Here is a 288,358-nt window from a genome sequence, read left to right on the forward strand (position 1 = left end):
GTTGAGTAGGTTGGGCCAGTACTCACTGAAGTTTAAAAGAATGAGAAGTGAACTTACTGAAACATTCAAGACTTATAGGGACTTGATACTAAAGGTTGTGCTCTTTGTGGGAGAGTTCAAGACGGACGGTCATCGCTTCAAAATAAGGGGTGCTGTTTTAAAATTGGGGTGAGGAGGGATTCTTCCCTCAAAGAGTAGTGAATCTATAGAATTCTTTACCACAGAGGGCTGTAGGGGTTGGATTATTGAGTACATTGAAGGCTGAGAGATTTTTAATCAGTCATCGAATGCTAAAGAAAAAAGGCAGTGAAATGGAGTTGAGGATTAGCACATCAGCCATGATCTCATTGAATGGCAGAGCGGACTCACTGGGCTGAAAGACCAATTACTGCTTCTATGGTCTTATAATTTATCTCCACTACTCAAGCAGGACAATGAACCTCATTAAAAGTAAAAAGAGTTTAGGCTAAAAAAATCTTAACTGCTTCTCCCTAGACCCGTTGAGCATTTCCAGATCTTTCCTGTTTTTAGATTACTCGTGTTCTTGTGAAAATAAACAATTGTTTATTAATACTCTGTATCATTTACCTGTTTATTACCGATGCTGTACGCTTTCATCATATGATGAAATTCCTGTTCACGAATGATTTATGTACTTAACAACCTAACAACGATTTACGTCAGCACGATAAATATAAACGAGAAACTTGTTCAAAATAAAATTAGAGATATGGAACCTTAAGTCACGTTGAATAAAGCAATTCGAATAATCCGTTCAATTTTCATACTTCCAGTCAACCTGTTATCTTAGTCCCCGAATACAGAGAGCACTTCAATACAAAGTGATGCAGGGCCCATTTCATTCACATAAAGCATCTTCACATCTACAACAATCGCAGCACCACCGATTCTGAGAAACAAAAACCCTCAACGATCAAATAGCGTTTCACAAATGTCATCCCTGGTTAACTAATTCAGAAGGGGATGCATTCCGTCTTATTTTAGTAATAATCGAAGAAAATATTGCAGTTACAGGGTGATCTACCGTGGAAAATTGATACTTCGCAAACTTTACAGCTGGCGGTGTTTGAGGACCGGTGTAGTCTCGCGGTACAATTGGTCTGCAGATGGTCACGTTGTGCATTTCCAACACTAAAACCAGGAGCCATTTTAACAGCGGGAGCAAGTGATTGTGGAAGAGAAGCGCGGGCACAGAACAAGAGGAAGGAAAATCAGGTGCTCGCGCTTCTCTCATTGCTTTGGTTGTTTGGTTTCAGAGGGGAAAAATTACCCCTTCACCTCATTGTGCATTTGTTTTACAAAATAAAATTTAAAAAGAAACTCCACTGACTGGAAGTTATAGCGATGGCTACTCCAAAGAGCCAGCCCCGTCCGAGCGGCCGGAGTGCAGCGAGCTCCCCGCTCAGTCCGACCCGCATCTCTCGGCTGCAGGAGAAAGAGGAGTTGAAGAACCTCAACGACAGGCTCGCCGTATATATCGAAAAGGTACGCTCGCTGGAGTCCGAGAACAGTATCCTGCAGTTGCAAATCACCGAGAGGGAAGAAGTGACGACCCGGGAGCTGACCGGCATCAAGAACCTGTTCGAGAATGAGCTGGCGGACGCTCGCCAATCTCTGGACGAGACCGCGAAAGAGAGAGCGCGGCTGCAGATAGAGCTGGGGAAGCTCCGCGGGGACTATGACACTGTGCTGCAAAAGTAAGGCTGGCTGAAATTTGGGGTACGCGTCTCTTCGATGATAAAATGCAATTATGTTTTAGGCGGATAAATATTTATTTACGGAGTTCATGTTAGCAAAGTGCACCCCTCCCATTGCGTACAAAATGTGTATATAAGCTCTATTTAAATTTTAGTATCGAACTAGTGTCGATGGGAAAAATGTTTTACGAGATAATTATTTTGGAAGAATCGCCCTGAATTGTGATTTGTTTGTTACGGTTAGTTTTTTTTAATGGTTTGTTAGTTTGAGATATTTTCCTATTTTAAGTAGACTAGCCTCTCCTTGTGAGGCAGTAAGCTCATTGTGTTTGTATAATTTTACCGTATGTTCATAAAGGAGTGATTGGGTACTCGGGACGAATGTCCGCAGCATATTCCTAGCGAATTCCTGGATGTAGAGTTTGTACCGAACAGCTGTTTTAAATAATGCACAGACTCTCGCCTTTTTTCTACTAAACTAGTGGGCAGATTTTTTTTAGCCTTCTACATTTCAAAAAGTAATTTGTGTTGATCTGAAGTGTTATCTTTTTAGCCGGTGAAATCCGAATCGTTAAAGCCAACGTCCATGGCTTCATGTTGGAATTGTTTTTTTTGTTATCTCTAAATACATACCAGTTGTAATTGGCGCTGGTTGAATGGACAAATCTGTCAAGTTATTACACAGACTGCCCTTTTTATGGACTGAAGGCTGTGGCGCTTTCCTGCATCTTTTTTTTAGGGGGTGGAGGGCCTCCTAAAATCTCAGTTCTTTGAATATCACACCATGGATTCGATTAGTTTTTTGCAAAACTGTTAAAACGGCGAAGTGGTGCGAGTTCCGTAGTAAATGTTTATTTTTGTTCGCTGGGGGTGTGTTTTGAGGGGGGAGTGGTGACTGAGTGTTGGACAACAGCCGTCTGTCGTGTGGAAGCGTTGCTGTGCAGACAAAGAAGCTGTTCCATTCAGCCGGAGGCTGGGTCCCTACGAGACACATTGAATGAGAACTTTCCATAAATATTCCCAAAAAGAACAGTGTCGCACGTAAGGTTACACTGTAACATTTCTCATTTACTGTGCTGCGTAGGTTCGAAAGGTAGCTGCCGAGGCGGGCTGAACGATTTCGTTTGTTTAGTAACAAAGAAGCAGCTTCTGGTGAGGATAAAATGGTGAAGACCGAGGGGGCTACAGGGGTAACCCCATCTACCAGTTTTTTTTTGAGAAAAAAAATCACCTTTTTAATGTTAAATGCATTATTCACAATTTCCGCTATACCACCCATCGCCACATCCACTTTTTTTTAAGTAGCAAGGAATAGATTTTCGAAAAATCTCCAGGGGCTGTTGTTTGTTTTTCCCCTGTTGACTTGCGTCAATCATAGATCAAGTGCATCCCCCACCCCAACGTAAGTTTGTGTGGTGTTTAATTGTTTGTAAACAATTTCTGATCGGTAGTTGCAAATAAGGGCGACTATTGGATACATGGTAGCTTCGATATTGCATCTATCAATTGTTTCATAAACGGTTCAATGTTTGTACACGCGCTAGTGCACTTGTCTGTTTACATTTTGTGATCGCGATATGAGAGTAAGCATCACTCTTCAATTAAGTGTTCTGTATGGAATCGCTTTTTTGATATTAAATTTTGAGGTTTGTGATTAATTAGAATTAAAAAGGAAGTCGCATGAAGTCTGCCTGGAAACCTTGCTAGGTGCTCTAATTGCTGGAGATTAAAGCAACCCAGATGGTGTTGCCTTTAAACTGTGAGAAAATGTGCAATGTGATGATGATAGCAACCTGTTTACCAACAATGGATAGTCTGAGCATTTCCGAAGTCCCTGTAATTTTTAAACTGTATCTTTCCAAGCTGGAAGAATTGGGTCTCAGTAAGATCATGTATAACAGAATGGCCTACTTCAGCTCCTGTGAAATCCGGACTGTACTGATTATCACACTTAACACGATTTTCCTGCCCACCTCCTCTTTCCCCCCCCCCCCCCCATTCCCTGACTGATTCTGAAGTCTGTTTATCTCGGCCTTGATCACGTGCAGTGATCCTGGGCAATATCCATTCTTGGGCTGAAAAATGGCAACTAGCATTTGTGATGCACAAATGTCAGGCAATAACCGTCTCTAGTAAGAAAGAAAATTCCAACCACCAGCCCTGAATGTCTCTGTCAACATCTTGGGTCAGTGGTGGGGGGGGAGGGGATGGTGTGGGATGGGTTAACACTGACCAGAAAATGAACTGGACGAGCCATGTAAATCATAACTACAAGAACAGGCCAGATGCAATGAAAATTGCAGCGACTAACTCACTTCCTCTAAGCCCAAAGCCCGTCCACTCAGCGTAAGTCAGAGTTGTGATGGAATACTCCCCTATTTAGCAGCTCTGACAACAGTCTAGAAGTTTGACATCATTCAGGACAAAACAGCCTCTTCAATTGGCACCGCATCCACAAATGAAGTAAAATACTGTTGATGTTGTAAACCTGAAATGGAAAGGGGCAATGCTGGAAACCTTTCAGTCTGGTATCATGTCTAAAGATGAGCAGCTAATGTTACAGATTGGCCCATATCTGCTGAAAGGGCATAACCTGAAACATTCTCTTTCGACAGAGAGAAACACATTTGATGGTGATATTTGCACAAGTTTGTTTTGAAGTTTTTTCATTTTGAAAAAAAAAGTTGCTTGTTTTTCCTCTCCTAATCTTAGTAAGATTTGTTTTTAGTACGTGATGTGCATAGTTAACTTTTCATGTTATTCCAAACTTGATGCATGATAAGAAATCAATCCTGCTGCACCTGGCCTTAATTTTAGGACAGTGCAAGGTATTTTGTATCCCTGCGCACAGACTTTGAAATAAGGTAAAAACAATGACTGCAGATGCTGGAAATCAGATTCTGGATTAGTGGTGTGGAAAGAGCACAGCAATTCAGGCAGCATCCAAGTAGCTTCGAAATCGGCGTTTTGGGCAAAAGCCCTTCATCAGGAAGGCTTTTGCCCGAAATGTCGATTTCGAAGCTACTTGGATGCTGCCTGAACTGCTGTGCTCTTCCAGCACCACTAATCCAGAAACAGACTTTGAAATGCTTGGCTAGATTTTGGATCAAAGCTTGAAATCTCTGCAGTTACAAATACCCTAACAGTTATTTATTTGTGGCAGTACTTCTCCAAGATATTTGTTTGCTGACCTCCGAACATCCAAAAATGCAAGTCATTCAGAATTTCTAAACTATATTTTAACTGCATTCACTTTCTTGCTAATCCTTTGTGGGCTTCCCATCTTTACAAAAATACTAATTCAGGTTCTCTCCATGCTGCTTACTTTTTTTTTAAAGAGAAAAGCAGTTTTATGTCCCTCAATGGCCTCTAGTTCTTGTGCATCTCTTCATTCTGTGTTTGTTACTTCCTAAGAAATAGGAGCAGGCATAAGACATTCATCCCCTGAAGCTTGCCCTGCCATTCCATAAGATCATGAGTGATCTGTTACAGGCCTGATTCTGCCAGCTCATAGCTCTGTTTTTGAATTCATGTAATAACCTACCTATCTACTCTTTAAATACTTTGATTTCGCCTCCTGAGCACTCTGGGGCAAGGAATTCCAAACATTCACTACCCTTTGGGAAAAGAAGTTGCATCATATTTCAGTTTTAAATGAATGACCCTTATTTTGTAAAATCTTCTCAACATCTACCCTGTGAAACCACCTCAGAATTTTGTACGTTCCAATGGGATCACCTCTTCTTACCCCTTAATTCCAGGAATCTGTGGAATGAATCTGTTTTGAACCAGCTCCAAAGCTAGTATTTTAATTTAATTTTTATTTTTTATATTAAAATTTTGTACACAGTACTCCAGATGTGTCCACACTAACACACTGAGTCTTCCATTTGTAAATTTCAACTTCCTAGTAATAGGGCACCTGCATGCTCACCAATTTTTGTTTCATACACTAGAACACAGATGCTGTTCAGTACTTTTTGGACCCTCTCTCCATTTAAATCATTGTTTGTGTTTTGATTCTTCCTATTGAGGTGCATGTCCTCTCGCTTGCCTACATTATACTTTACCTACCAAGTTTCTGCCCACTCACTCATCCTAGCGATATTACTTCGCAGATTTCTTGTACCTTCTTTGCAATGTGCCTTCTCACCTATTTTATTTCAGCAAATTTTGATACATTCTATTCTACCCCTTTCTCCAAGTTATTAATGTAGATGGTAAATTGAGGCACGAGGACGAATGCTTTTGGCACTCAACTAGTTTTGTCTTTCCAAACTGAATAAGATCCATTAATCCTGACCTTTGTCCTTTTGTGTCCACCAATCCTCAATCCATCCTCATGCTTACCCTCCAGTCTGAGTTTCTCTTCTACAATAACCTTTCGTATGGCACCTTTTACAGAATGTCTTGTGGAAATCTCAGCAACCATTTATTTTCACTGTTATTTCTTTGGCATTGTGCCACCTTTTTTCCTGCACTTTTTCTCCCTCTCTTGTCCCAGTACAAAACAAATATAATCCAGATGCTGGAAATCTGAAATAAAAGCAAAAACTGGAAATGACCCGCATCTGTGGAGAGGGAAAAGAGAGTTGACCCTTAAATGTCATGGTATTAGAGGGACGGAATGTAGTCTGGTGTTGATTACGACTGCTCTAGTGCTGTGGTTTCCTCTTGAATGGTAACCCTCTGCCAACTTTGACTGCAATGTAGGATATTGCAGCTGATGTGGATTGCTCGAGGATGGCCATAGAGAAAGTTGTTTGCCCAGTGTCATTAGTTGAGAAGTGAAAAATAATTTGTGGTTTTGAAAAGAGACCAGAAAATACATGGCTGACAAAGTGAGGCTGAAGCACTGAAATTCTTTTGAAGTGTAATCACTGTTGTAATGCAGAAAGTGTGGCAGTAACATGACAAAGTAATTTATGAAATGTTTATATGCAGAAACCTTTCAAATTGCCCTCATTGGGTGAAAGCAAGAACACCAAATTTCAAGTAGTTGCAATTCATACTACAGTAAAAAAGTGCTGATTGGTTGCAAGATTACCCTGATCAAGTCACTGCTATGGCAAAAGTAACAGGCGATTATAGATTCCCCAACTTCCAGATAGTTTAGAAAAGAATATGACTTGAACATATTTCTTTTTGCTTGTGGGGAGCAGATCCCTGTATGTGACATGCTTCACTTCCAACAAGCTCAAATGTGGCTTATGAGCTCAACTGATCATCTTCATTTGGTAGTTGCTATTATGTATTACACTCAGGACTGTTCATTAACTGCTGCCTGCTCATAGAATCAAATCTGACAGTAGGGATTTTGTGCTGAGTTTTACAAGAACGAGCTGATTGAATATAGCCTTTACCCTTTTGATTACGAATGAATGAGGGAGCATGTTGTTTTGAATCTGCTGTGTCATTATAACTATATATCTGGCATCTCACAGCATGACTTCATACTGCTTCTCACCCAACCATGTGGTGGGTAGAACACTGTTTTTGGACTGACTGAGGAATTCTGTTAGTAGAATTGATGTGGGAATAGAGTGCATCAAAGATATCCTGCAGAACAATATCTCCCTTAATTGGATTATTGTTCACTGTGTATCACGCAAACTCAAACACATTCAAGACTGCTGCTTTTGGACTGGAGTGTGTCCAATATATTACACATTTTAAACAAGCTTTCTCATGGCTATGCAAGTAGTATTTTCAACTAGTAAAATGCTGCTTCTAGCTTAAAATGCAACTTTCCAACCAAATCGGCATTCTTTTCTCCTGTAACGTATAAATTGTGATCCTCCGAAATGAAATGTATTGCATTTGTCCTCAGGAGTGAAAAATACAACGCTTCAGCATCAGTTGTATCATACAGCAATGCATATCGAGTCATGTGCTGAAGTACTGGGATCAAAATTTGTCTGTTTCTGAAGCTCTAGGATTGAAGTTGAGTTTCAAGAGACAAGGGGGCCAGGGATTGCAGGGTCTTCACTTAAAGTAATATGCTAGCCATTTGAGCCCTGAATGGTTTTAACTTTTATCTAATCATTTGCTCCTGATGTCAGGAAGGTTGAGTGGCTAAACTGGTTGTGACCCCACTCCAGTTTGGACCTCAGCCGACACCATCACCAAGAACTCCTTGGGCAGCAGGTTAAAATTGTAGGGGTTGACAGAGCAACTTGCTACCTGTGCCATGATATTTACTGTTTTAAAATGGCATTTAAATAGGATAACCAAGCCATGACTTCGGTTAGTGTAGTGAGAATATAAAATATGCATGGTAATGATAGTCAAGTACATTTAACACATTGCAGAATAACCGCATTAAAATGACAACTGAGAAACATAGAGCTTAGCATTAGTTGGGAAGGTTTTTACTTCAAAAACAGCTGTAAAATGAAAATAATTAGAATGAGCTCTAAACTTGAATACCTATATATTCAAAATGTCTACCAGAGCTTTTTTGTAACTTATACCCCTTTTTAATATTCCAGATCATTGGTGTCTTAACCATTTATTGTGCTATGAAGTAGTAAGTGGTGTTATTCCAATGGAGATAATTTGCTGCTTCTCCTTCACAAACAGGTCTTTGAAATTCTCAAAACAGTTAATCTGTTTTGGCTCACCCATTGAACGTGTTGAATACTTCCCTCTTTGCTCACCAATGTAAAAAGTGAGGCATGTCTTTAGAAGTCTGGGATTAGTCAATTAATTAGATTAGATTCGATTAGATTACATTACATTGTGGAAACAGGCCCTTCGGCCCAACAAGTCCACACCGACCCGCTGAAGCGCAACCCACCCATTCCCCTACATTTACCCCTTTACCTAACACTACGGGCAATTTATCATGGCCAATTCACCTAACCTGCACATCTTTGGACTGTGGGAGGAAACCGGAGTACCCGGAGGAAACCCACACAGACACGGGGAGAACATGCAAACTCCACACAGTCAGTCGCCTGAGTCGGGAATTGAACCCGGGTCTTTGGCGCTGTGAGGCAGCAGTGCTAACCACTGTGCCACCGTGCCGCCCATCTACTCCAGTCAAAGTGCATTTCTTTTTTTTTAAAAAAACTAGAACTGCTCTGCTAATGTGAACCTGACAATTTCTGTTGTCATTTTGGGGCAATTCAGTGGTTCCTGATTGGATGCTCATCTATAGCTCACCACCTTCCTAGATATGACAGTTCAATTCCTCTTTGGTGGTCCCTCGCAGATGAGGCTGACTCTCATCCACTTTGTGTGTCTGTAAGTGGCTGTACAGACCCTGGAACAGAGCCTGTAGTACCTACATTTTGAGCAAGTGCTGATCACTGAGAGGAGTGGGTGGGGCATTGGTGTGACAGTGCAGTTTTTTTGTTGTTTGTGCCTGGCTTCCCATTTCTTTCTGATGGCAAGTCTTGAGGTGTTCAGTGCCTTCCAGAAAGCTTCTCCTCCACTTTGTAGAGTGTTAGGCCAATGATTCCCAGGCGTCAATGGGAATGCTGCACTTTGCCAGTGAGGTCTTGAGGGTGTCACTGAAGTGCATCCTTTGCTCACCTGATGTTTTCAGTAGAGCACCTCATTGGAGATTCTTGTGTCAGTCATGCAGACGACGTGCCCAGCCCATTGTAGCTGATCAAGGGCCATCAGTACCTTGATGCTTGGGGGTGTTAGCTGGGTCAAGAATGCTGGTGTTGGTGTGTCTTTTTTACAAGTGAATTTGCAGGATCTTGTGCAGAGAGCATTGGTACTGCTCCAGTGCCTTGAGGTGTCTGCTGTAGATTGTCCATGTCTCCAAGCCATATAGGAGGGTTGGAACTACTACAGCTCTGTAAACCATGATCTTAGTGTCAAATCTGATTATTGTTGTTCTCAAACACCCTTCTCCTTAGACGGTGCGCTCCCACACTGGGGCATTGCTGGATCTCATCAGTAGCTGCTTTGGCCAACTGGATACTTCTGATTGGAAGTGGTCAGCGTTCTCTAAGGCCTCTGTGTGGACCTTGATCGGACATTTCTTCCACAAAGCTAGACTAGGTTGATGGAGGACCTTTTTTTGTCTTGGAGATGTTCTCATATGCCTCTAAAGGTGCTGATGATGGTCTGGACTACATCCTCTGAGTTTGCACATACCCAAGCATCGTTTGCGTGCTGCAGCTTGACAACACTGGTTGGAGTGATTTTTGTTCTTTGATTGAGGGCAGTGGTAGTTGAAAAATTTCCCATCAGTTTTTTTGTAAGTTTTGTTCCGCTCCAGTGGGAGTTTGGTGAGGTGAAGTATTGCAACAAGATAGATTGACAACAGTAGCAGGAAATCCATGCAGATGCTGTAAACTCTGAAGAGTTATCTAGACTCCAGATTAACTTGCTCTGCCTCTATCAATGCTGACTGAACAGCTGTGATCTCCAGCATTTGTTGTTCTCTGGTTGATAAGTGTGTTGGGGCAATGACTGAGCCCTGCTTGACAATGGTTTGAATGGGGAAATGGGTTGGTGGTAGAGCCATTTGTCATTTCCATGTTGTCATGGAGAAGGATGATGACAAACTAATGGTGGAGCAGGACGTTCTATTATTCTTTCCGATTGAATGGTGTCAAAGGCCTCGCCTCACCTCTCCCTTAGCTTCTCGTGCCTCAGTTGACCTCTCCTGGTCTCACACCTGCGAGGACTGAGATCTGAGCATCACCACTCTTGTTTCTTGACTGCCTTCAAACTGAATCTTCTGGTGCTTGGAATGGGGCGTATCAGTGGCTGCATGGCCTACAAACTGTTCAGCCAGTGATCCTGTCACTGCCACAACTGCAGCGAGATTTTAGAAACACTCCACCCAGTGTTTATATCACTGCAATAATTTTTGTAACTACCTCCTAAGTGTTTTAATCTTAACCCCAATGATAGTTTAAATATAACTGACAACCTCCGTGAACTCCAGTTCCTCAAGCTGTACCTTTTTTGGGTTCTATCTCTCATTAGACCCACTTGCCGATTATCCAAGTCCTTAACTGAAATAAGTTGGCATTTAACCCAAATTTCTCACTTATTGATCTGGCATTGACTGTAATACTGGCATTAGTAATAAATATGATAACTACAGATATTCCTGCTCAAAAGATGGATGCCCAGCGCTATGCAGTTTAGGGGATATACTTTCCTAGCCACACCTAATTAAATGTTGCAATCCATACTGGTGCACAAGCTAAGTGAATGTTGTTCGCCTGAAGTTAACAGTCATCATGGCCGTTCACAGCTTTTGCCCGTGGTCATTGCACAAAATATGACTAAATTGTGGAATGCTCATGTGCAGATTAATGTCCAAATCAAGTAGCTACCGCCAATGATACCTTAACATGCTACCCTGATCTCTCAAATGAACAGTTATGAATACTGCTTTCTTTTTTTTAAAAAAAAGACTATCGTGTTAAGTAAAGTGTAACTTTTCCTGACATGGCATTCAATAGTAATGAATACTTTCAGTTGCCCTGAGAAACACTTTGTATTTGTGGAACAGTTTGAGGAAGATATCCACATTTTAATGTAGAAATGTGAAAACAAAACTTCAGATTTGGAAATCAATTAAATTCAGAAGTGAGAAATATTAAGTGCCTTTAACTTTGTGTGAATGTTTCGATCTGATTTGGCTGCTTATTGACCATAACTGCTGCTTCCTGCCATATGTTGCCTTGACTCGACACTCAGTTTAAAACTATCATCAGGAAAGGGGTAAAAATCACAGCACAAACCTCAATGTTTTTGTGGGCTGTTTTCTTTGGAAATCTGTATTGCTCTTTGCTCTTTGTTTGACTACAGGAACTAGGCCAGTAATTTTGGGATATGGAGAAAATTGAATTCAAACTGGCTGTGAGCATGCAAAATTGAAGTTTTGATTTCTATAAAATTCTTAGTATGATCAATAAAACAAAACCTCTAACATATATTCTAGTGATTTCACCTCACCTCTCCAACTATCTGAAAATGTTTTAAGTGGTTATGGCAATGGTAGTAGAGTTGATTTCAGCAATCTCCATTCTTTGCTCTTTAAAAAGTTTCCAGATGAATCAAATGTTTTGAGATGGAGAATTCAAGCATAGAAGTAATGCCCAGCAGAATTTTCAGTTTTCTGGACAATTCTTCCAGAATTGAGGATTCCACACTATCCCCATGTGCAACTCTTGTCGATGCTGCAGTAGTGACTGTCTAGCTATGGAAGCATCTGAGTCAACTAGATTCCTTTTGGGATCTGACTCTTTTGTATTGCTGATGTACAGTGATGGACATTGGTGTTGATGGTCCCTAGTAATTTTAAATGAAGAAGTAGATCAAACCAAAGAGATTCTTATTTCTTCTTTTACAGTGAAGTTCATGTAAAAGTAGTGTCAGCCTGAATGCATCTTCTGTGTAAACCTTTGGAAAATTCTACGTAATGTGAAGTTTGTTTTGGCTGTCCTGCAGAACAAGTTGACGGGGGCTGATAGATATTTAAAACCCTGCATGAAGCAAAGAAACTTGACTTGTGTAGGACAGGTGGATGCTTGTGAGTCAAATTTATAATCTCAGCTGTTTTCAGTGATTTTGCAAATCCGATCCTTTTTAGTATAGCAAAAAAACTAGGCACTGTTTTAATTCCAACTAGTCTAACATCTGCAACTTTAAAAACAAACTTAAAATAAAAGCATTTCTTTGTCGCCTATGTTGATGGGAAAAGCAGCTGCAAGTAGCAGAACCAACTGCCTTATTTGACAAGTGTTTTAATAATGCCTCCCCTTATCCACTGAAGTCCACTGATTAAAGCAGTTGTGTTCAAAAACTGTGCTGCTAACCTTCTGTGAAACAGGCTTTTTAATAACATCTTAACAAAAGTATTTCCAATGTTGATTAAAGTATATGTAAACTCTGAATTAACATAAACAACTATTGCATTTTAAATTGATTAAGCTAAAGTATTTGTTCCTCCTTTTCTCATCAGCCCAGACAGTTATTACTTATACAGGGTATAACCTGCATGGCATGGTAATCAATTGATCAACAGCAGGCGTGCTCTGTTTTGTCTCGTGTTGTATTGTGAACAATTAATTTCACCTATTGAGATGTATTTATCAACCAGTTTAATGCTTTAGTTTTTGTTGCAGGTCATCACAAGCAGCTTAGTTAGACAGAGAATTTTATTTTTAATGTCTGCAGAATTCAGGCTGAGAAATAAGTTTTCAGCTGTTGAGAAGGAGGGGCAGAGTGAGAGGAACAGATAAGTGCCCAGAGCAAAAGACCAAGGGAGTGCTAATGGTGCTAAAAGAAGTATAGAGATGTAAAGTAGGTGTAAATAATAGATGTGAGAAGGAGAAATGGGGCTCAAGTTTGTGGAAAGATACAATGTGCTTTAATAAGCCTGAGGCTTTGGGGGTATACCTTGGCATGGTTAGAGGATTGGCTAACTAAACCAAGGGTTTGGGTAAGAGGGTGTTTTCACCTTTCACCCTGGAGGCTGCCTGCCTCATTCTTGATGATGGGCTTTTGCCAGAAACGTCTCTTTTTCTTCCTGCTGCTCAAATGCTACCTGACCTTCTGTGCTTTGTCTATTTACCCTATCCATGCCCGTCATGATTTTATAAACCTCTATAAGGTTACCCCTTTGCCTCCGCTCCAGGGAAAACAGCCCCAAACTATTCAACCTCTCCCTATAGCTCAAATCCTCCAACCCGAGACCAGCATTGCACGTAATATTCCAACAATGGCCTAACCAATGCCCTGTACAGCCGCAACATCACCTCCCAACTCCTGTACTCTATACTCTGACCAATAAAGGAAAGCCTACCAAACGCTGCCTTCACTATCCTATCTACCTGTGACTCTACTTTCAAGGAGCTATGAACCTGCACTCCAAGGTCTCTTTGTTCAGCAACACTCCCTAGGACCTTACCATTAAGTGTATAAGTCCTGCTAAGATTTGCTTTCCCAAAATGCAGCACCTCGCATTTATCTGAATTTAAACTCCATCTGCCACTTCTCAGCCCATTGGCCCATCTGATCAAGATCCTGTTGTAATCTGAGGTAACCTTCTTTGCTGTCCACTACACCTCCAATTTGTTCACAGTACTGTATTGGTCTCCTTATTTCAGGAAGAATGTAAATGTATTAGAAGCAGATCAGAGAAAGTTTACTTTTATTTCGTCATGAGATGTGGGCACAGCAGTGTTGGCATTTAAGGCCCTTTCCTAGTTGTCCTTGAAGGTGGCGAGGTTCTGCCTTGTACTACAGTTGGTTAACCCACTGTGTTGTTAGGAAGGGAATTCTAGGATTTTGATCCAGAGCCAGTGAAGGAATGACAATAATATTTTCTAGTCAGAATGGTGAGCATCTTACGCAAGAACTTAAGAACTAGGAGCAGGACTAAGCCATCTGGCCCCCTCGAGCCTGCTCTGCCATTCAATAAGATCATGGCTGATCTTTTCATGGGTTCCACTCCCCTAACCTCCCACTCACCATAACTCTTAATTCCTTTACTGATTTAAAAAAAAAAAAACTACCTATGTTAGTTTTAAAAACCTTTTTTTTACTGAGGAAGCCTCAACCACTTCACTGGGCAGGGAATTCCATAGATTCACCTCCCTCTGGGTGAAGAAGGTCCTTCTCCGTTCATCTTAAATCTGCTCTCCCTAATTTTGAGGCTATGCCCTCTTGCCCTAGTTTCATTTCAGTGGAAACATCCTGGGGAAAAAGTAAGGACTGGAGATCCGAGTCGAGAGTGTGGTGCTGGAAAAGCACAGCAGGTCATGCAGCATCCGAGGAGCAGGGGCATCGACATTTTGAGCATAAGCTCTTCATCAGGAAGCATTCTCTCTACTTCTATCTTATAGAAACATATAAAATTACGAAGGGAATAGATGAGATTCTTACCCCCACCTTCCCATTCTTCTAAATTATAAAGAATACAATCCCCAGTCTAGTCAGTCTCTCCTTGTAAGTCAACCCCCTCAACTCTGGAATCAACCTAATGAACCTCTTCTGCACCCCTTCACCTGCCGGAAAGATCAAAATTGAACACAGTACTCAAGGTCTGGCCTCACCAGCATCCTGTACAGTTGCAACATAACCTCCCTGCTTTTAAACTCAATCCCTTTAGCAATGAAGGACAAAATTATGGTTGCTGCCTTAATTACTTGTACCTGCAGACCTGTGATTCATGTACAAGCACACCTAGGTCCCTCTGTGCAGCAGTGTGCTGCAATTTCTTACCATTCAAGTAAGAACTTTATTCCTTTATTCCTACTGAAATGGATGACTTCACATTTATTAACATATTCCATCTGCCAGACCATTACCCACTCAAAGTATGTTCCTCTGGAAAGTTTCAGTCGTCTGCACATTTTGCTGGACCACTCATCTTTTGTATCATCTGCAAACTTTGATACACTATATGTGGTCCCCAACTCCAAATCATCTGTGTAACTTGTGAATAATTGTGGTCCCAACACTGATCCCTCAGGCATACTACTAGTCAATGCCAACCGAGATAGCACTCATTTATACCTTTTTATTTTTGCTTCTTGTTGGTTAACCATTCCTCTATCCATGCTAATATGTTGCCTATAAACCCCTTTTCTTTGCCTTATGCAGCAGCCTTTTGTGTGGCACCTTGTCGAATGCCACTTGGAAATCTCGATACACCATATTTACTGGTCCCCATGATCCACCATATTCATTATTCTTTTGGAATTCTGTGAAGACATTGTTAAGCATTACCTCCCTTTTTTAAACAGTGACATCACATTTGCTGTTTTCTAATCTGCTGGAAGTGCCCCCAGAGTCCAGTGAATTTGGGAAAATTACCACACGTGCACTTGCTATTTCTCCCGACAATTCTTTTAGCACCCTGGGATGCAGTCCCTCAGGGCCAGGAGACTTGTCTACTCTTAGCTTTGTTAACTTGCCCAACTCTACTGCTTTCATGATAATAATTGTTTCCAGGTCCTCACCTACCTTTTTGTTTCTTTGTCAAATATTGGCATGTTATTAGTATCCTCCACTGAAGACTGACACAAAATACCTATTCAATACCTCAGCTGTTTCCTCAAATCCCCCTCTGAAGGACTAATGTTTACTTTAATCACTCTCTTTTTGCTTTATATATTTAAATAAACTTTTTGCTATCTGTCTTTATATTCTGAGCTAGTTTTTTCCCATAATCTATGTTTCACTTCTTTTAGAGCTTTTTTTTGTTATGGTTTTCTGTTGACCTTTTTAAAGCTTTCCCAATCTTTAGTTTCTAGCTGACCTTAGCCACTTTATTAAATTGAAAGAGCAGGCACATAGCCTCCCTTATTTCCTTAGACACCCGTGGCAGATTATCCCTTTTCCGATGGTCCTTCCTTTTCACTGGTATATACTTCTGCTGAGCACTTAGAAAATTACTTTGAAAGTCCTCCACTGTTCTTCACCTGTCTCACCATAGACTGTTTACTTCCAGTCTATGTTAGCCAACTCCTTCCTCTTCCTATTATTAGACTCCCTGGTTTAAGCCCAGGACCTTGGTATTGGATTTTAACTTCGCACTTTCCATTTGTATTCTAAATTCAACCATACAGTGATTGTTCCACCCAAGAGGATCCCTAACTATGTCATTGTTAATTATTCCTGTTGCATTACATGCAACCAGATCTAGGATGGCTTGCTCCCATGTCAGTTCCATTAAATACTGTTCAAGAAAACTATTGCAGATACATTCAATGAACTCCTCAAGGCTCCCCTGACCAACCCAGTTCAACAAATTGACATGTAGATTCAAATCCCCCATGATAATTGCTGTACCGTTTTACAAGCATTAGTTATTTCTTTGTTTTATTGTCTATCCCAATGTGATATTATTTGGTGGCCTATAGAACTACTCCGATCGGTGACGTTTTCTTCTTAGAATTTCTCATTTTCCACCCAAACGAATTCAACCTTTATTCTCCGTAGAACCTAGTTCATCTCTTACCACTGCCCTGATGTTGTCCTTAAATATCAGAGCTACACCACTTTTCTTACCTACCTGTCTGTCCTTCTGAATAGTCTGATACTCCTGATATTTAACACCCAGTCATGGCCATCCTGCAACCATGTCTTCACAATGGCTACTAAATCATTTTCATTTGAGATCATTTGGGGCTATTAACTCTACCTTGTTATGAATACTATGAGCCGGTCAGAGTTGTCCTGCGCCCTGACACCGGGCAGGGCTTGGAAGGGAATTTGCAGGTGGTGGTGTTCCCATATATCTGCTGCAATTGCCTTTCTAGCTGGAAGTGATTGTGGGTTTGGAGATACTGTCTAAGGATCTTTGGCAAATTTCTGTGGAGCATCTTGTACATAGCATGCAGACTCCACCTACTGGACATTAGTGGTGGAGGGAGTGGTTGTTTGTGGATGGGGTACAAATCAAGCTTCTTGAGTGTTGGTGCTGCACTATGTTGAAACAAGTATTAAAATACTCTTGGTTTGTGCCTTGTAGATGTTGGACAAGCTTTTGGGAGTTGCGTTACATCAGTATTCCTAGCCTGTGACCTACTCTTGTAGCCACTGCATTTAAATTGCAAGTCCAATTGGGTTTCTTGTCAATGGTAACCACCGGGATGTTGATAATGGAGAATTCAGCAATGATAACACCACTGAATGTCAAAGGTTGGCGTTTAGATAATCTCTTAGTGGAGTTGGTCATTGCCTGGCATTTGCGTGGCATGAATGTTACTTGCCACTTCTCAGCCCAAGCCTGGATGTTATTCAGATGTTGTTGTTACATTTGAACATTTGACCTGTTCAGTACCTGAGGAGCTGTGAATGGTGCTTAACATAGACAATTTCACTATGAATGACCCCATGTCTGACCTTCTGATGGAGGGAAGGTCATTGAAGCAGTTAATGAGGGTTGGACCGAGCACACAACTCTGAACTGCTGTAGGAATGCCCTTGAGCCAAGTGACTGATTTTTAACAAATGTAATCATTTTCCTATGTGCCAGCTTTGACTTGAACCACCGGAAAGTTATTCCCTGATTCCCATTGGTTACTGATTTGCTAGGCTCCTTGATGCCACTCTTGGTCACATGTGACCTTGGTGTCAAAAGCTGTCATTCTCACTTCACTTTGCCTTGCCTCACCTCACCTTCCTTCTTCTTTAATTCAGCTGTTCTTCTGTATTTGAGCGCCTGAAATGTCGATTTTTCCCTGTGTTCTTCCTGCCTGTCTACATTGACAGAATCCAAACTGGGTGTCAGTAAGGTCTGCTGATTGTTGCTTAGCAGGTGCTGCTTGATAACACTGTTGACCCCTTCCATTGTATACACTACACTTCTTCTACCACCTCCTTCAGAACAGTGGGATGTGCTAGGTTTGCAACTGTGGGATTTAGAACAGTTAGAAGTGACTTCATTGGAACACAAGTCTTAACATGAGCAGTCTTAATGGGATTAATGTGAAAAGGATGTTTCTTCTTGAGAATCTCCTGTCCCTGTTTTTAAGAATAAGGCATTACCCATTTGAAACAGACAAGAATTTTATTTTCCTCCCATAAGGTCAAGAATCCTTGGAGCTGTCTTCCTTGAAAGGCAGTGAAAGCAGAGCCTTTGAATGTCTTGGGGCAGAATTATCTACATTGACTAGTGGTGTGAAAAGTTATCTGGAGCGACCAAAATGTGGAGTAATCAGATCGGTCATGATCTGATCGAATGATGGACCAAGCTCTCAAGTCAAATGACTACTCTAGCTAATTTGTACATTCATGAGCAAGACCTAATGTCTCCAAGATTGGCGGCTGAGTTACTTGCGCACACACACCTCCAAAGATGTGCAGGTAAGGCGAATTGGCCATGCTAAATTGCCCATAGTGTTCAGGGATGTGTGGACTTGGTGCATCATTCAGGGGCAATGTAGAGTAATAGGGTAAGAGAATGGGTCTGGGTGGGGATACTGTTCAGAGGTTCAATGTGGACTTGTTGGGCCAAATGGCCTGTTACCACACTAGGGATTCTGATTCTGTGAAGCTTGGCAGATGTTTTGAGGGACTGGCAACTGATTACCATCGGAGTGTTTTCCCTTCAGTTCCCTGAATCACCGTTTACCAATTACCAGTTATTGCATGTTGCTGCTGCAAAATGGCTGCTGTCATCACCTGCACAATTTCATTGTTTAACTTGCTGAGCATAGCAAATTCTTTCTTTTTATATGGTTAATGATGTTAGTGCTGGCAGCAATGTGTGAAAATACAATCTTCTAAGCCCAGCTCAACTGTTTTGATTACCTTGGGTTTCTTGCTCTATGAATCTTTTCATGGTGTGGAATTTTGCAACTGCCAATAAAGATTGCTGGTGCTTCATAAATGCACCATTTTCCACCTATATGAACATGGATTGTTTAATTTCAGAATTACAATGCCCTGTTGGTTTTGACTTAGTCTAGGAGCGTACACATTTTAAGAAATAAGATGACAGCATGTTTGAATACGCACTGGCATGCATGGAATGTTGATGGTGGTGAGCAATCCGATTACACTTGAAGGCCTATTTAAAACAAGTTAACATAAAGGTTGGTGAATATTCTTGCAGGGTACAGTTCTCCTTATTTTGTATACAGGCTTTCCAAACAAGATCTCAAGGTCCCATTTAAAAACATTACCAGTTATCTGAACAAAACACTCCCTGTCCATCTTGTTTGGATAATTAGAGGTTGTCCTATATACTGAGATCTGAATATATTGGATGCACACAGTGGATAGTGATTAACTTCATTTTTGCTCTCCATGAGTTCAGATGTTTGAATAAAATATGCTGATAGTACAGTAAACTATTTTAACTGGCACCTTAAGAACCTGCAGTCTTTGATTAAACTGGCAAGATTTATTTACTTCCTACTGCATAGTTTACTGTATTATTCTGTTCAATTATTATAGTTTTTAAAATGTTTTTACCTCTGTGTACATATACTTGTTCAGCTGAATGGCCATATAAAATTTAATCAATTGTTGCTACTTCAAGTCAATTTCTTATCAATACTGCGATGACCAGCAAGTCTGAGAAAGATGTGTGAAAGCTGTCTGTCAGTAAGTTTTTTTTTTGAAATTTAAGGCAAAGTTGGATTGTTATTGAAGTGATTTATGCTGTAAAGTATAACAGTACATTAGGTTTCTGTTACTTGGTATATGTTTTTACATTGATTATGTAGACCTCTTTATTGATCAAATTTTCCAGGTAACCATCAGCACACCTGGTTTCATGGGTGTCAGTTTTACTGTAATTGATCTTTGAGTATGTGAACAAAATCTATACTTTTGATTTTTCAATGCTCATCTTGTTTGAAAACCAGATATTTGTATGTTGTTTTAATTAAGCTTGCACTTGCCTGCAGTAACAATCAGGGCTGATTTTGCACTCCATCTTGGTGCACAGCAATGTACACCAACAGTACTGCCTTGGAACTAGAGGCCTGGTACTAATCCATTTTCTTTGTTGCAACCTAAATGGCTAGAACATTAGGCATTCTATCTGGATGCCCTACTTCTCACTCAATTCATCTCCTCATTCCAAGCAGCATTTGTGATTTTAATTTGTAGCCCCTGTTCTGGAGCTGAATTGAAAATTCTGGATTGCCATTCCATTTAGGTAAAATGGACGTATGTGAAATAGTGTAGGTTAGATGGGCTTCAGATTGGTACGACAGGTTGGTGCAACATCAAGGGCTAAAGGGCCTGTACTGCGCTACTATGTATTAGGCAAGAAATTTCAAAAATTGATTGGGGGCAGATATTCTCAGGTAAAGGGAAAAATGGACGGCCTTCAAAAATGAGATATTATCTCTGGACGTTTGCTATGTTCATGTTAGGGTGAAGGGCAAGGCTGGTAGGTGCAGGGAATTCTGGATGACTAGAGAAATTGAGGTTTTGGTCATGGTGAGAGAAGAAAAAGAAGCATATGTCTGGTATAGACAGCAGAAATAGAGAGAGTGAATCCTTAGAATACAAAGACAGTAGGAGTATATGTAAGAGGGAAATCAAGGGAACAAAGAGGATATAGGAGATGGCTGAGGGAAGTAAGGTTAAGGAGAATCCAGAGGAATTTTATAAATACGTTTTAAGGACAGAAAAATAACTAGGGAGAGAAAAGGCTCACATAAAGATCAGCAAGGTGGCCTATGCATGGAACTGCGAGATGGGGGTGATACTACATGATGATTTTGCAACAGTGTATACTGCAGAGAAAGATATGGAAGACTTGGAATGTGGGGAAATAAATCTTGGCATCTTCAAAAATGTCCATTATTGTAGAGAGTTTGTGCTGGATGGCTGAAAACTCAAAGGTGGATAACTCCCCAGGACCTGATTAGAGACACACTAGAACTCTGTGGGAAGCTAGGCACGTGGTTGCTGGGCCCCTTGCTGAGATATTTGTATCATCGATAGTCATAGGTGAGGTGCCAGAAGACTTTGGTTGGCTAACGTGATGTCACCCTTTTTTTTAAAAAAGGGTGGTAAGGACAAGCCAGGGAACTATAGACCAGTGAGCGTGATGTCAGTGGTGGGCAAGTTGTTGGAGGGAATCCTGACGGACAGGGTTTACATGTATTTAGAAAAGTAAGGACTGATTAGGGATAGTTAACATAGTTTTCCACACACAAAGCCATGTCTCTCAAACTTGATTTTTTTGAAGTAGGATTTGATAAGGGCAGAACAGTAGACGTGGTCTATATGGATGTCAGTATGGCGTTTGACAAGATTGCTCATAGTAGACTGGTTAGCAAAGTTAGATCTCGTAGCATAGCACGCTGTGTGCTTTTGCCTAGTCTCCTGAATGGGGAGCGAACTTCACAGAAAACTCCGAGCCCATGAGGAATTCGATTTTAACCGAATAATCAATTAACGGAACGAAATAGTGCCCACCCATCTCGTTCGGATAATCGAGGTTCCTGTGTATTTGGATACAGAACTACTTCAAAAGTAGAAGACTGGGGTTGTGGTGGAGGGTTGCTTTTCAGACTGGAGCCACTGACCAGTGGTGTACTCCAAGAGTTGGTGCTGCATACACTGCGTTTTCTTTTGTCTTTTAAGATAAATTACTTTGTGAACATAGGTGTACCAAGTAAGTCTGCAAATTGGAGGTGTATTGGACAGTGAAAGAGGTTACCTCACGGTACAATGGGATCTTGAATGGATGGTTCAGTGGACTGAGGAGTGGCAGATGGAGTTTAATTTGGATAAATGTGAAGTGCTGCATTTGGAAAGGCAAATCAGGGCAGGACGTATATACTTCATGATAAGGTCCTGGGAGTGTTGCTGAACAAAGTGATCTTGGAATGCAGGTTCATAGTTCCTTGAACGTGGAATCACAGGTTGATAAGATAGTGAAGAAGGCTTTATTAGTCAGTGCATGGAGTATAGGTATTGGGAGGTCATGTTGCAGCGGTACAGGATGTTGGTTACGCCACTTTTTTGGAGTACTGAATTCTGGACTCCCTGCTGTAGGAAGAATGTTGTGAAATTTGCAAGGGTTCAGAAAGAATTAAAGGATGTTGCCAGTTGTTTTTTGGGGCGGGTGGGTTGAGCTGTAGGGAGAGGCTGAATGGATTGGGGCTAGTTGCCCTGGAGTATCGGAGGCCGTGGGAATACCTTGGAGGCTTATAAAATCATGAGGGGCGTGGATAAGATAAATAGACAAGTCTTTTCAAAGTTTTTGAGAAGATTTGTAGCTCGTGTGCTCGTTGTTTGTAGAGGTATATGAGCTAAATGCTGGCAAATGCAACTAGATTTATCTATGATATCTGGTCGGCATGGATGAGTTGGACCAGAGGATCTGTTTGTATGTTGTACATCTCTATGACTCAATCTGGCACTCTTCAGGAGTTTTGTTAATTTTATTCATGGGATGAGGCAGCATTTGTGCCCCTGGAGAAGGTGGTAAACTGTAAGTAGACCCACAATGCTATTAGGGAGGAAGTTCCTGGATTTTGAGCTTGAATGGGAAATTGCATGTGTGGTGTTCCCACAAACCTGCTGAAATTGTCCTTTTAGATCGTAATGGTCATGGCTTTGATAAATGCTTTCCAAGGAAGCTTGGTGAATTTTTCCGATAAATCATGTAGATGGTACACTCTGCCACTGTACAGTGTTGAGGAGGGAGTGAATGTTTGATATGGCCCTATCAAGTGGCCTGCTTTGTTTTGGATTGTATTGGGCTTCTTGAAAGTTGCTGAAGCTGTTACTCTTCCAGGCAAGTGGGGCATATTCCATCACACTCCACTTGAGCCTTTGGAAATGGTGGACAGGCTTTGGGCATTCAGGAAAAGCGCAGCAGGTCAGGCAGCATCCAAGGAGCAGGAGAATCGATGTTTCGGGCATGAGCCCTTCTTCAGGAATCCTTCCTGAAGAAGGGCTCCTGCCCAAAACATCGATTCTCCTGCTCCTTGGATGCTGCCTGACCTGCTGTGCTTTTCCACCAACACATTTTCAGCTCCGATCTCCAGCATCTGCAGTCCTCACATACTACTTTTTGGGCATTCAGGAGGTGAGTTACTTGATACAAGATTCCTAGCCTCTGACCTATTCTTGCAGCCACACTGTTTATGTGACTAGTCAAGTACAGTTTCTGGTCAGCGGTAACCTCTAACATATTGATGCTGAGGGATTCACTGATGGTAATGTCATTGAATGTTCAGGGGTGATAGAGTTCTCTAAGTGGGCGTTTGTAAAGCAGACCTTTCTTTATCAAGTGAACGTTGATCACTAATTCTGACAATACTGTCTATCTCACCCTGGATGAAAACCTAATCACTGAACATTAATTTATTTGTAATATTGAACACATTGTATTTTGGTTTCATGCCTATCTTCAAAATAAATTAGTTCCTGAGGCACTGATATGACAGTGAACTACTTTGTCCTTTTTTTGTTGTACTAGACTCTTCCCATACCCTAATAAGTTCCTTCTCAGTACAGCTACTAGTGTGTAGTTGAAAGTGGGAGTTCCCTGACATTTTGTCTCCGAATTCCATCGAGGCCCACCCTTTTCTTATCAGAGCCAACTTGTGTAAATGACTACTTTCTGTACTCCTTTCAATAAATGAGTTATGCTCTTTGAACACTATTTTGCATTGAGGGTAATGAGGACAGAACAATGCACTTAGATGACCAACTTCTAGTGTCCATCACAAAAGTTACACTCGCCACAATGTCAGCTGTCCCAACCGTGATAATGACTGCTTGGTGGCAGGGGCTCAAGCAAGTTAGAGATCGGTCCCACCTACTCCCATAATGGTGAGAGTGACCATTGCACAAACCCTGCCTACTTCAGATTTAAAAGTAATTAACTTGCAATATTGACTGTTCAACGTTCCATTGCTCTGGATTTGTGTTTCTAGCTTTAGTATGTTTGTTTAATGTTAAGCTGGTTTTACTGGTTGCATTTATTTGGTGCAGAACTTGCTCTACAATGACTAACAGCACAACTGCATTTTTGAGATAGTGCGTCCACTATCTGACAGACCTTCTAAACTAGCTCCAAGGCAAGCATGAAGGAAACTGATTTCCAATTTTTTTTTTAAGTACCAAGTCAAACAGTTTGAAAAGGTGGATGTAGGTTTGCTCGCTGCTTTTCATGCTTTCTATATATTTCTATTTCAAATTTCTAAATTTGAAGTAGCACTGCATAGTAGTGTTCCAAAGTAAGACCTGGATAAGAGTACAAAATTGTTTTCTTTAGCTCATACTTCACATGAAAAGGAAATTGGTGACATCAGCTGAAGATTCAGACTTGGCAATTCCAATTAATTGTGGATCAATGAGCAGACCAAATGTGGATGACTACTGAATTCTTGTTTTTGTGTTCAACTTTCTCTGTGACCTCCCTCTTCTCTATCTCCTAACTTGCCTTTGCTGTTCTTGTTCATGCCTGATGATTGGAAAAAAAACATTAGTTCAACATTAACTGTGCTTTCAGCTGCATGATCCCAAGTTATGGACTTCTGTCCCACTCTCCTCCTCCTCCTAAAACATTCCTTTCTATATTGGTCTACTAGCATAACATTTATGCATAACTATCAAATTAAATAAGCTACCTTGGACCCTATTTTTAAAACTCATGTTCTATAGATGCATATGTTTAACTTCAAATCCTGGGAGTGGGCAGTAAAAATTGCTTAGCGATAGGGCTGTTGCAAGGCTGTTATGGGGAAACGTGATGCAAAGACTATTGAGCAACATTCAGTGACTGGATTCAATGGTACAGTTTGTTCAAATTGCTCAAGTATATAATAAAACAAAAGTCAGCTGTGTGCGTGTATACATTTTTTTTGTTTCTAAAAACAGGCCTTTTGAGAAATCAACTGTTGAAATATTCTTGAATCTGGATCTTACAGAACAATGCATTTCATAATCCAAATTTCACTTTAATTGTGCATCTATCTTAAAAGGGAATGTACTGTTATTATTTTTAGATTTTTGATATGGAAAATTGTGGGCCATTTTGTGCTGCAGCTCATCAGTCGGTTGGAACTGGGCTAAGAATACTCAAATGATATATTTTATACCAATTCTTATGAGTGGAGACTTCAGCCCACTCATTCCTGTATTAGAATGCCAAAAGTTAAAGGTGGATGTACTAATCTACTCCCATTCTGCCATCTACTTTCTCCCTTTCTGTCCAATTCCTTAAATTCCTAAAATGACTTGAGGAAATCATTCCTCTGTTATTTTTGTGTGTCTTCAGCAGCATGTATTCACATAAATGTTGACCAAGATTGGGTATGAATATTCCTGAGAAGGTGATCAGAAAATCTAGTAAAGGAAGGCAAGGAAGAAGGATGGAAGTTTTGGTGTAGGGTGAGTGTTGCTGCAGAAAGCGATGCTCTGGGTTCCAAGGATAGAATCTATTTAGCTATAGCTAAGGATCAAAAGGGGTACATTTACATTGTTAGATGTTGTCTGTAGACTTTTAAAATGTAGAGGAACAAATATACCAGGAAATTAAGAAATCCCAACATTATGGGGCCCTTTATAATGGTAAGTGTCCAAATACAGTCCAGGACTCTGGTAATATAAGAATCATCAAAGGACAAACATTCCTGATTTGATGTTCTGGAGCATTTCCTGTAGCAATGTGTCCGACCCATCAAGAAACCATGCACTTGTGGAGCTACTTTGTAGCAATGAGGTGGGCCAAGTAAATCAAATGTCAGTGAGGGAATATTTAGGCGATAAGACCATACTATTGTAATGGCATCAGTCAATCCAGAACGAGAAAAGTTGATTGGCAGTAAGTTGGCTTTAATAGGGTAAGAGCAGAACTGGGCAAGATAGACTGCAATAAGAGACTGGCATTATGACTATTGTTCAAGAAAATTTGTAAGAATAAGCTCAGCAATTATACAGCAGTCAGTTTAATGTCAATGTTAGGGAAGTTGCTAGTAATTTGGTGTGGAATTGGTGGGTTGGGGGATGGTGAAGGCAGGCTGTTTAGCAAGAGTCGGCATGGATTTCTGCTGGGAAATTCATGCTTGACTAATGTGTTGGGGCTTTTGGAAGACCTAATGGTTCTGAAGGAACAGGTTTTGAGGGTAATGCTGTTATTTGATCTGTATTAATTAGTAGAAGACGCTTGGTATGGACTTGAAGTTTACAGTTCATGCAATAAAAGCAACAGTCCATTGTGCGGACACACAATTTCCTATGTGATAGGAAATGGAGTCGTGGTCAATGGATATTTTTCAGGCTGGTGGAATCTTTGTAGTGGCATTCCATGGAACCAGCATTGGGATCTGTTGCTTTTCCTGTTTTATTTTTTAAAAATATATGCGAATGACCTAGATCTTCGTGAGCAGGGGGCACTTTCAAAGTTTACCGGTGTTTTGAAAAATTGGAAGGATTGCAAACTGAAGAGGATAGTGTAAAACTCCAAAAGAACACCAGTTGATGGATAGATGGTAGATGTGGTTCAATGTAAGGAGGTCTGAGGTGATGTATTTTGGTAGAATGTTGAAAGACAATATGAACCAAGAAGTAGAATATTTTTAGAAGTAACAGGAGCAAAAGTATTTGGGTGTATGATAACACAGATCATTGAAGGTGGCAGGACGGGTGGAGATTGTAATTAATCATGCAGCATCTTCAGCTTTATTAATAGGGACATTGAATACAAGAGCAAGAAGGTGATGTTAAAGTTATGAGACTCTTGTTAGACCTTTTAGCTGGTGTGTTTTTTTTACACAGTTCTGAGCACCACTTTTACAGGAGATAGGTTTCACTTTGGAGAGAACACAAGAAATGTGCCAGAATAGTTCCTAGAATATGAGACTTCATCTTCTCCAACCTGTCCTCAGAAGGCTAGGTGTTGGCCTGATAGGGGTTTTCAAAATCCTAAGCAGCTGAATAGAGTGAGCAGGTAGAATCTGATCATGCTTGTACAAGGGAGAAGAATGTGAGCTTATAGATTTAAAGTGATTTGCAAATGTGCTAAGTGGGCAAAATGAAAAGTTTTCTCACCATAAGTAATTAAAAATTGACAGCCTCGAAGTGTGGGGGAAGCAGGCTCAATTAAGGCTTTCAAGAGGAGGGCATTGGACCATTATTTGGATAGAAATTGTGTTCAAGAATATGGGGAGAAAGGCAGGAGTGTGGCAGTGGGTAATACTCATTTGAAGAGCTCATGTGGACACAACAGACAGAATGGCCTCCTCCTGTGCTATAACATTTTTTGTTACTCTGTATAATTCAACTAAAAGAATTCTTCTGAACAATTGTGGTTAATTCTGAAGTTTCCATTAAGATGGTTTTAAAATGCTTTATTTTCCTGTTCGCTAAATATATCTCAATGCTATTTTTAAAAAAAACACATCTATTATGATCAGATTCCTTGTCAATTCATTTGTTTTCAGTCTGTTGCAGGGGTGGCGGAAAACTCCCTTCCGCTTGCAGATCACAGAACCTGTTTGGTCAGTCTGTACACTCCTTATGGATATATATTATTCATTTGCATTGGCACTGCAGTTGTTGCATTGTAAAATCTTTCCTAATGGACTACAGTTGTTATTTTTAACTTCAAGGTACGTTGACTGAAACTCAACTGGACTCACCATAAATACAATGGCTACAAGACTCAGAGGGTAGGAATCCCGCAGTTAGTAACACTCCTCCTGACTTCCCGAAGCCTGTCCACAATTTATAAGGCACAAGTCAGAAATGTGATGGAATATGCCCACTTGCATGGATGGGTGCAACTCCAACAGCACTGTAGAAGCTTGTCACCATCCAGAACAAAGCAGCCCACTTGATTGGCACCATATCCACTCCCCCTCTTCCTCTGATGCTCAGTAGGAGTAGTGTGTTCTATCTACAAGATGCACTGCAGAATTTCACCCAAGATCCTTAGACAGCACATTCCAAAACCATGACCGCTTCCATTGCAAAAGACAAGGGCAGCCGATTACATGGGAACACTTCCAAATCAGGATGGTGAGTGGCTTGGAGGGGCACCTGAAGGTGGTAATGTATTGCTGCCCATTCACTGTGGCTAGTCAAAATACTGGAACTTCCTCCCTAATGGCATTATGAGTACAGTAGTCCCCACAGGGGTGATATGTTCCAAGACGTATCGGGGAAGCCTGAAACCACAGATATTAGCAAACCCATTTATTTAACTGGGAAAATTGCCTCCCCAGGCAGACCCTTGGTCCCTGGTTCTGGAGTGTTTAATGTAATGTGTTCAGGCCGCAGCAAACTGCGGGTAATTGAAACTGCGAAAACCGGACCTGTGGATACAACGGTCACCCTGTCTGCTCCAAGGGCATGGACTGCAGCAGTTCAAGAAGGCAACTTGCTACCATCTTAAGGGCAGCTATAACAAGCAATAAGTGTTGATCAGCCACTGATCTCTATATCCCCTGAGGGAATAAGGGGAAAAAATTCAAATTGTATGCAGTTTTCGCCTGCTTAATTTAAGGAAACTAAGTGCATTCGAGATGAGTCAGAGAAGTTCAGTCCATTGATACCTGGACTGAACAGATGCTCATGAGAAGTTAGACAGTTTGGACTGTTTCCTTTTGCATTTCAGAGAATGCAGGGTGATATGACTGCAATAACAAGATTCTGAATGGCCTTGACAAAGTGGACTCCATTTTTTAAGCTCCTGGAGGGGGCAAGGGTGGGCCAGTTGGGAAAATATGGTGAGCTTGGGAAAGAAATTTTCTTGATGCCAAAGAAAAATTTTCAAAACTTTTTAATGCAGAACTGGACAATGAGGCAAGAATCTCATGAGTGCACAGTGTGCAATTACTCCTAACTTTATTGAACAGCCTCCTAGTCTCCCATAAACTGGTAATAATTCTCAACATGAAAATCTGAGCTGTTACCAGACAATTCCATCTCACTATTTCGCTTCTCTGGGTGCCCATTTTGTTGCATTCCATGCTTGCGCACCCTGTCCACTGAGGTTGGCATCAGACACTGACCATCCTTGCCATATTGTGACACCTTTCAACCTCTCAAACTCACTTAGAATACTTAAGAGTGTACTGGCACTTTTTTTTTGTGTGGGGGCAAAAGGTGATGGTGTTCTGAGCCAGTGAGTAGGTAATGCAGAGTTGCTAGTCTGGTGAGTTTAAGGTGCATTAGATGAATGGTGAAAAATGTTGCACGGTATAGTAAGAATGTTAGACCATGAGCCCGGTGGAATGTGTGTGCAGTTGCAAAATTCAAGTGATGTATGAGGTAACTGAGGTGAAGAATGCTGAAACTTGCTTTCAGAGCACAGAACATCATTAAGCTTTCTGCCTGCATTGCTAGGCACTCCTCCAGACTGCTGTGGGCACCACAAGTAGCCAGGGAACAACTATGGACCAGGTTGGCAGTCTGGTGCTATGGTCTCTTCTGGTAGTCCTGAGGAAAAAGAGTGACACTCCTATGCATCATCCCATCCACCAGGTCCCTGCCCGCAAAGCAAAATTTCCTTTCTTCGCCATCCGTGGGGCAGTTTGTCACACTCTGGAACTGTGAAGGGCAGCTGCATTTTTAAGGTGGTGCTGGCTTCAGAAATCAATGGAGAGCTTGACAGTGGTGAATACTTCCACTGTCTGGGAGAAAGTGAGGTTTGCAGATGCTGGAGATAGAGTCGAGAGTGTGTTGCTGGAAAAGCAAAGCAAGTCAGGCAGCATCAGAGGAGCAGGAGAATTGACATTTCGGGCTGGAAGCCTTCATCATACTTCCACTTGCACAGTCCCACTGGAAATGGGTGCTGTAGAAATACAGTGCAAATCACAAATGTGGCAAGCTGCAGAGAATTGAGAGGGAACTTGTTGCAGCTGACCAAGGAAATCCTTCATGAAACTCCTTGGATAGGCACTTTGAAAATTTACCATAAAAATTGGCAGTCTACTGGGCAAATCCAGCATTAGGGCCTACTGTTTAAAAGTTAGTGTTTGCCCTTCCTTTAAGGACAGGATGAAGCAAAATGTTTGAACATTGTTTTAACTTTAACTCTAAATGCAATGGAGGCTGGGTGATTGGATATTTTTAAGGCAGAGGTGGGTAAATTTGTGTTAGGCCAGGAAATTAAAGGTCGGAATGTGAAATTAGAAACAGATCAATCATGCTGAAGGGCAGAGCAGGCTCAAGGGGCTTCCTAATCTACTTCATTTGTATGTTCATATGTCTACTGTACTCTAGGGCCCAGCACATTAGTGCAAAACACAAGACTGAAGCTATGACAGCAACGTGTACTGTACACTATAGCAAGTCCCCGAGTCCCACTCAACAGAACCATCCATATTCCTGATTTGGGGGAGTCGGTGTTGGGCTAGGATGGACAAAGTTTAAAAATCATGCAAACCAGGTTATAGTCCAACAGGTTTATTTAGAGGCACTAGCTTTCAAAGCATTGCTGAAGTGCATACAAGTGGATGACCAAGAAATCCAATAGAGAATGGAAAAACAGAATTTTTTTTAGTCAAGAAGTGTAAGAAATGGGCAATTGTTGAAGCAGCGCTTTGAAAGCTAGTGCCTCTAAATTAACCTGTTGGACTATAAAGTTTGCACGTTGTCCCCGTGTCTGCGTGGGTTTTCTCTGGGTGCTCCAGTTTCCTCACCATCCAAAGATGTGCGGGTTAGGTAAATTGGCCATACTAAGTTGCCTATAGTGTTAGGTGGATTAGTCAAGGGTAAATGTAGGGGAATGGGTCTGGGTGGGTTGCCCTTCTGAGGGTCGTAGAGATTAGATTCCCTACAGTGTGGAAACAATCTATTAATTTGGCGTTGTGTGCTTTTTAACATTTTTTCCATATTCTCTTGACCTTGCCACCTAGAAGGTGGTAATACACAGATCATTGCCTGCAAGTGCACAATACTCCACAGTTGGTGTGGTCTAATCAAGCTCCTGTACAATTAGAGGACTTCACTCCACTCCTCCCATAGTCAATGACTCTTGCAATAAAACTCAATGTTCTATTAGCCTTCCTACATACCTTGAATATTTGCTTCAGTGACTTATTGACAAGCATCTAATTCCCTTTTTTGTACATCTATTCTTCCCAAACTTCTGTCATTTAAGTAGCACTCTGGGCTTCCTCTATTTCCATAATTTCCTTTTAAAATGTAATTTGAAGACTTTTTTGGAATGAATATGGGGGAATGTCCCTAAAGTCCATTAATACAAGTGGATCACCGAGAAATCCGATAGAGAATGCAAAGAATAGAGAAGATTTTTTTTTAAGCCAAGGAGTGTAAGAAATGGGAAGTTGCTACTACAGGGAGTGGCTGAAGTGAACAGGATGGATATATTTAAGGAGAAGCTGTACAAGCGGAAGACTGGAGGTTGGCTAACGTGGTGCCACTGTTTAAGAAGGGTGGAAGAGACAAGCCAGGGAACTATAGACTGGTGAGCCTGACCTCGGTGGCGGGCAAGTTTGTTGGAGGGAATCCTGAGGGACAGGATGTACATGTATTTGGAAGGGCGAGGGCTGATTCGGGATAGTCAACATGGCTTTGTGCGTGGGAAATCATGTCTCTCAAACTTGATTGAGTCTTTTGAAGAAGTAACAAAGAGGATTGAGGGCAGAGCAGTAGATGTGATCTATATGGACTTCAGTAAGGCAGTCAACAAGGTTCGCCATGGGAGACTGACTGATTAGCAAGGTTAGATCTCATGGAATACAGGGAGAACTAGCCATTTGGATAAAGAACTGGCTCAAGGGTAGAAGACAGAGGGGGGTGGTGGAGGGTTGTTTTTCAGGCTGGAGGCCTGTGGCCAGTGGAGTGCTACAAGGATCAGTGCTGGGCCCTCTATGTTTTGTCATTTACATAAATGATTTGGATGCGAGCATAAGAGGTACAGTTAGTAAGTTTGCAGATAACCCCAAAATTGGAGGTGTAGTGGACAGCGAAGAGGGTTACCTCAGATTATAACAGGATCTGGACCAGATGGGCCAATGGGCTGAGAAGTGGCAGATGGAGTTTAATTCAGATAAATGCGAGGTGCTGCATTTTGGGAAAGCAAATCTTAGCAGGACTTGTACACCTTAATGGTAAGGTCCTAGGGAGGGTTGCTGAACAAAAAGACCTTGGAGTGCAGGTTCATAGCTCCTTGAAAGTGGAGTTGCAGGTAGATAGGATAGTGAAAAAAGCATTTGGCATGCTTTCCTTTATTGGTCAGAGTATTGAGTACAGGAGTTGGGAGGTCATGTTGCGGCTATACAGGACATTGGTTAGGCCACTGTTGGAATATTTGCGTGCAGTTCTGGTCTCCTTCCTATCGGAAGGATGTTGTGAAACTTGGAAGGGTTCAGGAAAGATTTACAAGGATGTTGCCAGGGTTGGAGGATCTGAGCTACAGGGAGAGGCTGAACAGGCTGGGGCTGTTTTCCCTGCAGCGTCGGAGGCTAAAGGGTGACCTTAGAGGTTCACAAAATTTGAGGGGCATGGATAGGGTAAATAGGCAAAGTCTTTTCCCTGAGGTTGGGGAGTCCAGAACTAGAAGGCATAGGTTTAGGGTGTGAGGGGGAAGATATAAAAGAGACCTACGGGTCAACTTTTTCACGCAGCGGGTGATAGGTGTATGGAATGAGCTGCTAGAGGATATGGTGGAGGCTGGTGCAATTGCAACATTTAAAAGGCATTTGAATGGGTTTATGAATAGGAGGGGTTTGGAGGGACATGGGTCAAGTGCTGGTAGGTGGGACTAGATTGGGTTGGGATGTCTAGTTGGCGTGGCCGGGTTGGACCGAAGGGTCTATTTCCATGCTGTACATCTCTATGACTCTATGATTCTAAGTAATTTACGGAGTCATGAGTGGATTTATTTAAGGGTAAAAATGGGAGAAAGCTCAAATGGAGTGTAAGTGTACTTGTGGATTGAATGATGTATTTCTGTGCGGTGTATTATAGTTTTAATACAGAAGAATTTTGTATTAAAGCATCTATTAGCTAACAAAGACAAAGATGCCAGGGCTGTCCAAAATACTCTAAAGTAAATTTCGAGAGGTGTCATGATGTGGCAAGGATGACCAGTGTCTGATGCCAACCTGCTCGGGCAGAGTGTGTAAGCAGTCACTGTCCATAGTGTGTACCAAAATAGCCATCTAAAGAGGAAAGCAGTGAGATGGGACTGTCAGCCACCAGCTCTGATTTCATAGCAAGAATTATTGTTATCCAGTTTCTGACCAGTGCATGGGAGACTAGGTGGCTGCTCAGTGAAGTGAGATTAAGTGCTAATTGCACATTGCTCACTCATGAGATTCTTACCTCATTATTCAAAACTTTTTAATGCAGAATCAGATATATTTTCTCAACTGACTCTTAGCCACATCCTCCAGAGCATAGGAAAATGGAATCCTCCTTGTCAAGACTGTTCAGGATTTTAATTATTGCAATCGTGTCACCCATTATTCTCTGAAATTCCAGAGGGAACCCGTCCAATCTGTCCAACCTTTCCTCCATGAGCATACTTGTATTAAAGAATTAATACACAAAATGTATAATGGATATTATTGGCTAAGTTAGTGCAGGTTGCAATCCTTATTCGAAACTCTTGGGGCCAGCAGATTTTCGGAATTTGGAATTTTTCAGGTTTCAGAATAAGAGGCAGCTTAATGGTGAAATTTTTAAAAAATCTTACCAAACAGCAGATGTATCTGAGTACTATGGGCCCTGAGACAGAATTGATGCTTGCCAGTGCTAGACCATGCCTCCAGCATGATGTGGGTTGAGTAGGTGTGGAGTTGGGTTAACTGCACGCCAAACAACCTTGTTAATGAGTAAAAAACTTCACGAAAAAGACTCCGGAATTTGGAGCTTTATGGATTTCGGCATTTCAGATCAAGGCCTGTACTAGGTAGTGAACTAAAAAGGATGTGAAATTAATGTTAAAGTTACTTTTAATTTTTATTTTGTAATAATGAACTTCCTTTCTTGATTTTGTTTTTCTTCCATTCTCCTGTTTGGAAATGTCCAATTGAGTCAAACCATTTTGATATGATATTCCTTTTTAGTGAAACTTTGAGGAATTTTTCTAATGTGAAATTTTAAAATTTTTATGAAGAAGGTAATTTCAGGCATGTGGCATACTAGATATATTTGTGCCTGGACTACTTCATTCTATGCACTAATGTTCTTGAATTGTTTAAATATCTTGATTTTAACTATCCCTTTTTACTATGGTGAAAATAAGAAATGTTGGAGATCACACTGGGTCAGACAGCATCCATGGAGAGAGAGCAAGCTGAAGTTTTGAGCTTGGATGACGTCACTTCAGTTCTGAAGAGTCATCTAGACTCGACGTTATCTTGTCTGTCCACAGATGCTGTCTGACCCGCTGTGTTCTCCATTTGTTTACAGTATAGATTCCAGTATCTGGAGTAGTTTGTTCCTGCATCTTAATACGGTGTCATTTTTGTTTCTTCGTAATTTAACTTGATAATTTCAGTGAACTATGTTGCAATCAATGCCCAAAGTTTCTCTAAATAATTGAGCATAATCCAATTTTAGTTATTGAGGAGACAGAAAATTAAATTTGTTTTTTCCCTCTGGTCTTCCAACAGTTACACCAAAAAAGAATCTGATCTTCGTGGTGCCCAACTTCACATCAAAGATCTAGAAACTGCGCTTCATTCCAAGGAGGCTAGCCTTGCCACTGCACTGGGAGGAAAGAATGCCCTTGAAGAAGAAGTTGAGGATTTACAAGCTCGTCTTTCAAAGGTAGCATTGTGACCGGTAACTGGAAAATTCTTTTGGAATTCTGAAGGACTGTAATTTTAATTTTCATCAATTCATGTTTGGGGAATTGCCATTACCTTTCCTTCTCGAACATTGCTTTTATTTCATAAGTTACATGTATATATTTATTCCTGTCCAGTGTGCAGTTCAGCAAGTCCTTACTTAAAATTCATCCTGATGGTAATAATGATAAAACACAGCATTCAAAGTAATGACTGCATGTCCACTTCATGTGGCTTTCACTGTACTATCATTTGCCATCGTTTTCCTTACTTGTAGAGTGCATCCCTCCACCCCTCAAAATTACCACCTCCTCTAAGATAGTATGTTCTTTCTTCTCACAATCTGCCATGTTATGATTGATGTTTCAATGCCTTCTTTCATTTTGTTATTTTATTTTCTGGAATCTGCAGATTATCTTTTCATTTGAAGTCTCAGATCTAACCTTCTCTCCTAGGTGCTTTTATGAATTTGTGCTTAAGTTTTATGGTTTTCATTGCTTTGGCCAAAATTTTTAAGTGCACCATCCTTGCTGTCCACCTTTTTCTTCCAACTGATCCATTCCATCCTACCTCCGACTTATCAGTATCATCCCCCCAACCTGCATTTACCTAATGCCTTCCCAGCTGCCTTGCCCACACCCACCCTCGTATAATTATCTCTGTCCCCTTTCGGCTGCCAGTACAATACTTTTTGACATTATGTCACTGCACTTGTACTTTGCTTATCATGTTTTTTCTGTGCACCTGCATGGTCCATCACATCAGATGCAGTACTTACGTTAACAGTATAAGGTAGTTTCAGATTTTCTGTAAGCAGATTGGTTAAAGCTCCGGTATAAAGTAGTTGCTTCCTCCTCTTGCCCTCACCCCTGGAATGATTCGATACTATTGTGGAATATATGTTCAGTAAAAGCCCAGTGCCATTGTTGATTATTCCACAGGCTTAATTAGAAAATTACTTCTGAATTTTAAGAATAATCTTCACAATTGATATGTCTGATCAATCATCTCTTAGTGTATAGTTACAGTATAAATGCTTAGGATTTCATCAGATGATTATGGACTTGGTTTGTGCAAACTGATCAATAGGTAGAAACTTTTAGTATCCTTGTGAGCTGATGGATGCTTTAACATGAAATTCTTCTATCTTAAAAATATCTACATAATACACTACACAAAAATCATTCAGGCCGCTACTGTGTTTGTTTCATTTGAGTCTTCTCCCATTTGTTTTCCTTCAATCCTACCATTGTAACTCCTTTTAAATGCTTGTGCATATTCTCATTAAATGTATCCATCCTATTCACTTTAACCACTTCTTTGATCGCAAGTTTCCATTTTGTTTATATTCCTTGGCTAAACTTTTCTTCATTCTTTGCATTCCTTAATGGATTTCTTGATGACTGACTTGCATTAATGGGACATTCTTCCGGTATCCATTCTAGCAAAGTCATAAAATTAAATTTTAAAAAGAAATTATGGAAGCCAAGAAAGCCCGTTATAGAAACTTATTCCAAAGAAACAAGTCAATGTTACAACCTACCTTTCCATGATTTTAACTAGTGCAGTCCAAAAGTAATCTAGTTTACCGTGCTGTCTCCCATAGCCTTGTCATTTTCCAATTTTCCTATTTTTTAAAAAAATGTGGTAGCCTCAGACTCTTAAAAGATTCTTATATAGAAATCGGTGAATGGTATGGAATGAAGTTTCTGCTGGCTCCTGTCAGTTTAAAGATGTTGTAAGTATGATCTTGCCCCAAAAAGCTGCCTGTAGTCAAGGCATCTACAAATGTTTAAAATAATTAATGGTCGTGCTTTTTTTTGGATAAATTAGCTGTGCAGTATATTTTTATATCTTTGGTTTCTTGAATTCTTTAAAATGATGAAGTGATCTCCTTTCCTGAAGCTGGAAGTTTCCTTGGCTGCGGTGAAGAAGCAACTTGAGGAAGAGACCCTCTTGAGAGTAGATCTTGAGAATCGATGTCAGAGCCTAACGGAGGAATTGGAGTTCAGAAAGAATGTATATGAGGAGGTAAGAATTCATGCTGTTAAATGTAATGCAATACTTATGGGCCTATATTTACAGTCTGCAGTAAAGCTGCAATTGTCACTGATCTCCAATGGACCAAATGGTCTGTGCTGATTTATTATTTGAGGGATTCCCAGCACTCAACTGTAAGTTGATGGCATCAACCTATCTAGGCACCAAATCACTACATTTCTTTTCATGAACATTGGTGAAAGCTGTGTAGAATCGTAGAATCCTTACAGTGTGGAAACAGGCCATTCAGTCCAACACATCCTCACTTGCTCTCCAAAGAGCATCTATTCCCCTATCCCTGTAAGCCTGCATTTCCCATGGCTAATCCACCTCACCGACACATGCCAGGACAATATGAGCAATTTAGCATGGTCAATCCAGCAAACGGGTAAACCTTTGGATTGTGGGAGGAAACAGGAACACCTGAAGGAAATCCATGCAGATACTGGGAGAATGTCTGTCTGTGTGGAATTTGCAGTCACCAAGGCTGGAATTGAACCTGAGTACCTGCTGTGAGGCAGCAGTGCTAACCACTGCACCATTGTGCTGCCCAAAATAGAATATTTTTTACAAGTTGTCTTGTTTTACAAAGTGAGGCAGATCAATGAAGTTACAGCTGTGGTTGTTCTCTTTATTTTCGAAAGATTAGCAAGCTGTTGTGGAGCCGTGACCTAAATCCAGCATTGCTCAGAAAGCATGTGCCCCCAGATCTCTGGTGTTAATAGAAAGACACTTCTACTGCTGGGTTTGACAGAATGAAGACCTCTGAGGCCAAAACTTTGTTTCAGTTCAGCAAGATTTTTTTTTCTGTTCAGTTCAGAGAGCATGAGAAATTCCGAAGCAAGTTTTACAGTTTGTAGTTCAAGGAAGCCGTTAACTCAACAGAATTGAAGGCTCTGAAGGGAGGGTCACTGGACTCAAAACTTTAACTCTCTTCCTCAGTCCTGCTGAGTTTCTGTTTTTTGTTTCAGATTCCCAGCATCCTCTATTCTTGTTTTATTTTGGTGTTTAACTCAATAGAAGTGTCTTGTTTGTGAAGCTTCTAGTTGGGGAGTTTGGATAGAATTCTGCCAGTTATCGTACCTGAGAAAGTTTAGGCTGTCTTTGGTTTGCGTTCATGAGAGTGGACTCTGAGAGGAATAATCAAATTGTCTCCACAATCTGGGAGAAAAACCAGAAGGAAGGAGTCCATTAAGTAGAAACACAGAATTGAGATAGGTGTGTAATTTCTCTTGACTTTTATTTCTAAGTGCTGAGGAGCAGGTAGAAATCTAGTAATGTCTGTGTTAAGATTTCCAAATAATATGTCTATTGTTTTCTTTGGAATGGCAGTTTATTAATACATTGTTGATGAATATATGTGCAATGTCATGTGGATATATTTTGGTGACTAACAACCATATTAATTATCAAAAGAAATTAATAAATCTGTCAATCTAGCCTTCATTCTAGTGGTTGATTATCTGGTAGTGTCACCAGTACTGGACAGGCAGGAGGTTGGAAGAAAACAGCAAGCCAGGCAACATCAAGAGGTGGAAAATTCAACATTTTGGGTCTGACCCTTCTTCAGGACTGGGGGTTGGTGTTGAGGGGAGCTGCAGATAAAGGAGGTGGCAGGAGCAGGGTGGTGAAATGGGGGCAGGTGAAGACAGGTAGAGGGTACAACCTGGTTGGTCAGTGGGAGGAATGAATCCAGTATGTGGCTGGGGAGGAGTGGAAGGGACTGGAGGGATGGGAAAGGCAGGTTATTTGACACTAAAGAACTGAATATTGAGTCTCCCAGGCAGAAGATGAGGTGGTCCTCTGATTTACGGTTTGGTTCGTTGTGACTATGGAGGAGGCCAAGGATGGTCCTGTCAGAAAGGGAGTGGAAAAGGGAATTAAATAGGTGGTGACTGCGAGGTCTGTGCGGGCCCAGCTGAGGTGCTTAGCGAGCTGTTCCCTAAATTTGTTTGGTCTCCCCGATTTATAGAGGCTGTTGTGTGCTCTGCTTCACGGAGACTTACCTCACCTCTGCCATTCCCAACTCTGCCCTACAAGCTAACAGCTTCTCCATACACTGCATGGAATGCATGGCAACCTCTGGCAAGGCGAAGAGTGATAGGGTATGCTTCCCAGTCAACACCACCTGGTGCTCTGATGTAGCCACCCTGACAAGCCATTGCACCCTTGGACCTAGAATACCTTACAGTAAAATACTGTCTCTGCTGCTACATTTGAGTTCACCTCTGCCATCCTGACACAAGTCTACAGGGGATCCTCTATCTGAACGAGATGAACAGGCACTATTTCGTTTGGTTAATTGTTTATTTGGATTATTCAGGTTGGGGGTGTGGTTGTGGGTGGATGGGGGACCAGGTTGGATTGGGTTTGGGGGAGTTGGACTTGGGGGGCCGGGGGCAGACGGGAGCGGGGCTCGCACACAGTGTGCTGCTGTGCAGTCTCCTGAATGGGGAGTGGACTTAGTGCTCGCTGCATCAATCGTATTGAACTGGTGGTGGGGGTGGGTAGGAGAGAGGGAAAGAGGAGGGGTTGGAGGAGGCGGGACGTGTCAGCAATGCTGCAGGGCCCTTGCACATGTGTTGTCTGTTCAGAAACCAACCCTGAGGCAGAGTGAGTAAAAAGGAAACTTCAGGAAATGCAGAGTCCCAGAGAAGAGGTGTTGAATCAATTAACCGAATGAAATAGGGTCCATCCTTGTTCAGATAATCGATATTCCTCTGTAATTGAATTTAGGTTAAACAGGAAAGCCATAACGATCTAATACTGTGCTCTACAAGAGAATTTCATTATAATTTTAACGAGTCTGCCATTTAAGCAAATCTTTTGCAGTCTGCAATTTACAGGTTAAAATGAGAAGATCATGCAAATGTGTAAAGGCATTCTGGAGAGGAAGAGTCATTCCGAGGAGGATAGATGATGTGGTTAGGTACATGGGTGAAAGAAGTGGGAAGGCTGGGAATCAGTGCAGGCGTACAATAGTTTGATGGTTTTTCCCCTCTATCCCGTGACTATACCTGGTAAAATCTAGGAATACAGCATTTGTCCACAAGTGCTGACTTACGGCGCAGGTTAATTTTCTGTGATTTGTCCTCTTTCCATTTTACTTTGCAAGCTGTCTCTGCTGAGTCACTGCTTAAGTCTCTTAAGATTGTCTTGATTTGGTATCCCTCTGTTGTCCAGAGAGCCATCTACTGCACCACCTACGTTCCCCATTCCACTGCTCTAAAGCCCCCCCACAACACAATGATAGAGTCCCCCTTGTTCTCACATACCACCACACTAATCTCTGCATCCAATGTACCATTCTCCAATTCGACCCCCACCACCAAGAACATCTTCCCCATCCCACCCCTCTCTGCCTTCTGCAACAACTGGTTTGCGACACTGAGCTTTTTCAGCAATTTCTGTAATTCCTATATGATGGTCCTTGTGTATTCTTAGCATAAGAATTGTATGAGCAATTGAAAATTAATTAGTTGGGCTTGTAGGGTGGCTCACTTGTGTTTGAATCTACCCACTTTCACATGCAGGGGCTTGTCCTTTGCAAATAGTATGTCCAACAATAGTACCCTTTTTCAAGTAAACAATTTAGAGAGAGGGACAGCATTCACTATTGGAATCCCTTGAAATGCATGTTTTTATTTCAGGATGAGCCTAATAAGATCTTAATAATCAGAATGGTGGTGCAGCTTGAAGTGCTAGATAACCCCCCTCTCCTGTTCCTAATTTGTTTGCTGTCAGAATTCAGCCTCTGTAATCATCAGGCAAAACCTACAGGCAAAACCATCAGATCCAAAAATGGTGAGCTTATGAAACTGAAGCAATTTTAATCGATCGTTCTTAGAGTCATAGAGATGTGCAGCATGGAAACAGACCCTTCGGTACAACCCATCCATGCCGACCAGATATCCCTTGTAGATACTTCAGATTTGTTTGTAATTTCAATGTATGCTCAGTTTATTCAGCTAGTCTTGATGCTGTAGCTTTCCATGCAAGTACTTTTCCCAAAGCAAGTTTGGTCTAGTGAATTCATATTCTGGGCAACATCCTTTCAGATTCCATCTGCTGTTTTCTTACTGAGATGTGAGCATTGGTATTTGTTTGGTGTCACTATGCTGTATGAATTCATCTCTTTTCTTTGACTCCAGGAAATCAAAGAAACCAGAAAGAGACATGAGACTCGCCTGGTGGAAGTGGATACAGGTCGTTTGGTTGAATATGAGCACAAGCTGGCCAAAGCTCTCCAGGAATTGAGAGAACAACATGATCAGCAAGTGAAAATCTATAAAGAAGAACTAGAGAAAAATTTCCACGATAAGGTACCAACCTTATTTATCCAATTTCTGTGATGGAGTGTACAGGGAAGAGTGATCCACTATATCAAAATAAAGGAAAATTTACTGTGTAGGTTGGCATAATTTTGTGGTGCCTTTTTTAAGTCCTCAGATATTTCAATTCAGCCAACTTTTTTAAGTGATGAAATAAATATATCCTTCCCTTCAGCCCTGGTCCATATTTATTGTGCTGTATGCTGTTACAATCTTTATACGATGGCCTGCCTACATCTATCTGCAGAATACTCAGATGTGTGTGTAAACTCCATCTTTATGTATCAAACAGCAAAATGATTTGCTCTTTTCTCAGTCTTTTTAACCTGCATTTTCAAACTGTCATTATCTGTAATACCTACATTCATTGGTTGCTCTTGAGATTTTATTATTTGCAGTAAATATCCTTCAGTTTATTTTTTCTGTTATAATCCATCTATTTTAACTACATTTTCTACACTTCCAAAATTAGAGAATGGTCCTGATTTTGCCCTCAAAAATACATACATCTGAGCAAAAACCAATTTTGACATTTTGCTCCATAGCAACCAATAACTTTGAGAACAGTTTACTGAACGTTGAGTGTTCACCTGTATGTGGTAACCGACAAGTAGATGGTGCTGGTTCTTAACAATTACATTCCAGCAAATGGTTACATCTATAATTTCAAATTCACTGTGAACAAAATCTCTTCTGACACTGGAAATATTTGACTCTTTCTTTCAGTTGTTTTGTTTTTGGTCTTGCTCTAGTTTTTAGAAGATTTAGTTTTATTCTTCATGGAAAGTAGGCATTGTTGGCAAGACCAGCATTTGTTGCCACTCCCTATTTGTCATTTCACTACGCTTGCTAGACTATTGCATAGGAAGTTAAATATCAACCATATCAGTCTGGAGCAATGCATCAGGCTGAAATGACCTATTTCCTTCCCTAAAAAGGCATTTGGATGAGTTTTTAACAACAATTAACAATGGTTATCATGATCGTTGTTATGAGACTAACATGATGCTCCATATTTATCCATCGAGTTTACTAGTGCCATCATGGAATTCTAACCTATAATCCCCTCAGAGCTTTATCTTCTGGATTATTAGTTCAATGACATTATCACTAAGCTGCCATTTTCCCTGAGAGTGACTTTTAAAAAAATAAGAAATTACTTTGTGTTTAGTTTTGTAGCTAAGTGGTGTACAGAATCAGTTGTTTGATTATTGTAGTTACTGTAATCTCACTTTAACAATGCATTATAACTGCAGTAATTAAAGACTAGGCTCTTGTGGTGCAGTGGTAGTGTTCCTACCTCTGAGCCAAAAGACCTGGTTTCAAGTTCCACCTGCTTCAAAGATGTGTAAATAACCACTGAACAGATTGAATTGGAAATGTTAAATACTGACTACTTCTATCTTTGTAGTGTCGTTCATCACAACCCCTGTTGCATTTAACTGCTCTAAAGTATATAGTCATCATGCCTTTCTTTACTCGCTAGACTCTTTCATTGCTGTGCTGTCCTGGTTGGCCTCCAATTTGTATTCTCGGTAAAAGGGAGGTTATCCAGAACATTTTTCAACATACTCAAATCTGCACCAAATCCCATTCAGCTATTACCAATGCTACTGTGCCTAGTCTAGTGATGCCTGCTAACATTCTCACTGTTGGTTTTTACATCCTTCCATGGAGTTGTATCTGGAAATCTGTCTTCTGCAATCTATTCAAATCCCTACATGGCTTCCAATTTTGACTGCTTTGTACCCACCATTAACAGTGTTAGCTTCAACTGTAGAGAGACTCTTCTCCTAACTCACTGTCCTTCATTTGGATGTTCCTCAGTCTCTGTAACCAAGTTTCTGACACTTATCCTAATTTTGCTAGATTTCTAATTTTGCTTGATAACTTGCCTGTCATTATCTTGATGTTTTAGTCCATCTTAAAATTGGGAGGACTTTTTTTAAATGAAATACACTACATTTATTAGTTTCCCCCTTTTACCTGTCCTATTATTCACAAACCCTGATTGTCAATGACTAGATTAGATTTAGATTTCTTAGTGTGGAAACAGGCCCTTCGGCCCAACAAGTCCACACTGACCCGCCGAAGTGCAACCCACCCATACCCCTACGTTTACCCCTTGCCTAACACTACAGGCAATTTAGCATGGCCAATTCACCTAACCTGAACATCTTTGGATTGTGGGAGGAAACCGGAGCACCTGGAGGAAACCCATGTAGACACAGGGAGAATGTACAAACTCCACACAGTTGTGTGGAGTTGAACCCGGGTCTCTGGTGCTGAGAGGCAGCAGTGCTAACCACTGTGCCACCATGCTACCCCACTACGTGTTTTTGATTTTAGTCAGTGATTCTGCTAATGTGTTGTTGCCACTTTCCTAACAATAGATTCTCGTATCTTCTATACAATTATGTCAGGAAACAAATGATAGATGTAACTGAACAATACTGTTTTCTTCATGTGCCATTAACTACTTAATTGGCAGTGAGGAGCAATATGTGATTGGATTCACAGCACTTGTCATTGACAGTAATGAGAGTATGATCTAGCAGAATAATTGAGCAGTGCTCTGATGAAGAGTCGCTGGACTCGAAACATTGACTCTGCTTTCTCTGCACAGATGCTGCCAAACCGGAGTTTCTCTAGCAATTTCTGTTTTCGATTCAATCAGAACGATGCTTTACATTTGAAGGAATTCTGAAGAACACCAAAGTAAAATAAAGCAGATGAATGTGTGGCTCAAGTGCTGGTGCAGGAAAGAGGGTGTTAGATTCTTGAATCACTGGAACTGTTTCTGGTGAGGATGGGTCTTCTACAAGTGGGGCACTCGGCACCTGAACCAGAATGGGACGAAAATCTATCTGGCAGGTTTTGCTAATGCTGTTTGGAGGAGTTTAAACTAATTCATCAGGGGCAGGGGATACTATAAGACAGCGCAGTTGCGATGTAGCATATCTAAAACTAACAAAAGCCGAGTGAATTCAGCGATGTTGTCTTTCAACGGGGTGAAGGTGAAGATTGATGGCTTCTACTTCAAAGCCATTATAGTAAGACAGATGAGTTAAGGATATAGATTGACATGGAAATGTAATGTTGCTATCATTGTGGTAAAGGGGAAGACCAGACTGGTAACTTAACATTCTGGGGTGTAGGGTCTTCAGGCAAGATCTAGAAAGTGCAAATTTATGGCAGTGTCGCATGATTCATTAGTCAGTTACTGTAGGAAGGAGGGATGATATCTTGGAAGGGTTGTCAATTGAGACTTTGGGAGGAGACATAAGGAGTAAAAGAGGCAGTTGCACCTTTAGTGTATTTTAGGCCCTGCAACAGTTTGGTGGGGGGGGGGGGAAGAGAGAGAGAGGGAGCAGTTATGTAGACCATTCACTGAGGTGTGTTATTTTGATAAGTTAACTTTTTTTCATATTAGGGGATTTCCTGTCCTCCAGTATTAATGGGGATAATCATTCTCAAAAGAGTTGAGGGGATAAATTTCTTGAATAACATACAGGAGAGCTTTTTTTTATAACAACACATAGATGGTCATACAAAGGGCAGCACAGTGGGTCACATTTTAGGGAATTAAACCAGACAGGTGTTTGAGGTGACAGTGGGGAACATTTTTGTGATAGCCACCACAGCACACTCTTTTAATTGCCTTGTGAAAAAGGGCCAAAGGGCCTCTTCAGTAATGAGATTCTATGAACTACAAGTACTAGTCACCTGTTGTTTTTAATGGAAGTGAATATTAGCTGTTGCCTCGCTGCTAAATCTCTACTTTTTTAAAATGTACAAGTAGTGCTCTTCAATGAATTCTCATCAATTTAATATCCTTATTGCCCTTCAGATTGATAGTGACTCTTTTCTAAAACTTTAACATTAAAAATTGCATTTCTGTGTCATTAGTTGTGATATTAAAATTGAAAGGAAATTGACAGCATAGTTAAGTGACTCAATGATGAAGCATTTTTTTGAGGAAATCCAGATTATGAAATTTCCTGAATGTCTCTTTCAGCTTGAGAATGCAAGGCTTGCCTCAGAGATGAACACTAGGTCAGCCAAGGCAGCTGAAGAGGAGCTGAAAGAAAATGTAATGAGGATAGAGAGCCTCAGCACTCAGTTGTTCAACATGCAAAAAGATGTAAGCAAGCTTTTATTTATTCCATTTAAAATACAATTGGTAAGTCTCAGTACTTTTAATTATTCTAATCTCATCCCACTTCCTTTCCATAGGCTAGAGCTTGGCAAGAAAAAGTTCAGGAGTTAGAAGATGCTCTGGAAAAAGAGAGAGATGGAAATCGCAGGATGCTGACTGAAAAGGAGAAAGAAATGGCTGAGATGAGAGCGCAGATGCAGCAACAGCTAAATGAATATGAAGATCTTTTGGATGTTAAGCTGGCATTGGATATGGAAATCAATGCATACAGGAAACTGTTAGAGGGTGAAGAAGAGAGGTAATTCTAGAACTGATGAACTTTATAGCATCATCCATTGAAGTTTAACTTCCATGGAAGCTCTGAGGAAATCATTTTTAACATTTTATGTACAATTTTTGTTTCTGCTAAACCTGACTCTTCCAATGTCCAACATATTTGAGATTTATGTCAGAACACCAATTTCTGCTAGCAAAATTTTAGTCTCTCTGCATTTAAATAATGTTTATTTGGTTCTTCCCCCTTTCTTGAATGGATGTATTATCTTTATTTGACAACTGCTGGCACCTTTAGTGAATTCAGGAAGGTCACAACCAATGTATTTCGTATCTCTCCTATTTCGTTTTGAGATTCTGGAATGAATGTCATCAGAAATGATTGTTGGCTACTATTTTTGTTTCGTTTGTGTTATCTACAAAGTTTAAATATTAACATGGAAAAGATGCATCCATGGCCAGGTCATGCTTAGCTGTACACAGAAGAAAAACATCTCATTAAACACCTCGGATGTTCCAAAGTATTCCATATCCAATTTACTTGCAGTGGTTTGACCATTACCCAGTACCTACAGACCAAACAGATTAGCCACTGTCTCATAGCACATCTTTTATTGAGTCAAATGACCGGTTGCTTTGCAATTTCATGGCATTTGAAAATGATGTAGCTTCCAGGTTTCTTTGGGCTACGTTTTTCCCGATTCTTCAGCCAGAGAGTGGTGGCCTGTGGAATTCATTGCCGCAGAGTGCAGTGGAGGCCGGGACACTAAATGTCTTCAAGGCAGAGATTGATAAATTCTTGATGACCCAAGGAATTAAGGGCTATAGGGAGAATGCGGGTAAGTGGAGTTGAAATGCCCATCAGCCATGATTGAATGGCGGAGTGGATTCGTTGGGCCGAATGGCCTTCCTTCCACTCCTACATCTGATGGTCTTAGGGTCCATGGGACAGGAGACTTATCAGCTTTTGATTCCACTAGTTTTCCGGGCACTCTTTATCCCGAGTTGACTTTTTTTTTTATGTTCCTCCCTTTTTTAGCTTTGGAATTTTTTTTGTCTGCTACCTTGAGGCTAAGCATAGAAAACCTAATTGATGCTTCCACCATTTCCATGTTTCTTATTTGCCAGTCTTGCCCTTTTTAAGGGATCAATGCTTATTTTAGTTACGTTTCCTTTTGTAAATACTTGCAGAAACTCTTGCTGACTGTTTTGTTTTTGGTCTGTCTGTCTGTCTCTTTTTTTTTACTTAATTTAATTGCCTTTGCATTTATTCTTTAGCAATTCTTGACACACCATGAGCATGTGTGGTGCGTTTTTACTTAAAATATTATATTAGCTCAGCAAATGATGTGTCCTTCTCATGAAAACTTTTTCTCCTTGGCACATGTCTTTGCAGAATATAATGAAGTTTCCTTCCTTCCTCTCTCTCCTGTGTTCCCCACCATTACAAACACTGCATCTCTACTGTTCAACTTTTTATAATCTATTTTCAAAGTTCACTTTGAACAAGTCTGTCATCGTATCCTGTAAATGCCATTTATTTAATTGTAAAATGCTAGTTTTAGATCCACAATTCTCACCCTCGGACTGAATATAAAATTCATCATGATGTCAACATCACTGGCTAAAACTTCCTTTACTATGAGATCATGAACTAAACCCGTCTCACTGCGCAATTACTGGGTCTAAATAGCCTGCTTTCTATTTGGTACTGCACTAATTGTCCTAAATATGCTCTTCATCCTATTCAGACTATCATTACCAATCTGATTCATCCAATCTGTACAAAGAATAAAGTCCCCATGAATACTGTATCTCCTTTTCTCTACGACACCCATAAATTTTCTTTTGTTTTACTGATTAATTCCTGTGAAGAGTCTGTAAACTATTCCACTTTGTCTAAACCTTTTTCTATTTCTACATGGCATTCTTCTGAAATAAGGTAATTTCTCTCTCCTGTACTAATATCATCCTTAATTAAAAGTGCCACCCGACCACTTTTTCCTTTGCATCCTGTAGAAACTTGTCCTTTTTGTTTATTGTAGTACTTGACACTTTTTTTGGGTTTCCTTAACCTTTTTTCAGATTGAAGTTGTCACCAAGTCCATCTTCCCGTGTGACTGTTTCCCGTGCAACATCTAGTCGCAGTGTCCGCACAGCTCGTGGAAAGAGAAAGCGTGTCGATGTCGAGGAATCTGAGGCCAGTAGTAGCCTCAGTATCTCTCATCTTGCTTCTGCCACAGGGAATGTTGCCATTGAGGAAGTGGATGTAGATGGTAAATTTATCCGACTAAAGAATAATTCAGAACAGGTAGGAATGGAGGAAGAAATTAAATATAGGATGCATCAGATGATCCAAGATTTATATATACTGATTATATATTTTTTTTCTATTTCCTCAAACATTTGAACAGGATCAACCAATGGGTGGCTGGGAGTTGACAAGAAAGATTGGTGATGCATCTGTCTCTTACAAATTTACTCCAAAGTATGTGTTGAAAGCTGGGCAGACTACAACTGTAAGTTCAAACACTTCTTATTTAATGAGCTACTGCTTCATAAAGACCCAGGAAAATGCAAAGTTTAGCATCAGATCTGAAAGTTAACTCATTATTATCAGTGGTTATGGTGGGGAGGGAAGAATGGCATTGTTGGTCAGCTTTAGTTTATTTCAGCTAGAAAAATCAGTCTGGATCATTGATCCTAATATTTACTTTCCTGTCACCCTTGCTCAAATGGTTGGTCTGCTTTTTGCTCCTGGAGTACCTGTTGTCTGTGTGAGTTGAACGCTGATATTTGTTTTGTAGTGTTGGCTTAGGAAAGCAGTCTGTGTGTGTGTGTGTGTGTGTGTGTGTCCTCTGCAATATAAAATTGGATTTTCAGTTCTTAAACTGAGTTTCTGTAAATAGGAGGTTTGATATTAACTGGTATCAATGTTCCTAATGCAAAAATGTGTTTCTCTAAATTCCCCCTTTCGTCAAATACATGGTGATAAGCAATTTTCTTTTGTCTAAAGTATACTTGCTTTTTTTTTCCCCAGAGATGTGCTTTCATGAAACTGAGAGTAAGGAGGGTATGAGCAAATGTGAGCCCCCACCCCATCCCCAGCCACTCCGTCCAAATTTTCCAAATTGATGAATTTTACTACTTCATCTTGCCTTATTACATTAGTTTAGTTGTATGTAGCCAAGTGTGAATCACTTTCGTTTCCTTTCAAATATCTGCATCAGTTGTTGATTATGGCGTCTGCCACAATAGTTGCTTTCTTTTCACCTTCCAGCAGGGTCTCTTGTAAATAGCTTGACCCAAGAGATTCTTGCCCCTCCACCCCCAATACTCATTTGAAGGAAATCAGTGATCAGTTTGGTAAGTTACCAATAAGTAAGTATCGCTAGGTTGACTAGTGTAAAGTTTCTTAGAAGGGACACAATAAACCACTCCTGATTAACTTCACATTGTACCCAAAAGGTTATTGCCCATTACGATTAGGAACTTAAGCAGCAGCTTCACTCCCTACACACCAAGTATCAACATAAGTGTCAAACCTGAGATGTGAAGATTTGAATGTATATTTGTGCTTTTAGCTTCAGTAACATGCAGCAGCTGGATTTGAAGTCTAAAATTTCTACACTCTGTGCCTGTCACAGACTATACAGTAAATAGTTCACCAAAATATTAGTTGATTTATGGAATTGCATAAACTCAAGTTATCATATAAAGACTTCACCATAGATGTGTCTGCCTTGATGTTGTCCTATTTTTAAGGCTTACGTAAAGTTTAGTAGCTGCAATATATTATGCTGATGTAAATATTTCTTGTTCAATAATCTTGTTACTGCAGATCTGGGCTGCTGATGCTGGTGTGATATCAGCTCCTCCTGCCAACCTAATCTGGAAGAACCAGAATGCTTGGGGCACTGGAGCAGATGTGAAAGTGGTCCTCAAGAATTCTCAGGGAGAGGTAATGCTTCTTTTACCTGATGGGAAAGCTGTTTGTTACATCCAGTCAGTAATATTAGTTTGAGATGTGGAAGTATTTGGTTGGGTGTGACTCCCAACCAGCCAAGTTTTCTTTGTGATTCTCATTGATGTTGACTGTCAAATGTTCTGTAGAAGGAGTTGGTGAGATGCTGCCTTGAACTACTGCAGTGTTTGGGTGGCAAGTACACTCTTTTTTTTCGGTGCTCTTAGGAAAGGAGTTCTAAGATTTTGTCTCTAGAGCACTGATATGGTAGAAGCTGCAGGTTTGAAGATGCTCTCTGTGGAGCCTTGAGCTACTGCCCTGCTGCTTGGTGTATACTACTGCCATTGTCAGTGGTGAAAGGAATAAACGTTGGTATTGGATGGAGTGTCAATAAAGCAGGCTGCTTTATTCCAGATGGTATTGAACGTTTTGATTGCTGAGATGTACCAGTGTAGGTGAGTATTCTGTTACGCTCCTGACTTGACTTGTAGAGATGGTGAACCAGTTTCCAAGAGATAAGTTACTGCAAAGTTCCTATTCTTTGGCCTACACTTGTACCTACGGTATTTCTGTGGTTAGTCCAATTCAATTTCTGGTCACTAAAGAAGGAAGATAGTAGGATATTGAACAATGGCAGTGCCCTTGAACATTAGTATGGATATTGCCTGGCACTGGCAAATGTTACTTGCCACTTAATCACCTCAAGCCTGAGTATTGTCCAGGTTTTGCTGCATTTGGAAGTGCACTGCTTCGGTGTCTGAACAGTCATGAATGGTGCTAAACCTTGTACGATCACCAGTGAACATCCCTGTTTCCTACGTTATGGAAGGAAGTCATTGAAGCAGCTTGAAGATGTTGGGGCTAGAATGCCACCCTGAAGAACTGAAGAGAAAGGATGCCTTGGAATGGAGATGACTGACCTTTGGGCGGCATGGTGGCACAGTGGTTAGCACTGCTGCCTCACAGCGCCAGAGACCTGGGTTCAATTCCCGACTCAGGCGACTGACTGTGTGGAGTTTGCACGTTCTCCCCGTGTCTGCGTGGGTTTCCTCCGGGTGCTCCGGTTTCCTCCCACAGTCCAAAGATGTGCAGGTCAGGTGAATTGGCCATGCTAAATTGCCTGTAGTGTAGGTAAGGGGTAGATGCAGGGGTATGGGTGGGTTGCGCTTCGGCGGGGCAGTGTGGACTTGTTGGGCCGAAGGGCCTGTTTCCACACTAAGTAATCTAATCTAAAAAAAAATAAGTCATTGGTTTTATATGACTTCAACCAGCAGGGGAGTTTTTCTCCCCTTTTCCATTCACTCAGTTTGCTCGGGCTCCTTGATGCTGTACACTGTCAAATGTTGCATTGATGCCAAGGGCAGTCACTCACCTCAGCTCTGGCATTAAGCTGTTTCATTCATGTTTGGCTGTAATGATTCAGGAGCTGATTGGTCTCAAACAAAACAGTGCTTTAGTGAGCAAGCTCCTCTTGACTATTGTTAACAAGTCCATCCAGCAGTTGGATGGGTTGGATCTGTCTTTTCTTTTCTTTGTTGTGGACTGCAGCAGCTCAAGAAGGTAGCTGACCACCACCTTGTCAAGGGCAACTAGGGACAGACAAATGTTTCGTCTTGCCAGTGATGCTCAAGTCCTGTGAACAAATTCCTTTTTTTCAAAAGGACAGATACTGGAAGCTTTCCATGTTGTGAAATAATGCTGGTGTTGTAGCTGTACTAGAATAGATTGGTTAGGGAAGTGGCTAGTTCTGGAGTCAAAACTTAAGTACTACTAAAGGAATATAGTTAGCCTTTACAGGATCCAGTACCTTCAGCCATTTCTTGATTATCATTTGTAATGAGTCATATGGATTGAAAATTGGCATCTGTGATGCTGGAAAGAGGCTGTGATAAATGATCCACTCAGTACGTGGAATCCCTTAGCTCTATCTGTTGCTTACTGTTTCTGTTGTCTGGCATGCAGGTAGTCTTGTGACATTGAGGTTAGCACCTCATTTTTAGGCGTGCCTGGCATACTATCCTGTATTGATTGAACCAGTGTTGAGCTCCAGGCCTCATGGCAATTGGAGAGTGGGATATGTCAGCCCATGAGATTACAAGTTTTGGTTTAATTCTGCTGTGCCTCATGGATGTCAGTTTTGAGTTGCTACATCAGTCTCATTTTAATGGCTTGGGTAGAGCTGCACATGTTAGTCAGTTCCCTACATGTGAAGATGGGACTTTGTTTCCACTATTTACTGACTATTCCTGGCTGTAATAGATAGGAGTGACCACCATGCAGTCCTCTGTGATGGCTATCATGGTGAGGATGAGCTCATACTTGTTTCCTTTCTGATTCCCTCTTCACCTGTCCCAGTCTAGTAACTCTGTCCTTTTTAGAGCTTGGTCAGTAATGGTGCAGTAAGCAACTTGGGATAGACATTGAAGTCCCTCCACCCAGAGTGCATTCTTTGCCCTTGCTTCCCACAGGTTGGGTTGACGACGACTCTGCTGCTTAACCTGCTGTGTTGTTTTTCTAGCATCTACAGTCCTCCATGTCTCTGAATAATGTTTACAGCCTGTTTTGAGAAGTGCTGGTACATATTTACATGACTAGAGAGGCTAAAATAACTATACTTTTATGAAGATTTCCTTCTAATTAATTATATGCTGACTAAAGCCTAGTACTAGAAGTAACAGCTAGAAATATTAAGGAATAGGAGATGAATGTTCTGGGCTATTTTGTTTGAAATTCTCAGGTAGTTAAGATTTAAAATGAACTTTTGGGGAGGGGGGATGATAAGAAACTCCATCTAGAATTGTGTTTTTAGTGCAATTCACTAGTTTGAGGTCTTGCTGCTTAAGAAACTGATTTCTCACCCTATGTAGGAGGTGGCTGATAGAAGTACCATCTTCACAACCACTGTACCAGAGGAAGAGGAGGAGGAGGAAGTTGAGATTAGAGATGAAGATCTCTTCCATCAGCAGGTACATTTCTGTCTAACAGTAAAAGTTTGCATAGCACACAGTGAAATACACTGGGAGACTTGGTTGTGGGTTGATGTTCGTGGGAACTTGTGTGCTTTCACTTCTCACACAGCTTGCATTTCAAGATTAAAATAAGAGGCAAACAAGGATTCTGCAAGTGGAGTAAAATGTCAGCTTTTCTCTGAATTTTCTAAAACCTTTTCTTTATTTTGGTCAGTTGATGCTTGCAAAAGAGAAGTAGTTAATATAATATTTCAGTTCTGCTGTAGATCGTGAATATAATATAAATGTTTTTTTTACTTGAATAATAATTCTGGAATATGTGTATTCATGGCAAAACACATATAACGAAGAAAACTCTCTCTACGTCAGCTACTGGAATATTTTATGTATGTTATATATGCAATCTATTTGTACTTTTTTATAAGTTCCACACTTGGTTTATAAATCAGCAAGTGCTTTAATTCATAACATTATGGAATAGTGTAAAACAGAAGGTGATCATCCAGTTGAGTCAGTGATGCTGCTTTCAAAGAAAAATCCAATCGGTCCCACCAGTCCGAGTCTCTTGCCATATTCCTGTATTTTTTCCACAAGTACTTATCTAATTTCCTTTTGAATGCTACTATTGAATTGGTTTGTGTTAAATTAGGTCTTGGATTCCAGATTTGGAATGCACCATTTATTTTCTTTTAGGTTGCTTCTGATTCTTTAATCAGCCAGCACAGATTTAAACCCTTCATCCGTTCCTACTCTATCTAACCAAACTGTAGTCTGTAATTTCTGGAGTTATTCTTTAAATTAGTAAGAAATAGGAGTATGAATGTGCAGTATGGCTCCTGAAATATGCTGCATCATTCAACAGGATCGTGGCTGATCCAACATTTCTTGCATTCACTTTCCTGCTTTTCCCCATAACCCTCGATTTCCCCTACTGATCAAGAATTGTATCTGTTTCAGCCTTCAGTGTATACAAGGACTCTGCCCCTCACAGTGCTCTGTGGCAAGGAATTCTAAAGAAATTCAACCCTGAGTGAAGGAATCCCTTCTCATCTGAGTTAAATTAGCATCCTTTTATTCTTTGCCCTCTGGTCTTAGACTCTACTATGAGGGTAAATGTCCTCTGAGTTTACCATGTCAATCTCCTTAGCTATCTTGTATGTTTCAATGGCGATCACTCCTCATTCTACTAAAGTGCAATGAGTATTCTCAACCTGTTTAGTCTATCTTCATAAGAAAATCCCTCCATGCTAGGGATCAGACTTAAACCCACCACCTTGATCAAGCTTTTGGTTCAGGAACCCAAGGAGATATTAATACTGCTCTGATTATGCTCTCATGAAGAATTGTAAAGGCACTATATTAATGCAAAGCATTGTACTGATATTTGAGGCCATGAAATGGTTCTTTATTCCAAACACAGAATTAAATTGCCATACATACTCATGTATGTGTCAAATTTTGAAGACTTTTTTTAAATCTGAAATTAGGGGGTCGACTTATACACTGGGTATTGTTTTCAAGAGGATGAATATTTATCCATAAAATGGGAAATTTACCTTCCCGGCAGCCTACAGTCCCTGGTTCTGGAACGTTCCCTGTAACATGTTCAGGCTGTGGGTAACTGAAACTGACTCCGCAGCTACGGTGGTTGCCCTGTACTGTCGTATTCTTCCAGTAATTCTGAAGACATGGAGCGGAGCATGGCAGAAGACCCGGAATGGAGTGGTACGGCCAGCAGACTGGAAAGCTGGAGCGGAGTGCAATGGGCAGGCACACTGACACTAAAAGGTTGATCTGTAACTGAAGAACTAGAGTTGACTTATACGTGAAATATATGGAAAATACAAGGTATTTTGGCCCAAAGTTAGGGGTTGACTTGTACATGAGATTGACCTATACGCAAGTGTATATGGTACTGTTTGACTTTATTGATCATGAGCAAATTGACCTTATAGTGGGTTTCCTTTTTCAGGGAGATCCAAGAGCAGCTGACAGAAGCTGTGCAGTAATGTGATCATCCTGCAAGATAACATCTTCAAAAACTCATTGCTGCCTATGTTGAACTTAATATCTAGAAATTCAAACTATTTTTGTATTTCAGTAATTTGTATTTTAGATATTTTGTGAATTTCTTTTTGTACACATGACATCAGTTCAGGGCTTTTTTTATACTATTGTTTTTTTGAACATTACAAGGTCTAGAGCTTAGTGTAAATCTGAAACCAATGTGAATCATAGGTTTTTTTTTTGAAACCTATGAAAGATGCCCTTTTCTGAAGATTACAGATAAAACCAGTGAAAAATAATTTTGTGTAGTTGAGAAACTACAGTTATTTTGGGGCAGCTTACATTTATGATTGAATTTAAGTTAATATGTGCAGCAGGGAAATGGGGGTGTTAAAACATTTTGGTAGCAACATTTTTTGTAAATTTATAAATAGAACAGCACTGAACTTACTCTTTTTAACGATTTTTAAATTGTTTATACCCAGTTGGTAAAAATATACTGCAGAAAATGGGGATGAAGTAAGTTTTCTGTTTTATGGCTTTTGACCCCTTATTTAGATAGTGTTTGGGGCCTGGTATGACTAAATGCAAATGTTTTAATAAGTTTTAATGTAGCAGTGGTCCACTGGGGTTTTCTTGTCAAATGTGAATAAAATAAACATTGTGTAATAAAGAATTGTTGCTCTTCTCTTCTGAAAGCAAACCTGTATCAACACCCAATGATTTGGGGTTGGGCAAAATAAATGGCAATGGAAATGGGCCTTTTACTACCTTTTTTAGGAAGCCATTTTGTTCCTAGCTTTTAAGAATACCGCAATGGTAAATCTTTGGAACATTTGTAGGTGAATTGTAGGGAGAAGATTTCATCATTTTGCTTTTAGACTGGCTGGTTGTAATAGCTAGTCCAAAATCCTTAGGGAAAGGGATGTGCACAATTTAGACCACCAAGACCATGAAAAATATTCCTTTTTTTTATACAGGGATGTGCAACATCAGCCAATTTGACCTAACCTCTGATCAGAGATCACAAGTAACCATTTTCTTTAACAATCCTTGGATACAAGAGAAAACATATGAGAAATTATAGTTTGTGATAAAGTTAAGGTGATTGGTCATCTTGTTCAGATACTTGTTGGTACTGGCTAGCTTCATCTTTTTTATTCCCAAAAGTATTTGCTAATGCTCTCTTTGTATGCAATGATTTTTAAGGGTTATTGTTAATGACATTTTCATTTTCATCTGCCTGAAAAATTAGGTTGAGACCACCCTCAACTTGCCAATGGATAATCTGTCTGGGTTAGATTAAAATACCACAAATATTACTTTAGACAGACTTTAGAACAAACTTTTTTGTAGTCATATATAAAACAATGCATATGTGTTATTTTGAGAAGATGTTGAAGTCCTCTATTTCATTTAAGAACATGAAATAGATCCTGTGGGCTTTTAGCCTTCAGTGTTGTTCAATAACATAATGGCTGATCTTCTGTCTTCACTCTAATGCCTACTCCATTCTCTTCAATTCCTTAATGGACCAAAACTTGTTGATTTTAGCCTTAAGTATATTTAACAATGGAGCACGCATATTCATAGTCCTCAAATAATGAATTTCAAAGATGTGCAACACCCTTGAGATTGCTCCCATGTGTTCCAGACACCGTTATTAGGGGTGACTTCCTTTTGGCTACCTTACCAAGTAATTGGTCCAAGTTAGCCAGCCTCTCATCATGGAACAACACTCTCTTAATTCGTGGAACAAATCTAGAGAGCCTTTTGCATCGAAAGGAAACATGGACCTACCATAAATGAACACAGCAAAGATTGAAAATGTACATTGTGCTTCAGATGTGATCTCACCAAAGCTTTATACAATTATAGCAAGAATTATCTACAATGGGATTGAACTGCAAGGTGAAGACCAAAGTACCATTTCTCTTCCTAATTGCTTGCTGAGTATCTGTCTGAGCATACTAGATCTGTCTGAACTATAGCAAGAAATCGCACAGTACCAAGTTATAGTCCAAACAGGCTTATTTGAAATTGCAAGCTTTTAGAGCACTGCTCCTTCGTCAGGTGAAGTGAAGAGACACTGTCCTGTTTTGACACCATCACCTTGATGACCTGTAGAGAGATCACAAGTTATCTGGTATAACACGTTTCATTAACACAAATTGCCTATAACATGATTGAATTGTGGACGCTGTTTGGATAAGGCAAACTTTCTATTGAATGGGTATAGCAATGTTTTAAAGCGTTCTTGTACCGCGTGATTTTCTATAGCTATTTTCCATAGCATGATTTTCTACAGTGCAAAGTTGCAGAGGAAAGCAACTGTTGTTATAGCAGAATGACTTTTACTTTTGTTTGTGCAGTTTTGGATTACTTGTTACTTTTGGTTTGACCTGCAACATGCAACTTTTATTCGTATTTTGTTATTCCCGCCATTTGGTTTATCTCTAGCACCATTTTAAATTTTTGTGTAATTATCCCTGCCTCAATTAATCAGATTGTAGGTAATTCCTTCACTTGTTATTCAGCCTGGTGACACTCCACACTCACCATTTGTGTGATCTTTTGATCTTTGCCTATAAATTGTGTCTGTGCGCTTTTCTTCACTTCACCTGATGAAGGAGCAGCACTCTGAAAGAGTGATTTAAAATAAACCTGTTGGACTATAACCTGGTGCAGTATTTCTAACCAACACCGGCACCTCCACATCACAAACTATAACAGTTTAGAACCTTCATAAGACAATAAAATGCAGGAACAGAAGTAGACCATTGAGTCCATTGAATTTGCTCTGCCATTTGATGAGATCTTATAGTCAACTCAACTTTTCTACCTTCCCCATAACTATTGATTCCATTACTGTTTTGTTTTTAAATCAGTCTATCTCTGCCATGAATATAATAAGCCAGCCTCTACAGTCCTATGTGACACCATACACATTTTTTTAAAAATCTGTTCAGCTGTTCTTTTTTAATAAAGTGAATAACCTGGTCAAATGCACATGACTCCATCTGCTCACTTGGCCTGTCTACTTCATTGCAATCTTGTCTACCTCACCTGTTACATTGTTTTGAGTATCTCTTGACAACTAATGTCAGGACTGTAGTTTCCACTTTTCCCATCTCTCCCTTTTTTAAAAGTGATAGCACAATTGCTAACTTTCAATCTGCTTGAACAATTCTAGAATTATGGCATTTTGAAAAATCATAACCAGTAAATCTACAATTTCTAATGCTTGTCTCTACCCAGACTCTTGGAATCCTGAGGCTTGTTGACTTTTTTTCCCTTTGTTGATATTAAGTACTTGAGTTCCTTTTTTAGTTCCTTTTATGTTCATTATTTCAGGTATGCAACTTGTACTTTCTATGTAGCAATTGTTTTGGACTGTTCTATTTATCTCACTTAGTGTTGTTCCCACATCTGAAGAATCACTGGACTTGAAGCACTAACTCTGCTTTTGTTTGATTTCCAGCATTTTTGTTTTGGATTTTTCACTCAGCATCGTGTTTTAGGAAACTACTTTGTTTAAAAAGTTGCTACTGGTTTCATTGTAACCACTTTTTCTGCCTGAGTAACGACATGGATAATTCTGAAGTTCAATGATGGAGAATCTTTGATAGTGAATTGCAGAAACATACAGATACTTTGAAAACATTAGCCATTCTTGGGGCATTGCTTTGTGGAAGAGGGGCAGTGACTGAAACAACTGTTTGTAATTAATACAAAAATAGATTGCTAGAAAATTTCAGCAGGTCTGGCAGTATCAGTGGAGAGAAAGCGCAGTTAATATTTTGGGCCCAAAGGGCACTTTGTTGCTCTGCCACTCTCTTTTGAAATTATTGACCTGTTATGACACATCCTGAAGGCATGCTTGTCTGCTTATCAAGGGAATCCATCTACATCTGCCTTTAAAAATAATGAAAAGCTCCAGATAAGGTAAAGGCTGTGAGTCTTGACAACATTCCAACAATAATATTGAAGATGTGCTCCAGAACTAGCTGCAGCCCAAGCCAAGCCATACCTGTACCGCTACAACAGTGGCATGTATCAATGTGGAGCAATTACCCAGCTATGTCCTATACATTCACAGCAAGACAAATTCAACTCTGTTAGTGACTGCACTGTCAATCTGCTCCCCATCATACAGGAAAGTGTCATCAATAATGCAATCAATTTGGACTTGATCATTAATAACCTGCTCACCAACACCAAATTTAGTTCTGCCAGGGCCACTCAGCTTCTGACTTCAGTACAGCCTTGGTTCAGATATGGGCAAAGGATCTGAATTCCAGAGGTGACATGAGACTGACTGATCTTTGCATCGAGGCTGTGTTTGACCAGTATGGGACAAAGGAGCCCTAACAAAATTAGAGTCAATGAGAATTGGAGTAAAGCTCTCTGCTGATTGAAGTCCTATCAGACACGTAGTAAGATGGTTATGGTCAGAGTATTGGGGTGGGGGAGTGGTTGGAGAAGAGTGTGTTCACTTGCATGGGAAATCAACATTTAAAGGAGATAACAGGATTGCAGGTTAGTGCTGGGCTGATTGTTAGCAGAAAAGAAAAGGGAGGGACAAATTGTGTAAATGTCTTATTGGACCAGAAAAGTGTAAGGAAAATCAATAATAGAACAAGCTTAACACATGAAACATTTTGGCATAAGATAGGTGAACTGACAGTTCAAAGTTTGAGAAGATTTGTAGCTCGGGTGCTCGTTGTTGTGGTTCTGTTCGCCGAGCTGGGAATTTGTCTTGCAGACATTTTGTCCCCTGTCTAGTGTCATATGACTGCACAAAACACTACATAGGACAAACAGGAAGACAGCTAACGATCCGTATCCATGAACACCAACTAGCCACGAATTGACATGACCAGTTATCCTTAGTAGCCACACACGCAGATGATAAGCAACATGAATTTGACTGGGACAACACTACTATTATAGGACAAGCCCAACAGAACAGCCAGGGAATTCCTAGAGGCATAGCACTCATCCACAGATTCGATCAATTAGCACATCGACCTGGACCCAATATACTGACCACTGCAGCGGACAGCTGGAACTAACCAGTGGAAGTGGCAGATACAAACCACTACAAATGCTGGAGGAAACCTCACAAGTGCTTCACAGGAGGCTCCCAAGCACTGAGGATGTCACCTAGACAGGGGATGAAATGTCTGCAACACAAATTCACAGTTCGGCGAACAGGACCACAAGAACTGACAGTGCAACTTGAGGTAAAAAGAATATGGTCTTGTAGCCATTATGGAAATAGTTACAAGGAGATTAAAAACTGGAAAGTTAATGTTCAGTGATATTTGATCTTTTGGACAAACGGGAAGGAAAGCAAAAGTGGTGGGGTAGCACTGTTATGAAATGAAATGAGGATTGTTGTCAGAGACAGTTGAGACCCAGGTTATGTAGAGTCCATTTGGGCAGAGGTAAAGAAAACAAAAGCAAGGGAAGATGATGTTGGAAGGAATAGTGTGCAGACCCTCTAACAGTAGCCGCACTGTGAGAAAGGCGATAAGTCAAAATGTAATGGGGGCATGTGAAATGAATAGAGCAATAATAATGGGTGACTTTAATCTTCATGTTGATGAGGTTAGGCAAATTAGAAAGGGTAGCTACAGCAACCAGTTCATATTGCATTAGGGATATGTCATGCAGCCAAACAGAGAACAGACTTTCATGGATCTGGTAATGGATAATGAGGCAGGTTTAATACATAACCTTAGAGAAAAAGATCCCTTTGGAAATGGTGATCATAACCTGATAGAATTTAATATTCCCTATTTGTGAGTGAGAAATATGGGTCAGAAACAAGTGTTTAACTTAAAGGGAATTACAGTAAATTGAGGATCGAGTTAGCTATTGTGAACTGGGCAGACAGATTAACAGGAAAGACTGAGCAAGCAATGGTAGACGTTTAAGGAGGTAATTTGTGACTCAGCAAAAATACAACCCAACGAGGAGGAAAGATTCCAAGAAAGAGAGAACTTCCTTGATTAGCCACAGTTGGTTTAAGGAGAGTATTAAATTAAAGTAACAACCATATAAGGAGGCCAAAGTCAGTGATAGCCCCAAAGACTAGGATTAATTCAGAATCCAGCAAAGGATGACTCGAAGAAAATGAAGATCGAGAAAATAAACAACAAAGGCAAATTAGTGAGAAATACAAAAACTGAAAATAGGAGCTAATTTAATTTTCTATGAAAGAGAAGAGAGCAGTAAAAGTAAATGTTGGCCCCTTCGAAAATGAATCTGGGAAAAGTTATAGAGTCATAAAGTTGAACAGCAAGGAAACCGGCCTTACAGTCCAACTTGTCCATACTGACCAGATGTCCTAAATTAATCTAGTCCCATTTCCAGCATTTGGCCCATCTCTCTCTAATATAGGATAATGAAGAAGACGTTTGCTATGTTTTCCTTTATTGGTCAGACCATTCAGTATAGGAATTGGAAGGTCATATTTTGACTGTACACGACATTGGTTAGGCACCTTGGAATATTCTGTGCAATTCTGGTCTCCTTCCTGGAGGAAGGATGTTGTGAAACTTGAAAGGATTTAGAAAAGATTGACAAGGATGATGCCAGGTTTGTAGTGTGAGAGCTATAGGGAGAGGCTTAATAAGCAGGGGCTTTCTTCTCTGGACCGAGTGCCTCCACTTCCTCTGACTGCTCATTCCATACATGCACCACCCTCTGTGGAAAAAGTTGCCCCTTAGGTCCCTTTTTAAATCTTTCCCCTCTCACTTTTAAACTTATGCCCTCCTAGTTTTGGATTCCCTTACCCTAGGGAAAAGACCTTGGCAGTTTACTGTATCCATGTCCCTCAAGATTTTAAAAACTTCTATAAGGTTCCCCCTCACTCTCTGATGCTTCAAGGCAAATAGTCCCAGTCTATTCAGCCTCTCTCTCAATAGCTCAAAGCCTCCAACCCTGGCAATCTCCTTGTAACTCTTTTTTTCTGAACTCTTGTCAAGTTTCACAACCTCCTTAGAGTCATAGAGACATACAGCATGGAAACAGACCCTTCCATGCCGACCAGATATCCCAACCCAGTCTAGTTCCCCCTGCCAGCACCTGGCCCATATCCCTCCAAACCTTTCCTATTTATATACCCATCCAAATGCCTCTTAAATGCTGCAATTGTACCAGCCTCCACCACTTCCTCTGGCAGATCATTCCATACACTTGCCATTCTGTGTGAAAAAGTTGCCCCGTCGGTCTCTTTTATATCTTTCCCCTCTCACCCTAAACCTATGCCCTCTCGTTCTGGACTCCTGACCTCGGGGAAAAGACTTTGCCTATTTACCCTTTCCATGCCCCTCATGGATGGCACAGTGGCACAGTGGTTAGCACTGCTGCATCACAGTGCCATAGACCTGGGTTCAATTCCTGCCTCAGGCAATTGGCTGTGTGGAGTTTGCACATTCTCCCATTGTCTGCATGCGTTTCCTCCCACAGTCCAAAAATGTGCAGGTTAGGTGAATGGGCAATTTAGCATGGCCAATAGTGTTAGGTGAAGGGGTAAATATAGGGGACTGGGTCTGGGTGGGTTGCTCTTCAGAGGGTCGGTGTGGATTTTTTGGGCCGAAGGGCCTGTTTCCACTCTAAGTAATCTAATCTAAAAAAATAATTTTGTAAACCTCTATAAGGTCACCCCTCAGCCTCCAATGCTCCAGGGAAAATAGCTCCAGCCTGTTCAGCCTCTCCCTATAGCTCAAATCCTCCAACCCTGGCACCATCCTTGAAAGGGTTCGGAAAAGATTTACAAGTTTCACAACATCTTTCGGATAGGAAGAAGACCAGAATTGCACGCAATATTCCAACAGTGGCCTAACCAATGTCCTGTATAGCAGCAACATGACCTCCCAACTCCTGTACTCAATTCTCTGACCAATAAAGGAAAGCATAGCAAACGCCTTCTTCACTATCCTATCTATCTGCGTCTCCACTTTCAAAGAGCTATGAATCTGCACTCCAAGGTCTCTTTGTTCAGCAGCACTCCCTAGGGCCTTATACACATGGTAAGTTCTGTTAAGATTTGTTTTCCCAAAATGCACCACCTCTCATTTATCTGAATTAAACTCCATCTGTCACCTCTGGTTCCCTCCATTGTTCCATCTGTCGAGATCCTGTTGTAATCTGAGGTAACCCTCGTTGTCCACTACACCTCCAATTTTGATGTCATCTGCAAACTTACTAACTGTACCTCTTATGCTCTTATCCAAATCGTTTATGTAAATGACAAAAGGTAGAGAGGACATAGCACCGATCCTTGTGGCACTCGGCACTCCACTGGTCACTGGCCTCCAGTCTGAAAAACAACCCTCCATCACCACCCTCTGTCTTCTGCCTTTGAGCCAGTTCTTAAACAGTGGCACCACGTTAGCCAACCTCTAGTCTTCTGGCACCTCACCTGCGACTATCAATGATATAAATATCTCAGCAATAGACCCAACAATCACTTCTCTATCTTCCCACAGAGTTCTCGGGTACACCTGATCAGGTCCTGGGGATTTATCCACCTTTTACCCATTTCAAGACATCCAGTACTTCCTCCTCTCTAATATGGACATTTTGCAAGATGTCACATCTATTTCCCTACAGTCTATATCAGAGGTGGGGAACCTTTTCATGTTGGAAAGCACATTATGTTTGTTGTAATCTAATAAGGCTGCATCTAAGAAACTTCAATTATTTTATAAAAATCTAATTACTATGTACTAACTTTTTTTTAAAAAAAGAAAAAAATGTTAACACTCTGGTATTTTAAATACATTCATTATTATTTTAATATTAAAAAGGATGAAAAAAATTAATAAAAAATAAAAGATTTGTTCTGCAAAACTTAGATTCATTCAAAAGGCCACACCTAATGGCCTAGAAGGCTGCAGGTTCTCCACCCCATCTCTATATCTTTTGCACAGTAAATACTGATGCAACATACTCACTTAGTATCTCCCCCATTTTCTGCAACTCCACACAAAGACCACCTTGCTGATTTTTGAGGGACTCTATTCTCTCCCTAGTTACCCTTTCTGTCCTTAATTAAATCACTAGGTGGTGAACAGCCACAAACATGAATAAATACTGAGCGTTATCTGATAATAGAAGATACTGACAGCATCCCAAAATCACTAAATAATCAAGGGGACAAAGGAAGAGTGGAAATAAATACAACAATCATCACTAGAGGAAAAAGTAAAGACCTGAAAGAACTGTGGATCCTGGAAGTCAGAAAGAAAAACAGAAATTGCTGGAAAAGATCAGAAGGTCTTCCATAAACCTGAGAGACCAGAATTGAAAGCAGTGTTCCAAAAGTGGTGTTTTGCAGAACAAGGAAAAGACAGAAGTTAGACATATTTTGCATCAGACTTTATAGTGGAAAATACTTTGAACATTCCATTAAAACCAAAGAATATGTTGGTGGAATTAAGTTCCATCACCATCACTAGAGAAATTGTATTTGACAACCCAATGTGGCTAAAGGCAGATAAATCCGCTCTCTGATGGCGTACAACCTAGGATCATAAAAGAGGTAACAGCAGAGATAGTTGGTGTGTTGTTTGTAATTTTCCAAAAGTTGTTGCATTCTGAAGAAGCATCAGTAGATTGGAAAACTGCTAAAGAGACAGCATTATCCTATAAAAGGGAGGCAAAAAGTGAAGCTAATTAGCCCAACATCAATTGTTGGAAAAATATTGGAATCAATTATTAATGAAGTAATCGCAGAACATTTGGAAACTCAAAGTGTAAACAGTCACCATGGGGAAAGAAAATATGTAAATTTATTAGAGTTTTTTGAGCAAGTGTCAATCAGAATGGATAGAGGGGAACCAGGAGATATGTTGTATTTGGACATCCAGAAGGCATTCAACATTGTACCCTAACAGCCCATTGTGCTGCGGGTAGTATATTAGCATGGAAAAAGAATTGGCTATCAGAAGGAAATAGCAAGTGAGGATAAAGGGTCTTCCTCAGGTTGGTAACTAATAGGGTTCTATAGGGATCAGTCTGGGAGTGCAACTGTTCACAATATATATTAATGACTTGGAGGAAGGAAATGAATGGACTGTCGCCAAATTTGCAGACGACAGTAAAATAGGTGGAAAGGCAGGTTGTGAGAGGGGTACAAGCAGTTTACAGATAGATATTGATTGTTCAACTTTCACATTTTCCCCACATTTTACTTCATTTGCCAACTTTTCTCCTATTTACTTAAACAATTATATTTAATTGGAGAAAAAAATGCATTAAGCTGCAAAACAAAGGAGTTTGGGGATACTTGCACATGAAACACAGGTGCAGCAGGTAATCAGGTTGATGAAATGTTGGCACTTATTTCAAGGGGGTTGGAGTATATGAGTAAGGAAGTCTTACTGTACAAGGTGCTAGTGAGCCCATGTCTGGAGTACTGAGTGTGGTTTTGCTCCCCTTATCTAAGGAAATATATAATTTTATTGAAGGCAGTTCAGAGAATGTTCACTAGGTGGGATTATTTTATGACCAAAGGTTAAACAGTTTGGGATTCTGCTCACTGGAGTTTAGAGGAATGAGCGGTGATCTCTTTGAAACATATAGAAACATAAGGGCTTGATGGGAGAAATGCTGAGAGGATGTTTCTCCTCTTAGGAGAGTGTAGGACCAGAGTTAATAGTCTCAGAATTGAGGAATGCCAATTTAAGATCAGGATGAGGAATTACTTCTGTGGGTTGAGAATTCTTGGAACCGCTTGCCACAGAGAACTGTGGGGGCAGATTCCTTGTGTATATCTAAGGCTGAGATAGGTATGTTCTTTATCAGTTAGGAAATTAAGGGTTACAGGGAAAGAGAAGGAAAATGGATGTGAGGAATATCATATCAGCCATGATCCTTTTGAATGGTGGGGCAAGCTCGATGGGCTGAATTGCCTAACCCTGTTACTATTTCTTGTGGTGTTAAGACCGATGAACTTCATTTTTCACTACTATTTCTCAGCACCCAAACTGATTCTATATTTAGATCTCCTCAACTAAGTTTATCTTTGAACCTGTTATGCTGAATATCCGGAACTCAATTCCTGTCATCCTGCAGCCATGTTTCTGTGATGGCTGTTAGAATATATTTATTCACCTCAATATTTGCGAGGTGCATTCAGATAAAAATCTTTTGTTCTTTTCTTTCTTGAATCTGGTCTCAGCTGCTGGTATATTCATGTTTTGTTTGTATCTGTCCCTTCTTTCCATTCTCTAAACTTAATTTTCCACATTTGTCTTTTGCAGTCCTGCCTGGCCTCTATCCCTTGTTTTATTGCATGTACCCAAGCTTAATTTTCACCCCCTTTGGTTAGTTTATCTAAGCGGTGCTACATTGCAAATCTCTGTAATGTAAAGTAAATGAATCAGAAAAAGTTCAAAGTTAAAAATCACACAACACCAGGTTATAGTCCAGCAGTCGTAACAGACAATCGATTTTTCAATGTATAATTTCAGTTACATCACACTGTAAATTTTTGCTATAAATTTTGTGTTATGATCGAGCCCTCCACTATCACCTGATGGAGGAGCGTCGCTCCGAAAGCTAGTGTGCTTCCAATTAAACCTGTTGGACTATAACCTGGTGTTGTGTGATTTTTAACTTTGTACACCCCAGTCCAACACCGGCATATCCAAATCAGAAAAAGTTAGTATGTAATAGGAATTTAACACAACTTCAGATGTTATTCTTCAGTGATACACTGCATTGGTGGGACCACAACTGGAATATTTGTGTACAATATTGGTCTCTTTACTAAAGTAAGGCCATAAATGCATTTGGATGCAGTTCAAAGAAAGTTTGCTGACATCTGGAATAGGCAGGTTGTCTTATGAAGAAACATGGACAGACTAGACTAGAAATGACTGTGCTGGTGTTTAGAAGAATAAGGGACAATTTGATTATAACGTATAAGATCCTGAGGGATCTTGACAGGATGGTTGTGAAAAAGGATGTTCATTCTTGTGAGATAATCTAGAACTAGGGTTCAAGTTTTTAAAAAAGAGCACCATCCATTGAAGTCAGAGTTAAGAAGAGATTTTCATTGATGATTGGATTCTTTGGAACACACACATTCCAATGGATGCAACTTCTTTAAATATTTTGAAGATAGAGTTAGCTTGATTCTTGTTGAGCAAGGGAATGTAAGGTTATCAAAGGTAGGTGGGAATGTGGAGGCCTACTTCTTCAACCAGGATTCTCGCCCACCCTCTGATGACCCCTTCTTCCACTTCCACTTCCAACACACCCCATCCACCTGGACACCCCGTGTGGCCTCTTAACCACCCTCGATCTCTTCATAGCCAACTGCCGCCGCGACATTAACGGCCTCAACCTGTCCACCCCTCTTACCCACTTCAACCTCTCACCCTTGCAACGTGCAGCCCTCCACTCCCTCCGCTCCGATCCCAACCTCACTATCAAACCGGCAGACAAGGGAGGCGCGGTGGTAGTTTGGCACACCAATCGTTACATTGCTGAGGCTAAATGCCAACTCGCAGACACCACCTCCTACTGCCCCCTTGACCATGACCCCACCTCCCACCACCAAACCATCATCTCCCAGACCATCCATAACCTCATCACCTCAGGGGATCTCCCATCCACCGCCTCCAACCTCATAGACCCACAACCCTGCACTGCCCGTTTCTACCTCCTGCCCAAAATCCACAAACCTGACTGCCCCGGCTGACCCATTGTCTCAGCCTGCTGCTGCCCCATCGAACTCATCTTTGCATACCTCGACACGGTCCTGTCCCCATTAGTCCAAGAAGTCCCCACCTATGTTTGGGACACCACCCACGCCCTCCACCTCCTCCATGATTTTCACTTCCCTGGCCCCCAACGCCTTATCTTCACCATGGACATCCAGTCCCTATACACCTCCATCCCCCATCACGAAGGACTCAAAGCCCTCCACTTCTTCCTTTCCCGCCGTACCAACCAGTACCCTTCCACTGACACCCTCCTTCGACTGAACTGGTCCTCATTTTGAACAACTTCTCTTTCCAATTCTCCCACTTCCTTCAAACCAAAGGAGTAGCCATGGGCACCCACATGGGCCCCAGCTATGCCTGCCTCTTCATAGGATATGTGGAACAGTCCATCTTCCACAGCTACACTGGCACCACCCCCCCACCTTTTCCTCCGCTATATTGATGACTATATTGGTGCTACCATGTGCTCCTATGAGGAGGTTGAACAGTTCATCCATTTTACTAACACCTTCCACCCTAACCTCAAATTTACCTGGACCATCTCAGACACCTTCCTCCCCTTCCTAGACCTCTCCATTTCTATCTCAGGCGACCGAATCAACACGGACATTTACTATAAACCGACTGACTCCCACAGTGACCTAGATTACACCTCCTCCCACCCTGCCCCCTGTAAAAATGCCATCCCATATTCCCAGTTCCTTTGCCTCTGCTGCATCTGCTCCCAGGAGGACCAATTCCAATATCGAACAACCCAGATGGCCTCCTTCTTCAAAGACTGCAATTTCCCCTCAGACGTGGTTGACGATGCTCTCCACCGCATCTCCTCCACTTCCAGCTCCTCCGCCCTTGAACCCCACCCCTCCAATCACCACCAGGACAGAACCCCACTGGTCCTCACCTACCACCCCACCAACCTCCAGCTACATCGTATCATCCTTCGTCATTTCCGTCACCTCCAAACAGACCCCACCACCAAGGATATATTTCCCTCCTCTCCCTTATCAGTGTTCTGGAAAGACCACTCCCTCTGTGGCTCCCTCATCAGGTCCACACCCCCCACCAACCCAACCTCCACTCCCGGCACCTTCCCCTGCAACTGCAAAAAATGCAAAACTTGCGCCCACACCTCCCCCCTCACTTCCCTCCAAGGCCCCAAGGGATCCTTCCATATCCGTCACAAATTCACCTGCACCTCCACACACATCATTTACTGCATCCGCTGCACCTGATGTGGCCTCCTCTACATTGGGGAGACAGGCCGCCTACTTGCAGAACGTTTCAGAGAACACCTCTGAGACACCCGCACCAACCAACCAAACCGCCCCATGGCTGAACACTTTAACTCCCCCTCCCATTCCGCCAAGGACATGCAGGTCCTTGGCCTCTTCCATCACCAGACCATGGCAACACGATGCCTGGAGGAAGAGCGCCTCATCTTCCACCTAGGAACCCTCCAACCACAAATGATGAATGCAGATTTCTCCAGTTTCCTCATTTCCCTCCACCCCACCTTATCTCAGTCCCAACCCTCGGACTCAGCACCGCCTTCTTACCTGCAATCTTCTTCCCGACCTCTCCGTCCCCACCCCCTCTCCGGCCTATCACCCTCACCTTAACCTTCTTCCACCTATCACATTCCCAACGCCCCTCCCCCAAGTCCCTCCTTCCTACCTTTTAGCTTAGCCTGCTTGGCACACCTTTCTCATTCCTGAAGAAGGGCTTATGCCCAAAATGTCGATTCTCCTGCTCCTTGGATACTGCCTGACCTGCTGCGCTTTTCCAGCAACACAGTTTTCAGCTGTGAACTAATCAGATCAGCCATTCTCTTATTGAACAGAGTAGCAGGCTCAAAGGGCTATTTAGCTTAATTCTACCCCTAATTTGTATGGTCATTCATGGAGTAATTGAGTCATGGAGCTATACAGCTTGGAAACAAACCCTTTGGTCTAACTTGTCCATGCTGACCAGATATCCTAAATTAATCTAGTCCTGTTTGCTAGCATTTGGCCCATATTCCTCTAGACCCTTCCTATTTGTAAGCCTATCCAGAAGCCTTTTAAATGTTGTAATTGTATCAGCCTCCACCACTTTCTCTGGCAGCTCATTCCAAATATGCCCGGCCCTCTGTGTGAAAAATGTTCCCCTTAATCCCTCTTGAATCTTTTCCCTCTCACCTCAAATCTATGTTCTCTAGTTTTGAACTTTCCATCCTGGGGAAAAGACTTTGGCTATTCACCCTATCCATGCCTCTCATGATATTATAAACCTCTATAAGTTTACTCCTCAGCCTCCGGCACTCCAGGCAAAATAACCCCAGTCTCTTCAGCCTCCCTTTATAGCTCAAGCCCTCCAAACCTGGCAATATGTAGATCTTTTCTGAACCCTTTCAAGTTTTGCAACATCCTTCTATAGCAGGGAGACTAGAATTGAATGCAGTTTTTCAAAAGTGGCCTAAGCAATGTCCTGTACAGTTGCAACATTACCTCTAAACACCTATATTCAATGCACTGACCAAGCATTCCAAATGCCACCTTCACTATCCTGTCTATCTGGGACTCCACTTTAGACCCTTGCACCACCTCCACTATCTGATTGACCTCCTTCACTCCACTTTATTGCTGGCCTTCTAATCTTTAACTCCCCTGTAGATCAAAAACCTGTCTTTTTCAGCCTTGAATGTATTCGATAACGCCACCTCTACTGGTGTTTGGGGAAGAGAATTCAAAACATTACAGCCCTCTGAGAAGAAACGCTAGGCAAAGACAGAGTATGAGAAGAGATGGTATAATGTGTAAAATTAAAGCATATGGGATTGGGTACAATGTTTCAAGATGGATAGAAAATTGGATAGCAATCAAGAAACAAGCTTGGATTAAATGGGTTCTTTTTCTGAATGGTCGGCAGTGATTATAGGGTACCACAGGGACTGGTACTAGGATCCCAGCTATTCACAACATAGGTTAATAATTTAGATGAAGGAACTAAATATAATACTTCAGAATTTGCAAATGACAATGCTGGGTTGAAGGCTGAGCTGTGAGGAGCATGCAGAGATGTTGTAGTATAATTTGGATGACTGAATGAGGGGGATGGGATAAATGTGAAAATATTCACTTTGACAGCAAAATTAGGAAAGCAGATTATTATTTGAATGACTTACTGTAAATTTGAGAGGGGAATGTTTAACAAGACGTGGGTCTCCTTGTGCACTAATCATAGAATAAGCATGCAGGGAGAGAGGCAGCAAAGAAGGCAAATTATAATTTTGCCTTTACAGTGAGAGGATTGGAGTATAGGAACAGGAATGTCTTGCTGCAATTATATAGGGCGTTGGGCACTTTTCGTGTCCTTATCTGAGGAAGAATGTTCTTGCTACAGAGGGAGTATAACAAAATTTACCAAATTAATTCCTGGGATAGTGGGACTGACATGTGATGAGAGATTGAATTGGTTAGGATTGCATTTACTGGAGTTTAGAATGAGTGGGGGATCTCATTGAAAACTATGAATGTCTGACAGGGTAGATGAAGGAAGCACGTTCCTGAGGGTGGGGACGTCCAGAACCAGGTATCATAGTTTAAGGATGAATCTTTTAGGACAATGAGGAAAGTTTTTACATGAAGAAAGTGGTGGGCCTGTGGAATTCAGTATCACAGGAAGTGGTTGAGGCCAAAACATTGTGTTTTCAAGATGAAGCTAGATATACTTCTTGTATCTAAAGGGATCAAGGGATATTGGGGTGGGAAGTGGGGAGAGATGAGCTCAATCATGGCAAAAGTGAGGACTGCAGATGCTGGAGATCAAGTCAAGATTAGAGTGGTGCTGGGAAAGCACAGCAGTTCAGGCAGCATCCGAGGAGCAGGAAAATTGACGTTTTGGGCAAAAGCCCTTCATCAGGAATGAAGGCTGGGAGCCACCGGGAATAAGAGATAAATGGGAGGGGGGGTGGTGGGGCTGGGGAGAAGGTAACCAAAAGTACAATAGGTGGATAATGAAGGTGATAGGTCAGAGAGGAAGGTGGAGTGGATAGGTGCAAAGGAAATTTGGCAGGTAGGGCAGATCAAGAGGATGGTGCTGAGCTGGAAGATTGGAACTAGGGTAAGGTGGGGGGGAGGAGAAATGAGGAAACTGGTGAAGTCCACATTGATGCCCTGGGGTTGAAGTGTTCCAAGGTGGAAGATGAGGCGTTCTTCCTCCAGTTGTCGGGTGGTGAGGGAGTGGCGGTGGAGGAGGCCCAGGTCCTGCATGTCCTCGGCAGAGTGGGAGTGGGAGTGGGAGTTGAAATGTTCAGGTGGGGTTGATTGGTGTGGGTGTCCCGGAGATATTCCCTAAAGTGCTCTGTGAGAAGGCGTCCAGTCTCCCCAATGTAAAGGAGACTGCATCTGGAGCAACTGATACAATAAATGACATTGGTGGGTGTGCAGGTGAATCATTGATGGATGTGGAAAGCTCCTTTGGGGCCTTGGATGGAGGTGTGGCGCAGGTTTTGCAATTACTGCCGTGGCAGGGGAGGGTGAGTTCTTGGGGGGGCGTGGACCTGACCAGTTAGTCACTGAGGGAACGGTCTTTGCAGAAAGTGGAAAGGGGTGGGGAGAGAAATGAATCCCTGGTGGTGGGGTCCATTTGGAGGTGGTGGAAATGTCAGCTGAATATGGTTTATGCGAAGGTTGGTAGGGTGGAAGGTGAGGACCGGGGGGGTTAAATTAGATTAGATTAGATTACTTACAGTGTGGAAACAGGCCCTTCGGCCCAACAAGTCCACACCGCCCCGCCGAAGCGCAACCCACCCATACCCCTACATCTTACCCCTTACCTAACACTACGGGCAATTTAGCATGGCCAATTCACCTGACCTGCACATCTTTGGACTGTGGGAGGAAACCGGAGCACCCGGACAAAACCCACGCAGACACGGGGAGAACGTGCAAACTCCACACAGTCAGTTGCTTGAGGCGGGATTTGAACCCGGGTCTCTGGCGCTGTGAGGCAGCAGTGCTAACCACCGTGCCGCCCACGGTTCTGTCCTTGCTGTGGTTGGAGGGGTAGGGTTTGAGGGCGGAGGTGCGGGATGTGGATGAGAGGGCATCTTCAACCACTGGGAGGACCAGTTCCACCACAGATGCACTATAAATTGGGAATACGGGATAGCATTTTTGTAGTAGGTAGGGTAGGAACAGGTGTAAGTCAGGTAGCTGTGGGAGTTGGTAGGTTTGTAAAAAATGTTAGTGTCAAGTCGGTCATCATTGATGGAGATGGAGAGGTGCAGGAAGGGGAGGGAGGTGTCTAATCTTGAGCTCAATCATGTCATATTGAATGGTGGAGCGGGCTCGAGGGGTTGAATGGCCTACTCCTGTTATTATCATCTTTGTTTCTAAGAGACAGCTGATCCAAAAGAGAATCTAAAAAAGACTTGGATTTGAACTGCACCTTTTTCTGATGCATTGGCTATCTCAAAATCCTTTATAACTGATTGTATACTTGAAGTGTAGTCTATGTTGTAAGGTCGGCAATGTGGCAACCAAATTTTATGTAACAAATTTTCAAAAGTAGCAGTCTCATAAGGAGCTTGTCCCTCCAGTATAAGGTCAAAAGTAGAGATAATTGCTGATGAATGATGAACATTCAGTACCAATAGCAATTTCTCAGATATTGAAGTAGTCTGTGCTGATGTGCTGTGTACCATATTTGTACAACAATTGATGGACTATGACCAGATCCAATTATAGACAATTGAATGCTTTACATTTGATAATCATTGGCATTCTCATCACTGAAAGCGTCGTCAGGTTTTACAGGTCACCATTGAGCAGAAACTTACCCAGATTGGCCTCATAAAGGCTGTGGTTGCGAAGCAGTTCGGATACGGAAGATACTGTTGTGGGTTTTTGTTTTCTTGTAGTTTGGTTAAGAGATAGAGCCTGGCCTGAATGCACACTGCCATGTTCCTCCGAATTATGCACCGGGATCTTGAAGGTCTACAGGAGTGGGGGGGGGGGGGGGGGGGGGGGGTGGAGGAGGAGGAGGAATCAGACTAACATATCTCCTGAAAACCAGCACTTCCATTAAAGCAAGAATCCTTCATCATTGCAGCCGAGTATTAGCCGTAACGTCGTACTCAAATATCACTTGAATCTGCCACCCTATTATTCTACCAACTGAGCCACAATAGATGCACTATAAAACCCTCTACAGGTATATACTTTGTGGCATGAGAGGTGGGCCAGTAAGGGACTAAACGGAGGATCTGGATGTGGAGGCCGAGGTACTATAGAAGTACTTTGTATCTGTCTTCAAACAGGAAGATACTGCCAAAAGCAGTGAAAGAGGGAGTAGTTGAGGTAAAGAATTGAATAATTATACAGATATTGACCTGAGTAGTGAAACAGAATTGAAAAATCTAAAACTGATGCACAAATTCCTGAAAGATATTTCACACGAAAGTTAATAAAACAAGTGAGAGATGATTGCGCAACATTTTTAGAGAGATTGTGAGTGGAGAGGGGGATATTAGAAAGGTTGGCCATACTTAAGTGACCAGGACCAGATAAGATGTCTTAAAGGATAATGAAGGAAGTAATGCTGGAATTATGGAAATATTGATCAGAGGATTGAATTTCCCAGCCACTAGATGGCATGGGCATTGGTGGGTCTTACAGAAAATACAGTGAGATGAGAAGAAATGAGATTCTCGATGTTGATGGTTCCAAGTTTGGAAAGGTGAAATAGGAATCTTGCTATTCAGCAATAATACTCCTATTTGATCCATAAACACATGATAAGTTTCTGGGTTGAGAGACATTAATTGTAAGGTGGGGGACAATTCAATGTGTGGGGGGATTTCAATAATGTATGTGAGGGGAAGGGGTATTGTAGGAAGGGAGTTATTCATAGACTGCACCATTCTAGCTTCATTGATTGGGACATGCATTATTCTATTCGGCAGGATGTTGCTGTTTGCCTGCTGTTTGGGGTAGAGTGGAGAGATGAACAGGTAAATAAATGGGTTGGGTGGAAATATACAGAAGATCAAATCTGATGGAGTTGATAACGAGGGAATATGGAGATTTGCAGGGTCACCTAGACTGAGAGGCTGTGTCTGTGATTCACTTGAAGTGTGACTGCTGTTTCCTTTTATTATCATCCAAATAGCAAGTCTGCTCAGACCCAACCATCTTTAGTCACTTCATCAATGATTGTCCCTCCAGTATAAGGTCAGAAGTAGAGATAATTGCCGATGAATGATGAACATTCAGTACCATTTGCAATTTCTCAGATATTGAAGCAGTCTGTGTTGACGTGCAGCATAGCCTAAACAACATTAGACTTGTGCTGTGTACCATATTTGTACCACAATTGGTAAGCTATGACCATCTCCAACTATAGAGAATTGAACGCTTTACATTTGGTAATAAATGGCATTCTCATCACTGAACGCTCTGTCAAGTTTTGCAGGTTACCATTGAACAGAAACTTACCCATATTGGCCTCATAAAGGCTGTGATTGCAAAGCAGGTCAGATACAGAAAATACTGTTGTAAGTAACTTACTTCCGAACTTCCTGGAACCTGCCTAATCACTCACAGGACATAAATCAGGAATATGATGGAATCTTCTCCACTTGCCTGAATCATTTTCATTACACTAAAGAAGCTCAACACCAACACAAGGGCAACACAAGGCTTGTTCGGTGTCTCATCCTTCTACCCTAAACGTTCTGTCGCTCCACAAATAGGCATAATGGCAGCAGTATGTACCAATATACAAGGCATAGTGCCACAATTCAGTTAGGCTCCTGTGACAGCATCTTTCAAATCCATGACCTCTACCATTTAGAAGGTCAAAGAAACATGGGCATATCACCACCTTAAAGTTCCAATGCAATTGCTTATCACCTTGAATTAGGTTTATGGTAACGCCACTGGATTATTAATACAGACCCCCAGACTAGTATTCAAGGGCCACGAAGTCAAATCCTAACATGGTTGATGGTGAAATATGATTTAATAGAATTTGAAAGTAAAAGTTATCTTAACTGTAACTGTTGTAAAAACCCAACTGCTTCACTCATGCCCTTTCGGGAAGAAAGTCTGGTGTGGTTTACTCTTCGTATGACTCCACATCCAGAGCAACATGGTTGACTCTTATTGCCCTCTGAAATAGCCATTTAATTATATCAAACCAATTGGGAATCCAAACAAATAAATGAAGCCAGATAACCCAGTCATTCAGGCATTGGAAACAACAATTTTATACCCAACCCTGTCAACAATGTGAAATCTTCCTTATCAACATTTGGGCCTTGTAGCAAAAGTGAGAGAGCTATCCAACAAAAGTAGTCAAGCAACAGTCTGATGTAGTCATACTCACAAAATCATACCATACAATGTCACAGTCACCACAATCACTATCCCCAGGTATGTCCTGTCTTAGCAGTAGAGGCATAGAGTCATACAGCATGGAAATAGACCCTTCAGTCCAACCAGTCCACACCAACCATAATCCCAAACTAAACTAGTCCTGTGCTTGGGCCATATCCCTCCAAACATTTGTTATTCATGCACTTATCTAAATTTCATTTAAACATTGTAACTATATCCACATCCACCATTTCCTCAGGAATTTCATTCCACATTTGAACCACTCTCTTGTATATAAAAAAGCCCCTCATATCTTCTTTAAATCTTTCTTCTTTCACCTGAAAAATATGCTCCAAGTCTTAAAATCCCCCCACCCTAGGGAAAGACACCTGCCATTCAGCATATCTACACCTTTCATTATTTTATAAACCTTTGAAAGGTCAATTCTCGACCGTCTATACTCTAGTGATAAAAGTCACAGCCTATCCAGCCTCTCCTTATAAGAAACCCTCTATTCCCAGCAACATCCTGGTAAATCTCTTCTGAACCCTCTCTAGCTTAATGATATCCCTCCTATAACAGGGCAACTCCAAGAGGCCTCATCAATGTCCTGTACAACCTCAATGTCCAAATTCCTATACTCAGCGGTCTGAACAATGAAAGCGTGTGTCAAACACCTTAGTTACCTATCTATATTTGATGTAAACTTCAAAGAATTATATATCTGAACCTCTATACTACCCAAGGCCCTGCTTTTAATTATGTAAGTCTTGCCTTTGTTTGTTTTACCAAAATACAATATCTCACATTTATCCAAATTAAACTCCATTTGCCACTCTTCAGTCCATTGACTCAACTGATCAAGATTTCTAGGTAATCCTAGATAACCTTCTTCACCGTCCACTTTACCACCAAATTTTGATGTCATCCACAAACTTACTAGCCATGTTTTCTATATTCTCATCTTAATCGTTTACATAAATGACAATTAAAGGTGGACCCAGAACTGATCCTTGTGGAACACAGTCCTCCAGTCCCAAAACCAAACCTGTACTATCATTCTCTATCTCCAGCTGTTCAGCCAATTTTGTATCCAATTGGCAAGCTCACCTTGAATCCTATGTGTTCTAACTTTACGAATTAGTCTACCATGTGGAACCTTGTCAAAGGCTTTACTAAAGTCCAAGTAAACAATGTAGCAGAGAGCCACCAGAGGTGGCAGCATGGTGCTTTACAATTGGGGACGAATTGCCCTGAAATCCTTTACATTGATTCTGAACCTTGTGAAATCTGTAAAACATAACCAAGAACATCTTATTGATTCCCACCCACTCTCCCTTCCCTTCTGCCAGCTGCTTAATAAGCTTTTCTTCATTGGAGGAATCAATGAGTAGCAAGGGCACAGCCCTTTGGATGGGGGACTTCAATATCCATCACCAAGATTGCCTCAGCAGCATTGCCACTGATCAAAATCGCCAAGTCCTATGGAACATTTGATTTGCTAGATTTGGTTTGTGACAGTTTGGGAGAGAACCAACAAGAGGGAAACGTTTACTTGACCTCTTACTAACTAATCTATCTGTTGCAAATGCGCCCATCCATATCAGCAAAAATATGCAAGTCAGACAAGTGATAAAATCCCCCCACTTGCCTGGATGCATGCAGCATCAAGACGTTTGACACCATCTGGGGTGAAAGTTTGACACCATCTCTGCTAGTTCAGATCATACCTGGCACAAAGGAAGACAGTTATCATCTTCATTCCAAGACATCATGTCAGACATCCCTCTGTGTAATGTCCTAGGCCTAACCATCTTCATGGTAGATGATGGTGGCACAATGATCAGCGCCATTCATGTCTCCTCAGATGCTCAAGCTATCAGTGTTAATGCACATTAAGACCTAGAGAATATCCAGGTTTGGGCTGACAGGTGGCAAGTAGCACTCATGCCACACAAATGTTAGGCAATGACCATCTCATACAAAACGATAACCATCGCCTCTTGGCTTTGAATGACATAACTATCACTGAATCCCTTGCCAATAACCTCCTCAGAGTTATCATTAAGTAGAAACTGATCTGGACTAGCCACATAAATACATTCTATGGCATATAACTGAACTCTTGTTTCTTCAAATCACCTTCAAACATCATTAACAAGGCAGAAGTCAGCAGTATGATTGAATATACCCCACCTGCCTGGATAAATGCAGGTCCAACACATGCAAGAAGCTTAATGTTGTCCAGGACAAAGCAAGGCACTTGCTTGACACTACATTCACCAAATTCAACTTGCACTCCCATCACAACGGGTGCACAGTGACTGCAGTGTGTACATGTCTACAGGATGAGTTGCTGAAACACACCAAAGTTTGCTCAACGGTATTTTCTAAACCTGAGACATCTGCCATCTCAAAGGACAAGGGCAGCAGATACATGGAAACACCACCACTAACAAATTCCCCTGCAAACCACACACCATCATACATTGGTTGTCTGTACACTGTTGCTAGGTAAAACATCTTTCCCAATGCCCCCCCCCCATAGTCTCCAAGGACTTCAGCCATTCAAGAAGGCAGGCCACCACCACTTCCTCCAGCGTATTTAAGGATGCTGCCCTCGCCAGTCATACCCACATCCAATGGCCAAATAAAAACTGGCAAATTCCTTTCCAAAAAAGCAGTGAGGCATACCTATTGAATGTGGACTGCAATAAATTTGAGAAAGAAGGCCACTCTCGCCTTCTCAATGCCAATTAGTGATATATAATGAGCATTGATCTTACCTGAGATTCTCCCAGCTCATGATGAATAAAAATATTTATGTAAACAGCCTCTAGATGTCACTGATACATTAATGATAAAGAAGGGCAGCTCAGCCCATTACAGCACATTTCTTCCTTCAATTTCAAACTTTTCTCCCAGTTTCTCACAGGATTTTTATGACTACAAACAAAAGGGTTGAATTCCATGTGAGTTATGTTGTCAGTCTGTGGAATCCTTAGAAAAAGAAAGAGGAAAATGATAACTCGCATTTATGCACTTGCTGTGATCGAGTGAAACAGCTAAAGGCTCAGGTCAAAATTTGAGATGAACTCATGGAAGGACAAATGATCAAAATCTTGGTCAAAAGACAGAAATTGTAAAAAGGAATCTTCATCAAGGCTAAAGATTAGGAGAGGTTTAAGGAGTGAATTCTGGAGCTCAGGGTTCAATCATTAATGCTGGAGCAATTAAAACCAGAGATAGTAAAGGGAACAACATTTTGATGGGGATCGTATCGTATTGTTTCTGATGATGTATCAGAAACCATCATTGGTGATGTCATGGTCTTTTGCTGATAATGAGACTCTGCAAGAGGAGTAATAAATTAGACATTGTGTTGAGGTTGAATCAATATAGTGGCATGGTGTAATTAAACAATTAATATGAAACAATTAAGAGCTTAGCTATATTGCCAAAAGAACATAAAAGGGTAGACCATTCTACCCCTCAAACCTGCCCTGCTGTTCAACTAAGATTGTGGCTGATCTACCCATGCTTCAATACCTTGTTGCTGCCAGCTCATCACAGCCCCCAACTCTCCTAACTTGTCAAAAATATATCTCTGCTATGAATACTTCCAGTGATCTAGCCTCTGCAATTCTCTAAGATAGTTGTTCACTACCCTCTGAGAGATGAAATTTCTTTGCATCTCGGTTTAAAGTGAGTGGCCCCGTGCTCTGTAACTATGTCCCCTAGTTTAAGATTCCTTCACTGGTGGAAACATCTTCTCAACATGTAGCTTGTCAAGTTTCTCAAATCTTGAATGCTTAAATAAAATCACTTCTCATTCTTCTAAACTCTCACCTTTTTTCTGAGTTCAAACACATCAGATAACTTAAGAATTTTAATTGTAACAACTTCCAGTCCTCCGGCACCTCACCTGTATTTAAAGATGCCACAAAGTTATCTGTCAGGGCTCTAGCTATTTCCACTCTCGCCTCCCTCAGCAACCTGACATAGATCCCATCTGGTCCTGGGGATTTGTCCATCTTAATAACCTCGAGCATACCCAAAACATCTTCCCAACTTATGCCAACATGATCCAGACTAATCAAACTTCTATCTCTAATCTCAAGATTCATCATGTTTCTCTCCTCAGTGAACACTGATGCAAAATAATCATTCAGAATCTCACCCATTCTCTCAGGTTCGGCACACAGCCTTCCTTCATTATCTTTTAGTGGACCAATCCTTTCTCTAGTTACCTGCTTGCTTCTTATATAAGAATAAAATGCTTTGGAATTTTCCTTATTTCTGCTTGCTAAAGCTATTTCATGACCCATTTTAGCTTGCTTGATTCCTTGTTTAAGACTTGTCCTACTCTTCCGATATTTCTCCAGGGCCCGTTCTGTTCTTAGCTGCCAAGACCTTATGTACGCTTCCCTTTTCCTCTTGGCTAGTAATTCATTTCTCCTGCCATCCACGGGTTCACAAATCTTGCCCTTCCTATCCTTTGCCTTCAATGGGACATGCCTATCCTGCACTACCGTTAACCTATCTTTGAAAGCCTCCCACATCTCAAATGTGGACTTCCCTTCAAATAGCTGTATCCAATCCACATTTCCCAGCTCCTGCCTAATTTTGATATAATTGACCTCTGCCCAGTTTAGTACTCTTCCTTATCTATGAGTATTCTAAAGCTTACAGAATTGTGGTCACTGTTCTCAAAGAAATCCCCCACCGCAACCTCTCCCACTTGTCCTGGTTCATTCCCTGGTACCAGGTCCAATATGGCCCTTTCTGCTCTAGAAAACTCTCCTGGACGCTTCGTACAAATTCTACTCCATCCAGACCTCTGACGCTAAGTGTATCCCAGTCAATGTTGGGAAAATTAAAATTTCCTAACACTGCTACCCTATTGCCTCTCCATCTATTCATAATCTGTTCACCTATTTATTCTTCTACCTCACACTCACTGTTGGGAGGTCTGTAATACAGCCCCAACAATGTAACTGCACCCTTCCTATTTCTCAGCTTCACCCATAATGCCTCACTACCCAAGACCGCCATAGTGTCCTCCTTTAGCACAGCTGTGATATCGTCCCTGACCAGCAACGCAACTCTACCCCCTCTTTTACTTCCCTCTCTGTCCTGTCTGAAGCGTCTATATCCTGGAACATTTAGTTGCCAATCATCATGCCCTTCCTTCTACCAAGTCTCTCTGATGGCAGTAACGTCATACTCCCAGGCACCAATCGAAGCCCCAAGTTCACCTGCCTTACACACTATACTCCTTGCATTAAAGTAGATGCATTTCAGGCCACCAGTTCTTTTGCACTCACCTGCTCTCTGCCAATTCTTCCCTTTATTAATGTTAATCTTCATAATTCTTACAGTCTCCACCTCGCAGCCTAATTGTTTTCTCTTATGGATCCCAGTCCCCTGTCACATTAGTTTAAAACCTCCCCAACAGCAGTAGCAAAAACTCTCTCAAGGACATTGGTTCCGGTCTGGTTCAGAAGTAGACCGTCCCTTTTGTAATAGCCTCTTGAAAATTGTGAATGGTTTGGGCATGTAAAGGAGCCAGCTGAGCCAAGTGGACTGAAGAAGACTGCCCTCTCATAAGGCACTCTATAAAACTGGAAAACCCAGGGAATGGTCAGTATTCTGAAAATAGAGGCACACCCATCATTTTAAACGGCTCCAAGTCATCCTGCGGCTTGACCAACATCCATTGTCCAACCTATTCATTTATATTTATGCTTAGGGTCCTGCTTAATAACAATTTTACAGGTTACTGCACTGGAAAATAGTTCAAGGAGACTTTAATCTTTCTTCATTAATCACAAAGTTGCAAAATGATTTGCTTTTGGAACAAGTTTAAGTCAAACTCAAGGTTAACTTATTGTTCCAAACCTTGGTTCAAGTTTGTAAAGAAATTGAATTCTGTGGCTGCTGGGACTATTATTTTTGAAGAAAGAACCAAAAATATTGTCCAGTTCCATAGCATTAACACAATATATCAATCTTTTCTGAGAGAAATAAGGAGGAAGACAGCAAAATAAAATTAGCTGACTGCTGAAGTTCTAATGAAGGAGAGAAAATCTTTATAAGCAGGGATGCCCTTCTACATTACCTTTGAATTTCTAGCTGAACATTTAGCTATCTACTTGGGGTTGGAAAATTGAGGAAGTTATAGAATTGAAAACAAATTCTTGACCTGGTTAGACAATTGAATGAATAGCATGAGACAGAGAATGGGGATAATAGGCAACAATTTATTATCACATCATGTGACAAGGATGCCCTGCAAAGTTATTGTTGGAGCATCAACTATGTTTATTGAGTTAGATGGTGGGATAGAAAACCACCTATCCAAGTTGCTCTTAAATATATGCTTGAGTGACTTATAATATTAAAGATGAAATGAATAGATGATTCAAGTATTCACAAGTCATTGATTCATACTGCACAAAAGCATAGCACAGAAAAACTTCCAGTTTTGCAACAGGTCAAAAGACAAGGACTTTTATATAAAAAGTCAACAATTAAAAGACACAGAATTAAAAGTTACAACAGCACAGGTGCATAATTGGTTAACAGACAGAATGCAGACAGCAGTGGTCAATTACTTATCACATAGGATGGTAGCATAATATAACCCAGGAGTTTTGTCAAGATCACTGCTATTTTTTAGTACAAACTTTAAGCACTTGGGCACAGAGAGAATTTAAAGAATTGCAGATGCTATAAAGCTCAGAACTGCAGTAAATAGTGATGAATAGTAATAGATTTTAGGAGGATATAGACCAGGCCTGTCCACCAGACATGTCTGTGGACCACCATGTGTCCAGCCAAGAGGCCCTACATGGCCTGTGGAGCCCATGTTCAAAATCCCAGGAAAGTGTAAATCAGAAAGGTGCTGCTCCTCAAATCAAAGGCAATTTTGCATTTGGAGCAAAAGTGGGACAAGACCAGTCTGTGGTTGGAGAAGCAGTGCAATGTGCGTTTTTTCACTGAGCCCAAGATCTGGAACTATAGTGGAGAGTCTGTGGAATGAGAACTGGGAGACAGTAGCCTGGGCAGGTGGTGAAACGTTGCGCAGAAAGAATTATGCTGCCAACAAATTTAGGATTGTTAGTCAGGCTCACCGTGTTGTGTGGATTGGAGTTACATATATTAATAAACAGCACCCTGTGCTTTACAGACAAAAAGAACATAAAAAGTCACTGTACCCGTTTCAACTCAATTAAAACAAACAATGGTCATTTTGCTGTTTTGGTTCTCTGGGTAAAGTTTTGACCAGAGTTAACTTGCTTGGTTTAAAATTTAAATAAAGTCTGGGAGTTGCCTAGCAATTATTACTTGGTCAATTCTGCATGGCATTGCCTCTAGCTGAGTTCACTGGCCAATAAATCAGCACTCTCTTTTCAAATTGCATAGAAGTTGGTTTTCCTCTTGAATTGTTATTCTTGCAAAATTTCCTGATAAATGCAAGTAGTAAAGCTTTCTTGAGCAATACACAAGTTCTGACTGACCAAACTCTTTGCTTGCCCTTGGTCCCATCCCCTTCCCTGGTGATCAAGGCCAGATCGTTTCTCTCGTTAACTCTCCTCCACCAAAAAGGCAAAAAAAGTTTATTATTTTGTTGTTAGATTATTTTTTAAAAAAATTCTAGATTTACAAAATTCCAATGTCGCCATCTTGCTGTGGTGGGATTCAATCCCATGCTTCAGATCATTACCGTGGGGCAACGGCTTACAAAACGAATGACATTATTACAACAGAATCGCTTCCCATCAGCTTTGCTGTGTGGCATTTTTAATGAATTTTTTAGGGCAGCATGGTGGCTCAGTGGTTAGCATTATGCATCACAGTGCCAGGGACTCAGGTTCAATTCCATCCTCAGGTGACAGCTGTGTGGAGTTTGCACATTCTGCTCATGTCTGAATGGGGTTTCTCTGGTTTCCTCCCACAATTCAAAGATGTGCAGGTTAGGCGAATTAGCTATGCTAAAATTGCCCATAGTGCTTAGGGATGTGTAGGTCAGGGGTAAATGTAGGGTTGGGGAATGGGTCTGGGTGGGTTACTCTTTGAATGATCGGTATGGATTAATTGGGCTGAAGGGCCTGTTTCCACACTGTAGGAATTCTATTCTAAATTATTAATTTATTGTTTTGGATTTGATCCATTCCTTGAAATGTATGTTTATTGTTGTGGAAAACAGAGCTTTCTGAAATGTTCTCATTGGCCCCATCAGTGAGACAAAAATTGACATCTCTTGCTTACAGAAATGTTGGGCAAATCTGGCAGACAGTGAAATGGTTAGACAAGTAGCATTGCACAGAAGTTCAAGGTGATATACTTCAGCAGGAAGAATGGAGGAGAGGTAGTATATCTTGAATGGAGCTGCAATAACAAAAAAACCCATGGGGGTGTTTAACTACCGATATTTAACTTGCAGCACGACAAGTTGAGAAGTTTGTTAGCCCTGAGTATAGTAGTAAAGGAATAAAATATAAAACAAAAAACTCTTGTGATGCAGTGGTAGTAGGCCCAGGTTCAAGCTGCACCTGCTCAAGAGGTGTGTAATAACATCTATGAACAGATTGATTACAAATTATCTAGAGCACAAAAGCAATTTATGTTATACTTGAAAGAAACATTGGCTAGACTTCACCTGGAGTGCTGCGAGTTCAGTCTAGGTTCTGTGCATTAGGCTGGATGTTAAGGCCGAGGAGAGGATGTAGAAGATTAGGTAAAATGACAGCAGGTTCAAAGTAATTCATGCACAGAAGAAGCCAGTGTTGTTTTCCTAACAGTAGAAAAGGCAATTAGAGAGTTCCAAAAACAAGCTATCATAGATATAATGAGCAGAATGGCTTCCTTTTGTGCAGTATATCCTATGACTCGAAAAGGAGAAACATCATCATTTATGTTCCATCAATAAGGATAGAATAACGTGAAACATAATTATTGAAGGATATAATTTTTGTACTTCGGATTTTATTTCGATATGTACTGTTTCTGGTTAATACAAAAACTGTAAATAAATTATTACAGTTTCAAAAGTGAACATGCATTGATAGGCACAAAACTAAAGTTTTGCTGAATAGTAAATTCATTCAGGCCATGAGAAGTTCTAAGAAAGTATGAGCCACAAAATCATGACCACAGACATGATGCACATTCTTGAAATACACTGGCATCAAATTCCAAAAAGATCATTCCTCTTCTCTCAAATCCTGAACTTGAGCATCTTGAAAAAATAAGCAATTGATTTGAACATACATGAAGGCAAAAGTAAAATGATATTTATGCGAGATACATGAAACGTATACGGATTTAACAAAATGTCACAATATGGATGGCATCTCTCTTTATACATACTTGCCCGGAGGTAGAAATTTAGAGTGTTAAGCTTCAACACTTGGGTTTAGAAGGAGACAATATTTTGTTCCCTCTATTGCATTTATCCCTAATGTTTTGCATATGTTATATTGTTTATACCTATGTATGTGTCAGATTTAGGCATTTATAAAATGACTGTACAATAACTTTTAACTTAAAATCAATACATGCTAATTAAATATTGCCTCCTTGAATGTTTGACTGATAATGTTTGTTTCACTTTATGTTATATCAACACAGCAGAAAAATACGAGTGTATCAGAATTTAAAACAACTGATAAATGTCAGAATCAAAAATATTCATTTTTAAATTTTGCCTGCAGTTTGAGAAAATGGTAAATTTTATCACTATATTAGCAATACATTGATATGGCATTACATGTTTGACTTACTAGCATAAAGAACAGCTTCTAGTGCTGCGTGCTAATTACAATAAACTCAGGTGTAATTTTGGTGTAGAATGTTTCATTTGACTTAAATATTTCAAGACTACAATTACACATACAAGATAGGATCTAAGCATTTTCAGATATGTTAATTCATAATTTGGCAAATAATATAAGTAGATGCTTAAACTTATTTTGGATTACAGAAGCAGTGTATTGATTTAAAGAAATATTTCCAATACAAAATAAAATAACATTGCTATTTTTAAATAAAAGTCCATTATATCAAATGCAACATGTGCAGTCAAACATCAAAGATTAAAATGATGCATAATCATGAAGCAAACAATGTTTAGAATGAATGTAATTATAATATATAATTTGTCAGATCTGTCACATAATCCATTCCATCAGAATACAATTTTTAAAAATTCAAAGTGTCTATCAACTCAATCAACAGATCATTTACTTGGATAATTTTGTGAACATATTAAACTTTATGATAGTAAACTAAAAATAATTCTCATAAAAGCTTCATTTTAAAATTATGTCTTCCCCATAACAAATTATGAGCTAACCAATTTTCATTTGGAAATTAAAAGCAAAATGGTGAATCTGATCAAGTTTCTATGCAGAAAATGAAGTGATCCATCAGTCTCAATTCCAAGAAAAATAACTGACATCGAGAAGTACATTAAGAGTTTTACCCAATTAACTTGGAAAACAAGAATCCATAAAGACATAATCTGACATTAAAATAAAACTAAACATCAAGTATCATCAATAATGATAGTATAAAGGATGATATTGCAGGCCTAATTGTAGTAATAAAGATTGCCAGTATTTCTTAAAATTCTGTAATCTAATCCAGTTTTCCAAATTTCATTAAGTTGCTGCGTTGCGAACTCGGCTAACCTTTGAAGAAAGGTATCAGACTAAGTTAATTATCTTTGGTTAGAACTCATAGGATTCAGGATTGAAAATTCTAAGTGACTGACATATGTCATACTATTGTCTCTTTTGAGTTCCTTTTCAGCGGATGCAGACCAAGAAGTAATTGTTGAGAAGGTGATGCATCTGATGGCTTTGGTGTAAGCAGTATAATTCTTTGATTGGTTCGACGCCACTCATTGTACAATCGACAGTGATAACGGAATGAAACCTAGAGGGGATAAAATAAATTCAACATAAAGAAAATTCTCTCAGATGCTATAATAAGCCAAACTTGGAACAGTACACCGCTCAGAAAGCTTTTGGGAATAAGAAAAGTTTACTCCTTCATCCAGTTAAGGAATAATTTATGATCAAGGAACAACTCTCATTTATCCAGTAGCTTTAAAGTAGAAAAGCATCCCGAAGTACTTCAGTGTATCATAATCAGACAGAAACTGGAAAAAAAACACAAAAGGAAAAATATTGGGATAGATCTAAACAGATTAGCTAAAAAGGCAACTACAAAGAAGGAATTTTAGATCTTAAAAGGAGGAGATGGAGTGGAGAAGTTTTCAAGAGGGGTGATGATGTTGAGCATGAGGATAGAAATTTTAAACTCAAAATGCATTAATTTGCCACTCCTTAAGTGGGAACTGAGGATAATGTACTTCTAGGAATCTTCTGCCACAAAACTCTCCCATCTTCATCTGAAGGCTTTCACATTAATGTGACTTTTGTAAACTACCATAATGTTAATAGGCTGATTGCTAAGCAGACATTAATTTCTTTTATCAGTAAAGAATATTTAACTTATGAGGCAGAGATATCAGCAAGGAGAAAGTGAAGACTGCAGATGCTGGAGATCAGAGCTGAAAATTTGTTGCTGGAAAAGCACAGCAGGTCAGGCAGCATCCAAGGAGCAGGAGAATCAGTGTTTCGGGCGTGAGCCCTTCTTCAGGAATCATTATCAGATATCTCTTCCTGAGGAAGAGATATCAGCAAGCCAACCGACTTCTGTCGCATGGTTTGCAGACACAGACCAGGACAACTGCCAGGCAGAGTCACAACATTGTACACACACACAGCGCATGGAGTCCTTAAACTCACTTAAATGCAAGATACACTCAACAATGATCAGATATTAATACGTAAAGATTCTTCTTTCTGAGGGTTGTGAATCTGTGGAATTCTTTACCGTGGAGTTGTTGAGGCTGGGTTACTAAGTATAATCAAGCCTAACTACTAAGGGAACCAAGGATTACATTGTAGAGGGAAAAGGGAGGAAATTGGAGTTGAGGTTCATTAGGTCAGACGTGATCTTATTGAATGGTAGAGCAGACGACATTGGCTAGATGGCCTATTTCTTTTCCTATGTCTTATGGTCTTACCAAACCAAATCTCTCAAAGCTAGAACTTATATGAACATGGCAGCAAGAAGCGTGCTATGTTTCTCATGTTATGAGCAGACTACATACAGACTGAGGCACAGCTAGAATATGGAAAAAATGCAAAGTATTTTGTGCTCTGTCTGAAATTTGGAGATTAATTAGTGGTTAGGAGGAATGTGGGGATTATAGTAGTGAGTTGAGAAGAGCGATGTTAGCATAATGATTTTAAACAAAATGTTATGAAACATAAAATGGCTCCTTGCAAAGAGTCACTGCAAATGAATGGTGGAAGAAATAGGAGCATATATTGATTCAAAGAAATCCTCCAAAATAAAGCACATTAATTGAGATAACAGCTGTCTCACTGCGTTTGCTTTAATACTTTTAGGGATGGGTGTAAAATATTATTGCCTTAATGTTCCAAATACGATGGAATGATTGATGTAAATTATGTTTACAAGAAAACAATAATATGTACTTACTAAAGTCCAAAATAGATAAATAGTGAACAGTGCAGTGGTTAGTGCAATGAGTCCAACTGCTTCTAGTCGGCTGCTGAAGTGTAGATGATCCACGGCACCTCGCAAACACAGCCAGCCAGAAATTGTGGCTAGTGGAGTTATAAACAGGAAGCACACAATATCTCCAAACAAAGTCCGCTTCTCATGTTGTGGGCCTGGATTTCTTAACCACTGAATGGGATGATAGAGGAGAGAGAAGAAAAAAAATCAAAACCCTTAATTTTAATTGATTTCAGCAAATCAGTTGTTTACTTCCTTTATTCAGCCTTCTAAGAGATAACATACAAACTGAAGAAAACAATGATGTATTTGAAATATAAATGCAAAATATTTCCATACTGCACAATGCAATACAGCTCCTTCAATTCACCTAAAGCTACTAGAAACCTGAATTAATATTAATTCATTAGTTCAAGCTTCCTTTCATGAAGGCCTTCATTTTTATCTGTGATTCACAATCTCAATCCCACTCTAAATAGAGCTACATAGTTTTTGAGCTCAATTCCATGCGAGCAGATTAACTGCATTTCGATCCTTCATGTATAGATGTCAAATAACCCTGAAATTTTGCAGGTGCTGGAAATCTAAAACAAATACAGAATTCTGCAGTAAATCAGCAAGTCTGGCATCATCTGTGGAGAGATTAACAGACTTAAGATTTCAAGTCCAGTATGAACCTTCATCAGAACTTCTTCAAAACTCTAGTTCAGAGTCAAGGAATACCATCTCAGAGTAAATGCAGGTGTTCAGGTCGGATAGGAGAAGGATTTCTTCAGAAGGTGATGAAAGTTTAGGATTTTTCGGCCCCAGATGTCTGTGGAGGCTCAAATCAATGACAATATTCAAGACTGAGATCAACAGATTTCTATAAATTAAAAACATCAGGAATATTGCAGAAAAATATTCAAGTAAAAGCTCAACAATGATCTCAGTGAACGGTGGAGCAGACTACAAGGACTAAATAGCCAACTTCAATTTCTATTTTTCATGTTCCAATAAGAGCATGACAACTGTATCTGCTCGGTGCTACCAGTGAGCAGAATGAAGGATTCTGGGTAATCTAAGAGGGAGGAGGGGAAAAATTGTGGCAGTAAGAGCTGCTCCCTTTTTGACATATTTTAGGTGCTGGAGGAGATTCTCTCAAATCCCAGGAGCACCAATTACTGTTTTATATACTGTTGCATTATTTTAGAACATTGGGGGACAAAAGATCAAAACAATGGCACTTTGAAAAGGAGAAGACAGACAAAGGCAGTGACCACATGGTCAGAGAAAGAAACATGTGTCGGATACAGTTGTGAATCTGCACAGTTACTGCCTTTGCTGTTTGCTTTCAAGTATCTCTGGACATTGGAGTGCATTTAGCAAAAATGGACAAGCAGCAAAATTCACAGCTCACCTTGGAGGAACCTGTGTTTGACAGCTCACAGCACAGGAACACATTAGTGCAAAGTTTTTAAGTGTAGCCTTGCTGTAAATCTACAGTAGCTAGCACAGTGGGTTCTTTCTTCATTATATGTTTTATTGAAAACTGTCTCTAGATTAAAACTTATAACAAATTTTAAAAATATAAGGCTAGACTGGAGCAGTATCTTTTTAGGACAATAAGAAAGTGCTATTTTCTGGGTTTGTAGATTGTGAAGGAGCAAAGATGGCCTTTGATAGAGTAATGTGTTAATCATGTCAATCATAGAAGTTTAGGGAAAGTTGCCATTTTACTGATGATTATGTCTGCAGCAAGTGTCGTTGGTTGCGAATCCTATCAAATCGAATGGATGAGTTGGAGCAGCAGTGAGAGGCAATGAAGAATTTACAGGAGCTAGGGGGTGTGATGGATGGAAGCTATAGGAAGGGAGATAAAGATCCAGATACAGTCAGACAGATGGGTTAACTGCAGGAAAGGTAAGAGGGGTGAGTGAATAGAGCAGGAGTCTCCTGTGGATATCCCCATTTCAAACAAGTATGCTGTCTTGGCAAATATAGGGTTGATGGACTCTTGGGGGAATGTAGTATGAATAGCCAAGTTTCTGGTACCGAGAATGGCTGTATTGTAATGAGGCGTATGTCGGGTTCCAAACAGTCAATAGTGATAGTGGTCTCTCTAGTCGGAGACACAGTCAGACATTTCTGTGGCCAGCAGCGAAAAACCAGAATATAGTGTGTTGCCTCCGTGGTGCCAGAATAAAGGGTATCTCAAAGTGAGTGCAAAATGTTCTCAAATGGGAGAGGATCCAGAGGAGGTTGTTGTACACATTGAAACCAAACGACATAGAAAAGGAAAAAGGATGAGATTCTGAAGGGAGAATGTAGAAAGTTCGGCAGAAATTTTAAAAGGAGGTCCTTGAGGGTAGTACTATCGGGATTATTCCTGGTGCTACGAGCTAGGAGGATAGAGTAGATGAATGCATGGCTGAGGAGTTGGTGCAGGGGATAAGGGTTCACATTTTTGAATCATTGGAATCTCTTCTGGGGTAGAAGTGACATGTACAAGAAAGATGGGATTGCACCTGAATTGGAAGGGGACTAATATAACCGCAGAGAGATTTGCTAGAGCTGCTCAGGAGGACTTAAACGAGTAAGGTAGGGGTTAGGGCCGTGTGACCCAGGGAGATAGTGAGGAAAGAGATCAATCTGAGGCTGGTACAGTTGGGAAAGGGAGCAAGTCAAACATTCAGGGCAGGCAGGAACAAAGCAGAGAACAAGGTAGGAAAGAAAAATTAAACTGCATTTATTTCAAGGAGAAAGTGAGGACTGCAGATGCTGGAGATCAGAGCTGAAAATGTGTTGCTGGAAAAGCGCAGGTCAGGCAGCATCCAAGGAGCAGAAGAATTGACGTTTCAGGCATGAGTCCTGAAACACGGGTCCTTCTTCATTCCAGAGGAAGGGCTCATGCCTGAAACGTCGATTCTCCTGCTCCTTGGATGCTGCCTGACCTGCTGCGCTTTTCCAGCAACACATTTTCAGCTCTGATCTCCAGCATCTGCAGTCCTCACTTTCTCCTTGAAATAAATGCAGTTTAATTTTTCTCTCCTACCTTGTTCTCTGCTTTGTTCCTGCCTGCCCTGAATGTTTGACTTGCTCCCTTTCCCAACTGTACCAGTCTCAGATTGATCTCTTTCCTCACTATCTCCCTGGGTCACATGGCCCTAACCCCTACCTTACTCGTTTAAATCCTCCTGAGCAGCTCTAGCAAATCTCTCTGCGGTTATATTAGTCCCCTTCCAATTCAGGTGCAATCCCATCTTTCTTGTACATGTCACTTCTACCCCAGAAGAGATTCTGGTGACCTGCTGCGCTTTTCCAGCAACACATTTTCAGCTCTGCATTTACTTCAATGCAAGAAGCCTAACAAGAAAGGCAGATGAACTCAGGACATAGGAACATGGGACTAGGATATCATAGCAATTACAGAGATGTGGCTCAGGAATGGACAGGACTGGCAGTTTAATGTTCCAGGATAAAAATGCTATTGGAAGAATAGAAAGGGGGGCAAGAGAAGAGGAGGAGTGGTGTTTTTGATAAGGGATAGCATTATGGCTATACTTAGAGAGGATATTACTGGGAATACATCCAGGGAAGTTATTTGGGTGGAACTGAGAAATAGGAAAAGGGATGATCACCTTATTGGGATTGCATTACAAACACCCCCAATAGTCAGCAGGAAGTTGAGAAACAGACTTTTAAGGAGATCAGAGTTATTTGTAAGAATGATAGGATGGTTATGGAAGGGGATTTTAACTTTCCATACATAGACCGGGATTGCCATAATGTTAAGGGTTTAGATGGAGAGGCATTTGCTAATTGTGTACAGGAAAATATTGATTCAGTGTGTGGATGTACCTACTAGAGAAGGTGCAAAACTTGACCTACTCTTGGGAAATTAGGCAGGCCAGGTGACTGAGGTGTTAGTGGGGGAGCACTTTGGGGCCAGTGACCATAATTCTATTGGTTTTAAAATAGTGATGGAAAAAGATAGACTAGATCTAAAAGTTGAAGTTCTAAATTGAAAGGAGGCCAATTTTGACAGTATTAGGCAAGAAATTTCAAAAGTTGATTGGGGGCAGATGTTCGCAGGTAAAGGGACAATTGGAAAATGGGAAGCCCTCAGAAATGAGATGATGAGCATCCACAGACAGTATATTCCTATTACACTGAAAGGAAAGGCTGATAGGTGTAGGGAATGCTGGATGACTAGAGAAATTGAGGGTTTGGTTTAGACAAAGAAGGAAGCATATATCAGGTATAGACAGGATAGATCGAGTGAATCCTGAGAAGAGTATAAAGGCAGCAGGAGTATGCTTAAGAGGGAAATCAGGAGAACAAAAAGGGATGTGAACTAGCTTTGACAAATAGAATTAAGGAGAATCCAAAAGGTTTTTACAAATATATTAAAGGACAAAAGGATAACAAGGTAGAGAATAGGGCCCCACAAAGATCAGCAAGGCAGCCTACATGTGGAACCACAGGAGATTTGGGAAATACTAAATGAGTAATTTACATCAGTGTTTACTGTGGAGATGGACATGGAAGACAGAATGTGGGGAAATAGATGGTGACATTTAGATAAGTATCCATATTACAGAAGTGGTGGCCTGGACGGCTCCAAATGCATAAAAGTGGATAAATCCCCAGTTCCTGATGAGGTGTACCTTGGAACTCTGTGGGAAGCTAGGAAAGTGATTGCTGGGCCCCTTGCTGAGATACTTGATTGTCACAGGTGAGGTGCAAGAAGACTGGAGATTGGCTAACGTGGTGCCACTATTTCAGAAAAGTGGTAAGGAAAAGCCAGGGAACTATGGACCGATGAACCTGACATCGATGGTGGGCAAGTTGTTGGAGGAGCAGAAGAGTTGACGTTTCAAGCATAAGCTCTTCATCAGGAATGAGGAGGATAAATGGGAGGGGGCGGGGCTAGGGAGAAGGTTGCTAGGAATGTGATAGGTAGATAAAGGTGGGGGTGGAAGTGATATGTTGGAGAGGAGGGTGGGGCGGACAGGTGGGAAAGAAGATGGACAGGGAGGACAGTTCAAGATGGCAGTGTCGAGTTGGAAGGTTCGATCTGGGATAAGGTGGGGGGGGGGAAGGAAATGGGAAAACTGATGAAATCCATTCGTTCACATTGATCTCGTGTGGTTGGAAGGTCCCAATGTGGACATGAGCAATAGGGAAAGGCTGAATAGGCTGGGGCTGCTTTCCCTGGAGTGTCGGAGGCTGAGGGGCGACCGTATAGAGATTTATAAAATCATGATGGTCATAGATTGGGTAAATAGACAAGGTCTTTTTCCTGAGGTGGGTGTGTCAAGAACTAGAGGGCATAGGTTTAGGGTGAGAGGGGAAAGATATAAAAGAGACCTAAAGGGCAACTTTTCACACAGAGGGTGGTATGTGTATGGAATGAGCCGCCAGAGGAAGTGTTGGAGGATAGTACTATTACAGCATTTAAAAGACATCTGGATGGGTATATGAATAGGAAAAGTTTAGAGGGATATGGGCCAAGTGCTAGAAAATGGGACTAGATTGGGTTGGGATATCTGATTGGCATGGACGGGTTGGAGCAAAGGGTCTCTTTTCGTGTTGTACATCTGTATGATTCTATAACTGCAAGCCTCCAATTGATCAATAGCTCAATGAAACACCGCAGCCTCCTGAAGATGAACTGAAGGCACTACATGCTAAAAGGCGGTTGACATAAAAAGTTATGTGGGATGTGTTGCCTAAGCTGAGTTGGGCTCATCTGACATTTACTTTGGGGTGCTGGAAGGCCACCCAGGTTAATTCCAAACTTAGGCCGAATAAAGTTGGGCATTCGGAAATTGTGATTCCAGAGATATCTGCAAGCCTTTTGTACTTTTACAAAAATGTCAAATATTGTACTGCTTTCATCTATCATTTGTCAAGAGGAATTACTACTTATGGTACTTTGATCAACTGTTGAGCTAAAACCAGACACTTTGAAAGTCAAGTGGCAACACTATTTATTTACAACAGCCATTACTACCTGTTTGCCTCATTTCATAACATCATTGCCTTTTTTTAAATCTCTTAACCTCCCAACCTTTTCCTCTTTGTTCGATTTGATACATCCCATTTTTCAAGAGCATAAAGTGCATCTCATTTCTAGCTGCCTCCAGTCTCAAACAGGAACACTGGACTCACTGCCAGTCCTGAGTTTTTTCACGGCCCCCAGTTTTTATCATCCCCATTCCTAAACGGAAATATTCCTCCACATGGAGGGGGCAAGATGAGGTGATGAGAAGTGGAAAGAATTGGCCACTGAACCTGCCCATCCTCACATTTCAACTACATTTCAAGTTAATTTCCAATGCTTTCTCACAGCACTCGCCAGCTCTGTAGTTCTCTCATGGTTTTTCAAATGGAAATTGACTGTTTTTCTTCTTCATGTGTATATATTTCTGCTTCTCAACAATTTTCCTTATCTGTGCTCTTTTCCTCTGAGATACTTCTGGTTTCTTTCCTCTGTCCCAGAATATTTTCTTCACCTCTGTCCACAGCTTACTATTTTTCACTTTCTGAATCGGAGACTTTCTCAGTCTGTTAATGTATCCTGCAGTTTGGACTGCCATTCCAAAAGCTATCCATATGCTACAAATTGACATTCCTCTTGGCTCATCGAAATATCAATGAGTGATGCAAAATTCTCTGGTAGCTAAAATTTCATGTTTTGCCTGAAGCAATAGTTTCACCTTAATGATTCTACCAAAATTCAGTCAAACTTGAATTTAGCAATTAAACCTCCTCCTTTACTCCCAGAAAAAAAACTCTTATCGTTCATGCCACACAAGTGCCAGGCAATAGCAAACTCCAACAAAACAAATGTAGCCATCTCATTTAGTATTTAATGGCATCACTGTCACTGACTCACATGGACAACCTGTGAGTTACCACTGACCACACAATGAACCGGACCAGTATTGTGGGTACAAGAGGATTCCACTGCCACCGTTCACTCAGCCAACAAGTTCTATTCTAGCTTTCAGACAGAGGGCCAATGTACCTGTACCAGCTCCCAAAAGGTCATGGTAGCTTTGTTTGACCAATTGCAGTTGTACCTTCGGCTATTCTGAAATAAATCTTTTTGTTATTGAATAACAGTGCTTCTTGGGGAAAAGATTGTGGCATGTATCCTCTAATGCAGTCACTAGAGAGATCCAAGACAAAGCAAAGACAAAAAAGAGAATTGATGGCAGCAAGCTGCATTAACCAACCCTTACTCAATACCACAAATCAATAAATGTAGTAGATAGGACAAGTTACCATGACTGGTCACTTTGGGAAAATGGTTGTAGTGGTGCAGTTCAGGCTAGTAGACACAGAAGAAAAGATGATCATTCAAACAATGTGTTTGCCATTTTACCAGAATTATCATCTTAAGATGACACAGTCACTCAGCAGCTGAAGTATGATTTTCAACAGAGTGATAACAACAGCCTGTGAAGGAGGAGAAAACATCCATTTTACCTGGCAAATGGGAAAATCCTATGAGAAACAGTGTATATTTTGATTACTGCTTTTCAAGTCGGTTTATAAGAGATTTATGAAAATCAAGGAGTTTAAGAAGACAAATATTTCCTTTTCCATCTCATGTTAACCTTACAAACTAGGTCAGCACCCATGTTCCTTACACCACTACAGTGATAGGGACATCTTTTGAATTTCCAAGTGGAAATGGAAACTTGAAAAGCCTGGTTTGTCCTACATTATTAACTAGTTAACAGCAAGTATGCACCTTGTGTTCTCACATTGTGGTGTATCTCCTCGAGCATATGTAACAGAACATTTTACACTTTGGTGAAGAAATTTAGGAATTAGCAACAACATTGAAACCAATAAGGAGCTATTGAGAGGAGTGACAAAATGTTTGACAAAAGAGTTGAGTACTAATGTGGGTCATAAAGGAGAAAAAGAGATATGGAGACAAAAAGATTCAGGGACTCGAGTTTGTTGGACCAATGCAAAGTTCTCAGTTGTTGGACTGATGATGATTACAAAGATAGGGAGTAGGCCATGAAGATTTAAGCAAGAGGATGAGAATTAAAGGAGGTCCAGGAATCAGTTAGGTCAGGGAGCATGGAGTGATGGTTGAAGATGAATTGGTGAAGGATACGATATACACCACAGAGTTTGAGGAATTAAAAAGAATGAAGGTTCCAAAGATGACATTGGGATTGTAGTTTATAGGTGCCAATAGGCATGGGTAAATGTTTGACAGAAAATACATGACAATTTGGCAACATCCATGATTTAAATGTTGGAATCTCCATGACTATGAACTAGCTAGATGGGAGAGAAAGGCTGATACCAAGCTAACTCATGCTACTTAAAAACTTTGCTCTTGGACAAACCATCATCTGATCCCCACAAAGTTGAGCCTATAGATCCAGCCAAAGCATCAATTAGTTACTCATTAGGCAGACTTTGAAGTAGATGTTAAACTCATCAGAAATCATGTTATTGCCTCAGAATTTGCTACTGTTGATGGCCCAGTCTCAATGTTGTAGAGAAATTTTCATATCTCAGTATAGTGCACCCTGGATACCACTATTGATTCAGAAAGCTCTGGTCATGATTGGAAGCAAAATGTTATTAGGCTAAATTTAACCACTACCAAGCCATTGTCCTACCTGCCTAGCACTAGGCACAGAATCTTGGGTGAGCTACAGGTACCACGTTCTTCTTTTCTACGTCTATTTGTGGAATAAGGATGTGACTGGCAAGGCCAGCTTTTGTTGCCCATTCTTAAATTGCTCTTGATCTGAGCGGCTTACTGGGCCATTTCAGAAAACAATTTAAAGGCAATCATAATCATAAGGGTCTGGAGTCACATGTGGGCCAGGCCAGGCAAGGGTAGTGGATTTCCTTCTTTAAAAGACCATTTGTGAACCAGAAGAGTTTAAGATTTCACAGCCACCTCTACTGCAATGAGCTTTTAATTCCAGATTTATTCATTCGTTGAATTTAAAGTATTGCTTGATCATATAGAATTTAAACGTTGTTAAAAGGAGACAGGCAGCTTGAAGCTTTTAATTTTGCACTCATCAGAACCAGGACATAAGAAGCAGACTTGAACAAAGGGACACCATTTTAGAAAGCATGAGGAAAGGGCTGATTGATTGGGCCATCATTGGCATGGAGATGCAATAAAGGCATCTATCTTAATTCTCAGACTAGGCAGGTAAACTCTGCTTGGTCCCAGGTTTCCACGGGGTTACCGCAGCGACTGGCTATCAACAGGACACATTTTGTCACTTTCTGTCTACTTGAACCAAGGTTCTGTGTATTTATATGTGTATCACACTGTGAACGTGACTGATGATTTTAAAAAGGAGTTTATCACAAGTATGATTTTGGACAGGCAGTATTACAAGGTTGAAGAAGATAGCAAAGACAAAATGGGTTTAACTAAAGATCAAATAGGTTACAAAGTCATGATGAATTGAAGACAGAAACTGAAATGGGGAATGGAATTGGTATCCGGAGTATGTTTGTTGTTGGTACAAAAGAAAATGCCTTTGGCCTCATGTTAAATTGGAGGAACTTGCAGTTAATTCAGGATAAGGTGTCAGACAAGCAGACTGATGAAATAAAAGGAGCAAAAGCTCAAGAGAAATGGGGAACAAGTACAAGCTGAATGTTGTCGACACACATAGGAACCTGATTCACGCCATTGGTTGGTGTGACCAAACGGTAGCATGTAGATAAATAAAGGGAGTGGCCAAAGAACAATCCTCAGCAACTCAAGCTAATAATGATAAAAGTGAAAGGAAGTTAATTTAGGGCATGCTCTTGCTAAAAGAAGAGTCAAGTGAGACAGTATTACTAAACTAGGGAGAGGCAAGGCACTGAAGGACAAGGGTGCTTCTGGTAGTCAGTCAGCATAGAGATGGATGAGGTGGGACAATCAGAGAAAGTCTTTTCATGACTTTGATTAGGGCCATTTCAGTGCTGTAGCAGGACTGGTGAAGGGGAATGCAAGATTGACTATGGAATTGGCAGCTCACAATAGGTTCAAGGACTTGGGAAGTCAAAGGTTGGAGATGCAGTTCAGAAAGTCAGAGGAATATAGTATGCTTTGTTTTTAAGTAGGGAGTGGTGATTACAATTTTAAAAGAAGGTGGTGGGTGAAACAGTGACTGTTTTAATGTCAGCTATTATGGGGGCTAGGAACAAGATTTAAATGGTTAGAGGTGTAATGGGAATGGAGTCCAAAGAAAAGCAGATAGAAGTTGCAAAAATAAAAGGTTTTATAGGCTGAGGCAAGGGAGTGGGGGATATAGCAACGTCAGCTGATCAAATTGTCTCAATACCAGCGAAGAAATAATAAGTGGGCTCTTCATAATTGCTGAAGGAGCAGATGGGAGAAGGAAAGATAGAGGCTTTAAGAAGATGGCATGCATTGCCCAGGCAATAATTCTAGATATCCAGGATGATCCTGGGGTAGTGAGCAGTTTTGACATGAAAACAAGGCCTGGTGAGGCATGATATAGTCCAAAAAAAAAGACACATTTCCCCTTCTTTTCACATACAAATACTTTCTCACCAACCTGTTCAGTGATGTTATTATTCACCTCTAGTACAGGTGGGATTTGAACGCAGGCCTTTGGGCCAGAGGAAGGGACGATACTACTGGATCACAAGAGCCCTCTCTTTCATTTGTAATTTTAGCTATTAGATAAACATTTGTGTAATACTGGATAAACATTTTCAAACATCTCTTCTGATTGGCACAGTTAAGAAACCTTTTGGTAATAAATAGTCTTTCAGTACAAAATCAACCAATGTAAACCTGCATTCTAGTATTTTCTGTTTTAGAGATGAACAAAAGGCAACTTTTAAGAAAGTACATAAAGGAGCACTGTTTTGATGAGTAGATCATGCTGAGAATAAAAGTAATGATTTTAGAAGAGTTATAATGAAACAATGCAAATATTTATTTAATGCTCATTATTTTACAGCTGCATTCTTAGGAGTCAGAGAAAAATGAAATTTGCATATATACTTTCTACATGTTAATATTGGAACAAAAGCGAAGACTGAAGGCCTCCTAATAGGCTATGAGAGAAATTGGAATTGAGAGCTTTATTTTAGAGAATAAGAATTCACAGGGAAACTGGCTGTTCCTGATTGTCCTGCTTAAATAATGGAAATAACTATCGAAAAACTCTGAACCGTGTGCTCTTTAAAGTGATGAATAATCAGACTGAGCAGGAAACCGTGTCCTTTCAGGCCCAGTGTAATTATCAGATTTAGCTCAAGTTAAACAAGGAATTAAGCTTCCCCTACTTTACCTCAACAGGTACTTTGACCAAACTGGAGAACTCGTCCTTGAAAATAGCTCTGTGGCCGATAGATAAACCTCTGTTCAAATCAACCACCTAGGATTTACGCAATCATACATTTTTTTTTAAAAAGATGTATAAATTATCTGTCTGGAGCTATTTTTGTGTCCCAGATTCTGCAGACAGGAATGACATACTGACCTCTATTAATGGTCTAGGTTTACGCTCCACTGAAAACTTGAAGTGGCAGAGTTCACAGTAACTGGTGTTTGAAGATGAAAGCCAATGCTCTAGGCAGCTTCTATGAATAGTTCCTAGAGTTCCTGTACATTCACAGGGGGAGAGCAGATCTTCCTGGTTGCTGCCTTCATGGCAAATCCGGCACATAGGTCGGTCATGGAGGGTGCTGCAAACATTAAAAGGTTCATTAATGCCAGCTTCAAAACAATTGAGAGGACAGCCAAAATGACAGGCTTTTATTAATATCAAAACTGTTTTTAAAATAATTTCCCAGTACTGAAAGAGTACACAGCAGTATAAAATCTAAATTATAATGCAATTAATTAGATTCTAATCTGTAGCACCGAACACAATTGCCCAAAATAATTGAAGACAATGGACATTTAAAAGAATGAGAAGATATTTCAATTATTTCTTCTTTCTTTGTTAAAGCAAAATGTAGCTTCTGGAAGCTGAACCTGAGGACTTAAATGCTGCTTCTTTACCAAACAACTGGATGAGTTTGGTGCTGGGGCCCTGGATTAGAAATTAATTACAGTGAGGGATGCTATTATGATCAGTTTAGTTTAAATAGTTTTCAGTACAAATGTGATCACAGAAATTTAAATTAAAAAGAAGTTAGCAGAAAGTGCACTTGGAAACAAGGTTTTTAAGCATATGAATAATTCAGGACTCAAATGCTGCATTTGTTAATCTCTGGAATGGATTTAAATCATTGCAGACTTTTATTTTGTTAATTTGCTTATGGGGTCCAAGCATCAATGACAAGGCCAAAATGTATTTACACTTTAAGGGGTGGCGAGAAGCAGTCTCCTGAACTGCTGCAGTTTATCTGCATGTGGTAACTCACAGTATTATTGTGGAAGGAGCTCCATGACTTTTGTGTGACCCAGTCAAGAGTGAAGGAATAGTAATACGGTTGTAATTTCAGGTCCGAATTGCACACAGTTTGCAGGTAAACTTGCAGGTGGTAGTGTTCCAATCCATTGTTGTGTGTGCCATTTTAGGTGGTGGAGGTGATCATTTGGGAAGGTACTGTTGATGAGTTGTGTAGTACATCTTGGATACGTTAAACACCGCATATCAGTGGTGAACGGAGTGAATTTTGAAGATGGTGCATGAAGTGCTGATAAAATGAGTTGCTTTGGATGTTTCTTGAGAATTGTTAGAGGTGTACCATCCAGGTATCTGGAAAGTTTTTTAAAAATTCATTCATGGGGATATAGATGTTGCTGGTTAGGCCAACAATCATCAGCCTGAGGGTAGTTAAGAGTTAACCACTTTGCTGGAGTCACATGTAAACCAGACCAGGTAAGGATGGCAGTTTACTTCTTTAAATGACATTAGTGAACCAGATAGGTTTTTCAGACAGTCGATAAATGGATTCATGACCATCATTTGACTCTTAATTCAGATTTTTATTAAACTCAAACTACCACCATCTGCCATGTCTGCAGAACATTACCAATGTCTCTGGATTAACAATCCAGTGATAATACCACTAGGCTGTCACCTCCCTAAAGTATTCCATCACACTCCCAGTTTTTGCCTTACAAATGTTTTACAGACTTTGTGGTGAATGAGTTATTTACAGAATTCCCAATGTCTAACTAGTTCTTATAGCCACATAATTGATACGGCTGGATCGGATAAGGTTTCTGGCTTGTGGTAACCCCAAGCATGTTAATATAGTGAGGGATTCAGCAAATAGATTAGATTAGATTCCCTACAGTGTGGAAACAGGCCATTTGGCTCATCAAGTCCACACCGACCCTCTGTAGAGTTATTCATCCCCTACGTTTATCCCTGACTAATGTACCTAACACTATGGGCAATTTAGCGCGGCCAATTCACCTGACCTGCACATCTTTGGATTGTGGGAGGAAACCGGAGCACCCGGAGGAAACTCATGCAGACACAGAGAGAATGTGCAAACTCCGCACAGATAAAAATTGAATCCAGGTCCCTGGTGCTGTGAGGCAGCAGTGCTAACCACTGAGCCTCTGTGCCAAGACCCATAATCTTGCTACTGAAAACTAAAAGGGGAGATGGCAATTGATTGGCATTTGTGTGCACTGGATACTACCTGCCACTATTAACCTCAGACTGAATGTCATCCAGTTCTCTGTGAATGCAGCACTGACAATTTTCAAATCTGAAGGCTTGAAAGTGATACCTAATACTGCAATTAACTCCTTTTCTGGTTTTATAATGGAGGAAAGATCTTTGATGAAGCAGCTGAAGTTGGTTGGGCCTAAGACACTACCCTAAGAAACCCTACAGAGATGTCTGGGGCTACAGTGATAGTCCTCCAATGCAGCAATCTATCTTTGTACCAGGTGTAACTCCAACCATAGAGGCATTCGCCCATCTCCAAACTCTGACTCCACTTGACTTCAATTTTACTCAAGTTCCTCATTTCCACATTCAATTGATGTCAACGACAGTCACTTTCACCTCACTTCTGAAATTTAGCAATTTTGTCTATGTTTGCACAAAGGCTGAAATGACATCTGGTGGAACACAAAGTTAACAGTAAAAAGCAGTTTATTACTGAGAAACCAGACAGATTGCAACAACAGCTTCCCAAAGGTGATTAAGAATTGGCAATAAATACCGCCTTGCCAATGATGCCCACATCCAGTGATAGACGTTTTCTTTAAAAAATTGTTTTATGACACAGCCGATGACATCTTCCCTCACTTTGCTGATGGAGAATAAACTGATGGAATCATCTAATTTGATATATCCTGTATTTTCTTAGAAAATTCAACAATGCCTCACTTAAAGATATGGTTGCATTCTTGAAAAATCATGACTTTAAACTCTATGGCAACCCAAGATTCACTTGATGTTAGAAATGGAATTAGGTTCCTTCAGACATTTCTGACTTGGATAAAACAGTGCAGTAGTTGAAACACTGTGCCATACTTTTGCAGTATTATATACTAGCTGAAAAAACTTGCAAAACAAAATAAATCTATAAGCATAAAAGAAAACTTGTACAGTTTGGTATTTTAGAACCTTTCTCAGCAGAAACTAAACAATAAGTTGAACTGGTGTACATTTTAAAATGCATGTATTCATTAAAAAGAAAACAATGCAAAATGTCCAGATTACAGAGGAGGAAGTGCTGGATGTCTTGAAATGGTTAAAAGTGGATAAATCCCCAGGACCTGATCAGGTGTATCTGAGAACTCTGTAGGAAGCTAAAGAAGTGATTGCTGGGCCTCTTGCTGAGATATTTGTATCATCGATAGTCACAGATGAGGTGCTGGAAGACTGGAGGTTGGCAAACGTGGTGCCACTGTTTAAGAAGGGTGGTAAGTACAAGCCAGGGAACTATAGACCAGTGAGCTTGACCTCTGTGGTGGGCAAGTTGTTGGAGGGAATCCTGAGGGACAGGATGTACACGCATTTGGAAAGGCAAGGACTGATTCGGGATAGTCAACATGGCTTTGTGCGTGGGAAATCATGTCTCACAAACTTGATTGAGTTTTTTGAAGAAGTAACAAAGAAGATTGGTGAGGGCAGAGCAGTAGATGGGCAGAGCAGTAGGTGGGCAGAGCAGTGATCTATATGGACTTAAGTGAGGCATTTGACAAGGCTCCCCATGGGAGACTGATTAGCATGGTTAGATCTCATGGAATACAGGGAGATCTAGCCATTTGGATACAGAACTGGTGGAGTTGGGAGGTCATGTTGCGGTTGTACAGGACATTGGTTAGGCTACTGTTGGAATATTGCGTGCAATTCTGGTCTCTTTCCTATCGGAAAGATGTTGTGAAACTTGAAAAGGTTCAGAAAAGATTTACAAGGATTTACAAGGGTTGGAGGATCTGAGCTACTGGGAGAGGCTGAACAGGCTAGGGCTGTTTTCCCTGGAGCATCGGAGGCTGAAGGGAGACCTTATAGAGGTTTACAAAATTATGAGGGGCATGGATAGGATAAATAAACATAAATAAATGTTTTCTCTGGGGTCAGGGAGTCCAGAACTAGAGGGCATAGGTTTAGGGTGAGAGAGGAAAGTTATAAAAGAGACCTAAGGGTCAACTTTTTCACACAGAGAGTGGTATGTGTATGGAATGAGCTGCCGGAGGACGTGGTGGAGGCTGGTACAATTGCAACATTTAAAAGGCATTTGAATGGGTATATGAATAGGAAGGGTTTGGAGGGATATGGGCCGGGTGCTGGCAGGTGGGACTAGATTGGGTTGGGATATCTGGTCGGCATGGATGGGTTAGACCGAAGGATCTGTTTCCTTGCTCTACATCTCTGAGTCTATAAGTAAAGAAACAGATTACAATATATATTAAAAAAAGTTAATGAAGTTTCAGTTTACTAAGTGGCAGAAACTGGTTGATGCAGGCAGAATCACCTGCACTAACAAACTTCTGTCACTAGGTGAGCCTGGGACTCAAGTACAAGTTCAGAACAAAGAGTCAAGAGAAAACAGTCAGTCAGAGTCATAGAGTCGTACAGCACAGAAACAGACCCTTCGGTCCAACTTGTCCATGCTGATCAGATATCCTAAACTAATCTAGTCACATATCCCTCTAAACACTTCCTATTCATATACCTATCTAAATACCTTTTAAATTCTGCAATTGTATCAGCCTCCAACACTTCCTCTGGCAGATCATTCCATACGTGCACCACCCTCTGTGTGAACAAGTTGCCATTAGGGTCCCTTTTAAATCTTTCTCCTCTTACCCTAAACCTATGCCCTCTGGTTCTGGACTCCCCCAACCCCAAGGAAAAGACTTTGTCTATTTATCCTATCCATGCCCCTCATGATTTTATAAACCTCTATAAAGGTCATCCTTCATTTTTCGTAGGGAAAACAACCCCAGCCTGTTCAGCCTCTCCCTATTGCTCGAATCCTCCAACCCTGGCAACATCCTTATAAATTTTTTCTGAACCCTTTCAAGTTTCACAACATCTTTCTGATAGGAGGGAGACCAGAATTGCAAATAATGTTCCAAAAGTGACAGTACAGTTCCAAAAATGTCCTGGACAGCCGCAACATGACCTCCCAACCCCTAGATTCAAGCACTGACCAATAAAAGGAAAGCATACCAAACACCTTCCCTACTATCCTATCTACCTGCGACTCTACTTCCAAGGAACTATGAACCTGCACTCCAAGGTCTCTTTGTTCAGCAACACTCCCCAGGGCCTTACCATTAAGTGTATACATTCTGCTCTGATTTGCCTTTCCAAAATTCAGCACCTCAATTTTATCTAAACTAAACTCCATCTGCCACTCCTCGGCCCATTGGCCCATCTGATCAAGGTCCTTTTGTACTCTGTGGTAATCTTCTTTGCTGTTCACTAAACCTATAAGTTTGGTGTCATCTGCAAACTTACTTACAGATCACATCCAACGCTCTGCCTTCATCAACCCACTTGGTTACTTCCTTCAAGAAAACTCAATCAAGTTAGTTAGACACAATTTCCCATGCATGAAGCCATGTTGACTATTCCTAAATCAGCCCTTGCCTTTCCAAATACATGTAAATGCTGTCCCTCAGGATTTCCTCCAACAACTTTCCCACTGCCAATGTCAGGCTCACAGGCCTATAGTTCCCTGGCTTTTCCTTACCACTTTTCTTCAATGGTGGCACCGTATTAGCCAACCTCCAGTCTTCCGGCACCTCACCTGTGACTATCGATGATACAAATCTCTCAGCAAGGAGCCCAGCAATCACCTCCCTAGCTTCCCACAGAGTTCTAAAATACACTTGATCAGGTCCTGGGGATTTATCTACCTTTTTGCATTTGAAGACATCCAGCACTTCCTCCTCTGTAACAAAGACATTTTTCAAGCTGACACATCTATTTCACCACTCCTTATACCTTCCATGTCCTTCTCCACAGTTAACACTGATACAAAATACTCGTTTAGTAGCTCCCCCATCTCCTGTGGTTCCACACATAGGCTGCCTTGCTGATCTTTGAGGGGCCTATTCTCTCCCTAATTACCCTTTTGGCATTAAAGTATTTATAAAATCCCTTTGCATTCTCCTTAATTCTATTTGCCAAAGCTATCTCACGTCCCCTTTTTGCCCTCTGGATTTCCCTCATATGTATATTCCTACTGCCTTTATACTCTAAGGATTCACTCTATCTCAGCTGTCTATAACTCACATATGCTTGCTTCTTTTTCTTAACCAAAACGTCAATTTATTTAGTCATCCAACATTCCTTACAACTACCAGCCTTGCCTTTCATGTAACAGGAACATACTGTCTCTGGACTCTTGTTATCTCATTTTTGAAGGCTTCCCATTTTCCAGCCGCCCTTTTACCTCCAAACATTTGTCCCCAATCAACTTTTGAAAGTTCTTGACCTAATACCATCAAAGTTAGCCTTCCTCTAATTTAGAACTTGAACTCTGAGATCCTGTCTATCCTTTTCCATCACTATTTTAAAACTAATAGAGCTACTGTCGCTGGCCCCAAAGCACTCCCCCATTGTCACCTCAGTCACCTGCCCTGCCTTATTTCCCAAGAGTAGGTCAAGCTTTGCATCTTCTCTAGCAGGAACATCCACATACTGAATCTGAATATTCTCTTGTATACATTTAACAAATTCTTCTCCATCTAAACCCTTAATACTATGGCAGTCCCAGTCTAAGTTTGGAAAGTTAAAATCCCCTTTCATAACCACCCTAACATTCTCACAGATAACTAAGATCCCCTTGCAAATTTTTTGCTCCATTTCCTGTTCACTATTGGGGTGTCTATACTACAATCCCAATAAAGTGATCATCCCTTTCTTACTTCTCAGTTCCATCCAAATAACCTCCCTGAATTAACTCCTATGAATATCCTAAGTATAGCCGTAATGTTATCCCTTATCAAAAATGCCACTCCTCTTCCTCTCTTGTCCCCTTTTCTATCCTTCTTTTAGCACTTGTGGCCTGGAACATTAAGCTACCAGTCCTGTCCATTCCTGAGCCATGTCTCTATAATTGTTTTGACATTGCAGTGCCATGTTCTTAACCATGCCCTGAGTGCATCTGTCTTCTCTGTTAGGTCTCTTGCATTGAAATATGCACTTTATCAGTCCTACCTCATTCTCTGCTTTGTTCTTGCCTGCCCTGACTGGTAGATTTGGGAAAAGGAGCAAGCCAAACAGTCTCAGCCTGATCTCTTTCTTTCACCATCTCCCTGGGTTCCACACCCTCCACCTTACTCCCGAGCAGCTTAGGCAAATCTCCTTGCCAGTATATTAGTCTCCTTCCAATTCAGATGCAATCGGTCCTTCTTTTACAGGTCACTTCTACCTCAGAAGAGATTCCAATGACCCAAAAATGTGAACCTTTATCCCCTGCACCAGCTCCTCAGCCACACACTCACCTGCTCTATCCTCCTTACACTCACTAATCAGAGTCATGAAGCATGAAAACAGACCCTTCGGTCCAACTAGTTCACAGATACCACATTCCTAAACTAACTTAGTCCCACATGTGCCTGCATTTGGCCCATATCCCTCCAAACCTTTCCTATTATGTACCTATCCAAATGTCTTTTAAATGTTGTAACTATACTTACATTCACCACTTCCTCTGGCAGTTCATTCCAAATATGAACCACTGTGTGTAAAAACGTTTGCCCCTCATGTCCTTGTTAAATCTTTCTCCTGTCACCTTAAAAATATGCCCCCAGTTTTGAACTCCCCAACCTTCAAGAAAAGACTCTTGCCATTCACCTTATCTATGCCCCTCATAATTTTAGAAACTTCTGTAAGGTCACCCCTCAACCTCTTATGCTCCAGTGAAAGTAGTCCCAACCTATCTTTATAATTCAAACCCTCCATTCCTGGCAATGTCCTGGTAAATATTTGCTGAACCCTCTCCAATTTAATAATATCCTTCCTATAACAGGGTGACCAGAACTGCACGTGGTACTCCAGAAGATGCCTCACAATGTCCTGTACAACCTCAAAATGACATCTCAACTCCTTTACTCAAAAGGTTTGAGCAATGAAGGCAAGCATGCTAAACACCTTCTTGACCATCCTGTCTACCTGCGACATTAGAGCTAAATTCCAAAAAGACAGAGCAAGAATGATGGTCCTCAACATCAAAACAATTTTTGACCAAGTACACCACCAAGAAACTCCAGAAAAATGCGTGTCAAGTGTGATCACAGGAGGTGGGTAGCAGCTCTCTGGATGCAGGCATATCTAAATTAAAGGAGGTTGGTTGTGGTTGCTAGAAAACATTCATCTCAGCCCCAGTTTATTACTGCAGAAGTTCCTCAGGGTAGTGTCAGAGGCCCTCAAGTGCATTCAGCTACTTCTGTTACCTTCCCTCCACTTTTATGTCTGCCTCCTCAAATACAGCCTGTGCCCCCACATACAGCAAGATCTGGACAACAGTCAGGCTTGAATTGATCAGTGGCAAACAACCTTTGCACTGTACAAGTGCCAGGCAGCAACCATCCCCAACATGAGGGAATGTAACCATCATCCCAATATCAGTAGTTTGTAGCATCAGGTGTAATCCAGATATTACTACCATCAGGATTTCCTTTTAAAATTCCTGCCTAACTCTCTATATTCTCCCTTGAATCTCATCCTTTTCCCTTCCTATGTCAGTAGTACCAATGTGCACAACTACCTCCTGCTGGTCCGTCTCCCCTTTGAGAATATTCTGCACTCTCTCGGAGATATCCTTGATCTTGGCACCAGGGAGGCAACACCATTCTAATTTCTTGCTGCCAGCCACAGAAATGTCTGTCTGTGCCTCTGACTAGACAGTCTTCTACCACAATCGATTGCTTGGAACCTGACATACCCCTTGTTACATTAGAGCCAGTCTCGCTATCTGAAAGTTGGCTGTTCATGCTACATTCCCCTGACAGTCCATTAACATCTACATTTTCCAAAACAACATACTGTTTGAGATGGGGATAACCACACGGACTGCTGCATGACCTGCCTCCCTCTCCTATCTTTCCCGGAGGTAATCAATCTCCCTGACTCTATTTGTGGTTTTTCTCTCTCCCTACAACTGCCATCCATCGCACCCCCTAGCTGCTGTAAATTCTTCATGGCCTCTAACTGATGCTCCAACTGATCCATTCGATCTGACAGGATTTGCAACCAAAGACACTTCCTGCAGTCATAATCATCAGTAACATGGAAAATCTCCATAATATCCAACAGGAACAACACATCAAGGCCATCTTTGCTCCTAAACAATCTATAGACCTAGAAAATAGCACCATCTTACTGCTCTAAAACACACTGCTCCAGGCTAACTTTATATCGATGTTTGTATTTTTAAAATTTAAATCAGGATGGTGGAGACCTAAATTAAGAACAGTCAAATACAAGAATTCGAAAGTAGGACATTTGACCTCTCAGTTCTACTCTGTTAATCAATAAGATCGCAAGTATGTTGTTTTGGAAAATGTAGGTGGTGATGGACTCTGTATACGTTTGAATTCCATATTCCCATCATAGCATATTTTGATAAAACAAGGAAATGAGGATGCTGGAAATTTGAAACAAAGAAGAGAAATTGCTGGAGAAACTTAACAAGTCTGGCAAGCAACTATGGAGAGGAAACAGAATCAATGTTTGAGGTCCAGTGACCCTTCTTCAGACTTACATTCCCTTTCCGAACAGGAATTAATAATATTCAATGGCACTGCATCCACCCAGTCTGAGATAGAGAGAGCTTCAAAGTTGCACAAACCTCTGAAAATTTTCCTCATATCTGTCCTAAAAAGTCAACCCCTAATTTTGAAATAGTGTGCCCTAGTTCTGGATTCATCTATATAAGGAATCATCCATTGCACATGCACATTCCCAAGATTATTTGGGATTTTATAAAATTCGATCCAGTCTTCTGAAATCAGGTATTAAAAACATCTAAATATCTCAGCACCTCAGTATTCTGCAGTTGTTCTCCATTCCAACTTTTAACTCAAACTTAACACACTGAACAACTTCACATTTTCCCACACTACATTCATGAACCAGACTTTCGCCCATTCGTAACGGTGTTGTTGCTGCTCCTTTAACAAGATTCTGTTGTCTTTGGGTTTTTTTCAGGAGTTTGTAAAAACACAGGTTCCGAAAAGTCTAGCTTTGGGTGAGTTTTAAGTCCAATTCGATTATAGCTGCCTCAGGCAAAAGGCTTTCAAGTTTAAAAAAAAACTTATGCAATGAAAAGGAAGTGGCCGGTTCCCCCAGCTCAGCTTTTCTCTGGTTTGATTTGGTTTTTGGCAGTCTGGCTATTCACTGAAAGCAGTCAGGTCAGTGTTGTGAAGCTGCTGGACCCAAAGAAGCAGGTCCATGCTGATCTTCCTCTTTCTCTGACATATCTCCTGTAAGACCCTGTGTTTGATTTTACCTTGTGTGCAAAGGGGTGTTTATGGAGATTATTGCAAGTATTGGGAACAGCATTGGTAAGTTGGGATAGTTTGTTGGGTTTTCGGATAGGTTAAGTTGTTCTATATTTTGTTCTCTTTTGTGCTTCATTTGGTAATCTTGCAAATAAATTCCGTTTTGTTTAAAACTAAGTGGTTGGCCAGCTGCATCACTCCCTGAATACCCCACTGTACACCTGTTTAAAATAACTAGCAAAGTTAGGGTCTGGGCTACTTCAATTAGATTAGATTCTCTACAGTGTAGAAACAAGCCATTTGGCCCAACAAGTCCACAGCAACCCTCCGAAGATTAACCCACCAGACCCATTTACCCCTGACTAATACACCTAACACTATGGGCAATTCACCTAACCTACACATCTTTGGATTGTGGGAGGAAACCAGAGCACCCAGAGCACGCAGACAAGCAAAAAATGTGCAAACACCAGACAGACAGACAGACAAACAGTCGCCAGAGGTGGGAATCAAACCCAGGTCCTTGATGCTGTGAGGCAGCCAAGCTAACCACTGAGCCACCGTGCCGCCCAACTTCCTTGAAATGTTTTAGTGGGGTTGGTCCACAACAGTAACCGATATCCATATTCATCGCTTGTGCCCTCTACATACTTTCCTATCTCTCGGCACTATCTACATATCTCAACCTTCACCAGCTACCTCCAGTGCTTCAAAGTTGTGTTCAACAAGGAGGACTAGTCACTTTCTCAAGGAGGGTGAAAGCTGACAATCAATAGAAAGATTCCTTGGCCATATCTGATCTGATACCAAAGATTTCATGAGGTCTGGCATTCATGTTGAGGGCTCACTGGGTTAACCACTCCTGAAGGTACATTGCTATGTCACCACTTCTAGTTCTGCCAGCAGGACAGGCAGACAGGACATACTCTGGGACAGTAATGGAGGCCTCTGGTACAATAGCTGTCAGTTATGATTTACTAAATATGACTATGTCACACTGTTGTTTGACTTGTCTGTGGGGCAGTTCATGTCAATATAAGGAGGACTTTGTTGAGTTGACTGGGGCAGTGTGTTGCTGGGTAGTCCATCTGGTTTTATTTGTTTTTGGATTTTCTGTAACTTCCTGAAGGCATAAGATGCAGGAGCAGAAGTAGGTCATCAATTCAATGGGATCATAGTTGATCTGATAAACCCCAACTCCACTTTTCTGCCTTTTCCCCAAAACCCTTGATTTTCTTACTGATGTAAAATCTGTCAATCTCAGCTTTAAATCTACTTAATGACAAAGCCTCAACAGCCCTCAGTAGTAAAGAATTCCATACTGTAAGAGAAGAACTTCCTTCTAAATTTAACATTAAATGTGTGACCCCTTATTCTAAGATTATGTCTTTGGATCCTAGATTCTTCCACAAGGGGAAGCAACCTTCCTACATCTAACCCGTCAAGTCCTCTAAGAATCTTGTAGGTTTCAATAAAGTTACCTTTCACTCCCTTAAATTCCAATAAATAGAGGACCAATCTACTCAACGTCTCCTCACTAAATGGTCCCTCTACACATAGTATCAACCTAGTGAATCTTCCCTGCACAGCCTTTAATCCCGGTATATCTTTCCTTACATAAGTATTCCAATTATGGTCTGACTAGGAACTTGTCCCTCTTTTATTCTATTCCCTTCGAAATACAGGCCAACATGTTTTGGTACCAACTGAATGGCTTGCTAGGCCATTTCTAAGCACAGTATAAGAGTCATCCACTTTGATATCGGTTTGGAGTTACATGTAATCCAGACAAGTAAATATTGTTGATTTCCTTCTCTGAAGGACATTGATCCAGATGGAAATTTTTTTTTAAACCATAACCTAATAGCTTTCTGATCATCATTCCTGACACGAGACTATTCAGTCTAGTCACACCAATGATTCACATGAAATGAAGTTTAGTTTAATTAAAATCCTACAATCCACTCCAAGGGGATTATCTCACTCAGTCATGGTCAGTTATCTGATGAGAAAAATGGAAAATTTTTAAATGATGCATTACTGTATAATTTTCCAAGATTGGTAAAAGAGGGGAAACATCGCCGTCTTATGGCATAAATAAGGATCCATTTTTCTGGAATTAAATAGCTATTGAATGTGCTCACGGCTGACAATTTCCCCTCCATTGATGAACTGGCCCTCCAGATATCCCCAGACTTAAATTTAAAAATCCATTTACTTCAATATAAAAGGACTGAGCAAGAGCCACTTCTTTTGGTGGAAAATACAAAGTGCTGCCAAGCAGCCAGCGAACCCACCTCGAAAGAGACTGTGCTCCTTTAGGGACTACCTCTCCTCCACTGCTTTCTCTTTGATAAATTTTTCATTTCACGCTCTTGTGCCATTGTGATAAATGATTTTAACTGTGCTTAAAGAAATTTGTTGTCAATCCAATTCAAGTTTTAATTTATGTTTCCCTATTACTGAAGGCAGGGATCTCCTCCTTCAATGTGGTCAGCCCTGACAGTTTATGGCAAATCAGGAGTGCCATTAACCAATGGGACTGACCACCATAGCCAATGCTCCGATGTGTGCTCTTGTAGCCCAAGCCCAAGACTCATCTTGGGGTCAGAGCCTTATAAAGGTCAGTCTTTTTCTCTTATATCAATGAATAAAGCTTGAGTTTACCATTTTACAGCTGTTAACTAAACATCTTTTCTACACATTTATCATTGCTGTCAAGCAACTGCCCACTTCCCAAAGCAACCGATATACATCAGTGTTTGGATCCAAATTTTTTCTGAATTGAATCAGAGAATTGTAAGCATAGGTTTCTCAGCCTATTATATCTGCCATACAATCATACAGCACAGAAGAGGCCCATTGGACTATCAGTCAGCACTGACAGAGACAAAATCTATCACCTAACTACAACAATCCCACTTTCCAGCTTTGGCTCATAGTCTTGAATGTTATGAGATTTCAACTACTCACCCATTTTAAAGATGGTGAAATTTCCCTCCTCAACAACCCTCCAGGCAGTGCATTCCAGACCTCCACCATCCTCTGGGTGTAAAGATCTTTCCTCAAATTCCCTTTGAACCTCCTGCCTTTCACCTTAAAATTATGCTCCATTTTTATTCACCCTGCCAACTAAGGAGAACAGCTCCTCTGTCTATGCCCCTTATAATTTTATACACCACTATCGGGTTCCCTCTCAGCTCCAAAAAAAGCAACCTGAACCTACCCAGCCTCTTGTCATAATTAAAATACTCCATCCCAGACAACATCCTGGTGAATCTCCCCTACACCTTTCCAGTACAATCACATCCTTCCTATTGAGTGGTGCTCAGAACTACGCACAGCACTCCAGCTGCGGCCTAACTAAACTCTTGTACAGCTTCAAGATAAGCTCTTCGGTCTCTGCCACGACTGAGAAAGGCAAGCATTCCCTTTGTCTTCTATCCTATCAAACTGTCTGACAACCCTCAGGGATCTGTGGACCAGCATCCCAAGATCCCTCTGTTCTTCTGAGCTTCCTTTTGTCCTGCCATTGAATACTCCCTTTTCTGGTTATTTCTTCCAAGCTGCATCAGCCACTGATCAGTCCATCTGATCGACCTGTCCGTATCTGCTTCAGATCATTTGAACTAGTGTAGACAGGCTGGAGGCTTGAAGAACACAGCACGCCAAGCAGCATCAGGAAGTGGAGAAATAGTCGTTTCGGGTGTTACCATTCTTCAGAACCTGAAACATCAACTTCTCCATCTTGTGATGCTACCTGGCGTGCTGTGTTCTTCCAACCTCCTGCCTGTCTACTTTGGATTCCAGTATTTGCAGTTTTTTTTGTCTCTAGCCAGATCTTTTGAACAGTAATCCAATTGGTCCCACACTCCTTCAACTTCTTCAAACCCTGCAATGATTTTTCTCCTTCAAATATTTATTCAGTTCCTTTTTGAAAGCTACAGTTGAATCTTTATCCAGTATACTATGGACATTATGTTCTAAATGCCAACCATTTGTTGTGTAGAAATGTTCTTTTCCTTAAGTCGCCTCTGGCTGTTTAACCAATTACTTAAATCCTCTAGTTATTGTGCCTTCAGACTTAGAAACTGCTTTGCTTCATCCATGCTTTTTAATCGCTTCAAGTTCCTAATGTGAAGCAGAAGTCTCCTTAGAGGATGGTCTTATTCTAGTTTGGTTTGCTATGTTATGGTGTTTCAGACTAATGCCACAAAGATATCGTATATGTTCAGAGAATCTAATGCATCCAAGACCCCATAAATGTACCTGGTATTAACATCCATAGCTAATCAGTAGAGATCTTTTCATTGTTCATCTCGCTTCATATAGATTTTTAACTATGAGATGGCATTTATCCAAACACCTGCAAAGTGCTCTCCCAATAAGGACATTAACAGTTAGAAAGTAAGTATTGAGGCAGGAAATAAGGTCCCAGCTAGGCAATGTCACATCCTGATGTCACATCCTGATGGCTGTAATGTAAATGTAGTCTAAATAGTGCCCTTAAAATGCAAATTTGCTTGCAATGTTCATGACAGCACCACAAAAAATGGCACTGTTTCTTGCCATGTAATTTGTTTGTATCTGCCATTGAAATCAGGCTGCATGTAGCAGTTTTAAGGGTTAAAAGGATTTGATTGAAACATTAAAAGGAAAGGATCCATTCTTAGGTATCTGGTCTGCATCTAAGGTAAACACAGCCTTGTTGCGCAGCAAAAACTATGCTAGCTGTCTGGGGGAAAGAAAAATCAATGTTTGTTTCCAAAGTACAAGGTCAGTAAGCAGACTAAGCAACATAATTTATGTTAGAAATCAAAGTTCAGACACAATAATCAGATTACATCAATAACCATAAAAGATTTGAAAAAACTATTATTTACATCAGAGTCCAAAATATATTTTACTTTCCTGTGCATTGCTGAAAATCGTTACATAAAATTTCTCGTACCTGTGTGTGTTCAGCGTCCTAACCACTGTTGATAGTAACTGCCCGTCTTTAGCTGAAACTTGCATCACATATTGTGGCTGCCCATTCACGATATCAGAATCTTCCACTGTTTTTACTAAAGGTACTAAGCTAGTGCAGTCTGGAAGGACCTCAGTCAAATGACTGCAATGGCTGGCTGTCATGGCAACCGACAAATTATTTCGTCAGTTAGCGTGAACCACATTCATGCTTCCATCTAGAGAAAAGTGGAAAAATGAGATTCAGATAATTAAAATGTTGTAAGAAAATAATCAAACACACTCTGAATCACATGAATTAACTGAACAGTTAATAAGTTTAATTCTTCTCAATTTTTCTTTCGGGGTGGATGGATGGATGGATGGATGGATGGAAGTAGGGAGGACTTGAGAGGTGGATAAAGATAACAATTTTGAGCTAATCACAATATGGGCTTTCCCATTCATCATATCCAGTGTCAGCAACAAGCACTAACAAGCCTTTCAGTGAATGAAATAAATGCAGCATAAACCCTCAACAAAATGCTTTAGTGCTAACCTCAGAAGAAGGCTATCAACACTACCAACTACAACAGCTGTCATCTCTTACAACAGCCATCTTGTATTGTCAGTACTTAGTGCCATGTGGTAGACGATTGGACTTTCAACTTGCAACAACTAAAAGGCTATCTTGAGGTATACTAAAAGCAAAGAGGCAACAGTAACCGGTTACAAACCAATAATTAACCTGAATATTCAAGAACAACATTATGGTCAGTTACATAAGCTTCACATTTCACCTTGGGAAAGGTGTTCAAATCAGAGTGGACAGAACAGGTTGATGACAAGAAGCAGAGGTATAAATGGGGAACAGAGAAAGAGCAATATGAATTGTTAAAAATTAATTAAGAAGAAAACTGATAGTGGTGTTCACAATTACAAAAATGTTTTGTTGAATTAGAGAAAGGAGAGCTATTTCCAACATCCAGTATAACAATTTAAGAGGCCTTTAGATGGATATATGAATAGGAAGGGCTTGGAGGGATATGGGCTGGGTGCTGGCAGGTGGAACTAGATTGGGTTGGGATATCTGGTCGGCATGGATGGGTTGGATTGAAGGGTCTATTTCCATGCTGTACATCTCTATGACTCTAATATTATTATTGGGCAAGTGCAGAAAACTGGCCAGACACGTCCAGTGTGCGCAAAATCTGGATAATTCTGACCCAGTCAATTACTACCCTACCAGTCTACTCTCGATCAATGGCAAACTGATGAAAGGGGATCATCAACAGACCAATTAGAGATGCACAATAAACACTGGCCTAGCCATTGATGCCTGCATCCCATAAATTAATAAAAACGTACACAAAAGAAAGATTACCAAACCACAAATATAAAGGACACAGTCATATAATTTCAGATCCTAGCAACCTTCTGCAAACAAGAGAAAATGGTTGAAATTGTATATATAGTTTTTAAATAAGCAGATAGATATTTTTAAAATATTTGAAGGTTAGGAGAAAAAGGCAGAGCCCTTAACTGACACTTTCTGCAATGTTCAATTCAACCATTCTGAATTTAACAGGGCCAAAAATGGTGTGCAAAAGCCCCAAAAATGTGGGCAGACACAGAAACCACTGACGTGTCTAAGATGCATATTTTAATACCTGGGAGTTAATATCACGTTCTAACCAAGATTCAGTTACATCCACTAATTGACCATGGGATGCAGGTGGCTACCTGATACAGGGTGTCCTTGGAAATGGCCCCAGGTATTCAGGGACAAGGGATTACAAACGTCTGAAATGCCATTAAGTCTTGTGACAATAACTGGATGGCGAACAGATTAAAAAAAACGGAAAAAAAATTGCTCCATTAGCTCAATGATACGTATGGGTTCTCATGAAGAGTCACTGGACTCAGAACATCAACCCTGTTTATCTCTCCACAGATTTTTTCAGACCCGCTGAATTTTTCCTGCTCTCTTTTTGTAAGCGAATGTATACAGGTCATTGTATGTGGTTCAGCTGCAGCTTACATGAAACAGACTACATGAAATCAAAATCACAGTGAAAATTTTATACTGCTGAAAGGCAAAACTTTGGGAGTAAAGGAGCGGAATGCATAGAAAGGTTTTTTTTAAAATGTCTTGTTTTTGCAATTATGTGTATTTACAAACTAAAACAGCACCTTTTTTTTACTAAATTCTTTGTTAACAAATCTCTATTTTTGAGTAAAAATGATTCAGTAATTTCCAACAGTGACGGTCCATCTACAGAAATGGACACATCAGACTAACTAGGTCATGGAGGTACAGCAGTTAGCATTACTGCCATGTAGTGCCAGGGACTGGACTTTGATTCCAGCCTAGGGCGCTGTGTGGAGTTTGCATGTTCTTCTTGTGTCTCCCACAATCCAAAATTGTGCAGGTTATTGTAACAAAAACAAAACATGTGGGGTTGGGGAAATGGGTTCTGGGCAGGATGCTCTCAGGAGGGTTTCTGCAGACTTGATGGACCAAAAGGCCTTGTTCTGCACTGTAGGAATTCTATGATAAACAGGTCCACAATATTTTAGCACTGAGAACAACTCATGTTGATAGAAAGCATGCAACATCTATAATCCACAGCAGTAACCAATAAAAACAAATCATCTTTTTTTATTTGCTCACAGGTTCTGGGTGTCGCTGGCTCGGCCGACATTTATTACTCATTCCCAATTACCTTTTGTGAGTGACCTTCTTGAGTCACTACAGTCCATGTGGTATAAGAATGCAAAGTGCTATTAGGAAGTGATTCCAAGGTTTTCACCCCAGTCAGGATGGAATGTGGCTTGGAGGAAAGTTGCAGCTGGTGGCGTTTCCACCAAGCAGGGAAATATTCAATCAAACTCATTGCTTTTGCTTTGTGGAACCAGAAGCAGAGTAATTCATTCCAAAACTTCCAACTTGCCACTTGCTCTTGTAACCACAGAATTTATAAAGCTAAGAATGTATAATTTCAAACTGAATTTATACTGTGTGTGTTAAGAGTAGGGATGATGCAATGAATTGGTAAGAGGAAGGTAGAACAACAAGTATGTTAGCAAATTTCTGAATGCAAGAACAATCGGGTAATAATAATTATTAACTTCAACTATCCTAATATTAATTGAGATATTAACAATGTGAAAGACACGGAAGTCCAAAATCATTGAAAAGCATTCAAAAGAACTTGCTCGGTCAGCACATAATGCTGAAAATGTGTTGCTGGAAAAGCGCAACAGGTCAGGCAGCATCCAAGGAGCAGGAGAATCGACGTTTTGGGCATGAGCTCTTCTTCAGGAATGAGGAAAGTGTGCCAAGCAGGCTAAGATAAAAGGTAGGGAGGAGGGACTTGGGGGAGGGGTGTTAGAAATGTGATAGGTAAGGGATCCTTCCATATCCGCCACAAATTCACCTGTACCTCCCCCACACACATCATTTACTAAATGCGCTGTGGCCTCCTCTATATTGGGGAGACAGGCTGCCTACTTGCAGAACGTTTCAGAGAACACCTCTGGGACACCCGGACCAACCAACCCAACCACCCCGTGGCTCAACACTTCAACTTCCCCTCCCACTCCACCAAAGACATGCAGGTCCTTGGACTCCTCCATCGCCAGACCGTAGCAACACGATGGCTGGAGGAACCCTCCAACCACAAGGGATGAACTAATTTCTCCAGTTTCCTCATTTCCCCTCCCCCCACCTTGTCTCACTCCCAACCCTCGAACTCAGCACCACCTTCCTAACCTGCAATCTTCTTCCTGACCTCTCCGCCCCCACCCCCACTCCGGCCTATCACCCTCACCTTATCCTCCTTCCACCTATCGCATTTCCAACACCCCTCCCCCAAGTCCCTCCTCCCTACCTTTTATCTTAGCCTGCTGGACACACTTTCCTCATTCCTGAAGAAGGGCTCATGTCGATTCTCCTGCTCCTTGGATGCTGCCTGACCTGCTGCGCTTTTCCAGCAACACCTTTTCAGCTCTGATCTCCAGCATCTGCAGTCCTCACTTTCTCCCAGCTCATAACAATTCCAAGGAGATGGACACACAAATTAATCCGAGTGAATTAAGATGGGCAAGTGGATGTAGTCACAGTGGGTGACCATTTTGGAGATAGTGACCATAATATGGCTAGATTCAGCATGATTATAGAAATGGACCGAGGTAGAACAGGAGTAAAAGTTCTGAACTGACAGAATGCAAACTTTACAAAGCTAAGGGACAATCTGGCGAAGTGGTCTGGATGCAGCTGCCTGCAGGAAAACAGGGACAGGTCAATGGGACTCTGCAGGCAGTGTAGACATGTCCCCAACAAGGGAAAAATAAACTGAATACCAAATCTAGAGGTCCCTGCTCATATAAAAGCATACAGGGTGAAATAAAGCTAAAAATGGCTTATTGTATGAACTTCATACAATACGGTAGCAATCCGAGGAGTATAAAAGATATGGGTAAATGAAAAAGGAAATGAGGAAAGCCACCAAAGAGGATTTTTTTCAGTATATTAAGAGCAAGAGAAGTAGTAAGTAAAGTGTTGAGTGTTTGGATGGTAACCGGTTCATGTATATTGTAGATATGGGCAACGTTCTTAGTGGGTATGTTATTTCTGCCCTCACAAAGAAAATAAATTATGCAGTCATTCTGGTTAAAGAGGAGCTTGAATTATTAGATACAATAATCATTGTGAAAAGGAGAGAGGAACTGACCTCTTTGAAGGTAGATAAATCACCAAGGTTGGACGGATTGTGCTGTAGGCTCTTAAAGGAAGCCAGCAGAACAAAAGATGTTTGGAGGATCATTTTCCAATTGTCATTCAAAACAGATGATGTAGCAGAGGATTGGAGATGTTGTGCCATTGTTTAAATTGTAAAGGATCAACCAAGTAATCCTCAGAAAAAATAATTACTATCTGACTTTTGTAGTGACAAAATTATTAGAATCAATTCTGATATAGGCATGGATAAAATTGAGATAGTCAACATGGGTTTGTTAAGGGAAGGTCAAGCCTTACTAACTTACTGCAGTGGACTTGTCTACGTGGTTTTTAGTAAGATATTTTGATATGGTCCCACATGGCAGACTGGGCAGAAAAATTAAAATCCACGAGATACAGGGAAATGTGGTGAATTGGATACAAAATAAGCTCAGTGACAATGGTTCTCCCACTCTTATTTTCTTTGTTTCTGTGCTATTGTTAAAGACATAATGGTGGCTCAGTGGCAGGCACTGCTGCCTCACAGCGTCAGGGACCAGAATTCAATTCCAGCTTCAGGTAACTGTCTGTGTGGGGTTTGTACGTTCTCCCTGTGTCTGTGTGAGTTTCCTCCGGGTGCTCTGGTTTCCTCCCACAGTCCAAAGATGCGCAGGTCAGGTGAATTGGCCATGCTAAATTGCCCACAGTGTTCAGGGATATGTAGTCTAAGTGCATTAATCAAGGGTAATGTAGAGTAATAAGGTAAGGGAATGGGTATGGGTGGGATACTCTTCAGAGGGTCAATGTGGACTTGTTGTGCCAAATGGCCTGTTTCCACATTGTAGGGATTCTATGAAGCCAATCAACATTGAGACTTGAAAGAAGAAAAACCTAATATTGATGCATTGCAGCTAATATTTAGGGTGGAACAAAAAAAAGTCTAGCTAAAACAGATTTTTTTTTTACAAAAGGGGAAAAAGGAAGAGAAACAAAGAGAAAAAAAAAGACTAAACCAAATAGGGGCTGAGTGAAAAGGTTTGAATTAACAAGAAATGAGAAAGATAAAGGAAAATAGAAATATGAAAGCTTGAATGAGAGAGAGTGAGGTCAGACATGACTTTGCTAGAGCAAAGCTGAGAGTAAAGGGAGACAGACAAGGTAGTCATTCAGAGGAGGATTCAGATATCACTAAGGAATTTGATTTAACAAAACAAAATCTTTGTTCAGTGTCTAAATTTAGAGATGATGAAATGAACGTTATTTCATCTTATTTGATATGCGAACTATGAAGTTTAAAGAAGCCTGGATCTTAATGTTGCAGTGTTTTTTGATAGTTTGCAGACAATAAAGTGATTTTAAAAAGAGCAATATTCAAGGCTTGAGCTTTTTAAGAGTCATAGAGATGTACAGCACAGAAAACACACCTTTTGGTCCAACTCGTCCATGCGGACCAGATATCCTAACTGGATCTAGTCCCATTTGCCAGCATTTGGCCCACATCCTTCTAAACCCTTCCTATTCATATACCCATCCAGATGCCTTTTAAACATAATTGCACCTTCCTCTGGGAGCTCATTCCACACACATACACCACCCTCAGCACGGAAAATTTGCCCCTCAGGTCCCTTTTAAGTCTTTCCCCTGTCACCTTAAACCAATGTCCTCCAGTTTTAGACTCCCCTACCCTGGGAAATATAGACCTTGACTATTCACCTTATTCATGCCCCTCATGATTTAATAAATCTCTATGAAGGTTTACCCCCTCCCCATTATATTCAGCCTCTCCCTACAGCTCCAACCCTCCAGTCCCAGCAACTTGGTTGTAAATCTTTTCTGCACCCTTTCAAGTTTAACAATATCTTTCCATAGCAGGAAGACTAGGAAATGTATTATCTTAATAATAATGTTCCTTCCTCCCACTACTTCAAGTATTTTCCTCAGGGCTGCTGCCATCTCCTGCCTGGCAAGATACTAATGGGAGCACATTTCAATTATTCTGATGAAGCGCAGAGTCCAATTTCGATTGAAGGGCATAGACTAATCCCAATCTCTGAGTTTCCATTGAAATGTTAATAGCTCCTCTATCCAATACTCTGAGCTATGCATTGTTCTTGAAAATTATGGAAAATATGCCTCACAGTCTTTGAAAGGTCGGATGGCTTTTTTTGTTAATAGTCTGAATGTAAGACATTAAGCTCTTGAATCATTCCAACTCCGACTTGGAACTATAAGAAGTAATCTTAATCAATCATTTGTAGAATTTGCAAGAAAGAATTGCTTTGGGATCAATTACTGAAGTTGGAGGAAGAAAACACTGAGAATGTGAGAGAAATCATCAGGAATGACGAATCCCAAAATAATATTCTGGAAATGTTCAAGACTTATTTATATGAGCATGAAGTATCACAGATCGCAGAAAAGGCAATTCTGTAGATACCTATGGTACCTCATGCATACAGTTACATGCTGGAAAATGGTCAAAAGAATTAGCAAGGAAATTGGACATAACTGAAGTTCTTCAGAAGAATCATACTGGACTTGAAGCATTAACTCTGTTTCTCTCACCACAGAAGATACCAGAGCGGTTAAGTTTGCCTAGCAGTTTCTGTTTCTGTTCCATCATATGCAGTATTTTGCTTTTATTAAGAAAATGGAGGAATAATAAATCTAGCAGTAGAAAAGGGATTAGATTTTGGGAACAAAAGGAGGATGCTAACATTATTAAGGAGAAAGACAAGAAGCAAAAATGTGTAAATAATATGCTTTTGCTGGAATAAGACCGGCCATATTAGAACGGCTGGACATGAAATGGTGAAACTATTGAAATAGTAGGAATGCCTAAATAATCTTTAGAAAAGTTGTATCAGGAAAGGAAATGGGTATTAAAACCAGAGCAGTGGTTGAGATGAAACGTGTCTCAACCACACCTACCAGGGAGCGATAGACGGCTCGGTTTTGTCAAGAGAATGCGTCTTTGACTATACTGAGAGATAGTCAGGCTGCTGGAGGTCCAGTATGTGTCAAAAGGAGAAGTTATCCCTTACTTCTCAACAAAATAACTCAACTGATTATGGAAATTTTTAAAGATTCTGTATATAAAGGAAATATAGTATCTTACTCTTCTCATCAAAGGGACAAACCAATAAAGATATTAAGATACACTAAGGCAAATCAGTCACTAATACTGTCTAAAGAAATAATTTGTCTACCAGAGGAGATAATAAGGGAGAAAAAAATAATGAAAGTATACACAGAGTTTACAAAGTTGTTCTAATATATTACATTGGATTAAAGAGTAACTTACCAAGTGGAGAATTTACAATTACAGTAATACAGCAATCCCTGTCAAAGGAATTGATTTTATCTTGAGGAATGATAAAATATTAGGCTTAATGAGTGTGATGGAACAACCCATGAAAATAAAAGAAACAGAATTGCTAGAGGAGGAGTATCCTGCATTGCCTCCTGATTGTCTTGTGACTAGATCTCAGGCTCAAAATTAGACCGGAACAGGAAGAATCTATACAAAATGGAGAGGATGTGGAAATGTGGTTACCTAACACTATGTTTGAAGACCTGAGTTAAAAGCATGTAAATAAAAGAGAATCCAAATTTATTCTTTAATTGAAATTCAATAGAAATATATTCTTTAATAGAAATTCAAAAGACGGATCCTGAGTTGACAGAGCTGTGTCAAAACTGAAAGTGAACCAGAACCAATAAGTGACTGCATTATTTAAAAGGCAAAGTGCTAATGAGAAAATGGACACTTTGCCTGATATCTGCCAACAGGAATAAGCGGTAGTTCATTGACAGGAGACGCAGGTTGTAGGAAAACACAAGCTGAATCATTTTTATTGACTTGGGTTGCATAAACACATGGTTAAATGTTTCCTGACAGGACAGTGCTAGGTGGTAGGGAAAACTCAACAGTCAGTGAAACCTGCACCCCTCATTCTGATACCAGCATTTGAAGAACTATTTAAGGTGGGAACCTTTTGAAGAATTACATATGTTTGAACAAGATTTCCTAAGCGGGTGCCTTTGGTGAAAATTTCAGCAAGATGTACAATGGAAATATTAGAAAAAATATTTATTTATTTGTTCTTAGATTCAGGATATATATTACCCTGAAAAATATGTCAACTGAAATCTGATTGTACATCAGAAATAGTCAAAGAAATCGTGCACAGTTTGGGAATCAAACTATGTGTCTTCAGCTGATCATCAATAATTGCAAGGAGCAATGTAAAGATGGCATGAAACTTTAAAGACCATGATTAAAGCCAACTGTTTTGAATATCTTATGGACTGGGAAAAAGGAATTCTCTCATTACTGTTTTCCACAGGCGCTAGAACTCACCTATTGTAATTATATTGAAACCAGATGGGTCACAGTAATTAAGCACGGATTACTGACAAGCCCATGCAGTAACAAAGATGGAATCATATCCAAACCACGACTAGATGACTGAAAAGCAAGGTTTGTGCCAAAAACTGATTTGTTAAAGAAATATTGGCAAGTTCCATTGATAGATGCAGCTAAAGAAGCATCAGCATTTGTAATTCTGGATAAATTTTACCAATGTTAGCTCATGTGTTCAGAAAGAAAAATGCAGCAGCAACTTTCTTTGTGCATGGGAAATCATGTCTCACAAACTTGTGTTTGTATTAGGATAAAAAGGAGGTATAGTTCTAACTCCAGATTGTAACTTAGTTGTCAACCAGTTTCACTACTAGTTTTTAGAAACAAGGTTGGTTTTATAATAAACTGTATAATTTGAGATCATGAAAGAAACCTGGTGAAAGTCTGTTATTCTGAATGGCACAACCAATTATCCATGTTGGCAACTGAATCAAAAGATTCATTCTGATTTAGAAGTGATTAGCATCGCATACCTCCCACTCCAGTCATAACAGTAAGGATATTTCCAGGATAAAAAGAATAGCATGAATAAAAACAGAAATTTCTGGAAAAACACCACAGCATCTGTGGAGAGAAATCAGAGTTAACGTTTCAGGTTGAACTTGATTAAGTTTTTTGAACAAGTAACAAAGAGGATTGATGAAGGCAGAACGGTGGACATGATCCATATGGATTTCAGTAAGGCATTCGACAAGGTTCCCCATGGGAGACTGATTAGCAAGATTAGATCTCATGGAATACAGGGAGAACTAGCCATTTGGATACAGAACTGGCTCAAAGGTAGAAGACAGAGGGTGGTGGTGGAGGGTTGTTTTTCAGACTGGAGGCCTGTGACCAGTGGAGTGCCACAAGGATCGGTGCTGGGTCATCTACTTTTTGTCATTTATATAAATTATTTGGATGAGAGTACAAGAGGTATAGTTAGTTAAGTTTGCAGATGACACCAAAATTGGAGGTGTCGTGGACAGCGAAGAAGGTCACCTTAGATTACAATGGGATCTTGATCAGATGGGCCAGTGGGCTGAGAAGTGGCAGATGAAGTTTAATTTAGATAAATGTGAGGTACGGCATTTTGGGACATCAAATCTTAGCAAGACTTATACGCTTAATGGCAAGATCCTCAGGAGTGTTGCTGAACAGAGAGACCTTGGAGTGCAGATTCATAGCTCCTTGAAAGTGGAGTTGCAGGTAGATTGGTCAAAGTATTGACTACAGGAGTTGGGAGGACATGTTGCGGCTGTACAGGAGATGGGTTAGGCCGCTGTTGGAATATTGGTCGGAAAGATGTTGTGAAACTTGAAAGGGCTTAGAAAAGATTTACAAGGATGTTGCCTGGGTTGGAGGATTTGAGCTGTAGGGAGGGTTTGAATAGGGTAGGGCTGTTTTCCCTGGAGTGTCGGAGGCTAAGGGGTGACCTTATAAAGGTTTACAAAATCATGAGGGGCATGAGGTTAATCATGAGGTTAAATAGACACAATCTTTTCCCTGGGGTGGGGGAGTCCAAAACTAGAGGGCACAGGTTTAGGGTGAGGGGGGAAATATATAAAAGAGACCTAAGGGGCAATTTTTTCATGCAGAGGATATTACATGTATGGAATGAGCTGCCAGAGGAAGCAGTAGAGGCTGGTACAATTACAACATTTAAGAGGCATTTGGATGGGTACATGAATAGGAGGGATTTGGAGGGATATGGGCCAGGTACTGGCAGGTGGGACTAGATTAGATTACAGGGTGGAAACAGGCCCTTCGGCCCAACAAGTCCACACCGACCCGCCGAAGCGCAACCCACCCATAGCCCTACATTTACCCCTTACCTAACACTACGGGCAATCTAGCATGGCCAATTCACCTGACCTGCACATCTTTGGATGGTGGGAGGAAACTGGAGCACCCGGAGAAAACCCACGCAGACACGGGGAGAACGTGCAAACTCCACACAGTCAGTCGCCTGAGGTGGGAATTGAGCCCGGGTCTCAGGCGCTGTGAGGTAGCAGTGCTAACCACTGTGCCACCGTGCCACCGTAAATGTAACAGATAGGGTTGGGATATCTGGTCGGCATGGATGTGTTGGACCAAAGGGTCTGTTTTTGTGCTGTACATCTCTGACTCTATGGCCATCAAAACAATATGCAACCATGCTGTATATATTGTTGATTGGTTGTGCTCAGCCAAACAAGAATATTTAAACACAAAAATAGTCATAAAATTGACAAAAAGTAAATTTGCCAAAGTAAATGTAACTTTTTGGGGCACACTGTCGGGCAAGGAAAAGTAGCCCCCAGAAAAGTAAAGTAAGGACTGTGATGGATTTCCAGTGTCAAAGACAAAAGGAGAGATTGTGGCACATAGACGTGGCATTCTGCAGGCACCCAATTCATGGATTCCGCCAGAGTGCGCCTTGGGGTCCTTGCTTGTTGCCTTAATGCTTATTTATTTTGCACTTGCCTGAAAGTTCAAAGCCACTCTCCTTGCCTTGCCTTTTTGCAATTTGTCCCCCTAGTCAGAGCTTAATGGGGGCTCAGAGTACTCCTGTTTTGCCTTGCTGTTTAACACAGGTAGAAAGTCAGGCAGCTTGTCATGGTTGTCAGCAGTCATCAGTCAAGGGGTGGAGGTGTTGCTGCACTGCACTGTGCTATGCCAATCTCATGCCCACCAGCATATGCCAGCAGCATAAATAACACACACATTGCTACAAGACCATTTGTTTGATGCATGTGGAAAGTCTAAGGGAAGCAGTCTTCAGGTCAGGCCACGGGAGATAGCCTTCAGTCAGGAGGTTCCAACACAGTAAGTCATGGGAATCATTTGATAACTGATCAGGAACTTGCACATTGTTAATTAGGGTGTCCAGCGCCATGGGTTCCATATCATTTCAATCCAGAAGTGGACCAGGGTCAATCATACAGGCCCAGTGCAGCCAATCTAGGCATTCAGGTTATGTGAGTTAGGGAGCTGTGAAAAGATCAGTCAACTGGGGTTCTTTGTCCAAGTCAATGAGGAGGATGGGTTCAACTCAATGAAAGTCAAAGCGATCACCAGAGCCGTTGCTGTGGTAGGTAAATTGGGGGAATAAATTTGTGGATTGGAGGCAGTGTACTGGGATTTAGAGGGGACACCAATGGTGATGGGGTGGGCAACCCAGTCTAAGATGACAAGGGTAGATGACAGTGCATGAAGGGATACTGTGAGGGGGTCAGAGGAACACAACCACTTTGATGGTTGACTTGTTTACCGTTTGATTTTTTAAAATATCATCTCTGAAGAGTTGTGTTGTCTTTTATTTTGTGCGAATGTGTTTGTATCAGGATAAAAAGGAGGAATAGTTCTAACTCCAGATTGTAACTTAGTTATCAACCAGTTTCACTACTAGTTTTTAGAAACAAGGTTGGTTTTATAATAAACTGTATAATTTGAGATCATGAAAGAAACCTGGTGAAAGTCTGTTATTCTGGATGGCACAACCAATTAGCCATGTTGGCAACTGAATCAAAAGATTCATTCTGATTTAGAAGTGATTAGCACCGCATACCTCCCACTCCAGTCATAACAGTAAGGATATTTCCAGGATAAAAAGAATAGCATGAACAAAAATAGAAATTGCTGGAAAAACTCAACAGCATCTGTGGAGAGAAATCAGGTCGAGCGACCCTTCTTCAGAACAGCATGAACTTGAATCCAGTTCTGATATCTGTAATGAAATCTTTCTAACCTGTCATTTTCTCTATTGTATTATTTTCCTTATTTACATTTTACTTTGTGTTAGAAGTATATAAGCAGCCTCTTGTCAAAGTGTTCAGAACTGACACAGAACCAAAAAGTCATAGAGATAAACAGCATGGAAACAGACCCTTTGGTCCAACTTTTCTATGCTGACCAGATATCCTAAACTAATCTAGTCCCATTTGCCAGCATTTGGACCATATCCTTATAAATTTTTCCTATTCATATACCCATCCAGATGTCTTTTAAATGTTGTAATTGTAACAGCCTATACCACTTCCTCTGGCAGCGCGTTCCATACATGTACCACCCTTAGTGAAAAAGTTGCCCCTTAGGTCCCTTTTAAATCTTTCCCCTCTTATCTTAAACCAATGCCCTCTCGTTTTGGGCCCCCCTACTCTGGGGAAAAAAGACATTGGCTATTCACCTTATCCATGCCCCTCATGATTTATAAACCTCTATAAGGTCACCCCTCTGCCTCTGACACTAAGGAAAATAGCCCCAGTCTATTCAGCCTCTCTCTACAGCTCAAAGCCTTCAACCCTGGCAACATCCTTGTTAACTTGAAAGGGTGCAGAAAAGATTTAACAACTTCTTTCCCACAGCAGGGAGACCAGGATTGCATGTAGTATTCCAAAAGTGGTCTAACCAATATCCTGTACAACCACAACATGACATCCCAATTCCTATACTCAATGCACTGGCCAATAAAGACAAGCGTACTAAATGCCTTCTTCACTATTCTGTCCACCTGTGGCTCCAAAAGGTTAGAATCAAATAAGCCAAGTTGCACTCTAAGATATGACTTGTTCACTATTAACATCACCTTAGATTCTAACACTTTCCAACCCAGTTCAGATCCTGGACCAGATTTTCCAAAACCCTGAAAGACTATTCAAAGAAAATGAGAGTTTTGAGATTGAGAAAGATCTCACCTTACAATCAACAATCACAGGCAGCTTATTTCAACTTATTCATTAATTAATCAATACAAGAAAGCCATGGATCAATATTGCCAGGGTTGGAGGATTTGAGCTATAGGGAGAGACTTAACAGGCTGGGGCTGTTTTCGCTGGAGCGTCGGAGGCTGAGGGGTGACCTTATAGAGGTTTACAAAATTATGAGGGGCATGGATAGGGTAAATAGGCAAAGTCTTTTCCCTATGGTCGGGGAGTCCAGAACTAGAGGGCATAGGTTTAGAGTGAGAGGGGAAAGAAATAAAAGAGACCCACAGGGTAACTTTTTCACACAGAGGGTGGTGAGTGTATGGAATGAGCTGCCAGAAGAAGTGGTGGAGGCTGGTACAATTGCAACATTTAAGAGGCATTTGGATGGGTATATGAATAGGAAGGGTTTGGAGGGATACGGGCCGGGTGCTGGCAGGTGGGACTAGATTGGGTTGGTATATCTGGTCGGCATGGATGTGTTGGACCGAAGGGTCTGTTTCCATGCTGTACATCTCTATGACAAAAGCAAAGTACTACAGATGCTGAAAACCTGAATTAGAAACAAAAATGATGGAAATGCTTAGCTCAGGCAGCATTTATGGACAGAAATAGTTATTATTTCCAACAGATAACCTTTCATCAGAAGAGTCACCTGGCTAAGAGTTTCCAATGCTTACAGTAGGCTTTGACTAGCACCAGCTTGAATTTTCACATCAAAAGTATCTTTGGATCCTCAAAATTGAAATTTGATAAATGTGTACGATGTCCTCAGATAATAGAAATATTGATGAGTTACTTGATGTGGCATATCCAGAAGACTGCTACTTTTCATCCACACACAGCATGATTCAGAATGGTATAACCACCAAAGACTGTTTGATGTGTTTGCCTTGAGGTAATCAGGTTTACAGATTACTTTGTTTGTAAAAGCATTTGTATAAACACAATTTCATGATTTCTAACAACTACAGAAATACACACAGTAATGTAATTGTGTCATAAATGAAACCTGATAAATGAAATTAGCCTTTGGTTCAATGATTTCTGCACTATAGTTAGAACTATCAAACCAAATTCTATGATTCCGGTTTGATAGAACCTGGGAACCCAAGAACAGAAGCAGGCCATTTGGCCACTCATGGTTGCCCTGCCATTCAATATGATCACGTTAGATCAAATACTTCAATTCCTTTTACTGACTCTATGCCCATAACCCTGCACACCACTTGTAGTCAGAAATATATCAATCTCTAGCTTAAACACACTCAAAAACTGAGCCTCCACAGTCCGTGGTATAGAATTCCAAAGGTCACAACTTTTGGAGTAAAAATTCTGCTCATCTCGGATCTAAGTGGCTTCCCCCTTACTTTTAAACTGCGCTTCCTGGTTGTAGATTTCCGAACCAAGAGAAACATCTTACCTGCATTTACTCTGTCTCACCCTTTAAGCTTTAATGTGAACACTTGTCGTTCATTGAGACTCTACAGAATGCAGGTCCGGTTTGTCTAATCTTTCTTCACAGGAGAGTCCTGCCATCCGAAGAATATGTCATTGCATTCCATTTAGGGCAATAATACCTTCCCAGAGTTAAGCCAACCCAAACCGCACACAGTATTCTAGGTGCGGTCTAACAAAGCTACTATACAATTGAGGCAAAACATCACTATTCCATTTGCAATAAAGGCTTATATTCTTTTTGCCTTTCTATTAGACTGCTGTACCTGCATATTAGCTTTCAGTGGCTTATCGATAAAGACAGTGTTGTACATCTCCATTTTCCAACCCCTTAGAACTAGTCTGCATGCATGTTTTTTTTCCTATCAATGTGGACAACCTCACATTATCTTCCATCTGTCATGTTCTTGCCTGTCCAAATCTTCTGTTACATCTTTCTCAAAACACACTTTCCACTTAGCTTTGCAAATCTGCAAATTTCGAAATGTTACACTTGGTTCCGATCTCCAAATCACGAATACATATTAAGAACAGCTGCGGCAGAAGTACTGATTCTGCCAACATGCAAATGACCCATTTATCCCTACCTTGTGCTTTCTCTCTGTTAGAGAATCAGTAACAGTGCATCAGTAAGTTGACCACTTCAATGGCAGCATTCATTATTGATTCATGCTTAATTACTAATCCTGGTATTCCTAGTTGTGTCAATGACGTTAGTTTGAAATCTTGGTTTGATTTATATTTTCAACTGACTTCCAGGGGTTTTCTAGCATGAACGCCAATTGCTGTTACACTATAGATACTTCTGTAGAACAAACTTTCCAGTTGGTTCACAGTTCTAAGCATACACAGTCATTTCTCAATGATTATGTCAAATGTCAGCATTCTTGTGCCTTCTGAGGCAGATTTGAAAGTGAGCCAATTTAAACAAAGATACATTGACCAATTTGCCTACATGTTCCTGCCACCAGCTGCTGTTCCCAGGGATAGACAGGGTTCATTGTCATCAACTTATCCTAGCACTAGCCGGAAGCCACTGGAAATATACAATCAGGCAATATACTGCATCTTTCCACCAACAGTGTAGCAAGGATCTCGAGATAGTAGTGGTATCATTACTGGAGACGCATAGACACCAGTCACAGGTCAATACAGTGAGAATAGGTCTTCAAAATCCCACCTTAATATAAGTACACACTGACTGTGCCTCAACAAATCATGGGAGACAGCTACAGATTTGGATAACAGAGCACCAATAGTGTTAAAGGCTTTTTAAAAAATGTAATAGCACAACAATGCCAAGTCTAGTCTGCTGTTGATAGAGGACTTCACTGCCTGCCTAGCTTTGGAAGTCTGATGGGTATGATTTTCCAATTTGTTTTTAAAGCATGCTGTTGGACACCCACCACCACCAAGAAACCCCATCAGATCAAGTGCCTATTAGGCAACACTGTCATTGGTAAAGTTGCCCTAGACTTCTCAGACATTAGTGCTGTGCTTTCATTAGAGAGAGATGATTGGTGGTGGTTTCACCTAAGGGTCACCATGCCTCAGGTGAGTGGAGAGTTCGACAAAATCAGTCCCGCACAGTAACCTCAGCCAGCAACTAAGTGATCAACCAGCAGGTTTTTCAACACATTATTCCCTGGGACAATGACAGCCAACTAGCTTAAGGATGGGCAGAGGTGCTATGAGCGACAGTGTCACCACAGGCACTACCTTCTCTCTCACTCACATGGCGCTGTGTGGACCTTCGGTTCAGGTGCAGCAACAATTTCTGGAACCAGAAGTCAGTGTATCAGCAAGCCGATGCTGAAGCTGCACCTACACAGCAATGCTGAATCCCTGAAGTGGTAGGCGAGGAGATCAAGGAAGGTGGGGTTGAAGGGGAGATGGAGCTCGGGGAGGTTGAAGGTAAGAGCTGGAGGCACCTTTCAGCAATGAACCAACCAAACCCAGCAGGCAGCTGCTCGATTTCACCAGTGTGCAAAGCTGACACTGCTCTTTTCGTTAAGTCAACCTGTCATGACATACCTCTAGAGTAGCTGGGACTACTGGGCCTCCTGGCTCAGAGATTAGATTAGATTAATTACTTATAGTGTGGAAACAGGTCCTTCGGCCCAACAAGTCTACACCGACCCGCCAAAGTGTAACCCACCCAGACCCATTCCCCTATATTTACCCCTTCACCTAACACTACGGGCAACTTAGCATGGCCAATTTACCTAACCTGCACATTTTTGGATTGTGAGAGGAAACCAGAGCGCCCAGAGGAAACCCACCCAGACAAAAGACAGGAACATTACCACCATGCCACAAAGGCTTATAAGTATGAAGGGCCGGAAACCAGCCATGTTGCCTAGTATGGGGATTGAATTAGCAATGTTGGCGTGATTAGCACCACCCTCTAACCATCTGTGATGACCAGCCATCACCTACCACTCTTCTTGCCTGTTAGGAACAGAGGTAATTGCATCGGCAATGTGAAGAGTTAAGTGGTTGTTAATTGATCACTTAATTGGCAGCGGTTTGGGAAGGTTTACCATGGAGTCCTCCTGCCCACCAGAGGTGAATTGCTGAAATGTCGGCCATGGGGTGGGCACTTTCCCTGATGCTGACGACAACCCATTGGAATATTTGCCCTTTCCAATATTTATTCTGTCACTTCACAGAGGAGAAAATTCTGCCTGACATTCGATTCCCTATATGTGGATGCATGCCATTTGACCGAACAAGTTCACACCAACCTTCCGAAGAGTAACCCATCCCTGACTCATTTCCCTACATTTACCCCTGCCAAATGCACTAACACTCTGGACAATTTAGCATGACCAATTCACCTGACCTCCACATATTTTGAAGTGTGGGAGGAAACTGGAGCACCCGGAGGATACCCATGCAGACACAGGTATAAACGTGCAAACTCCACATAGTCAGTCACTCGAGGTGGGAATCGAACCCGGGTCCCTGGCTCTGTGAGGCAACAGTGTTAACTGCTGAGCCACCGTGCTGCCCCAAATGTGACATCTGATAGTAATGGGCTTAATACTGTAGCAACTGATCCAGTCTGATTGATTGTGCTTCTATTGCGTCTGTCCATTGTGGCTGCAGACAACAGGGAAAGCCTACTGCCTGATGTTGCAATGGAGCTACCTGACCAATCACACTTGCCATATGGCTGCCTGCTGTACAAATTGCTGGGCGAACCAATAGATGGGTCCGTAAGTACTTGCTGACTTGGAAATTGAACTGGAAGCTATGCTGTGCTGCTAAGAATGGTCCTCCAAAAATGCTCCTCACAGCTACAGAGTTTCTACAACCACAGAATACTGTCTGGTGCGTTTTGAGAAGATTTGTAGCTCAGGTTGAGGTTCTGGATGCAAACTTGCTCGCTGAGCTGGAAGGCTCATTTTCAGAGGCTTCGCCACCTCGGGTGAAGTACTGGTGGTATGGCCTGCTTTTTATTTATGCGTTTAGGTTTCCTTGGGTTGGTGATGTAATTTCTTGTTATTTTTCCTCAGCTGTGGTAAATGGGATCCAAGTAAATGTGTTTATTGATAGAGTTTCAGTTGGAGTGCCATGCTTCTAGGAATTCTTGCATGTGTCACTGTTGGCTTGTCCGAGGATGGATGTGTTGTCCCAGTTGAAGTGGTGTCCTTCCTCATCTGTATGTAAAGATACTAGTGAGAGTGGGTCATGTCTTTTGTGGCTAGTTGATGGTCATGTATCCTGGTGGCTAGTATTCTGCCTGGGTTTGCCAGACAAGCCCAATTAAGGAGACAATACATGTCCAGAAACCCTAGCCATTCTCCCTCACATCAAAGACATCTCAGAAATGACTGCCAGACTACTCAGATCTCTTGGCATCACGGTAGCCCAGAAACCCACCAACACACTAAAACAGTAGCTAATGAACTTGAAAGACCCTATACAGACAACAAACAAAACTAATGCCATCTACAAAATACTGTGCAAGAACAGTAACAAACACTACATTGGACAAACAGGCAGAAAACTAGCCACCAGGATACATGAACATTAATTAGCCACAAAAAGACATGACCCACTCTCACTAGTATTTTTACATACAAATGAAGAAGGACACCACTTCGACTGGGACAACACATCCATCCTAGGACAAGCCAAACAGAAACATGAGAGAATTCCTAGAAACATGACACTCCAACCAGAACTCTATCAACAAACACCTTGAGAAAAAGAACAGGAAATTAGATCACCACAGGAAATAATGTCACCAACCCAAGGAACCTAGACACACAAAAAGTGGGCCATACCACCAGTGCTTCACTGGAAGCTCACTGATGTTACCTAGTTTGGTGACGAAGCATCTGAAAACGAACCTTCCAGCTCAACGAGCAAACCTACATCCAGAATACTGTCTCTTGGTGAATTCAGCACTCTGAATATCATAATAAATTTGCCAAGAATAAAATATTTGTGTTAATAAAGTTGATCAAGTCTCAAATGTAAACAATATATAATTACTTTGAAGTGTTCTTGCTGCACAGTGGTATTGTGGGTCCAGATGTTTCCCTGGGTTGTCATTGCAGCATCAGCTGTAAATCATTCTCCCTCAACTCCCTGGATGTAATTAATTTTAAAAGTCTAAGTTCAGGTAGCAATAAGGTCAGCTGTTGTCTTGTGCCAAAGTTTTAAACCTTGGTCCCAATTTGAATAAGTCTCAACAACAGAAATTGCTGGAAAAACTCAGCAAGTCTGGCAGCATCTGTGGAGAGAAATCAGAGTTAATGAGTTGGGTCAAGTGAGTCTTCCTCAGAACCCAGAGTGAAGAATCTTTCAGTTTTTATTTCAAAAAGTCTTTATTTCCTTAAGCATGCCACAGGGTCTTGATCCAATAGGTTCAATAGGATATTCCATCCCCTCACTCACCATCTACTTCATTTTATCTTAAATTTAAGGAAAACAATTAGACGTCCACTTGATAAAATCCAGCTTTTGTAACAGCTATGAAATAAATGACCAATTAATTAAGTTTGATCATAGGAGAATTGTTAGCTGGGGCACTTTAAGACCACAGTATTCTTCTAGAATACCATTCAATGTCAAATCCTACACTGAAGACTTGAGCAAATAGTATTGCAATGTAGCATGGAAGGAATACTGCATTGTCAGAGCAGTTGGCTTTCAAGTGAAAAGTTCAACAGAATCCCTTCTGGACATTCTCAAGTGTAGGTAGAGATCTCATTTAATCAAAGAGAAGGCAAGCTTTCCATGTATTCTGACCAATTTTAACCCTTCACTAACATAATTGGAAAAAAGATTGTGATATCTTATTAGAGTCTATGGAATCTTGCTGTGCAACCATTAGCTGCTACATTTCTCTATTCTGCAACAATGGGGACACTGTAAAAACCCTTAGTGAGCTGTGAAGTGTTTTACCACATCACAAAGCCATGGGAGGTACTACATGAAAGTAAAGTCTTCTTTCCTTAAACTATGTCATGTGGTCATCAGTTGTCACATAATCACCCAGCAGACCATAGAACCTTAGAAAAGTTACAATAAGACAGACTCAGTTCAGCCAACTTGTCTGTCCCAGGTGAATAAGTTGTTCATTCTAATCCTACCTACCTGGTGCATAGCCTTGCAGGTTACAGTGCTTCAGGCACATCAAGGTTTCCTTTAAATGAGTTGATAGTTTCCACCTTAACCACCAAACTGGGCAGTAAATTCCAGGCAAACACTACCTTATGGGGTGAGAAATTATTTCCTCCCTTACCTACGTAAGCCTTCTGGCAATCACCCTAAACCTGCTCCTGGTGGTTGACCTCTCCACTAGGAGAAGCAGGTCTTCCTGGGATATTCAAGGCCTTAAGTCACTCTTCAGCCTCCTCTCTTCTAAGGAAAACAATCCCAGCCTATCTAATCTTTCCTCATTGCTGCTATTTTCAAGCCTTCTTGAAAATCCCTTCTGTACTCTCACTAAAGCATTGATGAACTTCCTGTAATGTGACCAGAACTGTGTGCCAAACTCAAGCTGTGGCCGAACTAGTGCCTTGTATACTTTCAGCTTTATATCTTGTTGTTTGATTCTATACCTCAAACAATGAAGGAAAGCATCCCATCTGCCTTCAAGATGTCATGTTTACCTTTCTTACCAACCTTTAGGACCTGTGGGCATTTATTCTAAGGTTTCTCACTTCCATCCTGTAGTGATTGGAACCAGGTAGATTATATTGACTGAGACCCTTAATTGGGGTTGTTAACCTGGGCCAGTCAGGGAGCCCTGGCTGACAGATATAAACAGGGGATTCAGAATCTTCTTACATCAGGGACTGACTCCAAGCAGGCCTACCACAGTCATGTAAATAATGGGCAACTTGGTGAATGGATACTGGCCTCTGTGTAGTTATTTCATATCCCATTCAATCAGTCTTCCCCTGTTGTTGTTTAGACTCCCTAACCTTGTCCTTCTCGAGCTTGGAAAAATGTCAAATGAAATGCACTGACCCTTTCAGTCAACAACTATCAATTTCACAATCAACTATCCAGCAAATTTTTGAGTTGTCTGCAAATTTCCAAATCATGCCTCCCACATTTAATTTTAAATCATTAACATATACAACACACTGCAAGGGACACAACATTGGAACATTACTGGAAACTGATTTCCATTCACGCACAAAAAAAAAATCCGTCAACCATTACTTTTTTGTTTCCTGTTGCTGAGCTAACTTTAGACCAAAATCACCACATGCCTGTGTATTATATGGCCTTTTCCTTTTTTGACCAGCCTGTCATGTGGGGCCTTGTCATATGCCTCACACAAAAAAAAAATCACAAACAACATTCACTGCACCCCCTTGTTACTTGCTCAAAAAATTCAACTAAGATAGTAAGACATGACCTTTCCTTATTAATTCATGGCTACCTCAACCCAAATCCCATTTACCTTTCACTCCTGTGCTCGCTGACCTGGTTAAGCAATGCCTTATATTGCTTGACGTGCTGAGTGCTTTTAACATTTTCGGGTTTATATATTGCTTGGTATTTGATCATGAAATGTGTGCATTGCAGGTCAGACAGCTATGTCTATTCCTAATTGCCCTGGTGAAGGCAGTGGTGAGCTGTCTTTTTCAACCACTGCAACAGTCCTTGAAGAACACCCAGAGTGCTTTCAAGAAGGGGGTTTCAAGATGTTGACGTAGTGACAAGGAATAGTGAGAAAGTTCCAAGACAAGATTTGTGGGTGCCTTGGAGGGAAATTTGCACCATGTGGTGTTCCCATGCAAGTGCTGCCTGTTGTCCTAGGTGGTAGAGTCACAGACTTGGAAGGGTTTTACTTCTTATACAACAGAATCGACAAATCCCTACAGTGCAGAAAGAGGCCATTCATCCAATCAAGTCTGCACTGACTCTCCCACCCAGACCCACTCCATCCCCATAACCCCAAATTTACTTTGGCTAATTGATCTAGCCTCTCACTTTGCTGAATACAACAGGGCAATTTAGCACAACCAATCACCCAAATTGCGTTGGACTGTGGGAGGTAATTGGAGCCCCCAGAGGAAACCCAGACAGACACGGGGAGAAAGTGAAAACTCCACACAGTCACCTGTGATGATGCTGTTCCTTTAGCAAGGTTGCGCTGTCTTCGGTGTTTTTCAAAATGGTTGGACGAGGCAGAGTTGCTGATTTGCCTGGGTCTTAGAACCTTTAAGTAGAGCTAAGAGATTGCCTAAGGCCATAAAACAGGCACAAGGCTTTCAATCTTTTTAAAAAAAAAACTTTGTACAATGAAAGGGGAGTGGCCAGTTCTCCCAGCTCAGTTTTTTTCTGGTTTGGTTTGATCAGCTGTGAGGTCAGTTGTTAGCTGGGAATCCAAAGAAACAGCTCAAAGGAAGAAGGTGTTCCATGCTGAATCTCTCTGCCATCTCTCTCTCCTGTAAGACCCTGTGTTTGATTTTACGTTTTTTGCCAAGGGGTGTTTATGGGGATTTGGAACAGCATCATTAAGTTGGGATAATCTGTTGGGTTTTTGGATAGGTTAAGTTATTCTATACTCTGTTCTCTTTTGTGTTTCATTTGGTAATTCTGCAAATAAATATTGTTTTGTTTAACACTAAGTGGTTGGGCCAGCTGCATCACTTCTGGAATATCCACTTTACAGCTGCTTAAAACAGCTAGAAAAGTTAGGATCTAGCTTGACAAATCCCTACAGTGCAGAAAGAGGCCATTCATCCAATCAAGTCTGCACTGACTTGAAATGTCTTGAGGGTTTGGGCCTGGTCCATAACAGACTAGGGGCTCTGGGATTGGCTTTACAGTTCCAATTTGGGATGAGGATTGCTGGACTCAAAGGCAGCGAGTGGTAGGTTAGTGTCTTTTGTTCTGGGTGTTGATTTTGGTTGGTTAAAACAGTGCTTGGGATACCAATGGCTCTTTCAGTCACAAGGAGTTTTCTGGGGGTGGAAGAAGTGACTTTGGAGGTTTTACAAAAGATAAACAAGACAAAGCTGCTGGAATTGGCAAACAGGCTGGAATGGAAATTCCTGGTGTTTCCAAAGAAGGATGTTGTTATAACTGAAATAGCTCAATGTTTAAATGTGCTGGAAAGCCCATTAGAATCTTTGGAAATGGCTCTTACATTGATCAAGAGGTTCTGGGGTTTGAAGATGTTTCCCAAATTTGCCAAGGAAGTTTAGAAAGACGGAGGAAGGATATAGCTTTAGAATTAGCAAACAGGGTTGATTTGGGTTTAACCAGGGACCAAAGGAAAGCTGAAATGGTAATGTTTGGGTATATCAGAGAAATAAAAAAGCGCAGTGGAGCTAGAAAATTTTAAATTGCAAGTGAGGTAACAGAGTTAGAAGATAAACGAAAGGGAAAGGACGAGCATGGTTGAAGATAAAGTCGGGGTGAGACGATTTTTAGCTGAACAAAGAGAGGAAGGCCCGAGCAGAAGAAAAGAAAAAGGAAAAAGAGAGAGAAGAGAGTGAAAAGAGGGAGAAGAGAGAGAGAGAGAGAATCTGAACTTAAGAAGTTGTGATTTAACAGGAGTTCAAAAATTCACTTCCTGAGCTAGTGAAAGCTTATGTGGAAGAGCAGATTTAAAATGACAAGATTAGCAGCTGAAATGGCTGATGATTATGAGTTGGTCCATAAATCAAAGGTTGGCTTCCAACATCAGTTTCAATCCGTGAAGGATAGAAATTGGGGAAGAGAAAAATCCTCACGTGGTAAGGGAAAGGTAGGTCTCGGTGAAGATCATAAGGATAATTTACCACAGGGTAAAAAGGAAACCCTTGAAGGAGAAAGTGAAGTTAAAAAAGCTCTGGTATTTTCACTGTAATAAAGTAGGCCACATGAAATCACAGTGTTGGTGGGTGAGAAAGAACGCTTGGAAGATAGATGTAGGAAAACAGGATAAGCCAGTGAATTTTGTTGGAGTGGTAATGGAAAATACAGTGGAGGCTAAAAAGCGGCACCAGAATGTACAAGCTGGTCAGAGGCTGGTTAAGGAGGAAGTGCCAGGTCTTCTTAAACCATATACTTGCGAGGGTAATTTACTCACATAGGCCAGGAGCAGCAGGTAAGGAGGTTACAATATTAAGAGATACTGGATCCTCTCAATCTTTGATGTTGAAAGATGAGGAGATATGTACCAGCAAAGGTGTCAATAACAAGAATTCACGGTAAGACAAGTGCTCAATTATGTAAAGTGAGGTTAGAGTATCCAGTGAAGAGTGGAGAAGTCATAGTAGGAGTACTGAACAAACTCGGGGTTCCAGGAATACAATTTGTCCTTGCTAATGATTTGGCTGGTTTACAGACAGGAGTGTTGCCTACTGTGGTTGAAAAGCCAGTGGAAACTCAGGCAAATGAACTATTAAAAGATGATATCCTTGGACTTTTCCTGATGGTGTAGTAATAAGGTCACAAAGTTTACCAGTTGAAATGGGAGTGGTCCAAGAGTACAGATAAGAAACTTGCAGTGGAATTAGCCAATACTGTTTGCTGAAATGGTTGAAACAACCTAGGAGCACATTGATGACAAAGCAGATATCTTTAGTTCAGAGAAATTAATTGAGTTACAGCAGAAAGGTGAGAAACTAAACCAATTGTATCAAAAGGCATACATGGAAAAAAATTCTGAATGTATCCCTGAATGCTACTACCTTAAAAATGATGTCTTAATGAGGAAATGGAGACCAGTACACATTCAGGCAGACGAGAAATGGACAGAAGTTCATCAATTCATATTGCCAGTGGGTTACAGAAAGGAGGTGACGTTGCAAGAAGCGCACAAACTACCAGTAGGTCATTTAGGGGTAAGAAAAACTCAAGCTAAAATACAAAAACATTTGTTTTTGGCCTGGACTGCACAAGGATGTAGTTAAGTTTTGCCAGACACGTCATACATGTCAGTTAAATGGAAAACCACAGGTAGTAATAAAACCCACACCTTAACATCTATTGCTGCATTTGAGGAGCCTTTTACAAGAGTCTTAACTGATTGCATAGGACCCTTATCTAAAACAAAAAGTGGGAATCAGTATTTGTTAACAATAATGAATGTGTCCACTAGATTCACAGAAGCCATTCCATTACGCAATATCACAGCTAATAGGGTTATGGAGGAATTACTTAAATTTTTCACAGTTTCATATTAATAGAAGCAGGAGGCAGCAATTTGGCCTGTCCAGCCTGCTCCACCACTCAGTAAGATCTATCCATTGTCTCAGTTCCTCCAACCTGCATTACCCCATAATCCTAAAGTCCCCAACCATGGAAAAACCCATCCAAATATGTCTTGAATATATTTAATGTAGCTGCCTCCACTGCTTCTACTCTGTGGGAAAAGCAGTTCCTCCTCATCTTTGTCCTAAATCTACTCCCCTTAATTTTGAAGTCACGTCCCCTAGTCTCACCCACCAGCGGAAACAACTTGCCTGCCGCTATCTTGTCTATCCCTGTCATAATTTTATTTTTCTAAGATCCCCTCTCATTCTCCTAAATTCTAGCAAGTTCAGTTCCAAGTGGCTCACCCTCTCCTTATAAGGTAACCCCTTCATCTCTGGAATCTACCTGGTGAACCTCCTCTGCACTGCCTCCAAAGCCAGTATATCCTTCCTCAAGTAGTGAGACCAGAACTGCGCACAATACTGAGGGTGCGACATCACCAACATCTTGTCCAATTGCAGCAGAACCTCCCTACTCTTAAATTCAATCTCTCTAACAATGAAAGTCAATATTTTGTTTGCCTTCCTGATTACATGTTGCACCTGCAAATCAACTTTTGGCGATACATATACGAGCTCTCCTAAGCCCCTCACTAGATATGGACTATCCACAGAGATAGAATCAGATCAAGGGTCAAATTTTACCTCAAAATTATTCAAGGAAGTTATGGACAGCTTAGGGATAAAACAATTCAAATCTACTGCATACTATCCAGAAATACAGGGAGTGCTAGAAAAGTGGCATGAGATATTATTGAGGACCTATAATCAAGACTAGCGAGATGATTGGGATAAAGGAATGTCATATGTACTTTTTGCCTTCAGAGATGGACCAAATGCGGACCATTTGAATTAGTGTTTGAGCATGAAGTGAGAGGACCGCTAAAATTGATTAAGGAGAAATTGTTAAGTCATAACTCAAACTACATATTTGGACTACGGGTCAGATCTTAGGAACAGTTAAATAGAGGCAGGGAGCTGGCTAGACAGCATTTCAAAGTATCACAGCACACAATGAAAGAGGAAGCAGGCAAGGAATCAAAAACTATTTGCTATTGGGGATAAGGTGTTACTTCCAGGGAAAGGTGAACCTTTAAAAGCAAGGTTTAATGTAACTTATCAAGTCAAAAGGAAATTGAGTGAGGTGAACTATATGATAATGACTCTCTAGACAGAAAGAAATCTCACAGAGTGTGGTGTGAATATGCTCAAAAGGTATTTTGAAAGGGAAGGAAAACAAAAGGAGACTGTGTTACTGGTTACAGCACAGAGTGAAGAACCAAGTTCAGAGGATTCAGAATTGGACATTCCTCAAATTGAGGAAGTTGTCAAAAATTGGGATAAGTTATTGAGTTAACTTCCAGAAGAAAATCAAAATGTCCTAAGAGCTATTGCTATCAGATGGGAAGATATATGGAAATAAGGTGGGAAGTACTAACCTAATTATGCTTCACATAGTTATAGGAGATGCTGTTCCAATTAAGCATCATCCTTATAGGCATAACCTTCTAAAGTTAGCACAGATTCAAAAAGGAGACTGAACACATGTTCCAAGATGACATTATCGAAGTGAGTTACAGTGACTGGAGCTCACCCATAGCAATGGCGCCAAAACCAGATGGTACCCAACGGTTATGTGTGAACTATCGCATATCCAATTCCACACTTGGAAGAATGCATTGAAAAAGTGGGACAAGCAACTTATTTCAAGTTGGACTTGCTCCGAGGATACTGGCAGGTACCTCTGTCTGAAAGAGCAAAGATTATTTCAGCTTTCGTAATGCTGAATGGACTGTATCAATTTTAAAAAAGTATGAAAAATGTGCCAGCACATTTCAAGGGCTAACCAATAAGGTCATTTCCGGATTACCAAATTGGATTGTCCATATGGATGACCTGGTGATTTTTAGTCAAATATGGAAGGAACATTTGCAACATTTATCACAGCTATTCAATCAACTTCGGGAGGCAAACTTGGTGATTAAACAAGCAAACCTGGTTAAAAGTGAATTTGCCAAAACCCAAGTCAAATTCCTGGGCTATGTTATTGAGCATGGACAAATGGCCCCACAGAATGCAATAAGAAAAGGTAACTGTGCAGTTTCCCATGCCATCAACATAAAAAAAAAGCAGTATTACGATCCCTGGGATTGAGTGGATTTTGTTGGAAATTCACACCAAATTTTAGCAATGTGACTGCTCTACTCAGTGAATTACTAAAGAAAGGCAAGAAGTTTCAGTGGACAATAGACTATCAGAGGGCATTTAACAGCTTGAAAGCTGTGTTAACCTCTGCCCCAGTGTTAGCCACACCTAATTATGTCAAGCAATTCAAGGTGGATATCGATTCAAGTGATGTGGGTGTTGGTGCTGTGTTGCAGGAAGATGATGAGAGGATAGAAAGACCAATCAGGTATTTCTCCAGGAAATGGAACATTCATGAGCAGAAATATTTGACAGTTGAGAAGGAGACTTTGAGCTTGGTGTTGGTTTTACAATATTTCAATGTTTATGTTACCAGTAATGTATCGGAGACAATCATATGCACTGATAACCCACTGAAATTTGTGGAGACATTGAGGGACAAAAATTCTAGACAGTGTTTAGATGAAGCTTGTTGTTACAACTATTCAATTTGAAAATTGTGCACGTAGCAGGATAAGAAAACGTGATTGCCAATGCATTACCAAGGCTTGGATAAGAAACAGAGGTGTTCAGTGATGGGAGTAAACAAGCAAAGAGAATGTAATAGTGCATGTTTGCATGTTTATTGTTAATGCAATGTATACATATGTTGCAGTGTACTAACAGTGCAAGATTAAGGAGTTTTAAAATGAAGCCATCTTTGAAAATTGATTTTTTTTTAAAGAGAAGAGGTATGATGATGCTGCTCCTTTAACAAGGTTGTGTTATCCTTGGTGTTTTTCAAAAGGGTTATACAAGACAGAGTTGTCAATTAGTCTGGGTTTTAGAGCTTTAAATTAGAGAGAAGAGATTGCCTAAGGCCATAACAGGCAAAAGGCTTCCAAGAATTTTTTTTAAAAAACCCTTGTACAATGAAAGGGGAATGGCCAGTTCTCCCAGCTCAGATTTTTTGCTGGTTTGGCTTCAGCAGTCTGGCTGTTCAGAGCTGCTTTCAGATGTTAGCTGGGAATCCAAAGAAACAACGAAATAGAAGAAGGTGTTCCATGCTGAATCTCTAACATTTCTCTCTCACCTCTAAGACCGTGTGTTTGATTTTAACTTTTTGCTAAGGGGTGTTTATGGGGATTATTGCAGGAATTTGAAACAGTGTCATTCAGTTGGGATAATCTGTTGGGTTTTTGAATAGGCAGCATTGTAGTATTGACAACAGCATAAAATTACAACAGGCTATCAATGGATTAGTGAACTATCAAAGGGTAATTGATAACATGTCAGTTCGTATAGCAGGCATATGGATTCAGGTCATAGATAAGCCATGATATTCTTGAATAATGGAGCAACTTTGAGGTACTGAATGGCCTACTTCTGTTCCTATGTCCCCAAATGACAGGTCACACATTCCGCTCAGCTGACCTTACTTGCCAAGACTTAAACTTGAATTTACTTACTCTTACAAACTCCTTACAACTTGTAAAATACACACAAAAAAAGCAATTTGCCCTCTGTACCAAATTCCCACTGTGCTCCAATTTTCCAGAAATTGACTGTACCTCACTCAGGATGTGCTCTCTCTACCAACTGTTCTTGCCAAGGCAAGACCGACTTGCTGTTGGAAAAAAAATTTTACGCTGGGGAATAAAATTAGATTAAACAATTTGTACTGCGATGGAACATGGAGGATAGATTCCCGAGGTGATTTTTTTAAAAAACGTTTTCCCATTGGGGAATTGTGAAATGGGATTTTCCCATTTAAAATTGTCTTTTTAAAATCCTGTCCATTTTGAAACCAAGGCAGCAAACTACATGACTGCAACACCTAGAGGAAACGAAGTCAAACTGCTGGAGGGGAAAATGGAAAATGCACCATTTCAATTCCTTGATTAAGCACAACTCCAGTTGTGGCAGAGGATATCCTTATTAAAGGAGCAGCATCATCATACCTCTTCTCTTAAAAAAAAATCAATTTTCAAAGATGGCTTCATTTTAAAACTCCTTAATCTTACACTGTTAGTACACTACAACATATGTATACATTGCATTAACAATAAACACGCAAACATGCACTATTACATTCTCTTTGCTTGTTTACTCCCGTCACTGAACACCTCTGTTTCTTATCCAAGCCTTGGTAATGCATCGGCAATCACATTTTCTTATCCTGCTACGTGCACAATTTTCAAATTGTGAAGTATAATGCTTGGATTTCAAAAAATCTTATTAATTTGAGAGATATGGTCAACACCAACTGGGCCAGCATTTACTGCCCATCCCTAATTGACCAGAGGGCAGTTAATAATCAACGACATTGCTGCGGGTCTGGAGTTACATGTTATCAGACCAGGTAATGACAAAAGACTTTCATTCCGAAAAGAACATTAGTGAATTAGATGAGTTTTATGACAATCAATCATCAGCCGTTTAATGATTATCATCCAGCTAGCCTATTGTTTCAGATAATTATTGAATTCAAACTTCACCATTTGCTATGTTGGGATTTGAACTAGTGACCCCAGAACATTGGTTGGATTCTGAGTTGCTTAATCCAGTGACATTTACCACTAAAGCCAGTGGTTTTCAACCAGTGTGCTGTGAGAACTGCGCAAAAGTGCCATGAAATGTTTGTACAGAGGTAATGAGAATCAAGGTTTAAAAAAAAGCATTGTTTCATCTTTCACAATATTCTACCTAACCAAAATAACTCTCAAAACTTGTGAAAATTAATTAAGTTAGAAGCCAGGTATTGGTCTGTTGGTTCTAAAATGTGATCATTCTAAACGCAGGTGGCCAAAGGACTATATTGAATTGATCTGATTGCCTTTACAAATTATCATAGAAACCATTGGTATGTGTGTGCTTTTTCGTTGGTAGTAAAATAACATTAAATAAGCAAAATTGGTATATGTATTTAAATGGCCTGTATCCACATTTCTTTGCAAAATCCATTTTATTTCCCCAGATCGAAGAATCAATTAATAAGTTTATTGTCAAAAGAGGTGATTTCTCCACTAATTCAGTGATATATGAAATATCTGAACTCAAAGCAACAAAGAGAGCATGAAATGTTCAGATGATAGTATAATGAGAGCTATCCAATTTCTGGATTTTCACGGACAGGAGACGCCACTTGCTCCTTTCCTGACTGTTACACCTACAGGGAGAAGTTGACAAATGCTGTGATTGTACCAAGTTTGTTAAAACTCGATTTGCTGACAAAACTCCCATCACTTGTGAATGAAGTCATTCAGTACTACAAGAGCTTGAAAGAACAAAACATGAAATAGACCCAACATCCAATCGAATGTGTTCAGGTATCAGACATAAGCTCAAGAGTCTAGTTCCCGTGGCTGAACTTGTAGCAAAATCAATTAAGCACAATACCATTGCTGAAACCTTAATAATGGCTGCATGTTTAAAAAAAGTCACAGGTGTGATGTCAGGAGATGAGGATGCAAAAGAGGTTGACAAAATCCCATTCTCATAATACTGTTAAACGGCAAATTGATGAAATATCAGCTAGGAGGTGCTGCAACAGAAGCCAGCTATGAATGGGAAGACCGTGTATTTTTTCCAGTGAATTTTAAACATTAATGCATTCTATCTTTCACCCTTGTTGTATGCATTATGTTTGCAAGCCTATTAAGATTGCAACAATAGGAAATGTGATGTTCATGAGCAACAAATCCAGCTGAAAACACCATGGAACTGTTGGCCTCACTGCAGTATGCCAGATTACAGAAAAGATTGAAAACCATTGCACTATGCCAACACCTCCCCAGTTCTTTTCCCCACATAGATATTTCCATGAGGTGAAATTTTTAATAATGTTTTTTTAAAGCTACCTTCAAGGAAGATTAATTAATTGATATACAAGATCTTATTCTCCTCAGTTAAGGACGTAATTACTTATGGACAATAAATGAAGTAAAATACTATTTACTATTTTGGCTTTAAAGACATTACATGCAGGCTAGAACTTCGTACAGTTTTATATAAACACATTGGGACTTTGGGCCATACATAACTCAGTGATGCTCATTCCAAAGCTACATGCAAAAACATTATGCATGATGCTCCATTTTCTTTCCTCCTTCCTGTCCAAACAATTCATCATTAATCAATGAGATAAAACAAACACTCAACCACGTCACTTTACTTCATAGAAATTTCAGAGAATACTATGCCTGGTCCTTACTGTTTGATTGCAAGTGTATTACTCAAATGTCTACAAAGGAAGTAAATATTCTTTTGAGATGCTCTAACATTACTAATATGTGATTCTCAATCTTTTCTTGGTTCAATGGGTTCTTTATGAGTGGGTTAGTAATTATGGAGCCATTCGTCTACATTGTAACAATTATATAGCATTACAATGTTAAGATATTGTACATTAAGAGCAGTTTAATCTGTTCTAAGATATCTGTATACACTTGGGGGGGAGGGGGGGGGGGGGAAAGAGGGGAAGACAGAATAATGAATTTGATTTTGTCCAGTAATCCAGGATCTTAGGCTAATTTTAAGAGGATATAGGTTGTAATCCAAACATGACTGATGGCAAAATTTGAATTTAGTTAAATCTAGAATAAAAAGGCTAGACCAATGGAGACTACGCAAACATTGTCAATTGTCGTCAACTCATCTGGTTCGCAAATGTCCTTTACGGAAGGAAACCTACTATCCTTTACAAGTCTGGTCTATTGTGACTCCAGACTCAGAGCAATATTATCTTATTGCCCTCTGAAATGGCTCAGCAAGCTACTCTTGTTCAACAGCAATTAGGGAAGGGCAAATGTTTGCTTGGCCAAGGATGTCCACATTCTACACAAGAATAAAAACGAACGTAGAGATACCATCTTGGTGTGATGTTCAAAAATGACTTTTTTTTAAAAACGGGATCTTTTAAAAGCTTTTTTTTGTTATTCAGGGAGAAATCAATGGAATAGAACAAACTACCCTTAAAAAATCCCATACATTTTAAAAGTCATTTAAAAAGTCGCATTTAACTCAGTATAGAATGTAGTAACCCTGCAATACACTGGGAAACCAGTTAAGAATGGTCGGAGATTAATTTGACATCCTTCTGTATTCTCTTGAGTAACAATGTATCAATACAAGAGGCTTCAAATTCAATTAGCTTTCTCTCTGTCACTGTCATGAGAACAGAACCAAATGTCTGTCTTTTTAAGCAGTGCCAGCGAGTCCTGAGTAACCATATAAGATGAGATCCATGGCATCCTGAATTGTTGCTCACACTGCTCAACCAGGCAGGGAAAATTCCACAGGTCACAGAGAACAAAAACTGCTGTGTTCTTTACTGCTATCAGTAAAGTATAATCCAGTCTTATTCCTGAAGAAGGGCTCTGGCCCGAAACATTGATTTTCCTGCTCCTCTGATATTGCCTAACCTGCTGTGCTTTTTCAGCATCACACTAATCTGGACTCTAATCTCCAGCATCTGCAGTACGCACCTCCACCTATAATGCAGCATAACCTAGTGAACCTCGCACTCAGCCACAGACTCCATCAACAAGCACATTGACTGATACCGAATATACAGGCCACTATAATGAACAACTGGAACTGGCAACCGGAAGCAGAAATAAATTCCACAAGACACAGTACAGCAGAGCTTCACAGGAAGCTTCAAAGCACTGAAGAGGTCACCTAGACACGGAATAAAATGTCTACAAATCAACCGATCAGCTCAGCGAACATACCTACAACCATGTTAACCTAGCAAAATTGGAAATACTACTTGTGAATGTTAGAAACAAAGCTTGTTCATAAGAAGCAACTTTGTGACAGTAGAGTTTAGGAAACATATTAGCTTTCAAGATCAAAACCAGAAATTGCTGGAGAAACTCAGCACTCTGGCAGCATCTGCGGAAAGAAATGATTTCTCTCCACAGATGCTGCCAGACCTGCTGAGCTTTTCCAGTATCTGTAGTTCTTTCGGGTTTTCATTTTGCTTTCAGAATGATTGAGTCGTTATGCCTCAATTAAAAAATTACACGCCAGTTTTGCACTTAACTGACATTTCAAATGAATCAGATGGTAACTCAGAATTGCACATGAAAATTCACTTCTATATACAAAGGGCCAGAATTTCTGAACAGTGGCAATCTCACAGATTTAAGTGTGGTTGTTAAGTCTGGGCAGTGTCTGATCTGGCATGTGTAAGTGGTTGTGTGTGTGAAGTACGTACAGAGTCAATGTGACTCCTGAGTGACTTTTAAACTAAGGATTTAAATGTCTAACTTTTCCTGAGTAACTATTTTACATTTCCTGAGTAACTGTTTCATTTGAACCCACTGATGTCTTTGATTTTAATGGAGATATTCAGAAGATTCCAGGCAGAGAGGGATTGCTCAATGGAATTTTTAATCTCCCTGACAATCCTTCGGAGTGTGCCTTGACGCTGGTTCCACAAGGTGCTGATGCAAAACTCCCACCTATGCTGAAATAATGACAATCTGGTGAATGGAAAATCCAGGCCAAAAAGTTCTCAAAGTTGAATATCACAGCTTTAACAAAAACCTGACTTGCCACAAAACCTCCCACGCTAAGCGAAAGATGTAAAGTAGGGGTGATATTTTTAGCCAGAGAATAACACAATCCGCTGATCAAACCACAACTAATATTCAAACAGTAAATGAACTGAGCAATGCATGTGACATAATATTTAATAATAGCTAGCAGTTAATCCAATACACAGCATACACATAGAAGACAAACATGCAAATGAAATATGGTATTGGTTGCATTGCCCTGCAATCTGGTACATATACATTAAAAATAAATTTGGAAGCAGTCCTCAAGAGAGTGAGAATTTGGGAGAAGCATAGTCAGCTGAGGTTACGGTTTCTGAGCTTCCAGTTAAGAGGAACTAACTTCCCTTTATCCTCCTGAATTGGGAATTCCAAACAAACACAGTGCAGTGATTGTAATGAGGTTACAGAATAAGAGTTCCCTGATATGACAAGAATAACAGCCCCAATCAGGGAGCCCTAACTGACAGATAAGAACAAGAATGTCAGAGGTTCTATTCACTCAAAGCCGGCTCTGAGGGAGCTGGATCAGTGTCAAGGACTCTCCAAATCTAAATAAAGGTTGACTTGGTGACAGGATAGACTAGACTAGACTAGAAAATGGCCTCTGTGGAGTTATTTCTCACAGCATCAGCTGACAACCAGTTTCATACATTTTCCCAGTTACAGATTTAAAAGGTTTGCTGTTTCCTACAGTTGACAAGTATGAGAGGGCTGTGTTCACATCAATTTACAACTTTGCAAAACCAATGAATCAGATTGACGGCAGCCCTGAAACACTTTTGTTAAGTATTTGGAATCATTTTTTTCAGACATGGTATGGCCCATCTCCAGAAAAATTCACATGTAACCACTTCTGTTTTCCAAAACTGTTACAAAATGGCTACAATGTTAACTCTTGAATTACACAAACACAATTGCAAAATACTGTAGATACTGGAAGTCTGAAACCACACTCCCTCCCATTTTCTGTAAATACCAATATTTGAGGAAGGAATTAAGAGTTAATGTTGTAGGTCGATTACCTTTTTAGGACCTAAAAGCTTTTGATTAAAATATCAACATTAGGGAAAGTTGCAATCAAAACTAGTAGTTAAGTGGCAACCTCCAAGTCACTTTTTGTGAGCATCAAGTCACAACCCTCTTCATTTTCTCCCTTGGAGGGGGTGGAGAATGGCATCCCTCAGGAATGGGGTGGTAAGTTTAAAGTTCTGACCTCATTTTGGTCCTGCCAACTTAGATTCACTCAGTGGTGAGGGGAAACATCAATTCAGGAACCCACTCTTGGGAGACACATTCAGTGGAAACTACCTCCTTAGCGCAATAACCCACTCACTAGTCACAAAGCGCAGCAATTCCAAGTAACATGACACCTTATACACAAATTATTTTATTTCAATTATTCAATTATTTCAAACCCTAACTATCCTCAGAGCTCAGACTTCAAGTAATAAAAAACATTTCCCCTTCCCCCACCTCACCCCAGTTCCAACCTTCCAGCTCAGCACTGTCCCCATGACCTGTCCTACCTGCCTATCTTCCTTTCCACCTATCCACTCCACCCTCCTCTCTGACCTATCACCTTCATCCCACCCATTGTACTCTTTGCTACCTTCCTCCACCCTCCTCCCTGACCTATCACCTTCATCCTCACTCCCACTCACCTATTGTACTCTATGCTACTTTCTTCCCACCCCCACCCTCCTCTCATTTATCTTTCCACCCTTCAGGCACTCTGCCTGTATTCCTGATGAAGGGCTTTTGCCCGAAATGTCGATTTTCCTGTTCCTCAGATGCTGCCTGAACTGCTGTGCTTTTCCAGCACCACTAAAACAGAATCTGGTTTCCAGCATCTGCAGACATTGTTTTTACCTCATAAATCTTGGCCCTCTCAAGCAATATTAATAAGGTGATTATATACTTACTACTGATACCATACAGTGATTTCAAACGCTACACCAAATGTACAACTTCAAAAATTGTCAACATGTCAGCTTTGACCCAGCAGTCTGCCTCTACATTAGACGTTGTGGGTTCACCAGAGGGATTTGACTAGATCATTTTGGCTAACACTCCAGCACAATACTGAGGGAATGTGACACAGTTGCACCTTTTGCAAAGGAGAATTAAAACATGATCCTGTATGGCCATTGTGGGAGATAGACAGGATTCAATTGCAAGCTTTTGAAGAAAAGCAAGGGAATTATCACTGGTGAGAAGTTAGTGTTTATCCGTCAACCATTATCATTAATGATTTTTTAAAAAAAAGTCAGATTATGGCTGTGGAACTTTACAACGCTCAAACTAATATTGTATATTCTACATTACAACTACACTTCTAAAGTGTTTATTGCCTGTAAAATTAATTGGGATGTCCTTAAATCAAAATGTCTGCAGTCTCTTGTAAGTTCATTTCCAAGTGTTGTTATGTTTTTAAAGATTTCTCCCCCCACCTCTGGGAGGCTGCAGGACCTCTTTCTTCCTCAGCACTGGTTACTGTTCCCAGTGACACTGGCGAACTGCCAACATTCTGATTGGGGCAAGAAAAGCAAAACCACCAGCAACTGCTAATGAGCAGCCTCCCATTAAACGGAGGGGAGCGTGGGATCTGCTCGTCGGTAATGTGCATGTTGCTGACAAGCATTTCCTGCCATTGTCAGGGCTCAATCTGTTGGAAAATTCTGCCATTCTGTTTAGCTCGACTTACCCGTCACTTTCATTCCTATTTTAATTCACCAACACCACAGCATGAAAACACGCATCAGGCCAAGAACTTTAGGATGATTTTAAAACATTACGTGTATGCAATATTATTAATTCTAATGATCAGTGCATTCTCAAACAAACACTCAAAACAAAACCAACCCTTTCACAGATGTTAATTTGCAGTTTTTTTTTCCATTATTAGATATCTCACATTATGAGCAAGCACGTCAAACACACGTCTCTCACAAAACCCTGCAATTTAACTCACAATGTCACAACAAGATTTGGTCTCAAATCATAGGATAGATTCTCAACTCACTCTTTGAACTTATACTACCTTTAGAAATGAAACACATTTATTTTAATGGAATAGATTATGTGGCACGAATATGGGACAAGAGTAGACCATTTGGCCCTGACAAGCCTGCTTTAATACAATCATGACTGATCTAATTTTAACCTCAATTCTACATTACTGCAAATTTCCAATAATCATTCATCCCACCGAAAAAGAAGAATGCATCTATCTCCACAACAAAAATATTACAAGTAAGGATGAAATGTTCAGCATTCACAATAATCTTCAGCCAGAAGTACTAAGTGGCTGATCCATCTCAGCCTCCCACAGAGGTACCCAGCATCACAGATATCAAAGTTTTGCCAATTCAATTCATTCCATGTGAAATGGTTAGAGGCACTGGACAGTGCAAAGTCTTTGGGCCCTGACAACATTCTGTCAATAACGCTGAAGACTTGTGCTCTAGAATGCGCCACATACTGAGCCAAGTTGCTCCAGTCCAGCTACAACATTGGCATCTCCCAATCTGGAAAATTGCCAAGGTATGTGCTGTGAACAAAAAGCAGGACAAATACAACTTGTCTAATTACTGCCCCATCAGTCTTCTCTCAATCATCTGTAAAGTGATGGAAAATGTCATCAACAGTGCTATCAAGCAACATCTACTCAGCAATAACCTGCTCAGTGATGCTCAGTTTAGGTTCCACTAGGGCCACTCAGCTCCTGACCTCATTACAGTCTTGGCTCAAACATGGACAGAAGTGCTGAATTCCAGAGGTGAAGTCAGAATGACAGTCCTTGAAACCAAGCACACATTCGACTGTGTGTGGCATTGAGGACCCAAAGCAAAACAGCAGTCAATAGTAATCTGGGGAAAGCTCTCCATTGGTTGGAGTCACAACTGGCAAAAAGAAAGATCCTTCTGGTTGTTGGAGGTCAGTCATATCAGCTTCAGGACTTCCCTGCAGGAGTTCCTCAGTGTAGTGTCCTAGGACTAACCATCTTCACCTTTATCAATGACCATCCCACAATCAGAAGGTCAGAATTAAGGATGCAAGTTGATGATTTCACGATGTCAGCACAATTTGTGACTCCTCAGATCCTAAAACAATCTATGCGCAAATGGAGACTATCCAGGCTTGGGCTGATATGTGGCATGTGATATTTGTGCCACATAAATTTCCAAATAAAAATCAAAACATCACCCTTGACATTTAAGAGCATTATTATCACTGAATTCCACCTCCAACCATCACCACCACCATCCCTCCCCACTCCCCCAGCCCATACATGGGAATGTCATCACCTGCAAGTTCCCGTCCAAGCCACAGACCAACCATTCCTTTGTTGATACTGGATCAACATCTTGGGTCCTCCTTCCTAACACCACTGTTGTGCCCAAGGACTTGAAACCCTTCTCCTGTTCAAGAAGACAGCTCAGTACCACCTTTTCCAGTTCATTTAAAGATGGGCAATAATCTATCTACAAGATGCATTGCTTCTTCCATACATTTCAATCTCACGACTTCTACCAAGTTGAAGGACAAGGGCAGGACAAGCATGGAGACACCATGTGCCAGGAACCCACTAAACTACATACCATCCTGACTATGAACATCAATAGTGTTGGGTGAAAGTCTTTCTATACCTCCCTTCCTAGCTGCACTAGGAGTATCCCAACACCCCAAAGACCTCAATGATTGTAGAAGACAGCTCATCACCACTTTCTCCGAAGGTAATTAAGGATGAGGAACAAAGGCTGGCCTGGCTGGTGCTGCTCACATCCCATGAATGGATTAAAAAGTAAACTATACAGAATCTTAAGCATTTTAAATATGCCCTGATAAAGTAATTTCTCATAAAAATAATTGCATTTTAAACAGGTATTCATTTCTCATTTTTTAAAAAGTTAATTACTTCCAAAAATGATTTCTTATAGAGGTCGATATTAACATATGCTGCGACCTACTATATATAATCACAAAGATTAAAAGTAGCGTTACAGAACAACCCAAAAGTGGTGAAAAAGCCGAAGAAAACTTTAGTTTTAAAAATGAAACTGCAGACATGTCAGCTTCTGACAAATTACAACAAAGCGAATGAAATACAGGGGAACAGTTGTTACTAGTAATCCAAGGACCAGGAATAAAGCTCTGGAGACAAATGTCTAAATCCTACACAGCAGGTGGTAGAATTTAAGTTCAATGTTTAAGTGTAGAAATCAAAAAAACAGTCTTAGTAAAGTTCATGACTTTGCTAGCTTGCTATAAACAAAACATCTGCTTCAATAATATCCATTAGAAAAATTAATCAGCTTTCATAGCATGGTCTACCCAAAATTTTATCTCAGACACACTATGTGATTGAATCTTATCACCAATCCCTTGCTGTCACTGGATCAACATCTTGGGTCCTTCTTCCTAACAGCACTATGTAAATCCATGTGCCCAAGGACTTGAACCCTTCTCCTGTTCAAGAAGGCAGCTCACTACCACCTTCTCCAGTTAATTATGGATGGTTGGTAAGTCTCAGTTATACCAAACTAACATTAGAAACTTGTGCCAAGATAGAAGGAGCTGTTCCATTGACTTATCTAAACAAATTAAGTCATTATACACACCAAATCAAACCTCACAATCAATGTCTTAAGATAGAACCTTGTATTCTCTCCTTCATGACACTTTTGTTGGCAAGGGGAATTAAATTAAGAGTATGGTGTCATGTTAATGATAATGGTCGAATAATCAAATCACTCATCAGGGGTTGGATAACTTCATGGGCTAGTATGTTCAAAACAGTAAAATTAATTTTAAGTTATGAAGCAGGCATTAAAGAAAGCTAACTGAATTAGATTTGTGCAGCTTGCAGACACACAGACCAATTGCTAGGCAGAATCACAGCACTCTATGCACAGAGCAAGTGGAGCCCTTATAAAGTGAGTTATCTTAAAGGCAAGATACATGTACAATGATCCTCCTTTCCAAAGGTGTAATTATTTACAATAACAAGTAAGCCTAGAATCTCTACAACATAAAGGTTGTCATTTTCAGATATATCCAGATATTGACTTGGTCTGGAGGTGCCAATGATTGTCCACAGTCATCAGTGATAGTGCCTGTTGATCCTATTCAGTATCTTGCACAAAATACTACAGGATTACAGGACAGTTGGGAAACTGGAATAGGTTTGATTTTGTCATTGGTGTGATCACCATTTCACTGTTGTGTATGGAGTTTATACAACGTTAGTTCCGAGCATATTCACATCACCTCAACTGGTTGCCAGTACCTTCTCTGCGACCCTGAATGTAAATTTATTATCACACTTGTCATTTTGACAAGTTTACCTGCATTCATATCTTATATGTTGGTCATCTTATCTTGCAGTTTTAAAAACTACTCTTGGTTTCAAAGGTATGGCTTTGGTATGAGTTGGTAAATTGGTGTGCACTGGTCAGTTAAACATGGTCACTGCCGATGATGGAATAATTCTTGGCAGAGGCGATGCTTTTCAAATGTAACAATTCCGTATCACTTTCATGGATGTGATATGATAATGCGATCTTGGATTAACGATAGGTAAGAATTTCATTAGAAAGCAATGATTCTTTGCACATGCTGGTAGCAGGCCTTAAAGTTCTTAACATGGATTTCAATATCATTGCTAATACATAGTCAATATGCTAATACATATTGACGCTCTTGAGTCTTCTTTTCTGATCCATGCTGATTTTACTCACAAAGTTGTTGAAGAAAATAAGGGTGAAACATTCTGGTGTGATAACCTACCTGCCTTCCTTTAAAAAAACAAACTTTTCTCAACACATCTAGCTAATACTGAGAAGACCAAATTGGTCTTGTGTGTCCTTGACAATACTGAATTGAATCAGTTCATCCTTCAATGTTTCAGTTTCTGCAGAGTTGAATCTTTTGGCATATTTTGTATTGGCTGCTGGCATTTGCACAGTTTAAAATGTAACAGGTAAATTTGGAGAACATCTTAAAGTTTGATATAAATTTGAGAAAATTTGTAGAGCTTAAGAATATAGTTCTGTTTTCATGAGGTTGTGTAGTTTGCTAAGTGCTCAGTCCTTTGAGTATAGGGATTGGGACATTATGTTGAGGTTATACAGGACATTGGTGAGGTTGCTTCCTGAATACGGTGTCCAGTTCTGGTCAGCCAGTTATAAGAAGGATATTGTTAAGCTGGGGAGGGTTCAGGGAGATTTACGAGGAAGTTGCTAGGTATGCAAGGTTTGAGTTATAAAGAAAGGCTGGTTGGGCTGGGAGTTTTTTCACTGGAGCATAGGAGATCGACAGGTGACCTGAAAAAAGTTTATAAAATAATGAGAGGTATAGAAAGAGTTAATGGTAGTTGTCTTTTTCCCAAGATGTGGAATTTCAAGACTAAGGGCTACATTAAAATGAGCAGTGAGTAATTTTTAAAGACATAAGAGGTCTTTTTCTTTAAAAAGACCATAGAGAGCAGTTCGTGTGTAGAATGACCTTCCCAAGGAATTGGTGGATGTGGGTACAATTATGTTGAAAAGGTATTTGGATAGATTCATGAATAGGAAAGGTTTGGAGGGATATGGGCTAGAAACAGGCAGGTGGGACTGGTTTACTTTGAGATTACGTTCAGCGTGGACTGATTGGACTGAAGAGTCTGTTTCCGTGCTGAATATCTCTATGACTCCATAGGACCATGTCACACCTATAACCTTGGCTCTTTATCACTGCAATCTTTGCAGTGCAATGGTCAATTTTTTTTTTGGCCACAGTGTCTGCAATGATTTGTGGTTTGTCTCTTAGAAAAATCTTTTTGCCAAAGAGATAGGTACAACTTTCAAAATACCCCATCTTGATTTGGCATTTCTGACTTCTATTTTACTTAGGCCCTCAGTGGAAGATATAATGTTGAGAAAGTTGCTCTTTGACACTTTGATGTGACATTTCTGACTGCTGAACAGCAGTCATTCACTGTGTGTTGCTTGCATCACTTAATGCAGACTGTGGTCTTGTCCTTGCTTTGTTTTTCCTACCACAGCAATGTCATCAGCGAGACAGATGTATCCTGTTACAATAAGTGTAATGTAGTCCCTGTAGGCTTGAAAGAAATCCTAGCAAAAACATAGCCCAAAGGGAGGTAGTTGAAAACAGTATTGTCTGAATGGGGTCCAGAATGTACTAAGTTAGAGACACTTCAAAAAAAACATTGGCCAGTAACTGTGTGTGCCAATCTTAGAGAAGAGTTTCACACTTACAAATCTTCTCTAGTTCTTATAAAGTAAGTATTTTGTAAGGGCACCATTCCAAAGCTGCAATCAGGCCTCGTGGATCAAGACATACTCTCAGAAAATTCATCCTTATGTTGCAGTTTTTTTGTTGGTGTATTCCTGTACTCTTAACTCTGCATTGTCTGATCCTTTTAATTTGCCTTCCAAGGAGATATTGAACGTAAGTGGTGAGTCAATGTTCTCCTTTAGCTGCGATCCTGTAGCTCCCTTGAAATGACTAATTTTCTCAAAGCATTCTAGATATTGCAATGTAAAGTCAAGACTTAAAGTAATAAGTGAAGTTTGGGAGGTAAGTTCCAGGGATTATTACCAGTGCTAGGTCACAGCATACTCTGCAGTTGTTGCTCCAGCTATGTCAATGTGATGTGATGTTCAGTCAGACTGATTGTACTCGCAGTCCAGCACTATTGATGTGGAATTGGTAAACTGCTGTATGCCAAAGATTTTACATTATTTGGCTCCACCATAGCTGTCCATGTCTGTTTGTACATACTTAGAATTTGCAGGGGGGGGGTGTACATTATTACTGACCCCCATGAATTTTGTTTAGAGGAGAGATAATTTGCATTTTGCAAACACTTTAGATGGTGCAATAACATTGATGTTTTCCCTGAGACTAACAGAGCAAAACACGTGTTACTGCTTTCTGACTTGTTGTGTACATCATCAGCTTCTGGTTTGCCAATCACTTCACATTTGACGAGATACCAGATGGTCTTCATCGTAGCTTGAAGATACTTCTTGTGCACACAGTCTGTTTGGGTCAGTACACAGCTCTTTGTAGCTGTAATAGCCTTCGCTCTAGAGCACTGCATTTGCCAATTATCTTTTCTGTCACATGCCTTGCAAAATTGATCAAAAGCTGGGCATTTCCTTGCACATGCAGAAGGTCACACCACCTACATGTCTTGCTATATTTGAGTGTACTTGTTTGTAACAAATGTCAAGTTATACTTTGGTCATGTAAGCTTCTTTAACCTGAAAAAATTGTTGCAGATTAATATCCACCCATCAGCAGCTCTTTTGCGCTACAAGTCTTCGATTTGTCTCTCGTATCTTTCTGGAATACTATAATACAGATGTATTTACTTCAGTATGATTTAAGATTCTTGAACATTGTGTTCTACCTGTTCATCACTTGCCCAATGTGCCTCATCTATATAAATGTTTTCCCACTGCTGTTCACCATGTCATGGTAATGACAATGGTCTAATAATCAAATGACTCATCAAGGATTAACTCCATAGGTTTGTTTACTATTAAAGCACATTATGAGTTATGAAGCAGTCATTGCACCAAACCTACTGAGGTCTGTGTGTGCAGCTTGCAGAGTGTTAGTGGATTAATAACCAGGCAGGATTGCAAAATTGCTTACCCTCAGCAGCTGGAGCTCTTAAAAGTGAGCTCTCTTCAAGTCAAGGTAGACATGTAACATATGACAACTTTCCATGACAAACCTCATTAAATCCTGATTTGGAGATGCCCATGTTGGACTGGGGTGTACAAAGTTAAAAAATCATGCAACACCAGATTATAGTCCAACAGGTTTAATTGGAAGCACTAGCTTTCAAAGCACTGCTCCTTCATCAGGTGGTTGTAGAATACAATATTGTAAGACAGAATTTATAGCAAAAGTTTACAGTGTGATGTAACTGAAATTATACACTGAAAAATACCTTGATTGTTTGTTAAGTCTCTCATCTGTTAGATTGGCTAGGTTAGTTTCACTTCTTTCATATGTAAATCACAAGACTTTATTTAAAAGTTACATTCACAGGCTAACTTTAACAATTGGTGTCAGCACAGAATGTGCTGAAGGTGTTTGCCCCTGTGTGCTGTTGTCTGTGCCATAATGTTTAGACTGATTCTAATCTAAAAAATGAGTTAACAGAGTCTTACATGGACTCATGCAGTTTTTGAGCAAAGTACAAATGTAACTCCAAGTACAAATTCACCCCACGAACATATATGTGTGTGTGTGTGTGTGTGTGTGTGTGTATATATGTATGAAGTGAAACTAGCCTGACCAATCTAACACTGGATTAGTGGTGCTGGAAGAGCAGAGCAGTGCAGGCAGCATCCAACGAGCAGCGAAATCAATGTTTCGGGCAAAAGCCCTTCATCAGGAATAAACTTTTGCCCGAAACGTTGATTTCGCTGCTCGTTGGATGCTGCCTGAACTGCTATGCTCTTCCAGCACCACTAATCCAGTATTTGATTTTCAGCATCTGCAGTCATTGTTTTTACCTTGACCAATCTAACAGATGAGAGACTTAACAGTCAAGGTATTTTTCAATGTATAATTTCAGTTACATCTCACTGTAAACTTTTGCTACAAATTCGGTGTCTTACAACTGTATACTCCACAACCACCTGATGAAGGAGCAGTGCTCCGAAAGCTAGTGCTTCCAATTAAACTTGTTGGACCATAACCTGGTGTCGTGTGATTTTTAACTCATTAAGTTCATTGCTGGAAGACCTGTAGTTGACTTCCTGCCTGTCTGCCAAATTAAGTCCTATAGTAAAACTTCCACGCACAGGCTGTTATGGATGGGATATAAATTCTGGTCTTGCTCGTGATACTCAAGTCCTTTAAATGTGCAGAATATAATTTTTTTAATAAAAAGCTACAAGGAAATGAAAGAGGATAGAAAAGAAGGAAATACTGAATTTCATGGCCACATACTTCTGAACATTTGAATGATTATTGGTATTATGTAAACAACTGAAAGCTTATAATAATTGGAAAACAATAATGCATTCATCATGTAACCATATTTAATTGCGCACAGTCATTATCAAAATTTATTTAAAATTGTCCAGAGGAGATTTTGTCTGAAAAAGTACCCTGTATATATTACAAAGAATTTATATAATTTCATATATATAAATCTGAAATTTGCTTTTACAGTTTATGACAGCATGTGCTTAAATGGGTGCCTTGTAATGATATGTAGATAGCTTCCTCCATAGAACAGGATAAAGACTATTTTAATCTATCAAATTATAAATTTGAGCTTAATGATTATAGACCATAAGTTTAAGTTTGTATATATTTATAACTTCACTCACAATTTTGTTTGCTTTTAAAAGTGTAATGCAAATAAGAACACTTCTCTGCACTGGAGTTTTCCAGACTACCCGGTAATTTGACAATGTAATTTGGCCCTATTAGTTGCATATTTTAAGGAATGCCAATCTTGTCAATATTTGTTGTTCTATAAAGTGGTTTTGCTTAAATTCCTCTGTTTGTTGCAGTGATCTACATATACATCTGCTCAGAAAGAGGATCAGCACTTTAACAAGTAGGATTTTTGCCCTCAAACTGAATAATATAACCACACTGGTGGCTTCTTGATTGTGGTCTCATGCAAACTGAAATAAATAACTCAACAAAATAAAAAGGAAAAAATCCAATAGCTTGAACCTTTGAGTTACAGGCTTCAACTCTGTGGCTCAGTTGAGATTTGGGACAATTGATTTCCCAGTTAATGAAGACATTAAAAAGCATTAGAGTAATGTAAAATCTTATTTTACAGTTCTCCCAGCCTAAATAATTGCTGCAAGATGTGATATATTTTGCTTTCCAAATGAGACTGTAAAAATCAATTATAAATGTAGTTTTACTGCACATAGTTTAAAAATGTTGTTACATTGAAACCTTTCAAAAGAATGTTCAATAATTGAATCACAACTAATATAAATATGTTGTTGCCTGAATAACAGCAAACATTAGCCATTCAAATATTATCTTCTGTCAATATTAAACTTAGCCAGCATCAAATGCCAACAAATAAATGTTGAATCTGTACCAAATAGTCTCAACTGTTTTTTTTTCTGTATTAAGCAGCACTATATCTGTTTTATGCAAAACATGTCTCTTTTATATTTAGAAATTTTCCATTGGATGCCTCCTTAATTCACTTGAAAGATGAGCAAAGAAACTGAACAAAAAAATGGTGAAAATATTGTACATTTGATATTTCTGATGTCATATGATTCCAATAACAATGGATAAAAGCTTTATGTCTTTGATATTATGATTAAAGGTAAAGCTGCTATAGTCCTACCAGAACAGAGGGCTACTCTCATTAGAGAGACACGATTGGTGGTGGTTCAACCTGTGGGTCACCATGCCTCAGGTGAGGGGACAAGGCCCTGACACTTCTGGAGATAGGCTGTGGCTTTAAAAATGGTAGGCGAGACCCGATACAGATATTCCACATCTCGCTTTTGATTCGGATAATTTGACTAGTGCCCAGTAATAATAAAAAGAGTAGGGCCTGTGCACAATACTGCAGTTTCTGCCGTATAAATAGTGTGGGCCAGAATTTCAAATGCCCCCACAATTTTGATAAGTCAGACTCATTCTGTTAGTAGATATGGTTCCTGTCACCTCCGAGTAATTGCAAACCATGGGGGATCCCCAACTCTTGAAATCAGGAACCAAAGAAGAAGCCACATTCCTTCAAATGCATTGCATCCTTTACCTTCTTAGAAATCTGCCCAATCATAATCACTGGCTGAGGTTACCATGAAGGACTTGTCTTCTCAACTTCTCCCCTCATCTTGGCATGGCGACTCTCAGGCTGAACCACCACCAGTCGTGTTACACTCTCTCTCTCTCTCTCTCTCTCTAATGAGAGTAGCAGCCCTCTGTTCTGATAGGATTATGGCGACTTTACCTTTACTCATAATATCAATAATATCAATGACATAAAGCTTTTATCCATTTCACACCTCCTCATCACATGTAAACTAGCACACAGACATTGAAAAACCGTACAGAATTTAAAAGCGTAAGAACTACAGCAGAAATGGGCAATTCACCTCTCATAGGCAAAAATGAGGACTGCAGATGCTGGAGATTAGAAGCTAGAGTGTGGTGCAAGAAAAGCACAGCAGGTCAGGCAACATCTGAGGAGCAGGAGAATTGACATTTAGGCATAAGCCCTTCACCTCTCATGCCTGCCCTGCCATTGAATACCATCGTGGTTGATCTCATCTCATCCTCAATTCCAAATTCCTGCCCACTCCCCATTACTCGTTAATTCACTACTAAGTGAATTAATTTAAGGAGAAGATAGATTTTTAGTGTCCCAAGGTCCACTACACTCCGGAGTAGTGAATGAAGTAATCCCTCCACATCACAGTCTTTAATCTTCCACCCCTTAGCATAAACTATTATCTCTTTTCCCGACTATCCCATAAGGGGAAATATCCAGCCTACATTTATTTTGTCAATTCACTTATATATCTTATATATCTCAATTAGATCTTCTCTCATTCTTTTAAGTTTCAGCAAGTTTGTCTAAACTACATAATTTTTCATAAGACAACTCTTCCATCTCTAGAATTAACATAGTGAGCTTTCTCTGAACTGTCTGCAATGAAATCCTCAAGTATGGGGACTAAAACTGTATGCAGTACTCCAATTGCATAGAATCCCCACACAATGTGGAAGTAGGCCATTCAGCCCATCAAGTCCACACTGACAGACTCTCCAAAGCATCCCAGCCAGACCAACCCCCTTACCCTATCCCTGTATTTCCCCATGGCTAATCCACCTAGCCTCCACATCCCTAGACACTATGGGCAATTTAGCATGGCCAATCCATCTAACCTGCACATCTTTGTGACTGGCCGCAGGAAACCTACACAGACATGTGGAGAATGTGCAAACTTCACACAAACAGAGACCCAAATCTGGAATTGAACCCAGGTTCTTAGTACTGTGATGCAGCAGTGCTAACCACTGAGCCACCATGCCATCTGATTCTTATGAGGTAACAAGAGTTGCCAATCTAACAAAGCTACTGATCATCTCCAAGTGGCATTAACGTTGCCTGCTGAGCTAAGTACTTCAGCAAAACATTCATGTAATGAGGTGACCTGGTACATGTACATACAGAGGCAGTGAGTGTTTGCCGAGTTGAAAAATTTCTCAATTCATGCGTCTAAAGCTAGACACTGGATCTTCATTCAATATTTTCCTGAAATGACACCACGTGCTTTGTTCTGTTTCATTGTTGATAGATATTCTAACTCCAATGCTGTAGTGAATGTTGTGCAAAGAATTTGCTCTGCAAGAGTTAATAAACGCCTTTGTTTAGTTCCAGCCAATGAGATATAAATGATTGTCTCTGGAATGAATTAGTCAGTCTGGTTAGCTGTTTAAAGCTGTTCTAATTTGTTAGTTTTTCCTCTATTGTTGACAGCCATGTAACTTAAGAGGTATTGCTATCTCCTAAGAGATAACCAGGGTAACTTATAAAGTGCAATCTAGTTAACTAGTCTAATGTTAATGTAACTTGCGACCGTACTCCAATGTAATTAATCAATACATATTAATAAAATTTGTGTCTCTTCTGAAGACTTATCGATGGTTAATCCTCATTATCGGACAACACAACAAATTAATAAAAGAATTCAGGAAATCAGGATATGGTTGTTTATTGCATATGCACGCCAGGACAGTCAGTTTTATCACTATGAAGTACAAAGCTCAGTCTGGTGGGCTTACAGATAAATCCAGCGTGTACAGAAAACTTTACAACGTTCATATTACAATTCCCACACTTCTCTCCAGGTGTCTGAGATTATCTGTTTCTCCCACAGTCTTTCACAGGCATTGACTGCATTTTACCCAAAGCCAATACGATCCTGCAGATAGTTCAGCTTCTACATTACTGCACCTGACTGCCTGCATGTCTTATTTGTTATCCTTTCTTTGTCTATTCATCATGCCAACTCACTTTGCTATTACTGACAATATGACTAAAGCTTTAATCCTCAACTACTTAACCCCTTCAATCCTTCACCACTTAATACTAGTAAGCCCTGTGGACTAGCATTACAAGAAGAGCTGGTGGCAGCAAAGCTACCTGAAAGATGATCTGAGCAGAACAAAGAGCCTGATGAGCATTGTGGTACTCTTGATATATCAATGTACATAAGCATACTGTTTTTAATGGTTGACTGCTACGTATAAATGCAGATCAAGTTTTCTTCCTTCTCAAGCTAATCTGTACTGGTAACAGGAAGGTCTATGTCACCATAGACACTGATACTGACAGCATGAAACATGCTAAGGTTAATAGGAATTTCCAGTCTTTGTGTAGCTAACTTAGGTCAAGAGTCGAGGGTCATCACTCAGTATTTTTCTTCCTGCTCCCCAAAATGTAGTCACATTTGGACAGAGCAAGAGGACAAAAAAGGGGTACATTTGTATAATGTCTTTCAAAACTTTGGAACAAATTGCTTTACTCAGTTTTTTTTAAAGTAATCAATCATTCTTGCATACAAAGATGGCAGCCAGCATGATTATATTGTCGGCACTTTTGTAATAGCCTAATAATATTTGAGGTGGTATTGGTTGAGGGATTCAATACGCAAGCACTAACCCTACTTCCATGTCTAACCTGCACCTCAATCTCTTTCAGACCAACTTTCATTTTGACACTGCTCTGCTTCAATCATGAATTCCAGCTCATGCATTTCTCAGATTCTCAATCTGTCTAAAAGACAAACAATTCTCCTGCTCCTTTTCCAAAATCACTTACATTTGTTCGTATTCAAAGTCCCCCCATTTTAGATCTTTGAACCATTATTAAGCATGTACCTATCTACCCTTTTTAATTCTTTCATAACTTTAAACACTTCTTGTAAAATCCTTCTAGAAATCTGTGTTAAAGACTTCTGTTTTGTCCTCAGAGATATTTGTGTTCCACCATCCAAGGAGGAGCTGAGTGATTTTCTTTATTGCCTCATCAGGACTTCCAGAAATCTAAAGTCCAAAACTACACCATCAGACTCAATGTTACCCACCTGCCTAGTACCTTGATGCCATAACAATATTCTGTTAGCATTTCATCTCACTTGAATTGCTGTTTTCAAGGTCTGGTTATCCTAGGTCCCTCTATCCTTCCATATTCATCAGATTTCCCATGCAAATGCATTTCTTCAAACAGATTCTATTTGAATTACTATCAAATTTTATCTCACTGTTCCACCATTTTATCAACATCTCCTCATGGTTTCCTTGATCCCAAGATTACCTTCTTTACCTATTTTAGTATCCTTGCAGATTTAGACATAACTCCTTTTAGACCTATGTTCAAACTATTTCTTTATACACTAAACAGGAACAGTTCAGATGGGCGGCATGGTGGCACTGCTGCCTCACAGCGCCAGAGATCTGGTTCGATTCCCGCCTCAGGCGAATCTTGGTGTGGAGTTTGCACATTCTCTCAGTGTCTGCGTGGGTTTCCTCCGGGTGCTCCGGTTTCCTCCCACAATCCAAAAATGTGCAGGTTAGTTGAATTGGCCATGCTAAATTGCCCGTAGTGTTAGGTAAAAGGGGTAAATGTAGGGGAATGGGTCTGAGTGGGTTACGGGTCGGTGTGGACTTGTTGGGCCGAACGGCCTGTTTCCACACAGCAAGTAATCTAAAAAAGTTCAAATTATAAATTCTTAAGATGCAGAATTATGTAAATGGGCAAAGAAACTAATTAACATCTGCCTTTTTCCCCTATTTAAACAGTTTTAACATCCAAATTGTTGCCTATGTTATGATACCGAACAATCTTCTCCAATTGTGACCTTTGTTATATCCTCTCAAAGGTTTTCTTAAAACTAAGCCACACTTTGTCCACTGCATTCTCTATTACTTCCCCCAATAAAAAAAATCAGATTTTGAGCAGGATTTTCCCTTCTAAAATTTAATTTTCAATTTCTTAAAAATGTACTTTCCCACTTTCTCGTATTAAATCAAGAGATGAAGATTTTCATTTTGCAGTCAAATTGGGTACAAGAAACAACATTTTAAAAAAAGAGGTACTCAATTTATACAACATGAGAGGATGGTGCTGATTGATTGGGTCATCACTGGCACAGGAGGAACAGTCATCTGTCAAATAAAAGCAAAACACTGCAGAAGATCTGAAATAAAAACAAAGTGCTAGAGAAATTCAGTAAGTCTGGCAGCATCTTTAATGCATAAAACTACAGGAATCAAATACCACAATGCAACTGTGAAACTTAAATTGAGTTAATTAAATTAATTTGGAATCTAAAAAAATTAAAGGAGACCGTCATAACAAAATTGCTGAGAAAATCACATGGTTCACCAATTTAATACAACAAAGGATATCTGTTGTTTTTTTATCAAATCTGACTGGTGTATGACTCTAGACCCAAGGCACATGGCTAACTCTTAACAACCCTCTGAAATAGCCTAACAACCCATTCTATTGTACAGAGATAGGCAACTGCTTTGCCAGTAATACATGAATGCTTTAGAGTTTTTTTTCATGGGATCTTGATCAGATGGGTCAATGGGTTTAGGAGTGGCAGATATAGTTTAATTAGATAAATATGAGGTGCTGCATTTTGGAAAGGCAAATCAGAACAGGACTTATACACTTACTGGGAAGGTCCTGGCAAGAGCGGCTGAACAAAGACCTTGGAGTGCAGGTTCATAGTTCCTTGGAAGTAGAGTCACAAGTAGTTAGGATAATGAAAGAAGCATTTGGTATGCTTTCCTTTATTGGTCAGAGTATTGAGTACAGGAGTTGGGAGGTCATGTTGCTGCTGTACAGGACATCAGTTAAGCCACTGTTGGAATATTGCATGAAATTCTAGTCTCGTTCCTATTGGAAGGATGTTGTGAAACTTGAAAGGGTTCAGAAATGATTTTTGAGAATGTAACTATGAAGATGGACAAGGGAGAGCCAATTGATGTAGTGTACCTGGACTTTCAGAAAACCTTTGATAAAGTTCCACATAGGAGATTAGTGAACAAAAATGAAAGCACATGGTATTGGGGGCAAAATACTGACTTGGATTGAAAATTGGCTGACTGACAGGAAGCAAAGAGTAGTGATACACGGGTCCCTTTCAGAATGGCAGGCGGTGATCGGTGGGGTAGCACAAGGTTCGATGCTGGGACTGCAGCTGTTTACAATATACATTAATGATATAGATGAAGACATTAAAAGTAATATTAGCAAATTTGCTGATGACACAAAGTTGGGTGGCAGGGTGAAATGTGAGGAGGATGTTATGAGAATACAGGGTGACTTGGACAGGCTAGGTGAGTGGACGGATGCATGGCAGTTGCAATTTAATGTGAATAACTGTGTGGTTATCCACTTTGGTGGCAAGAACAGGAAGGCAGATCACTATCTAAATGGAGTCAAGTTAGGTAAAGGGGAAGTACAATGAGATCTAGGTGTTCTTTTACACCAGTCAATGAAGGCAAGCATGCAGGTACAGCAGGCAGTGAAGAAACCTAATGGCATGCTGGCCTTCATAAGAGGAATTGAGTATGGAGCAAAGAGGTCCTTCTGCAGCTGTACAGGGCCCTGATGAGACCACACCTAGAGTATTGTGTGCAGTTCTGGTCTCCAAATTTGAGGAAGGACATTCTGGCTATTGAGGGAGTGCAATGTAGGTTCACGGGGTCAATTCTCAGAATGGTGGGACTATCAAGTGTTGAAAGATTGGAGCAACTGGGTTTGTATACACTTGAGTGTAGAAGGATGAGAGGGGATCTGATTGAGACATAAGATTTTTAAAGGATTGGACACTCTGGAGGCAGGAAGTATATTTCCACTGATGGGTGAGTCCAGAACCGGGTAAGCCAAAATAAGGGGTAAGCCATTTAGAACAGAGTTGAGGAGAAACTTCTTCACCTAGACAGTGGTGGATATATGGAATGCTTTGCCCCAGAAGCCAGTGGAGGCCAAGTCTCTGGATACTTTCAAGAAAAAGAGATGGATAGAGCTCTTAAAGATAGTAGAATTAAGGGTTATGGGGATAAGGCAGGAACAGGATACTGATTGTGGATGATCAGCCATGATCCTAATGAACGGTGGTCCTGGCTCAAAGGGTCGAATGGCCTACTCCTGCACCTATTGTTTATTTACAAGAATGTTGCCAGATTTGGAATATTTGAGCTATAGGGAGAGGCCGAATAGGCTGAGGCTGTTTCCTCTGGAGTGTTAGAGGCTGAGGGGTAATTTATAGAGGTTTATAAAATCATGAGGGGCATAGATAAGATAAATAGACAATGTCTTTTCCCTGGGGTGGAGAGTCCAGAACTAGAAGGCATAGGTTTACGGTGAGAGGGGAAAGATATAAAAGAGACCTAAGGGGCAACATTTTCAGCCAGAGGATGGTGCGTGCAAGGAAAGAGCTGCCAAAGGAAGTGGTGGAGACAGGTATAATTACTGCTTTTAAAAAGCATCTGGAGGGGTATATGAATGTGAAGGACTTGGAGGGATATGGGCCAAGTGCTGACAAATGGGTCTAGATTAGGTTAGGATATCTGGTTGGCATGGATGAGTTGGACCAAAGGATCTGTTTCCATGCTGTTCATCTCTATGACTCTATAACTCAGCAACCTACTCCCTAGCATAAAATTCTGCAAGCTGGAGAAGTGGTTTTGTGAAGCTTTGTCATTGATATTTAGAACATGCACTAACCACATTTGCTCCTAGCAAAAACAAAACCATGAGTAACTTGTGCTGACTTACTGGTAATTTTGCAATAAACTGACAGATCACAACTCACTAAAGTGAGCAGGTATGGTGTGAATTAGACTTTCTAATTTCCTCAAACAGCAGTGCCTGCAGTAAATGTAACAAATGCATTTCATGTACTCACACACCCCTTCAGTATAAGATTCTGTATATTCATGGTTATTTAACAGTAAAGCATAAAAATAGCAGTCCTCTAAATAATAATTTAATTCCCATTAGGATGGATACTAACAATTGTGCATTCAACAAGTTTTACTTTACTGTAGGGAAATTATTACAACATGCAGATTACAGATTCCAAATATGATTGCAGTATACTTCTTCAAAAACTAAATTTTCCCACCCTGGCAATAAGTCACAGTTTCAAAATCACATTATCCCTGTTCTACACTTCTCCAAGTAGTTTATCATTGTTCCTTTAGATTACCATTCCAGACTCTCAGCAATTTGCTGACAATGGAATATCAAGCTAAATGGCCTTTAAATTTTCCTTAAATCATCTTTTATAGGTCAGCATTATTTTCATTTCTTTATTCCTCAAGAATGGTCCCCATATCCTACAATTCCCCATCAATTTATCATAAGACATATCTAATTCCTTTACTTTCAGAAAAATTGAAGAAAGGATACATTCTGAATCTGTCAAATCATTTTTAGTGACTTTTTTCCTTACACACTTATCATATACTTGATGAAGCAATTCATAAGTTGTTGCCTGTTAACTTAGTCTTCAAATACTTATTTCACAAGCTTACGCCCAAGTTTTGCGCATTTCCTATTTCAGGATAAAAGGAAATTCGGGATGCAGTAAAAGTTATCACAGATCATTAATGCTATGTTAAAAATATTAGTACAGCAACAGTATAAGATAGATATGTGTCATATGGGAAACATGCAAGATGAGAAGACAGCATTAGTGAGAAGAGTGACAGTGTTGTAAAAAGTTAAAAATCACAACACCAGCTTATAGTCCAACAGGTTTATTTGAAATACAAACTTTTGAAGCACTGCTCCTTCACCAGGTAGCTAGTGGGGCAAGTACACAGGATACAGAATTCATAAGTAAATGGTCAAAGTGTGATACAACTGAAGCAATGGATTTGACAAACCTAAATGGCTGTTAAGTCTTTAATCACTTAGAATGAGGATGCAGGTTACAACTGATTAATATGCAAATCCCAGAAAGTCTTTCAAATCACAGCCTCAAATAACTTAAGGTTTTACCAGTGGATAAAAAAAGGTGACATCTCGGCTCAGACAATACATTAAAGGTGCGCGGTTAGAGTCTGTCTGTATCCCAATCGAGAGTCAGACTGGTTTTATTTCCAAAGTAGGAATTTATAAAACATCAAATGGACTGACTGCCTACAGATTGTTTGGTTTGTGAACAAAATAAAATGTATCTGCAAATGCAAATTCACCCCAATAGAATTGTGGTTGTCGGGGGGGGGGGGGTGGCGCAGGAGTTGGAAAGTGAGAGAGAGAGAGAGAGAGAGAGAGAGAGAGAGAGACATACAGACAGAATGCAGACGCTATGACAACGGATGAATGGAGACCTTGCAACAATCATGAGACAGGAATGTTCCCTTCCAGTTGGGGAACACTTCAGCGGTCAGGGGCATTTGGCCTCGGATCTTCAGGTGACCTTCCTCCAAGGCTGACTTCAGGATACCCAACAACGCAGTGTCACTGTGCAGAGGCTGATAGCCAAGTTCCATACCCATTGGGATGGCCTCAACCAGGACCTTGGGCTCATGTCACACTATAGGTAACCCCATCACACTACGCACGCGCACACCTACACCCACACTCGTATACAGACCCCCTCTCTCTCACACACATACATTCACGCGCACACCCTCACAGACACTTACTCTATCACACATGGTTTCTCTCTCTCCCTCGCACACAAGTCTATTTGGTGACTCTACATATTTGTATTTGCAGATACATTCTGTTTTGTTAAAAAAAATCACAACCTGTAGGCAGTCAGTCCATGTGGCATTTTATGGATTCCTACCTTAGAAGTAAAACAAGTCCGACTCCAGTTTGAGATACAAACAGACTATAACCTCACACCTTAGATGTCACTTTTTTAAAACTCACTGTTAAAACATTAAGTTATCTTGGGGCTGCAACTTGAAAGAACTTCTGGGATTTACATATTAAATTAATTGTTCCCTGCATTCCCTATTCTAAGTGATTGAAGACTTAACAGTAATCTAGGTTTGTCTAATACATTGTATCAGTTGTATGACACTTTGATCTTTTACTGACAAATTCTATGTCCTATGTACCTGCCTCACTAGCTACCTGACAAAGGAGCAGCGCTCTGACGTGGCAGATGGGGGAAGTGGATGCTTTGCTTTGAAGGCCCTGGGTGCTTCATAGGTGGGACTTATTTGTTCCCCAGGATCAGCAATGGAGGCTGCAACATCATATCACACCAGTCTGTATGAAGCTGCTGTCTGGTGTAATGTCTAGGACTGTAGGAAGTAGGTTAATGTCCTCTTCTCCCCAATAGCTCACACTATCTCTGCTCTGTACCCAGCACCCACCAAAGGGCTCTACCACTCTCACCATTTCCTGCAACATTTTCCCTGTGCTCTCTCACCAAATAAACCTGTTGGACTCTCTAAACTGGCGTTTTGAGATTTTTAATTTTGCCCACCCTGTCCAACACCAGCACTTCCACATCACATTGCTGCATTACAGAGTAGTATAATGTCACAGAGATCCTCAGCATGCTGTATGGTTGTTCTGCCTTTTACCCCTGAGGGTAGAATGAGTATAATTCTAGTTTCAAGCTATTCTCACATGTTAATCACTTTCTCAAAAATACATAAAGAGAGACCTCTGAAATAACCGAGATCAAGTAAAAGGGAAGCAACACATAAAAACCTGAACTTTTTCAAAAACATGTTCTGCTTGATGTACTGCACAATAAATTCTTTCTAGAAAAATGTATAAAATCTATTTTTAATAGAGTACCAGATTCTCAAAATAATTCTGTGGACATGTACCTTGTGGCTGAGCATATGTTTGAATTGTCAGCAGAATCAAATCCCTTCACCACAACATATCGTTTATAATCCTCCTGACCAGCGTGGAACAATAGGGTAGGAGTTACAACTCATCAGGTTTATATAATCCCAAACCATTCCCTCTGTCTGGCACCAATCTACCTAATAGCTTAATCAGGTCAGAGATTAAGCAAGACTAACTTTAGTGAATCAGCCACTTCTCTTAATTGTTGAGTCCTTTATATGGAGTTAAGTTTTAATTCTCAAACAAACAAATGTGAATACTTATTTCTGTGAGCACTGAAAACAATATTTTACAAATAACGTTCAATTCCTGTGAAATCTTCAGTGGGTTGAATGGGAACAGGCTTAGGACTGCAGTTGGGCACATTTATTGGTCATCTACTATTATTCAGATTAAAAATCAATTTAAAAATGAATACGACTGGTAAACAAAGTATCTTGGGCTCAAAACATGGCTGAAACTTACTGTTTTTGGTTAAGTACAAGTTGTATTGAAATTATTGAAGGGATTCTTATCATGTTGCCCAGCATGTTTCCCACTGAATTTTACAAACCCGTCAAATTAGTTGTTGTTCCCACCCCCATGCCAGGTATCACAGCCGAGCTTTGTCCTATTCTACCACTCACTGTTCCCAGAACAATTTGCCACTCACTGGAAATCTGCACTTTATTTTTGTCTCTATCTGGAATTGACTGGCATCCTTTGTGGATACACCAACTATAAAAGCCAGTTATGCACCCAGACAAATTTAAAAGTCACACAACACCGGGTTATAGTCCAACAGGTTTAACTGGAAGCACTAGCTTTCAGAGCGCCACTCCTTCATAAAGAGCAGCACTCCGAAAGCGAGCGTTTCCAATTCAACCTGTTGGACTATAACCTGGTGTTGTGTGATTTGTAACTTTGTACACCCCAATCCAACACTGGCATCTCCAAATCATGACCCAGACAAATGCTATCAGTCCTGAGCTGCCTTGCATTATCCCTGACATTTGTCCTGGACGTGGCAGATGGGGGAAGTGGATGCTTTGCTTTACAGGCAACATCCTGAAGGCCCTGGATGCTTCATAGGTGGGACTTATTTGTTCCCGAGGATCAGCAATGGAGGCTGCAACATCATATCACACCAGTCTGTATGAAGCTGCTGTCTGGTGTAATGTCTAGGACTGTAGGAAGTAGGTTAATGTCCTCTTCTCTCTGCCATTGGGTGTTACACTGTCTTCTCCCCAGTAGCTCACACTATCTCTGCTCTGTACCCAGCACCCACCAAAGGGCTCTACCACTCTCACCATTTCCTGCAACATTTTCCCTGTGCTCTCTCACCATTAACCCTGTAGGCCCTCTGCATTGCTTACATGCTCATTATGAACACTCCTCACCCGCGCCAACTATTATATCTGTCGCCAACTTTCATCTCCCGTGATACTTGTCCATTATCCATTAACTTATGAGGAAAACAATCCCACAATAGAACAAAATGAGTCAAAAGGAGTGCTGTGCTGCCCACCATTTGGCCCTTCATGAGGAGATTATCCTGACTCTGACCATCCTGAGCAGGACCTGCACTATGACTGGAGGCTGCCCTTGACTTTCTGTGCTAGGACACCCTGAGCAAAGACATCCCCCTTGACTTGACTAAAGCCTGCTGGCAACTATGACAAGCTTCCTGGCTTTGTATCTGCAACAAACAAGGCAAGACAGTTGTAACTGGATATTGGTATCTCTGGCTGATGGGGCGCAGTACAAAAACAAGGCAAGGTGAAGTAATGCAAGGCGGAGATGCTGTGACAATCCAGGCAGGCTTAAAGTAGGCGAGTGCTAGGACTGTGATAGGGCCTGGTGATGCAGTCTGGTCTAGTCCATGATCTGGGTGCACTCCCAAAGTGTGCAGTTTCCTTGCTGTAGCAGTACAATGATAGTTGCCAATGCAGCTCAGGTGTAGCCTGAATAACACTGAAGTGCAGAAGTATCCTTTATGTGGATTGCAAATATGACATGAGGAATCTTAAAGGATAGCACACTGTACTCCAACAAATACTGCAATTGAAAAAGACAAGCGTCCCACATACCTTAATTACCCTATTCACTTGTCCTGCCACCTTCAGAAATCTGTGGACAAACTGCCCAACACTGTTCTGTTCCTGAGCTTCTTATATCCTGATATTCACAGAGAACTCCATTGACTTATCACTTCTTCCAAAGTGCATTATCTCACATTTATCAGGGTTAAATTCCACTGGTCAAGAGTGTGTTGCTGAAAAAGCACAGGTCAGGCAGCATCCGAGGAGCAGGACAGTTGACGTTTCAGGCAAAAGCCCTTCATCAGGAAATTCCACTTGGCCAACCTGTCTATATCAATAGACAATAGGTGCAGGAATAGGTCATTCTGCCCTTCGAGCCTGCACCACCATTCAATATGATCATGGCTGATCATCATCAATCAGTATCCTGTTCCTGCCCTATCTCCATAACCCTTGATTCCACTATCTTTGAGAGCTCTATCCAACTCTTTCTTAAATGAATCCAGAGACTGGGCCTCCACTGCCCTCTGGGGCAGAGCATTCCACACAGCCACCACTCTCTGGGTGAAGAAGTTTCTCCTCATCTCGGTTCTAAATAGTCTATCCCGCATTTTTAAGCTGTATCCTCTGGTTCGGCACTCACCCATCAGCGGAAACATGTTTCCTGCCTTCAGAGTGTCCAATCCTTTAATAATCTTATATATCTCAATCAGATCCCCTCTCAGTCTTCTAAACTCAAGGGTATACAAGCCCAGTCACTCCAGTCTTTCAGTGTAAGGTAATCCCGTCATTCCAGGAATTGACCTCATGAACCTACGCTGCATTCCCTCAATAGCCAGAATGTCTTTCCTCAAATTTGGAGACCAGAACTGCACACAATACTCCAGGTGTGGTCTCACCAGGGCCCTGTACAACTGCAGAAGAACCTCTTTGCTTCTATGCTCAATCCCTCTTGTTATGAAGACCAGCATGCTATTAGCCTTGTTCACTACCTGCTGTACCTGCATGCTTACCTTCATTGAGTGGTGTATAAGAACACCCAGATCTCTTTGTACTGCCCCTTTACCTAAATTGATTCCATTTAGGTAGTAATCTGCCTTCCTGTTCTTGCCAAAGTAGATAACCATACATTTATCCACATTAAAATGCACCTGCCATGTATCTGACCACTCACCTAACTTGTCCAGGTCACCCTGTAATCTCCAAACATCCTCCTCACATTTAACTCTGCCACCCAGCTTAGTATCATCAGCAAATTTGCTAATGTTATTACTAAAACCATCTTCTATATCATCTTCTATATTGTAAAAAGCTGCGGTCCCAGCACTGATCCTTGCCGTATCCCACTGGTCACTGCCTGCCATTCTGAAATGGAGCCATTTATCACTACTCTTTGTCTCCTGTCAGTCAACCAACTTTCAATCCAAGTTAGTACTTTGTCCCTAATACCATGTTCCCTAATTTTGATCACTAACCTCCTATGTGGGACTTTATCAAAAGCTTTCTGAAAGTCCAGGTACACTACATCTACTAGATCTCCCTTGTCCACCTTCAGAGTTACATCCTCAAAAAATTCCAGAAGATTAGTCAAGCATGATTTCCCCTTCATAAATCCATGATGACTCTGACCTATCCTGTTACTACTATCCAGATGTGTCGTAATTTCATCCTTTATAATAAACTCCAGCATCTTTCCCACCACTGAGGTCAGACTAACTGGTCTATAATTTCCTGCTTTCTCTCCCACTCCTTTCTTAAAAAGTGGTACAACATTAGCCACCCTCCAATCTGCAGGAACTGATCCCAAATCTATCGAACTCTGGAAAATAATCATCAACGCATCCACGATTTCTCGAGCCACCTCCTTCAGTACCCTGGGATGTAGACCATCAGGCCCCGGGGACTTATCAACCTTCAGACCTAAGTCTCTCCAACACCAATTCCTGGCAAATATAAATTCCCTTAAGTTCAGGTCCTTCAGCCACTGTTACTTCAGGGAGATTGCTTGTGTCTTCTCCAGTGAACACAGACCTGAAGTACCAATTCAATTCTTCTGCCATTTCTTTGTTCCCAGTAATATATTCCCCTGTTTCTGTCTTCAAGGGCCCAATTTTAGTCTTAACCAATTTTTTTGCCTTTCACATACCTAAAAAAAGATTTTACTATCCTCCTTTATATTTTTGGCCAGTTTACCTTCGTACCTCATTTTTTCTCTGCGTATTTCCTTCTTAGTAATCCTCTGTTGTTCTTTAAAAGCTTCCCAGTCCTCCGTTTTCCCACTTACCTTTGCTATGTTATACTTTTTCGCTTTTAACTTTATATATGATTCTTAACTTCCCTCGTCAGCCACGGCCACCCATGCCTCCTCATAGGATCTTTCTTCCTTTTTGGAATGAACTGATCCTGCATCTTCTGCATTATACACAGAAATATCTGCTATTGTTGCTCCACTGTCATCCCTGCTAAGGTATTGCACCATTGTGTACTTTGGCCAGCTCCTCCCTCATAGCTCCATAGTTCTCTTTATTCAACAGAAATATTGTCATTTCCGATTGTACCCTCTCCCTCTCAAATTGCAGATTGAAGCTTATTGTATTATGGTCACTACTTCCCAACAGCTCCTTCATTTCAAGGTCCCTGATCAATTCTGGTTCGTTGCACAATACCAGATCCAGAATTGCCTTCTCCCTGGTAGACTCCAGCACCAGCTGTTCTAAGAATCCATCTCGGAGGCACTCCACAAAGTCTCTTTCTGAGGTCCAATATCCTCTTCACTGTCAACGCCCAATCTTTGTCTCAAATTTACTCATTAGCCTCACCTACATGTTTGTCAATATCATTTATAGATCTCATGAACAATAAGCGACCAGCATTGATCCCTGTGGTACAGCACTGGACACCAGCCTCCAGTCACACAAACAGCCTTTTACCACCACCTTCTGTCCCCTAATCACTAAGAAAATTTTGGATCCAACTTGCCACGTTACCCTGAATCACATGTACTTTTACATTTTTAAAAAAATCAGTTTTCCATGTTGGACCTTGCCAAAGGCTTTGCTGAAGTCCATATAAAACTACACCAACTGCCCTCATCTGCACATCTAGTCATCTCCTTGAGAATTCAATCAAATTTATTAGACATAACCGCCTTTTGACAAAGCAACGCTGACTATCCTTGATCAAATCTGGTCTCTCCAAGTGCAGATTAATTCTCTCCTGCAAAATTTTTTCAATAGTTTCCCTATGACTAAGGAAGAGTCATTGGTCTGTAATTCTCTGGTCTATCCCTACCACCCTTCTTGAGAAATTGAACCACATTAATGCCCTTCAGTCCTCGGACACCTCCCCTGTTGCCAAACAGGAAATAAAACTTTGGTTCAGAGCCCTTGTAATTTCCTTCCACATGTCCCACAGCAGTCTGTGATAGAACGCATTCAGACCTGCCTTTCCTGAAGGCAGAAGTGAGTTTCAGTTGCTCATATCCTGGACCTCTGACTGCCTCAAGTGCCCAGCTGACCATGTCCAAGCTGGTATCTGATGATGCCCTTGACTTATTATACCAGTATGCCTTCCTGAAGGCAACACCCTTGACTTGGCTGAAGACTACTTCCCTTTGACCTTCACACACAGTCATTTAGATAACACCACATGCCTGTGGGCGGCACAGTGGTACAGTGGTTAGCACTGCTGCCTCACAGCGCCAGAGACCTGGGTTCAATCCCCGACTCAGGCGACTGACTGTGTGAAGTTTTCACATTCTCTCCATGTCTGCGTGGGTTTCCTCTGGGTGCTCCAGTTTCCTCCCACAGCCCAAAGATGTGCAAGTCAGGTGAATTGGCCATACTAAATTGCCCGTAGTGTTAGGTAAAAGGGATGAATGTAGGGAATGGGTGGGTTGCACTTCGGCAGGTCGGTGTGGACTTGTTGGGCCGAAGGGCCTGTTTCTGCACTGTAAGTTATCTAATCTAAAAATGCCATACATTGCCATGCAATCTCCTGGCATATGCTGCAAATATGATGCTGACATAGCATAGTGGCATAAAGCAACATGTCCACTTTCTTGACTAATCCCTGTTGGCAAACATGACCAGTTGCCTGGCAATGTGTCTGTGCTGGAAGCCAAAGCAAACCAGAAGTACTTAATGCTTATAACTTTCAAATGACATTTCAATGTGCAAAAGGGCAAGGAAATGAGGGGTTGTTGTGAACATTCAAGTAGGCACAAAATGAGTGAGCACTAAGAGAGCAAACAAAGCATCTCACAATGCATCCTGCTCCAATCCACGAGCTGGGTGCCTATCCCTGTAGACAAAGTGGCCTAGCAGTAGCATTACAATGTAAGGGATCAATTTGGTGCAGCATTTAAGTTGAGAACTGTACACCGCATGAGTTGAAGATATGCTGTAGTGATTTGGTAAGACTGGTGTGTGTCCACTGTCAAAATCCATGGACAGGCAATTCTACCCATGGACCTGGCCAAGATGGAGGCTCAGAGGAGTTGCCAGGCACCCACTTTGATGTTCATGCTGAAAACCGTCACTATTTGGTGTGTGTGTGTGTGTGTGTGTCTCTCTCTCTCTCTCTCGCTCTGCCATATGGGAGAACAACAAACTGCACACAAATGAGGAGAGAATAGCTCATTCTGAAATGTAAAAAGCAAGCAAATAAGCCTCTTGCCATTCTTGGTGGGATTCTCATCTCACTGTTCAAATCTCGGGTAGAATATCAGGTTTTCTTTTCCTGAGACAATGGAAAAATGTGATGCTCAATCTTGCCGTATTTTCCCAAATGACTTCCCATTGCCCACATGGGTCAGGAAGTGGGGAAAAAAAACATCAGCTCCATAGTGTTGCATGCTTTGTTCAAAATAGCCACGTGATTTTGCTTTAAAATAAATGTTTCACACATTGCAAATTATTTATTGGTTGATGAAACATTTTGCACATGGGGCATTATTCCTATCCACTTCCTTCACTTCCATTTCTATGGTAATAATTTCAGTCGTGCCACTTCAGACACACTTGAATATTATTTTTAATCTATAAAGTTATTTAATTTTAGTTACCTTACAGTCGCTCAAGACTAGTTTATGTGACTGTTCCACGTAGCTATGTCACCAAAAAGAATGCTAAGACATTTTAAGTTTTATTTCTTAGATCAAGCACAAGTTACAGGTTAAACTACAGGATTTACTTTTATTTAATTCTCTGCCTACTCCATTTTTGCTCACCTTATCAAGTCATGAACCACTGACTGTCTGCTGTTGTCCCTTCTCTTCTAATCACACATGAACTGCCTGTCCACAGATCCCTGAAGGTGGTAGGCCAGGTTCATAAGGTAGTTACAACAAACAAGATGCTTGCCTTTATTACTCGTTGCATAAATAATAAAGTGCAGGGAGGTCATGTCAGAGCTGTACTGAACTTTGGTTAGGCCACAGTTGGAGTACTGTCTGCAGTTCTGGTCACCACACTATAGGAAGGGTATGTTTGTACTGAAGGGACGCACAGGAGATTCACCAGGTTGTTGCCTGGGATCAAGCATTTCAGCTCTGCAGAAAGCCTGAACAGCTCAGGCTGTTTTCTTTGAAGTACAGAAGGTTGAGGGGGACCTGATAAAAGTGCATAATATTATGAGGGATATGGACACATATGGACAGCTGTTCCATCCAGTCGAAGGGTCAATAACAAGGAAACATAATTTCAAACTGGAATGCAAGATATTTACAGGGGATTTTGAGGAAAAGATTTTTCATCAAGATGGTAGTAGGGGCCAGATATGCACTGCCAGGGAGGGTAGTTCAGCTGGAAAACCTCACAAACTTTAACAAGTACTTAAGATGAGCACATGAAGAGTCATAACATTCAAGGCTGTATGGGCCTAGTTGAGGAAAGTGGGACTGTTTTGGTGATCCAGACTCAACGAGCCAAAAGGCCTCTCAAGGCAGTATGGATCTATGATTCTATGATCTGTTGCCAATGATTTTCTTAACATTTTCTGAAGTCTTGAACATACTCAGAATTCATTTTGCAGATCAAAACTTTGGGTATCAGATGTTTCTCTTTGTGTTGGAATTGTTTTTCAAACTAGATTTGCTCTGGGGAGGAGGGGGGGGGGGGGGAAAGAAATAAGATCTCTTTGAATATAGTTCCAATAGGTACTGGTGTCTGTCCAGCCTGGGTAATAGGAACCCAAATGTAGCTATATTATCTTTAAACAAATTCAAACAGATTATGGACAGAGCTACCAAGCTACAAGGGCGGCACGGTGGCACAGTGGTTAGCACTGCTGCATCACAGCGCCAGAGACCCGGGTTCAATTCCCGCCTCAGGCGACTGACTGTGTGGAGTTTGCACATTCTCTCCGTGTCTGCGTGGGTTTCCTCCGGGTGCTCCGGTTTCCTCCCACACTCCAAAGATGTGCAGGTCATGTGAATTGGCCATGCTAAATTGCCCATAGTGTTAGGTAAGGGGTAGATGTAGATGTAGATGTAGGGGTATGGGTGGGTTGCGCTTCGGCGGGGCGGTGTGGACTTGTTGGGCCGAAGGGCCTGTTTCCACACTGTAAGTAATCTAATCTAAAAAAAAGGCACATCATAAATCAGTGTAATAAATAGTTCAGGGAAGGAAAATGTTCTTATAGAATAGAATAGCATTTGAAGCAAACACCAAAATTCTTCAGGAAACACTTTTGATCTTTCAATCTTAGTAGTGGTAGAAGAGACAGCAAATTACTCTGCTAAAAATCAGTAGCATAAATAGGTACTCCACAATCAAAAAGCTTTCTTTATTCTCTTGTGGGATGTGGTCGTCACTGTTCAGCCAGCATTTAGTGCCCATCCCTAATTGCCTTTGAGAAGGTAATAATGAATTGCTTTTTTAAACTAGCACAGTCCCATGTGCTGCAATAGAATACAATGCAGTTGGAAAGGGAATTCCAGGATTTTGACCCAATGACAGTCAGGATGGTGAGTGGTTTGGAGGGGAAATTGGTAGTGGTGGGATTTCTAGTACGTATGCTGCCCCTGTCCTTCTTAATGTAAGTGGTCACAGGTTTGGAAGGTGCTGTCTAAAGATCTTTGGTGAACTTCTGCAGTGCATCGTGTGGATAGCTCACACTGATGCAGAGTATCAGTGGTGGAGGGAGTGCATGGTTATGGATATAGTGCCAAATTAAGCGGGCTACTTTGTCAAACTTCTTATAGCTGCACCCATCTGAGCAATTGAGGAGTATTCCATCATATTCCTGATTTATGCCTTGTAGATGGCTATTTGGAGTCAGGAGGGGAGTTACTCACTGCAATAACCTAGCCTTTGACCTGCTTTTGTAGCCAGTGTGTTTATATGGTGAATCCAGTGAATATCTGGTCAATGATAATCCCAGGATGTTGATAGTGAGAGATTCAGTGATGATAACAATTAAATGTCAAAAGGTAATACATAACTCGGCTCATTTTGGAAATGGTTGTTGCTGCTTACCACTTTTTAGCCCAGGCCTGGGTATTGTCCAGGTCTTGCTGCATTTGGTCATGGACTACTTGTTTCTGGGGAGTCATGAATGCTGAATATTGAGGATGTCATAGAGCATGCAATAAGAGCACGAGGATACATTGCAAAAGGGACATTGAGGGGATCTTGTAACACAATGGTTGTATATCTACCTTTGGGTCAGGAGATTTGGGTTCAAGTCTCACTTGTTCCAGACAAGTGCAATGACATCTCTGAACAGGCTGAAATGCAAAATGTCTAAAAGGGAGATTGATCTGATCGGCTGGATTGGTAGCTCTAGCAACTGTTCAAGAACATAACTATCCTATTATAATTTCTGTATTCTGGCTATTGAGGGAGTGCAGCGTAAGTTCACGAGGTCTACCTTACGCTGAAAGACTGGAGCGACTGGGCTTGTATACCCTTGAGTTTAGAAGATTGAGAGGGGATCTGATTGAGACATATAAAATTATTAAAGGATTGGACACTCTGGAGGCAGGAAACATATTTCTGCTGATGGGTGAGTGCCGAACCAGAGGACACAGCTTAAAAATGCAGGGTAGACCATTTAGGACCGAGGTGAGGAGAAACTTCTTCACCCAGAGAGTGGTGGCTGTGTGGAATGTTCTGCCCCAGATTCATTTAAGAAAGAGTTGGATAGAACTCTCAAGGATAGTGGAATCAAGGGTTATGGAGATAAGGCAGGAACAGGATACTGATGAAGGATGATCAGCCATGATCATATTGAATGGCGGTACAGGCTCGAAGGGCAGAATGGCCTATTCCTGCACCTATTGTCTATTGACTATTCTGATCATCTCCCCCCAAACAGTGTGTCATGAGAAACTAAATAAAACGTGCAGATTTTCAGTACTTCACAGGGAGAACGGAACACCTTTTGCAGTAGGTATGAAGTGCCAGCTTCAGCTACCAATCACATTACAGCAGATTGAGGGGGGTGGCTGTCTTTAGGATAACAGGATAAAGGACTGGAGGATATAGGAGGATGTAATGGAAATCCTGACTGCCCACGAGTGTATGCAAGTGATCCCATGACACTAGGTAAAGCAGGTCCAAGGGATATTCCCAGCCTCATTGTGAAGATTTTGTAAACATTTCAAAATGAACAAACAGCTGATCTGGTTATTGGTTTCAATGCTCTTTTTGGAATGTGATTATTGTATGTAAATTAGTGGCTCTATTTTCAGCTGTACAACAGTGATTAAGCTTCAAAAAGTCCTTCATTACCTGCACAGAACATTTGAAACATACTGTGACCAAGACAGGCACAATATAATCACAAGTATTTTGTCTTTCAGCAATGGATGAAAGATACTATCGATGGTCTTAATCAGGCAAGAAAGAAAATCAAGCCTTCCCTGAAGGAACTAAACTGACACCACTACTTCTGCAAAGGCACAGAAGCATATAGGTGGAGGTAATTAAGCCTAGTCATCTTTATTTTCTAGGTAATTTGAACTGTGTGGTTACAAACCATGTAGAACTGTTAGTTGAAATCTGCTGTAGTGTACAAAATTGCTGAAGTACTGGTTTTACAATTCTACTTATAGAACCAATTATCCCAAATTTATGAACTATTTGAAAAGATTTAAATGGTAATGTGCCACACAGTTGTAGTTTTAGGAGGTTTTAATGATGAATTATGATGTTTCATTTTATTGGTGTGAAGTAAACATCAAATTGCCTACTTTACCCATATCTAAAAATCTGAACAAATATGTTTACTATGAAACACAAAGTTAACACATTTAACATAAACACCACACAATATTTCCTGCATACCTTATGTCAAAAACATCTAACACCAAACCACACATTAAAAACTACACTTCCTTCTCACTGAAACCTTTTAAAGGCAAAATAATATTTTGAGTGACAACATACATGTTAATTATTTGCAACACCCACTAAGTTTGCTTCAAAAGAGGAAGTATTTCATTAAAAAGAAAATATGTGTTGAAATTGAAAAGAAAAGGTCCACACTCTCAAAGCTTGTGTTAAAAGGTTAGCTTTTTTTAAAAATTGAGGAATTGTTTTGGACCAGTCTCAGAATCCTTGCAAAGGTGGTTGGCTTACTTTGCTTAAATTTGCACATTTAGCAAAGGCAGATAGCAATGTCGTCTACTGTGTAGCAACAGGTAAATTCAATTTGTGCAATATTTTATATACAAATACAACTCTTACACCATTTTTGAACTGAAAAGTCAGGAATCAGGGAACTTAAGTAATATGTAACCAGCAGGGTTTCTTGTAGAGATGAAAGAACCACGGTTACAACCACTTTCTGTTTAACATTAAAAATTACACAACACCAGATTATAGTCCAACATGTTTATTTGGACACACATCGCTATGACGCTATGACACTAGCTCTCAGAGCGCTACTCCTTCATCAGGTAGTTGGAGAATAAGATTGTAAGACAGAGAATTTATGGAATTTAAATTCTGTGTCTTACAATCTTATTCACCACAACCACCTGATGTCGGAGCAGTGCTCCAAAAGCTAGTGCTTCCAAATAACCCTGTGGACTATAACCTGGTGTTGTCTGATTTTTAAACTTTGTCCACTCCAGTCCAACACCGGCATCTCCACATCATTTCTGTTTAACAAAAACAAACTTATTGTAGGATATCAACATCCCACAAATGTTGGGCCGAAGGGCCTGTTTCCATGCTGTAAACCTCTACGAGTCTGAACAATAGACTAATCATGGTGGCAACAAAAATACTCATGTTCTGTTATTGTAAATATTTGTTGTCTGGGTTCAAAGTGACAAGAACTACAGTTTAATTATAGCGAAATCAAATGTCTGATTTGAAATCCAAAACAATAGCTTAAGGCAACTTTGGGTTTGTGCTGGTTTTAATGTACCATTGAAAACAGTGCAAAATATATTTGCTTACAATTTAACTAGAACATTACCAAATTGCTGTAAACATCCACTGGGTCACACATTATGCTTTAAATATTTATCATCTGAATTTTCACAGTTCAGTGACCAGGAGTGCAAGTATATTGTACTTGTACTGTTCATTTGCATGACTCTAAATGTAGAGTCTGGCAACGTCAGCATAGCAAGCGCATTAAAAAAATTAAATGTTATTTACAAATAGCCCAGATACTCCTTGACAGGCCATTAACTCTCAACAATTGTCATTCCGTGTAGGAATTGTGAGCAGTTTTAGGACTCATATCTAAGAAAGGATGTGCGAGCCTTCAAGGGGGTCCAGAGGAGGTTTATGAGAACAATTCCTGGGATGAAGGGTTTTACATTTGAGGAGCAGTTGAGGTCTCTGGATCTGTACTCAATGGAGTTTACAAAAGTGAGGGAGGGATCTTATTGAAACCTACAGAATACGGAGATGCCTGGATAGAGTGGATAGTGAGACATTTACACCAGTAGGAGGGACTAGGACCAGAGGGCACAGCCTCAGAGTGAATGGACAACTCTTTAGAGCTGACACAAAGAGGACTTTTTTCCAGCCTGAGGGTGGTGAATCTGTGGAACCCATTGCTGCAGGAGTGGATAGCTGAGCATCACAAGACTTAGCCAGTAAGAAAGACCATGACCATGTCAAATTCATTGCCAGACTTTTGCTGTTCCCCCTTTCACTTCCCTCCCACGACCACTTTGTGCTCACATTCCACCTCTGCCACATTCAACTAACAATCCTCCTTACTTTCAGCCACCAACAAGTGTCTTCCACTTCCATCATTCTGAAGAAACCAATCCCTCTCTGGCACACAGAATCACTCTTCAATCTGAAGCCTTTGACCGGAAATGGTAACTTGTTATAAATGCTGCCTGACCCTAATTATTTCCAGCACTTTCCTTTTAGGTCAGTTTTCTCACATCTGAAGTATTGCACTTTTTTTTTGACAGCATTCATGTGGGTTACACTGAACCTTTTACACAAAGCAGTACCTTAAACATAAATGTAAGTTAAATGTTGCCAAGTAAAACAGGTGAAAACAAATAAACCAAATTTTTCCATTCGATAGAGGAGTAAATTAATTGATTAGAAATCAACCAAAAATACATATTTTCAATGATCCCATACTTCTCAGCCTTTCACTTTTATTATATAAATATCTAAATTTCTTGTAGAAATAGACTAAGTAAGCAGGTGAGTGATGAAAGACTGAGACAGTTTCAAATAAATTGGGAGACAGTCAGGAATTGCTTTTCTTGAGAAAGGGCTTTGTACAAAGAGGTTTCATATGTATACAAGATTCTCTAAACCATTTCACAACCAAGCACACTGCATTGTAGTCACAATGATGTTAAAAAAAAATTGGATACAAAGTCCATATAGAGCAAGGCTCCAAAAACACTAAGGTTGTGATATTTTCCTCTCTCGAGGCAGGGTGGATGAGATCAGAATGGTACGTAATGGTCAACCTTTTCCAAGATGATTCAGTGTCAATTACCAGCCACTTAGGCACCTTAAATCCACCATTAATCCAATCACAGCTTTCCTGCAAGTGAGCAGAATGGCTGCTGTCCTGATTGGGATGTCCAAGTGACCTGCCTGCCATGGTGTGCAAACTCAGACTTCAGCAATGCTGTTCCCCTTCCTGAGATTGCTTGCCTTCGATTGGCTGGCAGTTTCAGGCAGCCATGACTTCAGAGCTGGGGCTCTAGATTCGACAAGCAGCTTGCTAAGCAACACTTAAGCTCCCAATTGCTGCTCAATTGGTAAGATGTCCTGTTGTGGCTTGGCCTTGAAGACATCCATCCGCACACATTGTACAGAGGACTAATTCCTGATCCAAATGAACAAATGACGTATTAATCTGTTGGTGGCTTTATTTTAGTTGAGAATTAATGAGCCTTTGAGGACCCTGGGACTCTACTCGATGGAGTTTAGAAGGATGAGGGGGGAGTCTAATTGAAACATCGATTTAAGTACTAAATGGCCTGGACAGAGTAGATGTTGGAAAGATGTTTCCCTTGGTAGGAGAGACAAGGACCTGCAGGCAGAGTAAAAGGAAGAGCTTTTAGAATGGAGATAAGGAGAAACTTCCTCAGCCAGAGAGTGGTGAATCTGTGCAAATCATCGCCCCAGATGGCCGTGGAAGCCAGGTCATTGAGTTATTTAAAACAGAGATAGATAAGTTCTTGATTTCCAAGGGGATCAAAGGTTGTGGGGAGAAAGCAGGAAAATGGAGTTTAAAAAAAAACGACCGGCCATGAATGAATGGGGAGTAGATTCGATGGGCCAAATGACCTAATTTCTGCTCCTATGTCTCACAGTCTTATAGAACCAATGTTTCCATGAGGAGCTGAATGGCCTCCTTCAGTGATGTAACATTCCTGTGACTCTGAATTCTAACCAGCAAGCAAGTACTCTTTATGCATGCTAAAAGTGTCGTGGAATCTATATATACCAAAACAGATCATAGGGAGATTTGAAAACACAAGTGGAAGTTCTTCTTAAGAAACTAACTACTTTAGTGATCAATTTAAAACCCTTTCTGCAACTATCCACTAGCGAATGATTTAGCAGTAAAAGAAAAGATCCAGAGGTTTGTAATCTTTAAGTTTCTGGAATGTAACTGAAGAGTACTTCCCACAATCACTAAGCCACAGACTTAGTCATGACAGCTGGCAACTGTTTTATGAGAAGACATGATGAGACAACACCTAGCTGTTTCTGCTGCTGCCAATTTCTCACTCACTTTAATGTTTAAAATAGCCTGTTACATTACAGCTTCATGCTAGCTTTGTTAATAATTCCAGGAAAATAGAATATAATAATAGTCCTATTTTGACATTAATATTAGCTTTCAATATAAAAACATGCTGGAATATTTTAAGTTCTGGATGAAAAATAATAAATGGAAAAGGTAATTGGCCAGTCGTTTTAAATACTTAAGTGGAAATACTCAATATAGCTGCTCAGTGAGAAAAGCACGATTCTCCTGCAAACTCAGATTCACTTACCTGTTGGAAACGAATCATCCCCTACATTGACCAGAATTTCAAACAGCGTGAGCTAGGGAATATGTTCTCAAGCATCAACTTGGAAAGCACAATAACTAGATTAAAATAAACTAGAGGAAGCAATGTGGTTCAAACTTTCTTTTTGATAGCTCGAACACAGTTCGGGGCTCCCTGTATTGTTCATGCAATACATTCTGTAGAAAAAAAAACTTCAAGAGTTTTTACTGGTTAACCCAAAGGCAGCTGTCTTTGTGCCACAAAAGGAAGCTTTCATTGCACACTGAAGTATAAAGAAAACACATGCCATATCTGCACTGACTAGTTGTGCTTTGCTCATGTTACCCAAGAGGTATTTCAGCTATGCAACTGTCCATGATAGTTTTACATCTAACAGCATCTGAAAGTCCCTTGACTAAATACTGGCATTTATGTGGTCCTTTTTTAAACAGCTGTATTAAAACAGCTTAGCTGTCACAAATCATTTGTGCAGTTAGATCTTGAGGTATATTTATTGACTTAAACAAACTACTGATATCATTGGCTTCGTTCTACACCCTTTCAGTTAAAACATTTTAGTTCCCCACCCAAACCCTCAGCCCCTTATACCCCAACCCCAAAGAGCAAATATGTAAGAGAAAAGTAATTCATTGCAACTGAAAACAGTAAAACAAAAGGCAGTGAAAGAAAGAAAAACATGTTTTGAAGTCTCCACTCTCAAAGAATGTTAGATGTCACTAGCAAATAAACCTCCTCTAAAATAAGACTGTCAAATTATCCTCAAAAATTAGCAAATTTCCACTCGAATCTCAGAGGATCAAAAGGCAACAGCAATTTAAAGTAATATATTGTTGACAGTTAGTGGTGATTAGAATGATTGGATTACTCTCCTTTCAATGGATTTGTGGAAGATCTGTTACCTTACAGACAAAAAAATGTAATCTCAGCTACATGTTAATTTGATCTCCGTGCTCATTATCTTCTTTCAAGTTTTTGACATGAATTGGCTAACTATTCATTATATTTTAAATTCTCTGCAGGATTTCTTTTCACCCAAATTTGATGAGAATGGAGACTGAGTATTTTCAAGTGACTACTTCAAGGGGAAACAAACTAAAAACCTGAAAGATCAAAACAGGCAATTAGCAGGGGAAGAATGTTAAATAGAAAATACCTAAGGCACTGCTGACATGGTCCCACTAGGAAGCACGGATTGTGTGTAAAGGACTGGGATTAAATAGATGCAAAGTTGAGAACAAACTGATGTTTATGAATGATAAACAGACAGTAATGGAACAGCAGAATTACACTAGGTAGAGAATCATAACTGGCACACAAGAAAGGGGAGGGCAATATTTGGAAAGCTTAGTATGAAAGAAAGGCCTCCACAAAAAGGCAGAAGTTGTTGTAACTACAGCTCTAAATCACATTAAATATTTCATGAATACACAAGCTTGAAAATTAATTTTCTATTATCTGTCAACTTTTGCTGATTTCAAATATAAATACAAGAAAGTACTAGCAACTTTTCCAAGCTAGGGTTGCTCCTACTGCTACATAATTATGAACTCCAGCAAGTAGTCAACACATCTTTTCTCGACAATTTATAGAATTAATTTTTTTGAAAAGAAGTGTCAATTGACTGCAATTCCTGATGAGTATGAATATGAATATGAACGTGTAAAATATTTTCAAATATGATTAAAAGTTTCTGTTACTATTTTGCTTCATCTGCATCCCTTAGGTTGATGCAAAATCTCCCAGGCACTTTTTTGGAGATACGTCCATTGTACTGGCTCAATCACCACTAAAACAGAGATTACTTGTTTTTCATTGCTGCTTGTGGGAGATTACTGTGTGCAAATTGGCTGACATACTTCCTATATTACAGCAACAACTGCATCTAAAAATATGGAAATAGGTATAAAATACTTTGAAACATGGTCGTGGAAAATGTGGCGTAAATACAGTCAATTTATAATTTGAATCTAATTTTGCCCAACAAAGTTCCACAAACAGCAATGAGATAGATTTGTGGAATGCACCTGCTGAAAAAAATAGAGGTGGTAAATTCATTCAAACATTCAGGAGGGCATTGGATGATTATTTGAATAGAAACAGTGAACACATGGAGGGAGAAAGGCAGAGAATGGCATTAAGATGCTTCCTTGGAGAGCCAGTACAGACATGATAGACCAAGTGGTCTCCTCCTATGCCACAACACTTTTGTGATTCTGTGAAGTGAACAGTTAATCTCTTTTTGGTGGCATTACTGGAGTACAAATATTGGCTCAGCCACTAACAGAATTCTGTTCTTCTGTGATTGGCACAATTGGTCTTACAGATCAAAAGAATAAGCAAATGACAACCTTATTTAAAATCTCATTCAAAATATCATACACCTGACAACGTAATATCCTCTTAGCTTGAGCACAGCTATATGATTTGGCTTGAACATATCGTCTTTTCATTCAAATTTGATAATATAAAAAGCTGAGCCATTGAATGAAACACAAAGGGCAGATTTAGATGGCATTAGCAAAGCAAGAGTGCATACCTATCAGCTGAATGGCATTTGTTCAGTTTTATTCCATTAAAGTGGAATCAGAAAAAAACAGAATGAAAATCTGGTAGAGACATGCTCGGTACACAATCATTTTTCTTCCACAGCTCGATATGTAACTGTGAATCCTCTCACCCAAAATGGCCTTTCAAGGTTCAAGTAGATATCCTTCTCACCATGGCACTACATACCTTACTCATTGTGTACCCAAGTACAAGAGAAACTTCCTTCACTGCAAGCATTTAAACAAGAGGAAAAGTAGCATGTAATTCATGTTGATTCCAAGACTAAAGGCACATGAACAGATATAGGAGCTATACTTTTGTTTTAAGTGAACTTATTCAGTGATCTTACAATGCACCTCTGGAGCAGGTTCGAGACTTGAAATCAGGTCTCCTGGTTCAGAGGAAGGGATATTACAACTGCACCACAGGGCCCATGAGTTGTTGCAAAATTTCTAAGACAATTGCCCACACTTGCCTTATAACTGCTCTCTTAAATAGCTTGTGGCTACATGTAATAAACCTGCGTTCTTGTTGAATGGACGGGATGCCAGAGAAATGACACAAAGTGCTTCTCCAGCTACCATTTTCCAATCTTTCCAATATTTGTTGTGACATCTCATTAACCATGAGACCAAGTTTGTTAAATGGAGTTAAAAACTATGGAGCTCTAGTTTCTCACATTGTCACTTTTATAGATTTATTTACTTAATCTCTCATGAGACAAATAATGCTCAGCAGGAAGAATACTGACAGGAAGCATGAATGGGAAAAGGAAATTACCCTGGGTTCCAGAAATTAATCCCACAGACAGCACCTTCATCTGATTAATTTCCAAGAAGTACTGCTGTGATATTTTTATAAACAGAGGACATTTATCACTAGTTAAATGTAACTTTCAGGTTTAAACATTAATTTTTGAATACATCCAAACACATTTGTTTAAATTCTGATTCTCCAACACCATGGTTCAAATAGCTACAGCATGACAGACTAAAAACACACTGGGTTTGTTCTTGAAATGAGAGCAGTGTCCAAACACTATTGACTCTATAACAGGTCAAGCTGTGAAGGATTACAAAAGTTGACAACATTTACTTATGCAAATGCAAAACATTTTGGATGCTGGAAATCTGAAAGAAAAATATGCTGGAGAAACTTAGCCAGTCTGTCAGTGTCTGTGGAGAGACCATGAAACAGAATTAGGATTTTCAGTCTGATACAATTTCACTGGAAGTGGAAAAGTGATTGGTTCTATATTGGTAGAAAAAAAGGTAGGGAGAAGCAAATGGAACACAAAGGAAAATAAAGGGAAGGTTTGAAGGCGAGTGAGACAAGAGACCACAGTAAGAACAAAAAAGAGAGGAGAGAGAGAGAGAGAGAGAGAGAGAGACAGAGAGACAGAGAGAGAGAGAGAGAGAGAGAGAGAGAGAAATAGGTCCAGTCTATAATTTTGTGCCAGCTGCCACTCCCTACCAAGTGCCTCACCTTGAGGTTTGCTTCAGCAGAGCTGAAATGTATTCTGCTATTAACACCTATTCTGGACTTCTCTGTCTTTCTCCTCTGCAGTCATCATCATTCCCTTTTGCCATTTATTCCATCACACCACGGTCTCAAATTTCTCTCATGTTCTTAGCTTCCTTTCCGTTCCGCATAATCTTCCCAAACTTTTCCTACAATAAAACAAAAGTGACTTTCTAAAGAGGAGTCACACTGGACTCAAAATATTAACCCTGGACCTCTCAAAATGCTGCCAGACCTGTTGAATTTGATCAGCATTTTCAGTTAGCGATTTAAACGTACTTAGTATTGAACACAACAGCACCTTCTTTTGCATGGAATCCTAAGTACGAAGATAAATGTACATAGCAATTTAGATTGTCAGTGCACAATTTCTATCAAATCACTTTATCGAAGGAGGTGTGATGGGTTCACAACAGATAACACCAGCCTATAGGATCAACAGCAATATACAAGTGTATCTGTTCTTCACCAACCCTAAACTGTTCTGTTTAAATTACTAGTTAGTATTCAAATCAATTCTAGAACAAAATGGATAAAAGTTCTCCTCTGGAATTTGATTCTGCTCACAGAGTCTGGATTCTGATTACTTTTACATTATAACTATAGCTTTTATCTAAAGTCAAACTACTATTTCTGTAACACAAACACACCCCAACAGTTCCCCTAAATTGTTTACTTTAGCAATTTGCATTACAAGTAATTTCCTTACTTTAACAAATTCTGATGTAGTTCCAAGAAAACATCACTTGTTCAGAAAAAGTTTGATATAAATATATACACAGAATTTGTTAATCTCACTAAAACACTGAAATTCCCAAGGCATAATACTGGAAACAATCCATATGACCAGTCCCCAAAACTAATATCTCATCATCACACTCCAAGTATTTATAAAATTTTTCTTGAAATTTTCAAATGTACTCAGTTTTGATTGGATCCCTGCACAGTCCCATCCATTTATTTATCACAATTTGTAAAGCACTTAAATCTAAATTATCCATGGATTTTCCTCTTCCGATCCACTCCAATGGGTTCAATCATAATTTCCAGACAGAAAAGCAGCAAAGTGAAGAGACCATGTCGTAAGAGGTGGTAGCAAGGAAGTTCAACCAAAGTTAACCTGACCTTGCTGAAATGCCATCTGCCGTCCCAAATGAAAATGGTGGGCATGGCTGCTGACCCATTAAAAACGGGTTTCAATGGTAGTCAGGACAAAGTCTCCAGCATAAATCAAGTGTTCCTGGAGGAGTATCAATCAGAGATGGTAAATCAGAGCAAAGAAGGTTGTTTATTTTGTAGGTGGGTCTGGAGGTGTACAATTTTGAAAGTCAAAAGAGCAAAAGCATTTTTACAATATAGAAAGGAGGCTGCTCAGCCTATTCTGACCTTCATTTCTCACATTACTATTTTGCTTTCCTAATTTGCTATGACTACCCAAGCATGATCTCTCACTTCTCTCCCCACCTTTGTTTAACATCCTCCCACTTCCCTAGTTATGAGGCTTGCAATATGATTCAAGACTACATCCTATTTTCCCCAGTCTTGAGGCCAGTGCTCCACAAACCAGAAGTTCCTGGTTGCAGACTTGGAGGTAATATTTGAACTCTGAACACAACACATACATGGAACTTTTCCAAAGTAAATACACTTAAAAAAAAACAAGAGACTACTAGTAGTTGTCATAGCAACTACTCTCCAGAAAACAAATCCTGATAAACAGTCTCATCTTTCTTCCTCCCCCTCACCCCAAAATCCAGATCACGAATGTTAAATGCTAAACTTAAAAACAAATCTTGCAATCGAGTAGATTCTGCAACTCAAGGAGTTTTGCACTGGGAGTTCATGTCATCAACTCAACCTAATGTATTGTTACCATGTGGTAAATTACAAAACAAATGAGAAAGTCTCATGCCCATTTAAGTACAAATTTTGTAACACCTGAGAGTGACTTTCTGGCACATACAATTACAGAGAGAGTTGTAAACGCAGCCCAGTCCACTATGAAAACTATCCTTCGATCCATCAACTCAGCCTATACCTCCTGCTGCCTTGGGAAAGCAGCCAACCTAATCAAAGACTCTTCCTACCCTGGTTATACTCTCTTCCACCCTCTTCCATCAGACAGAAGATACAAAAAAAGTTTGAAAACACGTACCAGATTAAAAAAAAAGAGCTTTTTGCCTGTTGTTATCAGACTTATGAACGAACCTCTCATTTATTAGAGCTGATCTTTCTCTGCACCCATTCTGTAGCTAACACTATATTCCACATTCTGTTCCATTAAACTGAGTACTTATGTAAGGCAGGATTTATCTGGATAGAAGATAAAAACGATACTTTTCACTGTATCTCAGTAGAGTACAATTAAAATCAAATCAATATTACAATAGCTAGTATCTCTATAAAGCTTTCCTGCTTATTGAGATTGAGGTATAACACTAGGGAAGGTTCTGAACCCATCTTCTGGGGTAGACCGCAGTCTCGGGCACATTGGAATTGGCGATGAATGGAATACAACTCGATTGGAATACCGAATGAAATTTTAAGAAGTCCTTAGAATTTCATTCTACTTCACCCTCTCAAAAACAAAATTTAACCTGAGGTGCACTGTAAGATCATTTAAAAATCTTATGGTGAAGAGGTAAGATCCACACAGTCGTATATTTTTATATCTATGTACTAGCTGACCTCCCTCCTGGGTGGGAGATTACTAATTGGACAGAAAAGTTGTATAAATGAGGCTGTGCCTGCCTGGAACTTCTGGTCTGAGGCACAGAAAATTTAAGTAGGAAATGGCAAACAGACCTTTTCCACTCAGCATCTGCAAATATTACTTGCTTCCTTACATTAAAAATTTTAATTACTTTGCAATGGGTCACATTTACCTATTTTAGAAACAGATGTGGCTGTTCAGGAATAAGAGCGACCTTGATCGAAAACCATACATTTTTATACAAATGTGGAAGCTTAAGAACATAAATAGTAGCATTCAATATCCATTTTTCTTCTTAATCTTCTGGTGCAGGAGTGAGGAGGGAATAAGATAAAAAAAGAAGTCTCCCTACTACTTGCATTAATGTTTTTTTTACATCTCCTGCAGAATGCTGTTCTCCAACTGTGTAAATGAACAGCCACCTGCTTCCAGGCTTCTGCCTGCATTTAAGTCATTTAACTTGGCCAGCAGGACATATCCTACAGCAATTCAGGTGCATTTTCACTGTAGATTTTCCTCAGAGTGGAGACTGAACTCTGCAGGAGGAGTTGAACACAAAGCAATATCATGCTGATTACAAGAAAAAGTACTTTACTCTGTAAATGAAAAGCTTATATTAAAAATACTCATAAAGTGTGTCATGTGAAGACCTGATATGAGCAGCATAGAGAAACTATTGTGTAAAATATAAAAGGATATGTATTTCAGTTGTGGTAATGACCTAATAACTCAGTTTTGCCCATTGCTCTTGATTTATGACATTATAAATTACACCCAAGACTCCTCATTAAATGGAAATCTAGACTTATATAGCACCTCACTACATCCTCAACGTCAAAGCACTTGGCATCAAATGAAATGTTGCCTCCTTTTACATCAACAAAATAAGATCTCACAAACAGTAAATGAAATGAATAACCAGTTAATTGGGTTCTAATAGTGATAATTGAGGAAGGAACATTGATCATAATTAACTGATCTAATTTTTTAAAATCCTGTTTATATCCTTGAACAGACAGGGTTGTCTTTAAAGTTCTTTATCAATGACAGCTCACCTGATAATATAGCATTTTCAGTAGTGCATACACAAAGTGAGAAAATGCATCATTCCTTGACATTGCTTTGTTTTTTACAAAGTTTAAATGAAGCAACATGAATAATTATTCCAAAATCTCTCCTGAATCTCTGACAAAGAAGCCTCTAAAAAGGTGTTCAAAGTCCTGCATGGTAGACTAGTTAGCAAGGCTAGATCACATGGAATCCAGGGAGAGCTTGCCAACTGGATACAAAATTGGCTTGAAGGTGGGAGACAGAGGGTGGTGGTAGACGGTCATTTTTCAGTATGGAGACTTGTGACCAGTGGCGTGCCACAAGGATTGGTTCTGGGTCCATTGCTCTGTCACTTATATAAATGATTTGAATGTGAATATAGGAGTTATGGTTTGCAAGTTTGCAGATGACACCAAAATAAGCAGTGTAGTGGACAGTAATGAAGGTTATCTCAGAGTACAACGAGAGCTTGATTAGATGGGCTGAGGGGTGGCAGATGGAGCTTAATTTCGATAAATGAGAGGTATTGCATTTTGGTACGGCAAACCAGGGTAGGACTTAGACACTTAATTATAGGCCTTGGGGAGGGTTGCCGAACAAAGAGACTTCTCAGGATGCAGGTGTACAGTTCCTTGAAAGTAGAGTCATGGGTAGACAGGGTGCTGAAGGTGGCATTTGGCATGCTTGCCTTCGTTGGTCAGTACAGGATTTGGGATGTCATGTTGCGGCTATACAGGACATTAGTGAGGCCACTTTCAGAATACTGTGTTTAATTTTAGTTTCCCTGCTATAGGAAAAATAGTGAAAGGGTTCAGAAAAGATTTACAAGGGTGTTGCTGGAATTGGATGGTTTGCGCTATAGGGAGAGGCTGAATCAGCTGTGGCTTTTTTTCCTTGGAGTGTCGGAGGCTGAATGGTGACCCTCCAAAGGCTTACATAATCATGAGAGACATGGATAGGGTGGATAGTCAAAGTCTTTTTTCCCCTAATGTGGGAGAATCCAAAACTGGAGGGCTCAGGGTTAAGGAGAGAGGTGATAAATTTAAAAGGGACCTGAGGGCAACTTATTCAGGTTAAGGGTGGTGCGTGTATTGAACGGGCTGCTACAGGTGGTGGTGGAGGAGGCTGGTACAATTACATTTAAAAGGCATCTAAAATGGGTACATGAGTAGGAAGGGTTTAGAGATATATGGGCCAAATCCTGGCAAACAGGACTAGATCAGTTAAGCACATCTAGTTGGCACAGGTGAGTTGGACCGAAGGCTCTGTTTCCCTGCTGTATATCTTATGATTCTATAACAGGTAGCAGAATATTTTAAAATAAGGGTAAATGACTTTTTAAAAGACAAAATGCAACCACTTCCCAACAAAAGAAATGGATCCAATACCAGACTTCAAAATGAAATGTAATTGCACAGAAATCACATCCGTGGATCCAGTGGCAAGATTCTAAAACAGATCTAACCACTGCTTCATCACAATGTTGATAACTTTTTAGTCTTTGGTCAAAATACAAAGTACGTGATAATTCAAATAGCATGAGGGAAATAAAATTTATTTTTTGAACACTTAACACAAAATAACTTATTGACTAGTGTTTAAAAATATTTTCTTTTCTTCAGCTGTATTACAATTATTTTTGCCAAGATTAACATTTCAAAATCTGGGCGATTCTGGATATCTCAAGTAGAAATGTTTGTCGAGCAGAAAACTGTACTTTGTGCCCTTTGTTTCTTTTTGAAGATATGACAATGAAGCAGGCTGGCATTAAAGTACAGCGTTTGCTTATTTTAAACTGCAAAATGAAAAAATTCAGCAAATCTGGGGAATAGATCTGCAGATTGCTCTTTCAATTAATGCATTTTGATTGAAACATTTAATGACATTAATACATTTTCTTTTAATTGCCACAAATCAAAAAAGGGTGGTAGGACTCTGGTGTATAGTAGGAAGCCTATAGACCTGGACTGTCAATCACACCATACAGGTAATATGCCAGGCACCACCATCACCATCCCTGGGTATGCCCTGTACCACTGGCTCAGAGGTTTAATTGACAGGGAGTTGACCTGGGAATCAACAAGGGCAAATGTAGGCCAGGAAACCTCCTGCTGATTATCACGTGATGTCCTTCCTCATCTGATAAATCAGCACTTCTTTAGGTTAAGCGACACTTGGAGGAGGCATGGAGGATGACATGGGGACAGAATGTACACTGGGTAGGGAATTTCAATGTCCACCACCAAGAGAAGCTCGGCAATGGCACTATTGATTGAGCTGATCAGGTCCTAAGGGACATCGCTGCTAGACTAGACCTGTGACAGGAGGTGAGGGAACCAAGAGGTAAACATATACTTGACCCAATCTTTAGCAATCTACTTGCCACAGATGCATTTGTTCATGGCAGTACAGGTAAGAGTGACCACCTCACCACCCAAGTGGAGAAGTAGTCTCGCCTTCATATTGAGAACACCCTCCATTGTGTTGTGTGGCACTACCACCATGCTAAATGGCACAAATCTTAAACAGATCTAGCAACTCAAATTGGGCATCCACAAGGCACTGTAGGCCATCAGCAGCAACACAAATCCAAAACAATCTGCAACCTCATGGCCTGGCATATCTCCTACTCTACCATTACCATCCAGCCAGGGGATCAACTCTGGTTTAATGAAGAGTGTAGGAATGCATATCAATAGCAGCACCAGGCATTCATGAAAAAAAAGGTGTTAACCTGGTGAAACTACAAAACATGGCTATTTGTGTGCGAAACAGCATAGTTAAAGCCATGTGATTGCACAACCAAAGAATTGGATCTAAGCTTCTGCAGTCCTGCCATTCATGACCAGAAGCGGACAATTCAACATCTTAATGGAGGAGGAGGCTTCTTGCATATCTCCAAGTTCAAGGATGGGGGAGCCCAGCACATCAGTGCAAAAGATGGGGCTGAAGGATTTGTACCAATTTTCAGCTAGAAGTGCCAAGTGGACGATCATCTCAGCCTTCTCCAGAGTCTCCCAGAATCATAGATGCCAATCTTCAACCAATTTGATCCTCTCCACTAGATATCAAAAAACAATTGGATGCACTAGATGCTGTAAGAGATTATGGGCCCTGACAACATTCTAGCAATAGTATTGAAGACTTGTGCTCCAGAACTTACCACACCATCATGACAGTATCACTGCAAGCATTCTTCAGGGTAGTGTTCTAGGCCCATCCATTTTTAGCTGTTTCCCTCCATTATAAAAGGTCAGAAGTGAGAATGTTTTCTGATGACTGCACAATGTTCAGCACCACTTCTGACTCTAAGATACTGAAACAGCCAATTTTCAAATGCAGCAAGATCTGGACAAGATGCAGGCTTGGGCTGAATAGTGACAATATTCATACCACACAAGTCACGAACAATAATGATCCTCCTTTGACATTCAATGGTATTACCATCACTGAATCCACATTAACATTGTCCTGGGAGTTACTTTTGACCAGAAAATTAACTAGACTAGCCACATAAATATGGTGGCTACAAGAGTAGATCAGAGGCTATGAATACTGCAGTGAATAACTCACCTCCTGACTCCTCAAAACCTGTCCACCATCCACAAGGCACAAGTCAGAGTCTTGATGGCATACTCCCCACTTGCGTGGAATGGTGCAGCTTCAACAACACTCAAGACACTTGACACTACCAGAACAAAGCAGCCTGCTTGATTGGCACCACATCCACAAACATGCATCCCTTCCACTACCAATGCTCATAGAATCCCTATAGTGTGGTAGCAGGCCATTCACCCATCAAGTCTACATCACCCCTCCAAACAGCATCCCATCCAGACCCACCTCCTCACCCTATCACTGTAACCCTAAATTCCCCATCGCTAACCCACCTAGCCTGCTAACCCCACCCCCACCATCTATACTCTTTCCATGTCTTTCAGCATCAATTTCCCGCTTGTACACCTTAAAACACGACCAAGCTTTGGTCATCCCAATCCATTATCTCCTTATTTGGTCCATTGCGTACTTTGTTTTATATTGTGCCTATGAGGTGTTTTGAGATACTTTATTCCATTAAAGTCAAAATATAAATAAAAATTATATTCGATCTTTCACTTGGCCAAAAATTGGTACGGCACTAAGGGAATATAGGGGTTGGAAAATTGTCTGTGCCTAATTTGTTCATCTTTTACATTACTTTAAATTGATGCCAGGAAAGCAATAAGTTGTTGTCGATACTGCTTTGCTATTAAATGGAAACCCAATGTTCTCTCTGAAGTGGATACAAAAGATCTCATACCACCAAATAGACTCCTCTTTATCTCCTGGTCAAAAATGACTGAAACATATTAAGTTAAAAATCACACACCAGGTTATAGTCCAACAGATTTAATCAGAAGCACTAGCTTTCGGAGCGCCGCTCCTTCACCAGGTGGGTGTAGAGGACACAATTGTAAGACACAGCATTTATAGCAAAAGTTTACAGTGTGATGTAACTGACAGACTCAACAAACAATCAAGGTATTTTTCAATGTATAATTTCAGTTACATCACACTGTAAACTTTTGCTATAAATTCTGTGACTTACAATTGTGTACTCCACAACCACCTGATGAAGGAGCAGTGCTCCGAAAGCTAGTGCTTCCAATTAAACCTGTTGGACTATAACCTGGTGTTGTGTGATTTTTAACTTTGTACACCCCAGTCCAACACTGGCATCTCCAAATCATAAAACATATTAATTAGTGATTTATATCTTTGCCACTGGTTCCAAACCCTGGAACTCCCTCCCTAACAGCAATGTGGGGGAAACTACCATCTTCTCAAAGGCAATTAACAATGGGTAATAAATAATGCTCAAGAGTCATACAGCATGGAAACAGACCCTTTGGTCCATGCCGACCATATATCTTAAATTAATCTAGTCCCATCTATCTGCTCTCTAGGGGGTAGTTCCCACATCTTGTGACCAAACAATTAAATTAAAAATGATTGCTATTTGAGGGACTTCACTTTGTGCGAATTGACTACTATGGTTCCCTGCACTACAGTGACCACTTTGTCAAAGTACTTCCTTGTCTGAGTAGAGCTTTGGATGCTGTCAGATTGTAAAAAGTACAATATAAATACAAGTTATTTTCTTAACATTTATTTATTTAAATATTAATAAAATATCCCTCTTTAATCTATAGATTTGTTTGAATTTAATCCTTAAAACCATAAAAACATGTCTGGCCTTATTAACTAAAAGTAGCGCTGGTCACTATCCAAAGGCCCTTAGTGGAAACACGTGCAGATTTCAGATGAACCTGGTATCACAGCCAAGGTGATCCTAACAAACAGTCAAATCGACTGACAGTACCTACAATGGTTGCTAACTGAACGGAGTACCCAGGCAAGCCACTAGAAGATGACCTGCATGATGGAATCATTCTTTAGCTAGGAGACAGTACCTTCCAGGCAGGTAAAGGAAGGGCACAGGTAAAAGTCTGTTTCCCAGGGAAATACATTCCCTTGGGCGGGGGCCACAGACTTGCTGCAAACGTGTAGGTGAAACACAAAGTCTGAAGATTCTTTAGGCAAGGCTTATCCCATTCTAACAAGACAGAGATTCGCTCAATCTCAGTAATTTTAATGCAGGCTGTTCATGCGGTTTTCATATCGCAGTTTAGTTCATGGCGATTTTTCTATTCTGTAACAGGCATCAGTAAAAACAGATGTCAAATGGCCAATCTCGCTAATCACATTTCTCGAGGTGCACTTTCCGATTTGAGATGCGAAAGGTCTTTGCTTCCATTAAACATTTCTGCTCTGTAATTGACAAGCCCATAACGACTTTGTTTTTGCGCGGGCAAGGAGACAGCCTCTGACAAGTCTTTATCGACCAGGACCAAATGTAATATTTTTTGCTCTCAGCAATTATGAATAATGCATAAATCTATAAAGTATTGCATGCATCTTGGTGAATTACACACTGACTGACTGTAAAGTCTGTTGCCTCTAGAGCATTTATCCGGGTTCACATACTAAATTCAGAGATATATAGAATTTAACACGCAGGCTGCGGCTCAAGTGAATGCACACTACAGTCAGAAAGGAGAAAACTCGGGATGTAGGTCTGTTTTCAGGACTGTTCAGCGGAGAGAATCTGTCTTTGTAAAGACACTGCTCGTAAAGTTCACGGTCAGAGAGCAGCCTAAGGCAAAGACAGGAAGAAGTTCAAGATTGCAGCGTTTGTAGTGACAGACTGAATTCTATTATTGAGCCATAACACCCAAGGTTGCAGTGTAAAAGTAAATGTCCAGGATCTCTTGCAAACAATCCTTCGTGTGCAAAACACTTTTATGGCTGCAGTCTGTTAAATATGCCAAAATTGCAACAAAATGAAAACTCACCCACTCACTAAAGGCTTTTTCCTTGGATCCGAGCCTGTCTTTTCTCCCCGTTTCAGTTAAGCGGGAGGGTTGGTTGGAGGAAGGAAGGAAGGAACTTTCGCAATGGTAACCTTGCATGCAATGCTCGGAGAAAGATGATTCATAAAGAGGAAAGCAGCTGCTCGCTAGCCGAGACCAGGATGCGGTTTCCTACCGCTGCCGCTCCCGGAGCCCAGCCTTTGGAGCCCAGTGATTGACAGCGGCCGCAGCCACTCGCCAGAGCGGGTTGACGAATCATAGGAGGCGGCTCGACAGCCCCTCCCAATCGGCAGTAAACCCACAGAATGGGGCTCACACTCAGCAATTCAGACATAAAGCAGAAGGGCGCTTACTCTCCCGGCAGGCTTGCAGTAGGGCATTTAATTTGCATTTTACTAGCGCCTTTCACGGCCCCTGGAAGCATCAGAGTGCTACCAATGGCGTACGTGCAACTTGGAAGCCCGATTTGAGCACCAACTGCAAAATAATAGGAACCAAACAGTCTCAGTGATGTTGGTTGACGATGATCTGAAATGTTGACTTTTCTACCTCCCGGCTTGTTTGTTGTGTCCTTCCAGCCTCCTGCTTATCTATGACGGCTAAATATTGGCCAGGATCCTGATTACTTATTTGAAATAATGACACCCAAGTTTACAGCCTAAAATAAAATGTCCAGGATCGCCTACAAACAATCCTTCGTGTGCAACGTAATTTATGGCTGCAGTCAGTTAAATATGTCAAAATTTCAACAAAATGCCATGAGTGCTTCTTCAATTTAATATCTTCCACCCGCCGCCACCCCCAGACGAAAAAAGCTACTGGAAAAGCCTCCCTATTGAAATTGACTATTGTCTGATGAAGAATTATGCTTAAAAATGTGTTGCTGGAAAAGCGCAGCAGGTCAGGCAGCATCAAAGGAGCAGGAGAATCGACGTTTCGGGCACAAGCCCTTCTTCAGGAATCATGTTGAAGAATTATTACGAGCCATTGGACATTTTAGTAGTTGGTTTAATATTCATTTGTTGCCAACTTGAAAATCTGTCCTATTAACTACCTTGTCGGTTGTGGTGCAGATAAAATTTGGTGATTTAGAGGCAAATGCGATTCTAAGTTCAGGATCCAGACAATAGTTTGAGAACAAAACATCCAGCCTCACACTCCAGTGTATTGCTGCAGTATCAGAGGTGTTACCTTTTAAATGAGACGTTATTCTGAGGTGCCTACTTGGCTGATCCCATGGCGTCATTTCGAAGAAAATCAGGAAAGTTATTTCCTGTATCCTGAACAATTTTTGTTCCTCAATTCGTATTACAGAAGCAGATTGCCTGATTACTTTCTCATTTTTGTGTGAGGGACTGTGCTATGAGTAAACTGGCTGCTGCATTTTATGTTTCACAAGTGACCACGCAACAAAAGTACTTCAAATGAGATTATTTAAAGTCTCTCCAACTGCGAAAGTATTTCAGTTTTAAAGCACGTTGAGACCTCTAGTGGTCACGAAAAGTAGTAGATAAGTGGAAGTGTCCTTTTAAAGATCAAATTCATTAGGCTATTCAACTGCCATTGACTGAAAATGTAGTGGATGAGGCCGTAGATTCGTTCGCGGAGCTGGTGTGGTTTTCTGCAGCTTCACTTAGGCAACATCGTCAGTGAGTCTTCGGTAAACTGGTCTACCCCACCTGGTATTTCGGTGTCTCTTTTTTTGGTATTTCCGGTTCTGTATCTGAGCGGTTTGTACAGGGGGTCCAGTTGAATGTGTTAATTGACTGAGTTCTGTTTGTAGTGCCAGGCTTCAACGAATTCCCTCCCGTGTCTCTGTTTTGCCTGTGCTATGATGGTTACATTTTCCAAGTTTAATACGTGTCCTTCGTTTCTGTGTGAGAGAATTCCTTGAAGCCTGGCATTCCAACCAGAGATCAATCAATTAACACATTGAACTGGACCCCACGTACAAACTACTCAGATACAGACTGAAAGTATCAAAAAACCGAGGCACGTAAATATCAGGCGGGATAGACCACCGACACTTTTATGGAAGACCCACTGACGATGTCACCTTGCGATACAACGAAACGTCTGCAGAAAACCACACCCGTTCCGCGAACCAATCTTTGACCTCATCCACAATAACAGCCGCAAATTTTTGCAAAAACTCGATAGAGTGCATGATTTTTCTGGTGTGTTTTCATTTTAGTACACGTTAGAAAGGCATAATTTGTGCTGTGAATCAACAGGAAGGCTAGAATAAAGATGCATTATGAACATTTTATTGTGCTAAATTCTAGAACGGTGCACATCAATAAACTAATAAATACCTGTAGGATTACTTACCCCTGCAGGTGGGACTTTATTAAATATTTTCATTATTAAGAAAATAACGGTGAAGCCCAATAAACACACCTTTTAATCATGAAAGACTACTACCCTGTGTCTGGATTAGTGGTGCTGGAAGAGCACAGCAGTTCAGGCAGCATCTAACGAGCAGCGAAATCGACGTTTCGGGCAAAAGCCCTTCATCAAGAATAAAGGCAGTGAGCCTGAAGCGTGGGGAGATAAGCTAGAGGAGGGTGGGGGTGGGGAGAGAGTAGCATAGAGTACAATGGGTGAGTGGGGGAGGGGATGAAGGTGATAGGTCAGGGAGGAGAGGGTGGAGTGGATAGGTGGAAAAGGAGATAGGCAGGTAGGACAAGTCATGGGACAGTGCTGAGCTGGAAGTTTGGAACTCGGGTAAGATGGGGGAAGGGGAAATGAGGAAACTGTTGAAGTCCACAGAAGTCACGCTATACCAGGTTATAGTCCAACAGGTTTATTTGAAATCATAAGCTTTTGGAGTGGTGCTCCTTCATCTGGGGAAGTTTTGAGATGAAATAACTGAAGAATCTTTCAGTGAGGTTTTGTGGGTGGAGCTAAGAAATAAGAAGGGGATGGTGACATTATTAGGGTTGCACTATAGGTCCCCAAATACTCAATTAGAATTGAAGGAACAAATATGCAGAGAGATTGGAGAGACTTGCAGGAACAATGGGGTTGTCATAATAGGGGATTTTAATTTTCCTAACACAGATTGGGACAGCCAGAGTGTTAAGGGTTTAGATGGGGTGGGATTTGTTAAGTGTGTTCAGGAAAGTTCCCTCAGTCAGTATATAGAGGGTCCTACTCAGGAAGGGGCAAAACCCAACCTACTCCTGGGAAGTAGGGCAGGATAGATGACAAAGGTCACAGTGGGGGACCACTCTGGGACCAGTGACCATAGTTCTATTAATTTTAAAATAGTTATGGAGAGGAAAGAAACTGGTCCACAGGTTCAAGTTCTAAATTGGGGCAGGGCGGATTTTGATGGAATTAGACTGCAGCTTGCAGGGGTTGATTGGAGTAGTTTGTTTGTAGGCAAAAGGACCTCTGGCAAGTGAGATAGCTAAAGTTCAAGGTATATATGTTCCTGTGAGGGTGAAAGGCAAGGTTGACAGGAAAAGGGAATTTTTGAGAAGATTTGTAGCTCAGGTTGAGGTTTTGGATGTAGGTTTGCTCGCTGAGCTGAAAGGTTCATTTCCAGACATTTCGTTACCTTACTAGGTGACATCTTCAGTGGACCTTATGCAAAGCAATGCTGAAAATTCCTGCTTTCTATTTCTAAATTATTATTCTTATTCAAGAAGGGCTGCAAGAAAAACCTGGGAACTATGCACCGGTAAACCTGTAGTAGGTAACTTACTTGAGAAAATTCTGAGATAAGATATAGATGCATTTGGAAAGACAGGGTTTGATCAGGAATAGTCCGATGGCTTTGCGTGTGGGAGATCATGTATCACAAATTTGTTAGAGTTTTAGATGAAGTGACCAGGAAAGTTGATGGGGGCAGGACGGCAGACATAGCCTCTATGGATTTCAGTAAGGTCTTTGATAAGGTTCCAGATGGTAGGCTGCTCTGGAAGGTTGGATCACATGGAATCCAGGGGACCTGGCAAATTGGATATATGGTTGGCTTGATGGTAGAAGTAGAGGGCAATAGTGGAAGGATGGTGTCGGACTGGAGGCCTGTAACTAGTGAAGTGCCTCAGGGGTCGGTACTGGGCCCATTGCCGTTTGTTATCTATATTAGTGATTTGGATGAGAATGTACAAGGCATGATTGGTAAGTTTGCAGATGACACTAAAACAGGAGATGTCGTGGACAGTGAGGAAGTTATCAGAAATTGCAGCAGGACCTTGATCAGCAGGAGAAGTAGAGCAAGAAATGGCAAATTGAGTTTAATATAGATAAGTGTGAGGTCTTGTATTTTGGAAAGTCAAATTTTTCTCCTAGGGTTGGGGAATCGAGGGCATCAGTTTAAGGTTAGAGGGGAAAGAATAAAAGGGAACCTGAGGGGCAACTTTTATACACAGTGAGTGGTAGGCATATGAAATGAGCTGCCAGTGGAAGTGGTTGAGATGTATACGTTAACAACATTTACATTTTTTTTATTTCAAAAATATACTTTATTCATAAAATTATTTGGGTCTCTGTACAATTGGTCATGCCATTCTTGTGTACACATTACATTGCTTTACATACAGACATCGAAATTTATTTTTCATATATATAAGTCTGTACATTTCCTATCCAGCTCTTCTGTTGAGGCGTCAGTGGAGCCCAAATGACTGGGTGGGCCCCCTGCTCTTCTTATTCTGGATTAGTGGTGCTGGAAGAGCACAGCAGTTCAGGCAGCATCCAAGTAGCTTCGAAATCGACATTTTGGGCAAAAGCCCTTCATCAGGAACGTCGATTTCGAAGCTACTTGGATGCTGCCTGAATTGCTGTGCTCTTGAGCACCACTAATCCAGAATCTGGTTTCCAGCATCTGCAGTCATTGTTTTTACTCCCTGTTCTTCTTAGGCAGGCAGATGTTACACAGTGGTCTTTCCCCACCGTGCCTTGGTAGCAGCTGCCCCAAGCTTCAGCGCGTCCCTCAACACGTAGTCCTGGCCCTTGGAATGTGCCAGTCTGCAACACTCAGTTGGGGTCAACTCCTTCAGCTGGAAGATCAACAGGTTTCGGACCACCCAAAGAGTGTCCTTCACCGAGTTGATGATCTTCCAGGCATAGTTGATGTTTGTCTCGGTGTGCATCCCGGGGAACAGATCGTAGAGCATGGAGTCCCGCGTCATGGCGCTGCTCGGGACGAACCTCGACAAACACCACTGCATTCCTCTCCAGACTTCTTCTGCATAGGCACTTTCCAGAAGGAGGTGTGTGACAGTCTCACCCCGCCCCCACCCCCACCACAGCCGCTTCGAGGGCAGTGTGCGGTGCAGCAGAGAGTCTGGGCGTGCATAAAGGATCTCACAGGCAGAGCCCTTCTCACCACCAGCCAAGCCACGTCTTGGTGCTTGTTGACAACGTTTAAAAGGCATTTGGACAAATACATGGTTAGGAAAGAATTAAAAGGATCTGGGCCAAGTGCAGGGAAGTGGGGTTAGCATTCATGAACATTTTGGTCAGCATGGACCAGTTTGGGCCAAAGGGCTTATCTCCATGCTGTAGGACTGTATGACGCTATGACACAAGTCAGTTTGAACACTGGTGATGTAGAGGTGGGGTGCTGGACTGGATTTCCACAAATCACTCAAAATGCTGTCTGATTTCTTTTCTTAAATGTTTTCCTTAGTAGCTATTTAATGTCTAAAATACAAATTTAGACAAAGTGAAATGTTATTAAATATATTAATTAATAAGATGATGTATTAATTGAATTGATTCTATGCATATTTTAATACCTTTAATGAAGATTTTGATTTTTGGTCTTATATTTTGTAAAGGTCGATGCTTAGAACCTTTTTGATGAAACTTATGACATTGGGCTGACTTTGGATTGTTCAATTTGAGCATTTGCCTAACTCCCCAGGATCCCTCTGTATGATACAGTTAGGTATATTGATTAAATGGTTTTCATGTTTACCTTGTAGCATAAGAAAATTTTTTAAAAAATAAATACATTTCAAAACTGCAATATTAAGGAAAGAATGTTGCCACCCCAGTTAGCCACTAAGTTGTGTGGCATTAGCCAAAGGAGAGCTGGCACTGAGATAAAGAACTTGTAGCAAACAGAATCTATTTACTTGGCAAGGAGTGAAAAAGAATCAACTAACTATGCAAATAAGGTGGTTGAAGTAACACCTCCACAACTATAGCAAGTAGAGTTCAGGACCAAATTAAAGCAAAGACTTCTGACAAAAGTTGCATTATTCTTCCAACAAACTGCTGTAAATGGGGGAGAGTTACATATTTCAAATTAAGTAAGTCAATCTCATTTACTTACAGTAGCACAGATTTCAAGCATGGTCAGCAGTGAATGATCTATTCTGGCAAAGACTTGCAGATCCCATTAAAAGAAAGGTTTGTGTGCGAGAAACAGAGTGAAGAAACATTAGTATTCTGATGGCATGCTTATATTTTGTTTCAGTTTAGTTTATGTGTTTAACCTGAGGAACGTTGAAAGAAAAAGGCACAGAATACAGCAGTTCTGGGCCAGTAGGGGTGGTAAAACAATGAGGCAGAGGAAGGGGCAAAACAAAACAGCGGATGGAAATAGAAAAGATTAGAAAGAGTAAATGCTAATGTTCAAGGAAAGAAATTGAGAATTTTCACATTTGTGTTATCGATCTTTACCTTGTTGACCGTTAGAAAAGGTAATGACTAATTAATTCACTTTTGAGGCAGAGAAGCAGACAGACACATAGTCTACATATATAGTCCATTTTGAAGGGAGATTTTCAGAGTCGTATTGAATCTAGAGGTGTTTAGAAATTACAAACAGGACTTGATTATTGAAGTCTCATTCCAGTTACTGGTGTTGACATTTTTCTTGACTATTGCATAAGGATGTGGGCAGCAACCCTGTACTCTGTGTCCCCAGCTCATTCAGCTTCATTATTGGTGTAGGCATCTCATAATCCTCTGCACTATTTGCAAAGTTGCACTACTGTTTGGATGACATGGCCTGAAGTTGGGAGCAGAGTGTGGATTCAGGACTCTTTAGAAAGGTGAGTTTAATCGGTATTATCTGAGTTCCAAGAGACCCCTCCACATCCATTTCATGACCCTGTGCACTCTCACACCTCTCATGCTGCCTCCAAGCCTACCCTGATGTTAAAAGTCCCCAAGCCCCTCCAGACCAATTCACCATTCTGCAGCATGTATAAAATGAATGACCCATCTAATAACAATGCTTAAGTTCTGAATTGCTGAAGGTTAAAAAAAAATGCCAATTAGAAATCAGCTTGGCAAAAAACTGCTATTTATAGAACACTAGAAATGTATAAATCATACACAGCCATTCAGAGCTAGCGAGTTTTGAGAAGATTTGTAGCTCAGGTTCTGGATGTAGGTTTGCTCGCTGAGCTGGAAGGTTCATTTCCAGATGTTTCAGCACCCTACTAGGTAACATCTTCAGTAGGCCTCTGGGCGGAGCTTTCAGAAAACCAAACAGGATCTTCTATCCAACCCACCTCAGCACTGATTTGATCATGATCCTGCTTCACACCTCAAAGCTACTTATTAAGACATGTCATTGACCTCCTTGTGAAGCTTCCATGTCACACTGTGTCAGAGCAGAACATGCTGTTTCATAGTGCTGGATGTGAGGGCTTAGGAACTATTACTGAAATGTAGTTGTACTGCGATTGTACCAGCCTGGAGTACAGGGTTCAGTGACTGGTTTTACTTCAATGACTTCCAATTTCCTTCAACACCTCTTCAGTTCTTTGTTAGTCATGGAGTCATAGAAATTTCCCTTCATCCAAACATGTCAATGTCAACCAGCAAACACCAAACTACATTTACCCAGCGTTGGTCCATAGCCTACTATGCCCTAGCATTTTAAGTGCTAACCCAGATGCTTCTTAAATGTTGCAAGAGTACTTGCCTTCACCACTGTCTCAGACAGTGCATTCCATATTTCTACTACTCTGTGGGTGAAAAATTAGATCTCCTCTAAGTCACTTTACTCTTCACTTTAAATTGATGCCCTCTGGTCTTAGACGTGTCTGACACGGGGAAGGGATTCATATGATTTACTCTGTCTATGCCTCTCATAATTTTGTCTATCTCAATCAGATCCTTCCTCTCATCCCCACTGCCCACTCCCACCCGCCACCACCACGCCCCAACTGTCACCCCACTCAGCCTCCTCTACTCCAAGGAAAACAAACCCAGTCTATACAGTCTCTCTTCATAATTGGGAATTTTCATCCCAGTAAATTCCAGGTGAATTTCCTCTGCACCTTCTCCAGTGTAATCACGTCATTCTGACAGTGTGGCAACAGAACTGCAGACAATTACCATCTGTCGCCTAACCAATATTTTATGCAGTTGTGGCAAAACTTCCTTGTTGTTATATTCTATGCCCTGGCTAATGAAGGCAAGTATCTATTTGCCTTTTCATCATCCTGTATTCTTGTGCTGAAACCTTCAGGGATCTGTGGACTTGTGCATCAAGGTCCCTTTGTTTCTCAGTCCATCCTAAGGCCTTACCATGTATTATATATATCCTTCCCTTATTAGACCCCCCCAAACTACATTACCTCGCAATTATCAGGATTAAATTCTATCTGGCATTGCTCGGCCCAATTTACCAACTGTTAAGGGTTTAGATGGAGAGGAATTTGTTAAGTGTGTACAAGAAAATTTTCTGATTCAGTATGTGGATGTACCTACTAGAGAAGGTGCAAAACTTGACTTACTCTTGGGAAATAAGGCAGTGCAGGTTACTGGGGTATCAGTGGGGGAGCACTTTAGGGCCAACGACTATAATTCTATTAGTTTTAAAATAGTGATGGAAGAGGATAGACAGGATCTAAAAGTTGAAGTTCTAAATAGGAGAAAAGCTGATTTTGACAATATTAGGCAAGAACTTTCAAAAGCTGATTGGGGACAGATGTTTGCAGGTAAAGGGACAGCTGGAAAATGGGAAACCTTCAGAAATGAGATAACAAGAGTCCAGAGACAGTATATTCCTGTTAAGGTGAAAGGAAAAGCTGATAGGTGAAGAGAATGCTGGAGGACTAAAGAAATTGAGATTTTGGTTAAGATAAAGAAGGAAGCATATGTCAGGTATAGACAGGATAGATCGAGTGAATCCTTAGAAGGGTATAAAGGCAGAAGAAGTATACTTAAGAGGGAAATCAGGAGGGCAAAACGGGGACATGAGGTAGCTTTGGCAAATACAGTTAAGGAGAATCCAACGGGTTTTTACAAATATATTAAGGACAAAAGGGTAACTAGGGAGAGAATAGGGCCCCTCAAAGATCAGCATGGAAGCCTTTGTGTGGAGCTGCAGGAGATGGAGGGGATACTAAACGAGTATTTTGCATCAGTGTTTACTGTGGACAAGGACATGGAAGATATAGAATGTAGGGAAATAGATGGTTACAACTTGAAAAATGTCTATATTACAGAGGAGGAAGTGCTGGATGTCTTGAAACACATAAAAGTGGATAAATCCCCAGGAACTGAATAGGTGTCCCCTAGACCTCTGTGGGAAGCTAAGGAAGTGATTACTGGGCCTATTGATGAGGTATTTGTATCATTGATAGTCACAGGTGAGATGTAAGAAGACTGGAGGTTGGCAAATGTGGTGCCTCTATTTAAGAAAGGTGGCAAGGACAAGTCAGGGAACAATAGACCAGTGAACCTGACATTGGTGGTGGGAAAGTTGTTGGAGGGAAGCCTGAGGGACAGGATGTACATGTATTTGGAAAGGCAAGGACTGATTAGGGATAGTTAACATGGCTTTGTGTGTGGGAAATCATGTCTCACAAACTTGATTGAGTTTTTTGAAGAAGTATCAAAGAGGATTGATGAGGGAAGAGTGGTAGACGTGATCTATATGGATTTCAATAAGGCATTCAACAAGGTTCCCCATGGGAGACTGGTTAGCAAGGTTAGATCTCATGGAATACAGGGAAACTAGCCATTTGGATACAGAACTGACTCAAAGGTAGAAGACAGAGGGTGGTGGTGGAGGGTTGCTTTTCAGACTGGAGGCCTGTGACCAGAGGAGTGCTACAGGGATCGGTGCTGGATCCACTACTTTTCATGATTTACATAAATGATTTGGATGTGAGCATAGGAGGTATAGTTAGTTAAGTTTGCAGATGACACCAAAATTGGAGGTGTAGTGGACAGCGAAGAAGGGTACCTCAGATTACAACGGGATCTTGATCAGATCAGATGGGCCAATGAGCTGAGGAGTGGCAAATGGAGTTTAATTTAGACAAATGCAAGTTGCTGCATTTTTGGGAAAGCAAATCTTAGCAGGACTTATACACTTAATGGTAAGGTCCTAGGGAGTGTTGCTGAACAAGGAGACCTTGGAGTGAGAGTTCATAGCTCCTTGAAAGTAGAATTGCAGGTAGATGGGTTAGTGAAGAAGACGTTTGGTATACTTTCCTTTATTGGTCAGGGTATTGACTACAGAAGTTGGGAGGTCATATTGTGGCTGTACAGGACATTGGTTAGGACAATTTTGAATATTTTGTGCAATTCTGGTCTCCTTTCTATTAGAAGGCTGTTGTGAAATTTTGAAGGGTTCAGAAAAGATTTACAAGAGTGTTGCCAGGATTGGAGAATTTGAATAATAGGGAGAGGTTAAATAGACTGGGGCTGTTTTCCCTGGAGCGTTGGAAGCTGAGGGATGACCTTATAGAGGTTTATTAGATCATGAGTGGCATGGATAGGATAAATAGACAAAGTCTTTTCCCTGGTGTGGGGGAGTCCAGAACTAGAGGGCATAGACTTAGGGTTAGGGGGAAAGATATAAAAGAGACCTAAAGGGAAACTTTTTAATACAGAGGGTGGTATGTGTATGGAATGAGCTGCCAGATGAAGTGGTGGAGTCTAGTACAATTGCAACATTTAAAAGGCATCTGGCTACGTACATGAATTGGAAGGGTTTGGAGGATATGGGCTGGGTGCTGGCAGGTGGGACTAGATATCTGGTCAACATGGGCGAGTTGGTCCGAAGGGTCTGTTTCCATGCTGTATATCTCTATGACACTCTGCATCTATGTAGCCTGACCCCATCTCCTCACCATCAACAGCATCACCAATTTTTGTGTCATCTGCACACTTACTAATTACGCCTTGTGCACTCACATCCAAGTTGTTAATATATATAACATAGAGCATACAACATAGAACAATACAGAGCAGAACAGGCCCTTTGGCCCTCAATGTTGTGCAGACCTATGATTTAATCTTAAGCTCATCCTTTTACACTATCCAATCATCATCTATATGTTTATCCAAGGACTGTTTAAATGTCCCTAATGTGGCTGAGTTAACTACATTGGCAGGGTTAGCATGGTACTGGAAAACCACAGCAGGTCAGGCAGCATCTGAGGAGCAGGAAAATCAATGTTTCAGGCAAAAGCCCTTCATCAGGAACCAGATAAAGGCCTTTTGCCTGAAACATCGATTTTCCTGCTCCTCGGATGCTTCCTGACCTGATGTGCTTTTCCAGCACCACTCTTAATCTTGATTCTAATCTCCAGCATCTGCAGTACCCACTTCTGCCTAACTACATTGGCAGGCAGGGCATTCCACACCCTTACCACTCTCTGAGTAAAGAACCTGCCTCAGGCAACTGTCTTAAATCTATCACCCCTCAATTAGCAGCTATACCCCTTCATACAAGCCGACGTAATCATCCTAGAAAAAAGACTCTCACTGTCCACCCTATCTAATCCTCTGATCATCTTATATGTCTCTATTAAATTCCCTCCTAGTCACCTTCTCTCCAATGAGAACTGACCCAAGTCCCTCAGCCTTTCCTCGCTCCACACCAGGCAACATCCTGGTAAATCTTTTCTGCACCTTTTCCAATGCTTCCACAACCTTCCTGTAATGGGTCGACCAGAACTATACACAATATTCCCAGTGAGGCTGCAATAGTGTTTTATACAGTTGCAGCATGACATCATGGCTCTAGAACTCAACCCCTCTACCAATAAAATCCAACAAACCGTATGCCTTCTTAGCAACACTATCAACCTGGGTGGCAACTTTCAGGGACCTATTTACACGGACACCAATTTCTCTCTGCACATTCACACTACCAAGAATCTTTCCATTAATCCAGTATTCTGCCTTCCTGTTATTCTTCCCAAAGTGAATCACCTCGCATTTATCTGCATTGAACTCCATTTGCTACCTCTCAGCCCAATTCTGCAGTTTATCCAAGTCCCCTGCAACCTACAACATTCTTCCACAGTATCCACCACTCCACCGACTTTCGTATTATCTTCAAACTTACTAACCTATCCACCTATGCCTGCATCCAAGTCATTTATAAAAATGACAAACAGCAGTAGTCCCAAAACAGACTCCAGGCTGAATATTTTCCATCAACCACCATTCATTGCCTTCTTACAGAAAGCGAGTTTCTAATCCAAACTGCTAAAATCACCCTCAATCCCATGCCTTTGCAGTTTCTCCAATAGCCACCATGTGAAACCTTATCAAAGGCTTTACTGAAGTCCATGTACACCATGACAGCTGCCCTACCTCATCCATATGCTTGGTCACCTTCTCCAAATATTCAATGAGGTTTGTGAGACTCGACCTGCCCTTGATGAAACCAGGTTGACTATCTCCAATCAAATAATTGCTTGCTAGGTGATTATAAATCTTATCTCTTATAATCTTTTTCAAAACGTTTCCTATAACAGATGTAAGGCTCACTGGTCTATAATTACCTGGGTCATCTCTGCTGCCCTTCTTGAACAAGAGCACAACATTTGCAATCCTTCAGTCCTCTGGTACTAAACCTATAGACAATGATGACTCACAGATCAAGGCCAAAGGCTCCGTCATCTCCTCCATAGCTTCCCAGAGAGTCCTCGGATAAATTCCATTTGGCCGAGGGGACCCACTTTCACACCTCCTAGAACTGATAACACTTCCTCCTTACGAATCTCAATCTTTTTAAATCCAATAGCCCGTATCTCAGTCTTCTCTTTTACAATATTCTCCTTTTCTTGAGTGAAAACAACTGAGAAATATTCATTTAGCACCTCTCCGATCTCAACAGGGTCCACACACAACTTGCTACTTCTGTCATTGACTGGGCCTAGTCATCCTTTTATTCCTCACATATCTATAGAAAGCTTCAGGGTTCTCCTTTATTCTACCTGCTAAAGACTGCTCATGTCCCCTCTTTGTTCTTCTTAACTCTCTCTTTAAATCCTTCCTATCCGATCTGTAACTCTCCATTGCCTCATCTGAACCATCTCGTCTCAATGTCACATAAGCCTCCCTCTTCCACTTAACAAGAGATACAATTCCTTTAGTAAACTACGGTTCCCTTACCTTATCACTTCCTCTCTGCCTGACATGGACATACCTATCAAGGACACGCAATATCTGTTCTTTAAACCAACTCCACATTTCAATTGTCCCCATCCCCTGCATTTTGCTATCCCATTCTATGCCTCCTTAGTCTTGCCTAATTGCATTATAATTGCCCTTGCCCCATCTATAACTCTTGCCGTGTGGCATGTACCTATCCCTTTCCATCGCTAAACTAAATGTAACTGAATTATGGTCACTTTTTCCAAAGTGCTCACCTACCACTAAATCAAACATCAGACCTGGTTCATTACCAAGTACCAGATCCAGTGTGGCCTCCCCTCTTGTCGGCCCTTCAACATAATGTGTCAGGAAACCCTCCTGTACACATTGGACAAAAACTGATCCATCTGACGTACTAGAGTTATAGCATTTGCAGTCAATGTTGGGAAAGTTAAAGTCCCCCAGAATGACCATCCTGTTCCTTTCACTCCTGCCCAGAATCATTTTGCCAATCCTCTCCTCCACATCCCTGGAACTTTGCAGAGGCGTTTAAAAAACTCCCAGCAGTGTGACCTCTCCTCTCCTGTTTCTAACCTGAGCCCATACGACCTCTGTAGATGAGTCCTCATCAAAAGACCTTTCAGCCACCATTATACTGTCCTTGACTAACAAAGCCACACTTCCCCCTCTCTTACCGCCTCCCCTGATCTTAATGAAAGATCTAAACCCTGGAACCTGCAACATCCATTCCTGACCCTGCTCTATCCGTGTCTCCGAAATGGCCACAACATTGAGGTCCCAGGTACCTATCCATGCTGCAAACTCACCTACCTTATTCCGGATACTCCTGGTGCTGAAATAGACACACTTCAAACCAGTTTGCTGTCTGCCAGCTAACAAACAGCAAGGGTCCCAGCAGTGATCCCTGTGGTACACTGCTGGTCACAAGCTTCCAATTACAGAACAACCCTCCACCATCACTCTTTGCCTCCTATTTGCAAGCCAATTTTGGATTCAGTTTGCCAACTTACTGAGGATCCCATGGGCTCTTACCTTTTGGACCAGCCTTCCATTTGGGGCCTTGTAAAAAGCCTTACTGAAGTCCATGTAAACCACCTCAACTGCATCAATATATTTAGTCACCTCTTTAAAAAGCTTGATTAAATTAGTCAGAACAAGATTTCTCTCTACCAGATCAGTGCTGACAATCCCTGATTAATTTCTGTCTTTCCAAGTATTGATTAATCCCATCCTTCAGAACTTTTTCCCAATAATTTCCCTACCACTGACACCAGACTAACTGGTCTATAAATACCTAGGCTATCCCTGCAGCCATTCTTGAACAAAGGAACCACATTAGCTATTGTCCAATGATCTGGCACTTCATCTGTGACCAGAGAAATATTAAATATATCTGCCAGACCACCCCCCCTTCCCTCCTCCCCTGCCTCCCATAGCACCTTGTGATGCAGCTCATGAGGTCTTGAGATTTATGCACCTCTATGTTCGCGAAGACATTTAAAACCACCTCTTTATTAATCTTAACATATTCTGGAATGTCACCAGCCCAACTGAAATCTCAAGCTATTATGTCTTTTGCATCTGTGAATACAACTGAGAAATATTCATTTAAGACCTCATCCACGTCCAATGGCTACATGTGCAGGTAGCCTTTCAGTCTCTAATAGGTCGCACTCTTTTCTTGGCAGACCTCTTACTCTTAATATGCTTATAAAAGGCTTGGAGTTTAACATTGATCCTTGTCGATGACTCAAGGCTGTATGCACCAAAGTTCACTCTTTCAGTTACTGGTTGAGAATTGACCCTTTGTGTCGTCTGGAAGGCTTTCTTTTTCCTTCCTTTGATGGTGTATGGAGAAAGGAGTTTACTAGAAATGTTAGGTGAGAACAGCTAGCAGAAGCTGGATTTATTGGTACATTTCACACACAGAAGGTGAAGAGTTATATTTTAATGCTTTTCCTTCAGAAATTAGGTTCCCATTTGTTGCATTTACCTACACTAAATACTAGAATCCATCTCAGAGGCCAATTCCAAAGGTGTTATTATTGGTGTTCTCTTCAGCTACCACAATTGGTCATTGGGAAAGCCAATCAATTGGTGTCACTGGGTGGACTCACCCTTTACACAAACATGTGAAGGCAATTTATCTGGCTGTGATGTCCCCCAAACTTAATCATTAGTCTGAACTTTCAGCTGGCCAGATAGTAGTTATTCCAGTGTAGATGTGAGTTGAGAATGGATACTCCGTGGAATCCCCTTTGTAGCACAGGCCAAAGGAAATTTGCTGGAGCAACTGAAAATTCCACTGAATAATTCCTCTGTACCTCCAAAAGACTCCATTTAAATCAAATAATTTGGTGGGTTCCAATGAAATTAAGTAAAATAGTTCCTCGGGAAAAATATCACTAAATACATAATCAAATTCCTGAGTAAATATTTAACAGATATACCTCACACCCACCAAGTATACATTCCCCATCCTTACACCCTCCAGACCATAACTTATGCATCAAACTTGCCACTCCTTGGAAAATCTGACCCATTGTTTTTCATTTAACTGTTAACTTCACTTATTTGCAATCTGCAACTGGTTCCATTAAATATGATTTTTATATCTGCAGCAACTTCCACACTGTCTAGTCAAAAGTAAATATAAAATGATGTAGTCTTTCTAACAATATGTGTTGAATTGTTTAAAGTTAAATGAAATGGCCACCTAGTAGTGAGTGATGTTTAAGTCTCAAGAGTGAGCATTTAACTCTGGAGACTAACTACTCCATACATCCAGTGTACTGCACAGGTCTATTAATGAACTCATTCTATTTGACAACTGCAAGTTTGGCAGGAGAACAGGCATTTGTATCACAGAGGAAAAATGGGTTAAGATAAATGGATATCCGGCAAAATGGAACATTCTCACAAAGAAGTATATCATGGCTGTTCTGCACAAGTCGGGGCGATTGTGCCAGTCGTTAAAAGGTTCAGATTCAGGTGAAGGAAAAATATTCAAAAGGTTTGAAACTTAAGATGTTAACAAAATAGTAACACCTTTTTTTTTGCAACATATGATATAGTACCAACTTTGAAACTGATTTTAGTGCAAATAGCTAACAGTGACAGTCAATTGAATTGACTGTTCGATTTAAAGGCAAACATTTTAAATGGTAGGGCGTATATATTTTGATTTTTGATCATTTTGTCTTCTGCTCAATGTTCTTATTTATCAACATTGGACAATTTTTTTTACTTGTTTTATTAATTTGTTCTTCCACTTTTAAAGGAATGTGCAACTAAATTGTTATGAAGTTTCTCAATTCTTCCTCCTAAAATCTCCCTCTTAAACTGTTTCAGATTCTGTAGACAATAATTTGCCTAATCTAAACCCTTATGTCCTCCTAAAATCACACTCCTCTACTCAGTTAAGGACTCTCCTTATTTTTTGTTACCTGTATAGCTTAATATGAATTTACAGACAAAGAACATAAATAGGCCATTCAGCCCATCAAATCTGCTTGACCATTCAATAGATCGCAGCTAATTTGATGGTAACATTAAATCCCTGATAACCTTTCACCTTTTCCTTAACAAGAATCTATCTACCTTTGCCTTAAAATTATTCAAGAATTCTGGTTCCATTCACCTTTCAAGGCTCTGTTTGCCCCTAGCCACCTATTATATTGGTCTCTGTGTACCAGTCACTGGTGGCTTGTGATTGAGTTAGTATGCTGTCATCAATTCATCTTTTATGTGAGTCTAAAGGCCTGTTTGATTATCAATGGGAGAGAATAAGTCACTCGAGAATCTTAACAAGAAGAGGTATGTGTCATACACAACTAGGTATGATTTATTGTCTGATAACAATTGTGCAATTCTTCCAAAATGTACTCTCATCTGACTTGGAAGATTGGGAGTTATTTGGCTTAAGGACAGTTGACCCTGATTCTGATCGCCTATGAATCGTTTCTCTGCTAAAGAATATTTTATCCCTCCGTGTCCTTTTTGGGAGGTGTTGTTGGACCTTTACATTAAAGAATCTATTATAAAAAATGTAATTGGAAAGCACTTCGAAACAATAAAATCCATCAGAGTCAACATGGCTTCATGATGGGGAAATCATGTCTGACAAATTTAATACAATTCTTTGAGCAGGTAAAAGGTCAGAAAGAACAAGGAGAACCAATAAGTATAAAATATTGGATTTACAAAAAAAAAACATCTGTTAAGGTACTTCACCCAACTACTTAAGATCCCATGGCTTGGGACGGGGGTGTATATTCACGTGGATAAAATCTCCTAACTAATAGAAGATGGAGATTTATGATAGAGGGGACATTTTCAGGATAGCAATCTGTAATGAGTAGAGTGTCCCAGAGATCACAATTATTTACAATTTACATTCGTTACTTGGATGATGAAAGTGAATGTATTATCACCAAGTTTCACGATGGCACAAAAATAAGTGGGAAGGCAAGTAGTGAGGATAACACAAAGATTTTGCAGAGAGATATAGACCATTTAAGTGAATGGGCAAAAATGTGGCAGATGGAATATAATGTGGGAAAATATGAGTTAGGTAATTTGGCATAAAGAATAGAGGAGCTGAATACTATTTAAATGGAATGAACTGCTGAAAGCTGCAGTACAGAGAATTTTGGGGGTTCTCATGCTTGAATCTTAAAAAGTTGGTGTCTGAGCTCCGAACGTAATAGAACGCTATTCTTTATTTCAAAAGGAACAACATTTAAAATTTGGAACATCGTGCTAAAACTATACAAGGCACTTGTTAGACCACACCTGGAATACTGTGAACAGTTTTGGTCTCCTTGTTTATAACAAGATGTACTAGCATTAGAGGCAGTCATAGGGTCATAGAGATGTACAGCACGGAAACAGACCCTTCGGTACAGCATGTCCATGCCATCCAGATATCCCAACCCAATCTAGTCCCATCTGCAAGTACCTAGCCCATATCCCTCCAAACCGTTCCTATTCATATACTCATCCAGATGCTTTTTAAATGTTGTAATTGTACCAGCCCTCACCACTTCCTCTGGCAGCTCATTCCATACACGCACCACCCTCTGCATGAAAAAGTTGCCCCTGAGGTTACTTTTATATCTTTCCCCTCTCAACTGAATCAAAAGTTGGCATCTAAGCACTGAAAGTAATTGAATAGAATGTTGTCCTTTATTTCAAAAGGAACATTTAAAAATTGGGACATCTTGCTAAAAATATACAAGGCACTTGTTAGACCACACCTGGAATACTGTGGACAGTTTTGGTCTCCTTGTTTATGTGCAAGATGTACTAGCATTAGAGGCAGTCATAGAGATGTACAGCACAGAAACATACCCTTCAGTACAGCATGTCCATGCTGACCAGATGTCCCAACCCAATCTAGTCCCACCTGCCAGCACCCGGCCCACATCCTTCCAAACCCTTCCTATTCATATACTCATCCAGATGCCTCTTAAATGTTGCAATTGTACAAGCCTCCACCACTTCCTCTGGCAGCTCATTCCATACATGTATCACCCTGTGTGAAAACGTTATCCCTTAGGTCTCTTCCACACTTTTCCCCTCACACACTAAACCTATGCCCTCTAGATCAGGACTCCCCCATCCCAGGGAAAAGACTTTGTCTATTTATCCTATCCATGCCCCTCATGATTTTATAAACCTCTAAAAGGTCACCCCTCAGCCTCCGACGCTCCAGGGAAAACAGCCCCAGCCTGTTCAGCCTCTCCCTATAGCTCACATCCTCCAAACGTGGCAACATCCTTGTAAATCTTTTCTGAACCCTTTCAAGTTTCACAACATCCTTCTGATAGGAAAGAGAACAGAACTGCACGCAATATTCCAAAAGTGGCCTAACCAATGTCCCGTACAGCCGCAACATGACCTCCTAATTCCTGTACTCAATACTCTGAGCAATAAAGGAAAGCATACCAAATGCCTTACTCACTATCCTATCTACCTGCGACTCCACTTTCAAGGAGCTATGAACCTGTACTCCAAGGTCTCTTTGTTCAGCAACACTCCCTTGGTCCTTACCATTAAGTATATAAGTCCTGCTAAGATTTACTTTTCCAAAATGCAGCACATCTCATTTGTCTAAATTAAACTCCATGAAACAAATTAAAGTTCAAAGAATGTTCACTGAGTTGATTCTGGGTATGCAGGGATTTCCTTTAAGGAGAGATTGAGATATTCACACTTGTACTCGCTGGGATTTAGAAGAAGTGAGAAGAAACCTTATTGAAAAATGTAAGATTATTAGGGGACTTAATAAAGTAAATGCGATGGAATTGTTTCCCTTGTGTTAAAGTCTAGGACCAGGGGACATAATCTCAGAGTACACCTTGAGGAGGGGATTTCTTCTTTCAGTGAGGAATGAATTTGTAGAATTCTTTACTACAGCAAGGGTAAGACAGACAGATTTTTAATCAATCAAGGAATCAAAGGTTATGGGAATAAGCAAAGTGGGAATATGGATGATCAGATCAGCCACAATCTCATTGAGTAGACTTGATGGGCCGAATGGCCCAATGCCTATGTCTTACGGTCTTATTTTATAGTGCATAAAATCACTGCCTCAATTTATTGATTAAGTTGGATGTCTTTGTTCACCCTATCTGATTTTTGTTTTGCTGAACTAAACCATTTCAAATCTTCAGTCATGTGTCTGTCAGTGGCACGGATAATTCTGCTTTGAGAGGTGGCAGATTGAGATGGTCTTTGCTGATGAAAGGAATGGAAAACAGTTTCATCGGTCTAATAAAAGATGTGACTTCCATCTCATTGATAGTATGAAACTATTCCTTCATCTCAATATATTTATTATTGACTCTGCCATGATTCTTGGAAGTTCAATGAAATCTTCTGCTGGTTACTCCTTGACTGGGTAATTGACAATGGTTTGTTTCTGAACCAGTTATTCTCAGTGAACTACTTGAATGCTTTTTCTCCCATTAGGGTGTGGAGTCCAAGATATAATGCAGGCTCAAAAGTTGATGTAAGTCACATGCACATTTTCAACTGTTGTACATGGCTTGTGCTTTTCTTTTAGTTGTGGTGTACCTTTAATCTTGGAAGCTGTTCCACTTTGACCACGTAGTTTCATCGTTGCGTGCTGTAACGTCGATTTCCTCAACCTCTGATATCTAATGCTGGATGTCTTCTGCTGGAGGTGGTCCAACTACATTAACCTCTTTGCAGGAGTGAAACTTTGGCTTCTTTGTACTCTGAAACTGTTCTATTGCAAATTTTCTAGAAGTGGCCAATCGGTTTATAAATCCACCCTTTTTTGCCATACAGCTGTCACATTCCAATGTAGTAACCTGCTGTCTTCAAGTTTGTATTCTTGAATTACATCAATACCATATCAATTTTGTTATTTCTGCAGTAGAACAATGCTGTGGAATTTTCCTCACCTGTAAACTTTTAAATTCTGTTATGGCAATGATGGCAAAGTTCCTCCACTACTTATTTAAGTCCATTTAACTAGCATTCTTGTATTGCATGAATTCTTGCCAATGTTAAATGACATTAAATAGCAATAATGCATCTCTGCATGACTTACAGGAATTTTCCCAAGATTTTTTGATGATGGTTTCCTGTCTTCTGGAAGGTTTTCCTATCTTTTACAAAGATGGAAGTTTCCTACTTCTTTCTCAACAAAACAGAGGTTTTCTACTTTTCACAGCCCAAAACACAAGTCCCTTGCAACTGTTTTTAATTAAACTTTTGGGGCTACAGCCTTAATAAAACTTCCTTAAACATTGTAGCCTATGTGTGTGTGTCAGTCTTCTACTTAAAGTTTATTTTGCTATACTCTTTCCTTCTTTTAAATTTGCCTTTTAGTCCTGTTAAAACGATAAGCACTGTCAGCAACATCTTTCATCACTTTACTGATGATTGAAAGTAGACTGATGGGGCAATAATTGGCCAGGTTGGATTGGTGTTGGTTTCTATGTACAGGAGTTGGCTGGACAATTTTCTACACAGATGGGTAGATTACCATGTATTGGAACACCATGGTCAAAACAGTTTCTTTTAAAACATAAATTCATTTGGTTTGGGAGAAATGCATTCAAAAGGGAAGGGACCCTTTTAAAAATTAATCTTATGACCAACTGATTATTGGATGAATAAAAAGGTGGACCTAATACATCCCTCCTCCTCCTCCAGGAGCTTGAAAATCTGGTTATTCCCAATTGGAATCAAAATAAATTGGGGAACCTCATCTGGGGGAGATACAAAGATCCAACCCAAATATTTTATATTTTAAGATCGGCTAAGCTATTTTCAGAAACCATGGCTAAAGATTAATAGAGAGGATTATTAAAATTGATCAAGATTGGAGGTTTAGACCTTCTCTTCTTCTCTCACACCCATTATTAGCTTTCATAGAATAGAGAAATTGACAATTTTTAAATTTGATCTCTAAAAAGATATATTTACCATGTTTTCACAATGTCAATTATGGATTTTGGTTTAAATCTTATTTAAATTATTCTCATATCAGCAACTGTAGAATTGTCAATTTTTTTTAAAGGTTGCATACATGGTTGAATTATCTAAGTGTTTCAATATGACTACTTTGAGATTGACTTTATTTGTCCCAGAAAAAAGTGGACTGGGATGGGGGAAATCTGATGGAGGTGGACAAGTCTAAAGAGACATAGATAGGGAGAAACCTTTCCGTTTTGGGGAGGGGGTCAATAGCCAAGGGCACAGTTTTAAGGTAAGAAACAGGTGGTTTCAAAGGAACTTGGGGGGAAAAAAAAAGTTGATGCAAAGGATTGTGGGCAGTTGGAATTCACTACCTGAAAGTGTGGCAGAGGTGGGAATGCATACGACATTGAAGAAGAAGTGTTTAGATGAGTACTTGAAATGCCATACCATACAAGACCATCAGCTAAGTGGCAGAATTTGGAATTAGACTAGATGAATGTCTGATGACTGGCTTAGACAATGGGCTGAAGGGCCTGTTTCTCTGCTGTAAGCACTTGGTGAATCTATGTCTCTAATCTAATTTTATATCTGCATTAATAAGAGTTAGAATTTTTATAAACAAACTGAATGCTGGTCAATAGCTTACAAGTTTTTAACATACTGTTACAGAATTGGTGAACTTACAGCATGGTCTGCTCCAATACTCAATGTGACGATGGATGGAAAAATAATGCAGTAGCAGTGATTTAATGAAACGGGTCAATAGGGTAAAAGGCAGTAGTGAAAGAAAATAGTAACATTTTAATGAATCTATGGAAAATATTAAGGCCACTGCACCATCCCCAGACAATTATTTTCATATGACAAATGCAGAAGACAATTCTTGTGTGTCAATGCAGCATAGTTAATCACTTTCTTAGAAACATATTCAGTTCATCAAAACAAAATCAAAAGACAAATCAAGAAAGAGGGCATTTGACCCAACGAGCCTATGCCAGCTCTAAGAGAAATCCAGTTCTGTTCCAGTCTTGCAAGTTTACTTTTAATAGTTCAACCAATTTCATTTTTAAAATCATTGACAGTTTCCTCTTTCATCAACCTGGTAGGCAGTAAGTTCCAGACTATTACTATTTGCTATGTAAAATATTCTTCCCTACAACTTCTGCTGCTCTTGCCACAATCCTTAAAAGTTACATCCTCTTGTGCACATATGATTAACTAATAGGAATGTATTCTTTGTTTATATTATCTAAGCATTCACAAAGAGGGTTTGAAGAGGAACATACTACAGCCTGTTTCAAATGGGAAAGAAATAATTTAAAAACTCTGGTTTAACCAGAAGATAAAAATAATTCAATCTACCTGTTTTCACTTCCCATATTTTTATATGTAAAAAGTAATGGTACTTGCACTGAACATGTCATATGGACACCTCTCCTCTCCTCTCCCTCCTCCTCCTCCTCCCCCCACCCCCAGTTTGTTAAACTTTTTTTTAAAAATCCAGGCAGACAATGGCCTTTCCTATTCTACAAACTTCAATTTCATCAGCATGCCTTTTACATGGCATTTTGTCAAACGCTTCCTTGAAATATATGCAGGCACTCATTACATTGATTAAGTAACAGATGTTGAAGACAAAAAATTGAATTTGATTAGCCACACAATATTGCATAAACTTCAGGGCCATTTCTTTAAAATTAAAAATGTCTCCCTCTATTACCAACCTCTGTCTAGTTATTGCTTGCAAAGTAGCCATAGTGAAGACCATAAGAAATAGGTGTAGGCCGTTTGGGCTTGAGCCAGCTCTGACATTCAATAGGATCATGGATCATCAGCCATTGATGTCCACACTCTTGCCTTTTCTCTATAACCCTTGAGAACTTCTTGATCTCTGAAGACAGGCATGAGGCTGGAAAAACACAGCAAGTCAGGCAGCATCAGGAGATGGAGATGTTGAGGTTTCAGGTGTAACCTTTCTTCAAGACTGGATGTGGCAAAGTGGGGATACATGAAGACAGGCAGAGGATATGAGCAGGTTAGTCAATAGAATGAATGACTTCAGTAGGTGGATCGGAGGGTGGGGGAGGAGGAGCTGGGAAGTGGTCAGGCAATGGGGAGGTGGTTATTTGAAATTGGAGAAAAATAGAGCATTCTGGGCTGTAGGCTGCCTGCTGCCCAGGCAAATTGAGGTGTTGTTCCTCCAATTTGGGGTTTGGTTTGTTGTGGCAATGGAGAAAGCAAAGGATGATCATGTCAGAAAGGGGGTGGGAAAGGGAATTACAATGGGTGGTGACTGGATGGTTGGTTGGCCGGCCCCTGCAGGGCCACCCGAGATGCTCAGCGAACTGTTCCAAGTTTACATTTGGTCTCCCTGATGTAGAGAAGACCACATCGTATGGTCCCCGCCCCCATCCTTCCCTACCGGCATCTACCTATCACCAACCCATCCATCCTTACCCAGACCCACTCACTATTTTGCAGCCCCCTTCCTCAGTCCTGATGAAAAGGTACTAGCCAGAAGCTTCAACACCCTCTTCCTGCTGTGCTTTTTCCAGCAATTATGCTTAATTTTTTTTAGATAAAATTAAACTCATCTATTGAACAATAATTATATTCAAATTAAATCAATGATTTTTACCAAAAACTCTTAACATTGAATACTTATGGTACAAAGCAAAGACAGATTTTTAAAATCAGGGAATCAAGTATTATAGGGAAAAGACAGGAAAGTGCAATTGAATGAGAGCCAACTATAGGCTGAAAGGTCTACTTCCACTCCACATTATGGCCTCATTTTAACCCAGAGTGCGAGTGAATAGTGACAGTTCCAAGTCAGGATTGTTTTGGTAGACATCCTGAAAGGATGGATGGGTCAATGTATGTCATTCGTCTTTCTATTACCTAGTTCAGCTCCAACGTTGACCACTGCAGTGCAAACCATTATCTCAAGATGATTTATTTTAAAAACAATCACTGAAGTGCCTTGGAATATTTTTCTTATGAACTGCCTTAAGAGGTTGTTGTGTTAACCAAATGGTTCTAATATATTGAGATTCATTTCAGCACAAGACCAGCAACTAGTCAAGTAATACTAAGTTGTCTTTGTTAACTCAGATTTAAAATTTGTGCTATCCCATATCCTTCACACATGAGGTTCCCTTCCATATTGAAGTACACATAGCAGTTTAATCTCCCGGGGGGGGGGGGGGGGAAAACCTGTTTGAATTTGAAATTTTAAAAACCTCAGCTTTGCTCATGTTCAAGGGTTAGTCAACTGCTATTTCTATTTGAATTTGCTCAATTAAAAACAAAGCAATTTTGAGGGGAAATTAGATTACTTAGTGTGGAAACAGGCCCTTCAGCCCAACAAGTGCACACCGACCCTCCGAAGACCAACCCACCCAGACCCATTTACCCCTACACTTAACACTATGGCCAATTCACCTGACCTGCACATTTTTGGACTGTGGGAGGAAACCGGAGCACCGGGAGGAAACCCACGCAGACACGGAGAATGTGCAAACTCCACACAGACAGTTGGCTGAGACGGGAATTGAACCCGGGTCTCTGGCGCTGTGAGGCAGCAGTGCTAACCACTGTGCCACCCCTTAAGTGTCTTAAGGGTCTTAAGGCTTAAGTGTCCTTTCCTCAACTCCAAACCAACAGTTCATTTAAATCAAAAAGATACCCACTTAAAATGGCTTGAGGTCAAATGACTTTTGCAATTTCTGCTTTAAGCCTTTCCAATATCTTAAAATAACTATGGGTGTAGGCCTCCTCCTGTAGGGGTACCCAGCTGAAGACTGAAATTTAAAAATGTACTTTGGGTAAGTTTCTGGATAACAGCAGAGTTGAAACACTAACAAATTAGAGCTGTACAGAAGTTGCAGTGAAGTGACAAGTGTTGCCATGGAATCTGCTCAGCTGCAACTTACTAACAGTTTGGGGTGGGTTAGATTCAGCTTCTGACTTCATTACTGTCTTGGTTCAAATGTGGACAAAAAAAGCTGAATTCCAAAGTTATGGCAAAAGTGGTTGCCTTTTGAATATGTGGGACATCAAGGAGTCTTCAGACATTTCAATGGGAATCAGTTGAAACTCAAGTCATGTGGCACATGGGAGAACTCATGGTGCAGTACTAACATCCCTGGGCTATAAGACAGGTTCAAATCCCACCTACTCCAAAGGTATTTCATGACATCTGTGCAAGAGAGAATATCTGGCACAGAAAGATGGCTGTAGTCAGAGGTCTTTCATCTCAGCTGTGACATCTGTGCAAGACGTCCATAGTAGATTTTTAAAAAACCAACTTGTTCAGAGATGTTACTGCATAACTTTGGGAATGTAAACCTGGCCTGCTTTTGGACAGTGACACTATCACTGTACCATAAGATAACAGCTGTAAGATCTCTCAGTACTACCTGTATTTTCCCCTGAAAGCTGCTAGAGCCTGACCAAACATTAGTATCTCTTCTGGTTCAAAATCCTGGAACGCCCTCAAATGGCATGAAAAAGTTTACCTACAGCACATTGACTATCTCTGGCTGGCAGCTCACCACCACTTTTGATTAGGGGCAGATAATAAACATTGGCCTCGTCAGCAACACCCACGTCCCACAAAAGAAACACCAACTTATCCTCCGTTGTGAAGAGCTAATTCATTCTACAGCAATGACTTAGTCAAGTTGTTCCAGGTAGATCAGTATTTGTCCTGTGCCTGAAACCAACTAAAAAGCAAGCTTTGAAGACCCAGAGTCGGTGGAGCACAATAAGCCATAACAGTTGCAGAAAGATCTGCAATTGCTGCCTTAAGAATACAGTATTTAAATATTTTAAAGAGGTCCTAAAATCTTAACACTCCACAAGTAAAAAGGCATCTTTACTGCACCCAGAGATAGTCACAGCACAAAGACCCATTTTCCATGCAAGTCATCAAGTACCATCTCCAATCCTATTTTCCACCAAAAACTAGACAAGATAGTTTTCCCATTCCCCCAACTTGTGAATTTAGAGCAATTTTACTGTGGAGAGCAGAGGGCATTTAGACTTTGGGGTGAAATAATTCCAAGTTAACTCAAATCTATTACATGGGAGCACAGCCCACCTGCAAGTTGCCTTCCAAGCCACTAAATCTTGAGTTGTAAATACAATTACCATTCCTTCACTGTCACTGGGTCAAAATTCTGGAACACCCTTCCAAACGGTATTGTAGGTTAACCTTAAGTGCATTGCAGCTATGAAAAAGGGAGGCAGCTCTATCACCTCCAGGGCAACCAAGAATGGATAATAAATGCTGGCTAGCCAATGACACCTACATCCCACAAATGAATAAAGCTCTTAAACCACATGCTAATGGAATTTATCACGTCTACCGTTCCAAAACACTAGAAGGAATTTGGAGGTTTCAGTTTAGTTCTGTTGTCCCAACACCATTGAAATGACTGTGGTAAGCCACTGAATCTACACTTAATGGTATTGTAAATGGTTAACTTTATGGAAAGTGAAAGCTGCAATACTCTAGCTTTTAGAAATAATTTTGGATTTCTTCACAATATTCCACTGGTCATGACAAAAATAGATTTTTATCTTGAATGCATATGGAATTTCTATGAACTGAATGGCTTTAAAAAACCAAAAATACTGACTTAAATGTATACAGGCATCACTATCGCAGCAGGTTGGCCAACTTTCATGACTGATGTTGAGTGACAAGACCAATGAGATTAAAAATCTACCCAAGAGCCAATAAACCAGTCAGCCCAAAAAAGTCTTCATCTATTTGATTTACATCAGAGAATCATTATCCCAAACATGTTCACAACATGCTACAGATCCAAAAGCTTACAACTGCCAGTTTGAATGCAAACTCAATACTGTTCTATTTTGAGAAGATAGGTTAGACTGAACAGACTGGAGAAGTTTGCTGTTGAAAGATTAGGAAATAACTTAATCTATTTTTCCCCTTAGGGTCAGCAATTAAACCATTCAATTCCCTTGATTAGGGAACTTTTGACTAATTGAAGATGATGTAGCCTCATGCTAAGAGTATAAACTAATGTTGTGACCAACTGAAAGTTAAGGGCCAGTTCACTCCCTTCTCATTTGGGAGAAGCACTGAGGACAATGCAAAATTAAAGTGGAAACACCAAAAAAAAGATACCTGGAAGAGAAACAGGGTAAGGTACATGGGCCAAGTGTATACAACTCTAAATTAAAGTGGGAAAGAAACAAGTTATTCTGTACATGTTTATTTACATCCAATTTTGCATAAATGTGGACAAGCATGATTATATGCATTACATAAATATAAATACTTCTGTACAAATTACATACCCAAGATTAAAAATTAAAAAGGCATACTGTAGTTTGTCAACAAAAAACTTAAGCTGTGTACAGTAGTTGAATATGCAGAGTTATTGCAAGAATGAATAGTAATCAAAGTCACAGCCTGTTAAAATTAAGATTTGATCACGCTACATGTTAAATTGTACTAGATTTAAAATGCAACTAATTTGTACATCACAAATCTAAACAGATGTAAAAGTACAATAGCTTCAATTGAGCATACTGTCATTTCTACAGTTCAACATTTTACACTGCTGAGGACATGCAGTCCATGCAATAAGCCAATGTTATAATCCTAACACTGTAGAATATATAGCACAGTTGTAATGCACTGGTCATGGTGGGATTGAGTAATGACAGGTGTGCACTATCAGCAGACGAACATACTAAAACAATTATGTCCTTAAGTGGCACACAGCCTATCAAATTAACACCTGCATGAGCAGAGCACACAGTTTAACAGACAAAAAGGGGTTAAGAAAAATAACCGGGCACTACATGCAGTCATACAAGCCATGCAAGGCTCTCTTCTCCCAGGTTGGTGGTAGGAGGCTACCAAACTATGAAAATTGGCATTCTATTACACATTTGAATCCATGTGGCAAGTGTAATGAGATGCACCAACATACGCAATATAATTGGGACATTACCAATTAGTTGCTTGGACACCGTTAATTCATTCACTCATCTGTTAAAAGCATGTGCAACTTTTGTAAACAGCCTGCATGTATCATATTGAGCTACATAGAGTTAATGTACATGTTTAAATTAATGAAGGCAGAGTTACTATTTAGGAGAAAGAGGCTCAGATTCATTGGCCTCGACAGCATTCTGTATTATTCAGACTCCCATTTTAAATACTTTGAACACATTTACAGGCTGATTGCATTCTAGTAGAGGAAAATGGTTTTCTAATTAAAGTCTTTAAAAACAAGTCAACTTGAAAAGCCTTCCCTATTTGCACAAGAGTTCCCTGAATAACATCAGCATGAAAGTCATTAACCTACAAAACTGAGTCTACGTATGCCTATGTGAAGACAGCTCCAAGACTAATGGAATTGGCTATGCACCTTAAAATCCAAGTTATTCAAATATACAGTCTATCATATTTTAAAATCTATTTAACTCTATAGACTATACTAGAAGTCATCCAAAGACTGAAGTCTGCTTAGGCACTAGAAACATGTTATCAAACAAGTTTTTGGTTGGTCATTTTACTCAATTAAAAGCACTACAACATATTGTCTTAAGCTAGCTTGGCACATCAACCACTACTAGTGATTGCCATTTAACCAGCTCATTCCATTCATTTTGTAGGTCAACGGTTTCACTTGTTGTGATTAGTACTGTGTGCTCAATTGCATTTAGTATTGTCCAGCCACCTTACAATTAGGAACTAGGGTTAAAGCACAATTGGAGAACAGACAAGGATTAAAACAGCCCATGCATCTGCTCTATGAGGACCCTAAAATAGATTGGGGATAAAAAGAAATAAATGCAGTCTTTGATAGTTATTGTCTTCAATTGCCTGTTTAAATCCTCTGAATTTTCTCAGCCACAATAATAGGGTTCTCTTTCCTGATTTTCATTGCTGCTTCTGCCTTGTAATCATAAGGGCAATTGTGTTTATCTGAGTAACGATGAAGTCCACAGAACAAATTCCCACAACGACAGTCAAAACCTGCTATAGAAGAGAAGAGAAAATCTTTATTCTAGCTTTAGTTCGAATTCAAAACCAGTGTTTTTATAAAAAGTTACATTGCTATTCATGCAGATGCATCATGCTCATTTCCACCCACAAATAAAGAATTTAACTTAAAAGTTGAGCAACCTGTACAAGAAATAGCTTGGTATTTGATATATCAAGTTCTTAATTCCAACTAGTCTTTGTGGCTACAAGCAGTAGCTATCAAGCTATTTTGGCATAAAAAGGCCTAAGAATGTCAAAGTGACCACTCATGTGGATTAAGTTTGGCCGGAGAATTTGACAACTAAACCAGTTGTGAACTAAAATGGATTTAAAACTAAAAAAGGATCTTTGACAGGACATACAACAGGGATGTGAAATGATCAGGATATCAAAAGCAATTTAAGCAGTAAGAGTATGAAACGAAAGAAAACCACATCAGAATGAGAAGCTAAAGTAGGAAAATGATCTGGCATAGGAAAAGAAAATTGGAATTAAATCATAATGAGGAAGTTGTTAAGCTGAAATCTCTACATATTCATCTTCCATCACCTTTCTCAAATTCATCCATGAGCAATACCAAGGGAAGAGGTCACTTAAAGGATATAATAGCAGAACATGCAGAAATACACAATCATGCAGCCAGCTTTGATTTAGGAATGGGAAATCATGCTTGACAAAGTTCTTTGACATGGTATAAGCAGGATAGGCAAAGGGAACCTGTAACATTTGGATTTGCAAGAGACATTTAAGTTGTCTTAATTCCAATAGGTTAGGAGACTATTGTGTTGGCGTAGTACAGCGTTACAGATAGAGGATAGCTAACCATTAGACAGTGGAGATAAAATACCATTTTCAAGATGGCTACCTGCAACGAATGGAGTATCACAGGATCGGGGTGGGGGGGGGGGCGCAAGGAGGAGATGGCAGTTACTGGATATTTTGTTTCAGGTGGTCGTCAGTCCGTCAGGGACAGCAGGGTGTGACTGTGGGTCATTGATGTACTGCATGGAAACAGACCCTTCGGACCACTTCTTCTGGCAGCTCATTCCATCATGCACCACCCTCTGAAAAGGTTGCCCCTTAGGTCTCATCTTTCCCCACTCACCCTAAACCTATGCCCTCTAGTTTTGGGCTCCCCACCCCAGGGAAAAGACTGCCTATTTGCCCTACCCATGCCCCTCATGATTTTATAAAAATGAGGTCACCCCTCAGCCTCCAATGCTCCAGGGAAAACAGCTCAGCCTATTCAACCTCTCCCTATAGCTCAAATCCACCAATCCTGGCAACATCCTTGTAACCCTTTCAAGTTTCACAACATCCTTCTGATAGAAAGATCAGAACTGCACACAATATTCCAAAAGTGGCCAAACCCACATTCTTGTACAGCTGCAACATGACCCAACTCCTGTACTGATACTCTGACCAAAGAAAGCAAGCATACTAAACTCCTTCAAGGAGCTATGAACCTGCACTTCAGGGTCTTTGTTCAGTAACACTGAGAACCTTCAGTGTACAAGTCCTGCTAAGATTTGCTTTCCCAAAATGCATCACGTCATTTATCTAAATTAAACTCCATCTGCCACTCCTCAGCCCATTGGCCCATCTGATCAAGATCCCATTGTAATCAGTGAGGCAGGTAGTGGGATCCTGTATTCTGGAACAGAGGAGCCTCTGATCTTGACCTTGCCCCACAGGTACGATGAAATTTGCTCCCTGTACAGCTATAGGGAGGATGAGCCAGCTGACCATGGCACTGATTTAGGAGACCATTCAACAGGAAGAAACGAAGCAATTGGTAGTTTAGAAGATTATAAAACTTGGAATAGACAGCATCCTTTGTAAGCAGGATCAAGACTCCTGTAAGGTATGCTGCCTGCCTAGTGCCAAGGTAAGGGACATCCGACTGACTTGAAAGGATATTTGGGGGGAAGGGGAGGGGGAAAGAAGAAGAGAGAGGGGGGAATCCAGTTGTGGCCTATATCAGGGCAAATGATTTGGGCAGCAGTGGTTAGCACTGCTGCCTCACAGCACCAGAGACCCCCTAGGTTCAATTCCTGCCTCAGGCGACTGTATGGAGTTTGCACAATTCTCCTAGTGTCTGTGTGGGTTTCCTCCCACAATCCAAAACTGTGCAGGTTAGGTGAATTGGCTATGCTAAATTACCCCTTCACCTAACACTATGGGCAAGTGTAGGGGAATGGGTCTGGGTGGGTTGCACTTCATCAGGTCAGTGTGGACTTGTTGGGCCGAAGGGCCTGTTTCCACACTAATCTAATCTAATGTGGACATGACTAGAAAAAGGTCTTGCTTAGGGAATATCAGAAACTAGGAAAGAAATTAAAGAATAGGTCCTTAAGGGTTAAAATCTTTGGATTACTACCTGAGCCATGTGCAAACTGGCATGCGATGAGAATAAGGGAAGTAAACATGGTCTGACAAGGGGTTCTTTTCATGGAGCACTATCTTTAGCACTGGTACAGGAGGGATCTGTACTGTTGAGGGTATAGTCTCCACCTTTAGTGGAAGAGTAAATAGTGTGGTCAAGAGGACTTAAAGTACAGGTTGGACAGGGGAAAAGGGAAACTCCAATTATATTGGCCAATGGGAAACAAAGCAGGTTAACAATCACTGGAGATGGATTCAACTGTATGGGGGGAAAAGTTTAAAATACAAAAAGGAGAACTCCAGTACACAAGCTTGGAAAGGGTTAGGGATCAAAACTTCAAGCACACAGGATAAAGGATGACAAATGAGAAGAGGGTCAGGAAATATAGGACTGAAGATGCTGTACCCAAACACATGCAGTATATGAAATAAGGCAAATTAACTTGGTGCAAATCAAAGTTGGCAGGTATATTGTGCCAGGCAGAGGTGGCTGTAAGGAGATCAGGATTGGGAGGCAAATATCCAAAGATATACATTCTAACAAAAAGATAGGCAGGTGGGCAGAGGGAGTGGTTTTGCCTCATTAATGAAATCAAATTAATAGCAAGAAACAAAATGTAGGGTCAGATGTAGATGTCGGTGGCCAGACTGCGGAATGGCAAGAGGTTAAACCACCATAATGGAGTTATATACAGGCCTCCAAACAGTAGGATGTGGGGCACATGATACCTTTCTTACAACCTTTCCTATATGAGTGTAAGGTTGCAATGATCATGGGGATTTCAATATGCAAGTGGACTGGGAAAATTAGACTGCTAGTAGACTGCATGAAAAAGGGAACTTGTGGAATATTTACGAGAAGCTTTTTGGAACAGCTTGCAGAGTTTAGGGAATAGGCGATTCTGGATTCAGTGATATGCAATGTAAAAGACTTGATAAGGGAACCTAAAGGTGAAGGAACCCTTACAAAGGGGAGACCATAATGAAGTAATTTATTCTGCAAATTGAGAAGCTAGATTCAGATGTAATGGTATTACAGTTGATTAAAATGCAAACTAGAGGCATGAGGATGTAGCTGACTAGGCCTGACTGGGGAGAGAAGCAGAGCAGGAAAGGCAGTGGAACAGCAATGGCAGGAGTTTCTGGGAGTAATTCAATGAAAGGTTGAGCACACATTTGATAGAGGAGGTGGATTTTTAAAAGTCACCTTGTATGGGGGGGGGGGGGGGGGGGGGGAAGAGAAAGAAAAGAGGAGGGGAAGTGGCTTGATGAAGGGACTTAAAGCAGCTAATTCTAGTGTTTGGAACCTGGCATGGCTGTCAATTATGGGTGAAGTGTGGTGGGAATATGACACTAGGTCTATGGGATGTGGTTGTAGGCTGGAGGTGGTTACGCAAATTAAGATGGCTGAGGCCAAGAAGAAATATTAAAGGTATGATGAATAACAGATGCCTGAAGCTTTGGGGAACTTACAGCCATGCCTTCAGCTGTCTGGGTCCTCCCTCACTATTTCCCTTTCCTCATTTTAGCTCCTTTCTTGCTCAGCATTTTTTTTTTGATGATTTTGATATTAAGTGACACCTTGTGGCTCTTCAATGAATCATGATTGAAATACAAATAGTCAATATTCCGTAAAACATGCAGACTACACTATCTCTTAGCTTGCCAATAGTCTTTAGTGATTTCCCGTGATGTGCCCTGTTCTGTTAAATTTGGATGGAAATATTTTTAATGTTTTTCAGGAAAATAGAGGAATAAATAAGGTTGTGCGCTGCGATGACTACCAGTGCAAGGGACAAGTTAAAATCTGATAAATTGCTATTGATTACTGCTTAAGATGACAATTACTCTTTGTAAAGGCTGTTTTAATTCTATTATCAATCAAATTAAATTCTGACTGCATTGTCTGTGATTAGAAAATATCACTGTCTTCATTTGTTGCTTCTTCCTTTCCTTCCCCTGGTAACTGGATTTTCCTCAGTAGGAAGAATGAAGCTCACAAGCATATCCATATTCCGATAGCACAGAACCTGTGTGTGTTGAAAGTTTACTTCTGTGCTAATTATTTCAAACTGAGTAGTTCAGTTAGAGTCATGGAGATATACAGCACAGAAACAGACCCTTTGGGTCCATGCTGACCAGATATCTTAAATCTAGTTGCACTTGCCAGCATTTGGCCCATAACCCTTTAAACCCTTCCTATTCTAAAACCCATTCAAATGGGTTTTAAAGTGTGTAATTGTACTATCCTCCACTACTTCCTCTGGCAACTCATTCAAAAAGACACACCCTCTGAAAAAGTTGCTCCATAGGTCCCTTTTAAATCTTTCTCATCTCACAAACCTATGCCTTCTAGCTTTGGACTCTGCCACCCTGGGGAAAAGACCTTGTCTATTTACCCTATCTATGCACTTCATGATTTTATAAAGCTTTATAAGATCACCTCTCAGCCTCCGACTGTCTAGGGAATATAGCTCCAGTCTATTCAGACTCTGTACAGCTCAAACCCTCCAACCCTGGCAAAAAATTTGCCAGGGTTGGAGGGTTTGAGCTGTACAATCTTTTCTGAACCCTTTCAACTTTCACAACATTCTTCTTATAGCATTGAGACTAGAACTGCATGCAGTATTCTAATAGTGGCCTAACCAATGTTGTTTTTCAACAAAGTTACAGAATAGTCAGAGGGAAATTCAGAAGCAAATTTGTAAAATCTCAGCTATCTGTAAGAATAGGGTAGTTATGGCAGGGGATTTTAACTTTCCAAACATCAACTGGGACTGCCAGAGTGTCAAAGGTTTAGACGGAGAGGAATTTGTCAAGTGCGTACAAGACAATTTTCGGATTCAGTATGTGGACGTATCTAGAGAAAGTGCAAAACTTGACTACTCTTGGGAAATAAGGTAGAGCAGGTGACCGAGTGGGCCAGCGACCATAATTCTATTTGTTTTAAAATGGTGATGGGAAAGGATAGACTAGATCTAAAAGTTGAAGTTCTAAATTGGAGAAAGGCCAATTTTGACAGTAATAGGCAAGAACTTTCGAAAGCTGATTGGAGGCAGATGTTTGCAGGTAAAGAGACAGCTGAAAAATGGGAAGCCTTCAGAAATGAGATAACAAGAATGCAGAGTAAGTATATTCCTGTCAGGGTGAAGGGGAAGGCTGGTAGGTATAGGGAATGCTGGATGACTAAAGAAATTGAGGGTTTAGTTAAGGTATAGACAGGAGAGATTGAGTGAATCCTTAAAAAAAGTATAAAAGGAGTATACTTAGAGGGAAATCACAAAGGCAAAAAAGGGGATTGAGATGGTATTGGCAAATAGAATTAAGGAGAATCCAAAGGGTTTTTACAAATATATTAAGGACAAAAGGGAGAAAATAGGGCCCCTCAAAGACCAACAAGGCAGCCTTTGTGTGGAGCCACAAAATGGGGGAGATACTAAATGAATATGTTGCATCAGTATTTACTCTGGAAGAGGGTATGGAAGATTAGACTAAGAAAATAGATGGTGACATCTTGCAAAATATCCAGATCACAAGAGGAAGTCCTGGATGTCTTGAAATAGTTAACGGTGGATACATCCCCAGGACCTGATCAGGTATATCCGAGAACTCTGGGAAGCTAGAGAAGTGATTGCTGGGCCTCTTGCTGAAATATTTGTATCATTGATAGTTACAGGTGAGGTGCCGGAAGACTGGAGGTTGGCAAACATGGTGCCACTGTTTAAGAAGTGCGGTAAAGACAAGCCAGGGAACTATAGACCAGTGAGCCTGACATTGGTGGTGGGAAAGTTGTTGGAGGGAATCCAGAGGGACAGGATGTACATATATTTGGAAAGGCAAGGACTGATTAGGGATAGTCAACATGGCTTTGTGCATGGGGAATCATGTCTCAAACTTGATTGAGTTTTTTGTAGTAACAAAGATTGATGAGGGCAGAGCAGTAGATGTGATCTATATGGACTTCATTAAGATGTTCGACAAGGTTCCCCATGGGAGACTGATTAGCAAGGTTAGATCTCATGGAATACAGGGAGAACTAACCATTTGGATACAGAACTGGCTCAAAGAGGTAGAAGACAGAGGGGGGTGGTGGGAGGGTTGTTTTTCAGACCGGAGACCAGTGACTAGTGGAGTGCCACAAAAATCGGTGCTGGGCCCTCTACTTTTTGTCATTTATACAAGTGATTTGGATGACAGCATAAGACGTATAGTTAGTAAGTTTGCAGATGACACCAAAATTGGAGGTGTAGTGGACAGCGAAGTGGGTGATCTCAGTTTACAACAGGATCTGGACCAGATGGGCCAATGGGCTGAGAAGTGGCAGATGGAGCTTAATTCAGATAAATGCAAGGTGTTGCATTTTAGGAAAGCAAATCTTAGCAGGACTTATACACTTAATGGTAAGGTCCTAGGGAGTGTTGCTGAACAAAGAGGCCTTTGAGTGCAGGTTCATAGCTCCTTGAAAGTGGAATTGCATCGTTTGGTATGCCTTCCTTTATGGTCAGAGTATTGAGTACAGGAGTTGGGAGGACATGTTGCAGCTGTACAGGACTTGGTTAGGCCACTGTTGGAATATTGCATGCCATTCTGGTTTCCTTCCTATCAGAAAGATGTTGTGAAACTTGAAAGGGTTCAGAAGAGATTTAGAAGGATGTTGCCACGTTTGGAGGATGTGAGCTATAGGGAGAGGCTGAACAGGCTGGGGCTGTTTTCCCTGGAGTGTCGGAGGCTGAGGGGTGACCTTGTAGAGGTTTTACAAAATTGAGGGGCACGGATAGGATAAATAGGCAAAGTCTTTTTGGGGAGGGGTGGGGGGTGCAAAATCCAGAACTAGAGGTCATAGGTTTAGGGTGAGGGGAAAAATATAAAAACTGACCTACAGGGCAACTTTTTCATGCAGAGGGTGGTACGTGTATGGAATGTGCTGCCAGAAGATGTGGTAGAGGCTGGTACAATTGCAACATTTAAAAGGCACTTGGATGGGTATATGAATAGGAAGGGTTTGGAGGGACATGGCTGGGGTGCCACCAGGTGGGACTGGATTAGGATATCTGGTCAGCATGGACAGGTTGGACCAAAGGGTCTGTTTCCATGCTGTACATCTGACTCTAAATTAGAGATACAGCAAAACCTCATCCCTCAGAAAAAGCAGCATACTAAGGAAGGATGAGGCAACCATGACTGACATTAGGGATAGAATAAAAGCAAAAGAAAGCAATATGGCAGTGGGAAGCCTATAAGAAAACAAAGTGAGGGAGGAGATTGACAGCAAGCAAGCCAGTAATATTAGAAAAGATTGCATGAGTTTTATATATATAAAAAGGTCTAAAGTGGACATTAGGTGGCCAGAAAGTGACACTGGAGAAGCAGTAATGGAGAAAAATACTTTGCTCGTAAGAGGCATGTGCAATTTTCTAATGGGGAGAAAACTCCAGTCTGAAGCACATAGGGACTTGGTAGTCCAAGATTTTCAAACTTGTAGGTTAAGTCAGTAGTTAGCAAAGCATCTATTTTGCCAGCACTAGAATATAAAAGCAGTAATGAATTGGAGGCTTTAAAAGACACTGGTCAGACATTTGGAGTTGAGCAATTTTGGGTCCATGCCTCAGGAAAGATGTACTGGCCCTGGAAAGAGTCCACAGGAGGTTAGAGAATGACTGCAGGAATAAAAGGCTTAACATAAATGAGGAACTGAGGACCGAGTCCATACTTTGGGTTTAAAACAAAAAGGATGAGAGTACTCTGATTAAAACCAGAATACCAAACGGCCTGGATAGATTGGACATTGGGAAGATGTTTCCATTAGCAGGAAAGACTAGGACACAAGGGCACAGCCTTAGAGTAAAGGAAAACCCTTTAGCACAGAGACAAGGAGAAACTTCAGTCAGTGGTGAATCTATGGAATTCGTTTCCACAGGAAGCTGTGGAGGCCAGGTCTTCAATATATTGAAGAAAGAGATAGATAGGTTCTTGATTGTCAATGGGATCAACAATTAGAGAAAATAGAGAATGGGGCTGGGACATTATCAGCATGATTGAATGGCAGGACTTAGTGGGCTGAATGGCCCAACTTCTGATCCTCTTATGGTCTAATATACTATTGCCAGGTTTGCAGATGACAACAGGTCAGAAAGCAAGTATGGGATGAGAGTCTGCAAAGGGATATGAATAAGTGTATCTGCCAGGGTTTTTGCTCAATGTAATGTGGAAAAATGAGGTAAGAACAAGAGATGAATATTGTGGAAGGACTGCAGAAAGCTTAGCAGGCAAGAGGAAAGGGAAACAGAATATTAGCTTTGAAGTCAAAAGGAGAAAGTGTCAAAGGGATGGCTTGCTAAAGCTATACAAGCCACTAGCTGGAATACTGAACAGTCTGAGGCCACTTTAAGGAACCTATTTCCCCTAGAGAGAGAAATCTCGGGCTGGAGGATAATGTGTACCCAGTCACTGTATAAGTTGGAGAATTCCCCCTCTCCCCTCAAGGGCAGTGAATCTCAAATCCTTTACTGCAAAATAAAAAAAGACTGGGTTAAGTATATTCAAGGCGAAGATATTTTAACTCAGCAAGAGAATCCAGAATTACAGGAAAAGGCAGAAAAGTGGAATGAGGATTCCATCAGCCATGATCTCACGGAATTAAAGCAGACTCAAATGGGTCAAGTGGCCTATTTCTGCTCCTATTACAACATCTCCCACTCAATACTTTTACCCATAATATATTGCCGGTATAGGATTACATTTGTCCCATGGCATCTGCAAAGTGACAGATTTCTTCATACTTTTGTTCATATGAAATATTATGGTCAGGAGGACATTGGATTCATAGCAAAGTCTAAAAAAAACCAACCAGCTGCAAATTTGTTGGCACTTACAAATGCAAACTCTTTAAAAACTCACCTGTAAGACCAACTTTTTTCCTGCACTGAAAACACCTATTCTTCTTTGGACGGGGTACCTCTGGCAATTTATCTTCACTCCCTGATGTACTAGCTGGTGCAGGTAGGGCAGATGGTTGTGCTATAACTAAACACAAGTAGGTTATTCACATTATATCAATTGGTTATAAACATCTATATCCAATAACTACATTTTCTCCTCAAGTATTACCCTGATTATCCATATTTGCAGAAGGAAAATTCAAAGTTCAATTGATGTTCTATCATTTTTCTTATACAATGAAAGTAGGCATATTGAAGAGTGGGTCCCAAACATGGTATACACTGCAGTCATGTTGGTATGAAGCATTTTCCATTTAGCAGTAACACTAAAGGAACAATGTCACAATCCAGCCCAACCAGAAAAAACTGCTGCAAACCAACTCTGGTTGTTTTAAAGCTGGAGTACATATTGAATAGAAAAACAATACTATGATGTGCAGACACCTTGAGCGAGACCTAACAAAAACACATTTATTACCTTTATCAGACTTTCATAAATAGGACATTGAAAGCAGAGGTGATCAAACACTTAGCTATTGATAAAGCTTTAGAAAAAGGGGTTGGTAAGAAGCTATAAGTATTGTTCTAGATAGCTAGATGAAAAGGTTGTTCAGAAGATAGTGATAGAAAAGTTTAGGACTGGACAAACATGGAAGTATCGAAAAAAAACTTGACATTCAGGATCTAGGCCAGCAAGGACAGAAAATAAACAGACCCCTTGAGGCTGCATTGCTACTCAGTATGATCTTGGCAAGTCTTCAGTTCACACCAATTACCCACCTGCTTCCATATGCTCAAGTCCTTGAAGTTAAGTAAAGAATTAAAATATTTGCAGCCAGTGAAAGGTTCTCTGACTACAGTATAATACAAGACCACTTTTGGAGACTGCTTTCAAGTTTCAATTCCCCAAAATGAAAACTACTTCAACCCTGGAAGAAGCTGGCTTCAGTCAGATGGACAGCATAGAAACAGACCCTTCAGTCCAACTCATCCATGCTGACACTATCCTAACCTAATCTAGTCCCATTTGCCAGCAATTGGCCCAGATCCCTCTGAACCCTTCCTATTCATATACCCATCCAGATGCCTTTTAAATATTTAAAAAAGGTACTAGCTTCCACCACTTGCTCTAACAGCTCATTCCATACATGCACCACAGTGTGGGGAAAAGTTGCCCCTTGGGTCCCTTTTATATCCATCTTTTTCCTCACCCTAACTTATGTTCTGTAGTTAGGGACTTTCCCCCATCCCAGGGGAAAGGCTTGTCTATTTACCCTATCCATGCTCCTTGTGATCTTATAAACTTCTAAAAGGTCACATGAGACTAAGTCCCATTCTAAATTCTTGAGTGAAAGCCTCCATAATAAGTTGTGGTTTAAGAGATTTAGCCTAAATTTAAGCTATAAAAAAAAGGTTCTGAAGTATAAAATCAGGAGTATGACCCATTCTGAAGTTTGCCCAAAAGTAACTGTGGGTAGTTTGACTGTTGAGATCAGGGAAAGTATTGATTTGACTGAAGGTAGTGCAAGGTATTTAATCTTAGTAAACTCAAACTGCTTCTACTTTCTTCTGGAGAAGACATCCACCAACACCCTAACAAGAAAAAAAAAAGGGCTGCAGAAGGAATGTACTTAATCAGCTCACCCTTCAACCTGAAACTCTACAGCTATTTCCACATCTCTACAATAGTATCAATTCTCCTAAACTGATCTTTTGCCATTTCAAATTGAAAATCAGTTCTTCTGTGGGCCATACCGAACACCATGTTTTGCAAGAACCTCGTCAAGCATTGATAAAAGAAGAAATTGTTTCTTCAAGATGTTGAGTAGTTTAAAAAAAAATTACCTGGCTCTGCCAACTGAACTTCTGTCTCCTTTTCCTCTCTGGAAATACTCATTTCAGTCATCTGCTGTGTCACAGGCAAGGTTGATCCAGACATGCTTCTGCCAAGCAGAAAAATACATCAGGATAATTAGTTCTCAAAAGAAAAACCTGCAAGAACAAAAATCTATTAGCACTATTAAAAGGAAGGAATTTTCTATTGTTGCTGCCATTTGATCCACATTTTTCAAAAAATTCTGCAGTTTTATTGCATTTTAACTGTGCATCTTGGGACTGGAACTATATCCACAAGGTGTCCTCAATCAGATTTGAATAACTCAAAATAGAGACTCTTCATAAGCACCGGTTCCACAAGGACTAATGGAAAAACAGGAGTCAAGTCTGCGGGATTGACCTCAGAACACTTAAAATAATGCCTATAGTGTCCAAATTGAAATACAGTACTTCAAAGTCTTACTGGTAGACATGGTTAAAATTTTCAAAGGAATGAATAATTTACTTAGCAAAACCAAATGCAAAGGGGAGCTGCATCCAGGGTGTTTGCTGGGGTGGATGACAGGGGCTACAGTTCACTTCTTGGTATTCCTGACTGGCTTGCAGTTACTCCTTGGTATCTTTGAGCTCATGGCAGTGGGGCAGCTGCAGGGTTTTGTCTGGGGTTGTCATGGAGATGGCTGGCTGCTCTGGTATGGATACAAGTAGTGATCCTCTTGTGTTCCATTAATTACAGCTTTAGGACCTGTGCCATTCTAGCCACTACCCAGGAGGTGGTGATTTTAAACTGATGTTAAAAGAAAACAATTACAGTGCAGGTGACCTTTCACCTAATCATACTTGCATCAGCTCATTATCTCAGTCAACCTCCTGCATTTTGACACATTACTATCCAAATAAACCACTCAGTGCCATCTGGAATACTTCCTCTGAACTTGCTTCCATTGTTTCCAGATAGTGCATGCCATACCCTAATAACTTGCTGTATGACAAATCATCCTTGCTTCATTTGTACATTTTAAATCTGTTTTCCACTTGTAAAAGACGACCGCTTCACTCTGCTGTGCAGCAACCTTAAATGGGATGACTTAAAACCAACTCCCTATAATTCAATCATAAACAATTTGTTTATAAACTCATAATATAACTTTGACATAGGGAATGCTGAACTGACAGCAAGCTGGCTCACTGCTTCCAACTTTGCAGGATTTATCTCCAAAACCATTTTACATATTGCAAGGTTCCTGAAGGTTACAGGTAATTGACCTGTAACCAATATTCTATAGTATAAACTTGATTTCACTTTAAAAGGTTTTAAAACAAAAAAGGATATGCAATTAGGATTTGCAGGTACAGTGGTGTTTGTTATGCTTTCCTTTATTGGCCAGAGCATAGAGTATAGGAGTTGGGAGGTAATGTTACAGCACTGCAGGACATTGGTTAGGCCACTTTTGGAATATTTCGTGCAATTTTGGTCTCCCTCTTATCAGAAGGATGTTGTGAAGCTTAAAAGAATTCAGAAAAGATTTACAAGGATGTTGCCAGGGTTGGAAGATTGGAGCTTTAGGGAGGGGCTGAAAGGGCAGGGACTGTTTTCCCTAGAGAGTGTCAGAGGCTAAGGGTACCTTAGGAGGTTTATGAAACCACAAGGGGTATAGATAGGATAAATAGCCAAGTCTTTTTCCCTGGGGTGGGGAAGTCCATAACTGGAGGGCATAGGATTAGGGAGAGGGGAAAAATTTAAAAAGGGACTAAGGGACAATTTTTTCCAGAAGGTGGTGAATGTTTGAAATGAGTACCAGAGGAAGTGGAGGAGGCTAGTACAATTACACAATTTAAAAGGCATTTGGATGGATATGAACAGGAAGGGTTTAGAGGGATATGGGCCTGGTGAATGTTTGAAATGAGTACCAGAGGAAGTGGAGGAGGCTAGTACAATTACACAATTTAAAAGGCATTTGGATGGATATGAACAGGAAGGGTTTAGAGGGATATGGGCCAAGTGCTGGTAAACAGGACTAGATTAGGTTAGAATATCTGGTCAGCATTGGTAAATTAGATCAGAGGATCTGTTTCCATGCTGTACATCTGACTATGAGTATTGTGTTTCCATGAGTGGGTAGTGCACACTTCCAAAATAGGGCTTGACTTATGTAGAATTGAAACTGAATCCCTGGTACAATACAATCCATTTTATTCATTCAGTTAAACATACTGCCTGCATGATCTTATGCAGGAGAGATTAAACCTACAGGTTTAGGGGTATAAAGCTAAAAATATTACATCCAACTGAGCTATTATAGCCCTAAACACAATGTGACGAAAACTGAGCCTAGGTTTAATAGATGTGCACGTGATCTACACAGTCATTTAAGGAAGGCTCAAATAATATCCCATCAGGCAAAAACTGTCAAGCACTTGCAAGGTGTCATTTAGACTTACTGTGTTTTGACATTTACATTGATGGAGGCTCCTTCAGATTTAAAGCTCTCTGTTCGCTGGATGTGAGCAAAGTCAGAGTTGGAACTATTAGAATTACTAGCTGTACCTAAGGATTGAAAACAAAAAAAAGTCAGTAGCTGTTGCAATTTCTTGTTGACACTAACAAAATGAAAAGCTAGCCACGAGAAGTGTGGCAGGGGTCAGGCTTGAGCTCGTTTCCTGAAATAGGATTTGTTATATATAAACATGCTAGTTACGAATCATGCACACCAAACCAGTGAAAAATATGTTTAACATCAGGTTTTGCAACAAGTGGATGCAATACTCCAAAGTGGAATAAAACTGACCCCACAGAGGGCACAGCAAATTGCAGTGGTCAGTCGAGACCATCTTTAAGAGGGTTGTTATCTCACTTTCCTTCCATCAGATCTTTTTCTTCCTGTTTTTTTTTAAACCAGGCTTTAAAGCAGTTAAACAAACTTTATTCCCAGTTCTGATCAATTTGAAGTACCAACTTTGATACTCCCTAACCAGGGAGTTTTTGGCATTTGGTATTTTGTTTAGCACAATTTTTTTAACATTGAAAAGTGATTTTTGCACCACTGCTCCAGCACTTTTTTCCCCTGCCTCCATGTGCAAAGTACTGAACAAAGTTAAGTGACACCCGAAGTGTAGTAAATGCCCAGGGAATCAAAGTAATTGAAAGCTTTAAAGAACTGCCTAGCTTAGTTTTGACAATGGCTACTTCATGTACAGGGCTTACTTTTATTTCCATTCATTAGGTCTGTTGCTGACAGGCTGCAGCAAAATGTTAGTTTTTGAGAACATTCTACTTTGATCTGCCATTATATGCCCACTGCTACATTTGAGAATGTCAACTGAACTTACAGGTTGTATTAATTATGCAAAGAAACATTTTGTCGTAAAACGCCACAGAACAAAATTCAAAAAAACTTTCACATGGAAATATGGCTAGTTTCACAATCTAGAAGTTAAGATAACTAATGCTTTAATGTTTGGTGATAATTTGAAATAGTTCATTCCACGAGAGAGAGTTATGCTCACAATAGTATAAGGAACTCAAAGGAGACTACCAAAAGCCTAGAAGGGATTGCTGTTCTTATAGCAAAGAAGAAAGGAGATCCAAGGTAAGAATATAAATGTAAGAATTTACTCTGCGATTTGAGGGAGAGGATAGAATCAGAGATAAATGGTTTACAGCTGAATAAAGGCAACTGCAGGTGTATGAGGCAGGAGCTGGGGAGAATTGACTGGCAGAGTAGACCAACAGGAAAGACATGGAACAGCAATGACAGGTGTTTCTGGAAGTAATTCAGAAGATAGAGATTCAGCCAGAAGAAAAAGCAGCATGGTACAAGGAGGATGAGGCAACCACGACTGACTAGAGAAGTCAGGGATATCATTAAAGCAAAGAGAAAGCATACAAGGCAAAGGGCAGTGGGAAACCAGGGCATTGGGAAGCTTGAGACCAGACAGCAACCAAAAAAAAGGTTAAAATGAAGGTAAGCTAGCCAGTAGCAAAGACTACAAGAGCTTCTTTAGATATATAAAGGGCAAAAATGACATTGAGCCCTGTGAATATTACACTGAAGGAGTGGGAGACAAGGAAATGGCTGAGGAACTGAATAATTACTTCACATCAGTCTTCAGTGGAAGACATGGGTAATATCCCAAAAATTCAAGTCAGTGAGGGGGCAGAGCGGAGTATGTTGGCCATCACCAAGAAGAAATTGCTAGAAAAACTGAATGGTCTGAAGATGGATACATTACTAGACCAAATGTACTAAAGTGAGATAGCTGACAAGATATTGGAGGTGTTAGTGGTGATCGTTCAGGAATCGCTTGAATTAAAGGGCTCATGACTGAAAAACCCACTAACATGTCACCCCTATTTAAAATAAAGGATAAGGCAAGAGTTGGAAAATTACAGACCAATTAGCCTAATTTTGGTTGTGGGCAAGATCCTAAAGTCCATTGTGGAGAATGATATTTCTGAATACTTGCAAGTGTATGGCAAAATAGGGCAAAGTCAGCATGGTTTCATCAAGGGGAAAGAGATGCCTGATAAATCTGAGAATTTGAGGAAACAACAAGCAGGTTAGATCAAGGAAAGCTAATAGATGTTATCTACCCGAACATCAAGGCAGCTTTTGACAGTAATGCACAGGAGGTTATTAAGCAAAATAAGGGCCCATGGTGCTAGAGGCAAGGTGCTACCATGGATAGAAGCTTGGCTGTCTGGCAGAAAACAGTGGGGATAAAAGGGCCCCTTCTGAGGATGGCAGCTGGTGACAAGTGGTGTCCCACAAGGCTCAATGTTGGAACCACAGCTTTTCACTTTATACATTAATGATCTAGATGAAGGAACAAGAACATTCTGGCTAGGTTTGCTGACAATATAAAGATAAGTAGAGGGACAGGTAGCATTGAGGTGCTGTGGAGGCTGCAGAAAAGATTTGGACAGGTTAGAGTGGGTGAAGTAGCAGCAGACAGCGTACAACATGGAAAAGAGGTCATGCACTTTGGTAGTAAGAAGATGCAGGTGCTATTTTCTAAATGGGAAGAAAACTCAAAAGTCTGAAGTGCAAAGACTTGGGAGTTGTAGTCCATGATTCGCTCAAGATAAACGAGTCAGTAGTTAGGAAGGCAAATGCAACAACGGCATTTACTTAGAGGTCTTTAATATAAAAGAAGATGGACTTGAGGCTCTGGTCAGACCACATTTGGAGTCATGTGCAATGTTGGGTCCCATATCTCAGGATGTACTGGCCTTAGTGTATTCAGTGGAGGTTAACAAGAATGGTCCTAGGAATTAAAATCTTAATGTACAAGGAAGATTTGAGGACTCCAGGTTTATACTCTATAGGGGTTTAGAAGGATGAGAGGTTTGGGAAGAGAAGGAGAAGAATCTAATTAAACAGAGAATACTGAATGGCCTGGACAGAGTGGATGTTGGAAAAATGATAGGAGACTAGGACCAGAGGGCACAGCCTCAGTAACGGAAGACCTTTTAGAATGGAGATAAGGAGAAACTTTGTTTGCCAGAAAGTGGTGAATCCATGGAATTCATTGCCATGAAGCAGAGGAGGCCAGGTCATTTGAGTACATTTAAAGACTGTGGCAGATAGGTTCTAGGGGATCAAGGATTACAGGAAGAAAGCAGAGAATGGATTTGAAAAACTTAACCATGATTGAATGGCCGAGCAGACGCCAAATCGTCTAATTTCTGTTCTTATGCCTATGGACAAAATTTTGCTTGGCATTCTTCCAGATTAAGTCATAATCCAATTCCTTGTCTGGAATGTTTTCTCAATCTAAATTTGGCAGCTAGTAACTGCATTCAGGCCAATTTGGAATAGCAACTGTAATTGGGGCTACAATAACTTCACAAAGTGGTACCTGGGAGTGTAGGGAAAAAAACCCAATTTAAATCCTACCTATTGGACTCATACGGCCACCACTTTGCTGTCTTTGTAGGTGTTCCTTGTAGCATACTGAACACATTCCATTTGTCCTGGGATTTCCATAAAATCCACACCCAGTTGAACACAGCATAGGCACTTGAGTTTGATTAGTTTCTTGAGCCATATTGGTAAACTGCAGGTACAAAAGACAGACATTGAATGGAGTTGACAAAACTTTGTTATATATTCCACGAATATGGTAAGGGAGTTCAAATCTTTAAACTACTCACAGCAAGGGAATCTGAAATTGTTATGTAATAGAAGGATCTAAAATATTTTAGATATGATGCATTACCATTCATCAGCAGCTGTAGAAAATTACATCCTCATTGATTTGCAACATGTACACTCCAGCGTCAGATGTACAGCATGGAAACAGACCCTCCGGTCCAACCCGTCCAGATATCCCAACCCAATCTAGTCCCACCTGCCAGCACTCAGTCCATATCCCTCCAAGCCCTTCCTATTCATATACCCATCCAAATGCCTCTTAAAATGTTGCAACTGTACCAGCCTCCACCACTTCCTCTGGCAGCTCATTCCATACCTGTACCACTCAGAATTTGGCCCCTTAGGAATCTTTCATATCTTTCCCTTCTCACCCTAAACCTATGCCCTCTAGGTCTGGACTCTGACCCCAGGGAAAAAAAAGACTTTATTTATCCTATCCATGCCCCTCATTATTTTATAAGCCTCTAAGGTCACCCCTCAGCCTCCGATGCTCTAGGAAATACAGCCCCAGCCTGTTCAGGCTCTCCCTATGGTTCAAATCCTCCAACTCTTGTAAATCTTTCCTGAACCCTTTCACATTTAATAATTAAACATGCTAAACATCTAGCGTTCTGGTTAGACCCCAATTACAGTACTGTACACTGGAACAATATCCCTGAGTTGGTGCAAAGTAGAAACTTCACTAATGGTTCCAGGGAACAAATACAGCATGTTGGAAAAGCTGGGTTTATTCCACTTGGAGCATACACTGTAGGAGTAGGCACCTCCAAGCCTGCTTCATTTAGTAAGAATGACAGTTGTTTATGACTCAACTCAATACCATCAGACTCCCTCCATTCCCTGGAACAATATAATTCAACCTTGAACATGTTCAAGCCCTCATGACCTCCCAAGATCCAACAAACCACAACTCCCAGAACAAATCTTTGCACTTAAATGGGTGACCCTTAATTGTTAAACTGGGTTGCTCTATCCCATTATGGGATAGTCTAAAAAGGTAACGCATAGTACAAGATACCAGGCTCAGCTATACAAGACAAAAACACTTCATTAACTGATAATGCAAAGGAGAAATGGATTTAAGATTTTTGGCAAGAGATGTGGAGTGACAATGACTTAAAATTCAATGCAGGTGAAGAATGTGGAATGTGGATAAGCAGTTGCAGGACTATGGGAATCAAACAAGACAGGTACTGATTTAATTCTTTGGGATTCTTCAGCATGGATTTGAGACAATCTACTGTGTCATATTGAATTCTAACATTGCTTTATGAACCACACTAACCCAATTCTATGCACTTGAACTTTAACAGCGTTGAAGTCTCAACACATCTGAATCCAAGCAGACTCAGCTGGTGAATACTTAGATGGGAGACCGCCTGGGAGTATCAGCTGTTGGAGTAGTATCCCTACCTTTGAGGGAGGCGGCTTGAGCTCACCACACTTGCTCCAGATGTGTTAACATCTGAACAGGCTGATCAGAAAAGTTTTAAAAAACTGTCCTTAGATGCATTGCCTCACCCAGCTGACTCCATTCATCAGGTTACACTATTCCCAACTGGGCACAGCATCAGCCAAGATGACTATCTGATCCTTGCATTAGAAAATCCAGAAAGAACCATCCTCCGGCCCCATTTCTCATCTTGTTCTCTGAGGGAAGGAGCAGCAATTGTGAAATTGCACACCAAGATCTGCCACACCTTCACTGACCCTGCAACTTACTTGTCAACCTATGTAATAGATACCTAGCTCTGGGAGAACCAATTTCCTAGAGGTCAGCTAACAATAGTTCTTAGGCACCTGGGGTTTTAAAAAAATACAATGGTCAATGCTCCTGATGACATCCTTCCCAAGGAAGGTCTCTGGATTAAAAAACACAAGTTACTATAGTGCTGCATTGGACCCTGGGCTCAAATTCTGATATTGTATTCTCAAAGCACCACCTACCACCATCAGTCCAGCATTATGCTCTTATTGCAGCCAGCTTACTAAAACCCAATCTAAGGCTTTTCCACTATTATTCAGATATGTTCACTAGCTTCCTCATTTCAGAAAGGGAATTTCACTCAAACCTCTAGCATCAGTATCCCAAGTTACACTAAGTCTTGCTATGCTACTGGAATCACCAATTGCTGCTACAACCTCAATTTTCAACAATTTCTCTCATCTGTTCAACTAACTTGCACACAAGCAACTTTTAAATCACCTCTTGCCTCTCCACTTCAACTGGCATCTTAAAAATTACCATGTTGGCTCCAAGCATTCATTGATTTTGTAGACTTCTGCTTTTACTAGTGGAAGCCAGGTGACAACACCAGCTCCCTATTCTAGAGAAAATTGTTAGGACCACGTAAACACTGCCACGATAAGTACATTATTGATACACCAGCTACAATAACTGCTTTCTTAAAAGCAAGGCTTCTCAGATACTATTACACACTTGTGGAGCAGTGGGACTTAAACCCAGATCTCCTAGCTCAGGATGACACTAGCACTACTCTACAAGATTCCTACAACACACCAGGCAAGAAAATTTGAGCCATTACTTACCTTTGAGAAAACCCCATTGCTTAGCACACATAACAAAGGGAGATTTCATTTTGATAAAAAGCCCCATATAAGTGTCATGGTGACTCAGTGGTTAGCACTGTTGCTTCAGTGCCAGGAACCCAGGTTCAATTCCACCCTTGGGCATCTGTGCAAACTCCATACAGACATTCTTCCAGTGTCTGCATGAGTTTCCTCTGGTTTCAACCCACAGTCCAAGGATTTGTAAGTTAGGTGAACTGTCCAAGCTAAATTAACCATAATTTTCAGGGATGTTGTCATCTAGTTGGATCAACCATGGGAAAATGCAAGATTACAGGTTTAGGGGAGGGAAAGATGCCTCTCCACCTCAACTAGCATCTTAAAAATTACCATGTTGGCTCGGATGCTGATCAGAGGATCAGTGTTGACTTGATGGGCTCAATGGCCTACTTCCACACAGTGGAAATTCTATTTAAAAATCCCGTGTTCAGCAATTAAACCAGAACTAATTCATTCAAGACAAAATGAAAAATATAAACAGCCCAGAAACTAAAAGGGCACTAGGTTATCACAAGGCCAAAATGTAAAAATCACTATGTAAAAATAGTGAATTACATTGTATTGCACCAATTGTAACCAACTGTATTAACATGGCACCATAGCTAGGATTAATCCTTTTGTACAAGTTACTACTACTGTACCAAATCAGCAAAAAGTTTAAAAAGTCAAGACTTTTTGGAATTGATTTTCATATGTAATTTCTCCATCCAAATCTGAATAGTGAAATTCCAAACTCAATTTTTTACCAGGATGTTGCCTGGCATGGTAGGAAGATCATATGAGGAAAGGCTGAGGCACTTGGGGCTTTTCTCATTGGAGAAAAGAAGGTTTAGGGAGATTTGATATAGGTGTACAAGATGATTAGGGGTTTAAGATAGGGTTGACAGCGAGAACCTTTTTCCACTAATGAAGTCAGCTGTTACTAGGTGACACAGCTTTAAATTAAGGGGTGGTAGGTATAGGACAGATGTTAGGGGTAGATTTTTTACTCAGCAGGTTGTGAGTTCATGGAATGCTCTGCCAGTAGCAGTGGTGGACTCTCCCTCTTTATGGTCATTTAAGCAGGCATTGGACAAGCATATGGAGGTTATTGGGCTAGTGTAGGTTAGGTAGGCTTCGGTCGGCGCAACATCAAGGGCCGAAGGGCCTGTACTGCGCTGTATTTTTCTATGTTCTAAATTCATGATCACACAAGTTTGACCTGATAAAAACAAAGGTTTCAGTATCCAGCTCTGACTGCCTCACCAATTGCTCTCAAACAAGTCATTTAACTAGAGATCTTTTGTACAAAAATTAGCATTAGTCACAGAAATAGCTTTTTTCAGAGGGTAGACTCAGGTTTGATATGAGGGAGGAGGGATATTACCTTCATTTTGAAAGTTTAGATTACTTAGTGTGGAAACAGGCCCTTCGGCCCAACAAGTCCACACCGACCCACCGAAGCGCAACTCACCCAGACCCATTCCCCTACATTTACCCCTTCTAGTAACACTAGATGCAATTTAGCATGGACAATTCACCTAACCTGCACATTTTTGTATGGTGAGGAAACCTGAGCACCCGGAGTAAACCCACACAGACACTGAGAAAATGACTGTATGGCGACTTGCTGTGCAAACTCCAGAGGCGGGAAATGAACCCGGGTCTCTGGCACTGTGAGGCAGCAGTGCTAACCACTGTGCCACCCAATCATGCCAAGAAAGAATCAACCTTAATTAGTCGAAGACTGAAATCACAAGTTTGCTTCACTTATCATTTAACAACTAGATACAGAAAACCAGTGACTCAACATCTGTCAAGCTTTCAACATTGTGTACCATCTCTTCCCATATCATTCAATTGGGCAGATTCTCTATTGCCTCTATACAGCATATGGTGCAAAGCTAGATTCAATATTATCAAGTCTAAATTAACTAGGCACCAGAAGTGTCACTCAAAATACCCAGACAAGATCTTGAAAAAAGTACTCCATATCATTCATCGTTATGAAGTCAGCTGTGCTTAAAAACTGTGCTAATGCAGATACACCATGACAACAGTATTTTTAGTACAATCCTTTATCAAGTGGTGACTCAGTGCATAAACCCATGTCCAAATATACTTGAGGCATGTATCTGTATACCAAGTAGGTCATATGACTAGCAAGCAAAACAAGTTCAGCAATCTTCTGCTTTTGTTAGGACACACCCATTTTAGTAGTAACTGGCTACCATTGAGTCAATAATCAGTACAATTTGCATTTGTAAAGGTAAAAAACAGCCACAAGAGGAATACCAGTCTGATTTTGTACAGAAGTAATCCAAGGCTATATATACACATCATGGATCTTTCATTCCACAATCATACAGTTATCAAAATAATTAATTCTCCACTTATTACATAGCACTAAAGACAGACATTAGGTTAATAACTGCACTGTGGCATAGTTTCCTCATATAGCAAAAGGTGAGTTAAGTATCTTTAAATAGATGCCAACTAAATTTTCTCAGGAAAATCACAAGGACCAAAGCATTCAATTCTGACCATCACAAGGCTGCAATGTGACTGATCAGGGACATAAACAGCTGCTATTCATACAGCCCTGTTAGTACGAGAGGACTAACTCTCTCCCCATTACACCTTAACGTGCACTCATGTCACATATTTCAGCACAATTAACCTTTTTGCCCCTGGGTCTCTGCCTCAAGTATAAAAATCCCTAATACTTTTCAGGTGTAAAGTGTCAAAGTGAACTCGAAATTTTAACTGCTGCGCTCCTCAGATGCTGCCGGTCCTGGGTGTCCTGTTTCAGATTGCCAGGACTCGCTGTATTTTGCCTCAATTGTCACTATTTCTAACGTGTTAACGATAGATTTAAAAATCGTATTCGTGCAGGTAAGATGATTCTCGAGACTCGGTGTACTAGCGCTACAGAAAGTAGCGTTAGTTTTACTTAGCGGGCCGATAGACAGACTCCCTACAGTGTGGGAACAGGCCATTCTGCCCAACAAGCTCATACCGACCCTCCGCAGTGTAACCCACCCATCCCCCCTTGACTGATGCACTCAAGGTCCACACCCCTGAGCACTGGGTAACGTGGTATGGCCAATTCACCCAGCCCAGGGTGTTCAGGGTATTTCCTGGTCTATGACATGTTTTGTGGGGCACAGCAAAACAACTTTTATTGCCCAATTCACTGGATGACGAACGTTATTGCGAATAGAAAACAGCCCAGTCAGTCAATCACAGGTTACTCGTGTCTGACTCTCTCCCCCACCTCCCACATCGAATCAAAACAGTCAATATCCCAGTGGGAAGCGGTGGCTATATTTCCAACTTCACTTTTGAACCTTGGATTTTTTTTTTAATTTTGGAAAAAGTGAATATCGAGAACAGACGGAGGAGTGGTCGATGCCGGACAGAGCAGGGCCTCTGGAGGCCTCTCCTCACCTCACCTCTCTCTCTCTCTCTCTCTCCCCCCCCCACTACCGCGCACGGCCGGTGACTACTGGAGCGCTCAGGCCTCCCCGCTCAGCCAGGGCCCTCACTCCGGCGGCAAGGCACAGGCCAGGGACAAAACAGCGTGTCGTCCTGAAGCGCACGGGGTTCGGGTTCCTGGGCCTAACCCCGGGGCCTTGGCGGGCGCGCGCACACCGGTACCTTACCGTCTCCGCCACCTCGGTATATGCCTCAGCTCGACCTTCTCACTCACTCCGAATCCGTGTATCCCAGAGCCCGGAAGCTCGCGTTCTTTTTCTCTTGCGCGTGAGGAGCCTGACATCACAAAGAGCCATCTCGTGCTGGCCCGTGATTGGCCCCCGCGCGGGGTCTCCGCCCCTCCCCGCCCCTTTTCCCCATTCCCGGAAGAGCAGGTGTCACCCCCACCCGCGAAAACACACGTGTGTGTGTGTCCAGGCTGCGTAGGTTTCTGTCTTGCTTTGTTTATTCAAGATGTTTGGCTTCAGTTTAAAATTAGCAGGCTTTTGCCTTCAGCTGTCACCCTTCTTCCAATGCACTCGGCCTCACCACTCATATTTTCTCCGAGGTCTGACCACCTGACTTCATTAATCTGCCTTGTCGGGAGGCTCCCTGAACAATCATGTGCTCCTGATGCTGTCCCATTTCAATTTGAAAATTGGAGTAAACACTCCACTGTTGGGCCCACTAATGTTGCTTGGTTTGGATGAAAAGTTGCTTCATCATTAATCTCCCTGGAGTGCGCATCCACCCATCGAATGCTGACAACCCACTTATAAGAACTGAACAAGTTCACGCTCGCGTGTCATTTCCATAGATCATGGCTAATATGTTCCTTCATATCAGTTACCTGTCTTGGTTTTGGAACATTATCATTTTTGTTCGGCAAAAATATTTAATATTCTTTTAAGGGACCACTGGCAAAGGTTAAGAATAACAGCCTCTACTCTGCCAATATACACAGATGGTTACTAGGGTTTCTCCTTTTCCAAAACTTGTCCAAATTTATTGCTGGCATTAAATATTCTTTTAGAATCGTGGAAGAAGCCAACCACAATTGTAACTATGCATGGTTAACATGAACTTCCCCTGCCATCGAGCACAGGACCCCACTTTATTTTCAGCAGCACAATCAGAGCATTAGGTGAAAAGAAATTTCATTATCCAACATTTGGAGATGCTGTGTTGGACTGGGGTGTACAAAGTTCAAAACTCACAGAACACCAGGTTATTTGGAAGCACTAGCTTTCAGAGTTCTGCTCCTTAACTGATGAAGGAGCAATGGTCTGAAAACTAGTGCTTCCAAATAAACCTGTTGGGCTATAAGCTGGTGTTGTTTGATTTTTAACTTTATTGTCAAAAGCTTTACAAGAAACCTTGCAATTTTGTATTTAAATTTAATTATACACACAAAGTTCTGTATGTTTTTGTAAACTATCATAATAGTTGGAATCTACCATTAGTGTCAATAATCTAACCATGTTTTATCACCATTTCTAACAATGGATTTTCTTTTTCAAGTCATGAGTGAACCATTGTGTGTTATGTCTGTAATGTTGGTTTAAATTTAATTTAGTTCTTGGAACTTATTTTCTCCATACTCTGAGAAGCAGGACTCTGAAGACTTCCAGATGCAAATGTAAAATCACAGCAACCTAACACATTAATTGTACTCATGGTTCCTCGGAAGACTGCTGGGCTGATTTCGCTGTATCATAGCAATTGATGTTTGTTGATCATATAAAACTATTGTCAAAAACGCATCTATTGGGTTTCAACAATATGAAAAAAATTCACCTTGCAAGAATTATTAGCCTTCTTTGTTATCACATATTATAAGTGGCAAGAACGTCAGATAAAAGGACATAATATTGTTTGATATCAGAAGGGGCAGACCTGAAAACTGGCCTGTCCAGTACAAAACTGGAGAAGTGAACCACCATACTCAGTTTTAAACCATTCAATTGACCTGACCATACACCATTTTTAGAGATAGTTTCAGGATATTGCTGAGGGAATTCCTCAGGGCTTTATTGTAGGCCAACCATCTTAAGTTGTTTCATGAATGATCTTCCCTCCATCTTAAGATCTGAAATGGGAATGTTTGCTGATGATCAACCTCTAATTCCTCCGTGCTTATCCACATTCCAGGCACAAGTCAGAAGTGTGATGGAAAATACTTCATTTGCTTGGGTGAGTGTTGCTCCAATGGCATTAAGGAAGCTTGATTCTATCTGAGACATAGCAGCCCAATTAATTGACACCCCACTGACCATCTTAAATATTCACTCCCCCCCACCACTGATGCACAGTGGCAACAGTGGGTAACAACTTCACGATGCATTATAGTTACTCCGTAAGGCTCCATTGATGGCATCTTCCTCATTTATCCCCCTTACCATTCTTAATTACTACTAGTATAATGCTATTGGAATTTTCTAATCCAAGGGCACAATTCCTGAATGAAGGCAATTTTAGATGATCATGACTATGGCTTCCACAATTCCCTAACAAACTTCTTTTAATTAACTTTTAACTCGTACAGTGTATTTTTACCAGTAAAGATTCAATGAGCTGATGGGCTTCTTCTAAACTCTATGCTACTATGACAATAATTTTACTCTTGGAAAGGAACCCATTAGAGATTTGGAAATTTGACTTTCTTTCATCATGCTTTTTTCTCTACTAACTTTTGTTTTTCATATATATTGAATTGAGTAAATTGTTCACCTTGATTGGTTTTTGGTTTTCCTTGTGTCATTCACAATCTTCATTCTTTACTGTTAAGATTGATGTGTTTATTTAAGAAGTCTGTCATTTCTTGATTTACAGTTACAACATTACCTGCTCCTCGGATGCTGCCTGACCTGCTGTGCTTTTCAAGCACCACTCTAATCTCTTTATTTTGTGCTGAGTCTGTTCTATTAATTTCTTGTGAACACATGTTTCTCTCAATTTTTGTCCTTTGTGTTCCCTTTTTGCAACTCTTAGGATTTTCTTTGTATACTTTCCAGTTCTTTTCATTATTCTTAGTCTTGGGTGTTGTTTGCAATCTGTTAAGTTTGTTAATGTAGTTTCATACTACCCCTCATTTTTTTGAATGACCATGGCCGTTTAGTCATGCCAGTAGAATTTTTACATTTTAAGGGTTTGTACAAGACTCCTGTTCTTCAATACTCCTTCAAACACCTTCTACTGTCATTTTGCTGTCTATCCATTAATAGTTCTGCCCAGACCATTGCATCTACCTTATTCCTGCATCTACCTCAGGTCTGTCTCAAATGAATTGAAAACCTGATTATGACCCATCCTTTATCCCTCTGAAACCTGACAGCAAATTCAATCAGGTTATGGATCCCTCTAGCTAAGTGCCCTCTTAACATAACATTGCTGATTAATTCAGGAAAATTACTCATTGCCAAATCTAAATGTGCAGAAAAGTCAGATGATGATGCTTACCCTGCTACGTTTTAGCCATCTAGTCTCTTCTCTTGTCCTGGAATTGATAGTGCCTACCAAAAGGTTTTGTTTTCTTGTTTACAGATGTGCTTGTCTCCCAGCTTTTCATCAGGTTAAATGAAGAAAACCAAAGATATCTTAATAAATAAATGCAAATGGAATTGGTTCTCGTGATGCAATATGGAGAAAAAAAAATCTGACAGCTACTTAAATTTTTCTCTGCCTTTTTATAAAACAAATAATGGCTCTTTGTTTTGTTCAGTGAAATTTGGATAAAATACATGAGTAAAAATTAACTGAGTCCCAAACCTTTAACTACATTAGCCTCTGCACTGCAACAGACCAAAATGATGACACACAAAAGGGACTTTCTGATGTATCAACTAAGCCCTGAGAGGGTCACTCATAGACACTGTGTGTCATTGCTTAGTCCATGTTGTCCTGGAGTCACCAGGGTAAAAATGGAAAGTAGAAGTAGTGGTTAAATCTAGAAAGAACTTAGTTGGTTGGTACCTAAAATTTTCCTAAAGGCAATTTATCACCTTAATTGCCTTATTTGGGAAGATACAATGCAAGTATGAAGAAAGAGAATGGAGGCTGTAACTCTACCCTTCCTAAGACCTCTCCACACTAGTCCACAGGCAAACAAAAAAAATTCTAGATGCAGGGCACAAGTGGATGATAATGGAGATTGGTTTCTCAAAACTCATTTGGAGTCAAATCATATTTCACAAATATCTAAAAGCTCAGCGTATCCATTTGATTATTTTAAAATACAAAAATTATTGTTAAGCAAGTATAGGAGCTGTTTTGGTAACAGTAAGATCTCAAAGAGCAGTGACATGAAGGCCAATCTGACCTATTTGTTGGTCAAGATAAGAATAATGATTAGGCCATTGGAGAACACTCTTCACTCCACCTCCTTGCAATATAGGCGTGGATTTACTAATATTCACCTCAACCAGTTGTACAGGCCGGCTCAACCCTCAGAACAATATTACTGGAAGGCTAAGACCTCCAGGTATAAGATATTTCCTCTGTACGAAGAGATTATATCAGGCTAGAGATTGTGTGTAAATCCTGGAGTGATGCTTGAGGTTTTCCATGAACTGGTCATTTGTGCTTTTTAATCAGTAAATATTACGAGAAGGAACAATTATTTCCTTCTATACTGGTGAAGTTCCTATGGTTATCAAAGTTAAGAGATAACGATGCTAGGTGAAATAATAGAGGAGTGTATTCGATCACCAAGTCACCCTTTGTTTACATGTGGAGAGTCCTTGACACTGAACCAGCTCTCAGCGAACAGCTCTACAATCACTTAATCTGAACTATCAACATGCTTTCTCCTCCAGCACTCCAAACAAACCTCCCCCACTCCACTATTGCATAAATGTTGCCCCTTCCAGAGAGTAGGAATAAATGGATCATTTTCAAAATGGAAGGTGGTGATGTATAGTGCCACGGAGATCAGTGCTTGGATCTCAGTGATGACTGCCGATGCTGGAAATCAGAGTGTGGTGCTGGAAAAGCATGGTTGACTATGTTCTTCAGTGCATCTCGTCCACTTCCCGTACCTCCGCTCTTGAACCTCATCTCTCCCAACGCAACAAGAATAGAACCCCCCTTGAGCGTCACCTTCCACTCCACCAACCTCCGTAAACACTGCATCATCCTTCACCAATTCCGCCACCTACAAACGGACCCCACCACCAGAGATATGTTTCCCTCCCCACCCCTATCAGTGTTACAGAGAGGCAATTCCCTCCGTGACTCCCTCGTCAGATCCAAGCCCCCCCCCCCCCCCCCCCCCCACCAGCCCACACTCCATTCCTGGCACCTTACCCTGCACTGCAGGAAGTGCAAAATCTGCGCCCACACCTCCCTCCTCACCTCCATCCAAGGCCCCCAAGGATCCTTACACATCCAACAGAAATTTACCTGTACCTCCACCAATGTCATCTACTGTATCTGTTGCACACGATGTGGTCTCCTCTACATCAAGGACAGAGGACACCACCTTATGCATCGTTTCAGCAAATACCTCTGGGACACCCACACCCATCAACCTGCAACCGCCCCATGGCTGAACACTTCAACTCCCCCTCCCACTCTGCCAAGGACATGCAAGTCCTGGGCTTCTTTCACTGTCAAACCCAAATCACCTGACACCTGGAGGAAGAATGCCTCATATTCCGCCTTGGGACCCTGCAATCACATGGGATATCAATGTGGATTTCAACTGTTTCCTCATTTCCCCTCTCCCCACATTAACCCCATCCCAAGCCTACAACTTGCCACCGCCCTCTTGACATGTCCATCACCTTTCCCATCTATTCGCTCCACCCTCCTCTCCGATCTATCATCTTTTCCCCCACCTTCATCTACCGATCACATTCTCAGCCACCTTCCCCACAAACCCATTCCCCTCCCATTTATCTCTCAGCCCCCTGGCCCACAAGTCTCATTCCTGATGAAGGGCTTATGGCCGACACGTTGATTCTCCTGCTCCTCGGATGCTGCCTGACCTACTGTGCTTTTCCAGCACCACACTCTTGACTCCACACTTGAAGTATTGCGTGCAATTTTGGTCTCTTTACTTAAGAAAAGATGAGCTTGCCAGAAAGGGAGTGCAAGGAAGATTCACTGACAGATTTCTGGAATTTGGATTAGAGTGGTGCTGGAAAAGCACAGCAGATCAGGCAGCATCTGAGGAGCAGGAAAATCGCCGTTTTGGAAAAAAAGGCCCTTCATCAGGATTCCTGATGGACTTTTGCCTGAAATGTCGATTTTCCTGCTCCTTAGATGCTGCCTGACCTGCTATGCCTTTTCCAGCATCTGCAGTCCTCACTTTTGCCTAGATTTCAGGGATGGCAAGATTCTTTTCTGACAATCTGACTGTCCCTATATTCACTGGAGTTTATAATTATGAGTGAGGATCTCTTTGACATGGATAAAATTCTTGCAGAATTGGGCACACTGGATGCCGAGGTAATGTTTCCTCTGAGAAGTCCAAAACAAGGGATCACGGTTTCAGGATATGTGTGAGGATATTTCAGACTGAGATGACAAAATACTTCTTCACTCAGAGGGTTGTAAACCTGTAAAATTATCAACCATAGAAGTTTGTTGATGCAGTTACTGAATATATTTTCAGGAATAAATAGATTTTTAGAAGCTAAAGATGCCAAGGTGTGTGAGGAGAACACGTGAGTATCATATGGAGATGGAGGATCAGTCATTAGCAAGCTGAAAGATAGAGCAGGCTTGCTGGGTCAAAAGGCCTACCCTTTCAATGTTTCTCATTTATGGTAGTGTTACTTCCGCAATGCCTTGCCATTTAAAACAACTTTCTAGTGTTAGCTTTAGCGCAATGGGAGCATTCCCACATCTGAGTTAGAAAATCATGGTCTGATATCCTGCTCCAGAGACTTGAACATGTAACTATATACATTCAATCCAATATCATAGAATCCCTACAGTGTGGGCACAGGCCACTTGACCCAACAAGTCCACACCAATCCTCTGAAAAGTATCTCACCCAGACCCATTTCCCTACCCTATTACTCTATATTTCTCCTAACTAATGCACCTAATTTACACATCCCTGAACACTATAGACAATTTAGCTTGGCCAATTCCCTTAATCCGCACATCTTTGGACTGCGGGAGGAAAACCAGCCAGGCAGGAAGAGAATGTGCAAACTCCACACAGACAGTCGCCTGTGGCTGGAATCAAACCTGGGTCCCTGACACTATGAGACAACTGAGCAAACCACTGAGACACCATGCCACCATATTGATAAACATGACTTAATACTAAAGGAGTGCTGGAAGGTCAGAAGTGTTGTTCAGCAAACCCAATGGCACTATTTGAAAAACAGCATAAATAACTCGCCAGTAACAGCAGAAGTGAACTATTTACCTATTCAATCATTTGTGGAATCACTTATTTAATTTCATGCTGCATTTTCCACTCAGTAATAGAGGTTTACAGTTTCTTAAAAAATTCAATGTTTGTACAGTGTCCTGGAAATTCCTTGGAATGTGAATGTCACCGTACTTCATGTTGCTTCAGTTGGATTAAATCATTTTCTACTGTTAAACTTGAATTACTAAAACCAACACTTATATACAGAAGATATGAACCATAAGCTAGACATTTGCAACACTCAGTTAAGCCATACTTTAATAACTGAGCCAGAAAGGGAAATGGACATACAGGTCTTTAAGATTGACTGATTGATTGGCATTATGACTATTGTTGATCTTGTCATTTTGCAATCTTAATAAAATCAGTTTCAGTTCATGAAATTGTAATTTTCTTTTTCTCACACTGATTTAAAGTGTTGGTCAGTGTTTAGTCACTAACATTGAACAAAAAATGCCAAGTTGCAAACTTTCAATGCTCCTTGACCATGTGCAGCTCTCCACAGCTCTCCCTAACTCTCAGAGTTAGAAAATGTACTTAACACAAACGGTCTTTCAAACTCAGTTCCACAACCTCTCTCGACCTTTTTTGATTTTAAAATTAGTATTCTCATATTCAAATCCGTCAATGGCTTCACCCCTCACTTGCTCTGCAATTTCTTTCAATCCCAGAACCTTGCAATATTTGGGCTCTTCTAATTCTAGCCTCTTGATTGTTCCCACTTTTATTTGCTGCATCATCACGGACCTAACTTGAAATGTTTGCCTTACATCTCTACCTATCTACCTGCTTTGCTCTCGTCTAAGGCAAACACATAAATCCTATCCCTTTGGTCTAATATATTTTCACGTGAATTGGTGTCATATTCTGTTTTATGATGCAGCTGTGAAGTGCCTTGGGATGTCACAGTGCATTAAAGTTGTTATATAAACATAATTTATCTCACACACACACTCCTATACACAGACACTCACACAGGCACTCCTACAGACACACACACTCCCACACTCACACATGCACCCTCTCACAGACTCAGACCCTTTTAGACTCATATACACTCTCTCTCACAGACGCTAACAACATCCCACCTCCTCCGCTCCCTCCCCCCCCAACACACACACACCCACATGCACACATATACATACATGTTTGTGGGGTGAACTTGTACTTGCAGAGTTACATTGTACTTTGCACAAAAACTGGATGAATCCATGTAAGATTCTGTCAATTCATTTTTTAGATTAGAATCAGTCTAAACATTATGGCACAAACAGCAGCACACAGAGGGCTAACACCTCCAACACATTATCTGGAGTGACACCAATTGTTAAAGTTAACCTGAGAGTGTAACTTTTAAAAACAGTTTTGTGATTTACATATAAAAGAAGTGAAACTAACATGGTCATTCTAACAGATGAGAGATTTAACATACAATCAAAGTATTTTTCAATGTATAATTTCAGTTACATTACACTGTAAACTTTTGCTCTAAATTCTGTGTTTAGCAATTGTGGCCTCCACAACTACCTGATGAAGAAGCGGCACTCTGAAAGCTAGTGCTTCCAATTAAACCTGTTGGATTATAACCTGGTGTTGTGTATATATAGTTAATATAGTTAATATATAGTTAAAAATCTATATAATATAAGTCATTGTTGTTCTACCCCATTGCTGCCAATTATTGCATTTGCTTGGTCTTAAGATGCTGTAATGTGGACTGCTGCTTTTCATCTGATTTAGGCAAACATACAAGTGAGTTTTGAAAACCAAAGAAGCATAAGCAAAAAGGCAGTATATACCGATGTTACAGGTTGAGCATAGTACTTGGTCACAATAAAAAGAGAAAGAGTGAGGCTTATCCTAAATACTGAGACTCTCATGTGAGCAGAGTAATCCGATACTCATAACACAGCACTGTGTAATAGACTGACTCAACAGTACAAGTAAGAAACCAGAGGCAGTTTCAAGACACAGCTGGCTGGGTATGAATCATACACCAAAAAAAAAAACTTCGTCATGCAAACACTACACTGTTTGTGGGTCAAACTCTATAAGACAACATGCAGTCAGATGAGTGATATATATCATTGTAGCACATTTCATTCACCCAACTAGTTTGAATCACCAATTCAAGCCAAAGAGTGCTCACCATTAAATTAATTTAATACAAATGGTAAGAAGGTGGTGATACTAAAAGTCCCCTTTTCCAGTCAAAGTTTGAAGAGTCTCAAGGATAAACATATGGGACATAAGAACTAGGTGCAAAAGTAGGCCATTTAGCCTCTCTAGCCTGCTGTACCATTAACTAAGGATAATGACTGATGTGCTGAGTTTTAAATGCCGCATTCCTATCTCCCATCAATGATTTTAATTCTCTGCCTAACAAGATTTTATCTACATTTCCTCTAAAAATATTAAATTATCCCACCTCCACCACATTCTGAAGTAGAGGGTTCCGAAGTCAAACAACCCTTAAAAATAAATTTTCCTGATTTGTGTCCAAAGAGCACATTTAACACAGCATTCCCTCCACCCCCACCACCCCCACATACTATTTCCCCCATCCTGGAGTCATCCACAAGAAACAACATCATTTCTACTTTCACCTTGTCAAGACTGTTTAGGATCTTGCAGTTAATGGTAGTTATCTATTCCTTAGGGATGGGGGATTTCAGGACTTGGGACACATTGAAGATAAAAGGAGAGAAATTTTTAAAAAGACATAAGAGGCAAATTTTTACACAGAGGGTGATTTACATGTGGAATGAACTTTCTGAGAAAATGGTGGATGCAGGTACAATTATAACATTTAAAAGACATTTAGAGAGATACGTCAATAGGAAAGATTTGGAGGAATATGGGTCAGGAGCAGGAGGTGGGATTAGTTTAGTTTGGGATTATGTTCAGCATGGACTGGTTGGACTGAAGGATCTGTTTCCGTGCTGTATGACTCTATGGGCTGCAGCTGTAATGGCAGTCTGTAGAGTCGACATTTTAGCAAGGTTTTGCTACGTTTTGCTCAAAATCTGTGTGAGCCTCCAAAACAGCAAACTTCTTGGCTTTAGCCTGAGTTTCCCTGGCACCACCCAGACAGGCTTCTGCTTTTGTTGAAACGGAAACTGAAATATCAGTCACTCAATTTTGCATCAAATGTGTAAAGGAAATTGTCTACTATTTTCATGCTAGACTGGTAGAGTTTTAAACTTTGCACTAAACCCTGAACTCCTTCATGCTCCTTGTTATCGATTACAAGGTTTCTAGTACGCTTCCCAATGCACTAAACAATTGTATTGTGCATTATCATTCGTCTTCTTCTGTAGGCTGCCCTATCAACCACTGTAACCTCCGGTGATCTAGTGATACCTATACTATCCTGTTCCCTATCCTCGCTGTATTCATTTCATATGTGGTGTCTCTGCACATGCAGCTCCTGCCTCAAAGATGGTTTACAAATATGTAGTAGCCATATTTGCTGATGATACAAAAGCATGTATATATCATCTTATATCTGAGCAATAATCACTGCAGGTGAGAAAGCAAGTACTTGTGATTTGTCTTTCTCACTATTCTATCAATTCTTGCTCCTTCACCAAAGTTTGGTCAAAGGGGCCACAATGATCATATATCTTACTTTCCCCCTTGCATTCATTATTGACCTGAAATTTTATGCATCCAGGTCATTTCAGGAGATCCCCTGATCTCTGTGGCACCTTGCAGTTGGCAGCTCATCACATCATCAGACGGTGGAAAAGAGATACATCTACTCTGATGCAGAGGGGCTTGTGCAGGTATAAATGACATTGGACTTTGCCTCAGGTCCAGATAGTCATTAATCAGACCCACATTCCCATCAATGCACCAACTGACCAACCAGTCAAATTCCTGGACAGAGAAAAGCTACCACTTGTAACATATCCAGCAGGTCTATGACCACATGAAGAACAAGTTTGGAAGACTTCACCCAGTTCTTATCATTCCTTCATCTTGAGTAATCCAAGTGTTACATCCTTATAGTTGCACTCACCCTCAGTCTCCAAGGTTCCCTGTGACTGAGAATGAATTTGAGGAAGCCTGCTTTATTATCTCTGTATCTGACTGATATGCCTATGGCCTACATCCTTAACTTGGAGATGTCATTCGAGACTTCTTTGAAAGTTGTCGCTTGTGTGGTCCTTGGAGGAGTATCCTCTGTCAAAAGACTTGGTAGCAAGAATCTTTCCTGAAAAGGAAGCAAGGGATGGCAACGGATATAGGCATAAACTGCTCAAGCTTACCTGACAGAATACCTCCTTATTCTCAAGAATCAGTCAAGTGACCTTCTCTGAAATTATTCTGATGTAATTTGTGAAATTGTGTGCAAATAATGACCGAAATTGGTGAATGGCAATGATAGACTCTTTACTCAGCAATCACAGCACATGTTTATGGAGACAATAGAATCCCAAAATACAGTTCTTATAAGAGCCTCTTTATACACGCTTCTTACCTATCATTACTATAGTGTAACATTTTTCATCTGGAAGACAGGAGATGGGTTAAAACGTGCTAAATACTGGCTGCTACTTCTGATGGGATGTGTGTCCAGTCTGCTTGCATAATTAGAGGTGTTAGTTGTTTTGCCTTTTAAATGAGTAAATGTTAGTAAAAATACTAGGCCTATATGCTCTAAATAAGTTAGAAATTGGAAAAAAAAGAATAAAGGATATTGAAGTGATTACTGCAGCTATGTGGTGAGATTTATTTATTATTTGCTGATATAAGTTTCATTTATTCATTTGGGCAATTTCATGCAAGCACTGTTTTGCCAGTTGGTTTCTTAAAGGGATAATGGCCCATTTAAAAGGTACTTAACAGGTCATGTTTCGTGGAGACTTGATGGGGATGATATTGTTCTGTATGCTGAGGTAAACTTTGCTTGTGGAAGGGGCTGATTCCGTGTGGAAATGCAGTGATGGTTTTGAAAAAGTTGTTTTCAAATTTGGATATGACAGAACTGGGGTTTTATGAATGAATGAAAGAAGCCATGTTAATGTAAATAATGGGTTGTGAATGAATGAGCAGGGACCCAGTTTAATGAATATAGAGAGCTGGTGAGTGAGTTAATAAAGATAGCCTATAACACAATATCTCACAAATTATATACATTCTCAAGAAAGGAGACCAAAACCTAACAGTCCCCCAAATAACTCTCACTGCAGCCCCATCAGCTGTAGCAACACTCCCTTACTTTTATACTCAATTCCCCATGCAATTAACACCAACATTCAATTAGCATTTCTAATTACTTGTGCCTGCGTAGTGCTTTTTGTCATTCAGGTACCAAGGCTCTCAGATCCCTATGTAGTATAGAAATTTATTAACTTTCTCAGGTCAAATAATATTCTGCTTTTCTATTCCTCCTGCAAAGGAAAGCAACTTTAATTTCCCACATTACTCTCCATCTGTCAATTTTTTCTCAATCATTTAACTTATCTAAATTCTTTTGAAGACTCTTTATGTTATCTTGACAACTTTATTTCTACCTATCTTTGTGTAATCAGCATATTTAGCTAGTGTATATATTTGGTCCCTCCATCCAAGTTATTGATGGTAGTTGTGAAGAGTTGAGACCCCAGCATTGCTCCCTGTGGCACAGAGTAACAGCTTGTGAAGTCAAAAATTACCCATTTCCCTTGCTCTCCATTTCCTGTAAACTAACCAACTAACCATCCATACTAATATAGGCAAAGGTTTCTTGATGAAGGACCTTTGTTCGAAATGTCAATTCTCCTGCTCCTGGGATGCTGCCTGGCCTGCTCTGCTTTTCCAGCAACAGACTCTCGAACCATATTAATATGTTAACCCCTAGATAACTTCTATGGGAAACATTACCAAATACCGTTTGGAAATCCAAGTGCACCACAAATACAGATTGTTCTTTATTCATCTTGCTTGTGATTTCTTTGAATAATTCTAACAAATTAGGAAGACAATAATTTCCTTTTACAAAGTCATTTACTCAAGGTGATTTGTACAATTATTGCACAAATGTCTTGCCAGTACCTTAATAGTGGATCTGAATATTTCTTAATGACAAATGTTACACTGGGACCTATTTGGGAGATCATAACCAATGCATCTACTATCTCTCCAGCCGTGGCCAAGGGCAGGAATCATAGTGCTTGGTGCTGCTTCTGGTGACCACATTTCTATCCTAAGCTTAGTGGACCCCCCTTTCCCCAACCTGAGCACAGCAGCCCCATTCTCCAATCACATTGTAGTAGGCCTGAAAGAGCCATCAGCGAGCCCTCAGCCCTATGTATTGGGTTTTGACATATTCCCTATCTCAGGACCTATCTTCAGTAACTTCTGTTAAGGGGGTCTAGGATACAAGCCATTAGATTAAGGGGATATGTCAAACTTGAGTGTCTTATTTTTCCCAATACCTTTTATGTCTTTGCTTTCAAGTATTCTTGAGATACATTAAGGATAAAAGGGTAACTAGGGAGAGAATAGTGCCCCTCAAAGATCAGCAAGGTGGCCTTTGTGTGGAGCCGCAGAAATTGGGAGAGATACTAAACAAGTATTTTGCATCAAAATTTATCGTGGAAAAGGATATGGAAGATATAGACTGTAGGGAAATAGATGGTGACATCTTGCAAAATGTCCACATTATAGAGGAGGAAGTGCTGGATGTCTTGAAATGCATAAAAGTGGATAAATCCACAGGACCTGATCAGGTGTACCCTAGAACTCTGTGGGAAGCTAGGCGTCTTGCTGAGATATTTGTATCATCGATAGTTACAGGTGTAGGTGCTGGAAGACTGGAGGTTGGCTAACGTGGTGCCACTGTTTAAGAAGGGTGGTAAGGACAAGCCAGGGAACTATAGACCAGTGAGCCTGACATTGGTGGTGGGCAAGTTGTTGGAGGGAATCCTGAGGGACAGGATGTACATGTATTTGGAAAGGCAAGGACTGATTAGGGATAGTCAACATGGCTTTGTGCGTGGGATATCATGTCTCACAAACTTGACTGAGTTTTTTGAAGAAGTAACAAAGATGATTGATGAGGGCAGAGTGGTAGATGGGATCCAAATGGACTTCAGCAAGGTTTTCGACAAAGTGCCCCATGGGAGACTGATTTGCAAGGTTAGATCTCATGGAATATAGGGAGAACTAGCTATTTGGATACAGAACTGGCTCAAAGGTAGAAGACAGAGGGTGATGGTGGAGGGTTGTTTTCAGACTGGAGGCCAGTGACCAGTGGCGTACCACAAGGATCGGTGCTAGGTCCTCTACTTTTTGTCATTTACATAAATGCTTTGGATGCAAGCGTAAGAGGTATGGTATGTAAGTTTGCAGATGACACCAAAATTGGAGGTGTATTGGACAGCGAAGAGGGTTACCTCAGATTACAATGGGATCTTGATCAGATGGGCCAACGGGCTGAGATGGAGTTTAATTCAGATAAATGCGAGGTGCTGCATTTTGGGAAAGCAAATCTTAGCAGGACTTATACACTTAATGGTAAGCTCCAAGGGAGTGTTGCTGAACAAAGAGACTTTAGAGTGCAAGTTCATAGCTCCTTGAAAGTGGAGTCGCAGGTAGATAGGATAGTGAAGAAGGTGTTTGGTATGCTTTCTTTTATTGGTCACAGTATTGAGTACAGGAGTTGGGAGCTCATGTTGCAGTTGTACAGGAAATTGGTTAGGCCACTGTTCGAATTTTGCATGCAATTCTGGTCTCTTTCCTATCAGAAAGATGTTGTGAAACTTGAAAGGGTTCAGAAAAGATTTACAAGGATGTTGCCAGGCTTGGAGGATTTGAGCTATAGGGAGAGGCTGAACAGGCTGGGGCTGTTTTCCTGGAGCGTTGGAGGCTGAGGGGTGACCTTATCGAGGTTTACAAAATTATGAGGGGCATGGATAGGGTAAATAGGCAAAGTCTTTTCCCTGAGGCCATGGTGTCCAGAACTAGAGGGCATAGGTTCAGGGTGAGAGTGGAAATGTATAAAAGACACCTAAGAGGCAACGTTTTCACACAGAGGGTGGTACGTGTGTGGAATGAGCTGCTAGAGGAAGTCTTGGAGGCTGGTACAATTACAACATTTAAATGGCATTTGGATGGGTATATGAATAGGAAGGATTTGGAGGGATATGGGCTAGGTGCTGGCAGGTGGGACTGGATTGGGTTGGGCTATATTGTCGGCATGAACGGGTTGGACCGAAGGGTCTGTTTCCATGCTGTACATCTCTATAACTCTATGACTCTATGTCTTTTGTATATTCTACAGTGAAGACTGTAAAAAGACTTGTCCAATTCTCCCTGTATCTGTGTGAGTTTTCTTCAGGTGATCCAGTCTACTCCCACAGTCCAAAGATGTGCAGGTTAGGATAGACTGACTATGCAAATTTGCCCACCGTGTCCAGGGATGTGCAGGCTATGTGGATTAGTCATGAGAAATGCAGATTTATAAGGATAATGTTGGGGGGATGGTCTGTTTGAGATACTTTTCAAATGATTGGTGTGGACTTGTTGGGCCAAACAACCTGCTTCCATACTGTAGAATTAGAATTAGAATTCCTACAGTGTGGAAACAGGCCCTTCAGTCTAATAAGTCCACACCGACCCTCCAAAGAGTAACCCACCCAGACCATTCCCTTATCCTATAGGGATTCTATGATGATGATGATGATGATGATAATAAAGAACACTCACCATTACTTACTTGAATATTTATTTGATTTAACAAAAATAGGAATTAGTCAGAACATAAACACATTTACTCGAAATGTGAGCCAGTACATCCGCGCTTGTTGCCATCACTCCAGCATTGGTGATCATTGCTTTGATTACTATAGCCCTGTTCACTGGCATTCTCTCTTTAATTTCTCTTGCCACGTTTTATTTTGCTTTCAAAACCTCCTTAAAATACTTCCCTCTTATCTCAGTATATTTGGTATCCATCCCTAATCTTTTTTTTCCATTTCTCTCTTAGTTGCTGTCCACATCTTTATTCTATAAAGCACTCTAAATTGTCCTACAGAGATGTAGGTTATTTACACAAGTTTCAGTGGAATGTTATGTACAAAAAAAACCACTAAAAGATATCCCTGTGGTTGCTTTATCTCCAGTTTCATTCCAGAAACCCAACTGCTTTGAGTTCCTTTGTTAATCACACTAGGAGTGTGAGAGTAGGAGAACATATTGTAGAAAAACGAATCAGATGGATGAAATGGTTAATTGTATTTACTTTTTTGGCAAACACGGTAATCCATGTCTGGGTTGAAGCTTCAGGGGGCCTTGTCTTCATAGTTTAATTGTGTTGTGTAGGAGAGAATTACAAATGCTTTTTCCATTCTATCAAGTGTCAGTTTTCTTTATTTTACAGGAAGCAGGCCATTCAGCACACTGAGTCCACAGTGAACCTCCAAAGAGCCTCACACCTAGACCCAACCTTCACCCTATCCCTGTAACCCTCCATTTCCCAAAGTTAATCTATTTAGCCTGCACATCCCTGGTCACTATGGGCAATTTAGCATGGCCAATCTACATAACCTGCACATCTTTGGATTGTGGGAGGAAACCGGAGCACCCAGAGGAAACCCATGCAGACACAGGGAGAATGTGCAAACTCCACGCACACAGTCGCCTGAGGGTGGTTGCTGGCACTATAAGATAGGAGTGCTAACAATTGAAGCACTCTGCCACCCCAGTGTTCACTGAGACTACAATCTCTTTTCACTGGAGCAGATTTGAAATGTCCATTAAAAAAATAATTTGGTGAAATTGACCCATGGATCTTTACAGATTACTAACAATACTTGAATAGAGTCACAAAACAAGATCTTAGTCAGTTTAGTTCTGGTGAATGCGAAAATTGTCCATTTATTAAATTTTTCAGAAAAGAATCTCCCCTTCTAATATTGCCTCCTCAAATTTATCCAGTACCTTGTATTATTCTGTATTGCATTTTATCATTTTCTGCAGTGATATAACAAATTTACATCCACTGTTTGAGAAATGTTCATTGTACATTGCCTTCTCTGATAATCTTAGTATTGTGAGCAATGTTGATGCTGTACATTTACCTGGATGTATTAATGCATGTTTATAGAGTTAAATTATGTCATGCTAAAGGTTTATGGCTGTGAACCTCAAAAAATGTGACAAATGTACAAGAAGTTCTTACAAAAAGTACTTCAGCTTTTTTCTCCCCCCATTCTTTTCCTCCTCTCAGCATTGACTCATATTGAGTTCCAGGATATCAATCACATTCTGTTACTGCATCAAGGACACATCTTTAATGGTGTGCTCAGACAGTGAGTACTGACTGAATGTGAGACACAATAGAGTTGATTCTACCCTATAATCACCTAACATCTATTCATATGGCTTTCAGAATGAGGTCACTGGGTTGCAATCAAATGTCAGTATATTGTCTGATTATTTTAATTGAAGATTGTGATTATCCAACTGCTATGATTTAACTCAGTGGTTTTCCCGACAATGGCACTAAAGCTCATCATTCAAAAAGAAATTGTTGTAATATCAAGAATAAAAATGTGCTTACAAATTGTGATGTGTATTTTCTTAATTTCAATTTGTGTAGATTTTAATCTTGAAAAGTATGACCCTATCCAATTTAAAACCAATAGCAGAACTAGAATAAGTGAAAATGCAAAACAGAAATTGTGAGCATTTTGTTCCATGCTTTGCACGCAAGATTCAAAACATTCACCTCAAAAGGGCAATAATATGATAAAAAGATTATTTAATACAAAAATAGATCTGAAGTACAGAATAAATGTGACATTTTAAATTTGTCAATTGTTATCACACCAAAATAATTATTTATGAAAAATAGTGTTCACTGATTACTTTATAGTCTCAACAATATCGCACAGTAATAGTAATCTGAAACTTCATTAATTCTTTAGCCAGAGCATTAATAGCCTATCATCATGTTTCACTCAGTGAATACAGCTAAACAATCAGCCAACAGCAGGTAAAAGTTTTGTACAAACTCAATTAAGTTGCCTCTCATTCACATTGCCTAAATGCTGCAACTTTTTTCTCTACATTGATATCTATTGATTGCTAAACTTCTCCAAGTGGATACTTTGAGATTGTGAAATGCCACGGCATGAAAAGCTGATCGTGAAATCAAGTGATGGTAATAAATCTCCATTAAAATTCTATTTGTATAAAAATTAAAGTTATGTTTGTGCATGTTTATCAAAGTAAGTATTCTTGTTCTTTATGTTTTTAAAGATGTTATCATACGTTGTGTTTAATTTGATTCTAAGCTAATTTTCTTTACTTCTTTGTTGGTTCATAATACCACTAACCCGTTGTGATCTATATTGAACACCCAAATTGCTGAATACTATGATATTCAAAAATAATTTTTACAATTTTCCTGACAAGAGACTTAAAATTCTAAACAACAGAGGAAATATTTAATTTTCAATACGTTTCTGTAGCATGCCTTAATGTTTTTCTTCTTTAATGTATTATATTAATGCAGGTTGCTGGGACATGATTACTTTTGCCTTGCATATATCTAATTCATAACTTAGCTTATTTACAAACACCTATTTCAAATGGATCGCAATTTTTGTAAAATGCACCTTGAATTTTTCTATGAATACTTGTAAGTTTAAATGGGCTCATACAACTGATATTTATCTCAAAGAAGGCTTGATTTTATTCCTGTGTTATACCAAAGCAAATTTCATATGGTCTATTCATTCAAGGGCTTATGCCTTTGACAAGTCATCATCCTCCTCAAAACTTATGGACAGAATTTTGCATGACTCAAACCAATAGTGATGTAAATGAGAGAGAGCCTCATCGTAATGCCAGTGTGCATCGTGTAGTGTTCCAAATTCTGAACATCCATTAATAAGTTCTTAATATTCATATAGACGCAACAATTTTATTTCCTTCACCTCTTTTCTCTCCTCTGCAGATCCAACACAAATTTAATTATATTAGTCAAACACAAATCAGATCCTGGTGTCTTTCTTTAATTAATACAAATCTAGAAGTGCATATTAGTTTCTCTCCCCCTGACTTATTGTTTCTAAAACATGATTTACCATTGATGTTAATCGGACCAACCGATAATTACCAGAAATGTCTTCACACCTTTTCTTGAATATAGATTAGCCACTTTGTAATCCTCAAGCATTTTTCTTAAGTCTCGAAGATTTGACGATTATTCCTTTTACTATTTGCATCCCATTTCCATTTGCAACCTTGGATGCAACATCATGTGGACCAGTCGTTTTGACATATTGCTAACCCCTCTAGTATATCCTGCTTGTCAGTTTTCACCCCACCTATTACCCCTACCATTTCCACTTCTCTTGATATTTGTTAGTATCGTTGTTCTGGGTAAACACAGACACAAAGCACTCATTAAGCTATCTGCAAGAAATTAGCATATTGCAGGTGACTGCTACTTTGGCAACTAGGCTCCATCTTTCCAGGTAGAAGGACATTGCTTTTGTACCACAAGCATTAATAGAATTCAGTTGTTATCTTGTGTGATATGGTCAGGAATGCTTGGGCAAGGCTTTGGACTGCATGGAATAAGCTAGTGTGCAAGGTTCACAAAGCATGTAGTGCTTGCAAATGTGTTTCTGCTTTGGGAATGGGAGTCTGTTGCCCTTTGACGGAATTCACATTTCTCAAAATCAAAGCTGTTCTCCCTCACGGAACAAAGCACTTACCTTGCCTACTCTAGTGTGGTCACAGCCAGTTTCATTTCCTTTGTGCATTTGTTATTTCTAGCATATGGAAGGCAATGGCGGTTGCTCCTTGAGTGAGTCTCAGAATCAGTCTCTCAGTCTTGGTGAAGAAACATAAACATCTCCAACCCAGTAGCCCTCCCTGTCAACACCATCGGTTTTGCACTTCATTAAGTCCCTCCCTAACATGTCTATCTGAGTCTTCTACTACCTTTACTTTACTTCTCTATGCACCCCCAGCCCCAGGCATATCTATAATCAAATAGTCGTGTCTAGTAGTGTATTATCTTCCCCATGGAAGCCACCACACTGCTTATTGTTTACCACCTCCCTCCTGTATGATCCCATTCCATTCCATGTTCAATCCTCTCCCCCACCCATGCTTCTATATTGAGATGCCACCCTTCAGCATTTTAATCCCCTCTGCATCCGAGCATTTTGACTCCAATCCCCACAATTGAGTTCTCCAGCCTTCCTCCGCAGCAGTGCTCTCTGATAACCCTTCTGGACTTTTAGGTGATGAAGTTCCAGCACTCATCATAACCAAATCCCCGGAGTGACTTAGCTGTTCAGTTCTGAATGATGAGATACCCCATCCCTGACTGATATCTGTATGGCTCCCTGGATTTGTTCCTGCAATTCCTAGGACTTCAACTGCCTACAAAGCTGTCCGTGACCCACTCCCTGGACTGCAGAAGTACAAACCTGTTGACCATGACTGCTCAGATTAGGTGTCTGATGCTGCCCAAGCCCCCGTACCTCCTGAATGAATACCGTCTCCCTAAGCTTGACTGAGGACCATTTAGATTTTGAGACTGGTGCATGTGCAGTATGTTTGTGACTGGGGCATAAGTGTGTGATTATTACAGCACTGTGCCATTCAGGAAACCATCCACCCCCTTGACTGGTGGCTACTCAAAGGCATGACACACTGCTTGGGTTTGTGTCTCTGTGTTAGATTGCATGGCAAGACAGAAGGAGAACATAAAACACAGACATAGAATAGTAGAGCAAAGGAACAGGCCCTTCAGTCTACCATATCTGTGCCAACTATGATGCCATTCTAAATCAATCCCAATTGGCTGCACGTGGTCCATACCCCTCTATTCTCTGCCCGTTTGTGTCTGTACAATTGGCTCTTAAACATTGCTATTGTAATTACTTCTATCACCTGCCCAGGCGGTGCATTCTAGACACCCATCACCATCTGTGTAAAACATACTTGTCTCACACCATCTCCTTTAAATTTCTCCCCTCTCACCTTAAACCTATGCCCCTTAATATTTGACATTTCCACCCTGGGAAAAAGGTCTTTGACTATCCACCCTATCTTTGCATTTCATAGTTTTGTTTGCCTCTATCAGGTTGCTCCTCAGCCTCTAGGCTCCAATAAAAAGCCAAGTATGCTTTCCATATCACCTTATCTACTTGTGCTGACATTTCCCAGGAAAGTGGACTTAGGTCTCAATATCCCTCCATATTTCAAAGTTAAAAATCACACAACACCAGGTTATAGTCCAACAGGTTTAATTGGAAGCACACTAGCTTTCGGAACGACACTCCTTCATCAGTCTAACACCGGCATCTCCAAATCATCCATATTTCAATACTGCTGAGGATCCTGCCATTTACAGCTCACTTTCTTCTGCAGTTGACCTCCCAAAGTGCATCACTCACACTTGTCCCTGGATCAACCTCCACCTGACATTTCTCCGCCCAACTTTCCAACTGATCTATATCCTGCTGATTCATTTAATAACCTTAAGTACTGTGAACCTTTAAGGTGAGCAAAGCACTAAAACACAAGGGAAGGAAAGAGAGGCAAGGATGCTGTGAGCATCCAGGTAGGCACAAAGAAAATGAACAAATAAATCTGAGATGTAGTCTGGCCCAGAAATACAGACCAGAAACATGGACCAAAATTTTCCATCAATTCCAATGCATCTCCTCCAGTAAGGTAGGAGAAATTGCACCCAGTGACCTACATCTCTTTAAATTGATTGGGTGCCTGTCCCTGTACACACAGTATCCTTGCAGCAGCAATGAAAAGTGCTGGCATCAAACTGTGGCATGGCATGGCAGAAGTCTACTGTACACGGATTGGTGATGTGCCATGCTCATGTAGAGAGACTGGCATGTTTCAGATGCCAGCATCCTTTGTCATTGACTACTTGTGCCCACTGCCCATGATTGTTGCCCTGAGACATTGGTGTTAGGTGTCCAAAATGATTGGCCAAAGCTGCAAGTGGAGGGCTGGAGTCATCAAGCACCCTCTCAAACTCTTCAATCAGGGATTCTTGGCAGCTAGTTTCTTTCTGGCTTGTGGGAGAATGGAAACCTGAATATTAATGAGGGAAGATTAGGTATTAATGAGGCTGATAATGAGTGATAATCCTAGTCAATAAGCCTCTGACTGCTCTCCTGTGAGAATTTTGTCTTGACATTGTTTGAAGTTGTGTGTCATTGGTCTTGACATTGAGAAAAGCCTCACTTGACATTTCACATGATTCTCCCAAATTTCTCACAATATCGCACATTGTTTGGGGTCTGGGAAGATTCTGCCCATTATTTAATGTGCTGCTGAAGTGCAGGTGTCATTGTTTAGCTTGATGATTACATCCTTGCTGGAATAATTTTGTGCAGAAATGCATTTCTTTATGATTTGTAATTGGTCTATGCAGTCAGTGATGCACAGGTTCCACTGTTCTTTTAAACAGGCTACCATTTCTGAAGAACTGACAACCTGTTGAATTCTTGATAAATTACAGATTGTAAAAAATAACAGGAATAAATGAAATGAATACTCCAGAGGGATGATATTAATAATTAACAATTGTTTTGAGTAGAATTTCATGAGGTGAGATTTCTGGGAATTGGCTGTTGGCAATCTATGCAGGTTAGTATAAAATTATTGCCTAATGAACTTAATGTATTAGTTGCAATCAGCTGGCTGATTTTTGACATTTGCATTCTGGGCTGAAGAGTGACAGATGTCTTGGTCTGAATGATTTTTTGACTCTAGTCAGCAGCTAGGTTCAGGTCAATGCAGGTTCACCACCAAGAATGGTGTCTTGACCAACTTGGGGTGAAAGGTCGGGTTGGGTCTGGGCCCCTGAAGATAAAATATGGCATTTTTAAAGACTGTATTGCAATCAATTTAAAGAAATGTGGGTCACTGGGTGCAATTCTTTTTCTGTTAGTGGAGGAGGTGCATTGGAATTGATGGCAACTTTTTGTCCATATTTTTGATCTGCATTTCTGGGAAGGGGGAATAGATGCGTTCATGAATCACGAAATGTATTGGTACTTGTGGCTTAGAGTTTCTCCCACAGTCCAAAGATGTTTAATTTGGATAAATGTGAAGTGCTGCTTTTTGGGAAAGCATATCTTAACAGGATTTATACACTTAATGGTAAGGTCCTAGGGAGTGTTGCTGAACAAAGAGACCTTGGAGTGCAAGTTCATAGCTTCTTGAAAGCGGAGTCATAGGTATATAGGATAGTGAAGAAGGTGTTTGGTATGCTTTCCTTTATTGGTCAGAGGAGTACAGGAGTTGGGAGCTCATGATGCGGCTTCAACATGTTATAGGACATTGGTTAGGCCACAGTTGGAACATTGCGTGCAATTCTGGTCTCCTTCCTATCGGAAAGATGTTGTGAAACTTGAAAGGGTTCAGAATATTTACAAGGATGTTGCCAGGGTTGGAAGATTTGAGCTATAGGGAGAGATTGAATAGGCTAGGGCTGTTTTCCCTGGAGCATCAGAGGCTGAGGGATGACCTTATAGAGGTTTATAAAATTATGAGGCGCATGGATAGGATAAATAGACAAAGTCTTTTCCCTGGGGTGGGTGAGTCCAGAGCTAGACGGCATAGGTTTAGGGTGAGAGGGGAAAGATATAAAAGAGACCTAAGGGGCAACTGTGAATGGAATGAGTTGCCAGAGGAAGTGGTGGAGGCTGGTACAATTGCAACATTTAAGAGGCATTTGGATGGGTATATGAATAGGAAGGGTTTGGAGGGATATGGGCCGGGTGGTGGCAGGTGGGACTAGATTGGGTTGGGATATCTGGTCAGCATGGACGAGTTGGACCGAAGAGTCTGTTTCTATGCTGTACATTTCTATGACTGTATGACTCTGTGGGCAGGTTAGGAGGATTGGCCATACTGAAATTATTCTTAGTGTTCCGGGATGTGTAGGCTAGGTGAATTGCTGTGGGTAGGGGTCTAGGTGGGAAGCTTTTTGGAGAGTTGGTGGGGACTCGATGGACCAAAGGCCTACATCTGCATTATAACGATTCTATGATTATACTGCTCCCTTAAACATTTGCACAATCAGAAATAAAGGATGCAGATGAGTGCGTTCAGCCTCCACCTTCTGCCTTGAAGTTCTAAGTCAAATTCTGGGTTTCAAGATTTGACTTTGATTTTGCCTTTGTGTATAAAACCTGAAACTGAAGGCATGATTTGTAATTATGCAGCCAATGAAGGTAGAATGCTTGTTTGGCACTTGTACAATTGAATACAAATTCATTTCATTATTAGTGTTTGGATACAGACACTTCCCTGCACAGAGTTTCTTGTCTTAACTGTAGAATTGAAAATATCCTCTGCAAAAAACAGAATCTGTGAATGAATTGTAAGTTTTGACATTGTCAGAAATGAATGTACGCTACATTCGCACAGTTGCCAAAATGTAGTTTTTGACCCCCTTTCGAAGATGCGTCATATGGGGACACGATATGCGTAGTAACAAAAGTTCTCTTTTAATTTGTCCAAGTAACCATTTTAGAAATTGGAAAGCAGATGGCACTCGTTAACAGACTATTCAATAATTTTATGACCAAGACTGGAGGAGACTACCCTTTGCTCTAGTCACTAACTCATAGATCTCAATACAAAATAAAAACTTTTTTTCAGTCATCAGGAAGACCAAAGAAGTATCTTATCTGTCAGTTTTAAGCATCAAAATTTATCAACTGGATTTCTTAATAAATACAAGTATTGGTTTATTATTGAAACAAAACTTATTCAATAAAGCTGCAATGACTGGTTAGCATACACTATCAGTAATAATATCCAAATACTTGGCCCTTTGAATATCCTGAAGCATACTCAAACACACCTTCCTCAAGAAAAAGAGTAAAAAGACACAGATTTCTCTCTGAAAAAGAAACACTGTGGCCATTGGGTCATTACTGAAGGCAAAAGAAGAAATTGTAGCATGTTCTGGAGCCTGATGCCCTGTCATATGTGGTGAAGTCCCTATTTAGATATAGTTGTCTCTGATGTTTTGCACACACAGCTTGCTCAGGAAATGTAACCTCAAAATATTATTTTAATCACTCTTTCTAAAGAACAAATAGGTTTCACCCTGAATTCACCAGGAGGGTTGACCTTTCAGAAATCAGTGAGATCAGGTAGGCAGCTTGTTTTTAGCAAGCTCTCCTCCACTTTGCTTGGAGCAGGCTTTCCTCCAATTCACCTGGATCCTAGCAGGCTTTCTTCCAACTGGACCAATTAAAACAAGGACCTCTCCCAACTAGTCACTATTCAAATCAGCTATAGTAGGAATCTACAGCAAATCATAAAGTTATTAGCTGTTACAACAATTTACAGAACACGTTGGTAAAACAGAATTTCAATGTGTTCCCGAATTCCAAGCCCACCGTGAACTTTCAATAATCTCTTTTAAACAAATCACTTTAGTTATGCCCTCAAAACCTGAAATAAATCCACTTTCTGCAGTTCTTAAAAACTTAAACTCTCCAAACAACTGAAGCTGTCATAACAACCACTGCATCAGTAATTTGATGTTCCTCTTTCTTAACTAATGAAAATAAATAGGAACACAAAACAGAGAACTGCAAGTTTGAGACAAACACAAGTAGTGCTGGATAAACTCAACAGGTCTGGCAGCATCTATAGAGAGAAAAACAGTTGTCATTTTAACAAGATAAAAACAATGACTGCAGATGCTGGTAACCAGATTCTGGATTAGTGGTGCTGGAAGAGCACAGCAGTTCAGGCAGCATCCAAGGAGCTTTGAAATCAACGTTTCGGGCAAAAGCCCTTCATCAGGAATAAAGGGCTTTTGCCCGAAACGTTGATTTCGAAGCTCCTTGGATGCTGCCTGAACTGCTGTGCTCTTCCAGCACCACTAATCCAGAATCATAGAGTACAATGGGTGAGTGGGGGAGGGGATGAAGGTGATAGGTCAGGGAGGAGAGGGTGGAGTGGATAGGTGGAAAAGGAGATAGGCAGGTAGGACAAGTCCGGACAAGCTGTGGTAGCAAGTTTGTTTCACAACATGGTTGAAGAGCTTCAGGGCAGAGGAAATGACCTGGGAGTTGCAGTGGGAGAGGGACTCCCTGAGAGTCTTGTAGAGAGAGTTGTCATTTTAAGTCCAGTGACTTTTCTGTAGAACTTTGTCACTTCTGATTGTAATCAGGATGAGGACAGATGTATTGATAATTAGCTTCTGTAACCAAAATGTTGGGTCAATTTTAATGCCCCACTCATAGTGTTGGTTTGAATTTAATCAGTTGCCAAATGATAATGAAAATTTAAAGGATTATTTCTCTTCTGGATTTGGTGGGCTCCAGTCTCTCAATACTTAATTCTTTTTATAACAAACAATATTTAATAGGGCTGACTTTCTAAGTTAATGTGAATGGTGAGGCACCTTGTCTACTGACAGAACATATCAGGAAATTGTACGTGCACTGGCAGCAATTTTATATCCTTTCACTTTCGTAGATGTAGTTGAGTCTCCCTACTGGAAGTACAAAATGAAAATTCATTCCCACAATGCGCTAATGCGATGGCTTGAATTCTTACAGTTCCATGTTTTTGCAAACAATGATCTTCATAAATGTTTAGAAGTTTAGTAGACATCACTTACAACAAAGAGAAGCTCCATTGCTTGCAGTAAAAGGTACGGCAGTGAGAGAGGCAAATTTAAACTAAACCTTCTCATCAGAAAACTGATAAGCTTGATCAGACAGGATCTTTACTCTGTCTGACTTTACTCACCATTGAACCCAAGAAAATAATAGACATGGTTTAAAATTATTATTCCACCTGATCGTATGGATGTCTCATTAGTTAAGTTTTATTAAAAATACTTATTGTCCCAAATCACCACAATTAATAAAATTCCATTTTCATTGTTCATTGAAAAGTGGCGTGCCTCCAAGTTCAACTAAAATCCAGTCCTCAAAATATAATATTACTGTTTGAACTGGTCAACATTTGAACAACTAAAACCACCAAGTTTCTGCTTTTTCAGCCACATAGCTGCTGTACAACTTTTAATGAATTTAGGTGCAGGTCTTCATAACCAAAAATGGACTGCAAAATGATGTTAATGATGGAACAGCATTGCTATAGGCCAGTGTGAATTTCAAAATTTACTTCAGAAGCAACGGTTCTGATCTTTATCCAAGCAATTCATTGACTTTATTGGTCCATTGCCTTCACTAGCAGTACATTGAGTAGAGACATGGGATGACATGTTCTGGTTGTACAGGACATTGGAGAGGCCATTTTTAGAATATTGTGATCAAATCTGATCTTCCTGCTATAGGAAAGATGTTGTTAAATTTCAAAGAGTTCAGAAAAGAGTTACATGGATGTTGCTGGGATTGGAGGGTTTGAGCTACAGGGAGAGGCTGAATATACTGGGACTTTTTTCCTGAAGCATCAGAGGCTGAAGGTGACCTTCTATAGGTTTGTAAGATCATGAGGGGCATGGATACGGTGAATAGCTATTCATTTTCTCAGAGTAAGGGAGTCCAAAACTAGAGGGCATAGTTTTGAGGTGAGAGATGGAAGATTTAAAACGGACCTGAGGGGCAACCTTTTTACACAGAGGGTGGTGTGTGTGTATGGAACAGGTTGCCAGAGAAAGTGGTGAAAGCCAGCACAATTATGTCATTTAAAAGGCATCTGGATGGGTACATGAATAGGAACAATTTAGGGGATATGTGCTAAATGCTGGAAATGGGGCTACATCAATTTAGGATATCTGGTTGGCATGGACAAATTGGGCCGAAGGGTTTTTTTTTTTGCCATGCTGTATATCTCTATGACTCTGAGTTGCCTTTCACACATCAGAATAGACTTTTCGCCCCCTGTAGTCAAACATGCAATCAATATTACATTTTAACATTATTTTTAGAAGGTGCATATCAAATAAAAGGAAGAGAGTCTAATGAATGCTGCTACCAATTTAACATTCTGTTTTATTATAACAGAAATTGTTGTGTGATCTAATGATTAATTATTTTAATAAGGTCCACTCTAAGGCTGTCAAATTATAAACATTTTGCTTAAGTGTAACTCCACTGGGTGCTCTTTTTACTTGACTTATGGGTTATGTAATTATGAGTATACATTTGACTTTGCACCCAAATGAAAGCATATTTTGCACTAATGTGAAACCAAAAGCACTTCACGCTGATGTAAACTGTATCGCGTTACTGGCCTGTAAATTATTTACAATGTATTCATGCTGTTTTGGTCAACCTTTTCCATATAAGTCTACAGCCTCCCAATTTACAGTATGTTGTGTTCTGCTCATGTATTGTCTGACTAAATTAAGGTAGATAGAATACATTTAAAATGATTAATTCAAAAGCTTTCATTTTCTAGTTACCTGAAACCTGCTACTTAGAGCGTCATTAATTTTAAATCAGCCGAGTGCATAGGGACACCAGTATTTGAAAATCTTACTTTCAACGAAGACATACATTTTAGCAGTTATATAATTTAAGGGTACACTAGAATAGTTCTAAGTCTGAAATAAAAATCTCTAATAACTTGATTTTATGTAGTGTCTTGACATAGCAAAATGTACAAAGACATTTCAGAGAGAAATAATCAGGAATAAAATGGACGTTAAGGCAAAGAAAGAAATGTTAGAAGGTATCAGTTTTAAGAAGTACCTTAAAGAATTCCAGAGTTGGGGGAATCATGTTAAGTCAGGAAAAGGAATGGATCAAGAGTAGGTCACTGGGAACCTCAGTGGTTATTACATGTAACAAAAAAGAAACAGTTGCTGGAGACTTCCTGGCAATGTTAGGATAGATAGATTCAGGATTGTATAGTCATAGAGTCATAGAGACGTACAGCATGGAAACAGACCCTTCGGTCCAACTCGTCCATGCTGACCAGATATCCCAACCCAATTTAGTCCCACTTGCCAGCACCCGGCCCATGTCCCGCCAAACCCTTCCTACTCATATGCCCATTCAAATGCCTCTTAAATGTTGCAATTGTACCAGCCTCCACCACATCCTCTGGCAGCTCATTCCATACACGTACCACTCTCTGCGTGAAAAAGTTGCCCCTTAGGACTCTTTTATATCTTTCCCCACTCAACCTAAACCTATGCCCTCTAGTTCTGGACTCCCCCACCCCAGGGAAAAGATTTTGTCTATTTATCCTATCCATGCCCCTCATAATTTTGTAAACCTCTATCAGGTCACCCCTCAGCCTCCGACACTCCAGGGAAAACAGCCCCAGACTGTTCAGCCTCTCCCTGTAGCTCAGATCCTCTAACCCTGGCAACATCCTTGTAAATCTTTTCTGAACCCTTTCAAGTTTCACAACATCTTTCCAATAGGAAGGAGACCAGAATTGCATGCAATCTTCCAACAGTGACATAACCAATGTCCTGTACAGCCGCAACATGACCTCTCAACTCCTGTACTCAATACACTGACCAATAAAGAAAAGCATACCAAACGCCTTCTTCACTATCCTATCAATCTGCGACTCCACTTTCAAGGAACTATGAACCTGCACTCCAAGGTCTCTTTGTTCAGCAAAACTCCCTTGGTCCTTACCATTAAGTGTATAAGTCTTGCTAAGACTTGCTTTCCCAAAATGCGGCACCTCGCATTTATCTGAATTAAACTCCATTTACCACTTCTCAGCCCATTGGCCCACCTGGTCCAGATCCTGTTGTAATCTGAGGTAACCCTCTTCGCTGTCCACTACACCTCTAATTTTGGTGTCATCTGCAAACTTACTAACTGTACCTCTTATGCTTGCATCCAAATCATTTATGTAAATGACAAAAAGTAGAATGCCCAGCACCGATCCATGCCTCTGTTTTCTGCTATTTTTGTTTAAGGCTAGTTGAGGTTTAGTAACTCTGGCTTCTATTATATCACTTTCTTAAAGCACGGCCATGAATCGAGCCCAAATTACTGGACACCAATATACTAGTTATGAACAGGGTGCCGGAAGTGGGCCAATCATGTCAGTAATGTAAATCTGAGTGATTCGAACTTTTAAAAGATATATAAATAAACCCTTCACCTAATTTCTAAATAATTGACCCCAGTAAAGTTTCACAAGGTTGCAATGTTGGAGGTAGATGAGCTGATCAGTACCTTTTCTGTTTTTTTTGCGGGGCTTGAGAGGACTGGACATCCCTGAGGTGGGTCAGTTTATCTATGGAGGTAGTGGACTGAAACTAACCACTATCTCAGGTTATAGTCTTCAGTCAAAGTTGTCCTGTCTCTTACTTTCTGTGCTGACCATTCTTGCCCTGCTGAGTTGTAGCCTATTTTCAGTACTGTAATGGTCAGCAGCCTATTGCCATAAGAGTGTCTATCCTAAGGAGAGTTTTGAGGAGGGGTCACTGGACCTCTTTTCTCCCCACAGATGCTGCCAGATCTGCTAAGCTATTCCAGCAAATTCCGCTTTTGTTTCTGTCCTTAGGAACCCTTTTATCATGCAAATTAAACATGGACCTGGGGTTGGGACAGCAGGTAGTGAGACAAACTCATCAACATCTGTGAGCTAGTACAGAATGCATTCTGGATCGGAATCTCCATGGGTCTGAGCATTGCTCGTGATTCTGAAATAAAAGTACAGGATATAAATGTGCTTGGTACTGGACAGGGGACAGACCAACTAAGTATAGTATTGTCCAGTATAAAGCCAGACAAATGGGCATCCTACCTACTGGAGAACCAATGGCATGCCCACCGTTTTTGTTCTTGTGTCAGAATTTTTTTGGAATACAGCACTGATGGCTAAGTACGGACAGAGTTTTAAAAAAATATCAAAGTTGTTTATAGAAAAAATACCGTGACACCCAAAGGGCCGAAAGTTTGGTAAAAAGAAATCTTGTGTACACTTTGAAACATTATTTCTGGAAATGTTTCTAAATGATTTATGAATATGATTTCAAAACGCTGACAGATTGATCTGTAGTGTGACGCTATGTCACAGTTTTGTCTGTACCCTGGTAAAATTAGGGCTTGCTGTCACAATCAAGCTGTTTCCTAGATTAAGGATCCTAGATTCTTCAGGCCTTGTGGACAGGAATCCTGTTCCCCTGTCTTCACACTACACCTTATTAGTTATGCAATCAAGTTCTTGTGTGCCTTGGAGAATTACACAAGCAGAGAGATGGAAGCACTCACCACTTCAAGCATTCATTCTGCTGGCACCATGTTTAAAACCAAGCTGTGCACCATTTCAGACATTGCGATCAGGAATGATTCCTCAAACTGTGGTGTCCAGGCCTCCACATTCAGGAGATGGACTAGACAAAAGGAAAGTAAGTTCCCTGCTTCACAGAGACGGGCATCTAGGAGTCTTGTTGTGAGAAGGGCAGTATTTTGGCCTGTGGACTGATACACGAGGCCACACCACCCACCCAAGCCAGTCTGCACCCAAATTGAGGCCTGAGGCCTGTAACCCAAGTGAAACCCCGCTGTGCAGGAAGAAAGTCAATGAGTTTCTGGGTTCTGGAAGGGTCTTCTCTCGGCTGTCTCATGATTAGTTTGATTCTGCAACAACAAATGCCTCTGACCAAGGTTCCTGCAATACAACTCTCATTACTGCATACAACATGTCCATTCATCAGCTCTCAACTGCCTAACCCTTCCTACCCTCTGTGGTTGCCACTCACTTACTGGGAACACTTCAACACATCTGCTTCAGCTTCACTACTAACTGCTGTTCCATGCCCTTCCATCATACTCAATCCCTCTCTTTGTCTCACTGTAGGAAAGTTGGGCTAAGATGTCAAGCCCAGTAGTTATGGTGCTGGATATCAGACTCTTCGCTTTTTACCAGGAGAAAATATTGGATATAGACGGGAAGATTTCAATGACTAGGCAACCAACCCAATAAGCTTCAAAATGTTACACTGCTCTCCTTTAACATCAGAGCAAACTCAGTCATAAACTAAACTAGCTTCTTCCTCTCTTACACAACTAACCCTTCTTATGTAGGCACTTGCAGCACTCAGCAAACCTATGTCTGAAGAGACCAGGGCCAGAAACTTTCCATTCCACCTCTCCTCTGAACCCTCAGAGGATGCCCTATCAAATGTACCCACCACCAGCTCAGAGACTTTCACCTTGGTGTCTTCACTATCTCGACTAGAGTTGGGTACACAATCTGATGGGAACATGACTGACACATCTCTGCAGATTGCTGAGGAAGGAATGCTCCAAGG

The 288,358-nt window shown here is 40.6% G+C and overlaps 3 protein-coding genes across 7 annotated transcripts; 1 reads left to right on the forward strand and 2 right to left on the reverse strand.

Annotated features, from left to right (window-relative positions):
- Window positions 1-1,198: 1,198 nt before the first annotated feature.
- lmnb1 (lamin B1) lies at window positions 1,199-55,325 on the forward strand. 2 transcript variants are annotated; one of them, XM_072584729.1, is made up of 11 exons: window positions 1,199-1,718; window positions 34,730-34,886; window positions 36,812-36,937; window positions 41,098-41,268; window positions 45,296-45,421; window positions 45,514-45,734; window positions 47,795-48,020; window positions 48,124-48,228; window positions 49,551-49,670; window positions 52,541-52,639; window positions 54,615-55,325. In XM_072584729.1, exons 1-11 carry the CDS (start codon window positions 1,366-1,368, stop codon window positions 54,654-54,656), a joined length of 1,746 nt encoding a protein of 581 aa, XP_072440830.1. In that variant the 5' UTR covers window positions 1,199-1,365; the 3' UTR covers window positions 54,657-55,325. The 2 variants fall into 2 exon arrangements, with proteins under 2 accessions (XP_072440830.1, XP_072440840.1); XM_072584739.1 differs by lacking the exon at window positions 1,199-1,718 and adding an exon at window positions 2,668-2,759.
- Window positions 55,326-82,086: 26,761 nt separating this feature from the next.
- LOC140486140 (E3 ubiquitin-protein ligase MARCHF3) lies at window positions 82,087-202,728 on the reverse strand. 3 transcript variants are annotated; one of them, XM_072584824.1, is made up of 5 exons: window positions 202,536-202,728; window positions 115,235-115,469; window positions 99,881-100,085; window positions 88,344-88,553; window positions 82,087-86,702 (listed from the first exon to the last, which is right to left on the reverse strand). In XM_072584824.1, exons 2-5 carry the CDS (start codon window positions 115,414-115,416, stop codon window positions 86,544-86,546), a joined length of 756 nt encoding a protein of 251 aa, XP_072440925.1. In that variant the 5' UTR covers window positions 115,417-115,469; window positions 202,536-202,728; the 3' UTR covers window positions 82,087-86,543. The 3 variants fall into 3 exon arrangements, with proteins under 3 accessions (XP_072440925.1, XP_072440934.1, XP_072440916.1); XM_072584833.1 differs by lacking the exon at window positions 202,536-202,728 and adding an exon at window positions 188,284-188,463; XM_072584815.1 differs by having other exon boundaries at window positions 82,088-86,702; window positions 202,528-202,727.
- A 27,853-nt stretch (window positions 202,729-230,581) lies between these two features.
- Window positions 230,582-256,069, reverse strand: LOC140486152 (AN1-type zinc finger protein 5-like). Of its 2 annotated transcripts, none has more exons than XM_072584858.1 (6): window positions 255,935-256,069; window positions 249,444-249,603; window positions 245,986-246,091; window positions 243,553-243,650; window positions 241,667-241,792; window positions 230,582-232,375 (listed from the first exon to the last, which is right to left on the reverse strand). In XM_072584858.1, the coding sequence occupies exons 2-6, from the start codon at window positions 249,592-249,594 to the stop codon at window positions 232,227-232,229; spliced, it is 630 nt and encodes a 209-aa protein (XP_072440959.1). In that variant the 5' UTR covers window positions 249,595-249,603; window positions 255,935-256,069; the 3' UTR covers window positions 230,582-232,226. The 2 variants fall into 2 exon arrangements, with proteins under 2 accessions (XP_072440959.1, XP_072440949.1); XM_072584848.1 differs by having other exon boundaries at window positions 230,582-232,378.
- Window positions 256,070-288,358: the final 32,289 nt, after the last annotated feature.

This window comes from Chiloscyllium punctatum, chromosome 2, assembly GCF_047496795.1.
Source record: "Chiloscyllium punctatum isolate Juve2018m chromosome 2, sChiPun1.3, whole genome shotgun sequence".
Classification (NCBI taxonomy): domain Eukaryota; kingdom Metazoa; phylum Chordata; class Chondrichthyes; order Orectolobiformes; family Hemiscylliidae; genus Chiloscyllium; species Chiloscyllium punctatum.

Bases quoted from the DNA above. Each gene is read 5' to 3' on its own strand.
- lmnb1 (XM_072584729.1), top strand. From the start codon at position 1,366: ATGGCTACTCCAAAGAGCCAGCCCCGTCCGAGCGGCCGGAGTGCAGCG. The intron at 36,938-41,097 runs GTAAGAATTCAT...CTTTGACTCCAG, and splicing joins GAAAGAATGTATATGAGGAG to GAAATCAAAGAAACCAGAAA. The intron at 49,671-52,540 runs GTAATGCTTCTT...CACCCTATGTAG, and splicing joins TCAAGAATTCTCAGGGAGAG to GAGGTGGCTGATAGAAGTAC.
- LOC140486140 (XM_072584824.1), bottom strand. From the start codon at position 115,416: ATGACAGCCAGCCATTGCAGTCATTTGACTGAGGTCCTTCCAGACTGC. The intron at 100,086-115,234 runs GTACGAGAAATT...TAATGTTTGCAG, and splicing joins AGGACGCTGAACACACACAG to CACCCTCCATGACCGACCTA. The intron at 86,703-88,343 runs GTAAGTACATAT...TATCCCCTCTAG, and splicing joins TTTATCTATTTTGGACTTTA to GTTTCATTCCGTTATCACTG.
- LOC140486152 (XM_072584848.1), bottom strand. From the start codon at position 249,594: ATGGCTCAAGAAACTAATCAAACTCAAGTGCCTATGCTGTGTTCAACT. The intron at 243,651-245,985 runs GTAAGTCTAAAT...TCTGCTTGGCAG, and splicing joins AATGTAAATGTCAAAACACA to AAGCATGTCTGGATCAACCT. The intron at 241,793-243,552 runs GTAATTTTTTTT...ACTTGTGTTTAG, and splicing joins AGTTCAGTTGGCAGAGCCAG to TTATAGCACAACCATCTGCC.